The sequence below is a fragment of the Callithrix jacchus genome, chromosome 7 (genome assembly GCF_049354715.1).
Source record: "Callithrix jacchus isolate 240 chromosome 7, calJac240_pri, whole genome shotgun sequence".
NCBI lineage: Eukaryota > Metazoa > Chordata > Mammalia > Primates > Cebidae > Callithrix > Callithrix jacchus.
Window position 1 is genome coordinate 134,616,229 of NC_133508.1, and position 288,358 is coordinate 134,904,586.

Consider the following 288,358-nt stretch of genomic DNA (forward strand, 5'->3'; position numbering starts at 1 on the left):
ATACACACACACACACATATATACAATTGTTATATTCTCTTGCTGAATTGACCACTTTATCATTATATAGTGACCTTCCTTGTCTCTTTTTATAGTTTTGTCTTAAACTCTATTTTGCCTGATATAAGTATAGCTACTCCTGCTATTTTTTGGTTTTCATTGGCATGGAATATCTTTTATTGTCCCTTTATTTTTAGTCTATGTGTGTCTTTATAGGTAAAGTGTGTTTCTTGTATGCAACAGATCATTGGATTTTATTCATTCATTCAGCCACTCTATGTCTTTTGATTGAATATTTTAATCCATTTGCATTTAATGTTGTTATTAATAAGTAAGGACTAACCCTTGCCATATTCCTATTAGTTTGGTTTTTTTTGTAGTCTTCTTTTCCTTCCTTCCTTCTACATTCATCCATTTTCACATAGCTATAAAGAAATGCTTAATATTGAGTAATTTATAAAGGAAAGAGGTTTCATTGACTCATAGTTCCACATGGCTGGGGTGGCCTCAGGAAACTTACAATCATGGCAGAAGGCAAGGGGAAAGCAAGGCACATCTTACATGGTGGCAAGAGAAAGAGAGCATGCAGAGGAGACTGCCACTTTTAGAATACCATATCTTGTGAGAACTTCCTCAGTATCATGAGAACAGCATGGGGAAACTGTCTCCATTATCTAATTACCTCCCACTAGGTCCCTCCCTTGACACATGGGGATTACAATTTGAGATGAGATTTGGCTGGAGAGACAGAGCCAAACCATATCAACTTCCTTCCTGTCTTCTTTTTAATGAAAGTGATTTTTCTCTGGTGGTATGTTTTAATTTATTACTTTTAATTTTTTGTGTAATCTGTTGTATGTTTTAGACGTGAGGTTACCATGAGGCTTCCATAAATAATGGGTTATAAGATATTATTGTAATGTATTATAACCCATGAGTTATAAGATATTATAACCCATTATTTAAACTGATGACAACTTAACAGGGATTGCATAAACAAACAAACAAGCAAAAGGAACACTAATAAAAATTCTACACTTCAAAGTTTATCTCTTTGCCTTTTAACATTTTGTCATTTCTATTGATATCCTACTGTACTATCTATGACTTGAAAAGTTGTTGTGATTATTATTTTGGTTCACTTCTTCATCTTTCTATTTAAGAAATCAGTAAGATTACACACCACAATTATGGTGTTATAATAGTCATGGTTTTCTGTGTACTTATTGTTATCAATGAGTTTTGTACCTCCAGATGATTTCTTATTGCTCACTGTGATGGTTAATATTGTCAACTTGATTGGATTGAGAGATACAAAGTATTAATACTGGGTGTGTCTGTGTGGGTGTTGCCAAAAGAGATTAACATTTGAGTCAGTGGGTTGGAGAAGGCAGATCCATCCTAAATCTGGTGGGCACAATTTAATCAGGTTCCAGTGAATATAAAGCAGGCAGAAAAACATGAAAAGGAGAGATGGGTCTATCCTCTCAGTCTACATCTTTCTCCCATACTGAATGTATTCTTCCCTTGAACATCAGAATCCAGGTTCTTCAGTAGGTGGACTCAGACTGCATCTCCTTTCTCCTCATCTTGGAAACAGCCTATCATGGGACCTTGTGATCATGTAAGTTAATACTTAATAAACTCCTTTACGTATATCCTATTAGTTCTATCCCTCTACGAGAACCCTGACTAACACACTCACTAACATTCATTTTTTTCAGATGGAAGAATTTCCTTTAGTATTTCTTGTAGGACAGGTCTGGTGTTGATGAAATTCCTCAGCTCTTGTATCTCTCGAAAACTCTTTATTTCTCCTTCATGTTTGAAGTATTTTTCACTGAATATATTATTCTAGGGTAAGTTTTTACTTTCAGCCCATTAAATATGTCACACCAATCTTCCCTGCCCTGCAAGGTTTCCACCGAGAAGTCTACTGCCAGATGTGCTGGAGCTTTATTTTATGTTATTTCTTTTGTTTCTCTTACTGCTTTTAGGATCCTTTCACAATCCTTGACCTTGGGAAGTTTAATTATTAAATGCCTGGAGGTAGTCTTCTTTGGGTTAAGTCAGCTTTGTGTTCCTTTTTGTACTTGCTTTAGGATTCGGAAGTTCTCTGTTATTATCCCTTTGAATAAACTTTCTACTCTGTTTCTCACTCTGCCTCCTCTTTAAGGTCAATAACTCTTATATTTCCCTTTTTGAGTCTGTTTTCTAGATCTTGTAGGCATGCCTCATTCCTTCTTATATTTTTTCCTTTGTCTCCTCTGACTGTGTATTTTAATAGCCTGTCTTCAAGCTAACTAATTCTTGCTTTGGCCTGATCAATGCTTCTATTAAGAGACTCTAATGCATTCTTCAGTAAGTCAAATGAATTGTTCAACTCCCAAATTTCTGCTTCCTTCTTTTTAATTATTTTAACGTCTTTGTTACATTTATCTAGTAAGATTCTAAATTCCTTTTCTGTATTATCTTTAATTTCTTTAAGTTTCCTCAAAATAGCTCTTTTGAATGCTCTGAGAGGTCAAATATCTCTGTCTCTCTGGGATTGGTCTTTCATGTCTCAGAGACTTCATTTAGTTTGGTGAGATCATGTTTTACCAGATTGTCTTCATGCTTGTGGATGTTTTTTGGTGTCTGGCTATTGAAGAGTTAGGTATATATTGTAGGTTCATAGCCTGGGCTTGTTTGTAACCATTATTCTTGGGAATGCTTTCCAGGTATTCAGAGGGATTTGAGTGTTGTGATGTGTTTGGTAACTGCAGCCATATCTGCATTAAGGGGCATGCCAAACACAGGAATGCTGTGGTTCTTACAGACTCATAGAGGTACCACTTCGGTGGTCTTGGATAGATCTGGAAGTATTCTTTGGATTACAGCAGACTTTTGTTCCCTTCCCTTACTTTTTCCCCAAGCAAATGGAGTCTGTCTGTGCTCAGCTGCCTGGAGTAGGAGGAGGGGTGACATATGCATCTCTGGCCACCACCACTGGGACTACATTAGGTCATATCTTAAGCCAGCATACCACTTGGTTCTTCCCAAGCCCAAGGTAATCACTACCTCGCTACTGCCTGTATTTACTCAAGGCCCTAGGGCTCTATAATCAGCAGGTGGTGAAGCTACCCAGTCTTGTGTTTTTCCCTTCACGGTGATGAGTTCCCCCAGGCCCCAGGTGGGTCCAGAGATTCTGTCCAGTAGCCAGTTCCTAGAGTCAGAAACCTTAGCAATCTATCTGGTGTTCTAGTCTACTGTGACTGAGCTGGCACCCAAACCACAAGACAAAGTCCTTCCCGTTCTTTTCTTCCCTTTCCCCAGGAAGAGAAGTCTTCTTCATGTCTGTGATCACCACAGGCCCATGGGGAGCACTGCCACAGTACCACTGATGTTCACTTAAGGCCCAGGGACTCTTTGGTCAGCTTGTGGTAAATGCTGCCAGGCCTAGGACTCACCCTTCAGGGCAGTAGATCCCCTCTGGCCCAGGGCAGGTTTAGAAATGCCTTCCAAGGGTCAAGGCCTGGAATTGGGGATCCCAAGAGCCCCCTTGGTACTCTCTCCCATTGAGGCTGACCTGGTACCTAAGCTGAAAGACAAAGTCCCCTTTACTATTCCCTCTGCTCTTTTCAAGCAGGTGTCTCTCCTGATAGCCAGCATAGTTTTGAATGTGTTGGGTCACACCAGAAGCAAGCATGTCTCAGCGTCTCACCCAAGGTCCATGGTGTGTACTACCTCATCACCACTGCTGATATTCAGGGCCCAAGTACTCTTTAGTCAGAAAGTGATGAGTCGTGCCAGGACCGGGTCCTTCCCTTCAAGGCACTGAGTTCCCTTCTTGCCCAGGGTGTGTATAGAAGTGTCATCTGGAAGCTAGGGCCTGGAATGGGGGTCTCACTACTCTTCCTTGTGCCCTAGCCTGCTGTGGCTGATCTGGTATCCAAGTAGCAAGACACAGTCCTCTATCCTCTTCCTTCTCCTCTCCTTAAGCAGAATGAAGGAGTCTGTTTTGGAGCTGCAAGTTACATTGGCCAGGGCTGGGAGAGTGGTGATGCAAACACTCCCTTACCCACCCCAGCTGGTATCTCTCTAGGTTGCATGTCTCCCAAGTCAACTAGCTCCAAGTCCAGCACATCACTAGAACTTGCCGTCTTTGTGGACTTGACTGCCTTATAAGTTTATTTAGGACCCCATAGCACTTCAACCCATTGTGGCAAGGCTTGTCAAAACTCAAATTCTGACCACTGGGATGGATGATTCTCCTCTTGCTAGGGCTCACCTAAATGCTCCTTCCATGGGCATTGGCTGAGTTCTGCCTGGTATTGGCAGCACTAAGTTCCAATGCAAATTTCCACAATCACTGCACTCTCCCTCTGCAAGTGCAGATTCTCTCTCCACACCACCTGGTCACTGCAGGGGCAATGGGAGAGTGGTGGCATCAGCAATTCAAGGCTATGTTTTCTACCCTCTTCAGTGCCTCTTTCAGCAGTATGAAATTAAAACCAGATACTGTAATTGGTCTCCTAATTTTCAGGTCTTATTAATTCTCTCTTGTGTGTAGATAGTTGTTAAATTAGGTGTTCCTGTGAGGGGAGACAATTGGTGGAGGCTTCTATTCACCCATCTTCCTCTGCCTCCAACCTAATTGGTGCCTTCAGACTAGTAGCATTCAAAGGGATTATTGGTATGTTAGAATAATATCTACCACATTTATTTCTATTTTCTATTTTTTGCCCTTGCTCTTTGTTTCTATTTTGTCTTCTACTCTTTTTCTGCTTGATGTGATGTTGAGTATTTTATATGATTCTGTTTTCTCTTCTTTCTTAGCATATCAGTTACTTTTCTCTTATTACTTTTTTTAGTGGTTGCCTTAGAATTTGGGATATACATTTACAATTAACCAAGTCCACTTTCTTTTTTTTGAGACGGAGTTTCACTCTTGTTACCCAGGCTGGAGTGCAATGGCGTGATCTCGGCTCATCGCAACCTCTGCCTCCTGGGTTCAGGCAATTCTCCTGCCTCAGCTTCCTGCGTAGCTGGGATTACAGGCACGCGCCACCATGCCCAGCTAATTTTTTTGTATTTTTAGTAGAGACGGGGTTTCACCATGTTGACCAGGATGGCCTCGATCTCTTGACCTCGTAATCCACCCGCCTCGGCCTCCCAAAGTGCTGGGATTACAGGCTTGAGCCACCGCGCCCGGTTTCAAATAACATTATACCATTATGCCTTTATCAATAGTGTCAGTGCTTTACATTAACAAAATAAACCTGATTGTTTGCTTCCATCCCTTGTATCATTATTGTTCATTTTGCTCACATATAAGCATACACTAGCATATATATATACTAAGCAGACATAATCAAATATTATTGCTATTATTTTGAACAAACTGTTACCTGTTATATCAATTAAGAATTTGTTTAAAGGTTTGATTTTACCTTCACATATCCCTTCATTGATGTCTTTCTTTCTAATTTAGATCTGAGTTTCTAACATATTATTTTCTTTGTCTCTAAAAAATGTATTTTAACATTTTTTGCAAGGCAAACCTGCCGGCAACAAATTACCTCAATTTTGGCTTGTGAAAGTCTCTATTTCTCCTTCACTTTTAGGAATAATTTTGCAGTTTACAGAATTCTAAGTTGGTGGTATTTTCTCCCAAAACTTTAAATGTTTCCATCCACCCTCTTCTTGCTTGCATAGTTTCTGAGAAGGCTGATGTTGATTTTATTTTTGTTCCTCTAGGTAAGGTGTTTTCCCCTCTGGCTTCTTTCAGAATTTGTTCTTTGTTTTTGATTTTCTGTAGTTTGAAAATGATATGTCTAAGTATACTTTTTTGGGCATTCATTCTATGTGGCATTCTCTGAGCTTCCTGAGTCTGTGGTTTGTCATCTGACATTATTTAATGAACTTCTCAGCCATTATTTTTTCAAATATTTTTTGTTTTTGTTTGTTTCCCTCTCTCTTCTCTTTCAGGCAGTCCCACTGCACATATATTACACCTTTTGTAGCTCTACTACAGTTCTTGGATATGCTGTTCTGCTTTTGTTTTTGTTTTTTTCTAGTCTTTGTTCTCTTTGCTTTTTAGTTTGGGAAGTTTCTATTGATATTCCATTAAGCTTGGAGATTCTTTCCTCAGCTGTGTCCAATCTAGTAATAAGACCATTGTTCTGTATTTCTTTTACAGTAGTTTTTATGTCTAGCATTTATTGTTTGATTCTTTCTTAGAGTTTCTACCTCTGCTTACATTGTTCATCTCTTCTTACATGCTGTCTGTTTTTATCCATTAGAGCCCTTAGCATATTAATAATAGCTGTTTTAAATCCCCAGTCTGATAATTCTAACATCCTTGCCATGTCTTGCTCTGATGTGTGCTCTAGCTCTTCAAAGTTTGTTCTTGCTTCTTAGTATGACTTGTAATTTTTTCTTGATAGCTGGGCATGATGTACCAGGTAAAAGGAACTGCTAAAAATAGGTCTCTAGTGACGTGGTGCTAAGATATGGAGAGAGGGGAAGTGTTCTGTAGTCCTCTGTGTAAGTCTCAGTCTTTTTGTGAACCTATGCTTCCAGACTGCTAACTTCACGAGTGTTTCTGAGTTCTTTCCTCTCTCCTTCAGTGGGAGAGGATGGCTAGAGCTGTCTGGAGTTGAGTATTTCCCTTCCTTGGGTCAGTTAGGCTTTGCTAATACCTTAGCAGGTTAAGTTCTGGTTAACTAGTTTCTTCTGAGAGCAAGCTTTCTTAAGAACAGAGTGCTGTCTCACATTTAAAAATGGTTTTTGTTTTCCCTCCTGCGATAGACATGAGTGAATTTTTTTCCAATTTTTCCTGTGATAAATATTGAACCTCTGGAGGTGAATATCACAAAACTGTTGAAAACCCTCCGTGACTGGGTCACTCTGCAGTTTTTAGTTCTAAGACTTGTCCACACTGAGGCTCCAGCAATTTGCTTATAGTTTATAGTTCTGGTTTGCCTTAGGCTCTGGTTCTTGCAGCATTTCCACTCATGAATGTCTAGTCTGGTAAGCCATGACTCTTTGTATTGGCTTATCTGTCTCTCCAATCTTGAGGGAAGCAATTTGCCTTTTTTTCTCACCTATCTTTTGGATCCTAGAAGAGTTGGTTATTTTTCAGTCTGCTCAGCTCTTTCCTTGATGTTAGGATGAAGTGGCAGCTTCCAAGCTCCTTGCATGTGGAACCAGAAACTGAAGTGGCAGCTTCCAAGCTCCTTACATGTGGAACCAGAAACTGAAATTCTCTATCCTGTTGTAGTGCTTAAAGACAAACCTTGATTATAATCCCACAAATTAAATGTAGCTAGCCATTAAGATTTTTTTTTTTACATTATTTAGGCATTGTTAAAAAGAACATTGATTTTGAGGCTCAGAGACATTTTGGCACTACCATCTGATTTGGTTGATTGGCATCATATTTTACAACCTGAATTCACTTTGGAAGATTTCCAAGTGAATTATCAAGTAAAACTCTATGCAGAGACCACAATGGGCTTATTTTTAACTTGATGTTTCTGTTTCTTGTTGTCATTTCCTTTCTTCATTTCCAATGCAGGAAATAGCATCCTAATGCAAACCTAGTTGAACAGTTAGCATGAGCTTGCCCTTGCTTCCTGGCTGTTCTAGCCATAACAAAACTTCCAAACTGTTAAGCTGAGACCTAAACACACTTTAAAGATTAACACTAATATACATACCTGTGCTGAATACATTAAGAGTCCTAAAAGGTTTGCATGATCTTCAAAGGTCAAACACAAGGGAATATACTAAAGAAAAAAATTAATAAAATTGCAACTGAATTAAATAATTTAGCAAAGCCCTTTTTTCTAAAAAAATGTTATAATAATTCTTGAGTTCCAAGACATAATGGCACTATCTCCTGGATTTTTTCATAAACTTATTCAAAACACTATTTTTATGATATTTAAATAGTATTTTTCCATAAACTTATTCAATACACTATTTTCCATAAACTTATTTAATACACTATGTTTATGCTATTTCAGGCATATAAACATCTCAGTAAGCCTACCTGAAATGTATTCCTGATTTGTACTTTAATGACAAATTAATAATTTAGAGCAGTAGTGTCAGCGGAGCAAAAAAAAAATTGTCAAAATATATCCAGGTGTGATTCACTTTGTAAATTTGTATTTGATTTTTTTTAAAGAAGGAATTAAATGCAGATATCTATGATATCTTTCACTAAATGATCTTTCAAGTGTCTTTTGAGTTAAACTTTTGTCTTTAATGTTCTTTCTACTCATCAAATCTCTCATTCCTATAATTGCAATATTTAAATATTTATTTGAAAATAAGTATATAATCTGGATGCCACTAATTCAGATTAGTCCATATCTTCCACAACCAGGCCAAATTGGTGACATTTCTTGGTACAAATATAGAGAAAGTGGAATGCTTAGCAAACTATGCCTAGCACACAGTAGGTACTCAATAAATCTTTGTTGAATGATTCAATGAATGAATTCTACAAAACCAGGAACTGAAAAACCAATGTGGATCTTTTTCTTTCCACAAAATTTCAACTCAAAAACATAGGAAATGTCTCTTATTGAAAGAGAAAATGCATGTAATTCCTTCTGCCTGAATATCCAAAAGGTTTCAAAATAAACTTATAAAACGAGTTTGTCCTGGATGTATTTAACTATTATTTTAAAAGATGGTTCACTATCACTACTGTTTTAAATTATTAATTTGTCATTGAAATATAATTCAGGAAAACATCTGAAGTAGGTTTAGTGAGATATTTATGCAGGCATACCATGAAATAGCATTCTCTATAACTTTACAAGTATATAAATAAATACAGTTATTTCTGAAATATTCAATAAAGGAGTTTTGCTAATGTGATTACATAAATGTGGTTCTCAGATCTCCAGCAGTGGAGAGCAAAATTCACTGAAGGCCTCGGCTGCTGATGACCTTCAAGATCTACCCTAGCGACAGCCTGATCATAGCAAGACCATGTTCCCAGAAAATGGATAAGGTGGGGACAAGCTTAGTCCTGCAAAGCATGGTATTCCTTAAATGGGTGGCTTTGGCTCCAGAACTCTTTACTGGCCTGACCAGAAGTTTCTTAGATTTGCCTTTGGTCTGCAACTCCAACTACTGACTCCTCCTTCCTTCCTCCTCTTCCTCACAGATAGCAGATCTATATTGCACACCATCTGAATGTTCTTTCCATTTTCTCTGGCTCCTTCCCCTTTATATTTCACAGATATTTTCCCCAATAAATCTCCTGGACTCCTAACTCCATGTTTGTATCTGTTTCTCAAGCCACTCTAAAGAACAAAGCTGAATAATTCAGTTTAGTTGAAAGTTTATTGGTCATTTCCTCTTTAAAATCTTCTCTGGGGTTCAAGGATCATGCAGGCCTTTACGGAACTTGTACTCTATCCAGTATAGATATACATACTAATATTAACAATTAACATATGTATATAATTAAACTTAACAGTATGGAACTTTTATTAAGACTGGGAAGGACAGCAGGACAAGGCAAGCCCAAAATAGCTGTTCAGCTGGGTTTGCATGAGCTGCTAGGCCCCTGGGCTGGAACTGAAGAGAGGTGTTAAAAATCAGAAAGAGAGAAACATGACCTCCTTCTTATTTAGCCCATTGTTGGCCCTACTTCTGAAATGCTTCTAAAGGAAACTCAGGTTTTTGAACATGAAGGCCAGTCAACCAAATCCAGGAGATACTGCCATTATGTCTTGGAACTCAAGAATTATCATATTTTTAGGATGGAAATGTGGTTTAAAAAAATAAGTCTTAATGGTGAGCCATGCCTTGATTTGTAAAATTAAGCAAAGTTTAGCTTAGAAGATCTTATAAAACTTCCCTACTTTAGTAGAGGACAAAAAAAAAGTTAAGGTGTGATTTTGACAGGGGCTGGGCACAGTGACTCAGGCATGTAATCTCAGCACTTTAGGAGGCCAAGGCAGGTAGATCATTTGAGGTCAGGAGTTCAAGACCAAGCCTGGCCATTATGGTGAAACCCTGTCTACTAAAAATACAAAAATTAGTTGGGCCCTAGTGGCACATGCCTGTCATCCCAGCTACTCTAGAGGCTGAGGCAAGAGAAAGGAGACTCTGGAGCTTGGGATGGAGAGGTTGCAATGAGGCACAAGATCTCACCACTGCACTCCAGTCTGGGTGACAGAGTAAGACCCTGTCTCAAAAAAAAAAAAAGTATTCATATATTCAAAGAGCTCTCAAATATATGCTAGTATGTTAGTTAATTTTAAACACTGCAGTTTACTCCAATTTAACCTTCATTAGGCTGACAACTCTCCAGATGTGTCCTTGTTTATCCCATGTAATGATTCTTTTTCTACATGTATAATTTCATATCAAGCATGTTTCATTGTTTTATTGTTGTTTTCTTTCTTTTTTTTTTTCGAGACAGAGTTTTGCTGTTGTTACCCAGACTGGAGTGCAATGGCACGATCTCGGCTCACCGCAACCTCCGCCTTCTGGGTTCAAGCAATTCTCCTGCCTCAGCCTCCCGAGTAGCTGAGACTACAGGCACGCACCACCAGGCCCAGCTAATTTTTGTATTTTTAGTAGAGACGGGGTTTCACCTTGTTGACCAGGATGGTCTTGATCTCTTGACCTCGTGATCCACCCACCTTGGCCTCCCAAAGTGCTGGAATTATTGTTGTTTTCTTATTACAAACATGAAAATAATTGTGAAAGGATGCCTGGAAGAGGAGAGTAATAACTTGCATGACCTGTAAAAACATTAAAACATAACATAAAAACTACAGTAAATAACTACCATGGATTGGTTGACATAACAGAGAAAACATTATTTGCAGTGATTATAATTGCATACCTGTGCGAAAGCAAGATTTTAGTATTAACTATCAAGGGACACAACTGAGGCATCTGTAAGACATGTGAGAAAAATAATAGAAAGTTGTAGAATTTTGAAAGATGTGAATAAATGCAGAGGCCAGTTAGTCTTGCTAAGGGTATGCATGGGGTTTGGTAGCCTGTGAAGGAAGCCACCACAAAGAACCCCCCAAAAGTAACAGATTCCCAGGTCCCAGCCACATCACATGTTTACTTCCCAAGAACAAGGTTGAACTCTCTTGTCCCAACAGGAGTGTCCTTTGGAAGCAATGTAATCAAGAGTTCATCACATTGTGCCTACATATTTCAATGTCTTTTCTTGGCCATAAAAAAGTAGGGGGTGCAGGGCATAATGGAACTCTACCATTTGAAAGAGAGTTATGGCCTAGACCAGCCACATTCTCTTCCAAAGGCTACTGCCAGAGATAAACTCTGGCTTTGAATAAGACAATCCACAATTTTGCTAATATGTTTTCCTGATTGTAAATCAATTATCTTCCCCAAAACCAGTTCTAATAGAATGTGAACTCAGGAGCAGACATCTTTGCAGGTTTGTTCATTGTTGTATCCCAAGCACCAAGTACAGTGCCTGGCACAGCATAAGCACTCAAAAAGCTAGCTGTGTATTGAATGAAAGATCATCCTCCTTCAGGAGATAGCAAGAACCTTGGGAGCAAGATCTGTGTTTAACTGATGTTTGTAAATCCAGCATCCAGCTTACTGAGACCTCCTAGGCATCACTGAAGGCTTGTTGAATTAATACATTGACTATTTAGAAATAGAACTAATAGAGAAAACATTTTCCTCCTAATCTAGAGATAGTACAGGGGAAGCTATCTTTGGGTTATGTGTATGTGGCTGTTGTTTAGCAAGTGTCCTACAAACTGTTCTACCAGCTATGAGGTTCAAGGATAAGAATAAGAATGTAATTCACTTTTCTTTGAAATCCACACAGAAGCTGATGCAATGCTTAGGACACACATTACAGTGCCATTTCCTAGACCTCAAGCATTCAAACATCACTTTTAGTGTTGCTGCTTGCCCTATGCCTTGCTGTACTGTTATGCAATATGATTTTCAACTATTATGAAATAATTTTAGATTTACAGAGAGATAGTACATGTGCAGATAGCACAGAGAGTTCCCAAGTGCTCTTCACGGAGTTTCCCCTAATGTTGACATCTTGCATATCCGTGGTACATTTGTCAAAAGTTATGAAATTCACATCGGTACAACACTACTGACTAAGCTATACTGTATTTGTAGTTGGCCAGTTTTTCCACAAATATCCTTTTTCTGTTCCAGGATCCAATTCAGGATACCACAATACCAATTTAATTGTAAAGACTCCCTAGTCTTCTGTAACCGTAAGAGTTTCTCCTTCTTTCCTTGTTTTTTATGATCTTGACTGATGAACACATTTGAAAATTCTTGGTCAGGTATTTCATAAAGTGTTCCTCAACTTGAGTATGTCTATTATGTCAACATTAGACTAAAGTCCCAGGGAAAATGTGCACTTGTCCATTAATTTTTAATGTTCCCAATGATAATGCTATTTTACAAAGCAGTGTGAGCATTTCAAATCACATGCAACACATATCAAAACTTAAGCCAGTTTCTGGTTGTGCAAAATCTAGAAATCCTGGTAAATAGTTTTCTTGTTTACCAGAACAATGTAATACATATTCTAGATATGCAAATGTAGACTGGGATTCTAATCTGGGGGTGGGAGGGTCAAGACCTGAATGAAATGGTTGAGTTAAAACATCTGCTCCTGTTTTGCTCCTTTCATTACTGATCCCAGCAGCCACTAGACAACGGGAAAAGAAAAAAGTAGACTATTTGGTGGGCATACACCCACGTTTTTTAATACATTGATGTCATGGGAGATGTCACACTGCACAGTACTTGGCACATACTAACTGTGATAAATATTTGTTAGATGAATAAATAAATGACTGAATGACCAGTCCCCAAGACACATTTACTGGTACCAATGACAGAATATTGGGCTCTGGGGACAATGGATTTGACCCAGTATGTCCGGCAATTTTTCTCTTTAGATGTCATAGTAACCTGCCAAGATTAGCTTTATAATAGATAGTTGAAGAGAAACTGCCAGTAAGATCACATTAGAGGCTATGATAAGTATAAAAGCTAGAAATTAAGGTGAACCACACAAAATAAGTTCATTTTTGCTTTCTTTTTTGAATCAAAAAGAATATTCTTGAAAAAATTGTTTTTCCCATTATTTTGATTGGGTATATGTATCTAACAACCTTAAGTTACTACATTTTTTATAACATTAAAATGAAGTGTATTGTGGGCAAAGATGACAAAAATTTTCTTTCTGTTGCCAAACTTAAGTGTAGTATATATTATTGGCAGTACTATTTTCATTATTCTCAAGGGGTTTACTTGGATAAATTAAAAAATGCACATATCACTGAGAAGACAGTTTTCTATTTCTGAAATAATTCCTCCTTAAATAATGTTCCTGGCTTGAAGAAAATTTGGAAAAGGTTTTCTCTGTGAAAAAAACTCAGATGATTGAAGAGATTTCACCTTCAAAGAGTTTTACTCCAGAGGGAGGCCCCTTTGAGAATTTTAAGCACTGCATGGGAAATGTATTCTTTGAAGATTTTCATGTTAAAAAACAGTTGCATGACTTGGGTATCCTCTTTGAAGTTTTTAAAAACAATATTTAAAGGATTTCCCCCTTCAAATACCTTTCGTGTTCCTGAGTGCTGTTTTTCTGCAAAATACGACTCTCTATCAGCTTTTCTTTTCATTTTCCCCCATTATCATCATAGCTTTAATTGTTTTGTTCTAGTAAGAGAAATTGAAGATGCTACTATGTTAGGATTACTCCTATGTACTATAACACTAAGATTGGCTTTCCCACCCTCTCCCTGCATCAGATCAGATTCAACAATACTGTAAAAATCACTGCCTCCTAAAAATAACCAGTATAGAAGTGTGAACTAACATCGGAGATTTTATAAGGGTTGGTGGCATTTGGTGAATTACTCAAGACCATTATAATTTGATTATAGGTAACAAAGAATACCTCAGTCAGTAATTTCATTATCATATTCCTAAATCAAATCCAGCTAAAGAAGAGAAAAAAATATATTTTAGGGTAGATCGAGGGGGGGCGCATATATTGACAGCAGGTTTCTTTCATCTGCCTAACTTCTAGTGAGACCCTGTTTTATGTTCGAGGTGCCAAAGGAGACACAGCATGAAGTACCAGGCTTACTTTCAAAAAGTTTAGGGGTTTACCTGGATAGTCTAACAAGGAGTAAGTGTTTAGTCTTACAAGGAGTCTAAAATGCACACAAATGTCTAAAACACAAGGCCTTCTGTTAATAAATGCATCAGTGGAAAAATCCCTTAGAGTTTAGAGAAAGGGAAGGCTATTTTTAATTAGGGGCATAAAAATCTTTATAAAGGAAGGGATATTTTATTAGGTTGGTACAAAACTCATTGCAGTTTTTGCCATCAATAGATAAGCATTAGAGCAATGCTTCCATTTGGAGCATAGTAATCTATAATTGGGTCAAGAAAACAATCTGATGGCATGAGACTAGCGTTTTCTTTTAATAAAATAGAACGTTAGAGAATAGAATGCAATGAAGTTTTTAAGAAAAGAATGTTCATCACATTCCCACAAGAAAGTGGGAAAATGGGCTTTAATGAAGATTGTGTTTTACTTGTTAATTTCTGTGTATGTGTGTCCATGTTTGGTTACAATGTAGATATATTTTTACAGCAGGTCTCAGTAAAAGAAAGCAAAAATCATTTGAGAGCCACTATGTTAAAAGATGGAAAAAAGAGTCCAAGGAGAAAAACAAGCTAGGAAAATGAATACATTTTTTGCAAAGGCATGGATCAAGAGATGGAAACATGTTGAAAGACAAACTAGCTCACTATCTGGAAGAGAGTGTTCACTATAGGAGTAAGATAAGGCTGAAAAGGTAAGACAAGGTGAGAAAAGGGGTGAACTATGGAGGACTTGAAATACAAGGCAAGGATTTCAGGTTTTGTCCTAATGTAGAGGAGAGCCATTGAAGATCTTTGGTCAGGGGAGTAACAGTGTCAGAGTTATGTACCAGGAAGATTAATCCATCAGTGAGATTGCAGGAAGCAGGAATTAGACCTGGGCAAGAGACTAGTGGTATATTATAATATCGACTGAATAAGAATGATGTTTGTCATTTCAAAAGTAAAACATATCTATATGAAAATACTTTATAAATTTGTAAACACTAACATAGGATAAAGCATCATTATCATTATCCCAAATAGGATTTGTTTTCTTATAAAGAAATTAAGGCTAAAAAAAATCTTCCCCTTTGTGTTCTTTCAAATAAAAAGAACAAAAAATTACATTACAGTGACACTATTGCAATACTACATACAAACACTATAAAACTGGAAATTAATTTGTTTTCTTAATATTAGCATTAGGCTTTCTTTTTCCTAGTCATGCAAAAATTATAACTTAGAGATTTCCTTTGAAGTTACAGCACTTGATGTTTAGTAAATTACCAATACAGGTAGAATTTATATTGCGAATGTATCTAAGAATAGCCGTAACTCAAGAAAACCCCTGAAAGGCCGGATTATATCTATGTCTCATTAAATTTCAGGCCCTAGCACAGTGCCTGATCCATAATAGTTAAGGTTGCCATATTTGACAAATAAAACTGCAGTATTCCTAGTAAAATTTGAATGTCAGACAAATAATGCATCTTTTTGGTGTAAATATGTTTCATTTCAAATAAACAACAAATAATTTCTTAGTATGCACATGCCCCAAATATTGCATGGGACCTATTTACCCTAAATAATTATTTATTGTTTCTCAGAAATTCAGATTTCACTGTGTCCTATATTTCATCTGCAAACTCTAATACAAGGTGTCCAGTAATGTTAAATAAATGAGTGAATGCTTTTACGTGTGTTTTTTATTATAAAAAATATATATATAATATAAAATTTATCATTTTAGGCCAGGCACAGTGGTTTATGTCTGTAATCCCAGCATTTTGGGAGGCTGAGGTGGGGGCAGATCACTTTCATCTGGCACAGTGTTTTACCATTCATGCATGTTGTATCGTGTATCTGAATTTTTTTCCTTTTTAAAGCTGAATATATGTGCTTTTGTTAGAGCATCTCACTAGAATGCAAGCTTAAAGACTCCTCATAATCCTCATATAGTCTTTCAAGCTTTACCCCAATTCCAGCCTTTTGGGGATCAGAGTTGTGATCCTTCTTATTGCCCATTTACAGGCCAACAGCTTTCCACCACCAGTGAGGAGTATATAGAGGTCAGGGGGCAGCACATCTGCAATAGAATCATTGAACAAATGCATCCTCTTCTTCTGTCCCTGAGTGATGCTGCCTGCAGCTGTCATAGCTTCCTCATTTCCTAAACAGCAGCTTATCAGCCCAGTCCTTGCAGAGCCAGCCACCTGAGTCTTCTGGCTTTACCAAATTTCCTGAACTTCTAATGCATTGTCTCAACATAGATCCTTCCAAAGCTTTCTCCGCAACTGCTGCCATGTACTGGGGTGACAGTCCATTACAATATATTCAGTAAACAATTGCAGTAAATATTTGCTAAGATTAATTGAATTCTTTTGCATTATTTTGAAAAATTTACAGTCATTGACACATCATTGGCCATCTTGAAATCATATTGGGTAACTGTGCATTTAATTCCATGGTAAGACTTTTAAAAATCTTTTGAAATATGTTTATATAATAATATTTTGATATCACTAAGATTTGTTTGATTTTCAGCTCTTAAAGCAATTTTAAACCATTTTCCATACATATGAGATGGTTGCTAGGGAACTATTCAATGTAAATATCGAGTAATTTGAATTTGGGCTTCAAAGGGCAAGGATCTAAATTTGAGAGATCAGAGAAAGATAATAGCGGTTTGTTTTCTTTTTTCTTCCCCACTTGCAAATGCAGAGAGATATACTAAAGTCTCCTTTGTTCCCGTGCAAAGTAAGTCCACTATGGCAACCTGTACCTGGCCTGTGATGACACTCATCACATCTTATGGTGCTTGTTGAACAGTTTTCTCCTCTGTGCTACGCTACATACTGCATGAGGACTCTCTTGTGTTCCCTCTTGTTCCTTCCTCAATTCTGTGATACAAATCCAGGCCTATAGTAGGCTTTCAACAAATATTTGCTGTTTAAGTGAATAATCGAATAAACTGGCTAGACGAATGTACTAGTTTATTTGATTTTTCCCAATTTTGCCTCTATTTCTCTTTCTTCTAAAAGTGACAGCTAGGTGTGCAGGTGATCTAATAATGGTAGTCATTCTGTATAATTTATCTGGCCTCACTCCAGCAGTTGATTAGTACAGGGGGTGGAAATATAATCCAAACGTGGGAAAATCAAAAGGAATTTTGGATTCTTTCTAGAGCTTGTGGCAAATGGAAACTTTCTTTGTCTGGGGTTGCTAAATAAGGAATTATAAACCCAGAGCTTAGAGGAGCCACTCTGAATAATAAGGCCAACAGACAAGAACAGAACTGACAGACTGAGCCCTCCTGACAAATTTTGAATTATTGAATCCAACTCCACCTGACCGTTTCTATCTTTGCAATTTCAGTTTCATGAGCCGTTGTATTCCCTCTCACTGTTTAAAGGAGTCTGAGTTTTGTTACTTGCAAGTAAGACTCTTGCCTGAAGCAGCAAGTGTTTTAAAGTAGATGGCTGATATGAAAAACTGTAGTAATTATGAGCAAAATTTCTCATTTTCAGAACAATTTTAACAAACCCTCAAATTTTCCTCTGTGTGTGTGTGTGTGTGTGTGTGCGTGTGTGTGTGTTAACTATATAATAAACATTGTTGGTTTTGTCTCCAGAAAATATTGCATGGCCTTACACTGTGAATTAGCCATGTATTTTTAGTAGGAGTATCTCTTCATTTATTTCTGTTGAGGTGAGCACAAGGAATCCTTTGGCGATGGTGATGACTTTGAGGATAGGCATATGACTTTAGTTGGTACAGAGCAAAAATAATAATTTTATTTTGGTGATTATGAATAGAAAAACTCTCTCTCTCCTGGATGATGTGGTGTGCAGATATACGGCTTGGAATTGCTGCAGCCATTTTGCTACCATGAGGAAAATCAGTCTGAGGACAGAGTCAACACATACAGGAAGATGAAGCTGTGAAACTCAGAAAGAAGAAGAGTCTAATTCCTAATCAATTCTTTTCTACCTCTGAACTGTTTAGTTTGACGCCCAGTATATTGTTCTCTTTATTGTTGAAACCAATTGAATTTAGTTTTCTACTACTTGGGTTTGAAAGTGTTCTATTACAATGCCTTAATTAAATCCCCAGTCAGTCAACTAATAAGACAAGATAAACTCACTACAAAGTGTGTTATTTTGCTAAAATACCTCTCTTTCAAAACCAAAGAGGCTATCACAGTGTATGGCACAGAGTAGGAGTCCAGTAAATGTTGATTGAATTGGAACTAAGTATTATTTTAAGTAATAGTTACCATTTTAAAAAGTTATGCCAGATTATGATAAGGACATATGCTTTCTTCATTAAATCTCCAAAGTTAGAGTTTATTATTAGTCTTCATTTTATGGAGAAGACTAAGGATTTAATAAATAATTAGTCAAAGATGTTCTGATTTAAGAGCACTGACATTTAATTTTTAAACTATTACATGCCATTTATAAAAGTGTTTTGTGTTCTGAAGCTTGGCTAAGTAATAACTAACTCATATTTGAACTATGAGAGCTTTGAAGGTCAAAAAGGGCATATAAATTGACCAAGGTTATGCATCATGTTTCACAAACAGTCCAGATAATTTTACCAAGTAGGAGCTACTTTCGTTTTCCCAAAGTCTTGAGATCACTGAGGAGGAAGTAAAGAGAAGGAATTTACTGTCAAGGAAGTCCCTTACTAAGGTGGTAGGGAAATTTTACCAATTAAGTTCCTGTTGCTTTCTTCTTGCTCCTCCCCACTGAAGATCCTGGCAAATCATAGAGAAGTAGCTGTGGGGTGGTTAGGTACAAGGAAAAGAGAGCTGGAATGGAAAATGGAATGGGAGGTGTATGAACCAGTGTTAATAAAATAATAAATAATTAAGCAGACTTCATCTAACATGCAAGTTGGGAACCCAGTTATGGTGTGTTTTCTGCCAACTTGGACATGATGGATATAGGTTTTTGCTTTTATTCTAATTATAGTTAACATTAGTTACTGACTTTCTTTTATGGTTTTACCCACTCTCCTGAAACTCTTCCCATTGGTTAGGAAAGTAATAGTCAAAGCACTAATCATCCCTGGAGTACAGAAATAGATGTGCAAACTGCGGTAGGCAGAATAAGAATCCCACTTGCCCTCCCAAAGATGTCCATGTCCTAATCTCTAGAACTTGTGAATATGTTCCCTTACATAGCAAAAGGGACTGCATGTTTTATTATGTTAAGGATCTTGAGATAAAAAGATTATCCCGATTTATGAAGATGAGCCTAATGTAAACACAAGGGTCTGTATAAGAGGGAGGCAGGAGTTGACAGTGAGATAAAGCAGGTGTGGAAGAAAGCAGAACTTGGAGTGAGGTGCTTTAAAGATGTTGGAAGGTGCCACAAGCCAAAGAATGCAGGTAGGAATGCATTCCTAGCCTTTAGAAGCTCTAAAAAGCAAGGAAATGGATTCTCCCCTGAAGGCTGCAAAGGAAACACAGCCCTTCCCACACCTTGATTTTAGCTCTTCAAGACTAATTTTGGCTTTCTGACTTCCAGAACTATAAGATAATAAATTTAGGTTGTTTTTAAGCTACTAAATTTGTAATAAGACCTTAAGTTTGTGTTATTTGTTATAGTAGCAATAGAAAACTAATACACAAGCTAATTTTAATGGATGCTGGTCATAAACACTGGCACAGCAGTAGTAGTATAAAGTATTATCTGCAGGAAAACCAGTCCCTATTCCAGGGATGTGATTCATGCCTGAGCCAATGAATACAACAAATTCCAATCGCTACAATGATTGCTTCAAGAACGGTTACATGAGCCAAGCCACACAATCAGAATAAATCTCAAAACTTGTATAGAAGCTACTGAAAAAGAGACTACTTTTGCCATTGGATATCAAGCTGGAAGAACATAGGCTAGAATAATCTTCACACACTTGATAAAGGTCTTGTCTGAGAATAAGACTAACACAAAAGGATCAGAACTAAGAGTTAAAGAAGGAAAAGAAGATCTTAATGAAACTGTTTAAAGTTGCTTTGCTCAAATTTTTAAATTGTGTTATATCAGTTATCTGTTGCTGTGTAAAAATAACATCAGAACTCCGTGGCTTAAACAATTAGCATTTAACATTGCTCTTGAGTCTATGGGTCATCTGGGTAGTTCTGTTTATCTGGTCAGGCTGGCTCCTATTGACTAGGCTTCCTTAGATGTATGTGGCCATCTAGGGACTGATTGGTCTAGGATGGCTTCATTTACATACCTGGTTAGTTAGTTGCCTGTAGGGTGAAGCAAAGAAGACTACAACTGGTCTTTCATCATCTAGCAGACCAGTGTATGCGTATTCACATGACAATTATGGTATGTTTTGGATAGCAGAAATGTATAAGGACTCCTTACTCTTGTACAAGGATCATTCCTTCTGCCAAATTCTATTGGTCAAAGTAGTCACACGAAAAGCCCAGATTCAAATGCAACTGAAACAGACTGTCTTGATGGAAGGAGCTGCTAAGTCACCTTGGAAAGCATGTGAATACAGGGAGGGATGAAGAATTGGGGAGAGTTTTAAAATCAATCTACCACATGGGCCTAAAGTGGATTCTACTCTTAGATGTCTCAATTATAAGAACCAATAAAGTCACTTTTTAGTTTAGCTTACTTTAGTTTCTTATCTCTCATATCCACCAGAATTCCAACTTATGCAATGATTGTTTGACCTATGCAGCCAGATTTGGAGCTACTAAAGGATGAGATTTATATTCACATTTATGTCCCTCAAAGTTACTCTTGGTTGGTGCTTGGAAATTTTACTGTTTTAAACTACTGTAGTTGAGGAAATTTCATATCAGGACTACCCAATAGTAGCAACTAGTCACATGTGACTACTGAATACTGAAATGTAGCTAATTGCTAAAACAAATTGACTGGTAATAGTATTTAATGTCTATTAATTCGAATGTAAATAGTCACATGTAGTATGTGAGCATGCTATAGATTGAATGTTTGTGTCCTCCTCCAAATTCTTATGTAAATGCTAACTCCCAAAGTGACTGTATTTGGAGGTCGGGCCATTGGAAGGTAATGAGGTTATGAGCTCCTTCACCCATTCTAAAATGTAAGGACACAATGAGAGGACAGCCATCTGTGAATCAGCAAACAGGTCCTCCAAACACCAAATCTGTTGCCACCTTGATCTTGAATTTCTCACCCTTTAGAACTTTGAGAAATAAATTTCTTTTATTTATAAACCACCCAGTCTATGGTATTTTGTTGTAGACGCCCAAATGGACTTAAAGCACTAGAGAAAACTGACAATATTGGAAAGACAAAAATAAAACTCACCTATAATCAGGATGACCATATTACTTACTATCCAAATTTATATACTTTTAAGAGTGAAAAGGGCACTAATGACAATTACAATGGGACCGCAGGTGGAAACCAAAACTGATCCAAAGAATCAAGTTATATGGTCACTCTGTGCATAATCCACAATGTGCCTTAATGTAAGCTACCAGCATAAAATGAAGCCAACATGATATGGTCTGGGTACATATGCTCTCTGATGTCTGTGATACTATTAGGGATAGATTTTATAGTAAATAAAGTAACAGATGAATGGCATTGCTTTCAGTCAATTCTTCAAAAATAACTTTTCTCTGGCCAGAGTTTTGAAAGTTGTTGAGAAACAATAAATGGAAGATGTATTGCTATTGAATATTGCAGATTAAAAACAGACCATGTGTTTTAACAGTCAGTCAAAGAGAGGGTTTAATTTGCATCTTTGAGAGCTCACTTGGAAATTATAGCAGAAGAACGCAACTGCTGGTACACCCTTGACCGAAGAATGGTCCCGCTCTAAGAAGGAAGGTCATCTTTGACCAATCCCAGGAAGGATGCATACAAAGTGGATAACCACCTAGCCAGCCAGATCAGCCCAACCAATCCAGGTAATCAATGGGGTAACTGACGTCACAGCCAGAGTGCCATCCCATCCTGCCTATTCTTAATAGAATTAGCAATGTCTTGTGAAAATACTATCACTTTAATGCTGGGAAAAGGGGAAAATTTTATCTCCCATTTATCTGAATGATAATTTGCTTACAGAATGAGAAGGTAGTTTAACTGTGACTTAATAAGAACAGTGTCTTATATTATTTCATCACAACATTGAAAAAATAATTTTATTTGGAAAACAGATTTTTTTTTTTTTTTAGACGGAGTTTCGCTCTTGTTACCCAGGCTGGAGTGCCATGGCGTGATCTTGGCTCACCGCAACCTCCGCCTCCTGGGTTCAGGCAATTGTCCTGCCTCAGCCTCCTGAGTAGCTGGGATTACAGGCACGCGCCACCATGCCCGGCTAATTTTTTTTTTTTTTTTTTTTAGTAGAGACGGGGTTTCACCATGTTGACCAGGATGGTCTCGATCTCTTGACCTAGTGATCCACCTGCCTCGGCCTCCCAAAGTGCTGGGATTACAGGCGTGAGCCACCGCTCCCAGCCTTGGAAAACAGATTTTAAAAGATTAAATGTAATCATTTTTACATAACATTTCAACCAATGTTAACTACTTCTTTTCTTTACCTTCTGAAACTTTATCTTCTTTTCTTCTTCTTCTTCTTCTTCTTTTTTTTTTTTTTTTTTTTTTTTTGGCACAGGGTCTTGCTCTGTCACCAGGTTGGAAGGTTGGAGTGCAGTAGCGTGATCTCTGCTCACCACAGCCTCTGTCCACCCCACCCCACCCCCGGGTTCAAGCAATTCTCCTGCCTTAGCCTCCCAAATAGCTGGGACTACAGGCGCATGCCACCGCGCCCAGCTAATTTTTTTATTTTTAGTAGAGACGGGGTTTTACCATGTTGGCCTGGATGGTCTCGATCTCTTGAGTTCATAATCTGCCAGCCTCAGCCTCCCAAAGTGCTGGGATTATAGGCGTGAGCCACCACACATGGCCCCTTTGTCTTTATATTTAAGTAATTATATTTAAATTTAAATATAAACTATTTATATTGATGGACATTAAATAGTTGATTCCATTTTTATTCAAACTGATAATATCTGCCTTTTATTTGGAATGTTCACACTATATATAACATTAAGAATTGATATAATTGCATTTAAATCTCTCACCTTAGTTTTTTTTTCTGTTTATCTTATATGCTTCTTCACCTTTTATTTTTCCCTAAATTTTCTTGCCTTCTGTTGGATTCAGTATTTTTATGACAACATTGTATCTTCTCCTTTGGATGTTGGCAATAATTCCTATATATATACATATAGGTTTTTTAATATGCCTTTGATTAATCATAATCTCCTTGTAAATAATATTGCACCTCTTCATATATAATTTAAGAACCTTAGGCTGGGTACGGTGTCTCATGCCTATGATCCTAGCACTTTGAGAGGCCAAGGTGGGCAGATTACTTGAGGTCAGGAGTTTGAGACTAGCCTGGCCAATAAGGTGAAACCCCCATCTCTACTAAAAATACAAAAATTAGCAGGGCTTGGTGGCGAGTGCCTGTAATCCCTACTACTTGGGAGGCTGAGGCAGGAGAATCCCTTGAATATGGAGGGCAGAGATTGCACCACTGCACTCTAGTCTGGGTGACAGAGACTCCAACTCAAAAAAAAAAAAAAAAAAGAACCTTACAACATTATCTTTCCATGATGTATTGCTGTCTTACATTGACTAAATTTTTTCATTACAACATTGTAAAACAATTTTACTTTGAAAATAAAAGAGATGAAAATATTATACAATCTCATTTATATGGAGTATTTTAACCAGTATTAACTACTTTCTTCTGTTTCAACTCATAATAAATAATTGTTTATTTTTGCTTTAAACAATCGTCTTCTGAAGAAATTTAAAAGTGAAAACGATGGGTTTTTTTTGTTTTGTTTTTTGTTGTTGTTGTTGTTCGTTTGTTTCTTTTGAGACAGAGTATCGCTTTGTCGCCAGGCGGGAGTGCAGTGGCGCGATCTTGGCTCACTGCCGCCTCCACCTCCCGGGTTCAAGCAGTTCTCCTGCCTCAGCTTCCTGAGTAGCTGGGATTACAGGCGCATGCCAGCACACCCAGCTAATTTTTTTTGTATTTTTAATAGAGACAAGATCTCACCATATTGGCCAGGATGGTCTCAATCTCTTGACCTCGTGATCTGCCCACCTCAGCCTCCCAAAGTGCTGGGACTACAAGCGTGAGCCACCGCGCCAGACCAACGAGACAGATGTTTTTAAATATACTTTCAGGGCTAGGTGTGGTGGCTCACGCCTGTAATCCCAGCACTTTGGGAGGCCAAGGTGGGAGAATTTGCTTGATGCTAGGAATTCGAGATTAGCCTGGGCAACAAAGAAAGACTCCATATCTCCAAAAAAAGAAAGATGGGGCATGCCTGTAATCCCAGCTACTTGGGAGGCTGAGGTAGGGGAATCGCTTGAACCTGGGAGGCCAAGTTTGCAGTGAGCCGAGATTGCGCCATTGCACTCTAGCCTGGGCAACAAGAATGAAAAAAAAAAAAGGAAAAAAGAAAATGAAAAAGTTAGCTGGATACAGTGGCACATGCCTGTTAGTCCTAGCTACCCAGCAAACTGAGGCAGAAAGATTCCTGGAACCCAAGAATTTGAGGCTGCATTGAGAGATGGCTGCATCACTGCACTCCAGCAGAACAAGATCCAGTCTCTAAAACATAAAAACGAAAATGAAAAAATATATATACCTGTGCATTTACTTGTTCCAGCGCTCCTCCTTCCATTATGAAGATTCAGTTTCTCATCTAGTATAATTTTTTTTTAACTGAAGAACATTTTTATTACAGTGCATATCTGCTGATAAATTTTCTTGGCTTTTGTTTATCCGGAAAAAAAATACTTTTTTCTTAATTTTGGACATATTTTCTCTGAATACAGAATTCTCATTTGACAGAATTTCATTTCATCATATTTGATTTACTTTTTGGAGACAAGGTGTCTCTTTTGGTCACTCAGGCTGGAGTACAGTAGCACAATCTGTCTAACTGTAACCTCTAGTTCCCTGGCTGAAGCCATCCTCCCACTTTTTGTGGAGGCGGGTTTCGCCATGTTACTGAGGCTGGGCTGACTCCTGGGCTCAAGTGATCCGCCCACCTCAGCCTCCCAAAGTACTGGGTTTATAGGCGTGAACCACTGTGCCTGGCCCAACAGAATTTTTTTTCAACATTTTAAAGATGCCATTACATGTCTTCTGGATCAATATTATTATTTTTCCTGGTGAGAAGTCTGCTATCATTCTTATCTTTATTTCCTTTGGCAGCTTTTAAGATTTTCTCTTTATCATTGGATTTCAACAGTTTGATTATAACATGGCTTCATGTGGTTTTCTGTGTGTTGATTATGCTTAATGTTATTTGAGTTCTGGGATCTGTGGGTGTTTGTTTTCATCAAATTTGGAAACTTTATAGTCATTATTTTTAAAAATATGATTAGCCCTTTCTTCCAACTCCAGTATTTTAATTATATGGTTTAGACTGTTTAATATTGTCCCACAGGTCATTGAGGCTCTGTTCATTATTTTCAACATTTTTTTCACATGTCAGTTTGCATAGTTTTAATGATCACTCTCTAGAAGTTCATCAATCTTTTCTTTTGCAGTTTCTAAACTTCACTATGCTTATCCCAGCAAAATTTTCATATCAGATATTACCTTTCTCAGCTCTAGAAGTTTTATGTTCTTTTAATATCTTACTCATATATATTTTGTAATAATGTTAGATACAGTAATCTCTTTATATCTTATATGTCTGTCCTCCTCATGTTTATGCTTTTCTTTAAATCTTTGAGCATAGTTGTAATCTCTGTTTTGTTTTTATGTTTACTTTTTCTGAGACAGAGTTGCTTTGTTGCCCAGGCTGGAGTGCAGTGGGATGATCTCTACTCACTGCAACCTCCACCTACTGGGTTCAAGAGATTCTCCTGCCTCAGACTCCTAAGTAGCTGGATTACAGGCAGGCACCACCACACCTAGCTAATTTTTGTATTTTTAGTAGAGACAGGGTTTCACCATATTGGCCAAGCTGGTCTTGAACTCCTGACCTCAAGTGCTCCACCCACCTTGGCCTCCCAAAGTGCTGGGATTGCAGATGTGAGCCACTGTGCTTGGCCTTATAATATCTGTTTTGAAGTATCTGCTAAAACCCATCATCTGTATAATTTCTGGACATATTTCTGTTGATTGATGTATCTTTTGCACATGAGTCTCATTTTCTGCTTATTTGCATGTCTTGTAATTTTGGATAAAGTTCTGAACATTGCAAATGTTATGTTGTGTGTGTGTTTTCTTGTTTTTTTTTTTTTGTATTGAATTTTGTTTTGTAGACATCTAAGTCACTTTTGGATCAGCTTGATTCTTTGAAGATTTGTTCTGTAGCCTGGTCAGGATGGTTAGAGTAATCCTACCATAAGGTATGACTTTTCTGGGATCCCTGCTAAATTTCTCATGAGTTCAACAAGGACTTTCTACTATGGCTTGCTGGGATTCAAATACCTCCCAATCCTGTGTGAGCAATGGGATTTTCTCAGTTTATAGTTCCTCAGTCATTCTTGATCATCCTTGTGGAGTTTCAGCCTATGCATATGCAGTTCATTATTCGCCATCAGACTTAAAGGCAACCCTTTCAGCAGATTTCTGGAGCTCTTTCTACGCTTTTTTTTTCAACTCTCAGTACTTCAATTTTCAGGTGACTTTGCCTCTCCTAAATTTGATATTTAATATCAAGTCTGCTTTGCTTAACTATCTCATCATCTCACCAGAAAATGTCTTCAAGACACAAAATTAGAGAGACCATAGAGCTCATCTCATTTTTTTCCCTTCTCTTAGCCCTGCACTGCTTGTTGCCCAATGTATGAAGACAGTTTGGTGTGTTTGGTGCTGTGTCTCCACCCAAATCTCATCTTGGACTGTAATCCCCGTGATCCCCAGGTGTCAGGGGAGGGACCTGGTTGGGAGGTGATTGAATCATGGGGGCAGTTTTCCCCATGATGTTCTCATGTTAGTGAGTGAATTCTCAGGAGAGATCTGATGGTTTCATAAGGGGTTCTCCTGACTTTGTTCTCTTTTCTTTCTCCTGCCACCATATGAAGAATGTCCTTTCTTAACGTTTGCCTTCCACCATGATTGTAAGTTTCCTGAGGCGTCCCCAGCCATGTGAAACTGCGATTCAATTAAACCTCTTTTCCTTACAAATTACCCAATCTCCAGTATTTCTTTATAGCAGTGTGAAAACAATAATACACAGTTGTTTTGTCATATTTTCTCAAGTTTTATGGGGTTTTTTATCTTAATATTTGGAGGAGGATCCAATCCCAGTTACTCTCTAATTACTAATGACAGATTTCTTGCACATTAGAGCAAACATATTGTTCATAAGAGTGTGGCCCAGATTATTGTCTGGGTCAACTTGTCTTGACTATTTACTAGTAAAGTTTGTTTTCCCCTGCATGCACTGCTACTATGTCAACTACGAACCTAGATTCTACCACATGGAAGTGGGTTAAGTTTAATCTACTTCTTAGCATTGGATACAGAGCATAGTATTTTTGAAGAAAAAATATAGAGCAGCCTACTCCCTGCGGTCATTGTGTCTTCTTGTAGCTCAACTATGGTGAAACTTATCACTGCTAGAGACTCACTCAGGATTTTGGTCATTATTTCTTAACCCAGGTGGTATCAGATTAATATTCTTTAAAGTATTTGTGAACATTTATAAATGGCATGCATGAAATATTTCACAGTAAAAATTAAGAGTTTTGCTTACAGTAAAGTTGATACTTTGGAATTATGAAGTTCACATTTTGTGTTTAGCCTTTGTGAGGTGAACATATTCCTGTGGACACATTGTGAACAGAAAACAGCAAGCAACCAAGCAAACAAACCAAGAAATAAAAACCTATTTGGCAATGTTCCATCAATTCTAAAAACAAGTTACCCAGGAAAAATGATTGATTGTTACGAGGAACCTGATAAACTATATTTCACTATTGTAGTGCTATTAAAAAGTTGGTCAATCCAGGTGAATAAAATGTAGTTTCTACACTCAAGGACCTAAAAGGTGTAGATGATAGTAGACTCAGGGGAATGGGGACAGATCATAGGCTTAAGGAGATAATTAGGAAATAACAGATAAGAATGGGTGATAGAGAGTCACAGGATATTATTACAGCACAAAGGGAAAGATTTTTAGGTGGAAATGGCTCATTAACTTATTCTGATAAAGTAAGCAGTAATTATTTAGGCAAAGGGTATGTGTGATATGATGTGATGTAATGCTGTGTGGGGAAGTTGGGAAGGTCATAAACAGACATAAAAAAGCGCACTAAGACAAGAAATGGCATGGTGGATGCAGAAACTATTGATGTTTTGTTTGTCTGGGGCATAGAGTAAGAGACCGAGATTGCCTGGAAATGAGGCTTAACACTACAAAGAGTTTGCATACCATGTTAACAAGCCTGAACTTTGCCTATAGTAAAGGTGAATCATTAAAGGACTTTAAGAAAATCGGTCCAATAAACACATGTGTGTTTTACATACGGTGGAATGTGGAGTTAATATGGACAAGAAGAGGGGTTAGAAGAGTAAAAGATTATTACAGTAATTGAGTTCAGAGATGATGCCTGCCCCTAAACAAAGGTTAATGATAGAAGAGAGGAAGTAATTGATGAAGCAGTGACATAGATGATATACCATCAAGGAACTAGAAGTGGTACCCAGACTAGAGGAAAGGAGTGTGAGTGGTTTATGTATATTATTTCATAGGAAAAGATCCACAAATTAAGAGAGATTATACTTTATGGCTCTGGTTTTCTCAATGAAAGTAGTCTGAAAGTAAGTGGAGCATTTGATGTGTATAGATTTAGAGTAGCAGTGGAGGGAGAGGAGCCTAAGTACAAATCAAAGAATTGATGGGAGCTAAGGATCCAGCTGAGGTTTGAAAATATGACTTTATTGCGGCAGCATCTAAAAGACTAGGAGATTTCTCACTAGCAGCACTCAACAGTTAGGGTGTAGGAAAGAGGAGATTAAAGCCCTGATTGGGGGTTTTGTTGAGCTAAGTTGAGAGGGTAAAGTTTCAGGTTTCTCTGAGTAGTAGTCAAAAGTTTTATTTAGGTGAGCAAAACCAATTTTTTAAAATTTCTGTCCAGTACTCCTGTGACAAGGAGGAAAATTGTATTTATTGGAGTTCCTCTTGGGAAAAACGATGTATACTATTATTTGAAGGAACTATTTCTGGAATAGTTCCCCAAAGGTATGTTGAAGCAATAAATAATACTCATGTTATGCATGGGGGGAATTTTGTTTTGATCAACAGAGACAGGAGATAGTACAAAACAAGAAAAATGGAAGGAAGAGAAAGAAGTTGCAGAAGTCTGACTCCTGTACAATGTAACTCCTCATCACCACCCCTAAGTATTTGGGGACATATTCATGAATTCCTGATAGAAACTAATTTCTCATATAATCTAGACAAGAAACTGAATTTCAGTGCAAGCGGTACAGGTGCAAAATACAGATACAGGAACTGGAGGCAGAGGGGATCATGAGAATTTAACCTCTTAGGAGTGAACATTGATGATTCGCATTGTTTACCTTTAATGGCAGGAAGGCCCCCACTACAGTGTCTCAAGAATGAGATTCAACCTCTTTCCTTTCCATGTCCTCTGACTGCCTTATACATAGGAAGTCTTCAATAGATAAACTCTATTCTGAAGCATCCCCTCAAGGATGTATGCTACTCTTTATAAGAGGAAATGAGGAAAAAAGTGACTGGATTTCTGACCTTTCACTGCGTCTGAATAAACAACTCAAAGCGCAGCTCAGCACTGTCATTTTCATATAACAAGGGCATGACATTTTCAAACATCAAAGTACTATGATAGCACATGAAAATTTTCTGAGCAAGACTGAATAATCAAAAACATATGTGCATTCAGTACTTATTGTACCTTCCTGTGGCTGGGCTAAAAAGCAAAACCACTCTAATGGCAACCACATACCAAAAGCCATAGGCATCTGTTCCTGAAAGTAAGTGATGGCCTTCAGGTCTCTTCTGGCTGGTCCAAAAAAAGACATTGTCTGGAAACAACTTGTCAGGTTGGTCACTATAATGGCTAATGCTGGATTAATCAATAATCAAGCTAAATTTCTGCTTAGTATGTCAGCAAAGCAGGGCTGCCACTTTTTTCTCCCCCCCAGTGAAATGCCTCTGAGTAATCACTATAGAAAAATGTATTGGGCAAGGTTTGGAATTCTTTTGATTCGGGGTTATATTGGAAGCTGGAGAGATAGAAACCATACTTTTATCTGTGATTATATCTTCAAAAATTATTCTGTGGCTTCCATAGATGGGTATTACTGGCAGACATATTGGTGTTGGTTCTTAAACAGAGACACCAAACAAGTAGAGACAGTCACTGAGGAGTAAAAGAAAAAGCCCAAGTTCATTTTATGAAGATGAAGGACAGAAAATATTTTACAATGTTGTCTTACACATTCAGCTCTAAAGTCTTAACTAACTCAAACTCTTTAAGCTAACAATATGTTGACTAATAGAAGTCCTTAGGGGACTGATTTAATGAATAGATAATAATTATTCATAAATTAATCATAATTAACATATCAATTGTATGTAAATCCACTACTTCTGAAGTATTCTACTTGAGAGTGTTGAAGGTGCTTAGAAACACTTTATAGTCTACATTATTTTAAACCCTCTGCTTATAATTAAATTGTACTGTCTGTAGGCAAAGAATTATTTTTGGCAAAGAAAACTTTATTTAAAACCGGTTCAACCTCAGATACCTTAAATAATCATGAAATCTGAATATTGCAGTTTAAAAAAAAGATTTTATTGTAGCTCATATATTTTCCTCCTCCTCCTGCTTTTCCTCCTCTTTCTTCTTCTTTTAGTAATATAGGGAAGGAAATCCAGAAGATGTGCCTATATTTGACATGAATAGAAAAACAGTCCAAAGAAAATTTATAAAATTATAAACTAATAACAGTTTATCTTAAAATATACCATAAGTGCTCATTTTACGTTCCAAAGCACATGTAACGTCAGAGTGGTCAGGCTGTTATCTTCTATTTAGCTATAGCCATGTGACCAATGGGATAGTGCGTTGCTTATTGCTGCCAAAATCCAACAAAATTTTTCTATTTTTATGGAAAACATGAGAAAAGTATAGCTTTTGATGAGATGTAAATAAGCCATGTTTCTGACAACTATCAAAAAGTATTAATCCATTATATTAACCAAGGTAAAGTTATTGTAATAGTATTGACATTAATATCAGTGGGAAAATATCCTACTGGCCTACTATAGAAACTTCAAATCAAAGATAGTTTCCAGGCCATGCTAAGTATCCTTAAAGAGCAGCTAACACAAATATCTTGGAACTTAAATATCCTCTATCCTGTCAATATTACAAAGAAACTATAAGACATTATACTGGTTTTTCCCTTCTCTTCTGAGATATCAAGAACCTCAAGTGGCCAACTGTTTCATGAAATAATCCTATAACTTAAAAAATGTTGCTGGCCAGGCATGGTGGCTCACGCCTGTAATCCTGGCACTTTGGGAGGCCGAGGCAGGCAGATCACGAGGTCAAGAGATCAAGACCATCCAGGCCAAAATGGTGAAACCCCATCTTTACTAAAACTACAAAAGTTAAATGGGTGTGGTGGCACGCGCCTGTAGTCCCAGCTACTCAGGAGGCTGAGGCAGAAGAATTGCTTGAACCTGGGAGGTGGAGGTTGCAGTGAGCCGAGATCGTGCCACTGCACTCCAGCCTGGCACCTGGTGACAGAGCAAGACTCTGTCTCAAAAAAAAAAAAAAGTTAAGATCTCATGTGTCTGTTTTGAATCTCTACCTAAATATCTCATATGCTTATATGTGTACATATGATTGTCCTGCTGCTGCTTAAAATCTTCTACTGCATTGCCTTTAGGATACAATTTACATTTATTAGCATGGCATATACAGACATTTCAGGGACAGATTTCCTATTCATTGTCCAGTCCTTACCAAAATTCTTAACACCATTATCACCTATCTACGGCTTCCAAGTCCTGCATGCTCTCTCATGACTCCCTGACTTTGCACATGCTGTCTTCTCTATCGGTAATGCCCTTCCCTGCTGTACCTTCTGGCAACCTTACAAATGAATGTGAAATCACTGATAAAAGCTGATCATGTATTCCAACATTTTCCAACTCACATTCTGGAAAAATTGCATAGGGATGCTCTCCTTTGTCCTTCTCCTGGTTATACTGGTGCTACACTGAATTATAATCATTGATTTTCTCATCTCTTCTCTTTGCCAGAAATTGTGTTTCTTCAGGTTGAGGACAATTGTGGTTGTTTCATCTCTACAACTCTATGACATCACACAGAGATTGAGACATGCTGGATTTTTAATAAACATATTAAATGACTTAATTTTTTAGAATTTTGAAGAACTACAGTTAATATATTTCCATATCTTTACCAGCCTGAATTATTATACCTGTAATCTCATACTGCTTTTTCATCTTCCTTAAGTCTCTGCTTAAATGCCACCTTATCAGAATAGCCTTCCCTAATCTTCCCATTAAAAAAACATCACTTGATTCTCACCACGTTACCCTATTTCTACTCAGCCTAGCTTTGTTTCTATATAACAGTTATCATCTCCTGACATATATATATATATTTTTTTTCTCCCTGTTTTTTTCTCTGGAAAGTAAGTTCCTTCAGAGCAGTCAGAGTATTTGTTTTGTTATCTGCTGTATCCCTAATTCCTAAAATAGTGTTCGAAACATAGAAAGTATAAAATTCATTCATTTATCAAATATTTATCGAGAGTCCAGTATTGTTCTAAGTGCTTGGGATACATTGGTGAACAAAGTAAGCACTTTGCCTCTGTAGTTTACATTGAGTTGCTGGAGTGCAGGAGTAAGAAGGGTTGAAGAAAGATAATAAAAAATAAATATAATAAATAAGGTAATTATGTACTATAATTGGAAGACATATGGAAATAATAAAGTGCAGTGAACAGGATCAGGTGTACTAAGGGGTCAGATTACACTAAAATAGGGCGGTCAAATAAATATTTAGAAATAAATAATATTTATTGAATAAATATGTATTATATGAATAAATAAGTATTTGTTTAATGAATGAATATGTCTTTATTCTATTTGGTCAGCTATTATATATATACATATATATATATTCTAAATATATATATATATTCCCTTATCTAGAATAGTGCCTGCCACAAAAAAATAGCCAACAAATAATTATGGAATGAATGAATTAATAGACATCATTAAATTTTCAATTGTAATCATCTGTGTATCCTCATGCAGAGGTTGAAATAAGTAATTAGATATTATAAGTAATTAGATATACAAAATTTATATGTATGTAAAATAGCTGACCAAATAGAATATATACACATATATACATGCATAAACTTGAATTAATTAAATGACATTGGCTCCCTAACAACAACAACATGAATGAAAATTTCATGAATAAAAACTTGCTTTTGTCTGAACTAGATATTTCAGCCAATGTTAAAATAATTTGGAACTCTATATTCTTAAAGAAGGTAACCTGATCATAAGACACCTGAGTTGGAAATAAATTTGTACAATTTCTAGTGATGTCATTTCATGTCATTCCTTTTATTGAAAAAAAACTGTGCTATGTTTCATTCAGACAGGGCTTTAGAGGAAGAGCCAAATCTTCTAAACTACCAATCTAGTGTTCTTTCCATTGTATCAGACCAATTCAAATCCAAATTTTCATTTCTGAGTTGACCTACCAGCCTTGCATAAATGCAACATATGTTATGTCTCTAGGTAAAGTCCATTTGTTTTCTGTATTTCAGTCTCCTAAGCTATAAAAAAGGATAAGGACAAAAAAATTTGCCATCTGCTTTGTAGGCATATCGCTAGCAATAATAATGTTCCTATGTAAACTTCTAACTCCCAACCTTAGCTCATTTGTCTTGAATATCTAATTACTTATTTCAAATATTCAAAGATATTTATCGAGCTGGTTCAGGCACCAGGCTAAGCACTGAGGACACAGAGTTGATTACCACTGGATAATTTAATAAAAGTCCATTTATTAATTCATTCCATAATTATTTATTGGCCATTTACTTTCTCTCAGACATGGTTCCAGATATGGGAAGAACAGCAAAGAACACAATATGCAGTCACTGCTCTAATGTAGTGTGCATTTTAGGAGATGGGACGTGAGACAAATAATAATCAACTAAACATACATAGATAATGAATGTTAGGTTGATTATTCCTAAGAAGAAAAATAAAATAAAGAAGGAGATAGAAAGTGATGGGATAGTTGCCACTTTAAATATAACCATCAGGAAAGGCCTCTCTGAGGGAGTCACTTCTGAGCAATACCTAAGTGAAATAAGAGAGAAAACTGTGCAAAGATGTGAGAGATGGGTGTTCAAGGCATAAAGTAGATCCGGAGGCTAATCTGCTTGACAGCATGTTCTAGATATAACAAGGTGGCCGGTATGAGCGGTGTGCTGGAGCCAGCTAGTACTGGCCCATGAGGGCTAATTATGTGCATCTCCTTCCAACTCTATGTTTATCATATTTGCAGCTTGAAACTGGCCATAGTGGGAATATTTACATTAAGCAAATCAGCGACACAACAAAGCAGTGCTTCTCTGCCAAAGAGCCATTTATTAAACTTTTACCAGCACACCACTGCCTCTGTTCCAGTGCACTGAAGAAGGGGAGATTAGTAAAGGCAAAATCATCCCTTTAGGGTTTAGATCTGACTTCTATGAGCTCAACTCACGTGGTGGAATCCTGGTCAAATGACTGTGTTTGTTCCCTTAATAAATCTTAATAAACTCCTATGCCCAAAACCTGAAGCAAACTTGATAGTTACTGCTTTCTGTATTTGCAAAGAGTGTCAAAGAGAAAAGGCCTTCTTCCCCATTCTTGAACTTTTGCGCCATTCCTGCTTTTCAAAAATGTTTAGTCTCGTCCTTTGATCTGTAATATTGGTTTTATCGTGCTCACAATACCACCATCTAAACCTGAAAGAATAAAACAACCTAGAGAAAGGGCAGGAATCAAAAATTCTAATACCTGCCAAAATGAGTAGGACATAATAATGGCTTCATGGTACCCAAATAGAAATATACAGTACTCAGCATTGTAGATCTGCTATCACAATTTTTTTAGAACTTTGTGTCAGCTATGAGTGTGATGGTAGTGATGGTAAAGCAAGTAATGCATTGCAATAAATGTCATATGACCCTGTTTCCAATTAATTCACAGTGTATACAATTGCAATTAATGTGTAGAGAGAATCTTATTTTTACTCTTTTTTAAATAAGTGATAGGAGATTTCATTTATTAACTCAGATACTTAGATATAGATAAAAAGAGGTTAAAAGTAAAATAAAAGGTATACTGGTTGTGAATCTTTGGTTGCAAGTAATAGTAATAAATTGACTGGCTTAAAGAAAAGAGAGAGACAGACCGAGACAGAGACAAAGAGAGACAGAGACTCAAGGGTAAAATTAGCTTTGGATCTTATTTAGGAAATACTGGAACTAAGAACTGGAAAGCCATTGCAGATATAGTCTCTGTCACTTAGTTTTGTTCTCTCTCCATCAGCTTCATTCTTTTATCCCTTGTTTTGATCAGTTACCTCTCCTCTTAGCCCACATTGTAGAAACTGGCTATCCATGAGTTGATGACACGTTACTTTTCTAATCATGGAAGAAGGCCAACTGTGAGTCTTTTCTCCTATTTCTAAACTTCCGGTTGAAAGAATCTGACTGGCACACTTTGATAAGCTGCCCATTCCTGACCTAATCAGTTATGGCCTAAAGGACTGGGCCCGCACAGAACAAATATGGGTGCTGAAAGCCCATGTGTTTGAAAAGGGTCAAGGAATTAGGAAAGAGATAATTCATCCAGAAAAAGAATTTTTTTATGGGCTAAACAGATAATCCATAAGTGGCCACATCAAAATCATGTTTTATAGTAAATTCTAGAGTAGAAAGGGACTTAAAAAAGTCACCAAGTCGAATCCAATGCCCAGTACAGTGATCTCTTCTATCACCTCTCTAACAGATGCATTTAGCCTCTGCTTGAACACATATTATAGTAGAGAGCTGACTAAAGCATGAGGCAGCTGATTCCAATGTGAAGCAGTTTTATTGTTAGAAAGTTCATTCTTAAGCTGTGCTGAAATTTGCCTCTCTGTAACTTTAATCCATTCTGCTTTGTAGAACAATAAAAATATGCCTAGTTCCTCTTTTTCTGTATGACAACCCTTTGTTTATTACAAGATAGCATGCTCTTCACTAGTCTTCCCCCGGTAAACATCTCCACTCCTTCAAACATTCTTTCTTGGACATGGATCCCCTAGCCTTCACTATTTTAGTAGTCAGTTGGCTTTCATTTGTCTAAAAAAATTTTTTTGTACTCTAAATGTATAAAGCAGTAAAGGAATACCTTGGCTCATATCAGAGTCAGTCTTCAGAAAGTGGGTGATTCAGCAGCTCAATTACTCATTCAACCTTCAACAAATGTTTAGGGAGTGTCTACTATGTGCCAGGCATTTGTACTAGCTACTTGAGAGACATCTGGGACAAAGCAAACTGTTATTCTAGAACTTGTATTCCAGAGAAGGGACACAGATAGTAAACAATAAATGTAAAACTAAATAAATTACATACCATATTACCACCATATAATATATGCTTTGACAAAAGAATGGAGCAAGAAAAGGTTTGAGATTGTCAGGGAGGAATAGCAAGAAGCTGTATTAAATAGTGTGACCAGGGTATTTCTCATTGAGAAGGGATGACTTGAATAATGACTTATAAATGAGGGAGTTATCTAGGAGAAGAGGGGAGAAGGGAAGTTTGAGGGAAGAGCAGAGAAAAAACTTAAACAAAGGATCTAAGGTAAGACAGTGTCAGGCAAACTTTAGGAATGGCAAACTAGGCCATTGGTGAGCAATGGGTGAAGGGAAGAGATGTTAGAGACAAGGTCAGAGAGATGATGGGGTTTATAAGCCTTGCTCACTAGGTACTGGTGAGCAGTGGGTGAAGGGAAGAGATGTTAGAGACAAGGTCAGAGAGATGATGGGGTTTATAAGCTTTTATGAGGACCTTGGCTTTCGCTTAGAATGCAAGCAGTTTCTATATCAAGATTCTGAGCAAAGGACTAAGATGATTTATAATTTTAAAAGAATCTCCTTGGTTTCCTTCTATTAAAAATAGATTGTTGGGGCCAGGTGAGTTGGCTCACATCTGTAACCTCAGTACTTTGGGAGGCCAAGGCTGGAGGATCATCTGGGGTCAGGAGTTCAAGACCAGCCTGACTGGTATGGTAAAACCCCATCTTTACTAAAAATGCAAAAATTAGCCAGGCATGGTGGTGTACACCTGTAGTCCCAGCTATTCGGGAGGCTGAGACAAGAGAATTACTTGAACCCGGGTGGCAGAGGTTGCAGTGAGCCGAGATCGAGTCACTGCACTCCGGCCTGGGTGACAGAGCAAGACTCCATCTCAGGGTAAAAAAAAAAAGAAAGAATAGATTGTTGGGACACAAGAGTTTCTTTCATCTTTCTATGGTTTTATGTTTAGGTAAGCACTTTTGTGTTTTAGTGTGGCTGCCAATATTGCTCAGAGTTATATGCTTCCATTAGATACATTCATGTCTATCATCACACGTAAATTTCATGCTTATTGACTCACCTTTGAATCAACTCCTGGATTAAATAAAACGCTATATTTCGATTGATTTTAGGTCTCAATTACCTGAAACTATCACTTCGAAAGGAGAATGATCACTTTGATTGGTTTACCTCTGGAGTGGGGAAAGAGGGTCAAAACGACCCAAATTGCATGGCTACTCCACAACAAGAGCACAGAATAAACACTAAGCTACCAATCACAATGCCCTCCCCAATCATCCTGGTATAAGGAGTATTGTTTTCTTCATATTTATCCTACTCAACGTAATACGTGGGTCAAATTGAGTAGAACACAATGAGACTATGACAACTTCATTAACAAAGCCTAAGATTGTAATTGCTTTGGGTCAATGCCTCATGATTTCTTCACAGGGATTGTTATCAAGCCATACATCCCTTTATATGGAAAGTATTTATGCAGCTTGGTTTTTTTTTTTAAATTGTAAATATGTACAATTTTTATTTGTCAATTGGAAATAAAAATAAAAGACTAAAGCAATAGGGCCGTTGTGTATATCAATGGTCTTTTTAGTTGGCAAGTTTCAATTTAGGGTAAGTGAACAGGAGAATTCCTAAAAGCCAGAATTAGGAATGGGTATATATATACGTGGTAGTACACTGTCTCTCTACAAGTTCATTCAATTTTTAAAGAAAAATTAATCCTTTTTGTTGTTCAGAGATTTACAAAACAGTACCCTGACCCAGCAATGCTATTTTTTTAAGCTGTTATATTTCCTTCAAAACTCTTACCATCCTCAAAACCATTTAATTTGTCTACTTGCTCAAGGTTTATTTCTTCCACTATAACATAAGTTTCATAAGAAAAGGGCCCTTACGTCTGGTTTACTGTTGTATCCTTAGTGCCTGGAATAGTATGTGACACACAGTGGGTGCTCAGTAAGTACTGACTGAATTAATGAATTAATTATGTAGTGGATAAATGAATAAAAATGCTATATGACTGGACCACTACAATCTCAAGAAATAATTCATATACATTATAAAAATGGGAAATAACGAAAGTTGTTTGATGTCATAGAAAATTGAGGATATGGTCAGGCGCAGTGGCTCATGCCTGTAATCCCAGCACTTTGGGAGGCCAAGGTGGGCAGCTCACAAGGTCAAGAGATTTAGACCATCCTGGCCAACATGGGAAACCTAAAAAATACAAAAAAATACTCTACTAAAAAATACAAAAATTAGCTGGGTGTGGTGGCGTGCGCTTGTAGTCCCAGCTACTCCGGAGGCTGAGGCAGGAAAATTGCCTGAGCCCGGGACGCAGAGGTTGCAATGAGCTGAGATCATGCACTCCAGCCTGGTGACAGAACGAAACTCTGTCTCCAAAAAAAAAAAAAGAAAATTGAGCATACTTACTAGTTTGTAATATTTCCTTTTGTGTTGTTTTTGTTTTTAACTTTTATTTTAAGTTCAAGAATACAAGTGCAGGGTGGTTACATAGGTAAACTTGTGTCATTGGGGTTTGTTGTACAGATTATTTCATCACCCAGGATTAAGGTTGGTATCTTTTAGTTATTTTTCCTGACCCTCTTTCTCCTCCCACACTCCACTCTCCTAAAGGCCCTAGTGTGTGTTGTTCCCCTCTGTGTGTTCATATTTTCTCATTATTTAGCTCCCACTTATATGTGAGAACATGCAGTATTTGGTTTTCTGTTCCTGGGTTAGTTTGCTAAGGATAATTTCCTCCAGCTGTCATTGCAAGGACATGATCTCATTCTTTTTTATGGCTGCATAGTGTTCCATAGCATATATATATAACACATTGTCTTTATTCAGTCTATAAACTGATGGGCATTCAGGTTGATTCTATATCTTTGCTTTTGTGAATAGTGTAGCTCATTTTTTTTAAACTAAATGAGAGACTTTCCATTTATATTCCTTTCAACATCATTTTGAATGCTGCTTCTATCTTCCCAGTATAAGTTGTCATTTGCAAATTTGGCAAACATGCTTCACTGTAAATATTAAATAAGAACAAGATCATATTCCCTGCCCCTTTCCTAAAAGGATACTTTATTTCTGTAATTGAAAATAGGTAGGCCGGGCATGGTGGCTCATGCCTATAATCCCAGCACTTTGGGAGGTTGAGGCAGGCAGATCACAAGGTCAAGAGATTGAGACCATCCTGGTCAACATGGTGAAAACCTGTCTCTACTAAAAATACAAAAATTAGCTGGGCATGGTGGCGCACGCCTGTAGTCCCAGCTACTCGGGAGGCTGAGGCAGGAGAATTGCTTGAACCCAGGAGGCGGAGGTTGTGGTGAGCCGAGATCGCGCCATTGCACTCCAGCCTGGGTAACGGGAGGGAAACTCTGTCTCAAAAAAAAAAAAAAAAAAAAAAAAAGAAAAGTAAAAGAAAAAGAAAATAGGTGTGGGGGTGAGGTGATCATAGTCTGAAGTGACAATCCTTCACCACAGACATCTATTGCAAAACAATTCAGAGACAACCAAATCGGAACTATTTTCAGCTTCATTTCTTAGTTCTTCATTGCTATTGTTAAGAATTAATACTGCCATCATTTCTTAGTTCTTCATTGCTATTGTTAAGAATTAATACTGCCATCATTTCTTAGTTCTTCATTGCTACTGTTAAGAATTAAAACTACTCTTCCTTCCTGCTTCGCCTCCACGCCTCGAGCTATGGGGCAGAGCCCCGGATATGTTAGCACCACCTGAGGATCCAGAAACTGCCTCCACGATGGAAGAGGACCAGGAACTGGAGAGAAAAATATCTGGATTAAAGACCTCAATGGCTGAAGGCGAGAGGAAGACAGCCCTGGAAATGGTCCAGGCGGCTGGAACAGATAGACACTGTGTGACATTTGTATTGCATGAGGAGGACCATACCCTAGGAAATTCTCTGCGTTACATGATCATGAAGAACCCGGAAGTGGAATTTTGTGGTTACACTAGGACCCATCCTTCAGAGAGCAAAATTAATTTATGCTTTCAGACTTGAGGTGCCCTTCCAGCTGTTGAGCCATTTCAGAGAGGCCTGAATGAGCTCACGAATGTCTGCCAACACGTGCTTGACAAGTTTGAGGCCAGCATAAAGAACTATAAGGATCAAAAAGCAAGCAGAAATGAATCCACATTCTTATGCAGTATACAAGGAGAACTGTCCTCTAGGATATTCTCTTCCTGATGGTGCAGAACTCAGAATTAGAAGCTTGTGATCAAAGCATACTCTGTCCTTCAGAAAGGCATGATTCTAGCTGTTGACCCCTTGCAGCTGTTAGAATCTCTGCAAGAACCTCTGTATTCTTCTAATAAATTCCCTCTTTTATTTAAAAAAAGAAAAGAATTAAAACTACTTTGAAAACTTTAGAAATATTAAAAGATTTTGAAAGGCTGATGTCTTTTGTTTGTTGAGGTTCCTATCTTTGTGACGTTTTCAAAGAATTTAGGTTTGAAGTGTTATCATTTCAGGTATGAGCTGAAAACCTGTATGTTAACTTAAACTATAGTATTTTTTTTTTAGATGGAGTCTTGCTCTGTTGCCCAGGCTGGAGTGCAGTGGCACTGTCTAGGCTCACTGCAACCTCTGCCTCCTTGGTTCAAGTGGTTCTCCTGCCCCAGCCTCCTGAGTAGCTGGAATTACAGGCACCTGCCACCATGCCTGGCTAATCTTTTGTATTTTTAGTAGAGATAGGGTTTCACCTTGTTGGCCAGGCTGGTCTTGAACTCCCGGCCTCGTTATCTGCCCACCTCAGCCTCTGAATGAAGAGATCCCCCCAAACAGGCTTTGTATGAGCAACATGGCTGTTTATTTACCTGGGTGCAGGCGGGCTGAGGCCAAAAAGGGCGTCAGCTGAGGCTGGAGGGATAGGAGTTGGTTTTATAGGTTTGGGGTAAACAGTGGAAAGTTACAGAAGTTACAGTTGGCAGTTTTTTGCAAGCTGGGAGGGGGTTGTAGGGTGTGGAGTCACAAGGTTGGCCAAGCTGGCAGGGGGTCGTAGGGTATGGAGCGGCAAGGTTGACCAAGTCGTTTACAAAGTCCAATGGCCTTGTCAATTGAGGCCTGAATAAGAAACAATAGAAGAATGTCTCAGGTTAGTTAGGTGCCACAGGGGTTGAAACATTTCTTCCAGGAACTCATCTGGACCATACCTGCAGGTCACAGAGATTACCATGCCTTTTATTGCGCTGTCAAACCTTACAAGCATCCCAAAATGCTGGGACTAAAGGGGTGAGCAACTGAGCTCGGCCCAAACTACAATATTTTTCTTTGCAAAATCACTTGTTCTTTGTTTTCATCTATGTGGCTGTTTGCATAAGGCCATATATATTATGATGTGGATTTTATAAGATTTTTATATTTCATAGTTGATAATATTACAAAGCAAAATGATGTTGTTTCCTTTGCATTTAGCATTTTTTTCCCATCTTTTACTTTTCTGTATATTTTTCTTTACTTTTCTCATTTTCTCCCCTAGTTTAGGTCTTTATGTATGATCATTCCAAAAACTGCTGATCCACTCAAACTATTGTGTTCTCTTCCAAGAATAATCTTTATTATGTGCGCAATATAGGAAGGACAGCCAGCTATGCTGAGCTTTTTTCGGTAAACATGGAGATAAGCAGTCACTATGGATGAATACAAAAGAGGCAATGTTTGTGCTAAAACGGTCCTTTGCTCACTGCCATCTAATTCCTTTTCTTTTTTAATGTAAAATTTATTTTTATCAAAGTAACACATGCACATAGCTTAAAAAGTAAATAATTCTGGAAGATTTACCTCGACATTTTTAAACCAAAAGTATCTGAGACAGGTTTCAATCCATTTATAAATTTATTTTGCCAAGTTTAGGGACATGTCTATGTCAGCCTCTGGAAGTCCTGAGAACGTGTGCCCAATGTGGTCAGGCTGCAGCTTGGTTTTATATGTTTTAGGAAGACATAAAGCATCAATTAATATTATTCTATATGAAAAGGTAGGACAACTCTAAGCAAGGGTTTCCAGGTCTTAGGTGGATTCAAAGATTGGCAATTGGTTGAAAAAGTTTATCCAAAGACCTGGAATCAATAGAAGGGAGTGGCTAGTTTAAGATAAGTGCTTGTGGAAACCAAGGTTTTTATTATGCAGATAAAGCTTCCAGGTAGCAGGTTTCAGAGAGAATAGATTATGTTAAGGTCTCTGTTTTAATGTCAATGCTGGTCAGTTCTAACCCAATTCAGAAGAGAAGAGGGTATGGTGAGGGAGGTGTTTACCACCCTTTCCCATCAAGGCCTGAAATCCTATTTTGGGTTAACTTTGGAATGCCATTGGCAGAGAGAAGGAGTCCATTAAGTTGGAGGGGAGGGGTTTCAAAATTTAGTTTTGGCTTACAACAAGAACAAAACCCAAAACTACACTCTTCTATCTCCTTATTTCTCAACCCAGTGTACCATGCCCCAGAAGCAGCTACTTTCAATTCTCACTAATCATCCTGATAGTCACCTCCATTCTTCTGAAAAATATGTTCTTGTGTCATTTTCTCATCTATTAATTCTAGACATTATCTATTGACTTCCTACTTTGGAAGATAAGAGTTTATAACCCTACCACATACACATATGCATACATCCATACTTCTCTTCCATCCTCCTGCAGAATTGTTTCACAATCTTAATTTTATTAGTATTCAGTGCTTATATTATTATGAAGATGTAATTACTTTTACAAACCAAGCCATAGAGTGTGCTATAATTATATTTCTTTACAACTTTTCACTTAACCTGTAGTTAATTTAAAAAATATTTCATGTGTTTTTGATTAATGCTTCCCCTTAGCATGCCAACAGTGCCACAAACCTCTACTAAACATATATAGCCATATTATATTTTATCCAAAAAAGTTCCATGTTTTTCACTGTCATGCACTGTGGCTGTGCTTGTAATTCCAGCACTTTGGGAGGCTGAGGTGGGCAGATCACAAAGTCAGGAGTTCGAGACTAGCCTGCTCAATAAGGTGAAATCCCGTCTTTACTAAAAATACAAAAGTTAGCCAGGAGTGGTTGCGCAAGCCTGTAGTCCAAGCTACTCAAGAGGCTGAGGCAGAAGAATTACTTGAACTCTGGAGGCGGAGGTTTCAATGAGCTGAGATTGCACCACTGCCTTCCAGCCTGGGTGACAGAGTGAGATGCTATCTCAAAAAAAAAAAAAGAATGTTCCATGTTTCCCTTAGAGACATCTTTCCTTGAGCCCTCTGATCTCATATGCCATTGTAATCCCAGGATTGCTACATAGCTATTGGAGCGTCTTTCACCAACATACAATTTTCTTCTCTTCTGTAGTGGATCTCTGGTTTCCTGGGTTAAACATCTTCTTTCTTGGTGAATTCCCCTTATTGGGAAATACATCTTCCAGAAGATTCCAAAGAAAAAAAAATCTATAGGAAACAAATTTTTGACATTTTGTGTATCTAGAGTTATGTCTATTCTATTTTCACATTTTTGATAGCTTGAAAAGGAATAATTTTTCCCAGTACCACACTCAGAAGCTTTGTGATAGTCTGCCTAAAGGGATTATTGACAAGTGAAAAAGGCATTCTAGTTTCACCTTGAATTACTTCAAAATGAAGCTGAGCATATTTGTTTTTACTTTTCTGTAATATGTCATAGTCTATTCACATGCTTTATCTATTTTTCTATTTGATTGTTAGCTTTTAATTTTTTATTTGTAGGAACTCCTTATATATTAAAGACATTGGTCTACTTCCCTTTTTCAATGGAAGGAATTGCTAATATTTTATAGCAAGGCTCACACCCATTTTATAGGCAACCTGACTGCCTCTTTTAAAATAAAAAATATATCCTATCCAGTAATTTTTATTTACAATATTTATCCAGCAGACATTCACACATGTGGAAAAACCACTTAGAAACAAGGATATGCATTGCAGAATTGTGTATAAATAAGATTGGAGGCAATCTAAATGTTCATCAATAGGATCTAGATAAATAAATCATGATTTACTTATTCAATGGAATATTATGCGGCTGTATAGAAAGAATGAGGCAGCTCTAAACATACTGATAAGGAAAGATCTCTGAGACATAAATTTTTAAAGTTGAAAATACGTTACAGAATAGTGTGCATAACAGTTACCACTTCTGAATCGAAAGAAAAAGTATGTATGTAATCAATATCTGCCTTTGGACATCTCTGAAATATTAGTAATTAACTGGTAAGGTGGGTTGCCTCTGGAACATGGAACTCAGTAGCTGGAGAGCAGGAGTAAAACGTATATGCTTTTTCTTTTTGTAATACCCCTTCCAGGTAGACATAGCACAATTCGGAGTACAGTAGTAAGAAAAGGCATTCCTTTCCCAACTATCAATAACACGTGAAAATAGAATAAACATATCTCTAAATATGCAAAATATCAAAAAAATTGTTTCCTGTGGATTTTTTTTTTAATCTGGAATCTTCTGGAAGATGTATTTCCCCATGAAGGAATATATCAGGAAAGAAGATATGGGATCCAGGAAATCAGAGATCCAATACAGAAGAGAATTATATATTGGTGAAAGAAGCCCCAAGCCCATAGCTATACAGTAGCTTTATTGATATGTAATTTACAGCCTCTGAAATTCATCAGTATTAAGTGTTTTTAATGTATTTACAGAGTTGTACAACCATCACCACAATATAGTCTTAAAACATTTCCATCATCCTGAAGAGAAACTAGTGCCTGTTTACAGTTATTCTCCATTCCAACTCCCAGTTCCAGGCCACCACTTCTTCTCTTTCTATCTCGACATATTTGTCTTTTCTGGAAATGCTGTATATGCTTTCATGTCTGTTGAATTTGTTCTCTGTTTTGTATTTTGAAAGTAAAATATTATCTAATAGATCCATTATTATTTCTTCTCAAATGGACAAACTACAGCATGAAAACTTTAAATGATGTCTTCAGTAGTATAAGCAGTCAAGAGGTGGGGCTAAGAATAAAATAAGATCATTATGAACCATATCCTACTTCCTATTTTTATTGCATAAATATTAGACCTCATTTTGGCTTAGCATACACTGAAATTTAATCATTGTTCACATAAGTGTAAATTTCCGTAAAAGGTCAAAACATTTACCATTCAGATGGGAAAGAACAAATCATTACACTGCAAAAAGATATGGGTATGAAAATAACACCGTACAGACACTTCACTTTTTATTGCCTTATTTTGTTATGAATCCATAAACACTAATAGAATCTTGTCATATATTACAAAGGTTGACCATCTGCTAATGTTGAGATTAGTAATTTACCCCATTGTTAACTCATAAAATCATACAAATTTAGATTTGGATAAGGGTTTAGAAATTTATCTATGACATTTTCCCAGATTTATTCCCGTAGATATCAGCCAATCTAATTACTTTAGTGACATGTTTAACCTTTGTGAAAATCTCCATATAGATTTATTTATGGATATTGTTGGCTGTTAAAAATCTAAGCTACAAATTTGTAGCCTGTTCCTTCTCAAATGACTAATAGTAACAAAAATAATAAGCATGATGATAACACTGTTCGCTCAGTATTTACTGTAACTAAGTAGTTACTGAGCTGGGGGATGCTTTATATACATTAAGGTATTGACTTCAGTCATCTAGAATGAAGATCCTATTTTTTGTTTTTTTTTGAGACGGAGTCTTGCTCTGTCGCCAGGCTGGAGTGTGGTGGTATGATCTCAGCTCACTATAACCTCCGACTCCCTAGTTCAAACAATTCTCCTGCCTCAACCACCCAAGTAGGTGGGATTATAGGCGCCTGCCACCACACCCAGCTAATTTTTGTATTTTTAGTTGAGACAGGTTTTCACCATGTTTGCCAGTATGGTCTTGATCTCCTGACCTCATGATCCACCCGCCTCGGCCTCCTAAAGTGCTGGGTTTACAGGCGTGAGCTACAGCGCCCAGCACGAAGACTCTATTTTTAATCCTATTTTGAGCAAAGGAAAGTTTCCTAGAGAGGTTAATGAACATGTCTAATGTCACACAGGTATTAAATGAAAGAGCTCAAATCTGAACCCAGGCTTTAATCAATATGCTTCTGTGTACACTGTGTACACTGTTGCATTAGCCTCATTCCTGACTCATGCTATGCTTTGTCCTCTTGTTTTATTCTTGTGTCACTTCTTGTCCTAATCTAGTACTTTATGTGCTTTGACTTGTTAACTACCTTGCATTTTTTCAAGAAAGTGTTAGCTTAAACAAGCAAGAAGATTAACTATTGTAAGTTTGTGGTCTTGTACGCTGTTAGGAAAAAACAAAAAACAAAAATGTGTGAACACTATAATTTCTTCTGCTTAAGGACAAGCTTCCCTCTCATAGAACAGTTTGTCTTTGCCAAGATAAAGTGAGAACCAATCAATCAATACTGATAGAGCGAATGTGGGGAATACCGAGAATTAATAGCATAGTCCTGCCCTTTGGTAGCTTACATTTTTAATTATTGAGTGAAAACAGGTGCACAAAACCGGGAATATGTGGAAAGGTGATTGTTAATGGCACTAATAACAGATCCTTTGTTTTAAGATATAAGGTGAAGGGAGTTATTGTAGGAGTTTTGACAGGTGGTTTCTTTCTTTCTTTTCTTTTTTTTTTTAAAGGATTGACAATCCCAGAGGCAAATCAAGAATTTGTAAAAATTTGGGTGCTTTGAAGAGTGCTCTAACAAAGTGTCTGGACAAGATGCTCTTTAAGGGTCTATCCAATTTAAAAGTAGTATTATTTTAAGAATTATACAGAATACCATTTAATATAGTGAAATTCCAATTAGTAAAGGGTGAGAGCTTTGCCTGACGGAGATATGAGAAACCCCAGAGTGAGTATTGAGAGTAACTGGAGGGACACAGAAGTATTTGTCATTTTTCTGGATTAGAAGTACATTTGTACTTGTGTGTGTTGAGGGTGGAAGTGAAGAGTGCAGGAGAAGGATGGATACTGGCAAAGTCATTACTCATTGAGCACATTTTCAAGAAGTGGGTTCCCCTCTCAATTTTATTGAGCCTCTCTGATAAAAACACCTCAAGGTAAAATGTTCATCAAGTTAAAATTGAGACTGTAAGATCTAGCAAAGGGAGTCAATTTGCATAGCCCGTTTTAATGCTTCTACTCTCTCTAATCAATCTGAAGACTCAGTTGCTCCCACTCCCATCTCCACTTTCCTTTTCATGCCCCTAAATGTTAAACTCCAACTACTGGTAGCATTGCAACACATCGCTCCATTTGTGTCCGTTTTTCCACCCAGGGTATTGCGAGTATTTTCTACAGGTGCACACTAATCACCAACTGAAGTGAGAATCACATTTTCCTCCACTTGGCTTGGTACTACAGATCTTGAAGCAAAAGCCTGTATTTCAGTCTGAGGAGTTCTTGCTTGAGAAAGTACGGTTTCTGCCAAGTGGTCTTGCTCAATGGGGCAAGGGTTTTTGTTTTAAAGTTTGGAGTAGGTCTCCAAAGAAAAGATGGCTTAGGAGAAGCTATCCAATTTTTTTCCCCTTGGCCCGCATAGGTTGACCGTAGACAAGCTGGTACTTGGCTTGGTGGGAAAAGTGGAGGCTGCTTGGGGCCCGTCCCGGAGTCAGGGTCATACCCCTCAGGTCCAGGGCAGATAGAGTGTGGAGTGCTGTTGGGAGGTGTCCCACCCACATCCCCCAAGGAGGGAAAACCAGGGCGCCGTGGTGGTCTGCAGCAGTAGGCCAGGTTTCAGAGGGCGGCAGGCGGAGGGCGGAGGGAGGCAGGCGAACGGAGGCGCTGAGGAGGCGTCGGCGGCGGCGGCGGCGCCCACTCCCCCTAGTACCCGCGCCCCGCCGCTCGCCTCCCGCTGCCGGGCGCCGGCGCGCTCGGCTCTTTCCGCCGCCGTCGCTGCCGCGCGCTGCCCCGTGCGCCTCGGCACCTTCGGCAATTTCCGTCGGGCCCTAGCCGCCATTTTCTCGCCGCTTGTGTGGCTCGCTGGCTGCGTGGCTCGGTTCTTGTGAGCGAAGCTTTGTCCGATTCGGCAATGGACGGGTATGTAATCGGGCCGGCGAGAAGGTGTGTGTGAGAAAGGAGTTGGACCGTCTTTCGGCCCGGTCCCGGGCCGGCGAGAAACCCTCCCGCGGCCCCTCCCAGGGCTGGGCTGCCGTTACCCAACCCCCGCCCCATCGCACACACCCCTCCCTTTGCTTCCCCCGGCGGGCTTTGGTCGAGAAAATGAGAAGAAAGCGGGCTTGGAGGCTGGGGAGGCATTGGGGAGATGGCGGGGGTGAGGATCCCAGAGTGGCAGCGGGCTCCGGCTTGGCGGCGGGGGATGGGGTGGGAACCCTATAACGTCTTGCCGGTCCGTCCCTGCCCCCTCTAGGAGCCATTTCGATCCATACCCTGGGGACCCGACCCTTGGGGTAGTGGTGCCTGTGAGAGCCAGTGGGATGGGCGGAGACAGGCCAGTGGGGTGGGGGAGGCCCTAGGGGAAGAGGAGAGAGGCACCTCTTGTAGACCCCAGCCATCTGCAACCTCCCTGGCCTCGCCCGGCCCGCCGTGGTGTGGAGAGATGCGGGTGGCGGGAGCTCCGGGGAAAGCCTAGTGGGAGCCGCTGGGGAAGGGGGGAGGGCGTGCGGCGGCGGGAGGAAGGGGGAGGGCAGATGTCATACTCCTTTGTTTTCATTTGAGTCTGGTAGTGGGGGCGGGAGGGAGGAAAAAAATGCCTTTCTGTGGGGACTTAAAACGTTCAAGGCTTGGCAAAAGGGCCCAGAAATTAAATCATCTAAAAAGCGAAGTGTTTGAGGCCGACATCAGTCACATGGGCAAAGGCCAACAGCAATGGCAGGAACAAGAGCAGATAGTCAACACAGGGCCATTTCTTTAGCTACTTTGGTCAGTTTCTGGAATAACGACTACAAAAAGCCCGAACCATGCTGCATCTTTGCGAAGCTGAGTGAACACAGAATGCTGAGTGAGGTGAGAGGCAAGAGCTCTGGGGAATGATACGGACCGATGTCTCGCTGATCTTCACACCTGAAAGGAATAATTTATTTAACTCGTTATAAACGGGGTTCGCTTAAGAGCGAAAATATAGCAGTATGCAGCTCTTTTGGGAGTGTAAATGTAGTATCATTTAACAAGCACATTTATTGAAATCAGCGACAGTATTTGAAGAATCAAAAATTTGGTTAAGCGCCTAGAGTTTGGTGTTTTTAAAAATATATTTAAAAGATGGGTTTATAAAAGTTAACTGTCTTACAGAATTTAAATCATCCTAGATGTTATCTAAAGATTAGTTTCCAGATGAAACATAGATCCAGAGAAGTTCAGTATTCCCCTCAGATCAACACAGAAATTGATGGCAAAACTTGCACTAGAATTCATGTTTCCTGATTCCTGGCTCCTATGGAGACAAGTAAAGAGTTTAAGCGTTAAATTATTAATCTCAGTATACTGGCATTGTAGAAATGGCATGGTGTTTTGGGTTTTCTTCTTTTTGGCTATTGAATGTGTTGTTAAAAAATGCCACAAGTTTATTGAATTTTGTCTCAGGTTTGAAAGTTAATTTTAGTAACCAGGTTGGTAACAGTACAGGTTAAGTCACTGACCATCTGTGGTATTTATTTTTTCCCCATCTGTATGTGAGTGGCTGGAAGACTTACTAATGATGAACTATCCTAAAAAGTTTTAGAGCCAGACAGTGATTAGAAGAATAATAAGTTGAAACTATTTAATTTTTCTTTACAGAATCGTCACTGAAGTTGCAGTTGGTGTGAAGGTAGGAAAAGATTATGTTTGAAACTGGGATTGTTGGATCTATTGTTATGATAATTACTGGAAAATTTTAGTTAGCTTTTGAAAACTATAATGTAGCTAACAAAACCCAAGTGTAAAATGTTTCCTTTAATTTGTAAAGTTGGACCATATAAAGAGTTTGCAACACCATAAGTTTTTCTATAACTGGCAGTGTGTAAGAATAACCTTTTAAAGTAAGTATGAATGATCAAGGAATTAAAACTGCTTTCACACATGGCTTCTTGTGAATATAAAATGATATCCCAATTTTCTGAGGGGAAATAATGATTTTAAGTGGATGGTAAGTGGTTTGACCTGTATCTTATAATTTTGTTAATCTAAGATTTTTTTTCTTTTTTTCTTTTTACTTTTTGTCTTATGAAAATGAATGTATTTTGGTCAATAATAAGGCACATTAGAAATGAATTATCCTGATCCTTTGAAAGTCGTTGAGGCAATTAGCTTAAAATTTGAATCAGAAGTTGAGAGCTGGTTTGTCTGTTAAAGATTATGGTAGAGATCCTTTGGAACCCTTCTTTTTTGGCTAAGAAAACTACTCATCCTTTAAACTTTAGTTCTAATGCTTACCATTTCCTTTAGTACTTACAACTTTTAATGTCATAATGTATTGTAATTTTTCTTCCTCTTTTTTTTTTTTTTGAGACTAAGTCTCTCTCTGTTGCCCAGGCTAGAGTGCAGTGGCGCAATTTCGCCTCACTGCGGCCTCCGCCTCCCGGGTTCAGGCAATTCTCCTGCCTTAGCCTCCTGAGTAGCTGGTATTACAGGCACACGCCATTACACTCTGGCTAATTTTTGTATTTTTAGTAGAGACGAGGGTTCATCATCTTGGTCAGGCTGGTCTCAAACTCCTGACCTCATGATCTGCCCACCTTGGCCTCCCAAAGTGCTGGGATTACAGGCGTGAACCACCACGTCTGGCCTATATTGTAATTTTACATTTGCAAGCCTGTCTGCCTTGAGAGGCTGTCTGCTTAGTCCAGGGATGCTGACTGTTCAAACACTTTTTGGAACTCTTGAAATTGCATCCATAATGATGTGATGTTCTTTAGAATACTTTTGGGGATGGTACTGTGTTTTCTTGCTTATTTTCTGTGAACTGACCTATAGTGAACTGGATACTTGTCCATTCTTTAATATCTAGGCTTGTTTCTTGAGTTCATATTACACAGACTGAGGGAAAAATAACAAGCCCTTTATGGTGATACTATTTTCCAAGTTGAGATAGTCATGGGATTTAAAATCAGGAATAGCTAGAGTGCAAAATGGTAGATGTTGTAGTTACCATCCAAACAGATTTCTCATGTAAATTTTGTAAAAGAATAAATAATGCAAGTGTGACTTGTCCACTGTTAGTGGAAAAGGAAAGGAGGTTGTAGGCAAGGCTCAGAATGAGTAGATGGAAGAAAACTGAGGAGACTCAGAATAGGATGTCCATATGTAATAATACATTGATTACACCAGTTTTTTATGTTAGTGGTTTGAGGAGAATACTTTAGAAGATGATGTAAAAATAATTGCACACCATTTTTTAAAATCCATTGTTTAATATAAAAGTCTGAATGATTAAAGTTAAATTAATTTTCTAGAATAATGGTTAAGAATTTTTGCTTTGGTGTCAGGCCTGTGTACAAGTAACTAAGTGTTTTTTAAAACATTCGTAAATTTGCTTTAAAGAAACTGATGCACGTGCATGTTTAAAAAAATTCAAACTGATTCACAGATTTTTCTTTTTATTAGGTGTGGGTAATTTTGTGCCTTTTTTCTTGAAATTATTAATTTATATGTTATCATCCATATAAACATCTTTACATAATTGGATTCAAACTATTGTTTTGGCCCACATCTTGCCTTTTTAAAAAATAGCTTTATTGAGATATAATTTGACATAAAATAAAGTACCCATATTAAATATACAATATTTTGTCTCATGTATACCCTTGTGAAACCATCACCACAATGAAGATAATGAACATCTATCAGTGCCCACAATATCATCTTGCGCCTTTGTAGTCCCTCCCTCCTGCTTTTCTTTCCCCAAGCAGCCACTGATCTGCTTTCTGTCACTATAGATTAGTTTACACAGTTTAGAATTTTAGGTAAATGTAATCATATGGTATGTACTTTTTTTGATATAGGTAAGTCCACTCAATAATTATTTTGAGATTCACCCATGTTGTGTTTCAATAGTCCATTCTCTTGTTGCTTAGTAATAATACACTTTATGGCTATACAGCAGTTTGTTAATCCATTCAAGTCTTGAGGGATATTTGTATTGTTTTCCATTTTGAGCTATTAAAAATATAGTTGTTGATGCACCAGTGGCGCAATGGGTAACAAGTCTGACTATAGATCAAAAAAACTATATAGTTATTGTGAACATTCCCGTACAAGTCTTTGTGTGGACATATGCTTCATTTCTCTTGATGGGGCAGCTGTGATTGGAAAGTCTGGATCTTATGGTAGGCATATGTTTAACTTTTTAAACTGCAAACTTTTTAGAAGTAGTTGTTCCATCTTACATTGCCATCAGCAGGGTATGAAATTTCCAGTCCCTCCACATCCTCTCTAGTGCCTGTTGTCTTGTCTTTGATTATAGACATTCTAGTATATATATAGTGATAGTTCATTGTGGTTTTAATTTGCTTTCCTCTCATGTCTATGTTGTTGAACATCTTTTCATGTGCTTTTTGTCAACTGTTAGCTTTGGTGAAGTGTCTGTTTATATGTTTTGCCCATTTTTTTATTTGGTTATTTATTTTTAAATGTGTTTTGAGAGGTCTTCATTCTGGTTGTAAGTCCTTTATCAGATATATGGCCTGCAGATATATTCTGCCACTCATCTTTTCATTCTCAGCATTGTCTTTTGAAGAACAACAGTTATTAATTATGATGGAGTCCAGTTTACCAGTTTTTTTCTTTTATGGATTATACTTTCGTGGTTTTGTCTGAGCCATCTTTGCCTAACTGTAAGTCATGAAGATTTTTTCCTTTTGTTTGTTAATAATTTTTTTTTTTTTTAGAGACAGTGTCTGACTCTGTCATTCAGGCTAGAGTACAGTGGTGCAATCATAACTCATAATTACCTTGAACTCCTGGGCTTTGGCCCCCTGAGTAGCTAGGACTGCAGACACACAGCACCAAGCCCAGCTAATTTTTACATTTTTTATAGACCTGGGGTCTATATTTTGCCCAGGCTAGTCTTGAACCCCTGGCCTCAAGCCATCTTTCTGCCTCAGCCTTCCAAAGTGTTGGGATTATAGGCATGAGCCACTGCACTTGGCTACCTTTGTTTTCTAATGGAAGTTTATACTTTGGTTTAACATTTAGGTCTCTTTCATTTTGACTTAATATTTTGAATATGGTACAAAGTTTGGGTCAGAAGTATTCAGTTTTGCATGGGGACATCTAGTGTTTACAATGTCATTTATTGAAGACTGTCCTTTCTCCATTCACTTGTCTTTGCAACTTCATGAAAAATCAGTTATCTCTATATGTATGATTGTATGTCTGTACTCTACTCTTTTGTACTGACCCATTTTCCTTTATCTAGATGCCAGAAACATACTGTCTTAATCATTGTAGCTTTATATTGAGTCGTGAAACCACTTAGTCTTGGACCTCCAGCTCTGTTGTTTTTCAAAGTTGTTTTTAATTCTTCTGAGTCCTTGGTGTTTTCATGAGTCAGTTTTTACAAAAACTGCTTGGATTTTACTTGAATCTGTAGAGCAATTTGAGGAAAATTGTCATCTTAACAACTGAATCTTTCTAACTATGACTACAATTTATGTCTTATTAGGTCTTTAATTTCTTTAAGCAGTGTTTTTATTTTTCAGTGCATAGGTTTTGTTCATTGATAGATTTATCCATAAGTATTTTATATATTTTGATATTATTGTAAATATTTTAAAAACTTAATTTCTAATTGTTTGCTAGTATATAGGAATGATTATGGCATATTGCTCTTCTGTTTTATGTATTCCATCAGATTTTCTTGAGGAGGGAGGCTCACTGATTTACCCAGGCTGGAGTGCAGTGGCACGATCTTGGCTCAGTGCAGTCTCTGCTTACTGGGTTCAAGCAATTCTCCTGCCTCAGTCTCTCAAGTAGCTGGGACTACAGGTGCGCACCACCACACCCTGCTAATTTTTGTATTTTTAGTTGAGACAGGGTTTCCCCATTTGGCCAGACTGGTCTTGAACTCCTGACCTCAAGAGATCTGCTTGCCTAGATCTCCCAAAGTGCTGGGATTTCAGGCATGAGCCACCATCCCCAGCCTATTCCATTAAATTTTCTACATAGACAATTTATACCCAGTTGTTTTCAGACAGTTTTCTTTCTTTTCTATCTGGATGCCATTTTTGGTCTTATTTTTCTTGTCTGTTGCATCCAGTACAATGTTGAATAGAAGTGCTCAGAGGTTATCTTTACCTTGCTCCTGATGTTAGGGTGAACACTCTAAAATTTCTTCCTTAACTGACACAATTCACTAGTGAAGCCATGTGGGGCCAGATGTTTGTTTTCTTTGTTGTGAGGTTTTAAACTACGAATTCAACTTATTTGGTAGATATGGGGCTAGAGGTTCTGTAGAACTAGTCTGTTTCCTCTAAGTTGCTGAATGTATTTGCACAGAGTTGTTCATCTGACTGCTTTTTTTTTTTTTTTTTTTGAGACAAAGTCTCACACTGTTGCCTGGGCTGAAGTGCAATGGGGCGATCTCATCTCATTGCAGCCTCCACGTTCTGGGTTCATGCGATTCTCCTGCCTCAGCCTCCTGAGTAACTGGGATTACAGGCACACACCTCCACATCTGGATAAACTTTTGTATTTTTAGTAGAGACGGGATTTCACTGTGTTGGCCAGGATGGTCTTGAACTCTTGACCTCGTGATCTGCCCACCTCGGCCTCCCAAAGTGCTGGGATCACAGGCGTGAGCCACCGCACCCAGCCATAATACTGCATTTTTACACTTTTGATAATCTGTTGAATATTATGATGTCAGCTCTCTCATTCCCAGCAGTGGTAATTTGTGTCATCGTTTTTCCTTGTCTGTCTGGATTGAAGTTTATTGATTTTATTAGTCTCCAAAATAACAACTTTTGGTTTCATTAAGTTTTCTCTTATTTTTCTGATTTCTATTACTGATTTCTGCTGTTTTTGTTTTGCTTTCTGTTTAGTTTAATCTTTGTTTTCTACTTAGTTAACACTGAAGTTAATAACACTAACTTGATACTTATGTAGGGGTTTAGTGCTATATGTTTCCCTTTTAAGTACTGCTTTCATGGCATTCGTCAAATTTTGATAAATTTTTCATTCACTTCAAAATACTTTTTAAAACAATTTCTTTGACGCATGGGTTATTGGGAAGCATGTTTTTTAATTTCTAAATATTTGGAGTTTTCTACATACCTTTCTGTTATGTATTTGTAATTTTAATTTTATTCTGACCAGAGAACATATTTTCTAAGATTTGGATCTTTGTAAACATGGAGACTTGCATTATGGTCCAAATATTATATATCTTGTGAAGTATTTACTGAATACTCTGATGATTGCAGATTTGGAAAGCTCTCTGTGCAACTCTTTTTCTCTGGTACTTTGACATGACATGTAAACTGTAGTTACTTTGGTCTTCTCTCACGGTTAAAGTAGTCTTTGAGGCTCAGCCTGGTTTCCTCATAGCTGTGCTATGGTGTGGACACTGAAGGGAGTAAGCTGAGGCAAAATTTGTTTTCTGACTTTCAGGGATTGTTGTCCATCATTGCCTATGTCCAGTGTCTTGAAAACCCATTGTTCTGTATGTTTGTTTGATTTTTTTTTTTTGTTGTTGTTGTTTCAGCAAGACAAATCTGGGTTATCTTACTCCATCTTGACTGGAGGTAGAAGTCCACTGTTTTTTTCTAATTATGTAATGTGTTCTCAGCAGTTAGAAATCAACCTCCTTCTTTGTTAATGACAAAGGACGATACTCTTGTGTGGTTGCACCACAGTGTAGTTACTGGACATACCACAATTTAGTTTTCCTACATTGATGGAGGTTTAGGTTTGAGTTCAGGTTGTAGTTATAGTGGTGTGGAAATATTTAGAATAGAAGTAAAAATGCTGTGTCAAATGAAATTTATTCTTAAAGAGTGATTGAAAACCACAATGCCAGAACATTCATTTGTTTTTCACAAGTGTCTATGGGAGTGCTTGTTTTTCCATGCCCTTGCTAATTCTAGGTTTTATCAAAATTATTAGCTAATTTTACACTGAAATGTATTTTATAATTTATATTTTGAAATGGGTGAGGTTTCAAATTTGGCTATTTATAGTTCATTTTCTGTGAACTGCCTGTTTGTTTACTGGACCTAGTTTAATGGTCATCTTTAATATAAAAAATTCATTTCATATGCATTGTAGATGTTTTTTCCTTGAGGTTTTTTGTTTTGTTTTTACTTTTTTGACATTCTTTGTATAGTCTTAGGCATATATATATTTGAATTAAGCGATTTCACTTTTTAAAATCCATTTGATAATTAAAGTTTTTAATCTCAGCTTCTTCATCTTTAAAATTGGAATTTTAATAGTTGTGAATATTAAATGTGATCGTGCATAAAAAGTATTTTCTGCAAACTAGGTCCTCAGTGTTAATATATTTACACTACATTTAGACTATCCAAGTTTTTATGGCTTTAGGATACAAATGAAATCTCATTTTCCATTATTTTATAAATTTGTTGTAGTTATTCAGCTCTTCTTGATTTTAGATTATTTTTCTTTTTTTTTTTTTTTGGTTAGCTCAGTGAGACTGTAAGAAAGAATATTTGTGAGTTTTTAATAGGAGATTTGTTGCATTTCTTTAAAATGGCTTTTTATATTCTTTGTAGTTTGTAATTTCAGGGGTGTCATTTCTGTACTGTTATCCATTTTGCCAATGTGAAGTCCTTGCAGAGTAATGGGCCTGTTGCTTGGGAAGACAGAATTGTATGAAATGACTACAGAATAATATAAGATGGTCCCCAATATGGTAAAATGTTATTTTTTTAGATGTAGATTTAAAGTACGGTGAAATTTATAGCAGTGTTCTTTAGTAAGTTAACTATGAATATATCAAGATGTTATAACTGGATAGCTAATAATAACCTATTTCTTAAAATGTTAGCTTTTTCTAAGTATTCTGAAAGTACTGGTTGTAAATTGCTGAACTCACAATTTAAATTATGACTAATCACCATTATTGACTTGCACAGAAAATTACAATCAAATAATGCTAAGTGTAACTTTTTGGTAATAGTTGAGTATAACTGGTTGTTTATAATAGATGTGTTCAAAACTTCGGTGTTTAGGTTTTGACTTTTCTTAAAATGCTTTTCTTTAAATGCTACTAAGTGCTTGCTCCTGGGTGTTTTTTTAGAATTTCAATTAACAGATATTTTAGTGTCTACGCAATGACAGTACTATGTTAAAAACTGATGTTTCAGAAATATTCAAGGCAGAATACATGTTCCTTGAGGGCAGTGACCTTATTTGTTATATTTGTTGCTCCATCATTAATAGTACACATATTAAATAGTGTGTACACACTTAATATTTAATAACTCTTATAAGTATCATAGGCTTTAATATGCTCATAATCTCATGAGCCATTTATCAATAAAAAGATAAATACCAAGACTATGTCTTATAGGACCTCATCTAGTTGGAGAAATATGGACCCAAGGTTTTAATTAAGTGCTATAGTAGAAAATAGTGGTTTGGGTTGGTAGGCTCAGAATAGTGGTCTGTGAGCTGTCAGTTATAGATTGGGTGATAGAGGAAGCAGCGGAGAGCAATAGGCATTGAGGGAGTGGCATAACCAAAGTTGTATCTATAGGATGGCATAAGTTTACAGCCATTGAGCAGGGAGTTGAATACTTTGGCTTTTATGGCTAACAATTCGTATATGGATATGAGAGAAAAGATAGAATGGCAGATAGGTTATATAAGGCCTCAATTACATGTTGTGAAATTTGTACTTCATCTAGTAGGTATTATTCTATATACCTGTAAGTTTCCACATAAGAGTAGCTCATTATTCTGTTCTCTTTAGAATGTAGAGACTGATCTCCAAAAAGATTTGCTTCAATATTTCGTGGAGTGCTATGAATTAGAATCCTGAGTCTCTGTAATTGTTTATTATTTTAATCTCTGTGTGTGTTGCTAAACTGTAGTAGCTTTCTTAACTTAATTCTAGGCATACTACAGTAGGGGATAAGGTGGTTAAGTGATATTTTTACTTTAAAAGTAATAAGGTGTCACAGAAAGTTATCAAAAGATTTTTTTTGAGCTGTACTACTTTTTATAACTACTGTGGTGAATTTTACACACAGTAGTATGAACCATTGTGTATCTGTCATTCAGTCCCAAGAACCATCAGCAACCCCTACTTAAAACGATGATACCCACACTATGCTTTTCTACTTGTGTTATTTTGAGACAAATTCCAGATATTCATATTGTTTTATCTGTAAAGGCTTCAGTGCATATCTTTAAAAAATAAGGATTCTCCTGTCTCTCTTTTCCTTTTAAAATACAACCGGAAGACTGTTAGGACACCAAAAAATATTAAGTTATTTCATATTATCAAATGTCAAATTCATATTAAAATTTCTAATTGTCTCATAAAAGTCATGTGTTTTTGTAGGGTTTTTTAAAGTGAGGGAGGGAGTCATGATAAAATAAGATCAACACATTTAACAGGTCGTTATTACCTCTTAAATATCTTAATGTACAAGTTCTCTCTTCCTGGTTTTTTTTTTTTTTTTTTGAGTTGTGTTTCATTCATTCAAAAAACTAGTTGTTGGTCTTACACAGTTGGCCACTGTCTACGTTTACTGATTGCATTCTGATTTTAGTATGTTCTCCGTATTTCCAGTAAATTGGTAGTTAGATCTAGAGACTTCGTCAAGATCTCTTTATTATTTTGGTAATAATATTTTTAAGTGCTTTTTTTTTTTTCTATTAGACATGGTTTCTGACTTTTCATGTACATGATATTATTCCCAGGAACATTTCTTATACTTTTCCTTCACCTTGTTTGTCCTAGGCGTAGTCTGTGCTTAATAAATGTCTCCTTTTTTTTTTTTTATAGAGACAGAGTCTTGCTCTTTCACCCAGGCTGGAGTGCAGTGGCCCAATCTCAGCTCAGTGCAACCTCTGCCTCCCAGGTTCAAGCGATTCTTCTGCCTCAGCTTCCCGAGTAGCTGTGACGACAGGTGCCCGCCACCACGACCGGTTAATTTTTGTATTTTTAGTAGGAATGGGGCTTCACCCTGTTGTCCAGGCTGGTTTCGAACTCCTGACCTCAAGTGATATGCTCACTTAGGCCTCCCAAAGTGCTGGGATTACAGGCATGAGCCACTATGCCTAGCCAATAAGTGACTGTTAATGAGTATTCTTAAAGGATGTCTGAAAAGAAATATAACTTGGCTGGGCACGGTGGCTCAAGCCTGTAATCCCAGCACTTTGGGAGGCTGAGGCAGGTGGATCACGAGGTCAAGAGATCGAGACCATCCTGGTCAACATGGTGAAACCCCGTCTCTACTAAAAATACAAAAAATTAGCTGGGCATGGTGGCGTGTGCCTGTAATCCCAGCTACTCAGGAGGCTGAGGCAGGAGAATTGCCTGAACCTAGGAGGCAGAGGTTGCGGTGAGCCGAGATCGCGCCATTGCACTCCAGCCTGGGTAACAAGAGCGAAACTCTGTCTCAAAAAAAAAAAAAAAAGAAATATAACTTAAGATTCACATAATAGTAATACCATACAGTATTAAAATTCAACGTAAATTGAAACTATTGATGGTAGACAAGAATGTTTTCTTGTTAAGAACATATGATTTATAATGAAAAAGTTAGGTTTTGACTTTTATAGCATTGGATAGATTAACCTCTGAGCTTCAGTTTTATACATTTTAAAAATAGTTTTAATTGTACCCACCTCCAAGTTATTTTGAATGTCAGATGTGATAAGGAAAACATGGGCTCAAATGATGAGAATGATTGTTACTGTACTTCTTTAATCTGTAAATCTACATTTGAAAGGAACACCTTTACAGAAATCAAAAATGCTCAATTAATTTCTAAGAGATCCTGGAGTTCAGATTAAAAATAGCTACCAGCCAGGCACAGTGGCTCACCCCTGTAATTCCAGCAGTGGGAGGCGAGGCGGGCAAATCATCTGAGGTCAGGAGTTCAAGACCAGCCCGGCCAACATGGTGAAAACCATCTCTATTAAAAGACAAAAATTAGCTGGGTGTGGTGGCAGGTGCCTGTAATCCCAGCTACTTGGGAGGCCAAGGCAGGAGAATTGCTTGAACCTGGGAGGTGGAGGTTGCAGTGAGCTGAAATTGTGCCATTGCACTCCAGCCTGGGGGACAAGAGCAAACTCTTGTCTCAAAAAAAAAGTAGCTGGCAGACTGCACTAAATATATTTGTTAACAAATAAGAAAATAAAAATTAGGCCCGGCACGGTGGCTCACGCCTATAATCCCAGCACTTTGGGAGGCCGAGGCAGGTCAATCACGAGGTCAAGAGATCGAGACCATCCTGGTCAACATGGTGAAACTGTATCTTCTAAAAATACAAAAATTAGCTGGGCATGGTGGTGCACACCTGTAATCCCAGCTACTCGGGATGCTTAGACAGGAGAATTGCTTGAACTCAGGAGATGGAGGTTGCGGTGAGCCGAGACCAAGTCATTGCACTCCAGCCTGGGTAACAAGAGTGAAACTCTGTCTCAAAAAAATAAATAAACAAATAAATAATAAAAATTACTCAGAATTTAGCACAGAGGAACAAAGAGATGAAAATAGCAGAAGGGTTGAAAATATGTTGGAAAGGAAGAGACGTTCTAACAAACATCTAATTAGAGTTCCAGAAAGAGCTTAAATATTGCTGAAAGGCAAAATTTGAAGTGCTAAAGGCTGATAGTTTTTTAGAATTGGTGAGCTATGTGAGTTACTAGATTCAGAAGGCACAAAAACACCTAGGCGCATCACAGTGAAAGAGCAGAACACGAAAGACAGAGAGATCTTTAAAGCAGGCAGAGAAAATCAGATTCCCTAAGGAATAAGAACTAGAAAGACCCAATACCATCAGCATAGGCATTCAGAAGACAGTGGAATAGTATTTTCAAAGTTTTGAGTGAAAATAGCTGTCCACCTATTATTTTATAGTCAGCTAAATTATCATATGAGAAGAACAAAATAAAGACACTGTTTGAAACACTTCATTCTGCCTCCAAAAAAGCAATTTAGGAAATTTATCAACAGACCCACTGAAGGAGTTTTTGGGGTTTGTATTTTAGGAAGAAAGCCAATGACACCAGAAGGGAGGTCTGAGGTAGAAGTTAGGCTAATTAAGAAACTGGTATGCCTGTGGGTAAATCTAATTACTGACAATATAAGAATGTAATAGCAGTGATTGATAAGGGGTTTAAAAATAGAATTAAACATAATAAATTATAGCTATGTAAGAGAGCAGTAGGGTCCCTGGAGTTAAGTTCTGATGATCTAGTATTGCTTGGAGCTTTGTTGTCAGTTACAGTAGCTACTTGTTATGTTGTTACTGAGCCCTCCACATGTACATAGTGTAAGCTGATCTTCTACCTTAGTTGAAAAATACAGATTTCTAAGCCTTAGTCTGAAAGAAGAATGTATTTTTTTTTTTAAGAGATGGGGTTTCCTCATGTTGGCCAGGCTGGTCTCAAACTCCTGACCTCAGGTGATCCACCCACCTTGGCCTCCCAAAGTGCTAGGATTACAGGCGTGAGCCACCACACCCAGCCAAGAATGTATTTTATCCCAAGTTTTTATATTGGTTACATGTTGAACTGATAGTATTTTGGTATTTTGGGTTAAATGAAATATATTATCTGTTGCCTTTTCCTTTTGCTTTCTTTTTTTCCTTTTTTTAAAGATAGAGTCTTGCTCTGTTCCCCAGGCTAGAGTTTGGTGGCATGATCATGGCAGCCTCAACCTCCTGGGCTCCAGTGATCCTCCCACCTCAGCCTCCCAAGTAGCTGGGACTACCGGTGTGTGCCACTACACCTGGCTAAATTTTTGAGTTTTTTGTAGAGACAGGGTCTCACTATGTTGCCTAGGCTGGTCTCAAACTCTTGGGCTCAAGTGATCCTCTTGCTCTAGCCTTGCAAAGTGCTGGGATTACAGGACTGAGCCTGGCTAGCTTTTTCTTTTTACTTTTAAATATGTGGCTAATAGATATTTATGAGATTATATATATGGTTCATATTACATTTCTTTTGGACTGTGACAGAGTGAATCAGATAAGCTTGCATTTTAAAATCCTAAGGGTGAACACAATAGAGATAGAACACAAAGAATTGGGGAGGGGGGCTGACTGAAATTACATATGTGTAATCCAAAGGAAGGAGGAAAAAAAGGAAAGAATAAGACACAAAGCGAGCTTATGTGTTAAGAGTGTGGAAAGGTTCTGTGAAGGGTTCCTTAGAACCTTTAAAGGTAGGATTTTCTCGTCAGGTTGCAGGAAAGAGAGGCATTGTTTTTGTTCATTTTGGGTAGAGAAAGCTACAGTAACAAGTAATGATGAGGAAAATTGGGATATGTTGAAGTAAGTAGGTTGTTGGAGTATTGGTTGTGTTAGAGTAGCTGAAGACAAAATTTAAAAAGTAGGTTTTGACAGTAATATGGAGAGTTTTGAGTGCAAAGGACTTGCAGTGAGGACCTTTGAAAATTTGATCCGTGTTCTCCTATCAGTATTTGTGTTTAAATAAACTTGATTCTTTGTGAGTATTGTTATATATGTTTTCATAACTACTGTTATAGTAGCATTTTTTTTACTAGCTTGCTTTCAAGCCATGCTATTGAAAAGATATGGGCCATTTTAAGGCTTCTGTTCTTCATTTGTGATGAACTTCTGAGGAAGAGTTTGGTTTTATAAGCGTTGAACTCCCTCTAATAAACAATAGTTCCACTTTCCTTAACTTCTCAAAAAGATATTTTGCTATTTGATACAGATAGTTGTGTAGGCAAGCTGTTACCAGGGTTTCAGGTAAGACATACATGTTTGCTATTTGTTTTAAGCAAACTCTTTCCTCATTTACTCAAATTGTAGCAAACACATACTATACCCATTTCCAGTTCTTTGTCTTAATAGTTCAACTATTAAAAAAAGGAGTGATACATAATATGTATGTGTATATACTCTTGCTTGGCTTTGATTTGAGCTTGTAAGGTGTTTTTAAAAAATACTGTGCATTGTTGTATTGATTGGGTTTCAGCCCCTTTTGTACTTAAGTGATGGTGAACAAGTCTTTTATTCTCTTAATTTCCCTTTCCTAGTTTGTAATATTGAGGATAGTAATTCCTAACTTGCATGACTGTTGTTAAGATTGAATAAGACAATAATATTGGTAGGAGCTATTTATAATCTTTTTCTCTTATGTAGAATTCAAATATATGTGGGTTTAAATACCAAAATACCTCTTTAAAAAGTCTGGGCGGAAATGGACACTTTTTATGTAGAAGTAGTATTTAAGAAACATTTAAATTAAAGTGTATAATGTCTTATAACATAATAGTATAATAATTGCACAGTGAAGCTTTTTATAGCTTTGTGTGTTTGCAAATTGTCTGGTTTGATTTTGAATTGTTAGCAGGTTTTAAAAATATGTTTATGAAGTGAAATACTCATTTTGAGGTTGTTGTTTATCACTGGGCCTTGAGATACTTTAGAAAATAATGCTTTATTTCATATTCTTTTCCCAGTATTTTATTTCTAGTAACTCATATGAAAAAATAATTAGATAAGTGTATTTTTATATGCTGATTACGGCATTATTTAAATAGTAGAAATAACAAATGTACAGTGAGAAGAAAATGGATAAATTCTGTTTATAAACATTACAAATGGTGTTTCCTAAATTTTTTTGTATAAGTGAAAGGTAGGATTAAAAATAACTTTGACAAATATATACAATTTATATGTGTCCCCAAAAGCTGGAGGGCATTATACCAAAATAGAGTAGTTTTCTTCAGGTTGATGGGATTAGGTTTTCATAATTCTTTTCATTTTTTTATAATTGTTTTCTATTTATTTTCTCTATATTCCACTTTTTAAGTATTTTATGATTAAGTTATTAATATTGCTTAATTGATTAAATGTTCTTTTTCTTGTTTCTTTAAAAAACTTTGCACATTATAACTTAATATAAATCTTTTTGTGGTTAAAAAAAAACATAAAATTTACAAACTTAACCATTTCTAAGTGTACACTTAAATAGTTTAAGTATTCTTATATGTACTTGATACATTGTTGTGAAACCCATCTCCAGAACGTTTTTCATTTTGGAGAACTGAAACCCTATACCCATTTTAAAACTCCCCTTTTATCCTTCCCCTTTCCCCTGATAATCAGCACAGAAATAACAACTGTACAGTGATAAGAAAATGTGTCTATGAATTTGAGTACTTTAAATACATCACATAGGGTGAATTATACAATATAGATTAAGAATCCCTAATCTGAAAATCCAAAGTCTGAATGCTGCAAAATCAAACTTTTTGAGCACTTATGTGATGCTCAAAGGAGGTACTTAATGGAACATTTTGGATTTTAGATTTTCAGATTAGGAATGCTCAGATTGTGTTTTTCCTTTTGTGATTGGCTTATTTTCACTTAATATAATGTCCTCAAATTCCATTTGTGTTGTAGCATGTGACAAGATTTCCTCCCCTTTTAAGGCTGCATAGCATTCCATTGTGGTACACGAAAGTTCATTGAAGCCCCCTGTGTCATAACTCAGGTTTCCATAAGAAAATACCATAGGCTGAGTGACTTAAAAGACGGAAGTTTATTTTCTCACAGTTTTGGAAACTGGGAAGTCCAAGATCAAGGTATCAGCAAGGCAGTTTTCCTTCAGAGGCCACTTCTTTTGAAGTGAAGCCACCGTTTTACTTTGTGTGCTTCACATGATCTTTTCTTTGTGAGCACACTTAGGGGGTGTGAGTCGCACAGCTCTATGGTGTTTCTTCTCATAAAGGCATTAACCCCATCATGAAGGCCCTACTTTCTGATCTCATGAAATCCCCCAGTTAACTCCCAAAGGCCCTATTTCTAAACTGCATCACATTTTGGGGTTAGGTTTTAACATGTGACTTTTGGGGAAACATAAGCATTCAGTTCATAATACTCTGCATGTAGTTGACCTGTATTTCCACTCCAGGTAATTACTATCCTTAATTTGATGTTTACCATTCCCATAAATTTCTCTTTTACTACATGTTTATGTATTTTTATCTTAAGCAATATATGGTTTTGTTTTGCATGTTTAAACTATGGATTACTGTGATGCTGTATGTATTCTGTAACTTGCTCTTTTTGTTCAGTGTTATTTTTGTTTTGTAAGTTTATATACATATCTCTAATTTTCATTGCCACGTAGTATATGATACATGAATATATTATCTTGTTGACAAATGAGGTAATATTTGACAAGATTGATTTGTCAGATATTTTAAGTATTTTTCCGTTACAAACTGCTGCTGTAGGCATTCATATACATGTTCTAACATGTTAATATTAGAGTTTCTCATAGATTGTGTATGTTTTTAAATCGATTGAATATTAACATAGTGCTTTCATAGGCGATTATACCAATTATACTGTTAGTGCTGGATGTAGATTCTTGTTTCTATACATTCTTTGAAAATTGGGATTGTTGGACTTTTTAATTGTTTCCAATCAAATGTATATGGGAAGGATATAAAATACAAAAATCTTGTGGTTTTTGTATTCCCTATTAATGCTTTATTATTATTATTATTAATTTATTATTATTTTTTTTGAGACAGAGTTTCGCTCTTGTTACCCAGGCTAGAGTGCAATGGAGCCATCTTGGCTCATCCCAACCTCCACCTCCTGGGTTCAGGCAATTCTCCTGCCTCAGCCTCCTGAGTAGCTGGGATTACAGGCACGCGCCACTGTGCCCAGCTAATATTTTGTATTTTTAGTAGAGACGGGGTTTCACCATGTTGACCAGGATGGTCTCGATCTCTTGACCTTGTGATCCACCTGCCTCGGCCTCCCAAAGTGTTGGGTTACAGGCTTGAGCCACCGCGCCTGGCCTATTATTGTTTTTTGAGACGAAGTTTTGCTCTTGTTGCCCAGACTGGAGTGCAGTGGCGTGATCTCAGTTCACCGCAACTTCTCTCTCCCAGGTTCGAGGGATTCTCCAGCCTCAGCCTCACGAGTAGCTAGGATTACAGGCATGCACCACCATGCCTGGTTAATTTTGTATTTGTAATAGAGACAGAGTTTCTCCATGTTGGTCAGGCTGGTCTCGAACTCCTGACCTCAGGTGATCCACCTGCCTCAGTCTCCCAAAGTGGTGGGATTACAGGCATGAGCCACTGTGCCAAACAAATTTTCAATTTTTTTGTAGAGATGAAGTCTCACTATATTACCCAGGTTGGTTGTGAATGCCTAGGCTCAAACAGTTCTCTTAAACTGATCTCCTAAAATGCTGGGATTACAGGCATGAGTCACTGTGCTTGGCCTGTTTTGTTATATGTCCTACAGATAACTCCTTCCTCTCTCTGACCTGTTTTTACACTGATGAATAGAAGTTGTAAATTCTAATGTAACATTTATGTTTTTCTTTTTTAAAAATATTCAACCTCAGTCCTTACATATAGGCTTGTGGATTTTATTTTGAAAGTTTATTTCACATTTAGGGCTATAATCTACCTGGGATTTATTTTTTGTGTAGCATATGGTACAGGTTTAATTATTTTTTCTATATGGTTAGCAAGTTTGGTACTTACTTGATTATTCCGCTTTTCTCCAGTGATCTGCATTCTCAGCCCTTCAGGTTTCCATATATTCACAGAACTGTTTCTGTACTATGTGTTATAGCAGTATAACAGTGTCTTAATTACTATAGCATCAGCATCAATCTTGGAATCTTGTACAGTGAGTGTCAAAACCTTGTTTTTCAAAATTGTCTTGGTGTTTTCTTCACTGTATGTATTTTAAGATAATTTGGATAAGTTTTGTGAAGACTTTGGTTCTTATTTAGACTTGCCTTAATTTAGTAGTTAATTGGGAGAACATTATATTTGCATTATCAAAATAAAATGGTGATATTGTTTTGAGGGGAAAGACAGAGAACTATAACATTTCTTTAAATAATTTTCCACTTTCTTCCTCATGATAGTTTCTCTAAGAGACATGCTTAATGCAGAAAATAATGTTAAAAGGATTTTAAACGACTTATATGTAAGGAGTGAGGGAACAGTCATACTTTGACAAATAGTTTAATTTTTCTAAAACTATACTTTCCTAGAAAGTTGTTTTATTGAGAGCCTCAAATTTCTCAGAATTTTATAGCATTTTCGAATTCTCGCTTTTATTACTAATATCAAGTACCTATGTTTTCTCCTGTTTCTTCATTTGTCCTAGAATTTATTTTACTGATCTTTTCAAAGAAGCAACCTATTTACTTACTTAATTTTTTGTTGGGGGCAGGGGACGGATTCACTTTACGTTGATCCTCAACTTCTTTTTTTTCTTGCTTTGAAATGGATTTGAGTTTAAAGGTGATCATAGCTTTGGTAATTTTTTTTTCCTTTACTTTTAAGAGTTCTGTTTTTTCTTTTTTGTAAACTTTATTATAAAGGTTTTAAGCTATACAAAAGTAGAGGGAATAGTATATACTTTTTTTCTGTTGGAGAATATTAATGCAAATTGCAGATCATAACATCCTCAGATATGTCAGAGTGTGTCTCTAGCAGATATAATTTCTCTTTTAAGTGAAACATTGGTACCATTCTAAAATTTAAAATTATTTCTTAATTTCATCTAATCTCCAGTATTCAGAATACTTTTTTTTTTTCATTATTTTTTCTTGCCTTTTCTCTATTGTTGTTATTGTTAAACTGAGTCATATGTATTTCCACTTTCTGGATTCTGCCGATTATACCTCCATGTTGTCATTTCATATGTTCCTCATGTAGACAAGTTTACCTGAAATACATGGGGTTTATCAGATTCTGGTTTAATTTTTATCAACAATATTTTGCAGATATACTTTGTGTAAATCCTATTGAATCTCACTAAGAGGATCAGAATGTCTCCTTTCCTCTTCATGAACCTACCTCATTTATCAGTAGGTTCAGGTGTCAGCTTGATGCATCTGTTACAGAGTGCATCATCCTTTCTCCTAATAGTTTTTAGTAGCTAGTGATTGCATAATTATATTGGGTATTGCAAAAGTGGTGCTATTCTTTTTTTGTGTGTATATTAGAATTCTTAAGAATTTTATTCATCAACTATTTGGTCATACTTAAGTACCGTTTTTTATAAGAAAAGCAGGAGAGATTTTAACTTTCTAAGTTTTCTGATGAGTTAGTACCCTAACAAACAACCTCCAGTATAACCAATATGAGTTCCTTTTTGTTGCTGTTAGTATTGTCACAAAGCAAAGATTTTAATAACATTTATTTTATTTTATTTATTTATCTATTTATTTATTTATTTATTTATTTTGAGACGGAGTTTCGCTCTTGTTACCCAGGCTGGAGTGCAATGGCACGATCTCGGCTCACTGCAACCTCTGCCTCCTGGGTTCAGGCAATTCTCCTGCCTCAGCCTCCTGAGTAGCTGGGATTACAGGCACACGCCACCATGCCCAGCTAATTTTTTTTTTTGTATGAATTTTATAACATGCCTAGTTTTACTTAAGTGTCTTATTTAAATTTTCTGATTGTTATTCTTTCTTACTCAGGTTTTTTATTGTCATGGTTTATATCTGTTTTCAGGTGTAATAGTCCTTCCACAGATATATCCCATTTTGGATGATAAAATACCTGATCACCTTATCCTTATAGTTTTCTCCCTAGAATCTTCTTTGTTATATTAATCAAAGTCTATTTGTGAGAATGTTACGAAATACAAGAAAATGAACATTATGAACCTGCTACTCAAATAAAAACTTGAATGTTACCAATATTGTTGTGTATTCCATGTGCAACAATATTGCTTTTTAAGCTCCCTTTTTACCCTGTCATGAGTAGGTGACTGCCACAACTTTTACCTTAATTTTTCAATATGGATTTTTCATGTAAATGACAAAAATATATTTAGTTTAGGGTATTTTTTTTCTTTTTAGTTATGGAAATGGTATGCCCATATAATGTTTTCTGTGTCTTGTGTTTTCATTCAATAATGATTATAATGAATAGCCACATTTTTGTGAGTAGTTATATAATAATCATTGCGGTATACTTTTTTGTGGAAATACCCATGTTATCTATTTTACTGGAAAAATGGGTTGATGGACATTTCAGTAGTTAAAGATTTTGACTTCTGCTGGGCATGGTGGGTCACACCTGTAATATCAGCACTTTGGGAGGCCAAGGAGGGCAGATCACGAGGTTAGAAGTTCGAGACCAGCTTGGCTAACATAGTGAAACTCCTGTCTCTACTAAAAATACAAAAATTAGATGGGTATAATGGAGGGTGTCTGTAGTCTCAGCTACTTGAGAGGCTGAAGCAGGAGAATCGCTTGAACCTGGGAGGCAGAGGTTACAGGGAGCTGAGACCACCCCATTGCACTCCAGCCTAGGTGACAAAATGAGACTCCGTCTCAGAAAAGAACAAAGAAAAAAATAAGATTTTGTCTTTAAGAACAAAACTGCCATGAACTTTTTTGTACTTGTTTCCTGGTGCATTTACGCAAGTGTTTTTGAGAGTATATATCTAAAGGTATAGGAACAATTGCTAGTGTGTAAAGTAAACTTAATGAGACAGTACTAGATTATTTTCCAGTGTATTGTTCCTATTTATGTTCTCACCAGTAGTCCACACTAGTTCTTGCTGTTTCAGATCCCTGCCAGCACTTGGCTAAGTATTTAATTTCTTAATTGTTAACACTGTGGTGTGTTGTATCTTCTCTGGTCTTTGTCTTTGCCTGATTATAAATGAGGTCCTACATCTTTTTTTCCCACCTTTATGGCTGTGGATGTTTCTGTTTTGTGAAATTCTGTGAAATACCTATTTGTGGTTTTTGCTTGATAAAAATTTGAGTTTATTATTTAACTAATTTTGTAGTTTTAAAAAATTGCTGGGGGCAGTGCCCTCTGTAATCTTAGCTATTTGGGAGGCTGAGGCAGGCGGATTGCCTGTGGGGCCCAGGAGTTTGAGGCTGCAGTGAGCTATGATCATTCCACTGCAGTCTAGTTTGGTGGCAGAGGAAGACCTGTCTCAAAAACAAAAAAAAGTGTGTGCTTTACAGTTATGTGTTGTCTTTTGGTTATTTGTGTTGCTGGTGTCTTTTCCCAGTCTTTATGCTGTCCTGTCTTGTTGGATCGATCGATCTTCCTACCTACCTATCTACATGTGCAGGTTTGTTACATGGGTATATGGTATGATGTTGAGTTACATGTGCAGGTTTGTTACATGGATATAGTATGATGTTGAGGTTTGCAATACAAGTGATTCTGTCATCCAGATAGTGAGCATAGTACCCAACAGTTAAATTTACAGTCCTTTCTCCCTACCGCCCACCCCTGCCACTAGTTCCCGGTGTATATTGTTGCGGATTAATACACATTCTTAATGTTTAGAGTTTTAATATGGCCACAAATTCCTGTTGTATCTTAGGCAAAAATCATTTGTATGATCCCATTTATTATACATTCCAAATTTTCCTTTGCTCTTCTGGACATCTTCCATGTTGATTGCTGTAAGTCTTGAAAGAAATCCCTAATAGTTTTTAGCTTTTCAACTGTTGCTGTGATAGTTTATTATAAAGAAATGTTGTCGTAGAATTTATAAGTTTTTTCTTTCATACTTAGTTTCCTTGTGTCTTAATTTAAAAATTCTTACATACTCAGTTCATAAAGGTATTATATTTTCTTCTGAAATTTTAAAACATTTTGCTTTTTATGTTTATCTCTGTTAGAAAATTATTTTTGTGTATTGTACTTGGTAGGGATCTGGCTTCATTTTTTGCCTTTATTAAGATAGTCAATTAAATGGAAATCTCTGTAGTGACTTTTTCATAGTACAGGTGTATATATCATAAGGTGAAGGCTGAGAAAACTACCATCAAAATGCAGAACATAGTGGCATAAATAGACGAGAAGATTTTTTTTGTTTGTTTCTCTTTCTCTCATAGCAAAAGTTATACTGTTAAGAAAGTGGTATCGATCTGCTTCATAAGGTTATTCACTGGGCCAAGTTTCTTTCATATTGTTACTCCACTGATCCCTAGATTTTGCTCTTGGCTTCCTGGTCTGTTGATATGTAATTGTGCTCTCCTTGTTTAAAAAAAAAAGTTTTCCCTGTAGTAGTTTTATTTTGTTGTCTTTAAAAAAAAAGTCAGCTTTTGATTTTATTGATGATCCTCTTCATTGTCCCATTGTTTTCTCTATTTTTATTTGTTGTGTGAGTCAGTGCTTTTGCAAGCCTTTAATAGGTAGGTAGCATTTACAACTGATCTTAGCCAAAAGGCCACAGCGATGGGAGGTAGCATTTAGTCCACCTCTTCATCACCTTCTTTGCACCTCTGTGTTTAAGGAGAACAGAAATACCCACCTGGGTACGTATCTTTTTTCCTCTCTGAAAATCTACTTTTCCTCAGAAACTTAGTGTTCATGTCCTTGCGCTGTTTCTTTCTGTCATGGTTTCCTAGGCTGACATCTCCAGAGGAAAAAATGTTTGGTTAGCTCTCAGTCCCAAATCATAGCAGAGCCCAGAGACTCTCGGCAACTTGAGCCTTCAGTTCTTGGTTGCCTTCTTGGCAGCCCTAGCAGCTCTTCCACCTGGAAGTGATACATGGTCTTAATAGTTGGACTGGACTATTATGACAGAGTATCTAATAACCTTGAGAAGAAAATACAAGAAATTTGTAACATTGAAATGAGTGCCAAATGGCATTTAATCTGTACTTACTTTTGCACTTTTTAAAAAAGTCATTTCTTTCTCTGACATGTAGAGTATATCTTCCTATTTCTGCATTTTCTTGTTTCTGTGGGATGTTAGTTACTCTTGAAATAGTCATTGGTATTACACAGGAAAAAAAGTTTCTGTGGCCAGATTTAATAAGAGACATCAATGCTCATCTGAACATTTGATTTCTTTTAGTTGAATCTAAGATTGACATTCTTAGGTGAATTAAAAATTTTAAAGAGCATGTATTCTTTAGTAGATATTTTGATTCTAAGTACCACTAATTTGATTTGCTTCAGCAGTCATTAATGTAGAGCGGTCATTAATCACTACCATTGATCATTTATTTCATATACAGTCTAAGTTAAATGACCAGGCTGAAATAGTTGAAGTGAAATTATTCTATCAGTTAATGTGGTAATGTTAACATATATCAGTAGTGCTGAATCACTTCTTTTGGGCATAATAGTGGTAAGCTTTTTGCTCATTGGAAAGACAGGCGTAATTGCTTTTTTAAAATAAAAATGTAATTTGTAAAAATACTCCAGTAATTTTTGTAAAATCTCAAAATTGCAAATAATTTGACATTATTCTCAGTAATGAAGACTGTTAAATCTGCTCTCAACAGCAGGTATGAAATCATGTGAGGAAGAAAAAAGGTTATAAATATAAACTTAAAAAAAAGTGGAAAGACTTTTCCATGCAAAAAGATGCATTGCAGGAAGGAGGAAGAGTGTCATGCACAGCACACCACAAGTCAGAATTAGAGACTTTCTTTTGTATTTGAGTAGACCCAAGATTCCCCACCAATCATCTCTTCCAGAATTACCTGTGATCCACTGTAATCGCAAGTTTTACGGTGGGATACTGTAGATGTATGGAAGGATTTCACAAATAGTTAAACATATAAAGAATAAGCTGATAACTGATAATACATTTGAAAAGAGGTCAGGTATACTTTTGAAAACTTGGAGAGTTAAAGTGATTTTGTGAAATAAGGAGAATACAAGGCATTGGCAGTATTTTAAGGGACTAGGAATTTTGTTCAGGTGAGTAAAACATCAAGGACCGCTTCAGTGTTGTTTTTGTTTGTTTTTTACTTTCAGAATATCTGATCTGGACTTCTGTGAATTTATGGAAGGGCTGGCTTTATTTCTGTATCCTGTGGTGGGGGGCCTACTTGGATTTTATATATGGAGTAACTTGACCTTCAGTTTGTTTTTTATTTAAGAACAAATTTAACAGTGGTTAATAAGAGCATTAATTCCTTTACTTAGTCAAATATATGTGGGGACATTGTATTTGGTTGACGCTTGGGAATATTATAGTGAGCAGTACTAATGTGGGCCATGCACTTTGCCTGGTAATCACTGTTCATGTATTATCATATTTAATCCTGTGGGCTGTGATGTAGATGTTATCCCTGTCTTACAAATGAAGAACTTTAGGCTTAGAAAGATTAAGTACAGTTACCTAACTGATAAGTGGAAGCTGAGCTACAGAGCACCCTTTCTTAATACTATATTGTCTGCTTGTCATGAAAACATGAAGAAAGCTAGGAAACATTTCCTTTTGTTGATATGGAGCCAGTAATATATATCAGTAGTTCTTAAACTTTAGCATGCATCAGAAACACTTTAGGTTTTTTTTTTAAATCTGGGGTTTTAGACCATACACTCTTTCTTATTCAGTAGGTCTGGGATTAGACCTAAGAACACATATTGTCAGTAGGTTTCCAGATCTGATCTTTGGATTAGGGACCACACTTTGGAATCACTAAAGTATACGATTAGATCTTAGGGACTACACTATGAGAATCACTAGAGTATACAGTTCTGCTCATCATGTCCTTATAAAACTATACCATTCCAAATCTTCCATATTTTGGTTAGAAATTGGTTAATAAATTAGACTTGGTGTAAATATAGTATTAATATGGCTTGAAACTATGGTTGTATTTTTCTTTTTTTTTTTTCCCTCTGTGCATTTGGTGCTAATAAGTAGAAAGCTCTTAAAATATTGAGGAGAGATGACCTATGAATATCTGTTTACTGTTCTCATACTTGTAATACAATTTATTCATTATGAGTTTAAATATAAATTAGCATAAAGCTTATGGTTAATTTGGATTTTCTGGACTTTCTGAAATGTTTTGATAATTCATTATCTCCTTTGCAGATTTTTGTCATTTTGATGGTTGCATTTAACTTTTTTGTATTGATTGGGTGTTTAAATCAGCCAGTATTGATTGAACCTATTTTAAATACTAATACCCATGTATGTAAATATACATAACAAAGGCAAAACGGTTGATTTTAGCTAGTTTAAATACTAGTCTATTTGTTCATATTTTTGTAAATACATAGATTATTAAAACAGCTAAAATGTCACTGACCAGTATGAACAACTGTGAGGTTCCCAAACAGATGAATGTATAACCTTTCTCTAAAGAATTTTAAGACATGACCTTAATTTTGCAAAAAAAAATTTTCTCATTCCATAGATTTTTGCCTTTGCTTTCAACGTTCTAGCCACTGAAGTATATACCTGTTTAATTTTAATAATGATGATATGTTGATATCTAACTCACCAGAATGAAGTTCTGATTTTCTAAAGACCTGAGTTATCTGGGTGAATAAAGGGCCATTGGGATGGAGGATTTATAGAATATTGCTGAGAAAGTCTAGCTAGTATGGCTTTGGTTAGTTTGTAAAAAATTGAGATAGCTTTCCAAAGCTTTTATTTATAGAATCTAATCAGTTTTTCTCTGTATTGTCTCTTGGACTTAGATTAAAATGAAGGGAAAGGAACACTGTTGCTTTTGTGAGAATGGGAGAGGGATACATGGGAGAGTAGAAGGATGAAGTTAATTTTTTATTATAAAGATTGAAATTTTTATCCATTCCCAGTAGTGTAACATTTGACATTTGTTTAAGTGAAAGGCTTTAGGTTAATACTTTGAAATTTAAAGATGTCTTACGCTAATTTGTTTTTGTTTTTATAGAGAGGATCTGACGAACTACTCTCAGGCAGTGTTCTCAGTAGTCCAAACTCTAATATGAGCAGCATGGTAGTTACAGGTAAGTATTACTCTCTTAGCAGTCTGTCATTTGCCATTTTAGGGAGCAAAACGTTAAATCTCTAATTTAACTCTGTTTTACCAGAAGAGCCTTTCTTTTTAAATGCTGTGTTGAATCATTTTAGAGTAAATTTTACTAGAGTATATATGAGCTGAGTGAAAAAAAAACCTTACGTTGGTGACTTCGATGAACAAGTTACTCTTGAGTTTGATTGCTTTTCATTTTTGAATCACAAATATATAATTCTTTCTCATGTTATAGTCCCCTCAAGTGCCCCTCTGTTATTTTTAGTTTTTTGTTCGTGTGTCATAGAATGTTTTTACTTTAAGTATTTGTTTATACCACAAACCCTTAAACCCAAGTTTTTGGTAAAAACCGAAGAATTCAGTGATATAGTTGAAAACTCATTTTTTTGCTGAAACAATATGTTAATTCTTTGAATTGATCCTTTTATGTTGTCTACCTGCATATTTAAGATGATTTGTTTAATCTTCAAAGTTAGAGTTTTTAAAAATTGTATATGCCTGAAATAATGTTGGTTGGTTGTAGTATCACTAAACAAATATAGACCAAATTTTAGACCTTAGTTTTATGGCTGATGGACCGATTTTTTTTTCTGAGTATTTTGTTTTGTTTTGTTTGAACTTACGTGTTCTCATCTGAATGGAACAAATTTTGAATCTGAGTATTATTACGATCGAAGGAATTTACCTCACAACTCAACATCTTACATTATTTACCTGAAACCAAAGTTTCTTTTTCTGTATTTTAACTTTGAATTATTTGCTTGAGGAACAAATTTATTTTGCATTAAAAGCTTCGTTAAAGACTAGAAGACATTTTGATTTCCCTTAGGTATCCGCGCTTATGTATACATACATCTTGACACAAACACACACACACATCTCTTGACAGTTCAGTTAACTAAAAATTATGAGGACTTAACAGATATAGTCATGATGTGAAGATAAATTTGTCAGTAGGTCATCATCACTGATTTTCCTATGTAATAATTACAAAGCAAAATCACTGGGCTAAGATTTTGATAGTCACAGTACCGTGTACACCTAATTGAATGAATAGGCGTTAAGTGTGTAACTGGTTTGTCAGTTTCTCTTTTTGTTTGTTTTTCCAATGCATATTATTATTGATAATGGAAATGTTTTCCAAATTAATATTTAGGGCTAATGACAGAGTAGAAGCAGCCTTGACCCCTTTTTCAGTCTCCTCCCAAAACCAAAAACTATGTAACTGAATAAAGTATGTGGAACAACTGTTGTTTGGAAGTGATGAGCAGATAGTATAAGATCATCCTTGAGGGAAGGGTAATGCCTGAGCTAAGTATAAACTCTCTGGCATTTTGCCTTGGACTACTTTACTGCTGTAAACCACAAGAAGTGGAGAACCCAGAGTATACAGGTCTCACTGAGCTGAAGAGACCAAGACTGGGAATCAGAGCTGTTCAATCATTTGGAATTTGTGGGGAAGTCTTGAAAAAAATAAAGCTGTCTAGGGCTTTAGGAATATAGCAGGGGGCAGAATTCAGTGTGGTCATTCACTTCATTCAGAGTTTTGGTTGGTGACTGGGTTATATGTGTGCAGGTCTATCAGAAATTGTCTGCTCTGGGTCTAAATGGTGATTCCGTAAGTTGCATAGTACTCTGCAACATTGGAGTTCTGAGAAGTCAGAATGCAGACATCTTGCAGGGTACTTCAGATGCTCCCTTTAGACTACAGGAAGCCCAGGCCTGAATAGATACAGGATCACACCCTGTGGGAAGTGCCGTCTATAAGACTAAGATAAAAACCAAAAACCTAACCCAGTAGGAAGTGAAGGATTCACCAGTTAATCTAATTTAGTTGCCTTCCAAAACAAAACAACACCCTCAAGGAAGACAGCATGATATAATTTTCCTGCAACTGTCTTCCATAATATCTAGCATAGCATCAAAAATTACAAGCGATGTGAAGAAGCAGGAAAGTAAAACATTAACCATAAAGAAACATTTAATAGGAACAGATTCCAAAATGACCTAGAGTTAGAAGTGGCAGACAAGGACGATAAGTATTTTAAGCTGTAAAGGAAAAGATTGAAATAATGAGTGATGGAGGAGTGTGTTTAAGCGATAAAAATCTATAAATAAAGCATGTAGATATATTCTAATTAAAAATAATATTTGAAATGGTTGGGACAAATTCACTGGTTGGAACTAATAGCAGATTGGAGACAGTAGAAGAAATGTTAGTGAATTTGAATGTAGATGAATACAGTGATTAAATCTGCCAGAGAGGAGAAAATACACCTCATGGACAATGAAGCAGTCTGACATGTAATTTGAGTTTCAGAGTGAGAATGTGGGGAAAAAGGCATGTATCTCTTTGAGGTAGTAATGACAGAACTTCTACAATTTGAATAAAATATATCAATTTGCAGTCTTAAGAAGCTTAGGTAAACTCCCCATGTAGGCTAAATGAAAAGAACCATACTTAGACACACAGTCAAAATACTGAAAACTAGCAGTGAAGAGCAAATCTAAACAGCTAGGAAAAAGACATCTAACAGGAGACCAATACCTTGTACAAAAGGAAAAAAAGCAAATTTCTTTAGACTGAATGGGATGACATTAGATAACTTGGATCTGCAGGAGATGAGGAGGAGTACTGGGAATGGTAAATATATGTATACATTTTAAAAAGGCTCTGTCTTTTCCTCTCAATTTCTTTGAAGACTGTATAAATGACAACTTTGTATTACAGGGTTTAGTATGTAAATGGATGTTTATATGACAACAATTAGTACAAAGTGAAGATAAATGGAATTTTTCAGTGGTAAGGTTCTTATATTTTACATAAAGTGTTACAGTGTTAACGCTAACATAAAAATATTCTGATGTTAAGGTTGCATATCAAAATTCTAAGTGTAATCACATTTAAAAAGATTTAGAGAAGTATAGCTAAAAGCCAATAGAGGAAGAATTGAAGCATTTACTACCTGTTTTCAAGAATTGCTGCAAAGCTACAGTAATTAAAAATAGCATCAGATTGACATAAAGATAAATAGGTCAGTGAGACAGAGCAGAGAGTTCAGAAATTAACTCACACAACTGTGGATGACTGATTTTTGACAAAAGTGCAAAGTCAGTTCAGTGGAGAAAGAGTAGACTTCCACAAAGGGTGCTGTAGCAGTTGGATCTATCCATATGCAAAAAGTGATTTTGGATCTTTATCTCACACTACATATGAAAATTAACTCCAAATGGATCGTGGCTTAAATGTAAAACCAAATATTATAAAACCTCTAGAAGAAAACATAGTAGAAAATCTTTGTGACCTTGGATTAAGCAGAAATGTATTTGATATGATCCTAAAAGCATAATCTATTAAGAAAATGGATTTTGACATCAGAATTAAAAACTTCTGCCCTTTGAACCAAACTGTTGAGGAAGTTAAAAGACAAGACGTAGACTGGCAGAGCATCATAACAAAACGTAGAGCTCATACAGGACTTCTATTAGAACATTAAAAAGTTTAATATATGTAAACTGAACAGTAAGGCAACAAACAACTCAATTGGCTAAAATATTTTGAACAGGTCACGAAAGGTATACAGATGGCAAATAAGCACATGAAAAAGATGATCAGCATCATTAGTCATTAGGGAAATGAAAATTAAAACTATAGTGAGATAACATTACAAACCTATTAATAGTGACTAAAATTAAAGAGTGTCAACTTGGAAAGCATGAGTAGGGAAGAATGTGGAAGAATCGTAATATTCACAATACTGTTGATGGGAATGTAAAATCATAGAACTACTTTGGGAAACAATTTGGCAGTTTCTCCATGATCCAGGTTATTTGTCTCCTAAGCATTTATTTACCCAAGAGAAATGAAGCATCTTTCATTAAAAAAACTCTCATGTTAATGTTGCTAGTCATATTATTTGTAATCACCAAATCTGAAACAAACATTCATCAACAGATGAACTAATAAATCGATTCCTGTTTCTATTAGGAAGTAAAAACAGGAATCATATGCTTTTCCATGCAGTGGAATACAACAACAGCCATATAGATTGAACTGTTGTTAGACACAACAGCAAGAATGAATCTCCAAACAATTATGTTGTGTAAAAGATGGGAGAAACAAAGAATACGTTCTGCATAATTCCATTTTTGTAAAACTCTGGGAAGTGCAAACTAATCTAAAGCAAATTTGTGGTTCCTAGGAGTTTAAGAGTGGGAAAGAGACACAAGAAAACTTGGGGGTGATGGACATACATATTATTGTGATGGTGGTTTTATGGATATATATGTATATCAAAATTTGTCAAATTTTATACTCTAAATACATGTCCACATATTAGAATGGCCGAACTTTGGAACATTGATAACAGCAAATACTGGGAAGGATGTGGAGCAACAGGAACTCTCACTTATTGCTGGCAGGAATGCAGAGTGGTATAGCCACTTTGGAAGACAATATGGCAGTTTCTTAGAAAACTAAATATAGTTTTATCATATGATACAGCAGTTGTGCTCCTTGGTATTTACCTAAAGGAGTTGAAAATTTAGTCTGAGCAGAAAGCGTCACATGGATGTTCATACCACCTTTCTTTGTAATTGCCAGAACTTCAGAGCAACCAAGAAGTCCTTTAGTAGGTGAATGACCAACTAAACTGTGGATATATCCAGAAATGAAAATTATCTCTCAAGCCATGGAGAACCTTCAGTGCATATTACTAAGTGAAACAAGCCACTCTGAAAATTCTACATGGCATGTGATTCCAACTCTATGACATTCTGGAAAAAGCAAAATTGTGGCAACAATAAAAATCAGTGGTTGCTAGGGTTTGGGGGTCGGGGGAGGGATGAATTGGTGGAGTACAGAGGACTTTTAGGGCAATGAAAATATTCTGCATAATACTATAATGATGGATGCATGTCATGCATTTGTCCAAACCTATAGAATGTAAGTTACTTGGAGTGAACTCCAAAATAACCTACAGACTTTGATTATATCAGTGTAGGTACATCAGTTGTAACAAATGTGCCATCTGGTGGGAGATATTGATAAAGGGGAAGCTATCTGTGGGCAGGAGGCAGGAAGTCTTTCTGCTTTCCTCTCCATTTTGCTGTGTACCTAAACTTACTCTGAAAAATGTCTTTGAAAATTTACTCATGTGCTTGCATTGCATTTCTTTTGGATATTACTGGTCTAAGTAGTACAATTAAAAGACAAAGATAGGCAGACTGGTTTAAAAAGTAAGGCCTAACGACACCATCTATACAAGGGTTGGTTGAAATACAAAGGTGCAGATTGAAAGTAAAAACATGGAAAATGATATTCTGTGCAAACAGCACAAGAAAGTTATATGATTATATTACTAGACAGAGAAAAATTTAAGACAGGAAGTATTACCAGATATAAAAAAGCATATTTCATAATGCTCAAGGGTCAATTTATCAGAAAACATTGCTTAATTTATATGCCAATAATAACAGAAATTAAAGTATATTAAGAAAAACATCACAGAACTAAGTAGAGAAACAGAAATCTACAATCATAGCTAGATTGTTTTGGAACATAATTTATAGTAATTGATAGGAAAGTTAGTCTTATCCCCCAAATAAGAAGGTACATAATTTGAAAAATGCTATCATGTGGGCTTAACTCACATTAATGAAACTGTACCCAGTAACTGTCAAATTCAAGTGTACATAGATTATTCACAATGATAGACCATATATTGGATTATAAAATACCTTAATAAATTTAAAGTGATTGACAGTTTATATAGTATCTGACCATAGTGGAATTAAATTAGGAAAAAAAATAGACATCTAGGAAAATACCAACTATTTAGAAATTACACAATTGTGAACAATACATGGATTATAGAAGTATTACAATAAGGATATATTTTTGAATAAAAGAAATTATATCAAAATTTGTTGGATATAACCCAAGGGTGTGTATGGGGAAAAGTATGTCTTCGAATACCTATATTACAAAAAAAGGTTTAAAACTTCCTATAAGACTGACCAAGAAAAAAGACATAAATTACTGATAATGGGAATCAAAGTAGAGATAATGACTTTCAAAGAAAGTGGAAATATATGGAGTATAATAGTATAACGTAAATAATATAAAGTGAAGATAGTGCTTTCAATAAAAGTGGAGCTATAGAGAATATAATAGGAAAATAAGGCAATGTTACAAATGTTGTTAAGGCTAACAAATTCAGCAACTTAGATTCTAAGTTTCTTTACAAATGCAGTTTACCAAAACTTAATCTGATTAGCTGTATAGTACTGTACTGTACAAATTGGAATTTATAATTAAAAGATTAGGCATAGGTGGTTTCACTATTGAACTTTATGAAACTAAGAAAATAATAGCTGTCTTTGAAAATGGAGGAGGGAATACTACCCTGTTCACTTTATGAAGCCACTGTAACTGACAGTAAAACCTAACAAGGATAATATATTAAAGATTTCAGACTAGTATTTCTCATTACCTAATGCAAATATTCTTAAAGAAAATGTTGGTAAATCACCTCCAGCAGTATATGAGAGACTTACCTTAACTGAGACTTATCGCAGGATTGTAAGATTTTTTTAACATTTGGAAATGAACTCAATGTAATTTGTCACAATGTTAGAATGAAGGAGGAAAAACATCTCTCAGAAAACTAGTAAGAGAAGGTCCTTTTACAAAGTAAATAAGGGGTATCTACTAAGAGCCTACAACAAATTTCATACTTACTGGGGACATAGTGAATGTTTCCTTTTTTTTCCCAATCTTTTTTTTTTATTTATTGAACTCGTTCTGGGGTACATGTACAGAACATGCAGGTTTGATATATAAGTATACACATGCCATAGTGGTTGGCTGCATCCTTCACCTCATCATCTGCATTAGGTATTTCTCCTAATGCTATCCCTCCCCAAGCCCTTGCCCCTGACAGGCCCTGGTGTGTGATGTTCCCCTCCATGTGCCTATGTATTCTCATTGTTCGACATCCACCTATGAGTGAGAACATGTGGTGTTCACTTTATGTTCTTGTGTTAGTTTGCTGAGAATGATGGTTTCCACCGTCCATCCCTGCAAAGGACATGAACTCACCCTTTTTTTCATGGCTACATAGTATTCCATGGTATATCTGTCCCACATTTTCTTTATCCCGTCTATCATTGATGGGCATTTGGGTTGGTTCCATGTCTTTGCTATTGTGAACAGTGCTGCAATAAACATATGTGTGCATGTGTCTTTATAATAGAATGATTTATAATTCTTTTGGTATATATCCAGTAATGGTATTTCTGGGTCAAATGGTATTTCTAGTTCTAGATCCTTGAGGAATTGCCACACTACCTTCCACAATGGTTGAACTAATTTACACTCCCACCAAGAGTGTAAAAGCGTTGCTAGTTCTCACAGAACCAAATCATGAGTGAACTCCCATTCACAATTGCTACAAAGAGAATTAAATACGTAGCAATGCAACTTACAAGGGATGTGAAGGACCTTTTCAAAGAGAACTACAAGCTACTGCACCAATTTCAATCTTTCTAAATGGTGAGTGGAGTAAATTTCACGGCACATCATGCTCATGTCTGCTTTAAAGAGATGTACTGGGAAAAAATCAAATACTTTAACCCTTGATTTTTCCAAGGAAAGGACAAGTGATATGAATGGTAGTAGAATGACCCAGCAATCCCATTACTGGGTATATACCCAAAGGACTATAAATCGTTCTACTGTAAGGACACATGCACACAAATGTTCATTGCAGCACTGTTTACAATAGCAAAGACCTGGAACCAACCCAGATACCCATCGATGATAGACTGGACTGGGAAAATGTGGCACATATACACCATGGAATATTATGCAGCTATCAAAAATGATGAGTTGGTGTCCTTTGTAGGGACATGGATGAATCTGGAGAACATCATTCTCAGCAAACTGACACAAGAACAGAAAATGAAATACCACATATTCTTACTCATAGGTGGGTGATGAACAATGAGAACATATGGATACAGGGAAGGGAGCACTACACACGGGGGTCTGTTGGGGGGAATAGGGGAGGGACAGCGGGTGGGGGGAGCTGGGGAGGGATAGCATGGGGAGAAATGCCAGATGTGGGTGAAGGGGAGGAAGGCAGCAAAACACACTGCCATGTGTGTACCTATGCAACTATCTTGCATGTTCTGCACATGTACCCCAAAACCTAAAATGCAATTAAAAAGAAATAATAATAATTTTAAAAAAAGGAAATTACAGGAAGTTTAGGAGCTGTGTGCATGAAATGCAGATGAAAATAAATTTATATTTCTTATTACATATCAAAACAAAAAAGACAGCTCATTCCGTCAAAATAGAAAAGAAGTGCTTTAACTTAAGAAGAATGTTTCCTTTTTAAAAACAGAAAGAAGCAAGGATGTCTGTTTTCAGTTTCCCCCCCTAGCTTTCTGCTTACACTAAGGCAGGTGAAAGGCATAAAGATTGGGAAGGAAGAAAGAAAACTCGTATTCACCATTCAACATGATTTTTAAAATAGAATACCTAAAGTAATCTACAACAGATTTGATAGAACTAAGAAGTGAATTTAGAATAATTATAGGATATAAGTTCAATATACAAATAATAGTCTCCTTATACTAAAAGCAAATTCTTGGAAAATGAAATTTTTAAAAATTCATTTGTAAAAGTATCAGAAAAAATATCAGGAAAAAATATTTTAGCAAAAGATGTGTAAGACATCTGCACCAATATGAAACACTGCTAAGAGAAGTTTAAAAAAACTTTAATAAATGAATACATAGACCGTGTTCATGAATTAGAAGGCTCAATATGTTAACATGCCAGTTCTCCCTAAATTGGAATGGCATTGAATCTATAAATTCGTTAAGTCTAACAGACTTTTAAATTGAAATTGAGAGTAGTTTCTAAAATATATGTGGAAATGAAAAGGAGCTAGAATAAAACTATTTTGAAAAAGTAAATTGTGCCACTGTTTTTAAGATGTACCACAAACCTGTAGTTAATCAAAACAATTTAGTACTAGCATAGTTAGTGACATAGCTAAGGAATAAACTCATGTGTTTAAAGATGTCTTGGTCACTCATTGAGGAAAGAGAAGGCTTTTCAACAACCATGCTAGAATAGCTGAATATACATACAGAAAAGCAAAAGAAACTCAACCCTACATTACTCCTTATAGAACACTGGGATTAATTATATTAAAAAGTTACCTAAAAACTAATATATAGAGCTTTTAGGAAAAATCCTAGGATATACTTGCAATTTTGGGATAAATGAAGATTTCTTAAAACATAAAGATAACTCATCTTAAAGGTATAGATAAACTTGACTCCATCAAAATGGGAAATTTCTGCTTAATCAAAAGACATTGTTAAGACAATGAAAAGGCAAGGTACAGACTTGGAGAATATAATATTTACATATCAATACTTATATGTGACGGTATTAGTCCATTTTCAGGCTGCTGATAAAGACATACCTGAGACTGGGCAATTTACAAAAGAAAGAGATTTAGTGGATTTACGGTTTCATGTGAAGCCTCAGAATAATGGTGGAAGGCAAGGAGGAACAAGTCACATCTTACATGGATGGCAGCAGGCAAAGAGAAGAGAACTTTTGTAGGGAAACTCTGCTCTTTAAAACCATCAGATATTGTGAGACTTACTTCACTATCATGAGAACAGCATGGGAAAGACCAACCTTCATGATTGGGTTACTTCCCACCAGGTCTCTCACACAACACTTGGAAATTGAGGAGGAGATTTGGATGGGGACACAGCCAAACCATATCAATGACAAAGGGCTTGTATTCCAAAGGACTCGTAAGGGATTCTTCCAATCACTATATATATAAACAACCCAATTTTTTTAAGTGGCAAAAGAAGTGACGTTATAAGAATGGGTAACAAGCACATGAAAAGATACATTAGTCATCAGGTGATCACAAGTCAAAACCATTATGAGGTAGAATTTATACCAACTAGAATGGCTAAACTAAAATAGATTGGCAACACTGAATGTTGATGAAGATGTGGAACGGTCATTCATTACTGCTGAGTATATAACATAGTCGGGAAAATAGTTTTTCTTTTTTTTAAAATTTTTTTATGTTTTTGATAATGGAGTCTTGCTCTCTTGCCAGGCTGGCATGCAGTGGTGCAATCTCGACTCACTGCAACATCTGCCTCCCAGGTTCAAGTGATTCTCCTGCCTAACCCACCCAGGTAGCTGGGACTACAGGTGCACGCCACCATACCCAGCTAATTTTTGTATTTTTAGTAGAGATGGGGTTTCTCCATGTTGGCCAGGATGGTCTTGATCTCTTGACCTTATGATCCCCCCCACCTTAGCCTCCCAAAGTGCTGGGATTTACAGGCATGAGCCACCACGCCTGGCCAAGTGTGCCATTTTCTTAAGGAGTTAAACCTACTTTATGATCCATAAATTCTACTTTTAGTTTTTTACCCAGTAAAAGCATGTTTGCTGTAAAACTTGTATGTGTATCAAAAACTTCACTGATAATGGTCCCAAACTTGAAAAAAACCAAAGTTTATCAAGAGGAAAATGGATAAATTGTGGTATAATCATACAGTGTATTACTACTTCTAACAAAAGAATGGTTAGTAATACATTCAAAAACTTGGGTGAATATTAAACATTATGTGAAGCAGAAGAAATCAGACAGACCTGAAAGAGTAGGTAGTGTGATTCCATTTCTTGAAAGGTTAAGAGCAGATCATTACTTTTTTGTTTGGAAACCAGAATGTTGCATAACAGAAAGGTGATACAGTGGCATTTTCTGATGTGGCGGAAACTTCCTACTTTAATAAACTAAGTTGCAAAACACATCCAAAATTTTTTGGAAACAGTATGAGAACTCTGAATTATAACAGTAGTTGTGTCTTGCTGTAATGCGAAATACGAGATTGGGAATGACTAAAGGTGAGTCTTTGTAGGCAGGGGTCTAGATACGGGATTTGGGGTGTGTGTGTGTGTGTGTGTGTGTGTGTGTGTGTGTGTGTCTTAGACTTTACCAGGTTTGCATTTTAGAATTTTGTTCCAATTTTATTTCAGAGGCAGGATCAGTATTGTATAGAGGGGAGAATAGTTAAAAAACATTACAGTAGTTTATTCCAAAGATATCAAGGTCCTCAATTTTAGGATCTTGGAAGGAGAATATGCAGGAAATTATATATGTCAAGAAATGAGATGTTTTGAGTTATTTGGAATAAGACACATTTGGAAGAATATTGAGAGTTTTGTCTTAGAATCACTGGGTTGGTGGAAGGATGATGCCATTAACAAAGGGGGGAAGTAGGAGAAGGAGACTTGTTTTTGGTGGAAAGAAAGAATAATTTGCTACTGTTCTATTTTTTTTTAACCTTGCTTTAGGGATGATATATAATGTACTTCATGACCAAATAATCAATCTAATCTTTTTGTAGTGGTGGCATAAAATTCTTTAAAGCCTTGTTTTAACATAAGAAGTCAGTTTATTTAACCTTTGTGTACAGAGGAAATATTAAGTTATAAGATTTTTTTTTTCTGACAAAGATGAAAGTCTGCACGTATTCTAAGAGACACCAATTTGAATACTGTTGCTTCTAAGAGCACATAGCGGAAAAGACCTTTAAAAACTGGTGATTATATTTGCCTGGAAAAATACTCCATGTAATTCAGGTGACTCAAAAGGACTTTGGTAGACAGTGTTACAAGGACACTTTTTATGATTATCAGATATAGTACAGGATTTCATTTTTATGTTCCAGCTTCCAGCTTTATCTAAAATATTTCTTCTAATAGGTTTTACTGTAGAATTGTTTCCAAAAGCATCTGTCTCAGCAGTTGTTCCCTTATCTGTGCAGACTTTTCTTTCTCTGTGCCTATTGAATAGGTGCTTTAAAAATTAATTTTATAGATGAGAAAAATTCATGTTATTAGAAACAATCTCAGGTAAATAAATGTCTAATTAATATAGTAAGGACATTTTCTAATAAATTGGTTTCTTCAGGAGATATAAAAGTGAACTATTTCAAAAATACAACTATTCCCAGGTAGCATTAGAATTTGATTTTGTTAAATTTATAACTATTTAGCAGTGAGTAGGAGGCTTGACAATTGTAAGGTATAGTCTCTTTAATTTTTTTTTAGTGATTTTGTTGTAGCCATGGAAATGGAATATCCCTTTAGGTATACATATTTCTGCCAGTGCTGACTGTTACTCTGTAATAGCAGGACTTAAAAAAAATTATTGCTAAAAATGACATTTTGCTCTACTGGAAAGCATTTAAACCATTCCATAGAGTCTGGAACATTTTACTTAGAACTCTTTTAAGATTTTCATTTTAACTTTTATAGACTTACATTTTTGCAGTGATGTCATTTTGTTTTGATACAGTGTTTTGAGAGTATTCCAGTAGATTATTTCAGAGTTTTAAGATTTGTGAGCATTTTAACAACTTGACCTTGCATATAAAGGTAGTGAGAACCTTCTCTAGCTGCTTTCTGTGTTTTTCCAGCTCGTGCCTAGTATACTTTTGGCAACTAGGCCACACAACTACTTACAAATACAAGAGTTAATAGTTACCTTTTACCGAAACCTAGTGAGGCTTTTTGTGTGGTGGCTGTTGCAGTTAGCAATCAGCAGAAAAACAGAAGTACCACCAATCTGCATCTACTTGCTTTTTTTCCTCTCGTTAAATCTTCTTTGGAATTTGTTTCTCATATAGGAAAGAGTAGCAGCATTCATTGTTTTTCTTAGCTTAGAGTTTTTTTGTTTTTCTAAAGCTAGAAAGCATTGCTTTGCCTTTGTCTAAAACTGCTTAGAATTAAAACTGTGTTGTCAGTTTCATATTTGACAGAATTAGGAAAACTTTTATAATTGTATGAGTCTCTGAAAGACTTGGAGAATGAAGATGTACTTAAGTTTTGTCACTAGTTTTTGTTGGACTGAAGTATAAGGTTTTGCAACATTGTCTTTTATATTGGTACACAGTTGAAAGTATGGTGAATGAGTAGGACGAAGATAATTTACAAATTATATGAAAAAGTATGCCAGGTGCGGTGGCTCACGCCTGTATTTCAACACTTTGGGAGGCTGAGGCAGGCAAATCACTTGAGGCCAGGAGTTCGAGACCAGTCTGGCCAACATGATAAACCTGTGTCTACTAAAAATTAAAAAATTAGCTGGGTGTAGTGGTGCGCACCTGTAATCCCAGCTACTTGGGCTGCTGTGGCACAAGAATCACCTAAACCCGGGAAGTGGAGGTTGTAGTGAAGCAAGATCCTGCCACTACACTCCAGCAAGACTGTCTCAGATAGATAGATAGATAGATAGATAGATAGATAGATAGATAGATAGATAGATAATTGTGAAACCCAGGTGCTAGAGTGTTTATAATTTAATAAGTAAAGATAGGTAGAGCATTGGAACAAAAGTAGCATGGGAAACTAACAATTTTGGGGAATAAGTAAGTAATCAGGATTCAAAGCAAGTATCAAATGAGTCAGGGGAAATGAGAAAAGTAGAAGTGGAAATTTTTAGGGGTGCTATTAGAACAGAGAAATTCAGTGAGGAAGTGAGGTTTCACAGTTCCTTGTTGACTGATAGATGTGGTGATTTAACAGATTACCCACGATCTTGGCGACACCCATTTATGTAAAAATTGCAGATAAAAGCTAGTGGAGAACAAAGGTCAGTAGGAGAAAAGTGATGTGCTGATCAGAGGCGAAGATGCTGGCTTTAGAATTGAGGTAGGAAACCGATTTTGAGTTTGGAAAAGAAGTGTTCAAGTAGAAAGCATTTTAAAATGGTTTATTTTATTTCCTTTGAATCTGAGTACCTTGAACATCTTCCCTTAGCAGAGGCTTTAAAAGAGTTGAGTAATATATGGAAAATGGTATGCTTAAAGATTTCTACATTCATATGCAATGAACAAAATTTATATGCATAAATAAAAGCATTACCTCATGCCTTAATTGAACGTAAACATTTGAATTATTACTAGTTTTACACACCCAAACAAAAGTTCTAGGTTTACTGTAGGAACGGAAGGAAAGATCTCTTTCATTCCCTCAGTAAACCTTTCCCATTCAGGATCATGGGAAGATGATGAATCATAGAACTATAGCACAAGCAGAATTGTTCTAATATTTCATAAGCTGTGAACCACACATTTTTGGTCCCCTTTTCGGTGTTGATAGAGTGTTTTTGTGTTTGAAAATAGGCTTTGTTGTATTTTTTTTTTGAGACGGAGTTTCGCTCTTGTTACCCAGGCTGAAGTGCAATGGCGCGATCTCGGCTCACCGCAACCTCCGCCTCCTGGGTTCAGGCTTGAGCCACCGCGCCCGGCCGGCTTTGTTGTATTATTAATGGAGTCGCCATTCGCAGTTTCACATTCTCATAGTATCGTTTATTTAAAATGAAGACTTTTATAGTATTTTGCACTAAATATGAGACACTAAAATATGAACACTTAGTATCACCCTCTTGAAGCTATTAGCTAACTAAGGAAGTGGCAGGTAGTGTAAATGTTAATAGATTAACTATATAACTGGCTTGGTTTTTGTGAGTAAAGGACAGATCTTTTTAGGCAATCTGTATGTAATGTAAAGTTTGTATTTTAGATCCTTCTATAGTGTAGTTGTTAAAGAGCACAGACTGTGGAAAACCACACTCCCTGAATTTAATCCTTTCTCTACTACTTCCTATATGTACTACTTAGTAACTAATCTTGGACATTTAACTAATTTTTACCTGTAAATGGGGTTGATAGGTCATGATGATAGCAATCTGAGAGCTGTAAATTGCCTGGCATGTATTTAATTTGCAGTGAATGTTAAATATTGATGCAAAATAAAATTATATCTTTTCTGTATTTTTCCAGGATGTCAAGATCTTTGTCTTATCCTTCAGTTCTTAAAGGTCTCCTACCTTCCTTCTGTATTATTCAGCTGTTTTACTTCTGTTCAACATTCACTGTCCAGAAAACATCCAGCACAAATCCAAAATAATAAATTATTTGATTTCCTTATTAATAGGTTTAGGCAGGTTTTTGCCTTTTGGGAATCATTTTCTGAAAATCATTTGAAAGGGGAAGCCTTGTTTCTTCTAATGGATACATAAGAATGATTTTCTGGATTTCATTTTCAAATGATTATCTGAAAATCATTTGAAAGGGGAAGCCTTGTTTCTTCTTATGGGTACAGTGATATTATCTTTATTGGTGTTTTTTCCCCCCTGTCTTTCTTCCAGAAGGAAATGGACAGACCAAATTAGGAGAGACTGAAATTTGTCTTTTTGAATATCTTTATACCATAACATATAACACATAGGGCTTTAGGTTGCATTGTGAAGTATTTGTTGTTGTTATTCAAACAAAATAATGAACAAGAACAAACACTATCAAGTTTCTATACTCATTCTACTTTGTCAAAAAAGGTCTTGGTCTTACATCAGAAGAATGTGTGTAATATGTGTGTGTGTGTGTGCCAATTATATGTTTTAAAGTATATGTGTATTTTTTGAATTCTCTCCTTTAGCTTATATTTTCAATTAATGGGCCTAGAGATATTTTTATTTGTTAGATAAGATAAAACAACATAGAAAGTTCAGTCTTCTTCCTTTTGACAAGGTGCTTGTGCACACACAAATCTTTGTTAGTAGTGAAAGGACATGTGATAGCTTGCTGCAGTTTTTTCATATTTCTGGAGTGGTAAAGAGCTAGCCAGCCAAGATTTATAGGGTAATGTATTCAGAAGCCAGATCTCACTCTTCTGTACAAAGACAACCTAAAGGGATTTTTAATTGCATTGGCTAGCCATTCAAGTGTATAAACCTAAGTGAAACTCCTAGGGTAAGATATGACTTAAGTATAGCTTGAGTCCATATATTATCTCTTAGAGATACCTTCTCTGGTCATCAAATAAGTCATTAGTACTATCACCTTCCTGTCCTAGAGAGTCACTTTTAATCACACCACTGTTTTACTTTATTCATAGCACTTTTCACTATAAGAAAAAATCTGGTTCATGTACTAGTTAGTCCAGCTCTCCCACTATAGGTTATCAGGAATCATAATCATCTTGTTCACTCGGCTGTACCCTCAGAATGTAAAACATTGCTAGACGCATCCCTGAATACTCAGTAAATGTTTAAGAATTAATGAGTGAATTGATTTTAAAGACACTTGGACACCAAGATAATCTTAGTTTACAGATATTGTTGAACATACACAAATACATTATATTGTTTATAGGTTGTGTTGAATGTATTGGGAAATACCATAAAGTACCTAAAGTTTTATGCAAAGTGGAGTATACATGTATGTTTCTGAATGTGTCGAGATCTTTCATTTTAACTACAGTCTCAGAAATCTCCTTGAGTTGCCAAAAGATTAAGAACCATTTATCTGGCATAGTAGATAGACTGCAACTCTTTTAAACAACTCCATTTAAATATTACGTATTTTATAGGCATTTTGAATATTTTTATTTTTGGTGAATATTTGAAATGAAGACAGCTAATGAAGTATATTAGTTTAAATCTCACAGTAACAGAATAAGGTAATTAAGTTTATGAGTGATTAGAGTATATTGATGTAGTTTAGATGGTAACAGTAATATGTTAGGAGAGGCTCATTGTAGATAAGCCATAATATGGATTGACTGCATAATCGTTTTTATAAGCTTTACATTATTTGATCCCACCTTCAAGTACATTTTCCAAATCGAACAATTTATAATTTCTCAGTTAAATTATAATCTCCCTAGTTTTTGTCAGCCCAGTTTTACACTTTTTAGAAATATTTGTTAGTCCATTAAACGATGATTAAATTATAGTAGACAGTCATAATTCTTGGAGATCATGGTGGGGAGACCCTCTAAGAAATACATTGTTGGTAATTTTGTCATTGAGTAAATGTCATAGAGTACTATTACACAAACCTGCTACACATGCAGGCTATATGATATATGTAGGTAGCCTTTTGCTCCTAGGCAACAAACTTGTACAGCATGCTACTGTTCTGAATACTGGAGGCATTTGTAACACAATAGGAAGTATTGGTGTATCTAAACAGAAAAGGTACAATAAAAATAATGATTTATAATCTTATGGGACCACCATTGTATATGTGGCCTGTCAGTGACCAAAATGTAGTCATGTGTTACATGACTGTGATAGTATTTAGTCATTGGACAGTTTCTTTATGAGATTACATTTTAATGTTGTTGCTTATGAATAATTACTCTTTATAATGTTGTTGAGAAACAGCAATCTTAACTAATTTCATTATGGAATAGGTAGATATGATTTTATTCCTTTGAAAGCCTAGTTTTTGAATTTTAAGTATTCCCAGCTGTGTTTTTAAGTTCTTTTTGGAAATTTGTTTTGTAGGTTTTTACACAAATAGGAAAATTCATACATTCTTTTATTGTTGCTATATAAAGATTATTTTTTAATGTCTTTCAGCCAATGGTAATGATAGTAAAAAATTTAAAGGAGAAGATAAAATGGATGGTGCTCCTTCTCGTGTACTTCATATTCGAAAATTACCTGGGGAAGTAACAGAAACTGAAGTTATTGCATTAGGCTTACCTTTTGGCAAGGTGACCAACATCCTTATGCTGAAAGGAAAAAATCAGGTATACTTTTTTCGGGGTTATAAAATGTTAAACCCCAAACTATATCCAGCAGTGTGAATTAATTGTAAAAGGGAGAAAATAGTAGGTTATTTTTCTTAAAGGACAGAAGTCTTAGTCTCACTTTTTCCAGTAGATGTCTGTGGGAAACAAATGCTGGGTAGCCAAAGTGAATGAGTCACCATAGTTTTTAAACTTTGCCTTTGAATTCACTTTAAGGCTCTAATTGAATAATTGTTATGAAATTGTGGAAAATACAAATGAAGTATTTCTTTTACTGTGGCTCTGCTCTTTGTGATATCAGAAGTCAATAGAGGTACTAGTCGCATCCTTCCTTAAGCTTACTTTATGAGAATATGAAATTTTATTTAAAATTTTTAAATGATACCATTTAGAAGAATGTATGAAATTTAACACTCCCTTTTATATAATGTTAATCTGACATTTAATTTGTAATTGTTTGCTTTGTCTCTAAAATTATATTGCTTTTGAAATGACTTTGCAATGTTATATTCTCTAGGGTAGAAGTGGTAAAATTCTGATGTTAGAAAATGTTTACATTTTCTATAGCATTTGTTGTGGGAATAGGTTTGTGGGTGTGAAAATCATAGGTGGAAAGCAGAAACGGCATGTCCTTAGTTTTCTTCTGAGGTCATCTTTAACTGTATACCTAAACGTCAGTAAGAGATTTCTAATTCTACTTATTAGAACATTTAAAAGTAACTTGAAAAATATTTTAGATAATTGATTAAAATCAGCTGAATAGATTGCACAGATACTTTTATTTGAATTTAATTTATAGTATTAAAATTTTTGCTACTTAAATTTTCAGGCATTTTTGGAGCTAGCAACTGAGGAAGCAGCTATTACTATGGTTAATTACTATTCTGCTGTGACACCTCATCTTCGTAACCAACCAATATATATCCAGTACTCCAATCACAAAGAACTAAAGACAGATAACACATTAAACCAAGTAAGTATGTGTAGGTACATAAATAAATGGCCTAGAACGTATTGACTCTCATAAACATTAACAGGAAAGAAATGTTAATCCATTCAGATGTTTCTTACAGACATTTTCTTGTAATTTTTAAGGTATTTTTGTGCAGAATGTTTCTAAGTATTGAATACTGTATCAGTTTGAATTCCTTTAAAGCCCTGGTCAAATGTAGTTTTTCTTGTTGAAAGTTAAAATTTTTGTGTAGAAACTATCAGGTAGGATTTATTAGTAGCGTAAACTATTTATACAGTTCTCCTGCTTAGAATTTAAGGTATGAAGCTGGGTGCCTTGGGTTATTTGGCTTTTTATAGGTCTTAATTTCTTATGGAAAAATTTTTTTGGAAAATGTGTTAATCCTTTTCCTGGAAAAGAAGTCTTAAGGATGAAGACTATATGAATGGATGGATGTTTTAAACATACAATGTAGAAGATACTGTTTAAAATTCATGTATATAAAAAATAGTATTAGAATGCTTTCGCTTTTGTTTTTTGTTTTTTCTTTTGAGATAGAGTTTCACTTGTGTTGCCCAAGCTGGAGTGCAGTGTTGCAATCGCAGCTCACTGCAGCCTCTGCCTCCTGGGTTCAAGTGATTCTCCTGCCTCAGCCTCCGAGGTAGCTGGGATTACAGGCATATGCCACCACACCTGGCTAATTTTGTATTTTCAGTAGAGATGGGGTTTCTCCATGTTGGTTGGCTGGTCTCGAACTCCTGACCTCAGGTGATCTGACCACCTCAGCCTCCCAGAGTGTTGGGATTACAAGGGTGAGCCACCGTGCCTGGCCTAGAATATTTTTTGACCTACATTGTAAGACTCCTGTAATGATCTAAAACTTTAGTTCTTTTAGTATAGTTTTAAAAGTAATTATATCGTTCTCTTTGAGTAAAATACAAACTGTTTCTTAAATGTATGTTTCTTAAAAACACAATGGAAAACTATGCCTCATAGGTTTTTGTCACTTTTTACAGTGGCAAAGTCGTGTTGATAGTTTATGAAAAATAAGCTTGTAAAACTTTTGACCTGAAAGATAAGGCTCAAATTTCAGCTGTTTTTTTTGAATTTGATAAATTTTTAATTTTTTTGAAACATAATGTACACTTCTAATAATTTATCAAGACTAAGTATACCAAAAGAAAGTATCTGCTCTTCTTTCTTTTTACTTAGATTTTTTTGTGTGTGGCATTTTTAACTTATTTTTAACAAATAATTGTATATACTTATGGTTTACTGTGTGATGTTCTGATACGTATATATTGCAGAATGATCAAATCTGGCTAGTTATCGTATGCATCACTTCAAATACTTAAAATTTCTTTATGGTAAGAACATTTAAAATTCCTTTAGCTATTTTGAGGTATACAGCGGAATGTGGAAAAACTTTTGCCTCTGCTCTCACACCACAACAATCAGCACACAAGACTTCTGTGGCCACAAATGTGGGGGAGTTTTTTTTCACACGCCAAGCACGCAGTCAGGACTACAGTGGACATTAGCCAGTATTCTCCAACTTAGTTCAGTTCCAATGCTTTCTGCCAGGAGATAGCATCAGATCCCACAGGTTGAGGGCTCAGACCACAAGACCTCCTCAGACACCAACAAGTCAGGCCTCTGGAACTTCTCATTGACCAGCTTCAAGTTAGGGTTTCCACAACCACCTTTTTGGCTTTTGTTAATTAGCTAGACCAGCACACAGAACTCAAGGAAACATTTACTAGTTTGTTGTATAGGATATTCTAGATGATAATATGCCTCTAATTATGCCTAGGTCTTTCAGGTGACCAACCCCCATCCTGAAGTGGGACTATCAGCCATAAGTCAAGTCATTAGCATACGAAATATATCAATCACTTTGGAGATTTATTAGGAATTTAGAGTTGTATGCCAGGAAATGGGTTTGAGGACTAAATGTTTATTTTACGATGTCACAAGAAAACAGTATGCATTACAGTAGTTGCCATGCTGTGTAGTAGACCACCAGAATTCATTCTTCCTCTCTGAAACTTTGTACTTTGACCATCAACTCCCCTTTTCCTGTTCACTCCTTCCTTCCTCAAGCCTCTGGTGACTATCTTTCTACTCTCTACTAAAATGAGTTCAACTTTTTTAGATTCCACATATAAATGAGATAATGTTGCATTTGTTTTTATTTGCTTGGCTTATTCACTTAGCATACAGTGTCTTCTTAAAATGCTGTAATATCCTATTTGTATTTCATTATTATTCAAGTAATTTGCAAACACATTCTCATTTTAAAAGATTAAACAAAAGGAACATGTAAAGAATAAAGCTTGGGGTCAGGTGCAGTGGCTCACGCCTGTAATCCCAGCACTTTGGGAGGCTGAGGCAGGCGCATCACCTGAGGTCAGGAGTTTGAGACCAGCCTGGCCAACATGGCAGAACCCTGTCTCTACTAAAAATACAAAAAGAAAAAGAAAATTAGCTGATCATGGTGGCAGGTACCTGTAATCCCAGCTACTTGGAGGCTGAGGCAAAGAGAATTACTTGAACCCGGGAGGCAGAGCTTGCAGTGAACCCAGATCATGCCAGTGTGCTCCAGCCTGGGTGGCAGCAGAGTGAGACTCCACCTAAAAAAAAAAAAGAATAAAGCTGGAGCACCTACATAGATGTGTGTGGGGGAGGGGGACTTGTAATTTTAAATAGGATGACCGGTAGATGCTGCATTGAGAGGGAATATTTGAATAATGAACTTCAAAGTGGTTAGGGAATAAGCCACTTATTCCAGACAGAAGGAATAATCAATGCAAAGTTCCTTCTGTTGAAAAAAAAAATGCTTTTATAATTATATTTTTCCTTTTCTAAAGCCTTTCAATCTCCTTTGGTCATCTTTTTTTTGTAGTTGGTTAGGTCTTACGACTTAATGGTACTTTGAGGATACTAATCACAGTATTTAAAAAATACGTCAGTGTATACTGAGTTATCACTTTTTCAGTGTTAGCATTTCTGTTTATCTTGTTCTCACTCTCTTTCTCTTTCCTTTGTTGTCTTTTCATATTTCAGAATGGACAGTTAAATTTTGTTAGAGTCGTATGCTTTCCTCTAGGATAAAGTACTGAAGAATGTGTACTAAGCTGTTATCCCCACCCCCATTCCCCCTAAATACCAAAGAGGCCTTTATTCTGGGTGCCAACAAAACTCCCTTTAGAATATCTGGTACCAGCAGAGCACTTTGGCTCATGCCCATAATCCCAGTACTTTGAAAGGCTGATGCAAGTTCAGGGCAGCAGTGAACTGTGATCACATGACTACACTCCAGCCTTGGCAACAGAGTGAGACCCAGTCTCTTTTAAAAAAAAAAAAGAGAGAGAGAGAGAAGAAAAGAAATTCTGGTTTCTTTAAGGAAGAGTTTTCTGTTATTTTTTAATGGTGAGGGGATAAGTTGGTCAAAAGAGGTAGAAGAGAAATTTAGCTCCTTGTTAATGAGCTAGACTTTCGGTTCATCCTTTTTTCACCCACTCACTCCTCCTGTGAACCTGCCAATTACCAGTTTGGTTCCAATCATTTTCTGTGTTCCAGGAATTTGATAAAATTATTCTTAGCTAATGATGACCTTAGCTCCCTTCAGTGTTTGTTTATTTTATATTCATTTACTTCTGGGCATTTTAATAGGGTTTCATAATAGAAAACATGCAGATGAATATGTGTCAACCATGAATTCTTCCACATCTCTTCATGAAATCATTAGATCCTTTTTTAAATTCACACTTTTTAATTATCTGCATAGTTTTCTCCATCTTTTCTGCTACTCGTATTGCTCAGACACACTCATGTCTTGGCTACGTTACTACAACATTTCTCTTTATAAACTACTTTCTTTCTTTTTCTTTTCCCTCTTGGAATTTTTTTCTCTAGTACAACCAGTTAATATCTTTTTCAAATGCACATATCTAAGTTCCTCCCATGCAGCAGATCCTATTCTTGCTCAGGGTAAAGGCCCTTTTTGAGATCACTACTTTTTGTCTTCTGTGTTATGACTACTCCCACCCTATTTGCTTATGCTTCTGTCCCAAAAGTAATGGTGCATCCTGATGCTTTCTCCTGATGTCAGTCATTTCTGCCATTATGTCACTCCTCTCATGCATGGAATATTGTGGGTTGGCCTGCCTTGTGCACCACACTTCCACCTCACACTTCACATAGCCAGTGTTAAATATCTTGAGGTCTTCCTTTAGCTATTTCTTCTCCTAAAAGCTATCCCTTGATAAGCACAGAGTAGATTAGGTTTGGATTGAGAGCCTTAACTCCAAATGAGGTACTGCTATGCACATAACTAGAGTGGTCAAAATTAAAAGGATAGGTTATAAAATGTTGGTGACAATGTAGAAAAGCTTGAACTCTCATATATATGATGAAAGGAACATTTTTGAAAACTTGAAATATCTACTAAAGTTGAGCATATATCTATTTTTGACATAGTAAACTCGCTCCTAGTTACATACCTGAGAACATATACATAGGTGTGTTAAAAGATATGTACTAGAAAGTGAATGGAACACTGTATGTAATAGCCCAAAGCTACAAATGATTCAAATGTTCAACAGCAGCAGAATATGTTGTGGTGTATTCATTTAGTGGAATACTGTATGATAATAAAAATGAACAACTACTGCTTGTTACCTGCAAAACATGGGTAGTATACATCATAAATTTATTGAAAGAAGCCAAACCAAACTAGAGCACATCTAATAAGATTCCATTTGTGTAACTTGGAGGAAGCATGAGTATGGCTTCTAGAGGGTTGATAATATGCTGTTTTTTATCTGGGTAGTTATTTCACAAAGATGCCCAGTTTGTGGTATTTTGTGGAGTTTTATACAGTTAGGATTTGTATCCTTTTCTCTCTGTGTGTGTGTAATATTATGATAAGAAGTTTTATTAAAATATAGGTTGGCAAGCCAACTCTGCTCCATGAATTATAGAAAAAAATGTGAACTCATTAAAAAAATGAAATAATATAGAAATGTATGAAGTAATTTATTACTGATATGGGAAAGCATGATTGTTAAGCCATAAAAGGAAAATAGACAACAGTAAATAGTATTAAATAAAAGTATGAATAGTATTGAATTAAAAAGTATGAATATTATTGAATAAAAATAAGAATAGTATTGGGAAAAAGTGTGGAATAAGTATAAGATTAATACATATATACTTACAGATATAGATAGTATCTTTGGAAGGATGCCTAGATATTTCAAGTTTTCAAAAACTGTGAGGGGCTGGTAGGGGTAAGTAGACTGGGCGACAGAGTTGCAGGGGAAATTTTAATCTTTTACACCACTGTCATAGCATCATCATGGATTCCTATTTTTTAAAACACATTTTATTGTTTGAAGCAGCAGATGTTAGTGTTTTTCTAAGTTGTGGTAGTCTTATGCTTGTTATTACAGATAAATATAGTAAGAACATGTTCACTAATGAAGATAATATTGCAGTGAACTACTTAAAATGTTTAAATATGTTTAAACATTTGAATAGATATTGCTCTCTAAATCTGATTTTACCAATTTACAGTTATTTTTCAATAATATCAAGATGTCTACTAAATAAACAATTAAGTCATTTTGGCTAATATGTACATTCATACATAAAATTATTAAGTAGCATTTAAATGATTGTTAGATATGTATGTGGACTCTTTCATTCTCAAGCCATGTGATCTGTGATTTTATAATATTTTAGTAAAATGACTGTTCTTATTTTTTCTCCCAAGTGTCCTAATTCTTTTGTATTTTCTTTTCCTTTCATTAACCTGTTAATATAGATGTTTCAAACTTTGTAAAGCTATGTATAGGTATTTGTGGTACTTGTCATTGTTACATTTTAGAACTATTTGCCTTTGTTTGTTTTTTGGCCACAGATAAGGTGAAAAGAAATTATTTCCATATCATAGAATCTGTCATAATAATAATAGGAAAGGGATAATAGTAATAAAGACAGTCTTTTGGAGCATTTAACATATTATTTGATCAACAGATTTTTCTACAAATACTGTGTTTATTCAATTTTACAGATATATTTTTTCACATTTTAAAACCCGAAATTTGATGTGTCTTACAATAGTCTATTTCAGTTGGCAACATCTTATTAGTCGTACATAAAACAGTAGTGCATTTTATAGTTGATGGTGTATGTGATACCATAAAAAGCATGAGAAATAGCCTTCATACTGTAACTAAAGTTTACCTGAAAATTTTGTGCTTTTGGACTGGAGTGCACATCAGTTTCTATTCTAAAAATTTTAGTCTCAGAAGTTAAGTGTAGCATGAAAAATTTATATTCTAATTGCTCCTATTTTAAGATTGTATTAGAAATAATAAGCTTTCTGGGAGTTATTTTGGATAATTTAGTAACCCCCTTGTTGAGATTTATGATGTATCTGTTATATGGAGTGATTAAAGTGTTACTCTCTAAATCTCTGTTTAAAACATTTTCTGAGTATAGAGGTGTCTGTAAAACTCTATCTTGTTCTTTTGAGAACAAATTACATATCCTATCTTTTTCCTTGTTCAACATTGATCCCAAAGCCTAGATACTTTTTTTGAATGAAATACTAGTAGAATATCTGATATATTAAACAGCTATTACCTGGCTCATATATTCATAATATCAGGTGCTTAAAAATAATTGTCAAGCGGGCATTAAATTTTGGTTTAATCTGTTTAAGTTCTAGGAACAAAGTGAACTAGTAGTGTAACAGGTAGCAGAGTATGTGACATTAATAGATGTGTTTCTAAACTACTTAATTTCCAGCGTGCTCAAGCAGTTCTTCAAGCTGTGACAGCTGTCCAGACAGCAAATACTCCTCTTAGTGGCACCACAGTTAGCGAGAGTGCAGTGACTCCAGCCCAGAGTCCAGTACTTAGAATAATTATTGACAACATGTACTACCCTGTAACACTTGATGTTCTTCACCAAGTAAGTTTAATCTGCATAATTACCTATACATTAGATAAATAATAATATACTCAGTAAATAATGTTTTGATTTTAATGTTTTAACAGATATTTTCTAAGTTTGGTGCTGTATTGAAGATAATCACATTTACAAAAAATAACCAGTTTCAAGCTTTGCTCCAGTATGGTGATCCAGTAAATGCTCAACAAGCAAAACTAGTAAGTCTTTCTTTTGAGCTAGTGATGTTTTTTTCATTGAGATGTATATGTAAAATATGTACGTGTATATATACTTAATGATACCTTGTAGCATTATAGATAGTAGTAATTGATGGTATAAAAATATTAAGAAACCTTAATATTTGTCATAAAAAAGAGATGTTTATTTTTAGGAAAATTATAGTTAATCATAATGTAGGCTTCTTTTGTTTCACATTTTTGTTTTAAATTTAAGGACAGAAGTTTGTGCTCTTAAGAAAAAAGCAGGACTACATTGTGGATGCACATCTGCGTAAGATTTAAGTGGCTTTTAGTGATAGTTTCAAAGTAATTAGTTTTCAAGACAGTTTCGCTGAAATACATCAATACAGATGTGGCTCAGATGCTGTGATAGGTTCTCGATTTATTTAAAACTCTGTATTCTCTTAATGTCTTTTTTTAAAAAAAATTTATGAATATGTTTCTAGTCAACTTTTTATTCGTATCATTTATTTTTTTTGTCATGTCATATGGAGGATATGAGGTCATTAAGACGCTCCCACTGAAAATGTCATACCACATCTTTGCTTCCAAGTATCTTAATCTTCTGTTTGTATGTCTTAAATCTACTTTTGCTTTGTCTCTCTAAGTTTTTGTGCCATAGTATCTCATTATTATTACTATTCCATTATTAAGACATGATTATGAAACCATTTAATAAGCTTACCTTTGACTTAACTGGTTTTCTTTTTTTTTTTTTTAATAGAGAGACTGGGTTTCTCTATGTTGTTCAGGCTGGTCTCGAACTCCCAACCTCAGGTGATCCACCCATCTCAGCCTCCCAAAGTGCTGGGATTACAGGCGTGAGCCACCGCACCCAGCTAAATTTTTAGTTGTTTGAACTATTTTCTTTCTTTTCTTTTTTTTTTTTTTTTTTTTGTTTTGTTTTGTTACAGAATTTTGCTCTGTCACCCAGGCTGGAGTACAGTAATGCAATCTCGGCTCACTGTAACCTCCACCTCCTGGGTTCGTCTTCACTGGTTTTCTTCCTTTCATTCTTTGTTTTGCTTTCAGACTAATTATTGTCTCTAATACTTAAGTGCCCCCTCCAGATCAAGATCACTTCTGTGGAGCCCAGACCATTTTTAATAATTGTTTCATTGCATTTCCATCCTCACAGTGTCATTTCGGGAACAAAATTAGTTTTAGGTAGCAGAAAGGCTGTACAAGTAATAGTAGCATAATTGTAATAGTTTACCAAGTGCTATGGTCATTTTTTTCTGACCACTACTGTATATTGTCTACAAAAGAGGGGTTTTCCTGTGTTACAAGGGGATGCTAAGATTTAAAGAGGTGCATTACTTATAATGAACATTTCCTGTAAGGTCGACATTTTTTCAGTCTTCCTTTCAGTACTCTTTCTCTCCAGTAAGCTGCTCCTCACTGGCTTTCAGGTATAATCTAATCTTATTAGACTTTCCTTTTCAGGCATAGGTTAACAATTATAATTCTTTTTTTCCAAAAATAAGTATCCCTTTTCACATGCCCTGGCTACCAAAATCAATGTGGTATGTAGTTTTATCAGTAGGAGACAATCTAGAAGTCATGGTTTCTGTGGCATTTTTCACAACTTCAGACATTTAAATACTGTGTACATTTTTCTTGATGTGGAGTATTTTCCTTGTTCTTCTGACCCTGAGGAAAAGTATTTGTTAAAGGACCAATTAAATGAAATATGACCGGGAATTATACTCTATTTGGGCTATAATTCTTATGGGGAAAATAGTTTATATGTGTATCTTGTCTGAAGTAATACATAGTTGCATTTAATTTCATCATAAAAGATAACTACCTCAATTATGTCAACTGAAATTTTGAAATTTTCATTTAATCTTCTGTGAGCAGATAATAAGCGTCCAACTATAATATTGATGTTTGTCTACAAGTATATACTCAGGTCTTTTTGACAAACATCTTAAGTTATAATTCTAAGAGAATAGATCATTGTTTTATTAAGTATTTATTCAGTATCAGAACTCACACTTCACTTATTAAAGAAGGAAAAAGAGGCCAGGCGTGGTGGCTCAAGCCTGTAATCCCAGCACTTTGGGAGGCCGAAGGCGGGTGGATCACGAGGTCAAGAGATCGAGACCATCCTGGTCAACATGGTGAAACCCCCCATCTCTACTAAAAATACAAAAAAAAAAAAAAAATTAGCTGGGCATGGTGGCGCTTACCTATAATCCCAGCTACTCAGGAGGCTGAGGTAGGAGAATTGCCTGAACCCAGGAGGCGGAGGTTGCGGTGAGCTGAGATCGGGATCGCGCCATTGCACTCCAGCCGGGGTAATGAGCGAAACTCCGCCTAAAAAAAAAAAAGAAGGAAAAAGAAATTTGTTTCCTAAACTTGCTTTGTCCCGTTACCTTGTAATCTAGACCCCTTGGTAAAATTTACATTTTTGATAACCAGAGTAATGTTCATTTTACATGCCTGCATCTGGGCTCTACCTGGAGAAATATCACATAATATTATATAATCCGACCGTTGGTACCAGTTTAAATCCATCAGCATCAACTACAAATAAGCCCTCTACTTTAAAAATCTCTTCACATTTCTTCAGTCGACATGTTTTTGTAATGCCTATATCAGATCTAAATTTTCCCTTCTACCATATCTCTCCTCACTCACTTGCTTGAAGAAGAAAATCACATGAAAGCTTCATCAGCTTTTCTTGCAAAATCTGCGAATACTCACACTTGTCTTTCTCTTCTAATAAAAGGCATACATGTTTAGTTGTCTAAGACCAATAAACAAAGCCCATCGTCTTCTGCCTTTCAGAAGACTGCACTATCAGTCATCCCCTCTTTCTCCTTTATTTCTCTTTATATTGGCCACTTTTCACCAGTTTCAAGCATTCTCAGCCTCTTTCATTTTAAATGAATTTACCCTCAATTTGGAATCCATCCATCTATAACTCTACATACTTTCTATCACCCTGCCTCTCTCCTCCCTTTTCGCTCATAACCAGACTTCTTAAATAGGCTATCTTTGTTGTTTATTATCTCCTCATTTCTCTACTTATTACAATTTGGTTTTAGCACTGTTTACCCAAATTACTCTTTCCAGTGTCACCAGAGATTATTAGAGTAGCTAAATGCCAGTGATATGATTCAGTCCTTACCTTACTTAATATTTAGATAATAATTGGTGCTGTATACCATTGTCTTAAAATTCTTTCTCTTCCTGGTCTCTGATACTTCTCACCTAGATTTACCCTACCTCTCTGGCTATTTCTTCCTTGTCAAGTTCTCCCCTTCTGCCTGGGAGGCCTCACCTGCTCTCACAGTTAGTTAAAACTCTGTGATCAGTGTTCACGTCACTAGGAGATGTCTAGCTCAGACCTCTCCTAAGAAACCCACACTAGGAGCCTGGCAAACTCATGAATATCTTCAAACTTAGTGTGTTCAATCCAGCTCCTGTTTTTGGTGTCCCCTCCGTTAATAAAGTGCAAGATACCAACTTGAGTCTCATTAACAAGCCAGAAAACATATTTTTCCCCTTCCTTCCAATCTATTTTCAGATAATATTGATTATACTTCCTAAATTTTTGTTGAATCTGGCCTTTTTTCTCTTAACTCTTTTGTTACCATTCCAGTCTAAGCCAGTGTTACTCAAGATGCTGGCCTCTCAAGGTAGGAGTATGTGTCAAACTGAAATCAGCATACTTCTAGCAACAGTATACTTAATGTCAATATTGACATAAATTTTGACACAAACTTCTTATATTCATGCAGAGTAACCTGGGTTGCTGGACCATGCATCATAATTTTAGTAGAACTGATGTAGTCATCATTCACTTTCATAGCTCTACTTCACTGGCCTTCTGACTGAACTCACCATTTTGACATCTTCCTCACCTCCATTGTTTTTCCATAGAGGACCAAGAATGATCTCAACTTCCAAGTCATATTGCTTTCAATCACAATGCCCTTTAGTGACTTTTTGTCATTGCGATAAAGTCCACAGTCCTTATCATGGCTTACAAGACTCTAAATCAGTCCTCAGCTTGCCTCTCCAGTCTCTTCTTGTGCCTTTTTAGCTATGTTGGACTTGTTTAAATAGCTTCCATATACTGTATTTTCTCTGAGGTCTGGTAAAATCTCTGATGTCTCGATCTTACAGATTGCTGTTCCATTTGCTAATACTATTTATTCTCTTCATCTCTTTATGCCCAACTTCTGCTTATCTTCGTCTTTCAGGTATCAGTTTAGAAGTCTCTTTTGGAGAGAAGTCTTTCATAAGACTAGATGAGATCCCTCCCTTTCTTAGTTCTTAGTACCACACATAAAATTTATAATTTGTTAAATGTGTATATTTTCTGTTGGACTGTAAGTTCTGAGTACCATATCTGCTTTGTTCTCTGCTGTATTTATTAAGCATTGACATTTAGGGTGATAATCAGAAATCATAGTGAGAACCCTGATTATCAATAAAAAGTATTTTATATTATCCTCATATTTATTAAAGAAAGCACCTTAATTAATACCTTTTAGAGAATCTTGTTTATTTTTTGGAAAGTAATAGGAAAGATGTGGTTTCTCTTGGCATTCTAATTCAGCTTTTACAGTGTTGAATGTAATTACTTGGTACATAAAAATACCAGTCTTTTTAATAGTACAAGACACAGTATAATCTCCTTTTCACTTGGAATTTAAAAATTATTTTATGTAGTCCTTAAATTACAACACATGAGTAGGAAATGGTTGTTTTTGGTTTTTGTTAATAGAAACAGCTTTTCAGAAACATGTCTTTATTAGGAATATCTTTAGTTGACACTGGACACTGATATTGTGTCTTTTGGAAGTCCTGTTTATATGATCATTTTATCTTAACATATAAGTGGGTTGTTTCTTATTATTTATTTCTTCTAGGAGATTGTATTTCATCACTAACATAATAAAAATAAATATGAGGTAAAATATTTGCAGCAGTAAGATTATGTCATTTGTTTTCTTCTCACAGAGTACACATTGCTTTATGCAGATTCTTTGAGGCACCTAATGGAATTATCCTTTCCTATTTTCTTGGGCAAAGATTTTCCTTGACTGTTTAATTTACAGTCTATATATTTTACATTCATATTAATGGAGGATTTATGATGAAATCAATGATTTTTAAGATGCTTTAGGAAAATCCTGCATAATCTACCAGGGTCAGGTTATTTGATATTGGTAAATAATTAGTCTAAAGTATTGTATTAGTAGTATAAGCTTAATTTTGTGTTGTCGATTTTGACAATTTTTCATGACTTGCCAAAAATTAAAAAGTAGATATTTAAAGAATTTCCAAGTTATGGTTTCTCTCAGCATGTGTTAAATCTGATCCCCAACAGTCTCTTCAAAAAAGCAAACATTGAGAAAAATGGAAATCGTTTTATTGTTGCTTTTCATGTTTTCAGAAGTCCATATGCGGTGTTTCATTGTGTTGGTTTAATTATGATTTCTGTGCTTAATATTTTTCCTCTGTTTTGATTTTCATGTTTTAGGCATAAATTTTAAATTTACATGAAATTTTTTTTTCTAAAGGTTTTTGCTTACTGTTTAAACTTTAACTGTGAATAGGCACATTTAGAAGGTCGTTCTGCAAATTGTTTTGAGATTTTACTGTCAGAAATCTTTGCTCCCACAAGCTCACTGCATTCCTGATTGCTGAGTCACAGGACTGGTTTGTGTGCTACTGCTGTTTCTTGGGATTTTGCAAATAGATGAGCTCGACGCGAACTTGCATATATTTTTTACATTTGATTTACTCCCTTTCTTATTTATGGTCACCGGCTTTAGCCAACTATTATACCTGGATTTCTGTTCTCATGCATTCTCAGCTATTTCTTTCTTCTTTTGCTAAACAGTGATTAATTTACATCTTATTTGCTTATTTCTCTAGCTCTTCTACCTTACATATACTTGTGTATCTTCCACCTACATAAAGTTTTGTTTTTTTTTTTTTTAATTCAAAGGGAAATTTTCAAGGCTTCTTGGAGGACTTTCTAACAATTGGCATATTCATTAGATAATTTGGCAGTCGACCTCAGTATTGCTGGGAAATAATTCAGCTCCTAAGAAACCTAGTGTGGGTTTAGTAATTTTGTATTAGTACTTTTAGCATTAACCTAGATACTGTGACTCAAAGCCAGGTCTTTTCTCATAAGGTATCATTTTCTCTTTGATAATAGTGAAGTAGTCACCTAAGAGTGAATTTTGCTACTCATCTTTTGCTACTCATCTATTGTATAGAAACATCAATTCTACCACTTACCTCACATTTTCCCTATAGGAATGCTACATTAGTAAATGAATACCTATCTTCGGTGCTTTGTTTGCTTTTACAGCAGGGTATTGAATTAATAGTTATTTATTCTGGCTGATAAAATTGATACATGGCTTCCACTTTTATGTGATGATAGGTACTTTGCCTAACCCAAATGTAATTCAAATCCTGATGTGTATGAAATCCCTTTGAGTTTTTACCAGTGCAGTATTTAAGTGGATGAACCTGTGCTGAATTATTTTCTAGGTTAGTTTTTAGGTAGGTTAATTAGTCACATAAAAATTTCGTGTATTAAGAGAAAAGGTTTTATATTCCCAGAGGTGAGAATATTTGAATTAAAACTTTATGTACTTAAGCTGTAGAGGTTTACTGTTTCCATAACAGGACATGTTCATTCTTCTAATGAAAACAGTATGTTCCCCTGTTCGGTAGTTTGTTAACAGCTTATAGCCAGCTGAACTATAAATGATGATTATATAGGAGCAGAAAAATACAAGATAATCAAAGCAGTAACACAGTCCTTTAAAATTCATGATGTATTTTCACATATGTGATCTTTAATTTACTCTTCATAATAACCCTATGAAGAAGCATGACAGCTATTGTCATCATTCCTGTTTTCCAGATTAAGAAATTGAGATTCAGAGAGGTTAAAAAACTTGCTTAAGATAATCTAATAGAGTCTAGGCTTTTAATTAATTCTAGACCTGGCACTCATCAATTTCAGAACTTTTCTGGAATGACATTGGATTTGCTAATTTCATCAAGATAATCTGATTGGTGTTGAACATTTCAGGTTAAGGAAAATACTAGCTTTTTTCTTGTTTACCTCATTTTATAGGAATTGCTATTATGTGTTAGGATAATTTGGTTTGAAGCAACCTTGTACAGTGTAGCATCAAATAGCAATTACTTCATAAAACTGTACTGATTCATATAAAGTACTGCCATCCAGCAATAAATATATGTATAATAAAATTAACCTTATTGAGCAGGGTAATATGGTACTACTTCAGTAGGACTTCCTGTTTGTGACCCTTGTTTTTAAAAAATTATTGGCAATTTAAAAAAATTAAAAGTATTAGCATGGATGCTTACCTGGTTGTATTTTAGATTGAAGTAGCATTTTCTATTTAAGGAAGATAATATTTGGTGGAAACTAATACATGCACAGCCAAACAACAAAATAAGATGTACGAAATTTTAACTCTTTTCCTGGTGGCTTTAAAGTTCGAGTTTTCGTTCTTGAGTTTTATTATTAAAATTATACTTTCACTAATTTTTATTCTTTAAGATTGCTGATATACTTTATTCACTTTTACAGGCCCTAGATGGTCAGAATATTTATAATGCCTGCTGTACCCTAAGGATTGATTTTTCCAAACTTGTGAATTTGAATGTAAAATACAACAATGATAAAAGTAGGGATTATACTCGACCTGATCTTCCCTCTGGGGATGGACAGCCTGCATTGGACCCAGCTATTGCTGCAGCATTTGCCAAGGAGACATCCCTCTTAGGTATGATTCTTACTGTCTTAACCACTTTTCTCCCATTTTGCCAAATGGAAAAATACCAGTAAGTATAATGAATCACCCCATTTTGGACCTTATCAAATTGTGTTTGGTTTCATGAGCTTTATTTTTCTCGAGTGAGACAGGCATTTGAATACTGTTAAGAAAAACCCAAAGTGTTCTTCATAAGTGTGATTAAAATTATGTTAGTTTTGTTCATTTTAATACCTTCACCTTTTCTTCCATGTGCTGCTTTCCCAGAACAAAAGAAGAAAAGCATTAATGAAGAATTACTGTTGAATTCGTAATGCCATGTTTACACTTTAAACTTTATGTCACTATGTCTAAGTCTAGACCTGAAGTTCTTGTGTGTGTTTTTCAGTGCTGATTTGATTGTTTTAATTTATTATTGCATGGAAACAGTGAAATGTTAAAATCTAAAACATACATAATGGGTGGAGGCATAGGGAATTTTTTTTTGAAGGATTTTGTAGTGCCCTTTTTAAAAAAACATTTTAAACTAGAGTAAATTTTCTGTAAAATTAATTCTGCTATTTATTTGCATTTTATCTTAATCATTTATATTTTACTTTGTACCACAATGGATTTGAGCCACCTAATAAAAATACAGTGCAAACATATGCAACTTATAGTTGATAGAGTGGAATCACGATGAAGAAAAAAATAAAGGAAAATCTTTTGTAAGTAAAATGAGCAGTGATTTATAAGTTAAGATGGAATTTTATAGTTTCCTTTTATTTGATGTATTGTAGTATTTGTAAGATTATCTTTAAGTCATGATATTTATACATATGGAACTCATAATTGATAGTTGACAAGCTCTTAAAGTTTAGCCTATGTCCATCATTTCAAAAAGAAAAAGTAGTATAATGTAGATCTTAGAAAAATTTACTTCTTCCCAGTATATAGCAATCATGCCATCAGTTTGTGAACCTGAAATCGGTAAGTGGTATATATATAGAGAGAGAGATACTCTAAGGCAATTGATACTTGATTCTGGTAACTAATGAGAATTAACTATGTTAATTCTGGTAACTTCAAATAAATCCGACCCTTTATTTGAACTTTTCTGGTATGTCTAGCATGAGTCATAGTGTTTATTATGTTATTATGACTGTAGTAGATGCTTTAAGTCACTTGCACTCTTTCCTGACAGAATCTCTGTGTGTTGCTAGCTTAATTCTTAAATCCCTTAATTTTTCTTTCAAGTTAATACAATTGAATATTTCACAGTGTGCAGTTTTTAAAGGCAAAGTCAAGAGTTAAACAGGGAAACATGGTCCTTGCTTATAATTATTACTATAGATTATTAAACTCTTTACTGATAGAAGTTGTAATGGAAAAGAATCAGAATTTATTGAGTAGCTTCTAGGTCATAGACATTCAGCTAGGTACCTGGTAGATATATTACTTTATTAAAATAGATGGTGTCATCAAGATTTTACACAGTTTCTAAGAAGTTGAAAAATTCACATGCAACTCATTAAAGAAACAATTTAAAAGTAAAATACCAAGAAACTCCAGCTAGCATAAACAATGGATTACAGCAGTCTACTTCTTTGGACCCTACTGAGCTATGTGTATTTGCCCATCGGAATATATTTAGATGTGCTTGGATTGTGGGTGGGAGGCATGGTTAGAAATCATCTGGATTCCTCTAGGGAATTCATCACCATTTTCCTTGTGATCTTAGGACCTTGGTGAAACTTCTAAAACAATAATAAAGTCATTTTAAATAAAGATTATGAAGCCCTAGCACAGCTAGCTTCTGTCTTACTCAATGCTTTTGTTCTTATTTTTTGAGATGGAGTCTCACTGTGTCACCCAGGCTGGAGTGCAATGGTGTAATCTTGGCTCACTGTAACTTCCGCCTCCTGGGTTCAAGTGATTCTCCCACATCAGCCTCCCAAGTAGCTGGGATTACAGGCGTATGCCACCACATCTGGCTAATTTTTGTATTTTTTAGTAGAGATGAGGTTTCACTGTCTTGGCCAGGCTAGTCTTGAACTCCTGGCCTTAAGTGACCTATCTGCCTCAGCTTCCCAAAGTGCTGGGATTACAGGCATGAGCCACCATGCCTGGCTGCTTTTGTTCATTTTTTAAGTGTTCTACCTTTTTATACAAAGAGCATGTAAATTAAGTTGTTCACTTCGTAAAAAAAAAAATTGTCTACTGTCTTTTTTCACTCTGTGTTGAATTTTTTCGTATAATGCATTTTTGTTTCTGCATGTCTGCCTCATAGGATAAGGGAAAAAATGTATGGCCTTTCCTAAATGACTTCATATTTTACCTGTTTGAATGTTTTTGCATCTTGTTATAACTGGACTTTTTAAGTATACTCAAAATAGGTTAAAAGTAGGTGAGTTAAAGGTTTTAAAATATCACATAATGGACCCTAGTTTTGATAATTCACAAGAGATAACTATTTTCATATTTTATGTAAATACATGTTTATTTACAAAATTAAAATTGCTCTGTATTTGAAGATTCCCATTATCTTTTATTGCAATTGACATTTTACTTAGAATTTGTTTTAAAGGGTAGTTTTAATACCTGCATAACATGCTAATGGATATATCATACTTTTGAAAGTGGACATGTAGGCTATTCCATGCTTGTACTTTTTTGCCTCTCAAATTTTCTTTTCCTTTTTTTTTTTTATAAAAAATAGATGGAGCCTCGCTCTGTCTTCAGGCTGGTGTTCAGTGGCATGATCTTGGCTCATTGCAACCTCCACCTCCAGGGTTCAAGTGGTTCTCCTGCCCCAGGCGTGCACTACATGCTCAGCTGATTTTTTTTACTCTTGGTAGAGACAGGGTTTCACCATATTGGCCAGGATGGTCTTGATCTCTTGGCTTTGTGATCCACCCACCATGGCTTCTCAAAGTGCTGGGATTACATGCATGAGCTACCGTGCCTGGCCTCCACTCAAATTATTTTCTTAGACTAGATTCTTAGAACTATTGGGTCAAATAAAAATGTTAAAGCCTATTTACATTATTTGCAAATTTCTTTATATAAAAGTGACATTAACATAAACTAACATGAATTATATATGAGGTGGGGTGTCCTACTTTTTCCCCATTAGCATATTATTTTTAAATTTCACAAGATTATTAATTTGATAGGAAAATATCTATTATTTAATTTGTTATGATCTAGTTTGCAATTTTAAAATGCTTATTTGATAGTCACAGTTCTCTAAATTGCTTGCCTGCATTCTTTCTATTAGGATGTATAGTAATTCTTATAAAATGCATAGTAAGGATATTAATGTGCATATTTTGGATGCGCTGAGCCTTTAACTTTATTCACGTATGTTAAAGAGGTCAGTTTTTGGAAAAGTAGTTTTAAATAATCTATCTTTTAAAATAATCTCAATTTCAAAGTATCCATTTATAGGACATGAAGACACTATTTTCTTCATGCATTTGGTGAATATTTTGATCTGAGTTTCCACTTTGTTTTGTTTTTTATAACTGGACTTTTTAAGTATACTCAAAAATAGGTTAAAAGTAGATGAGTTATGGTTTTTAAACACTGTTTACAGTGACATCCAGTATGGCATGAATGAGGTCATGCCTTTTAGAATAATAACTAAATCTTTTCTGTGTTTCTATTCCTCTAATTATTTGATCAGATGACTTCAACAAAATAGTAGTGATAGCATTAATTTCCTGCTTAGTCTTCCTCAAATGGTACTTGTTCAAAAAGCAATAATTGATAGAATATTTATTTCAAAGATTTTGTAAGAACACAAATATAAGGTGATACTCTTCTGCTAAATATTTGTAGTTGGGGCTTCCCTTTACCTTGTATGATTTTTAGAATTAGCTACTTGACTGAATTTAATTACTTTAGAATCAGTACTATAAATTTTAATTGACTTATTTTACACAGTAATCTTTTAAGACTAACATTTATATCTGGCTTTTCTGTTTCTTTTAATGCTAGGTGTCACAGTGTCTCAGAAAATGTAATTTGTTCAAAGAAAGAAGACTGAGTGTTTTGTAATGAGTGTAAAATCTGACGTCTAAATACATAATCACAAACCTGGCAGACTATTAGTTATTCACACAGTGATCAAAAATCCTTGAGATTATAAATTGAGACATCATTATAATGATCATTTTATCATGCTAGGAAGTGTAGTTAATTTATTAAGGGGTAGATCACTTTTAGAAAAATTGCTAGAAGTAATTTTTCATGATCATGTTGTCTACATTCTAAAAATTAGAGATGTTGTATACAAAAAATATTTATTTTAGAGCTTTTCTTTTATTTCAGATTGAATAACAGCCATTTTCATCATGAAGTTTTTAAAAGAAAGACAAAGCAGACTTTTTGTAGAAAATGATTGATGTTAAAGTAGTTATCATTGGTTAGGTGAGGTGGCTCACACCTGTAATCCCAGCACTTTGGGAGGCTGAGGCGGGCGGATCATGAGGTCAGAAGTTCAAGAATAGCCTGGCTAACATGGTGAAACCCCATTTCTACTAAAGAAAATTACAGAAATTAGCCAGGTTTGGTGGTGTGCATCGTAAACCCAGCTACTTGGGATGTGGAGGCAGGAGCGTTGCCTGAAACCGGAGGCAGAGGTTGCCGTGAACTAAGATTGCGCCATTGCACTCCAGCCTGGGCGACAACAAGACTCCATCTCAAAAAAAAAAAGTTATCATTGTGAACAGAGACATTTATTCATGAAAGTAAACCTGTAGGTCTTATAGATCACTTTTTCTCAAACTTTGTACCCCAGACTGAAAATAGTTGGAGTGGGTCACAGGCATTCCTCTGTTTTTAGGATCTCAAAATGGTTTTACCAGGTAGCAAGAGTTGAGAATTGCTGCTATAGAAAAGAATTCATAATTTAATTAATGTCATTTAAATCTATTTTGGTACAGTTCTGTTGGCACAATATTAATTAGCTATTAAGCTGAATTTTTTATTTTTTATATATGTGATATGTAAAGTTAACTGGTAAACTTATTTTCATTTTCTTTGTTACATTCGAATGGGTTATTCATATGGTAATATTTATTAATTTATTATCAGAGATTTTAGCTATACACGAATATAATGAATCCCATACACCTGTCATCTTGGTTCAGTAGCACTGACAGTTTTATCTATTCAGTTTTTCTGTTGTATTCTAAAGCAAATCCTTGATAATGACATGTCTTCTCATATATTACCATAGTTTCTCTAAAATAACTACATTTTCTTACCAAACCATACTATGATTATTACACTTACCAAAACTGAAAATGATTTCCTAATATCGTCAAATACCCTACTCACATTAAAATTTCCCCAATTATCCCGAAATACTTTTAAGGTTTGATTGGTTCAGAACAAGGTCCTATGGAGGGCTGCACATAGTATTTGGTTTATGTCTCATTAGTCTGTTTAAGTTTGTAATGGTCCTCTCCCTCTCTGTACTCCCAATCTCACTTCCATTTACTTATAAAGTGATGTGGTTATCCTTTTAGAAAGTTTCACAGGTTAGACTAGTCTGACTGTTTCCTGATAGTGTCATGTTAACTTGTTCCTCTGTCTGCTGCGTTTTTTATATAAACTTATGGTTCCAAAGGCTTGATAAGACTCAGAGCCTTTTTTTGTTTTGTTTTGTTTTGTTGTTTTGTAAGCTGGACTACTAAGTGTTTCTTGTGCTTTCGTTTGTGTCTCAGTGGGAGGCAGCTAGTATCTGGTTGCCCCACTTTTAGTGATTTTAATGATTTAAGACTGATTGTGGATTTGGGTGTTGACATTCTGATCCTTTCATTACAGTTTTTTCTACTAATGATTTTAATATTCGCTAATGGTTGCTGCCTTAATTAATTTCACTAGTGGGTTGCAAATAATGCCTTTTCTCCCCTAATTCACATACTCCTATACATTAATTAGCTGAAAATCTTTATAAAGTAGAATTTTCCTTCATCTACTAAAATTATCTACCTTGTAATTAAATTGGTGCAGGACAATTAGTTAAATTCTTGCATTTATTTGCTAATTTTATGTTGGTGCTCAGCTTTTGTTTTCAGGTAAGTACTTAAACCAGCTTATGAACAGGTTCATTATAGATTCTTCCCACTGTCTGCTTTAAACTTTTCAAACTGTCATTTGCTTGCAGGTTCTAGTAGCCCCAGAGTGGTTTGAAATGGTGAGCCTAGCCCAGAAGTGTGTGATTTTATTCATATAATTATTTAATTTGGCCTTGACCAATGGTCCAAAAAAGGAAGGGGTGGGGTGGATAAAGGACTAAACAAAATTAATTAAAATTTAGAAATTTTTGTCAGAAGGAATATACCCCCATAAAATAAAGACCAGGAAGTCTTAATATTTTCTCAGTAAATAAAAATAGGTTAAAAATCACTTTTCTCATATACATAATTGTGGGGGGAAATAACTCCATCCAGGTGTGTATATTAGCTGTTCATTCACTGAGAGAATTAACATCCCTCAGGTGTTTGTTGTTGTATGTGTACTTTTTAAAAATAGGATATGTACAATTAAACGTCTTTTGTGAAATGTGGTTTTGTTAAGTACATTATTGTATTTCACCTACAATGATGAAGGGAAAAACTACAAAGCTAGACAGATTGTAAATTAATTAGTATTACAGTAGTGAGGTAATAGAGCAACACCCATATATTTTCTTACAATGTATGTAGGTAGATACCTGTAGTTTTAGTTTTGTGTATGTGTGCATGTTTTTTTAAGAGAACAAGATTCATAATAGTCATTTAGATATAATTTAATAAATTTAGACGGTTCAGGGTTTTAGCATCCTACGAAGATGAGTATTGCTTCTAAGTTTTTGGGCTTCCTGGACCAGAGCTTAGAATGAACAAAAATATGGCTTGGTATTTTCATGGTTTAGTAAGGCTACTTTTAGTTAATTATTCCGATGTAGTCTGTTAAGTAGACTTTTCTAAAAAAAACCCCAGTGAAAAGGGGTTTTAAAGATACATATATATTAGTTTCTAAGAACTAGTCTTTTTGAATCACTGGTATTGGTAGAACGGATTCTGCCACCGTTGGATCTCTGTATAAAAGTTTGTCTCCACTATCGAAATGCTTAGATAGATCCCTTTGCAACTGTTGCTACCCTAGGAATAACTTGAAAATTACTAACTTAATACTAATTACTTAGATTCCACCTCTGTTGCTTAGAGTTTTTCATGTCATTATTTTGTGGCACAAACATTTAAAATACTATAGCTTAAAATGAAATTGTCTCAATCCCAGGAGCCAAAAGTTTGTTGTGTGTGAATATTAATATTAATACCAGCTAGCCATTTTTGTGTTTTCTATGTCAGGCACTGTTCTTAGCCCTTTACAGGTAAGTTAATACATCATCTCTAAATATAGTTACCATTATCACCCCGTTGTACAGATTTGAAAAGTAGGGCACAAAGAGTAGTTTGTTCAGATTCCCTTAACTTTTGAATGGCCCCGCCCCAGCCCTCAGTCAAGTAGTCTAGTTCCAAAGCCCGTACTCCTAACTAGTGGAATAAAATTAGATTAGCTTGACATTTCAGCCTGTCGTCTTCCCTGTAGAATAGTTATCAGTAATAACACTATACATGTAGTAAAAACGTTAAGTCCCATCATTTTAGCTTTTTTCTTCTTTTTTTTTTCTTGCATACTAAGATATTTTTTTATCACCAAGTCCATTCAGTATTTAGTCTGATTATCTTGTTGTATATAAAACCAAAAGTGAGTGTTGGTCATATATTCATTCAAATTTTGGTATAAAATAGGGGTGGGTATGTAATATGCAAATCAAAACATAATTTATTTTTTATCAAACACATTAAAATTTATATGTCAAAATCTTATTTTTTCAAAATCCTCTTCTATAATATTAAGACTAATTATAACAAATAGCCATAAAATTAAACCAAAAAACTCATCAACCGCAGTCATATTTGAAAGCTGTCTCCCCCAGGAAAGACTAAAGTAATCACACATACAACATGCTACAGGTATTTCCCAGAGATATTAAAAATACATAGATTTTAAAGCACATTGCTGAATGTGCTTTAGTAACATTATACATAGTAACACCAAAATAAAAAATACATGTAAGTTAAAAATCAGTATTTTATTATTTTCAACATAAATCAGAAATATTTGGTCAGTTCACACAAAAAATACCTATTCTAACTGTCCTGTAACTTTGACTTTCTCATTTCATGTGTTTTAATATCTAAGAAGTAAAAACTAGTTGGAGCATGCCTCTTCTCTGTGTGTACAACTTTAAATGATATTGAGTTAGTTATTTGGATTTTTGAATTGTCCTCTACTTTCCTATAGCTTAATGCTTAAAATGTTAATTCTTAATTTTAAAATGTGTCTTTTGGAACAAACATTGGAAGAGCTGAAGTAGACAGAATTGTTCATTTAAAAATTTTTACTACTGGATAAAATTTTTTTTTACTTTTTTTTTTTCTTCTTTTTTGAGACAGTCTCGCTCTGTAGACTAGGCTGGAGTGCAGTGGCGTGATCTTGGTTCACTGCAACCTCCGCCTCCCGGGTACAGGTTCAAGCAGTTCTCCTGCCTCAGCCTCCCAAGTAGCTGGGATTACAGGCATGCACCACCATGCCCAGCTAATTTTTGTATTTTTAGTAGAGATGGGGTTTCACCCTGTTGGCCAAGCTAGTCTTTAACTCCTGACCTTGTGATCGGTCCTCCACGGCCTTCCAAAGTGCTGGCATTATAGATGTGAGCCACCATGCTTGGCAAATTTTTACTTTTGAGTCACAAATTAATTTGAAGCTGTGTCTTTTGGAGAGCTATTCAACTCTTAATTCCATTATAAGTATTATTTAAATGAATGTGTTTTACATCTTGAATGATTTTTATCATCTCAGTAACGGAAATACGTTTGATGGTAGTTGAGTACTTTGAAGGTATTATGGGCTACAGATGAGAAAGAAATGTTACTACAGCAGTTTCTATTTACATACTGACCAGCATTTTCAATGAAATACACTTATTACTGTAGGACTATAAAATGTTTTTCATAAGTTTAACTATCCAGGGCAGATAGTTAAGACTATGTAATTATCCATTAAGAACTTTTCATATAGTCTTGCTTAAATGGATCCATTATGTTTAACTGTTGTATTGTTCTCAGCTGTAGTTTTAAGAAATTTATTTATTAATGCTTATTCCATTACCTTCTCCTTTTCTATGACAACCTGTCAGATACTTGAAGACCTCTCTCATATTCATCTTAGAGTTAGTATTTTTAAGGCCAAACAGCCTGAATTCGATGGTAATCAACCCCAGCCTTTGCATAATGATAATCTTCCACATAAAGATAGGTTTAAATCAAATCATACTGTAGATTTTATTGAAGAAACTGTGTTTTTAAGAGTTGACACATACGTATTATATGGCTAAAGCAAAGAAAATATTTCTGCTGCTTCTGCATTTAGTAGAGAAACAACTATATATGTTTGCGACCAAAGTATAAAATGTGCTTCTTTCTAGGCAGGTAAAGGTTATGCACAAGATTTTCACTAGCAACTCTAAAAGACATTAGTTACATATATGAAATTTTATTCAGATTATCTGTTGACCTTTTTTCCCCCGAGTTTTTTTCTCATCTTAGTTCTATTCCATTCAGGTTTTTTTCTGTTGATCTTGATTTTAACTTGAAAGTGATACCCTTTTTCTCTATCAGAATCCACCTTTCTATTGGCTCCAATATCTAGGTTTTCTTGTTAGTCTCAATTAATTACCATGAACATTTCATATCCCTAGAAGGATGTTGGCTCACTTCCGTGTCATCTGGTTTATTCATTTACTGCATTATTCAGGAGTTGTTTTAACATTATGCTAGACACTGCAGGGACTCAGAAGAATAACAAGGTTTCTGTTCTCATAAAGCTTATAATCAGAGACAGCAAACATGAGGTAGATGTAATTGGAGACAAAGTGAAATATATAGTGAAGTTAGTGTGGTTATTAGCACATAATGAAATGAGTGTTCCATTAACAAAAGGAGAAATTGGGAGTGCTTTATGGGCCAAAAACATAGCATGATTAAATGTGATAGAGTATATGTCGTATTTTAGGAGTGACAGACATTCAGTTATGTGTGACGAACAGGATAATGGAAAAAAATGAAAGGTAATGATGCCAGAAAGTATTATGGGACAAGATCTTAAAACCGATGTTTATCCAAGGAGTATGAATTTTACATGGGAATTATTGAACTCCTTTATGGCTGGAAGATGAGTGTCAGGAGTATCTGTGACCATTTAATGATGTTATGAACCAAGTTTTAGATGTTTGACTTCTTTCAGATTATCAAAGGGGGATGAGTTAAGAACCATTGTTGTGAAGGATTCATCATCATTTTTAAGCAGTTGGGTAAAAATGACCAGTTTAGTTTTAAGAAACCAATGGAGAAGTGAAAATGGAGACTAGGCATTCCAGGTAGGAGACTGTTAGTCTAAGTAAGATATAAGTATAAATCTAAGTTAGGAACATGAAATGAGAATACAAAGTAAGAAGTGTGCGGAAAATTATATGTAAAAGTAATAGGACTTAACATCTTACTGATATGATTGCTTATGAGCAAAATGAAGCATGTGGAGGAGTCCACTGAGCAGTAGGAAATTCAGCTGAAGACTTGGGCAAGAGTTCTGTGGAGTTGTGAATTCAGAGGCCAGAGATGTGGTACTTAAAATTTTGGTGTAAGATTTCCCAGGTATAAGAAAGGAAGAAGATTAAAGCATTTGTAATTAAACTTTAGGAGTGCATATTTATTTTATAGATAAAATAAGGAATTTAGGGATCAGATAGGATTAAAATTAGTAGTGATTGTTGAGTACAGTAGTTACATAAGATTATTCACAAGCATGTATAAATCAAATTACAAGGCATTAAGGATATAAATGTGATGAACAGGTATCTACTACTATTTGAAGAAGTGTGCCATAGAAAGGAAGAAGAAATAGGATGGTAGTTAAGGAGCAAAGCAGGACCATTGTGGGGAATGTTTGCAGTGAGGTAGTATGTATAATCATTTAAAACCTGGGCTTGAAATCCTCTCAGTTTCCTCACTTGTAATGGACATACTGATAATAATCCCTTTCATTTAAGGCTGTTGTGAGGATTAAATGTGTTAATATGTGCAAAGAACTTCGCACAGTGCCTGGCATATAGTAGTAAATGCTTGCTACCTGTTAACCTAGTATTTGTTTCTAAGACTAGTTTAAGTCCTAGAATTGATTGTAAGGATTAGATCAGTAGTATAATGAACATGTTAAGATTTAAATATAGAGATACTTTTTAGGACCATTGTTAGAACCAGAAGGGATTTTTTACCAGGTTCACTTAGAAATGTAGGTGTATTGACTGGGCATGGTGGCTCACACCTGCAGTCCCAGCACTTTGGAAAGCTGAGGCAGCAGAATTGCTTGAGGCCAAGATTTTTAGACCAGCCCGGACAACATGGCAAGGCCCCATCTCCACCCCCCCCCCAAAAAAAAAATTAGGTACAGAGCTGGAAGCAGAAATGAAATAATCAGTTTTATAGTCTTTTTCTCTCCTCTCACCATTATGTGTCTTTATGAAGAAAGGGAGAAGGAAGAACAGCTGAAAGCAGGGAGGATTTTGAAGGTAGTTGAAAAATTTGAGAGAATTCTGATAATATTGTAAGACACTTGCTGAACAAGTTGAAAGTAGGAAAGTAGACTTAAGACTACTGGATTTGGGGGAGCTCTCAAAAATGGACTGAAAATTCAGCTAAAAGTGGGTAACAAAATATTTCCAGAATTAGCCTTTATGGGGTGTATGTGTTTTCATTCTAATAATTCATTAAGCCCAGATGAAAGATGAAAGCATAGACAGAATGTGAGACGATTTATCTAAGTCTGAAATTGCATAACATAAAAGGAATAGTAGCAGATGAGCAGCATGTTGGCTCAAGCTTAGGCTATATAGTAAAATCAAGTCAAGGGAGCATATAAAGGGATTGGTCACCATAAAGGCCAAAGGTGTGTTTAGTGGTTATGTGGGAATAGGAGGATCAAGAGGAATGAAGTTAGGAAGGAGATGTTAGTGTTACCTGAATGACCATTACAAAAAGTGACACAGGAAAGAAAAAGATGTAGCAAAAGAAGTTGCTAATATGGATTGATGTTGTAAAAACCATCAAAGTAGACGTTATTAAGAAATCGTGAGGCCAGAGTGTTGGAAAGGTCATAGGATGATACAGGGACTGGAGAAGAAGGAAATAAAACCAGGTGGTAAAGTCTTTATGTAATGAGTGAAGATGTCCCAGTGACCCAATGGCTATTTTGATTGGAGAAAGTGTGTTATGATTAGGTGTCATTGACATCAGAAATCATCCTCATTGATGGTTGTAGAACAGCAGTTTGAAAGTAACATTGGGTGGTGAGGTAAAGTGATGCGTGATTCATCCTTATTCTTTTCTTTGGAGAAAAGTTAAGGGAGACTAATGAGTTTTTGAGGTTTGTAGAAGTTTCATTGGAAGAAAATTAAGTTTTTAATTAAAAAGTTTTTCCGAGGAACAGGTAGAATAAAAGTTATGGTAGAAGAGAATGGATTCCATACAGCAAAATAAGAACTGAAGGGAAGGTTGGTGGAAGAGGAAGAGCATTGAATTGTTTCAGGAAAGAATAGCACTTGTCATGCTTATGAAAAGTAAAATTTTTATTTTAAAATCAGAAAATAAAATATAAAAAGTGCCTTCCAGACCCCTTGGTATACATGGGAGATTGGTTCTAGGACACACACAGCCCCACCCCACCCCCACTCCCACTCCAACACACACCCTGGATACTAAAATCCACTGATGCTCAAGTACCTTGTATAAAATGGTATAGTGTTTGCATATGACCTGTGCATAACCTCTTATATGTACTTTAAATCATCTCTGGATTACTTATATTACCCCAAACAATATAAATGCTATGTAAATGGTTGTTATACTGTATTGTTTAGATAATAAATGACAAGAACGACTTTCTGTACGTGTGCAGGACAGGTGCAGACCTCGTTTTTCCCCCCAAATATTTTTGATCCACGGTTGATTGAATTGGAACCATGACCTATAGAGGGCTGACTATAAGAATTAAATGGGGTGGCCAGGAGCAGCGGCTCACACCTGTAACCCCAGCACTTTGGGAGGCCAAGTAGTTCAAAAACCAGCATGATGAAACCCTGTCTCTACTAAGAATACAAAATTAGCTCAATGTGATAGCAGGTGCCTGTAATCTCTGCTACTCAGGAGACTGAGGCAGGAGAATCACTTGAACCTGGGAGGTGGAGGTTGCAGTGTGCTGAGATCACGCCATTGCACTCCAGCCTGGGTGACACAGTAAAACTTCATCTCAAAAAAAAAAAATTAGAAGGGACTTTGGAGTCCCACCACTAATCCTCTTCTGTTCAGTAGCACACAAGACTCGTAACTACCAGATGTCATGAATAGGTAAAAGAAGTAAGACCAAAATAAATCATGTAAATTACTTTGGATGGAAGTTTTAGAATGGGAAGTGGAAGGATAAATTTGACATTCTTCAAAATCATAGATTAAATTCTCACAAGTATGGGGAACCTAAGGAGACATGATGATTAAATGTAATAGGAGATACTGGAACAACAAAAAAGGGACATTAGATGCAAATTGAGAAAATCTGATAAAGAATGGACTTTTTTTTTTTTTGAGAGAGTGTCTTGCTCTGTCGCCAGGTGTCAAGCTGGAGTGCAGTAGCGCTATCTCGGCTCACTGCAACCTCTACCTCCCTGGTTCAAGCACTTCTGCTGCCTCAGCCTCCCGAGTAGCTGGGATTACAGGTGCATGCCACCCCGCCCAGCTAATTTTTGTAGTTTTATTAGAGATAGGATTTCACCATGTTGGTCAGGATGGTCTTGATCTCTTGACCTCGTGATCCGCCCGCCTCGGCCTCCTAGAGTGCTGGGATTACAGGCATGAGCCACCTCGCCCAGCCAAGAGTGGACTTTTGATTTATCAATATTGGTTGATGAATTGCAACAACTAACTAGTAAATTTCAACACCTTACAGTGTATGGTGCTAATAATAGGGGAACTGGGGTTTCCAGGTTATATAAAAACTGTGTAGTGTCTTAAATTTGTTTGTAAATCTAAACCTTTTAAAATACCTAAAAATTATAGATACAATTTCTAAGTGATTTAATTAACAGAAACAGAAATTCTTCAGTTGAAATGAGCAAGGTTAGGGGATACCTATGCGCTTCAGTGTAATATATGAAAGAAAGAATAGATGCATAATTTATATCACTTCTCTCTGGACTTAGGGTCTCTTGCCATATACATGGCTGGGCATCCATCAGTTTCAGTGGAGGAAAGGTTAGTAATAATAGTGTCAGAACTAACATGAGAAATTTAGGAGATTGTTGAGTTAATCAAAATGTCTGGGTGACCCAGCTGATGAGGGCCATTTCACATGAAAAAGATTCCTGCAACACCTTATTTTCTTCAGCACCTTGTAGTTTATGAAGCTCTTTTACATTATTTTATCCTTCTAACAATCCCTAGAATAGATCAAGCATTTTTATTCCTCCTCATCAATATGTGTAAACAGTTTTTTCATAGCATATCTGTTGCCTGAAAGACGAAAATCATTGAAGTTAAAATTATAATTTCTGTAACTAAAAATAATCTGTTAGAGCCAGGGTATACAATATGTGGAATATGCTTCATATAACTTTTACAAAGGGTTATAGTGAGTTAATTGTCCTCTTATTTAGCTTGTAGTTAAGAACAGAATTCTTTTCTAGAATGTATTATTATGATACAAATAGGGCATCGTGAAATACTTCATAGATTTTTATATTTTTATTGCAGCAAACAGCATTTAGATTAAACCTTAAAATACCTGATTGACAAAGTAATTTTTCAGAAAAAAGTATGTTGAGGGAAATTGGAGACTTCAGAGGCTTTTAAAGTCCAATAAAATCTTAGACTACTCCAGTGATTTAGAACTGTAAAGATAGCCAAAGTAGTTTTTCTAAGTTATCAGCTGAGGGGAGGAAATAATGAAAGAAATACATACTAGGCATTAAGTACAGGTGGTGGCTTCTCTTACCTGTTAAAACATTCTTATACCATACTATGATCTTTGTAAAAGGAAGGATCACTTGACATAATAGATCATCTGACAGGGCGGCAAAGAATGATGGAAGTATATGGACAAGTGAGGAAACTGAATTAGCATTCAGACAGTGGGGACCTCACAGCTTGCATTCCCCTTTTTGGTAAGATTTTTGTTACCTCCTTAGTTAGAAAGGCGAATTCATCTATTTTGAACCCAAATTTTTCTCGCTAGAAGATTGGTAGTCTTACTACCAATTACAGGATTGTTTAGTAAAATATGGGATTCTCTGGCTGGCTGGCTCATTCATTCATTCATTCATTCATTCATACGGAGTCTTGGCTTTGTCACCAGGCTGTATGGAGTGCAGTGGCTGGATCTCATCTCAATGCAACCTCTGACTACCGGTGTGTGGCACCATGCGCAGCTAATTTTTGTATTTTTAGTAGAGATGGGGTTTCACCATGTTGGCCAGGATGATCTCCATCTCTTGACCTCGTGATCCACCTGCCTTGGCCTCCCAAAGTGTGGGGATTATAGGCGTGAGCCAACACACCCAGCCTTTTTATTATTATTATTTTTTAATGTCTCAGGTCTGTCACACTTAAAAGGGCTTTAGGCCAGGCATTGTGGCTCACATCTGTAATTCCAGCACTTTGAGAGGTCAAGGTGGGAGGATTGCTTGAGGCCAGCAGTTTGAGACCAGCCTGAGCAATGTAGTGAGATCTTGGTCTCTACTAAAACTAAAAAAAAAATTAGCCAGGCCTTGTGGCATGCGCCTGTAGTCTTAGCTACTTAGGAGGCTGAGGTGGGAGGATTCACTGATCCCAGAAGATCAAGACTGTAATGAACCCAGATCACGCCACCACATTCTAGTCTGGGTGACAGAGCAAACGTTTTCTCAAAAAATGAAGAGGCGGGGAGCTTTAGCCTAGACTTAAAATTCTCAACTACCATTATAAATTTATTTTAATTATTAACTGTTTTAATTCTGAATTATTTTTCCATGATAAGGCTTGATGTTCTAAACGGTATCATACCAGCATGAATAACCCTGATTTCAAGAAACAGAAAAGTGTATTTTGAAAACAGTTGTCATTTTTTTTTTGGTGGGGTGGGGGGAGTTATTGATTACCTTATTTTTGCTGGGGCAGGCAGATCACAAGATCAAGAGGTCGAAACCATCCTGGCCAACATGATGAAACCCCATCTCTACTAAAAATGCAAAAATTAGCTGGGTGTGGTGGTGTGCATCTGTAGTCCCAGCTACTGAGGAGGCTGAGGCAGGAGAATTCTTGAACCCGGGAGGCGGAGGTTGCAGCGAGCCAAAATCATGCCTTTGCGCTCCCCCCTAGTGACAGAGCAAGACTGCATTAAAAAATGTGTGTGTGTGTGTGTGTGTCTGTGTGTCTGTGTCATATATTACAGCATTTTCTTTTATTTGAAGTGAGTAAATGTATCTTTAAAATTCCTTAGTAATTTTTGAGCACTCCATATATATAAAGCATATATTTGGTAGCATTTTGCAAATGCTGGTTGTCCAGAGGTCTGTGAGAGTTCCTGAGATCCTCATAGAGGGCCCACACAGTTTAGTATTACTTTTCATGGTAATACTAAAATGTATTTTGCCTTTTTGTCCTAATAGCATACAGTGATAGCCCTCTGAAGGCTAATAGTATGTGTGAAAGTGTGTTTGTGTGCTTTAAAAAGTTCTTGGTTTTTATTTCTGAAATGATAATCATTAATAGAATCCAAATTAACAAAAACTTCTTGCGATCCTCCATAGTTTTTAAGACTTTAAAGGGAGCCTGAGACCAACAAGTTGGAAAACTTTTTCACTGTGGGATACAAAGTTTAAGACGATAATAGTAAATAAGTAGGAGATACAGAGTATTTTAATAAACAGAGGATGGTTATAAGAGTCAGGAGGTGTACAGAGAAAATGCTAGTGATTAGGAGGTTTTTTAGATTATTTTAATTTTGGTAACTAATTATAATTACTCAGTTAACATTTTTTTGTCTTAGTGGGCCCTTATAATTGCTGGTTCTTCTTAGAATTAAAAATAAAACTAGAAATTAAAGTAATTTAATTTTTTTATTGTAGGGAAGATCTAGTCCAAATATCTTTGACAGACTTTTTAAAAACAGGCTTTTTGTTGTTAAAAAGGAATTCGAGGCTTGGTACTGAACTACTTCTGCATGCCATGTATCGAAGTTGATGGTTTTGCATTTGTTTGCCATCAGTTGGATCTCATAAAGACTATGGAATTTAATAGAATTTTAAGTTACTGTTTTTCCTAAAAGGTAGCTAATTAAAAGAAGGAAAATAAGGGAATGATTTGACAATATAGTGACTACATCTGGAGTTTCTGCTACTAATAATTGTATTGTCAACTTTAGTTGAATATTTTATGCATTCAGTCAGAGTTATCTGAAAATACTGAAGAATAGTGTCACAGTGTGGGGAGGTTACTTTTCAAGACTGCAAGAAAAAACTGTTGTGTGTAGGAATGCATGCAAAGGAATTAGGAATGTATACTGATAACAGATGAACATATCCATTGAATGTTAGATGAGAACAGCTTGCGGGGAGGATGGTGCAGTAGAATATTTGGTTGAAAAGATCCACACTGGTGTATTCAAAGACACACTGAAGACTATTGTGCAGTAGTAAGTATTAAACACAAGAATTTTCTACTTTAAAATTAGATCCTAATTTCTGGGATGTACTTTAAGAATAAAATGGGTGAGGAGGTGAAACAAGACTGGCCATGAGTTGATTATTGTTAAACCTTGGTGATGGCTACGTAGAGATACATTATTCTAGTCTCTTTACTTTTGTATATGTTGGAAATTTTCCAAACAAAATGTAAAGTCGTAAAAAAAGATGGCAAAGTAAGAAAAAGAGATCCTAAAAAAAAAAGTATAGGCAAAAAGCTGTGAAAAAAGACTCATCAAGAGCAAAAGTGTTAAATGAGAAACATATGCAACTGACAGAGTTCTCAGAGAAGAGAGAAAGGCTGAATTAAAAGATGATTGGAGGAAAAAGTTTTGTAAGTCAAAAACTTAGGTTAAGGATTGTGAATATTAAAGAGCACTTCAGACTGCCAGTGAAAGGTCATAGTAGTTTCTATAAAGTAAAAAGATCAAAAACTTGACTTAAAAGAATAAGATCTCTAAAACTAAAGATAACCGCAGATTCTTATGAAATGCACCCAAAAGCTGGAAAGAAAGAAGAAATAAAATGTGAACTTATGGAACAAGAGTGGGAAGGGCCCGTTCTGTCCAGGTATGTCATGAAATCAACTTCATTGAGTTTGAGTGTTTGTTCCTTTATGCTGGGAAGGTAAAAAAGAACATAATTTGTTTCTTTAATAAACCAATATTTATGAGTAATAAGCTAGTATGTAAGAATTTAAGAGATTAAAGTATTCCAAATTGATTGGTAATGGAAAAGTAGATGAAGGGTACTAACAGAAAAGGATTTTCTCTCTAGAATAAGTGACTGAAGATATGGTGACTTAAAGATAGTAGAACAACAATAAGACTGGAAACTACAACAATAAAATAAGAAGAAAATGGTAACATAGATTGGGAAAGGATAGGAAAATACTGAAACAAAATCTGTGTTGTATAGTGATGGTTTCTTGTTCATTCAACTGGGAGAGTATTGTGTTGAAGAAACTTGTATTCACTGTAATTACTTGAGTGTATAATTAAGAAGGCAAGCATATTTTGCTAAGATTTTCTTTATTTGCATGAATTAAATAACGATGAACAGAGTGATTTGTCTAGGAGTTGAAAGACTATCTTTGTTTCATAAGCTGTAATTATTTGTCTGATTTCAAGTGTGAGTTTATGAAGAAGATAGCACTTGCAGAAAAAAGTGAATTACCATTATGTCAAAGTGATACTTTTTTACATTTGACTTATTGTAAATCATGAAAGTGAATTTTCCAAGCCTGTGACTTGGAATTAAATTTTTCACGCTTTGTTTGCTTTTCCAGAGAAAATAGAGTATTATGTATTTGATATTTTAACATAATACAGGTATGTACTTTAGTTCAAATAATTAATGGTTTTGTTGAAATCAGTTATTTTTCTCTACTACACATCAGCAAACAATGTTTCTAAACACTATAAAAATTAACTTTCAGGAACCATTTGGAATGGTCAGCCGTAAGCCATGCAGCCCTCGTGCTTAAATTGGTTTTTGTAAACGACTTGTGTGTGTTTCGTAAAATATGCTTTATTTTAAAATTAGGGCTTCCTGTTGCAGCTGTTCCAGGAGCGCTGAGTCCTTTGGCTATTCCAAATGCTGCTGCAGCAGCTGCTGCAGCTGCTGCTGGCCGAGTGGGTATGCCTGGAGTCTCAGCTGGTGGCAATACAGTCCTGTTGGTTAGCAATTTAAATGAAGAGGTTAGTAAAATAATCTCTAATGTTTATTCTTTAACTCCATTTCATTTGTGAAAGTTTTTCATGTTTATTTCATTTTGCCCTTGCCTTTCTTTTTATGTACATTCATTAGTCAAAGTATTTTCTGTATGTTTCTACTTCTGAATAAATTCTACATATTGTTTAGGTAATACTTTATTTCCTTAGACAGTCATGTCTCTTTATATCTATATCTATATATGTATATTTTTTAACCTAACCTATTTTTCCTAAGAAAAATATGGTGAAGTACTATAGTTTGGCTTATCTTTTTGTTGTTCTCAAAGGCAAATGTGATCTAATTTGCAAATTTAACTGTAAAACAATTTTGCTCTTTGCCTTTTCTAATTATTTGCTTGTTCATTTCATGCTTATATGTCATTGCATTTTTTTTAAATCTTATTTTTATGTGAACTACTCTAATACATTTTTCTTTGAAGGTTCTTCCAAAGATCTTGACGAGGCACTCTTCCAGTCTTTCTTAGTAATTTTTTCTTTGCAGTTATTAGTCATTGTCTTCTAAAAATATTTTTTAACTTTATCCCCTACCCCTTCCTCCCTGACCCTCCCCCGCCCCGCCCGGTCAAATAAAATTTATTGCTAAGTTGTTTTCTTTAGTTGTACATTTTATGTCTGGTATATTTTATTTTGAATGCTATGAACGCTGGTATGAAATGTGGGAAGCTCAGTGTATCAGTTTATGATGTCTAATTTGAATATTTGTTTCATTTTTAATTGGCCTCTGTTAATATGAACATTAGCTTATTTTATCATTTAATACTATTATCATTCACAGTTCTGCATGCTAAAATGTTTGAATCAGAGTGCCTTTGTTTTTATTTTAAGACTTTTGCCTGCATTTCATAACCAGCCATGCTTATGCAGTTAAAGTTCGAAGTTTAAAATTCCTATGCATGCTTTCCTTCCCTATGTTGAGATGAAATGCTGTATTTACTCTTTGATATAGATGTACTTTACCCATATTTGTCTTGGATGACTACATTTTACTCAGTTTTTCTTGTACAGTACATAAACCATTTTCTGACCAAATTCCTGCATTTCCTATGTACTGACCTATATTTTATTTTGTTTTTGTTCCCCAATTCCTTATTTTTTTCTTCTGCATTGCTGTTTCCCTTCCCCATTTCATCCTTTTCCCTGTGTGTTCACCTTCCCTTTCCTTGTCTTTTCCCAAATGCCCATTCCCTTCCCTGTCTTATCCTTTATTTTCCTTGTCCTTGTCTTCATTCCCTGTCTCCATTCCCTATGTTCATGCTTCTGTGCTTGAACAAATGTTCCTCGGACCAACTTGCCCCAATTAACCGCCTTGAACCATGATCCATGACCACCTCACCATTCTGCGGGAACCACCCTTCGTTATGGATGATCTGTTCATCTCCGCTCTTCCTCGACTCTTCTCTCTTCTTGTCTTACGCTGCTTGCTCTTCTCTCCTTCTAAAGATGGTTACGCCCCAAAGTCTGTTTACCCTCTTCGGTATGTTATTGTTAGCACTATACTTTTATTATTGATTTGATTTTTGTTTCACCTTAATTCTTATTTGTAGCTAGCACTTTGGCTTAAAGTTGAATAGTAAATCTTTTGCTATTTTTCTTTGCTATTTAAAACTCTCCATAGACACAAAATTTGTTTTAATGCATGCTAATTTATTTTGCATGGTCTTTAATTTAATATCATTCACATAGCTTTGAGGGTTTATCAAAAATTATTCTTTTCAAAATTCACTGTTCAAAATCTTGATCTTCTTTATTCATTTGTGAGAGTGATGAGATTGAATGAGTGATCATGTTGATGTCTGAATGTTTCATTGATATGTCAGAAAAATAATCTTTAGGTGACTTTCACATAAAATTAATCCCATTTTTGGATTACCTCTCTGTGGCTCCAAAAAAGGTGTTTATGGAGATGTGCAGCGTGTGAAGATTTTGTACAATAAGAAAGACAGTGCTCTAATACAGATGGCTGATGGAAACCAGTCACAACTTGGTAAGATTACACTATGTTTTATCTGTACATCTTTAGTTCTGCTTTCAAATGCATAATGTGAATCTGTGAATAAAAATAAACCCTTTTACATCAGTAAGAAATTATTTATTTTAATGGCCAGGACTCAAAATGTCATTTTAATTTGAATAATTGTATATAATGAATGTATTTGTGTTTTTCTGCTATCCTCCTACTATTTCTCAAATGCACTCTGTTGCTCTAATAGGAAAAGATTTTAGCTTTCAAATTGTAATGGTTTCACATGAGAATTATATCATTTATATTGAAAATCAATAGTGATTTTTATTCCAGCTACTCCTTGTCATAGAAGCTAATTAAATGTTCATATAGTTCATAGAATCCTATCTAATGCCATGTTATTTTAATTCTTCTAAAGTCTTTGAGATACCAGGTTTTTACAAAATGAAAAACTTGTGCTAAAAACACTGTTGATAAACACTTTAGGAATCTTAAAAGGTACTGTAGTTAAGTTACACTTTATTTCATTACTTAGATAAATAATTGGTTATTTAAATTAAACTTACATGTCATTTGGCTTTATACATAGTCAAATACATAAATCTAAAACACACCTGCACATTCACACTAGTGATTAACTGTAAGTGCCAGGATGTTCTTAGATTTTGTTCATTGAGATTTAAGGATAGTGGTACCTCAGACTGATTGTAGTCACATTGTTAATTTGTAAATTTGCCATGTTTGATGTAAAGATGAGTGTATTTCTGCTTTTATATCCCTATTGAGACTCAGAGATGAACCACTTATTTTACTAGACCAATTTTGGTCTTTGGCGTCACTTAGAAAATTTTGAATTTCAAACAGAAAATAAGTTTGAAGTTTAGTGTTCCTTTCCAGTAGTCTTAGCAGCTCAGATGAGGTATAAACTGTCCCTCTGGCTCTTCATTTTTAAAATGGTGGTATGTGTCTTAAAGAGATATGAAAGTTCTGATCATTTCAAGATACTTAGTATATATTTTCCTCTTTCTCTGTGCACACTTCTGTACTCTGGTGGGAATAGTCTTTACTCTTGTTTTCATATATATTGTAAGTAGCATTTGACAATACTTCATAGTGAGAGTATTCTCAAATGTGTCATTTTTTCCTTAATTGTTTGAGTTATGGGTGGCATTATGTGTCATTTAAATAAGGGATACAGAGTCTTTATGGTTGATAATTACTTGTGGTAGAATTACCTCAGATCTTCTGGATAGTTTTTGTTTTATGTAAAGACTGTTTTAAGTAATATTTTAATTTTTTGCCATACTTTTAGTCTGCTTGGGCTGCCGTAACCAAAATACCAAAGACTGAGCAGATGAAACAACAAAAATTTATTTTCTCTCAAAATTTTGAGAAATAAAACTTTGGGATCTAGAAGTCCCAGATGAAACTGCCAGCAGATTGTTTCTGGTGAGGTCTCTCTTGGTTTGCAACCAGCCATTTTCCCTTTGTCTCTTCATGTGGCCTTTCCACTGTGCAAGCACATTAAGAGTCTCTTCTTCTTATAAGGACACTAGTCCTGTTGAGGCAGGGCTCCACTGTTAATGACCACATTTAACCTTAATTACCTCCTTAAAGGTCTTATTTTTAAACATTGGTGGATTAGGGGTTCAAAGGAATTTTGGGAGAACAAAATTCACTTTATAGTGCTTATATTTATAAATCATTTATGCCCAATTTTATAAGATACTGTCATTAAAGTTTTGACTTGCCTAGTAGACCTTATAATTTTTGGACTATATCTAGTGGTAATTTATTATTGCTCATTGCTGCTAGGTAAATTTTGATTTCTTAAACTGTGTGACCATAAAAATATGTACTGACAGTATCACTTTCTTTAAAACACACACTCTCTCTCGCTTTCTCTCTGCGCCACACACCAAACTCTACGGTGTACCATTGAGAACAAATAAAGGAGGCCAAAACATTTTTTTGTTTCTGGACTCTGTTCTTATTCGTTTTGGTTTTCAAGGGGACCCTTCGTGAGTATTCATTGCTTTATATTATAGGCAGATAATTAAGAGATACTCAGTAATGTTTAAATGTGAATGGAATTGTTAGAAATCTTACAGGCCATGTTTAATTGTTTTAGACCAGAGTTCTAAAAGTTGTAAACATTAAGATTTTTTAAAGATTAATACTATATAAATCATTCTTAGAGTATTATTGAGTAAATACTGTATACTTTGTAAATTCACATCTTTAAAGATAGTATATTGATCTCCAAAAATTAAAATAAATTTTAACAAAATGCTGGAGTAGTTTATTCATAGTAATATAGTTTCTCTAGTTCATGTTTTCAAGAATTATTTTTTAAATGCCACAGTTTTTATTTAATAAATAGCTGACATCTCAAAAATAAACTTAGTTCTTGTTCATAATAAGCCTTTACTTACTAAATTATATCAAAATGTTCTGTAAAGTGAGTAGAAATCATATTTATTCTGTGGTTATGATATTTGAAGAATTTTTGTATATACTGGTTTTCACTTACTCTATCATGAGTAATGAGTAATTGCTATACTTTGAGGCATTGCCGGTTTTCATAAAACAGATATCTTCTCCTCTAAAACAAAACTAAGAAAAGAGAGGGAAACAAAAAATTATACAGAGAAAAATAGGGAAAAATAAGAAATTATAGTAGAATCAAATTCTGATGCATCAGTAATGTTGAAAAATGTGAAGGAATAAATTTGTCAACTAAAATGATTGGCAGACTTGATATTTAAAAAGCTACCTAAATGCATTTTTACAAGAGACATGTAAAGCAGAAGGATATGGAAAGATTGAAAGGAAAGGGATGTAAAGAGATACTAATATTTTGGGCATATAATAAGCAAAAGAAAACTTAAATACCTTTGTTAAGATAGAGGATTGATAAAGGATTTGGTTCACTAGGAAGATGCAACAATTTATGTATATGTGTGCCTAGTGAAATAGCCTCAAAATATCTAAATAAAAAATGGATAGAACTACAGGTAAACTTGAGCAAATCTATTACAGTGGTGGATTTCAATTCACCTATCTGAATTACATGTCAAACTGACCAGAAAAAAAAAAATCAACAAAGATACAAATTATACAACACAGTTACTTGCACAGAATTGTGTCTAACAGTATGCATCCAACACAGTTTTTAAGCACATATGGAACATTTTTGAAAAATCAGTGACATACTAAACCGTAAAGCAAGCTTCAGCTAATTTCAGAGAGTATCCTACAGACCTTATTCTCTGACTATTGCACAATTAAGTCAGAATTAATAAATAACAGAAGGATACATTTAAAATATGTATCCAGAAATTTAAAACTAAGTCTCAGTATTGTATGAATCAAAAGATTTTTTTGGTTTGTTTTTGTTTTTTGAGACAGGGTCTTGCCCTGTTGCCCAGACTGGAGTGCAGTGGTGCTCTCATGGCTCGGTGCAGTCTTGACCTTCCAGGCTCCAAGCAGTCCTCCCACTTCAGCCTCCCAAGTAGCTAGGACTACAAGCACCACCGTGCCTGTCTAGACTTAAGGTTGTCAGGAAAAAAAGTTGTCTAAATAAAAAGACGCACAAACAGCTGAGCTTTGAGATAATGGAAGGAAGGAATAAGAAAATAAAAAATCCCAGGCATAGTAACTGTATACAGAACAGATGAATGACCGAGCAATGGGATTAAAATAAAACAAAATAGCCAAATAATAGCTACCTCAGGAAGTAGCCAGGTAATGGGAGAGATTCTAGCCAGATGATTGCTGACAATAGGATCGGAAGTGATCTAAAGGGGAAGGGAAATGATGTTAATTAGAATACCAGAGTTTTTAAGTAAAAAAGAAAACAAAAGCTTTGTCAAAAACTGGAATTAGGGAAGTAAGTTCAATATCTTGTAGTTATAATAAGAAAAATAAATTAAGGAAGTTATAAAGTAAGAATTTATTTTTGTTTTCTGAATGGTACCTCATATTTTGACAGCATTATCCTTTTCAGATCTGTTTTGTATTTAATTGGCTTATTTATACATTTAAATATGAGATTTGTGGATTTAACAAATTCTTTGAATCTTCTGTGTCAGAATGTATATGCTGTAGTATACCATTTAAAGTAGAAACTCATTGAAAGTGGATGTTCTATTCTCAATTTCCTAATCTTCCACATTTAGCTCTACTGTTAATACTTTGATGTTTTTACCTAGTTGATTATAGTCATTTAGACCTTTGGCTTAGCCAAAGTGCAGGACGTATTAGAAATGGTCTTTTTAGTTATTGTGACTGGTGAATAAAACATATTATAATGGTTTCTAGTATCGGACCAGTTCATTTAGTTTAAAAATGACCCGGCAGCTATGTCAAGAAATAGTCTTATAATGTTCTGTGTTCACACACTGCACTATGTCCTGGGATAGAGACAAAGGTTAGGATTTTGTATATTTGCATTATCCCAGTTGAGTTTCCCAAATCTGAAATACTTCAATGAGCATTTCCCTTGAACATAATGTTGGCACTCATTTTTGGATTTTGGAACATTTCAGATTTTGGATTTCTGTGTTAAGGATACTCAACCTGTACAGACTGGGAAAGGTACAAGCCATGTTAAATAATGAGTTTAGACTTTGTCCTTAAGGGTTTTAAGTAGGTATTGACATGATCAGATTTGTAATATACGAAGGTCATCCTGCTGCTATATAGAAAATGGATTGGAAAAAAGAATTATCCAACAGGAAGACAAATGAGGAGACGGAGTTATCCAGATAAAAAATAATGGCAGTGAAAAGTAGAGAAATAGAACATGAATTTGAGAGATAATTAAGAAGAAGACTGTCACAGGATTTAGCAATTAGGATGTGGAACAGGAGGGAGAAAAAGAGCTAGGGATTATTATTAAGTTTCTTCCTTGTGTAGCTAACTGTATGATTTATCAGCAGGATTGTTGAGGAAGATAGTTATTCATGATCTGAATTATCATTCTTTGAAAGTAGCTGGCTTTTTTGCTAGAATGCCTTATCTAGTACAAATGAAAATACACTTAGGTCTTGTCACCAATGGCTATGGTAAATTGGTAATTTATTTTAAAATCATTAGAAAATTCAAATTTTTAAACTGTTACTTTATTTTTGTTTTGAGGTTTGATATTGTTTGTTAATATACACCTTTTTTTTATAGCTATGAACCATCTTAATGGACAGAAAATGTATGGAAAAATTATTCGTGTTACTCTGTCCAAACATCAGACTGTACAACTACCTCGAGAGGGACTTGATGATCAAGGGCTAACAAAAGATTTTGGTAATTCCCCATTGCATCGTTTTAAGAAACCTGGATCCAAAAATTTTCAAAACATTTTTCCTCCTTCTGCAACCCTTCACCTATCTAATATCCCGTAAGTATATAAGCTAGAGTGTATTAAGGAGATATATTCTATTTTGATAAAATATGAAATTTATTATTAATCTTTACTTTTTCTTTCCATTCAATCTTCCTAGTCCATCAGTAGCAGAAGAGGATCTACGAACACTGTTTGCTAACACTGGGGGCACGGTGAAAGCATTTAAGTTTTTTCAGTAAGCAAGCTTCCTTACCTTTAAATTAGTGACCTGATAAAAGTTTTCTTTAAGGAGTTTTTATTCTTTTTGTTTATAAAAATGTTTTATTCTGGAATGGCCGAAATTCAAATAGTTAATAAGCCCTTCCTTATTTTTATGAAGTATCTAATTTTATAATTTTGTTTCAGAAGAGATCACAAAATGGCTCTTCTTCAGATGGCAACAGTGGAAGAAGCTATTCAAGCCTTGATTGATCTTCATAATTATAACCTTGGAGAAAACCATCATCTGAGAGTGTCTTTCTCTAAGTCAACAATTTAAAAAGGGGAAGATGAAGATCGGGGGTGAATCACATTGTTCAGTGTCATCACCTATTGACTGTTCAGAAAAGTGGGGACCAGAGTTTGATTTTTTTTTTCTGTTTTTTGGGGTTTCCTTTTTTTTTTTTTTTCCTCCCATGCTGTTATCATTCCTTGGTTATAAAATGAAATGGCATATGTAAAGGCAGAGTTATCAACTGCTATATTTCATCTGTTCTATAGGGAAGCCATTTTTGTCTGTTTAAAATTTCAGTTTAATTTTGCTTTTTTTTTTTTTTTTTTTTTTTTCCAACTTAGTTGACATACGTGCCTTAAAAAGGAAAACTAGTGTTGCTATTGTGCATTTACTAGAAAAAAGGAATTGGTTGTTTAGGGCACACTGTTATATGGGAATTTAAATATGTTTAGGCAGGGGTGTGTAAAAAGGTTAAGTTTTTGTTTCTCCTGCTTGAAACTTATTTTGAATTATTGGCTTGTCACCTTTTTTTCTATTTACTCAAATAAGATACATGATATTGAAAGAATAAAGCAGCATTTTTAGTTTTTACTACCTTAGGCTTTATTGCTTTAAAAAAACATTGGCCTTTTGTATCTCACAATTCTGGTCTAGATTCAGTTATGAATGTAGGCATTAGTTAAAATTAACAAGATGCAGAGTATTAATTTCTTAAAACAACAAAGTGATTTCTGTAAGTTTGAGCCCTATGTGGAAAGCATTGTGGAATCTTAACCTTTTTGTACACACTCTTGTGGGACGTATCATATAAATGTCAGCACTAAGTAATGTCTTGTTTGTGGCTGAATATTTTTCGTAGATGTTTTTGAAGTTGACATGACTTATGTGCATTTAAATATATATTGCCATCCTTAGTTTGTAATTAAGATTTGGAATATGGTTGTGGATTTCTGAGCATGTGCAGACTGGTCTAGCTAGTTCAGGAACTGGTGCATGTATTTTTCAAAGATAAAGAAAGTGTACTGCGAAAATATGCAGGAAGATTAATTTTGTGGCAGTTTTCTAAAACTGACAACCAGGTGGGACCAAAGTTTATGTGCCTTTAGTCTTAATTTACCTTGCATTGTAATATTCAGTTTTAATAAATCTTCAAAATATTTTGTATTTAGGAATAGATCTGACTTTAATAAAAACATGGCTCAGAATCTACAGGTCAAATTAATTTGAACAGTTCTTGTCAATCTGAATTGTTGATTCTGTTTAAATGACCAATACTTTTTGAAATTGATGTACTTAGTTTCAAGATTCATAGATTCTGTTATCTATGTAGACAGAATGGTCATGTATATTTTCTATTAGTTGAGTTTTTACATCTTTAGAAATGTAAAATTCAGTATAGTTTGAAAGCGGCACAATTAAAAATTAATTTTCTAACAAAGTTGGGAGGTTTGATGGTTGTTTAATTTCATTTTGTGTGTACTCTGCTTACCTCTGTAGCATGCTCAATAAACACTTCTGTAGCTCTATATTCACCTTTTCTGTCTTTCTCTGCTGCCTTTTCTCTCTCCTCTTCTTTGTTTTCACTCCACTGTGCTTCTGAATTCATGTTTATTCTCTGCCAGGGTGGGAAAGGAGTAATAATACTACAATTCTATGGCTTTATACCATAAATAAATCTAGATGCTGTGAAAATACACCAGCTGGTTTTTATTTTAATTTAAATGATGGTAACTGCTTTTCAGGAGGACACATATTAAACATTTCCCACCCTGTTATAATCTACTGCTTTAAAGACATAACTTTTATTGTAGCTTGTTAATTCTATCTCTTTTGTTGTTGTTGTTTTTCTTTTCCAGTAGATTTATGCACTAATAGATCTTTTGGATTTGCCATGCTCTCTTGCTGCAGTTTCATCTTTCATCTTTTGTGTCTGCTAAAGATTTCTTACTAATCTTAGACTACCTTGTGAGTTAGTTAACAAAAAGAACTTGATGTTACTGGGAAGAAAGAGCAATATATCATCTGCTTTTGTTTTGGGTGGCAAGGATGATATACATTCAGGTGTTTAAAGACTTAAAGAGTAATTTGCATTTAACAACTAAAGAGTTACTACTTTCATTTCTTAAACAGTTACAATTAGGGTGCTATTTATATTTAAAATACTTTGGTCACTTTTTCTAAACAGATATATTGGTATCAAATAACTTTGAAGTTATTTATGTTCCTTAGGTTTGTTCTGTTATAAAATATCCCACACTTATGCAAAACTTACACAGAAGATAAAAAGTAAATGAAGAAATAAAATATATGTAAATGTACTATACTTAATACAGTAATTCAGTCACCTCCAAGAAAGAAGAATATAGTAAGTAAATTTTGTTTACACTGGTGTCACTGTTGTCATCTGAAGAAGACCCATTAGAGTCAACAGTTTGGCATGATTTGGAAGCTAGGTGATCCTTGTTTTTTTCTTAAAATAACATTGTAGCACAGAGGAACTCGTAACATTAGATATTTCTAAAGTCTTAAAAACCAATACCATGGTTAGTGAACAGTAATTGAACAAAGATTCTCAAGGTGAAGTTTTTCTTAGTAATTAGTGGTGGTGGTTATAGTATTTGAAAGTAGGTTCTGTCACCTTTTCAGGCAGTTCATTGTGGGTGGGATTGCCTGGGGAAGGAGAAACCGAGTCCTGAGCTGTGTCTGTGAACTGAGTTTGCTCCAGTGCTAAGCTGGTGAGAGTTCCCAGTCTTCCTAGTGGGAGATCACCGGAAACCAGCTCTTCCTGCCTAAGGCAGATCTATACTGTCTTACAGCATGCCCCAGTACAGCCTTCCTTCCAAAGCACCAAGTCAGTAAAGGTGAATTTTGATGTTCTAGAATGTTTTTAATTCCGTACATTAACCCAGGCCTTGGCATATAGTGAATTGCTTATTAAAAGGTAAAAATATCAGCTTCAGTACTCTGTCCCTCTTAGAGTGAACTAGCTAACAATGAAGTATTCTTAGGACTCAGCTGCTTTGTTAATAGAGGTCTTAACTTGAATATTTAGAAATGACTTTATCAGAGAGAAAAATGACTTTTTGATCTTAAAAATGTATTTGGAACTGGATTTTAAAGCAGGTATTTAGGGAAGAGATTCCTATGGTTTATAGTTAATATTAGCATTTGAAAGCAACTAAGAAAATTTTTGCTTAACCAGGAAGTGTAATGAATCATTGTATTAGAGATTAAATTTTCACTTTGGAGGCACCTTAGCCCCTAGAGTTAAGGCTAGTCGAGTGAAATTATGGTGATTAGCTTAATTCGTTCATGTACATCTATTTGGATCACCATATAATTAGTGGGGAAAGGACAAATCACTTTTCAGAGCCTCAGTATTGTTTGTAAAATGGAGGCAGTAAATTCTGCTCTGCTCACCTCACAGGATTATTAAGAGGTTCAAATAGGATAAGTGAAGGAATGCTGTGCAATTAGTAAACTGTTATGCCAGAGATCCCAGACTACCAGATTTGCCCACAGTAAACTTCATTATCCACAATACATGTTACCCTAATAGGTCTTCTTGCTACAAAGAAATGTTAATGTTTTAAAATTATTTAAATAGTAGTTTCATAAAGCAAAAATATGTGAAATGCAGTTATAGAGAGCATCCCAAAGCCAAATGAAAAGAAACTATGGATTTAGCTTTATATTTTCTTTGTGAACTTGATAGCCCAATTATAAAATGCACATATTTATATTTAATTATAGACTGCACTTACAATGAGATTTCATATGTATAAAAAAGTTGCTGTGAAACTTAGAGGTAATTCTAACACAGGAATTTCAAGGCTTAAGAAGAAAGATGACATATTCTCATGAGCAGCTCTGAACTTCAAACAGGATTTTCTGGCTGCCTTAATATATTTAAATGGAGCCTAAATCCGAAAACTTTTTTTAATTCAGAAGAAAGTACAGAACTAAGTTAAACTAAATATACTAGAAAATTTGATGGCAAGAATTCAGCAGAAAGTCGGTTTTTGTTGTTGTTTTTTTGAAGTGGAGTCTCGCTCTGTCACCCAAACTAGAGTGCAGTGGTGCAACCTCCGCCTCCCTGGTTCATGTGATTTCTCTGCCTCAACCTCCCAGGTAGCTGGGATTACAGGCGCCCAGCTCCACGCCCAGCTGATTTTTTTTTATTTTTAGTAGAGCTGGGGGGTTTCACCATCTTGGCCAGGCTGATGTTGAACTCCTGACCTGGTGATCCACCCGTCTCAGCCTCCCTAAGTATTGGGATTACAGGCGTGAGCCACTGCCCATCCTCAAAGTCTTAATTTTAAACCGTTATATTCACTGGTTATCCAAAACCAGTTATTGTTATTTTGAATAGTTTCCTTTTAAATTTTTTAGTTTTGGATTTTGCAAATAAAAGTGTACACTTTAAAGTTATAGAGTATTAGATTATTCACATTCACATTAAAACCAAAATGAAGTGTTTAAATACATGGAAAAATAAAAAATAAATAAAACTATGACGAACACCTATTCACTTCACTAAACTATATCACCACCTAACATTTTCTGTGTTTTAAATGCAATTCTGTGGCAAATTAGTATCACCTAGGAGTTTATTAGAAATTCAGAATCTCTGGCCTTGCTGAATCTACATTTTGGCAAGATTCGCAGATGAATCCATTTGAACGTAAGTTGGAGAAGCACTCTTGATAAGACACATTTTTTCAGTTCTGTAAAAATGAGCTTCAGAGTTTGTGATTTCCTGAGTGAAAATTATTAGTAATTTTAAGTTATGCAGATATATAGTTAATAACACTAAGAAATAATTGAACTGAAAAGGAACCCAGATATCTAGTTTTAACCTCTTGTTTTAAAGAGAAACAGTTCTAGAGATCAAATGAATAATTTAGCAACATATTTATTGTAACTTACCTGTAGTTAGAATTCAAGTCCCTGGGTTTCCAATCCAGTCTTCAATGTATTACACTGATCAAAAGAAATAGAGGCCTCCTATTATTCATAAATTTAAATGATTATGTACAAGTAAATAGCTTATGATAGAAATCAGTAAGATTAGTATTAACGGTCAAATTTAGTCTGACAGGGAAGGACTTTCCACGTGAATTGATTTTTTTAATAGACAACAAATTAATACTCTTAATCCCTTATTTGGTTATTGCATCTTGTGGTTTAATAAAATGATACTCGGGTCAATTTGGTAAATAGACAGCTTTTCTATTCACTTAATGCTTCCTCAATCACTTTCTCTACTATTGCATAGTACAGTCTAACCATTGAAATGCCTAAGCCTTACTGAATGATGACTCTCATATTCTCTCTCAGAGCTGTACTATAAATATACATTTACCTGTGCAAAGTATGGCTTCAGGTGCTATTCCCCATAACCTTAGCAAAATTTAAAAATATGGCTAGCAATTTTCACTATTGTCATGTCTTACTATTTCCTGCTTACCACCCCCATTTGTCTCTAAACCTTGTGGCCGCATTAGCTGTCCATCACGTAACACTGTTTATTTCTTTTTCTTCCATCATTCTCTTCTTTGCAACTAAATGTCTTAGACTTTTTATAACCATAATCAACCAGTTAATTATTTTTTATTTGTGGTTAATGACAAATAATAGTGCGTTTTATGTACTATTCATGTGTTTTGCTATTTTTGTCTAGTTCAGCTCAAAATCTCCCTGCTCACCGCCCGTGTGTGTGTGTGTGTGTGTGTGTGTGTGTGTGTGTGTGTATGTAGTGCTTGTTTTTTTGTTTTGTTTTGCTTTTAACTTCTGGGACTGCAGTGGTTTCAGATGGTTGAAATCACTAGTAGTCTTTAGAAACTTGAAGCATTCATGTATTTATTAGTGGTATGTGCAACTAAGGTGGAAAGAAATTGGTGAAGAATTATAGTTAAAGAGCTCCTTTAAAAAGGAGATCTGTAGAGGCCGGGCGCGGTGGCTCACGCCTGTAATCCCAGCACTTTGGGAGGCCGAGGTGGGTGGATCACGAGGTCAAGAGATCGAGACCATCCTGGTCAACATGGTGAAACCCCATCTCTACTAAAAATACACTCATCCACATCTGGTGCTAATAACTTCCCATCCTATTTTAGATAGCTGTTTTCAACACATCTGACACCCTCTTTTTTTCAAGCAAACTTCAGGTCTTTTTCAAGATAAAGTCATTTATAGTAGTATTTATGTATTTCTTAACCATTTAACATGTAAAACTGTGCTGCCTTTTAAGACATTTTTGTTGTTGTCACTGATGAAGATTTTTAGTGTTGTGCCCTAACCTTATTTTCCTCATAAGTCCTGTAGTTTTTATTGTATGGTTTTGCATAGTGTGGCAATTCTTGAAAATGCTTGTGTTATAGTACAACTGACTTAGTACTTTAAAATAGCTTTTAGTCTGACTCACATTATGACAGTATACAGTATAGCAAAATAAGGACATCAGGGAACATGAGGCTGAGCATATCACCATGTACTAATGGTAGCCTTAGCAAGGCCCTTCATTTATTTGAGTCCATTTTCTCATCTGTAAAATGGAGGTGATGATAGCACATGTCTTTCTGTCTTGTGTTATTTGTAGTTTCAAATAAGATAACTTAGGAAATATCAAATGCTGTAGAAATGAAGGGTTGGAAATATCTGTAGTGGTACAAAAATCACCTTTTGGGACAATTTTAAGGTGAGATAATTATGAGACATTTTTTGACCTCAAAGTCTTTGCTCTTTTCTCTCTACACCATTGTGAATAACACAGTGTACATAAATCGAGATTAATTTATTACCTCGACTTTCCATTTTTGTTTTGAAAAGCAATTAATTTAGTTTAATTTTTTAAATCTATAAAGTTTAAACTGTAGGAGTGTACCTGCAGTTAACTTTATACAGTTAAGAAGAGATTGGTTTCAGTTTTAGAGTTTATTTGCGCCCCCCCCCCCCCCCCCCGCCTTTTTTTAAGACAGTCTTGTTCTGTCACCCAGGCTGGAGTGTAGTGGCGTGATTTCGGCTCACTGCAACCTCCACCTTCTGGGTTCAGGCAATTCTCCTTCCTCAGCCTTCTGAGTAGCTGGGATTACAGGCACCCGCCACCACGCCCAGCTATTTTCTGTATTTTTAGTAGAGACAGGGTTTCACCATGTTGGCCAGGCTGGTTTCGAACTCCTGAACTCAAGTGGTCCACTTGCCTTGGCCTCCCAAAGTGCTGGGACTACAGGTGTGGGACACGACGCCTAGCCTACTTCCTAACATTTAACCTCTTACGAGTCTTAATTCTTGTGTTCAACATCAACACCTGCTAACTATGTGCCAACTTAGATGCTGTGGATGAAATATAGGTTAGTGCAAAAGTAATTGTGATTTTTGCCATTAAAATTACGAAAACCACAATTACTTTTGCACCAACCTAAATAACTAAAACACAGTATCCTATCATGGCGATTTCAGTTCAGTGTGAGATAAGTAAACAATTATATGGTTTGATAAGTTTTCTGGAGGAACTTTTGGGAGTTAGGAAAGGATTCTTGAAGGTAGTTGTATTACCTGGCTTTGAGGTAAGTGTGGAAGACGCAACGGAAACAACAGTTTGTTTAAAGGGGGCAGAGGGAAAGGACCAGAATCAAGATTACAGCACCCTGGAGAAAGTTCAGCATGGCTAGGTCCTGAATTATGAGACAAGGAACAAATAGAGAAATATGTTTGGATAGAAAGGTCAGATTATGTGCTATGCTAAGGTGTTTAGACTTTACTAGGGTTTCTAAACACAATTCCTGGACTTAGTAGAAGGGACAGCGTTGATGTGACAAAACTAGTGAATTTGTTATGTTCATTAAAGTATCACTTTTGAATTGATTTTGTTTTTATAATTCCAAAAAATTATACAAATAAGTTTATTTGAACTTACCCATCTAAAAACTGTACACATAACTTGATACTAGATTCTTTTAAAAAATACAAGATTAAGAATTCCAAAAGAATCTTGTTGAATACCCTAAAAGAAAGACCCTTACTTGTTAAAGCTGAGTTATACTTTGGCAGTTTGAACCCATGGCCATGCTCCTTTGTGTGATAAAGATTAGGTAAAACCATGGAAGAAACATGCATGTTTTTGAATTGTCTTTCCTTGGTAACTTGAAGTATTTTTTTTTTTTTTTTGAGACAGAGTTTCGCTCTTGTTACCCAGGCTGGAGTGCAATGGCACGATCTCGGCTCACCGCAACCTCCGCCTCCTGGGTTCAGGCAATTCTCCTGCCTCAGCCTCCTGAGTAGCTGGGATTACAGGCACGCGCCACCATGCCCAGCTAATTTTTTGTATTTTTAGTAGAGACGGGGTTTCACCATGTTGACCAGGATGGTCTCGATCTCTTGACCTCATGATCCACCCACCTCGGCCTCCCAAAGTGCTGGGATTACAGGCTTGAGCCACCGCGCCCGGCCACTTGAAGTATTTTTTTAATGAAAAATGAATATATCATTAGAAAACTGCAAAACATAAAGCTTGTAAGTTGTAAGACTTGAATCTTTTTTTTTTGAGACGGAGTCTTGCTCTGTCACCCAGGCAACAATTATATTTTTTAGATAATTTGAGTAGAATTATACATGCAATATATTCTTGAGTTTGTGACCACACACAAAAACAGATTAATGATTGAAAATTCACCATACATTACTACCTATGTCTCTCCATCTGCTCTACTTCAATTTATTTTGTATGTAAGAGTCATTTGTAATTGAGTTTAACTTTTTTTTTTCTTGAGATAGGGTCTCACCCTGTCACCCAGGTTGGAGTGTAGTGGCACCATCACAGCTCACTGCAACCTCAACCTCCCAAGGTCAATAGATTTCCCACTTCAGTCACCACAGGCATGCATCACCGTGTCTGGGTAGTTTTTCTATTTTTTTTATTTTTTTTGGTAGAGATGAGGTTTTGCTGTGTTACCCAGGCAGGTCTCAAACTTGGGCTCAAGCTATCTGCCTGCCTGGGCCTCCCAAAGTGCTGGCATTACATGTGTGAGCCACCACACCCAGCCATGAAAATTGTTTTAAATCAAGTGAACAAAATGTCTATGGGAAGATTTAGCTTTACGATAGATACATATGTTTTCCCAAAAATAATTGTGTTCGTGTTTCACTGAAATCACTATAACCTAGAAATCTAGGTTACCAATATCAGTCTCCTTCAGGTTTTTTCCCTTTCTGTGTCTTTCTTTTTACTAATCAGTCATTACTGGGATGACTTAAGGAGTTGATATCTTAGGTCAAATTCCAATTTAGAAACTCCAAAAACCTGTCAACTTTTGACACATACTTTAAATGAATTGTTATTGAGTAGATGTAATTAAGTTGTAATTGGTTTAATAGTGTTTGACCTATCCAAGCAGATAAAAGAACTCTCAGTTTATTCAATCTATACTTTAAATATTTACTTCATAAATCTCAGACCCTCTTCGTCTAGCACATGTCCCTAATAAATGAAAAAGAAGTGGCAAAGTTCGTCCAAATTTTGTTTTCACTTGTCATCTATTTTCACTAAATTGAATATCTAAACACAATATACACGAGTACAAATCTGCCAGTAAAAAGAGTTTTCCATTTGTTTTTTAATTTTCAAGAATAGCTAGAATTTTGTTTTCTGTTGGGGTTGGAAAGATGAAGTATGTGGTTCCTTGTAGAACTGTTGAGGCAAACTATAGGAAGCATTGAGATTATAAAACAAGACACACAAGAACATAGCAACATTAACATGTAAGAAGATTATTGAAATAACACAAACATGGTTACGTATGTCCTTTTACATCTGCACTTCTCTCAGTCAACTCTTCATGCATTGGGATCTGGAATCATGGTGAATGTTTTTCTTTTCCTCTTTTGAAAGAAGTATTTTCTAAGGAGCCAATAACAGCTATTTGACAATTTGCTGAGAATTTGAGGTTCAGTATAAAAACTAAATTTCTACCGTTTCATTTGCTGTGATGAAGACATGACAAAATCAAAATGGTATTCCTGCCCATGGACTTAATCTAGCCTTGTTAGATTTGCAGTGCAAGAAGAGGACATACTCCTTTAATTTGTATATACAACCATCACTAAAAGGGAACCATTTGGTAGTCCTTCAGTGAAAAGAGGATGGAGAAAATAATGTTTTTTGAATTTCACCCTTCTTGGTTCTGGCCCTTTATCTTGCTGTCTAATTTCTGACACAGTTTTAGATTAACATTTCTTCTGTCTTTTAGATATAAATCTTACACATTTTTATCATAAGATCTAAATGCATTTTTGCAATAGAGTCAGAACTTTCAGCTGTCCCCCATCTTTGTCCTGAAGTACCAGCATCGGAACATCTGTTTTCCTTTTTTCAGATAATGAGGGTTTAGTAAAGCTTCAGAAAATGACACTCCTGATGGAGCAATGGCAGCAGGAAAACAAATCCAATGTCCAGTAGGTCTGGATTTCGTGGTCTTCAAATAAGTAAGAGCCAGAGCTTAGAGAATATTTTCCAGCAACATTCACTATGCCGAACTCTATATGTATTTGCTGATTTAATTCCTGTGGCAAATATTACTTTCATATGAGATAAAACAGGTTCAGTAGATGTTAACTACCAAGGTCATATAGCAGATGGTAAAGCCTGAACCTGTATTTTAAACACTGATTCTCCTACTGTCATCCCAGGCCACAAGCTTTTACTGATAACACTATCATATGCCTCCATAAATATGCAGAATTTTCTTTTGACACATTTATTTATCCTGTCTCATTGCCCTTGCCTACTTCAGGCTCTAGGGTAGGGACAAATAAACACAAAGCTGGGCGCACTTTTCAATGAAGGCGAGCCAGTTGCAGAGACCAGGTGATAGTATTCTTTGCTATTTACTCTTCTAGTTGAGTACATACACCAGAATCTCAACTCTGCCTAAAAGGAATGTGTGTGTGTTCACGAATAGATATATATGTGGATATGTAAAATATTTATAGTCTGCTTCAGCCACGCTAGCTGCTTTCTAACAACATATACTCATTTTTCCTTGGAACTAGGTTTTTGTTTGTGTTTCTCCCTTCCCTCAGCTTGCTTGCTTCTAGCTCTCTAATCTCCACATATCCTTCCAGAGTCATTACATTTCCCCTCCTCTGATGAGCCCTCTGATGGCTAGAGACTGCATGCCTTTCTCTCTACTATTTAGCTGATCACTTTATTCATTCAAAACAGACTTCTTATTAACCGCTGATTACCAGGAATGCATTTGTAATTAGGGCCTAATTTGTTATTCTCTCATTTGTGGCCCTTGGACCAGTATCAACGTTATTTGAGAATTTAGTATAAATGCATATTCCCAAGATTCACCCCAGATCTACTGAAATACAAATTAAGAGGGGTGGGGCTCAGCAATTTTTTTACAAGCCTTGCAGATAACGCTGATGGACATGAAAGTTCGAGAATCATTGGCTTATGTAACAAGGCCGCCTATTTTTCAACACTTAACATCTGTGCTGTCTGTGAGGCTCTGTGAGGCTCAGATCACCTGCTATGTCTTCACCCCAGCATAGTGAAGCCTCAGTCCACTCTGAGTTTTTCAATATGTTCGCCTCCATTTCCATTGGGAATCTATTTGTACTAACTTAAACATCTACAGATCAGACCTCTGATTGCTCAGGGCTTCAGCCTACACTAGCTTATAACCAGGCCTTCAGTGACTAGTTCCATTCAACTTTCAACACTTCCTTCGGCTTTAGCACATTAATAATAGCTACTATTTAAGAATTGCTTTGTGCAAGCTCTACATAAAGTAACTTTATACAGTTTCCAAAGTCACAGTCTATACGTGGTAAAGCTGTAATTCTAACAGGAATTCTGTCTCTAGAACCTGCACTCATCTGCACTATGCTCTTTGTAGCACTTGAGTCAGCTAAGTGCACTCCTAGATCACTGACCACAATATGAGTTCCTCAATGATTTCTCATCTTCTGCCTCACACTCAACCCTATACATTTCTGCTGTTTTTTTTTTCCTGAACCAGCTTCACCATGGCCACTATCTCCTTGACCTTTGTAGTTGGCCTGTGGAACTCTCATGCCAAGGTAAACAAAATGTATCCTTAAGGTTCATAAAATGTGTTTTCCTTTGTCTTGTCTTAACCAATATTAACCGAGTTCTGCTCCTTTTGTATGCATCCCACAGGACCACGAAGTAGTGCATATTCTTTCTCTCAATGGCTGCTTCTCACCATATTCTACTTTCAAGTAAAAATTCTTACTTCAATGAAACATTTGCATCTGACTATGCTCTCTTGTACCCATTTTCATCTCTACAATCCAGGAACCTCCTGTTCACTTCACATTCATTGAAGACCTTTGCATCTAGCCTTTTGTCCCATATCATCCAAGTCCTGATGTCCTGATTATTCTGATTGATTTCCTATTTATCACTTAAACATATTATTTTGGCATATGTTCTCCTAAACTCCAGGGACCCAGACCTCCACCACAATTGAGTCATGTATGGTCTTTGTGTTTTCAGAACTGGTTTATCACTGAAAACGTGAACATTAACAAACATCTTGGGGATTTTTGTCCTTCCTTTTGTTATTGTATCTCCAGTCCTGAAACAGCACTTGGCACATAGGAAGTGCTTGGTAAATAACCTATTAGATCTATGAATTATAACTTTCCACTTTTCAATTCCAGTATATCTGACTTTTGAAAACATAGTCTGTGTTCCTTGATTTCTCCCAGTTCTTCTACATAGTCTGATCCCTTCTATGAATGACAAGTTATCTGAACCATTAGTAAAATCTTCACTATCCTTATATTTGTCCACTTATGCCATACATGCCCCACAAATCCCAACCCAAATCGGTATTACAATCTATATTCTTTGTTTGAATGCCTAGGTACAGTTGAACAAAATCTTATATCCTTGCACTTGAGCTCAACTCATCTGAGTCTTTAGCAACATCATTTAAACATTTAAAAGATCAGGTTCGATTCTGCTTTCCTATTTCCCTTAGCCTATATATACATATTTCCATCTTTATCACTAGCAAATACTTATGGATTACTGCACATGACATTTTGTACATGTTTGTCCTTCTGCTTGAATGTCCTCCCCTCCTTCCTAGCTTGCTGATGTATATGTACTCCTAAGACTGAATTATTTTACATGAATCCTTCCTGATTTCTCAGCCTAGCCTTGGTAATTTGCACTCTACTAACAAACTGTTTATTTGTATCGTTGTACTTTCCAAATTCATTCAAGTAAAAATTATAAAAATCACATATGGTCTAGCAAAGAAAACACAAACCATACCAATATATGTAGCCATGGGAGTATGATTTATATTCATATAAATTGTGCTATAAGAGCATATGGAAAGGAGAATGCTTCAGAGGAAGTGGTATTCCTTAGGGTACAAGTTAGGGAAGCATTTGCCAGAGGAGAAAAGGATAAATGCGAACATCTTGGTTAGACACAGTAAAAAAATACATGCAGAATAGTGGGAAAACATACTATGTTTAGCTCATATGAATAGTTCAATATTGATGGCAGGTAGGAATTGGCAAGAGATAAAAGAGGGAAAGCTATAGGTCTTGTTTCTATAGGTAGAAATAGTCAATATTTAAGTAAGGGCTTTATCTGATCAGATTTATTTTAGAACGGGAACTGGTAAGAATGGTGAGGATGAATTACAGTGAAGAAAGCCTGCAGTAATAGAGATCAGTCAGAGAAACTCTTGGAGTAGTGCAAGCCAAAGATAATGCTATCAGCTCAGGCAGTGGGAGTGGAGAGAATTTGAGAAATACTTCTTAGATGGGTTGAAGGTTTGACTAAATGAGAGGATGTGAAAGAGAAGGAAGAGCTGGTGACCAGAAGGTTAAACTATTATTTTTTAGGAAAAAATTAGAAGTAGTTCTTATAGTGTAGTCTAAGAGTGTGGAAGCTAGTTAACTGCACATTAGTTTAAAGAGCTGTTGGAAACATCCATTGGATTATAAAAGCATAATATGAATCACAGAGAATAGGTGAGAGTGAAGGTAGCAGAGAGACTGGCCATACCATACATATAATAGTTTAAGCAGTGGGAGTGGATAAGATTACCTCTAGAGAGAGGGTAGATATTTGTGTTTTTATCTATTTTATGTTCTATCAGTTTGTCTCTGTCCGAGTAGACTATGTGCACCTTGAGGGCTAAGATTGAGTCAAATTTTATATGCCTCTAAAAGTGCAGCAACAGAAAATGATACTTTCAATGTGAATAAATATTTGCTTAAGAAGTGTTTTCCCTCTTTGCTCCTTTATGTTTAAAGTACTTCTCTTTCTTTGTTTATGCACTCTCTGTTCAATTCAACACAGAGAGTAATTTAGAAAGTAATTTCTGGCAAGGTGCATAATATAATGAAATTCTACCACAGGGAAAAATTTGAATGCTCTGTGGAACCTACTCTAGGCAGAGTTTCTTTTCACCTTAGAGATTTTTCAAGAACATAAAAAAGTCATTTTTATAAAGTGATGATGATGTAACTTCTATTTTTCTGCTTTGAAGCTAAAATATATGCTAATTGGAATGGATACAGTATATAAATAGGGTTTATTTATATTTTATTTATATATTTTCAAACAAGTTTTCACCAAATGTTTGAAAAGGGGCCTAGACTATCACTGCTTTTTCTATCATGATATAAATTACTTACAGATATGCTGTCACAAATTAAACAATTCTAGATCTATACACCTATACTCTATGTCAATAGGCTGACTCTATATTTGTAGATAGATATTACAATTTTATTCCTGTACATTGGCATTTTTTCTTCATATTTTCCATTAACTGGCTTAGGTGAGGTGGGTTTTTTATTCCTTCTTTTCTTTTTTCCCCCTCATTCTTTTTGTTCCATTAAAATCTCAGAATTAAATAAGCAATTTTCTAAGGTGTCCTTGTCAGGCGACATTATGAAAATTATATGAATATCATTGCTAAACCAGGTGAGCCATTTAAAAATCTAAATAATTTGCAATACCATGAATCTAGCTGATGAAGAGCAACCTTAACACTGATTGATTTATTAGAATCTTATCCTGATTAGTAATTGCTTCAAAAATCTCTTTTTTATGTTTCAGTTCATCATTTTACTGCCAGATCCTGATATATCGCTGTATAACTATCAAATTTGTAATAACCATTTTATGTCAGTAGTTACCCCATACTTTTCCAGCCAATGACAGAGGGCCAGATGTACAGTTCTTATATCTATTGATGGCTCATGCTTAGTGCCTGGTTGATATTATTAATGATCTGACTCATAAATATTTGAAAGTTTTGCACTGGTCCTTCTCAGCACTGTTTTCCTCAGGTTGTTCTATTGTTAAACGTATATTACGGCAACAAACTTCATTCACGTCACAGACTTTCAGGCTTGCATTCCTTCTTTAAAAGTACTCTAAAAGATGTAATCATGACCTTGCAGCATACTGAACTTGAGCTTTGCTTGAAATTCACAAACATGGTTATAATTTCAAGAAGCGCTGTCTTAAAGTTGCCTTATTCCTGTAATTAAGCTGCTAGAAATTTCATTTATTCTCAAGTTAAATCTCAGGAAACCTATTTTATCATAGGAAATCAGTGTTAAATACTGCTTTGATTCTATAGTTCGAATTTATTCATATAACTCCTGAGAAATGCCTTTCACTCAATCACAGAAATTTTATTGCCTAGTATATGTTTTTTTAATATACACCTAAATTTCGCATTCTCTGAGGGTAAGTACACTGTGTGTTGCTACTTTTATCACATGTGTGTCTTCTTTTATTGAACTATAAATACATCATGAAGTTTACCGTATTCTACATGTCACAGACTTTGGTGGTATAGTAATAGTAGGCTTTAAGGACAATACATGTTCACTCAAAAATTTGTGGTTGTGGTTGATTCTTAGTCATCTGATTAATGGCTAAGAGACATACTATGTGCTATATAAGAATGTTTTACACTTTGGAATTAACATGACTATGATGTTACTTTGGCAGTTATGCTTATCATATGAACCATGGTTTACTGATGCCAAGTTTAATACTTGCTATATTCCTGACAATGTTAGGATAGATTATTTATTAAAATAAGAACCAACACATATCTCTTTTAAAATGTTCACTTGTAGCTCAAAATCTCATGCATTGATTGTCCCAAAAATATCTTTTCATGAAAAAAAGGCATTTTTATCAATTTCTCAAAATGTAACTAGTTTTCTTTAAAAAAGCATAGTTATTTAAACAATTTTTGTGCTATCATCTATTACTTTAAAAGTAATTTATCTTATTCTCAAATTGAGGAATCTAATGCATTTTTAAAGTCTGAAGATAATATACACCACCACAGTATTGCAGATAAAATATGATTTCTCTTTGTGTATTCATCTAAAAATTGTTTTTATACCTAGAAGCATGTGTGAGTTTTATTTGTTCAATGCTATACCTTTTCTGCTGAGGTGCAGGCTAGTTTCGTTCTGTTTATGTTTTATTTAGCAAGAATTTGTGAGGCCTAAATAGACTACTTATTGGAAATAATAGAGTACTAGAGTGTAAACTGAACATGTCGTTTCTGAAGTCAATAGGGAAGAAAGGACAAACTGAAAGGATTCTAGCTAGAGTGAAAAATGAGAGCACCTTTTTCCCCTAGATAATTGTACTGAACTGTTTTTCTTTCAGTTGATTACTAAGATATAGTTCAAAAATGCTTCGCTTGAACTTAAAAGTAAATAGGCACTTCTTAAATAAAAATAAGAATTTATTTATGTTGTTGATGGTGAAGCCTACTTGGACAACCTAAAGACTGTCTCACATCTGATCCATTATACTTATTTAGTACAATTGTATTTTTTCATCTAGAAAATGTCCATTTTATCATGGAATTTTTTTTTGTTTTAAAGCTAAAACTTAATACATAAAGGAACACATTTAAAAGTCCAGAAGAATGAGCCAGTATTGAGAGTGATTTAAATCTGACCTTGAATAAATCATTTCGCTATTTAATGGATACATTTTCTCATGAATAGATTTACTATATTTAATGGATACAGTTTTAGAGAAACTAAAATATCTCTTTACATAGAAAAAAATCTTTTCATCTATCTTTCCATTTCAATAGGAAATACTACACATTTTTTAAAGAATGCCGACAACATATAATGTTTTTAATTATAAAGTAAGTGCAGGGTTTATCTCTAGTGGAAGAAAAAAAATCATAATATAGTTGGAAAAATCATACTGCAGCATAGTTGAAAACAGCTAGGCTCCTAGGTAGGATCTAATCTTAACTAAGTTAAGGACTCTGAATAGCAGTGCTTCCATCTTGAAAATCATGATTGCTTAGAAGATCTCTACAGGACTTAGTCCCAGCTACTCAGGAGGCTGAGGCAGGAGAATTGCTTGAACCTGGGAGGCAGAGGTTGCGGTGAGCCGAGATCACGCCACTACACTCCAGCCTGGTGCCTGGCGACAGAGCAAGACTCCATCTCAAAAAAAAAAAAGATCATCACAGACTTAGAATATGTTTAATATATAATGATAAAGGAGAGCTCCTTGGAGTATTACCACAGTTGTTTCAGAGAGATGGGGTCCTTTAAAGAGTACGTCAGGCAGGATCCAAGTGGCAAGTTTCTCCAAAACTTACTGCAAATGTCAGTTGTTTGGTAGCATGTTTTGTCTACACAGTCTATGCAGTCTCAGAATCATACTTCTTCATTTACATATCTGGGCTATGGATCCAGAAATAAAGATAGGCTCACAGCTCTTAGACTGTGCCCATCACTTACTTGGCCCTCAGTGATCCATGTCAGTCATTTCACTTGACCTCGATGAATTCCTACTCCCCTCCTTCTCCTCATCACAGTTACTCAAGCCTGCTATTGAATAAACATGCACACACACATCTAATACATACGTACATGTATGGTTCCACTCCGTAAAGGATCCTGTGACACCCCTCTTCTCTCCCCACCCCAAATTTGTAATCTAAATAGGAAACATCAAGTAAGACTCTCAACTTCTGTCTGCCAACATCACTGTCACATATGCCCATCTCTGCAGTCTCAGAGAATGAGCCCATTCTATGCAAGGATAGCTCCTCTCAACGCCCTTCACACACACATATATACTTTCTTTGGTCTTGTTTCTCCTTCTAAATACAATTTAATTTCACCTTCTCTTCTCATTCAAACTGCTTACAGATGTAATCTGTACTCAATATTTCAATGCCTTATTCCTTTTTTAGTTAACTGCAGTCTGACTTCTGCCACCAACATTCCGCAGACACTGCTCTCAGTAAATTATGAATGACCTCTAATTGCCAAATTTACTATGCAAATGGTTTACATGTATCAGTGAATGTAATCCTCTAACATCCTATTACATGTATATTCTTATCCTGGTATTTCCTAGGACAGGAGTCATCAAACACTGGCTGGTCCACAGACCAGCCTTCCTTTTTTGTAAATACATATTTATTTATGTACTGCCTACGGTTGCTTTTGTGTTGCAATGGCAGAGCTGAATGTTGCAACAGAAACCTTATGGATTGCATGGCCCCAAATATTTACTATCTAGTCCTTTACAGAAGCACTTGTTAGCCTCTGGCTTAGGGAGTTGAGCCTGGTCTTGTGTGAGAGTAGAAGAAATGGCTGCTGTGCTTAGGTAGAGGGACTTGACACAACCACTAAGCACATAATAGGCAAATGATTTCCTATGCACTCAGAGTGGCAAAAGAGTGGAGGAAAGCCTAAGACAAGACAGGTGAGTTGTTCGCCACTTATGTATGGCGTGGATGCAGCAGAACAATGACTATACAGAAATAACTAAGAATATCATCAGGGCTTGGGAGAGCCAGCACAGAAATGAACAAAGGATGGCCCCTCACTATCCCTTAGTATCCCTCACGATCCGGTGGCCAGGGACCCAAAGGGATGACTGACGTTATAACAGATGCTAGCCTGGACCAAGGACCTACACGACAGACCAGGTACTCCCCACTTGCCATGTCAGTGCACAAAGTCGCTTTGAAGAATGTCAGCAATGGGAGAGTGGAGACCTTATATGCATTGCTTCATTGATTCATCAATTCATTCAGCCTTCAACAAATACTCAGAGAACCCACATTGTCTTCCTAGAATTGATCTAAGAATGGGAAGCACAACATTCAAAAAAAACTTTCGCTTAATCGTTTTCAGTATGAAAGACAGTGTAAGAAGTTTAAACAATGTTGAACTTCCCCAAAATATCAGCGACAACCTGTTAATGAAACAAAGATAAATTCATTAGAAATGACTGCAGTAAAGGAGAACACCACCTTGATAGAGTTTTAAGAGTGGCTCAGAAAGGAGAATTCAAGAGTTTAAGGGTTAAATGACTGAGTTTGAGCTCAAGTAGTAGCCCCCTGGGTCTGTCTCCAAAAAAGGTTAGTGATGACATTGCCAAGGCAACGGGTGACTGAAAGGGCCTGAGGATTACAGTGAAACTGGCCATTCAGAACAGACAGGCCCAGGTTGAGGTGGTGCCTTCTGCCTCTGCCCTGATCATCAAAGCCCTCAAGGAACCACCAAGAAACAGAATGAAACAGAAAAGCATTAGACATAGCGTGAATATCACTTTCGATGAGGTTGTCAACATCGCTCAACAGATGCGGCACAGATCTTTAGCCAGATAACTCTCTGGAACCATTAAAGAGATCCTGGGGACTGCCCAGTCTGTGGGCTGTAATGCTGATGGCCGCCACCTTCATGACATCATAGATGACGTCAACAGTGGTGCTGTGGAATGCCCAGCTAGTTAAGAAGCACAAAGAGAAATATTTCAATAAAGGATCATTTAACAACTGATAAGAAAAGAAAAGAAAACAGTAACCAATCCGGTAAAGGATTCAAAGATTAATTAATCAGAGAAAGGTTGAAGAACCCCTCTCACTGGACAAGAACAAGAATGGGGAAGGAATAACTCAGGGGTATAATCCCCAGCCGCCCAAGCCTGCAGCGGCACCCCCTCTGGATCCGCTTCCACGGTGTGGAAGCTGTCCTTTCGCTCTGCCTGATAAAGGGCTCTATTGCACACTCTTTCGGCCCATGAGTTCTATCTGAGCTATAACATTCACCGCGACACGAAGCCCCCCTTCCCCATCCTTCCGGATTAGGGAGGCCAAGAACCTAAGTTCTGGAGAATCCAGTTGCAGCGAGTCCAGTGTCACTATGATTACCGTTCTTGCTTATTGGTTAAAATACTGAGTTAAATAACTCATTAGCTGTAGGTGACTGAGTCAGGAGTTAATCCCAAAGGTCTGATCTGGAGTCTGCACACTCAGCACTCTACCATATACCCCTGGAGGATCTCTAGTTTTACAGATATAGAAGAAAACAGAGGCTTCAACATTGCTGTTCAAGAATGAAACTAGAAGTATAACCCATAGTTTTGTCTCTTTCCACCTCATAAAATCTCTCTTTTAAAACCTGGCTGTTTTTAGTTAAACTCAAAATGGAAGCCGGAAGAAGCAGCTTTGTTTGACATGAAGGAGGGGATAAAAGTGGATTTAGCATGAAGATAGTTTTTCACTATTCAAGACAGTATAAGAAGTTCAAGACATCACAATCTACCCCCTTTCATCTTCCCATAGCCTGTGGTAATATAAACTACTGCATTATATGAGCTCAATGTAAGGGTCAGAAGTCCCTTAAAGAAAGGCCAATCTCTGTGCAATCTTGTCAAAATATTTAAAAACTCTATTCTCATAGACGGAACATGAACAATGTTTTCCCTTGAGGACTCTTTGCTCTCTGACACCGAAGATTCTTATTTTCTGCAGTTTCTCTTCTCCTGACTTGTAAACAGTTTGCAGCTAAAAGTTAAAGCAAAAAAGCCACGCTGGATGTGTTTAATAGGCTCCATCTGGGCATTAGTGGCAGTTTGAAATACACAGCTTCTCCACGAACAACTTTATTTTAAGAGTATTCTAGTTTATTCTCTTGAATATTCTGTTTCTCGCTGTGGTCTGCATATACTTAATATGCAGCACCCTGAGCAGCTAAAACAGAGTGAATGCAAAGTATGTAGAATAATGTCAGTATACATTTCCATGTCTCTTCCTGGTCTCTCTCCGCTAAGTCCTTTTGCTCACAGGTAGACTACTATGTTTGCCCATTTTCATCTTCAAAGAATTTTTCTGGACAGTTGGTTATTAATCTTTATAACCTTTAATCTATAATCTTTAGAACTGTTTTCATTCTCTTTCTTTTATGGGGGAAGAAACTGAGGTAGAAAAGTCAGGAAGTTAAGACACTTGCCAAAAGCTACAGAGTGTGTTTTCTGAGAACTGAGATTAAGATGAGGCCAGATCTTTGCCTCAAGTTCTGCGCTCACAGTTCTCCTGCTTCATGAAAAATACATGCCATTTAAATATTTACATTTTGCTAACAGTAGCAGAAATAATGCCGACAAATGTTAATTAAGCCGCCACAAGATGATGAAAACACTGTTACTGGCCTCCCCAGCAAGAGTAAATCTATTAACATTTTCTTATTGACTCTCAGATGCCTCACTGTGATCTGTCTCCATGAGCTGAAACAAAACAAAATTTCTGATCAAAGGGATTTGTCTCAAGGGGGATCAACTTTGTCAGTAGATAACTCATCAGTCGCCTGGTGGGGAGTCGTTGCTTATCTGGGGACAGCCAGAAATGGCAGCATGACTCCCAGGAAGGATTTGTAGTCGAAACCAGTAACTCTCTGGGTGTTGGGTGTGAACTAGGGCTGTTCAGTCCCCACCATTACTTGCTTCTACTATTTCTTGAACAAAGGGCTATCTCTGCTTCCTGCTTCAATAGATGAGGTCCCTATAGCTACAAGCAGTGTTGTGTTCCTCACCTAGCCCAAGAGCCTGCAGACACAAGATGCCAGGTGAGCATGAGGTTGTGTGTAGGGGTTGGGGTGGGCTAGCTTTACCTTTTTCCTCTCATCCAGCAAGTTCTTTCTCCAAAGTTGGGGACTGACTGGCCTCATCACCTTTTCTAAGCATAGAGGCAGGCTGGCCCCACTCAGATTCCTGGCCCCCCTCAGATTCCTGGCCCCACTCGGATTCCTGGCCCCCCTCGGATTCCTGGCCCCTTTCTTTTCATTCCAGTAGGTTCATATTGGCTTCTTTACTGTTCTGCTCCTTCCCGCACTCCTTGGCAAAGCAGCCATGGGACAGCTTTCTTCTCTCTTTAAGGTAACTCTTATGAATATTGCTGGATGAGGGCCCTCTTTATTGGCCACACTTTTCCCCAACTCCGGTCTCTCTCTCTCTCAATTTTATTTTTTCACTAGAGTTCCTTCTTTGTGGCCTTGACACTGCCGCTGAGAACTGAGGACTGTGTTTGGTAGGTAGGCGGCCCCCATCGTGCATGCTCAGAGCTGACTTCAGCCTGGCTTTCTAGAATCCCCTGAGGCCACAGACACCTGTCACTGAAGGAAGATTTTCTAACAGAATAGATCTCAAGTACAAGCAAGAATTTATAGTAAGAAGAATCTGAAAACAAAAAACACCTCATTCATTCAGTCAGAAAATATTCTCATGGGTTTTGCCCTAAAGGAGCTCATGAAATAATAGGAGACATAAGGTAATTAATGTTCTAAATAGTGAGAGAAGTACTCTGATAAATCTGTTCATACAGAGCTTATATAAAGGGCACCAAAATTAGACTGCTGGGTTAAGGATGCTGGCATGGAGAAGTAATGCTGAAGTTCTAGTTGTGGAGTATCAAGGGTAAGTGGAGAGAAGACTGTACCTAGGGGGCTGTGACCGTTATCAGATAATTCAAGTGGACAGATTTTGGCAACTAAATACAGGGAATATACAAGAACTGACTACTCACTGGTCTCGAGCACAAGCAGGGTTGGTAGTGAGATAGACGGAAACATTAGGGAGAGCGCTCTGATTTCTCTTTTGAGTGTCTTGGCTTTTGGAGGTGCCAGTCATTGAGATGGGAATGCAGGAAGCAAAGTGTATTTGTCAGGGAAGAAATGCGATTAGTTTTGGACCTGTTGCCTTGGTGGTGCTTGTAGGTCACCCAAGTGAAGATGACATTCTACTTGCCTGTGTGTTTAACTGACCCATCTGCAGACTCAAAGCAACAGACACCTTGCCTTAGCCATTTCCAATTAGCAGGGAGTCTTAGGATATCCCGAGGAGCAGAAATCTTTTCAAAGTTCTTTATGAATGCGTAGATGATTAGAACTGGAAACACCCTTAAACTGCAACAACTTGCTTTATTTTGAAGATGTCTAACCTTAGCAAAGTGCGTTGGGCATCGTTGGGAAAAACAAGTGGTACAGTTGGCTGCTATAGGAAGGATGAAAAAGGCCAAAGAAACATTTCTGCTGCCTCTAACACAGAATGCTGCCTCTGCACAAGCCTACTGTATTCACATATGAATAAGAATCCAGAAGATATATACTTACTGAACCATGTCAAGACTAGACAACTTCTTTGGGATAAAGAGACCCTCTCCTCATCAGTGCTCTGAGTCAGAAATCCTCAGTAGCCTAAGACTTCTCTGTTTTTTAAAATCCTCCTGGAAAATGGATGGGAGAACTGGAATCAGAATCTGAATGACAAGGACAATCTCCCTCGACATTTGCCACTCACACTCAATTCTGTCAAACAGATGTACTCAAAGCTCATTGAGTTTTCTGTACCAACCACTGCTAAGTACCATGAGTCAGAGACAGAAAGAAAAATTATAAGCTATGGTTTCAACCTTCAGATTGCTTATGGCCTAAAAGAAGAAGTACACATTTAAAGAAAACACTACAACATAAATTCTTGACTTGTTCTATTAACAATTTCAGATCTCAGAAGGTTAAGAAAGCAATGAGAGGAAGCAGTGCATTTGGTTTATCTGTGAGAGTCATAGAGGGAAGAAGCATTAAACTCACATTATATTTTCCTGTCAAAGAAAATTATCTTTAGCAGAAATACTAGATTAGAAATTAAGGCCAGAGAGCGGGGGACATTCAAGTGTCCTGGTGTGGATGAATTTCATGCCAGGTCACTCTCAGAATTTACAGGTGCAGCCTTCAAACGCTACTTAGTGATTTTTGAGGAAATGAGAAGTCCTGGCGAGTCACCCCCAAACTGAAGGCAATAGTGCAGCTTTTCGAATAAAAAAAGAGAAGCATGCACTTTTCAAACCACAAGCATATGAGTTTAATGACAATGCGGGACATTGTCACTAAACTGAATTTAATTTGTTTTTTAGAACACACAAATACTTAGAAAAGGAATCATAATTAGCATGAATCAACCTTGTTAAGAATAAATTGTGCAAAATTCACCCTATTTCCCTTTCAATTCAGCCAGCACACTGACGCATCATGAAAACTCAGTCAACATTGTGTATCCAATTTATTTGGGGACACCACATGTGGTTTTTAGAGCCACAATTCCAAAGATACTGCAAGAACATTAAAAATTCTCAGAACATAGCGTTTTAGCTCTTACTTTAGGTGTAATTAAATTCCCCTGTATTTGCAGTGTCCTCATGACCAATCAACTGAAAGCCATCGGACAGCCCAGGAGGCTATTAGAGAGCACCCAGCGGTTACATTTTAGTTATTTATTCACTTTATCTCATGCTATTCTCTCTCAACTCTTCAACCTTTCCATTAATCTGTTAGCCTGTCTTCAGACTCTGTTTGCTTGAAGTTCCTTTTTGCCGGCCCTGGGACTTGATTAAGGAAAATATCTATGCAATTCGTCAAAGCCAGAGGAAAATCCAAGCCGTCTTTCAGGTTTTTCAAGTATAATGTAACCTTTTGCTTTGCCTCCGTATTTATTAACTAGGTCAAGTAGTGGACATGGGCCCCTGAGGGTCTCTGTTTGACCTTGATTTGGGCCAGGCTGCCTCGAGAAAAACAAAATGAACTCCGAGTATAGATTGCTTTGTATTTTGCTGACACCAGATGAATGGCTCTCCAGTGTTTTGGGCTGCTACTCACATCACTTATGGCCTTTATGTCTGCACCACACTTTCGTGTAATAGCCTGTATAATAGCCAGATTATACAGGGTGGCAAGAATTAGATTGGAGGTCGGGCGTGGTGGCTCAAGCCTGTAATCTCAGCACTTTGGGAGGCCGAGGCGGGTGGATCACGAGGTCAACAGATCGAGACCATCCTGGTCAACATGGTGAAACCCCGTCTCTACTAAAAAACACAAAAAATTAGCTGGGCATGGTGGCGCATGCTTGTTATCCCAGCTACTAAGGAGGCTGAGGCAGGAGAATTGCCTGAACCCAGGAGGCGGAGGTTGCAGTGAGCTGAGATGGCGCCATTGCACTCCAGCCTGGGTAACAAGAGCGAAACTCCATCTCAAAAAAAAAAAAAAAGAATTAGATTGGGGCAGTTTACCTGAAATTCTTGACAACTTAGTTCTAAATCCACCTTTTCCTTTATCACTCAAGAGAACATGAGTGAAATTCATGTTATTACGGGGGCAATCTTGATTCTTGTCCAGGTTTATGAAAAATGGGTTTGTTCCTATCTTAGTATTATTATTATTAAAGGTTACAAGTTACTTACAACATCTTATAATTGATTGTTTGGCACTAGTGGATCGTGACTCCAGTACCAGGAACTGTTCTAGATAATAGTGACATAGCCAACGGCTTACACTTCAGCAAAAACTACTTACCATACTGGAGGAAAATTGGGTTTGTGGACACCTTTGTGTTTCTAATGATTAAGCCTGTTTCAGGCAGATTGGTGACAAAAGTCAGCCTTCATGCTTCAGTTCGTTATTTCTCAGATTAACACAAAGAAACAACACACTTTGTCAAACTTTCTCTACTTTCAGTAACCAATATCTTTGCTTTCCTTTCTCCCCTCCTTTCAAAATCTGCACTCATCAAAAGATCTGGCATCAGTCATTAACTCTATAGTATAAATTTAAGTCAATGTACATTGTATATTTAGAAAAAATGTATCGCTTGCATTTTTTTTGTCTTATTTCAGCTGTAGAGTTAAGAGCATTTCTATCCAGTAGATGTAATTCTAAGCAACTGCTTTAAAACCAGATAGCTTGATGCTGAAATCTAGTGAGGAGATGAGTTACCATTTTCTGAAATAATTAAAAAAAAAAAAAAGGAAATTGCAAAGAAAGGCAGTGTTGATTCACAGCCTCCTCTGCCGGTACTTTGCAAAATTTGCTGGCTGAGCTCAGTCATTCCTCTTCACTACTGTAACAGTTCCTCTATAAAGGGCTCATTTCCCTGAAATTTAAAAATTATCCTTTATAGGAAGAACAGTTTGATTCAGTCCATTTTCACAAACTAAATTTTTCACACAGGAGTGTTACGAATTGGATAGTAAAACCAGATGCCAAAGAGAAGGGGGAAAAAAAATCAAAGCTTTATATCAACCATAACCCACATAGTCATAGGATCCCTCCTCAGTAATTCTTTTATAATTTTATCTATACCTTTTCTGATTTAGTTAAGTACATGTAGTGGGCAGCTAATCAGCCACTTAATTTTTTTAATTAAAAATTAAGGCTTGATACTGGGGGAAAAATCTCCCATTGACTAATTTAAGTGCTTAGGCATGTAAATTTCTTTTGAAACAAATCACATCCCTGATTAGATATTTGCTACATTTCAATGTCTTTAATTTGGAAAGTCAAATTGGGGATAATAACAGCCATTAAAAATAAAAGGTCTAAAAGACACCGCAGACATTTGTGAAGAAGACAGACACAGCATGGAGTTTGAGGGAGTCAGCAGCAAAGTTTCCCTTCTGGAGTGTTACTCAGACCCATAGGCCTGCATTACTTTTGAGGAATCATGTTAAAGTAAGTAACGGGATTGTTTTACTGGCAGGGGTTTTAACCTGTGAAACTCTATTCTCTCTTCTTTAATTTATTGACTGAATACCTTCACACTTCAGCGTTGAGGCTGTGGGAAAACCAGAAGAGGTTGCAGCCATAGTTTCTGTTTTCATGGTGCCAGTACAGCCTTCCCCAAAATACAAATTCATCCACTGCTTCTGTTAAACCCTCTAGCAAACTCGAGCAGCTTCAAAAAAAAAAAAAAAAGCCATCAACTGGGTGGCTTATGCAACAGGCATTCATTCTCACAGTTCTGGAGGCTGCAAATCTGAGATCAGGGTGTCAGCATGGTCAGGCTCTGATGAGGCCCGCTTCCTGGCTTGCAGACAGCTGCTTTTTCATTGTATCCTCACATGGCAGAGAGACCAAGCTCTGGTGTCTCTTCTTCCTCTTCGGAGGGCACTCATCCCATCATGAGATCCCCACTGTCCCTGCTTCATCTAAACCTCATCCCTTCCCAAAGGCCCCACCTCCTAATACCATAACATTATCGGTTAGGGCTTCAAAATATGAATTTTAGTGGGGGACACAAACATTCAGCACATAACAACCTCCTGGCTTCAAGTCAACAAAGATATCCCCACCTGGAATTAGAAACCCTTTTATATATGGCTCCCTGCCTGTCTCTCCCCACCCTGCATCTCATCCTTCCGTTTATAGGCTGACCCACGTCTATTCCAAACCACTTTTGCCATGGCCTGGGATCTCTTCCTTAACGTTTTTTACCTGAGCAATTAAGAGTAGCCAATATAGCCTCTCTCTTCTCCACTATTTCAGGCTGTAGCGTTCCATCATTCAGTCGGCTGGGGTAGTTATTCTGCTTATTGTCTCAGGGAAAGCAGTGAGCAGAAGACAAAGACATATGTCCTTGACTTTTGAGTTTTTAAAAGCCTTAGGCCCTTAGGGAAAGAGAGACCATGGATTTGAGAAAATAACGAGGCAAAAAAGCAGCTTTTCCCCCACCACAGATGAAAGCACCAAAGATGAATTCTCTGCTGCTCTAAGGAAGGAGGAGTTGGTGGAGGAGCCATCAGGAATGAGTAAGCATGGGTGGTGCGTTGGGTTGGGGACAGGGAGGGGCAGGTCTCTTAGAGAGGTGTGTGTGATTGGAGAGCACAGAAGGCTGTGTCTCCACACTGGGAGAAGCAGCCTCAGAGAGGGAATGGTTTTGTGGCCCATCCAAACAGATAGACCTAGAGCTCCAGCCAGGAGACCCCAGTTCTGGGAGCTGTGACATCTCAGAAGGATCTTATGAAGGCAAGTGCCATAAGATTTTAGCACCCTTGTTTTTGTGCAGCAGCAGCAGCAGCAGAAAGGGAATGTGAATGGAGTTGCTAGATATGAATTGGACTTTTGGGGGATGTGAGGGATGACCTGGGTGTGATCGGCATGGACCACCCGAGAAGCAGGTGGGATGATGGATACGCTTATAGATGCCAAGCCCTCCAATGCTACCACACACACAACACCTGGGCACTATAAACACCCCTAGAATTTGGATACAACCCCAAACTGACTGAGGTGAAGATTCTGCCACCTGCCAGAATGGGCACACAAGATAGAAAGTGATTAAAATCAATGCATTCTGCATCAGAACTTTCAGACAGAGATTCAAATCCATACAAGTCTTTAAGATTCAATGCAGAGATCATCCTTATAGGCCTTCTAGTAAACCTTCATGAGAAAGTTAGGAGCTGTCTCTCTTTTTTTTTTTTAAAGGAAAACAATATAAAGATTATTGATAGCTTATTTGTAAAAGACTCAACATAGTGCCTAATTTGTAGGAAACCCTTAATTTGTGGATTTGATTCCAGTTCGTCTTGCTCACCTTTGTTTGCATGGTGCCTGGCATGAAGTAGACACTCGCATATGCTCACTGAATTGAACCATGATCTAGTTAATAGAAAAGGCTGGCATATGTAAAATATGAATGTTTATAAATTATGTAACACTCTCAATATTTTAGAGTCGTATATAATCTATCAGAGCAGATAGATTATACAGAAGGGAGGAAGAGATCATTTTTGTTAGTAGTGTAACCTCCAAAAATCTGAACCACAAAGAAACAAGAAAGTTTGCTTGGCAAAGAAGTCAAATCCCCCTACCTAGAATATGAGAAGAATTATCTACCATCCACTGAACCACTGCAAATTTGTTCTCTGATTCTAGCTTAAAGAATGTACAATAACTGTCAGTATGACTCTGTCCACACATGGATAGAAACACCCATCAAAATTATTTCTCTTTACAGCATTTGGTTAAATTAGAAAATCATATTTAGAGAGGCCACAGAGAAATGCAGCTACATCACAGTGGCACATGTCAGAGGCTGTTAGTAGTCGACAGGAAGCAAAAGCAACGTTTCTATAGGAGAAAGGGAAGGGAAGACTGTGGGTGGAACAGGTCAGGGTGGGGCTGGAAACAGCGCCCCTACTGGCTCTGAGTTGCAGGCCACCCCACCTGGGCACACTGTGGGGACATCACCGCACAGTGCAGGATGTTTGACTCCTTGGAGAGGTCTGCGGCTGCGACTAATTAGCGGCATTAAGGAAAGTAACACCAGCATCTCTAATCAGGTACCTGGTAAGCGTCTTTATCTGCATGGGGTAGAAAATTAACTGGTGAACAGACCCATCACGAAGGTGTGAGACAACCAAGAGGGTGGCTTGGTATCTGCTGTGCTTGGCTGGAAAAAAAGGTCTGTACATGAATTGCCAGCTAAGAAGGAAATGAAATATTCTGTCGGGATACAGCAGTCCTCTTTCCATTCTCCCCACGCCCCACTTCTCTCTCCTCCCATCTCCTTCTTTTCTCTTTATCCACTCACCTCCACCCCTTACTAGATATTCATCAGTTGAACAGTGTTGGGACAGCCACAGGTTTGAGAACTTTTTTCCAAGTAAGAAGTAAAGACCCCAAACAGGCCAGGTGCGGAGGCTCACGCCTGTAATCCCAGTACTTTGGGAGGTCAAGGCGGGTGGATCACCTGAGGTCGGGAGTTTGAGAACAGCTGGCCAACATGGTGAAACCCTGTCTATACTAAAACTATAAAAATTAGCCGGGTGTGGTGGTGGGCGCCTGTAATCCCAGATACTCAGGAGGCTGAGTCAGTAGAATCACTTGAACCTGGGAGGTGGAGGTTGCAGTGAGCCGAGATTGTGCCATTAGACTCCAGCCTGGGCAACAAGAGGGAAACTCCATCTCAAACAAACAACAACAACAACAACCCAAGCCTTTAATGGGAGCCAGGAGGAAGAAAGGGGAAATAATCTATTTTTGTCAGAGGTCTGGAAATTGAGGAGCTCTTAATAAGGCGTTAGTGCTAGGAAAGCTCGTATGTGGAGCAGTGGCTTCTGCTTTCTTCCCCTGAGGTCAGAATGGGGATTCATAGACAAACTGGAATAGGGATGGGTACAGATTCACTTCAATTGTTTTAATTGGGGCGTTTTGTTTCTGTTTTTGTTTTTTGACTATGTAATGTTGAAAAGACATTAGACCAAAGTTTCTTGTCCCTGGCATTATAGATATGTGGGGCTGGAGGGCTGCCCTGGATATTGTAGGATATTCAGAGAATCCGTGGCCTCTACTACTAACCACGGGAAGCATCCTCCCAAGTTTTGGCAACCAAAATGTCTCCAGACATTGTCAAATGTCCCCTTGGGGGCACAGTCAATCCTGGTTGAGAACCACTGCATTAGAGAGTAAAATAGCGAGACATTCACTGACACTTGTAGCGCTGTGATTCTGGGCTCTAAAGTTGAGTAGAAAACATCTTGATAGACAACTGACAATTCCAGGTTGCTCCAAGTTCAGGGTAGAATGATCTGAAAATTTATAACACATGTTGAGAAGTTTCTTGACAAATCTGGACATAACACTGATAATAGTATTCAGTTGGAGATGCATTTCTGTCTAAAACAATTATTTTAAAAACCTAAGGACAAAGAGTGTTTGTGGAGAGGCCAGAGATGCAGATGTTAAAAGGGGAATAATGATGGAAATAACAGCAGTTTCATTTCTGTTGCCCCAAATTACAAATCAGTCCACAAAGATGAAAAACACCACACAATCTACCTTAATGGCAAACTACACCAAGCCCTCCATGGTGGAGAAGTAAGAATGAAAATGATGCAATGGAATGGGCCACAGTAGTGCCCAGTCTCAGCCCATTATCTTTTTCCCATCCAGCCCTCCATCCAGGATAAGATCTCTGTTTTCCACACAAGGAATTCAGAGTTGCACATTTGCTGCTACCCTCTTTGGAGTCCAAACACAAAGGGGAAGAGCACTTGAATTGGGTTTGAAAACTTAATAAACAATTTGAAATAAACCTGTGATAAAGTGGTGAAACCAGACAGGTGAACACATTTCAAGAGCAAGCCATAAATGAGCATTCAGCTGCAAGTAAATCCCGTGATGGGATCTACGAGAAGTCAGTATGGATTTTGGGTCAAAGAAGCCAAAGAGTAGAGTTAAAACACCCAAACCCTGAAGTGGTAGATAAAGAAATATTCAGATCAACTAAATGATGTTCCTATAATACCTGCATTTGAGAGGCTAAAAAATATTTGGACACTGTATTCCACTTTGCCCCTTTCCACTTGGTTCATATGGTAATCCTGATGCATTTCTGTTTTTCCCAGGACACTGGACTCCAGTCACACATGATATGGTTTGTCTCTGTGTCACGACTCAAATTCCATCTTGAATTATACTCTCATAATTCCCACGTGTTGTGTGAGGGACCTGGGAGGAGATAATCTGAATCATGGCGGCAGTTTCCTGCATATTGTTCTCATGATAGTCAAAGTCTCACGAGATCTGATGGGTTTATTAGGGGTTTCTGCTTTCACTTCTTCCTCATTTTCTCTTGCTGTTGCCATGTAAGAAGTGCCTTTTGCCTCCTGTCATGATTCTGAAACCTCCCAGCCATGTGGAACCAATTAAACCTCTTTTTCTTCCCAGTCTCGGGTATGTCTTTATCAGCAGTATGAAAATGAACTAATGCAGTAAATTGGTACCAGTAGAGTGTGGCATTGCTGAAAAGAATATGTGAACGTGACTTTGGAACTGGGTATCAGGCAGAGGTTGGAACAGTTTGAAGGGCTCATAAGAAGACAGGAAAAATGGGAAAGTCCGGAACCTCCTAGAGACATGTTGAATGTCTTTGATAAAAATGCTGATAGTGATATGAACAGTAAGGTCCAGGCAGAGGTGGTCTCCTCTGGAGATGAGGAACCTGTTGGGATCTGGAGCAAAGGTGACTCTTCTTATGTTTTAGATAAGAGACTGGTGACAATTTGCCCTTGCCCTAGAGATTTGTGGAACTTTGAACATGAGAGAGATGATTTAGGGTATCCGGCAGAAGAAATTTCTAAGCAGCAAAGCATTCAAGAAGTTACTTGGGTGCTATTAAAAGCGTTCCATTTTAAAAGGGAAACAGAGCCTAAAAGTTCAGAAAATTTGCAACCTGAAAATGCAACAGAAAAGAAAAACCTCGTTTTTGTAGAGAAATCGAAGCTGGCTGCAGAAATTTGCATAAGCAACAAGGAGCTGAATGTTAATCACTGAGACAATGGGGAAAATGTCTCCGGGGCATGTGATAGTTCTTCATGGAACCTCCCATCACAAACCCAGAAGCCTAGGAGGAAAAAATGGTTTTATGGGCCAGGCCCAGGGTCCTCATGCTATGTGCAGCCTAGGGACTTAGTGCCCTGCATCCCAGCTAATCCAGCCATTGCTAAACGGGGCCAAGGTACAGCTTGGCCCATGGTTTTAGAGAATGCAAGCCCCAAACCTTGGCAGCTTCCATGTGTTGTTGAGCCTGTGGATGCTCAGAAGTCAAGAATTAAGGTTTGGGAACCTCTCCCTAGATTTCAGAAGATGTATAAAATACCTGGATGCCCAGGCAAAAGTTTGCTGCAGGGGTGGGGGCCCTCATGGAGAATGTCTGCTAGGGCAGTGTGAAAGGGAAATGTGGGTCAGAGCCCCCAAACATAGTCTCTACTGGGAAACTGCCTAGTGGAGCTGTGAGAAGAGGGCCACCATTCTCCAGACCCCATAATGGTAGATCCACTAACAGCTTGCACCCTGTGCCTGGAAAAGCCACAGACAGTCAATGCTAGGCTGTGAAAGCAGTCAGGAGAGGGTATATACCCTGCAAAGCCACAGGGTTTGGAGCTGTCCAAGGCTATGGGAACCCACCTCTTGCATCAACATGACCTGGATGTGAGACATGGAGTCAAAGGAGATCATTTTGGAGCTTTAGAATTTGACTGCCCTGCTAGATTTTGGACTTGCACGAGCCCTGTAACCTCTTCGTTTTGGCCAGTTTCTCCCATTTGGAACAGCTGTATTTACCCAATACCTGTACCCCCATTGTATCTAGGAGTAACTAGCTGCTTTTGATTTTACAGGCTCATAGGTGGAAGGAACTTGCCTTATCTCAGATGAGATTTTGGACTGTGCACTTTTGGGTTAATGTTGAAATGAGTTAAGACTTTGGGGGACTATTGGGAAGGCATGATTGGTTTTGAAATTTGAGGACATGAGATTTGGAGTGTCCAGGGGTGGAATGATATGGTTTGGCTCTGTGTCCCCACCCAAATCTCATCTTGAATTTTGCTCCCATAATTCCCAAGTGTTGTGGGAGGGGGAGATAATTTGAATCATGGGAGTGGTTTTCTCCACACTGTCATCATGGTAGTGAATAAATATCATGAGATATGATGGTTTCATCAGAGGTTTCTGCTTTTGCATCTTTCTCCTTTTCTCTTGCTGCCACCATGTAAGAAGTGTCTTTTGCATCCTGCCATGATTCTGAAGGCTCTCCATCCACGTGGAATGGTAAGTCCAGTTAAACCTAGTTTTCGTCCCAGTCTTGGGTACGTCTTTATTAGCAGTATGAAAATGGACTAATACAACAGACAACTCACTGAGAGATTAGAAAAGCATTGTCTGGAGAATAAGGAGACTTGGTGGATAAACTTGGATCGCTTAAAATGAGTGGTTATTGTCAGGATAGTACAGGGCTGGGATGTGAGTCCTGTGTGCTCCATCAGGATATGGCCTGAGCCCACCACTTCCATGCAGTCCTTCTCACCTTGAAATGGTTAATGCAATACTGACTAAATTTGCAAATAGCACAAAGCTTGCAAGGAGGGGAGATAAAGAAGATGACATATTACCACCCCAGCAGGATATAGATAATTCAGGGCATTGACTGAACAAAAGTGAAATGAGGTTTAATACAAAGCCATGCAAGATAATATATGCACCTGAGAGAAAATAATGCTCAGCACAGATTCAAATTATGGGGGTATTACTCAGGAAGCTGTCGTGCTGAGTGAGACTTGGGGAGGATGGAGGATAACAAATTGAATAGGAGTTCATAGTGCAATGTGATGTCAAAGAAGGGCAGTGCTATTTTGAGATGTATAGACAATATAAAGTGATCTTTGAAAATACAAGAGGGAATGGCGTGCTGCTTTACACCATGTCGGTAAAATCTCACCTTGAACTCCCTGGTGACCTGACTTTAACAAAGACACAGTTAGATGGGAGATTTAGCAAAGATAGTCGTTTGAATGCTATTCAACATGATGCACGGGTCTCACTAGGAAAAGCAGAATTGTCTTCTCATGCCAAGCAAACACATTTATAAAAAAGTTTTCTCATGATAAGGTCCTCCTGCCATTATATTTTCTTTAATGCTATTTTGACTTTCAGAAAGGGGAAAATAACAATTTATGCAAGAAAAAAAGACAGAAATAAGGAAATAGCCATTATCAATTCTTTTAGGAAGCAGAAAAATCATGATAGAATTAAGATAGACTAAAAAAATATATTCAGCAATATTTATTGGAATTAAATTCCTGCCTGCTAAAAGCTTTGACTCTAATCAGAGATGACAAAATAATCATACAAGAGTAAACGTGGCAAGAACAGTATTAGTTTACAGAGAATATATGCTATAAAGTTTAAAAAGGAGAGATTTTGTCCTTCAAGCCAGTTAGGGAATTTTTCAAAGAAATTTCTCTCCCTTTCATACTCTTGATCAATAATGTGGGAGTGGGCAGATGGTTGAATATGGAGGAAGTGGAGCCCAAGATGCTGGTAGGGGAGACAGATGATAGGCACCTGAGCTGGCTGGTGGGCGTATTGGGAATGGAAAAGAACAGAAGTGTATAAGGATTTGTATGAAGGAAAAATAAGCAACACTCAGGAAGATGGCTTTGGAATCAAACATACTGCATTTTCATCTGGACTTTAGTACTTAGATCTATATATGTAGTTTATTTAATCTCTCTAGGCCTAAGATTTTTTTATCAATTGAATTTTAAGAACTACTTTGCAAGATGACTATGAATTAAAAGTAATACATCAGAAGCACTTATAAATTAAAATTTGTAGTAAGTTAATGAAAAATGTTTATGATTTTAGCAACTGATTAGTTGCTGAGGGCATAGGAAAAAAAATGAAGTTTTATTCCAAAATTCCTGGAAAAAATTTTGGCAGTATTTTTAGAAATGCATAAAACGGGAGGACTTATCTGCTTGGCAAGGTGCTAGAACTGGGTTTTGCCTACATTGAGTTTAAAGAGATGATAGAACACCCTGGCTTTTAACTTTGCCAGAAATCACCTCTTTGGGTGTTTCATGAACACTGCTGAATATAGTGAAAGCAGAGTCTCTAAAACTGTACCATTTTGTAAAAATTCTGAACCCAGTTTTCAACACCTAGAGAGAGAAGTAGAAATGGGTTAGCATTTCTGTGAAACAGATTTTTGAACATTTTGATGGGCCTCAGTCAAACTGAAAAAGAACTCAGGGCAAAGAATACTCAGATCATTGGATTACATGTGTTATTTTTAAAAAACCTAAGTATCTAGCTATAGTAAAGGATTTCTTTGTGCTCAGTTTCTAATTCGGACAAATAATTGGCAATTTTAAAACTCCTGTTTTCCTTTATTGAAACAATATTTGACATAATTATGGGGTATATATGAGCGTTTGTTACATGCATAGAATGTGTAAGGATCATGTCAGGGTACTTGGGTATCCATCACCTTGAGGATTTATCATTTCTATGTGTTGGTGTTATTTCAAGTCCTGTCTTCTAGTTATTTTGAAATATACAAAAGTTTTGCTAAGTACAGTCACCCTAGTCTGCTATCAAACATTAGAACTTATTTCTTATATCTATTTGTATTTTTGCACCCATTAATCAATTTCTCTTTATCTGTCTCCTGCTCCCACCCACATTTCTTAGTCTCTGATATCGATCAATCTATTTTCTATGTCCAATCTTATGAGATTGAGTGTTTTAGTTTCCATATATGAGTGAGAATATGTAGTATTTGTCTCTCTTTGCCTGGCTTACCTTACTTAACATAATGACCTCCAGTTTCATCCATGTTGCTGGAAATAACATGATTTCATTCTTTTTTTATGGCTGAATAGTATTCCACTGCATATATGTGTGTGTGTGTGTTTATATATGTATATATAGTATTTCATTGCATACTCACACACACATACACACACACACACACACACACACACACACACACACACACGCTCCCCACATTTTCTTTTTTCCATTCATCTGCTGATGGACATTTGGGTTAATTCCATATCTTTACTATTGTGAATAGTGCTGTGATAAACATGACAGTGGTGTTAGCACATAGTTGTTCCTAATAGTCTCTGTTGATTTTTATCTTTCTGTGGTGTCAGTTGTTATGTTTCCTTTTTCATTTGTGATTTTGTTTACTTGGGTCTTCTCTCTTCTTCATTAGACTAGCTAGAAGTTTAGCGATTATGTTTAATCTTTTTAAAGAACCAGCTTTTCATTTTTTTACTCCTTTGTATTTTTAGTTTAGACTATATTTTGTTAAGTTCTGCTTTATTATTTGGTTTCTTCTGCTAATTTTGGGTTTGGTTTGTTCTTGCTTTTTTAGTTCCTTTGTGTGCATTGTGAAATTGTAGCTTTGAAATCTATTTGTTTTTTGATGTAGGTGTTTGTTGTTATAAAATTCCATCTTAGCACTGCTTTAGCTGTTTCCCACATGTTTTCTTATGTCGTTTTCATTTTTGTCTTTTTCAAGAATTTTTTTTATTTCTATCTTAATTTCATTGAATCAGGCGTGGTTCAGGAGCATGTTATTTGGATTCCATATATGTGTATAGTTTCCGAAGTTCCTCTTGGTATTGATTTCTAGTTTTATTCCATTGCAGTCTAAGAAGATACTTGATATTATTTTGATTTTAAAAAATCCTTGAGATTTGTTTTGTGGACTAACATATCCTGGACAATGTTGCATGTGCTGATGAGAGACTGTATTCTGCAGTTGTTGGATAAAATATTCTTTAAACATCTGTTAGATCCATTTGGTCCAAAGTCCAAATGTTCTTTAAAGATATGTTAGATCCATTTGGTCCAAAGTCCAAGTTTAAGTCTAACATTTCTATGTTGATTTTCTATCTAGATGATCTGTTTAGTGCCGAAAGTGAGGTATCGAAGTCCCCCACTATTATTATATGGAGTCTGTCTCTCTCTTTAGATCTGATAATATCTGCTTTATTAATTTGGATGAGTGCATATGTATTTAAACTCATTATATCCTCTTGCTGGACTGATCCCTGTATCATTATATAATAACCTTTTTTTCCCCACTTTTTGACTGGAAGTCTGTCTTATCTGATATAAGTATAGCTATTCCTGCTTGATTGGGTTTCCATTTGTATGGACTATCTTTTCTTCCATCCCTTTCCATCAATATGTGTCTTTACCAGTAAAGTGTGTTTCTTGTAGGCAGTATATAGTAGAATCATGATTATGATTTTTTATCCCTTCAGCCAGTCTACATATTTAATCTCTTTACATTCAAAGTTATTATTGATATGTGAGGTTTTGTCATTTTGTTGTATTAATTGTTTTCTGGTTGTTGTGTATATTCTTTGTTCCTTTCCATTTCTTTTACTGTTTGTCCTTGTGGCTTGTGGTTTTCTGTTGTGGTACATTATGAATCTTTTCTCTTCTTCATTAATGTTTTTGCTTTACCAGTGTGTTTTATGTTTTTCTGTGTTTTCATGATGGTAACTCCCTTGAGCATTTCTTGTAGGACCAGTCTAGTGGTGATGAATTCCCTTAGCATTTTCTTGTATGGGAAAGACTTTAATTTTTTCTTCATTTTATAAATTAGTCTTTATAAAGCTAATTTTGCTGGATATAGTAATTAGTATCCTTGGTGGTGACAGCTTTCTTCTTTCAGCATTTTAAATATATCATCTCATTCTCTCCTGGCCTGCAAGATTTTTCCTGAGAAGTCCACTGTTCATCTGATGGAGATTCCTCTAGAGGTGACTAGCTGCTTTTCTCTTGCTGTTTTTAGAATTCTCTCTTTGTCTTTGACTTTAGACAGTATGTCTTTACCTCCATCACTGCTTCCCTGAGATTTGATGGAGCACTGAATGTTGACCTGACAGAATTCTAGACCAACCTGGTGCCCTATCCCCACATCCACTTCCCTCTGGCCACATATGCCCCTGTCATCTCTGCTGAGAAAGCCTACCATGAACAGCTTACTGTAGCAGAGATCACCAGTGCTTGCTTTGAGCCAGCCAACCAGATGGTGAAATGTGACCCTCGCCATGGTAAATACATGGCTTGCTGCCTGTTGTACCGTGGTGACGTGGTTCCCAAAGATGTCATTGCTGCCATCGCCACCATCAAGACCAAGCGCAGCATCCAGTTTGTGGATTGGTGCCCCACGGGCTTCAAGGCTGGCATAAACTACCAGCCTCCCACTGTGGTGCCTGGTGGAGACCTGGCCAAGGTACAGAGAGCTGTGTGTATGCTGAGCAACACCACAGCTGTCGCCGAGGCCTGGGCTCACTTGGACCACAAGTTTGACCTGATGTATGCCAACTGTCTCCAAGAAATATGGGACTATGTGAAAAGACCTAATTTACGTTTGATAGGTGTACCTGAATATGACGGAGAGAATGAATCCAAGCTGGAAAATACTCTTCAGGATATTATTCAGGAAAACTTTCTGAATCTAGCAAAGCAGGACAATATTCAACCCCTGGTAATACAGAGAACACCACAAAGATATTCCTCAAGAAGACCAACCCCAAGGCACATAATCGTCAGATTCACCAGGGTTGAAATGAAGGAGAAAATACTAAGGGCAGCCAGAGAGAAAGGCCAGGTTACCCACAAAGGGAAACCTATTAGACTTACAGCAGATCTCTCAGCAGAAACCCTACAAGCCAGAAGAGAGTGGGGGCCAATATTCAACATCCTTAAAGAACAGAACTTTCAGCCCAGAATTTCATATCCAGCCAAACCAAGCTTCACAATTGAAGGAAAAATAAAATCTTTTATGAACAAGCAAGTACTCAGAGATTTTATTACCACCAGGCCGGCTTTACAAGAGCTTCTGAAAGAAGCATTAAACATAGAAAGAAACAACCAGTATTAGCCTTTCTAAAAATATACCAAAAAGTAAAGAGCATCAACATAAAGAAGAATCTATATCAACCAATGGATAAAATAACCAGTTAACATCAAATGGCAGTAACCCTAAATTTAAGTCAATTAAATCCCCCAATCAAAAGATACAGCCAAAACCTAACAGTATGCTGCATCCAGACCCATTTCACATCCAAAGATACACAAAGACTCAAAACAAAGGGATGGAGAAAGACTTACCAACCAAATGGAGAGCAAAAATAAATAAATAAATAAAAAGCAGGAGTTGCAATTCTCGCATCTGATAAAATAGATTTCAAAGCAACAAAGATATAGTGCTCTTCTGCTCTGGAATCTCTAGTCTGGCTTTCTTCTTGAGTCCGTAATAAGTGGCTCTGCCTTCCTGGAACTCCAAAATTGGTCAGAAGGGGAACCAGTCCCGTTTACTCTGCACGAAGAGCTGCCGCGCCGAGGCACTAGCAAAACCGCTGCGCTGGCCACAAGAGTTGCGCTGGCGACCCGTGGGACTCCTCCACTGGGAATCTTCTGGTTCGTAAGCAATGGAAATTCGTCTGAAAGTGTGGCATCCTCTCGTTCTCTGCACTTTCACTGGGAGCTGCAATCCCAAGCTGTTAGTGATCAGCCATCTTGGATCTGATATCTCCCTTTTTTTTTTTAATGGAAACGTCACTTTTATTGACAATTAAGGGCCATAATGGACAGGTCCACAGAACAAAAATAAAACACTTCTAAGACAATGGAGTACAAAATACAGCATACAAGTTAATACCCTTCATCCTCATCCTCTCCCTCAGCACTATCCGCTCCAACCTCCTCATAATCCTTCTCAAAGGCAGCCATGTCCTCACAGGCCTCTGAAAATTCTCCTTCCTCCATTCCCTTAACCATGTACCAGTGAACAAAGGCACAGCTGCTGCTGGGGGTGAGGTCACTTCTCACAGCCCCAGATAGGGAGCTCTGGAAGTGCATGCTTTGGTTTCCATTGTGCCACCTCCTTGGTGAGTTGCACCATCCTTTTACTTGGGTGTAGTATATCATGTTGCCTAGAGTACTACAGACCCCCAGCATCTTTGGGTCTAGCCAGCACTGTGCCACTGTAGGCCTTGATGTGAACACTGTGGGGGATATCAGTGGGAGCTTCTGGGATGTGGATATACAGAGGCTTTGCTTCCCAGGCAAGGATGATGTCTCAGGATGGCTGGGCTCTCACAGCAGTGTCATGGTGCAGCTGCTTAGGTCTCATGGTTGTGTGTGATCCAGCACCGTTCCCTCTTTGGTGCAGTACCTTCCAGAGTGTCCAGATCACTGCCTACACTAGTCTCAGGGCTCATGTGGGTAGAGGAGCTCTCCTATGGCTAGGATTGCGGCAGGTCACTGTGGAATGTGGACTGCTCAGGGCCTCTCACTTACCCTTTTCCTGCAAGAGGGAGTCCCTTGGGCTCCCAGTTGATCTTGGCTGACCTGGCTGCTCACTTCTTTCACTTTCTGTGACTCAGATGTTTACTGTGACTTCTCTGTTGAATTCCAGTGTTCTCTCTGAGATGTTCTATTTGATGAGTGATTATCTATTTACAATTTTGGTTCTTCTTTCTGGAATGGGCATGTGTCTGATGTCTCTATCCAACCATCTTGAAGCTATGCCCCAGTAATATTTTTAATGAAAATCAAGAGTATGTGTGATGGGCAAGTTTTCATAGGGGAGTATCCAGATAAATAAATAAGAAAAACACTAAATTAACAATAACCTGAATAGAGGATGTGGCCAGCATGTCTATCTTGGGTCTGTGACACTTGCTTTAAGGCTTATCTTGTTTTTACCTTTTATGTCAGTAAAGTACTATCAGTTACTCCATTGCCCATAGCCGCAAAACAAAACATGAATATCTGATTAAAATAGTCACTGATGACGCTTCTTTGCACATGTATCTATTCTGTTTTGTCTTCATTCAGAGGTATTTTTATTTCTGTCATTCAAACAATAATTCCTCTTAAAATAATATAATAAAATTAAAAATGTAAGTAACAGCATAATGGGTGAAGTGTATCTAATTTTACTGATGAAAACTTGCTAGTAAAGGACAGAAAGTTAATATTAGTGGTTACAATCACCTTTCTAATTTCCTACATTTATTCTTGCACTTCAATATTCTAGAACAAGGGTCAGCAAACTTTTTCTATGAAGGAGAAGGTAGTTAGTATTTTAGATTTTGTGGGCCCACAGGCAAAAATCTAGGATATTATGTAGGTGCTTATATAAAAGAGAAAAAGCAAATGTGTACAAATATTTGAAGTACCATAATGATAATAATTGAATATTATTAATCAATACAACTCAGTTCATATATTAATAATTGAATACACATTTTTGAAATAAAGGTCTATAACAGTGAAAACTAGGATTCCTTTGGGGGAACAACATTTCACTTAATTGTGATTCAACTAGTGTTCCCTCTCATCATGGTAGAAACGTGGCCTCACTCCCCTACAAAGCCTTCCTGTACTTCTCTGAAAAAGAGTGATTTTTTGGGGGGTTGGAGGAAACACACCAGAATGTATTGTCTGAGTCCCTCTTTTGGCATTTATTTACTACCATGATAGTGTTGGATTTTTTTCAATACAAAGAGACAGGTTAAGGGCACAGGCTCTTGGGTAAGAACTCCATGGCATGAGGTCAATTCATTAGCCATGTGATCTTTGACTACTTACTTCAATTCACTTCTCTATCAAATGAGTAAGAGTATCTACTTCACATAATTATTGTAGAGATTAAATGAATGGGTAAATGCCAAGATTTAGAAGAGTGCATGACATAATGCAAAGTGTTCAGTAAATGTTATTTTTTCCTTGGGTTAAAAAAACTATGTAAAAAATGTAAAACTATCCATAGTTCATGGGATGTACAAAAAGAGGCAGTGGCTGGATTTGGATCATGAACTATATTTTGCTGAAATTTTCATTTTCCCTTAAATTACCATTATCTTTATATCAGAATCAAAATGTAAGAGCCAGTTGGGCTCAGTGGTTCATGCCAGTTAATCCCAGCACTTTGGGAGGCTGAGGTGGGCACATCACCTGAGGTCAGGAGTTCAAGACCAGCCTGGCCAACATGGTGAAACCCCGTCTCTACTAAAAATACAAAAAAAAAAAAAAAAATAGCCAGTGTGGTGGCACATGCCTATATTCCTAGCTCCTTGGGAAGCTGAAGCAGTAGAAATGCTTAAGGCTGGGAAGAGGAGAGGTTGCAATGAGCTAAGATCATGCCACTGCATTCCAGCCTGGGGAAAAGAGCTAGACTCTGTTAAAAAAAAAAAAAAAAAAAAAAAGAACCAGATTGAAGCTTGAGCTATCCCTGCCCTGTCAACCTATTTCACTCATTATACAGATTAAAAAACGGAGACCCAATGGGGAACTGACTTTCTCTCATCACTTAGTTAATTAGTGATAGGTCTTGTATTGGAACTCGAGTTTCTGAACCTTCCTATAGTTACCAGGCAAAGGACTGAGATGATGGTTGGAGCAGCACGGCATGAGTTGTCCTGAGTTAGAATTGGTGAGTTCAGACATTTAGGTCTTAGCGATCACTTAAAAGGAGAACCAGTATTCTGGCCTCCTGCTTGAGTCATAGCCGTTGTGAGAGTTTAGGAATTACTCTTACAGGAAGGCAGGATTCCTATCTGTTCTAGGATCCGAAATCCCATAGGTTCTGTATCAGGTTGCTAAGGCTGTTTAAACAAACTACCGTAGGCCAGATAGCTTAAACAATAAACATTTATTTCCTCGCAATTCTGGAGGCTAGAAGTCAGAGACCAAGATGTCAGAGGATTTGTTTTTTCTGGGGCCTCTTTCCTTGGAAGACAGCCATCTTCCCTCTGTTTATGCTTGTGTCCTAATCTCTAAGTACACTAGTCATATTGGATTAGGGCCCATCTTAATGATCTCATTTTGGCTGAGTTACCCCATCTCCAAATAGTCACATTCTGATGTCATATGAGTTAGGATTTCAACATATAAATTTTAGGGACCATAATTCAGCTCATAGCAAGAAACAAATGCTAATTCTTGAGTATCTTGTACCCACCTAATTCTGTTACACACTGAGCACAGGAGAGTATATTGGAAAGAAATGGATGGCAAGTAACTTTATATAATCTTTCCCCTTTCAGTGTTAGAATGTTAGAAATAAGATGGACTTTCATGACCAAGTCTCCCAAATATTCCATGGGCCTTAATTTTCTCATCCATAAAACAAAAATCCTGACCTAACTCACAGAGGCACAGCAGAAGTGAATAGATGTTTGCCAACTACCCCAGAGTTCTAGAGGAAAGTACTTCCATCTGCCCAAAGCTTTCAGTTATGTATTGCAGTTTCAGAATTATATTTTTAACCAAGTAATATTTCACAGAGATAACATAATCACCTAATGAAGTCGCCTTGAATGTTAATTATAGAGAGGAATTGAAATGTACCAACATGATTTATTTTGTCGGAAGTATCTTTTACTTTTTTCTACAGTGTAATTCAGAGCGTATTGTGCCTTCAGTACTCCATTCAAAGTCATCTTGCTCCTTCACAAACTTTTGTCCTGTTACGAGGTCAAGAGATCGAGACCATCCTGGTCAAAATGGTGAAACCCCGTCTCCACTAAAAAAAAAATACAAAAAATTAGCTGGGCATGGTGGCGCGTGCCTGTAATCCCAGCTACTCAGGAGGCTGAGGCAGGAGAATTGCCTGAATCCGGGAGGCGGAGGTTGCGGTGAGCCGAGATCGCGCCATTGCACTCCAGCCTGGGTAACAACAGCGAAACTCCATCTCAAAAAAAAAGAAAGAAACATATTTACATTAGTGCATGGTATACAGACTTTCATCTTACAGAAATTTGTGAGCATTTGTGATTAAAAATAAGGGTAAGAATAGCTGTTTGTAAGAAAAGAGTCGAAAGGCAAAATTTTGTCTACATTACTCTATACTTCTCTTTTAATAAGAATCTCTTACTTTTGATAAAGCCCATTTACCTTCATTTGAAATAGACCAGGAGGATATCTTATAGGTGAGGAGACAGATGTTTAGTAATCTGCCCAAGGTCACAGTTTGTAGGTGGTGAAGTTGAGACTAACTTCCACTCTTGTTTGACTCTATTCAAACACTTTCACTAAAACATACTGCTTTCTCTTTCAGAATCCCTTTCGCTGGAAGAACCTAGTAACCAAGTACAAAGGTTTTCTATAATGTATGTTGCATGTCTGTAAGTCTTGAAGTACCCCAAGACTTTCTCCACTCAATGATCCTTTCTTCAGTAGTTAATCCTCCTAATCATCTTCTCATATTTTCTTTCTTCATCTCATAATCTGCTTTTCTTGCTTTTTAATAAGAGCCAATAATTGAGTATCATTTGATGGTCTACAAAACATGTTCATGTAATATTAATATTTAAATTGTGAAGTGGATTTTATTTTTCCCCATTTTGTGGAACAGAAGCTGAGGTTCAGAGAGGCAAGTAGTCCTGTCCAAGGTCCTTCAGCAAGGAGGAGATAGAAACAAAACTATACTCAAGTCTTTTATTTTTTCTAACTTTATGATAGTGCCTTTTCTCCAGTATCAGAAGATATTCTCCAATAGAGAAGAGAATTATCCTCTGGGCTGTTATGGTTGAAAAGTATGGAGTGGAGCCCAAATGTCATGGAAACTTGAAATCAAAGGAAGCTATGCCTGGAAGGTGGTTCATGTCCTCTTGTGGCCTTTTCAGTCTTCTCAAGGGAGCCCCAGGCTGCCTTTAGGCATCCTTAGGAGCCAGGAGGGGAGGATGAGCTGGAGAGCCTTCAGGCTTTCCCATCAACCAGCAAAGATGCACTTCCATCTCTTTTACGTAGTGAACTTTCACCGAATGTTATTTTAGATGCTGGAGTCTCCAGCTTAAAAGCTGCTGCTAAAAAAAACAAGCAAAAGAAAAACAGAATGAAAAAATTCTGGTTGTCTTCCAAACTTCAGACAGGTAAAAATTTTCCCAAAATCACACAACTCATAGCAACATAGAACCAGCAAGGCCATAACCCAGTTCTCCCAAGTTCTGTCCCAGGGCTCTTTCTACCAAACCATGATAAATGCTACCTTCCTGAAGAAAACAGTCATTTAAAAACCCATTATAGAAATGACAAACTGGGAGCCAGGAACAAAATCTTAAGAAAAAAGTAGGCCAAGTACTGTACTGAGGTCTGAGAAGGCCATTTTAGCCTACTCAGGCACAATTCAATTTTTCATTTTGGCATGATTTGAGCTTTCTTCTTTCTCATGTCCAGGTACAACTCTTTTTCAGGAAATTCACTATGGACAATTATCTACTTGGGGAAATAAATGAGACTGTTTTTAATGGTGCTTCTTGCTCTGCTATGCAGAAAGATATATCAGAATTTATCCTAAAAACAAATTAGCAAAGACATGAAAAATATACTTTAATATTTACACACATCCCTGGGTAAATGTAAAATAAAATATACACATGATATGCCTGGAAAATACAAGTGATCAAAATTTTAGTAAAAATATAATAAAATGCTTAAATTGCTAGAATACTCAGGTAATAAAATAGGCATATGAATATACTTTTCTAGTGAACCGAAACAACCAAAAAGGGATTATTTGAGCCCTCACAAAAGTTTTTAGTGTAATTTCCCTCATTCTTAAAAATAATTATCATATGCTTAATGTAGATTATTTGACAATTTAGAATATTACCGTGCTTTTGGATCATCATTCTGAATATGAATCCTCATTGAGTTCTTATAAGGTGAAGGAAATTGGACTTAATGAAGCTGACTCCAAAAGGGTATTTTAATTTAAAAAATATCTAAAATTTTCTCTTTAAAAGTTCCAATTACTTTTATGTCTGGCTGTGACAGAATAACTGATACTTGACTTCCTCCCCACTCTGCAACCCCCACAGGAAAAACAACCACCACCACCACCACCAGAAAACTGGACAAAATATATTGAACAACTCTTTTCAGACATTGGATAACAGGCAGAACAAGATTGTGACCCCTAAGAAAAGGAAAACAAATGAGGCTATTTCTATGATTGCCCTAGATTTCTGACTGGAGGCACTTTTCATACCATGGCAAAAATAAGATGGACCCATACAGAACACAGAGGTGTCACTGAATTATGCAGTCCGAAATCAGAGTTCAGGGAAGACGAAGCAGTTGGAATTTGAGGGTCACTGCAGGAGAGGAAATACTTGCCCAGAGTAATAGCTGCAAAATTTGCGTAGGAATCCACTGTCTTTTTAAAAAATACTATGTTACATGATCATATGATGGAATTATGCTGGAATAATTAAAGACTACAGGCACTATAAGACAAATAATTCCCAGACCAAAAACAGGACTGGGAAATGTTCAAGCTCTGACTAGGTTGGTAGACAAATCCCTTTGAGCAGCTGAAACATTCATCCTAGTAGAGAACTTAGAAGGATTACTTTTTAATAGTAAGACTAAACCAAAACTAAAGTAAATGCTGCTCCAGTACTATGTTGAATAGGAGTGGTAAGAATGGACATCTTGTTTTATTCCACTTCTTAGGGGGACATCCTTTCAACTTGTCCCCATCCAGTATGATGTTGGCTGCAACTTTGTCATATATTCCTCTTGTTATTTTGAGAAATGTTCCTTCAATGCCTACTTTTTGGGAAGCTTTTTATTATGAAAGGAGGTTGTATTTTATTGAATGCTTTTTCTGCATCTGTTGAGATGATCATATTTTTGTTTTTAATTCTGTTTATGTGGTGACTGACAATTATTGGTTTGCATATGTTGAGTTATCCTTGCATCCCTGGAATAGAACCCATTTGATCATGATGTATTTTTCTTTTGATGTGCTATTGAATTTGGTTTGCTAGTATTTTTTTTTTTTTTTTTGAGAATTTTTGCTTCTATGTTCATCTGGGATATTGGCCTGTAGTTTTATTTTCTTGTTTGTTCTGGCCTGAATTTTGGTATCAGGGTGACTCAGATTTTGCAGAATAAGTTAGAGAGTAATTCCTTCTCTTTGTTTTCTTGGAATAGTTTCAGTAAGTGGTACCAGTTCTTCTTTGCAATATCTGGTAAAATTCTGCTGTGAATTCATCTGGTCTTGAGTTTTTTATATTGGAAGATTTTTTATTATTGATTCAATCTCATTACTTCTTATTGGTATGTTCAGGATTTTTATTTCTTCCTCATCCTATCTTGGGAGGTTATACGTTTCCAGGAATTTATCCATTTCCTCTATGACTCCTAGAGAATTTCATAGTAGTCTGTGATAATCTTTTGAATTCTGCTCTCACCTTTATTATATCTTTTCTTCTGCTAGTTTTGGGTTTGGCCTGTTCTTATTTTCCTAGTTACTTAGGTGAGATGTCAGGTAGTTAATTTGAGATCTTTGTTAGTGATGTGGGCATTTAATGCTATAAACTTTCCTTTTAGCATTGCTTTTGCTGTATCCCAGAGGTGTTAGTATATATATTGTGTCTCTGTTTCCATTTGTTTCACATACAATTTTAGTTTCTGCCTTAATTTTGTTGTTTACTGAAAAGTCAAAAGCAAGTTGTTTAGCTTCCACGTGCTTGTGTAGTTTTGAGGGTTTTTCTTGGTATTAATTTCTAATTTTATTCTACTATGGTCCAAGAAGATATTTGATATGATTTTGACTTTTTTTGAATGGTCAAGCCTCTCGTCAATTTTGGAGAATATTCCAGGCACATATGATAAAAATGTATACTCTTTGTTTTGGGGGTACAATATTCTGTAGATGTCTATCAGCTCCATTTGGTTTGGAGTCTTAAGTCTGGAGTTTCTTTGTTTATTTTCTGCCTTGATGATCTCTCTAGTGCTATTGGTGGGGTGTTAACATCCTCCACTGTTACTGTATTGCTGTCTATCTCATTTCTTAGGTCTGTAGTATTTGTTTTAAGAATATAGATGCTTCAGTGTTTGGTGGATATATATTTAGGCAATTAAATCTTCTTGTTATATTGAACTCCTTATTATTAAGTGATACCATTCTTTATCTTTTTAAAATTGTTGTTGGTTTAAAGTATTTTTTGTCTGATATCAGAATAGCTACTCCTGCTCATTTTTGTTTTCTATTTGTGTGATATATTTTTTCCTTCCCTTTTCTGTGAGTTGGTAGGTGTCTTTGCCTGTTAGGTAAGTCTCCTCTAGTCAGCAGATGGTTTCATCTGGGTTTTCTAAAAATTCAGTTTGCCAGTGTGTCTCTTGTAAGTAGGGCATTTAGGCCATTTACATGAAAAGTTAATATTGCTATGTGAGGTTTTGTTCTGGTCATAGTGTTGTTAGCAAGTTACTTTGTCTTCTCAATTGTGTAATTACTTTATAGGATCTGTGAGTTTTGTACTTACATGTGCTTCTATGATGGTGAGTATCATCCTTTCATTTCCATGTTTAGAACTCCTTTGAACATTTCTTGTAGGGCCAGTTATGGTTATGGATGCCCATAGCATTCACTTATTTAGGAAATACTTTATTTCTCCTTCATTTATGAAGCCTAGTCTGGGAGGATATAAATATCTTGGCTGGCTTTTTTTTTTTCTTCTTTTATTTTAGAAGGCTAAATAGCAGCTCCTATCTCTTCTGGGTTATAAGGTGTCTGCTGAGAAGTCTGCTTTTAGCCAGATGAGGTTTTTTTTTTTTTAATAGGTGATTTGATACCTCTCACTAGCTACCATTAAGATTTATTTTCTTTCAAATTGACCTCAGATAGTATGATAACTATCTGCCTAGGTGATGTTCATTGTATACAGTATCTTCTAGGTCTTCTTTGGATTTCTTGTGTCTACATCTGTAGCAAGGTCAGGGAAATTTTCTCTCAAATATATTTTCCAAATTTTTTACTTCTCCCTCAAGAAGGCCTGTTAATTGTAGGGTTAGTTGCCTCACATAATTCTTTATTTCTCAAAGTTTTTATTCAGTTTTAAAAATTCCTTTTAAAAATCTTTTTATTTAACTGAGTTAATTTGAAAGACTAGCCTTTAAGCTCTGAAATTCTCTCTTCTGCTTTGTGTAGTCTACTGTTAAAGCTTTCCACTGTATTTTGAAATGCCTTCGGTGAGTTTTTTATTTCCAGAATTAAAAAATACCACATCTATCTTTATCTCTAGGCTGCATTGCCACTGAGGTTCACAGGAAATTCCCATCTGGCTGCTTACTGCAGAAATGATCTCTGGGTGGAACCTCTTCCCCCAGCCAAAAAACAGATACCTCTGTGGCTGGTCCACTCTCTGTTGCCGGGATATTGCAGCTATGTATGGGAAGGGAAAGATGAGCCCTATCATTTGTGTGGGCCTGTACAGCAGGCATGCTTTCAGCAGGGATGCAGATGCTGAGAAGAGCACTGGAGAGGCTGTTTCTAAGTGTACTTACAACAGCCCCCAGTTGTAAACTTTGTGTTCTATCACATTCTTGTCTTTTTCATTTAGTACATTTTTCTGAAATGACTCATATTCTGACCTGGTTGTACCTCTGATTTTCTCATTTGGTGTATGATTTTCTGATTTATAAAGGAATATTTAAGTCAAAGCTGCAAAACAAATTTAATTATTACATTTTCCTTTTTTGATTGATGTGAACTTTATTTATTCATTCACTTTCTAAACATTTGAATAAGACAGCACAATCTAGTCTTTGGAATCAGCCAATTAGACTTGGGTTCTAATCCTGGCCAGTTATTATTTATGTGACTTTGGGTACCTCAGTCTTTTGCTGCTGTTGTTCTGTGCTATGAAGTCAATAAGTAGCAGAATTAATAAGTCATAAAGAAAAGGCACAGTCACTCCCTCTAAGAAGCTTACACTTGGAGAGAAAGGCAAAGAAACCATTGTGAAATACTTTGGTCACTGTCAGGATGAATGAATATATGTGGGCAATGGAAGCTTAATGAAGAGCCATTTTAATCTCCTTCAATTATTAGAGAAGGTGTCAGAAGTTCATATTTAAGCTCAGGGTTGGAAAATTACTAGGAATTTACCTAATTGACAAGCAGGCAGAGGCCATTTTAGGTAAAGAAAACTAAAGTGCAAATGGAATAAGGCCTGAAAAGCATGATGTATTTCTGTTGTAAGGGTGTAAATATAAGGGCTGTGGGTAAAAGCCAGGGGAGATGAAGCAGGACAGGCAAACACACACCGGATCATAGATGCATTGCATTCTATCTATTTGAGGGCTTTATGGGACAGGGTATTGATTCATAGAAATTTTATCTTAGTTATCTGGATGTAGTGAGATAATCAGACAGGAATCACAATGCTGACTAACACAGTAGGCTATTTTTCCTTTGTGTAAATCTGCCAATTCTAGTAAGAGCTTCTACTAGGTTGTTTAAAGTTGTAGCTATTTGTTATAATTTATATTAGATGGTGCTAATATTTTATCAATATACCTACTTTGCCTTTCAATGTGTGAATTTAGAATTTTCTATATTGTTGGATAAGCTGATTTCATTTTTCGCTTCATTGAGAATAAAGTTTGCCAATTTTGAAATGATTGTTCATGGAAAAAATGCAGTCTTATAAATTGAAATATAATTTATAAATAACATATGTACATAAAAATCAAGTTCATATTTAAAGTGTCTTTGAAGCACCACCTTTCTCATATCTTTTCCCCAAATATTTTAGAATTTAATGACAAATAAAAGAAGGTTAAATTAAGTCCATTTTATCGAATGTTCCAAATAAACAATAGACTTAAAACTCTTGTTTTAAGATAAAACTCAGAAGGACAACAAACCATTGATCAGGGCCATATTTCGAAACAAATAATATTCACCAAAGTTCAATACAGGAAATAGAACACTATGTATTTCAAATGGTAAGGGGTATAATGTAGGGTATTAGAAACTTACATGCATTGTTGGAAAGGTTAGAGAAGTAGGAGTTAGGAAATGACTATTCAATTAATGAGTTTAAGGATATATCACCATAGCTGCAATGCAGGAGTCAGAAGGATACTGCTATCCCAACTGCCACCACTGCAACTAATGCTGCCACAAATAACTCCCACCTGACACACATAAAGCCAAAGACAAGACACTGAGAAGCTGAGTCCAGCCATCACAACTCCCTCTGCCCCATAATCATGATTGTCAGCACCCATTAACAGGAAGCTGCTCTCTAATTCTCTTCCACCTTCCAGACCCAAAAGAGTGCACCTAATTGGTACCTAATTGGCAGAAATGAATTTGCATTTATAGATATAGCTACAAAGATATCTGAGAAATGAAGATTGTAGTTTTCCTTCCCCCAGGGGAAAGTTTATTAAAATGAAAACAGATAAAAATGAATGCTGAGGACCTATTTGACCATAGCCAACATATCCTTTAATCCTTAGAATTTTATGTCATCAGGAGGAAATGTGATGATTTAATATTGAAATGGAACATAATATAAAGAAGCATAGTGTTGGAGACTAATGTCCTGTAATGTGAACTACAAAGTAATATCTCCATTAAACTGTGTGTGAGCTCCTTGGAGGCAGGATTACAATCTTATTGATCTCTGTATTTTTAATCTGATTAAAAATACTTGATGTAAGATGGACATTCAATAACAATTTATTAAATAAATGAGTCAAATAAAATATGTTACTCCAACACAGCTGACCAGGGCTCTTCATTTATTTATTAACATTAAAACTTCAACTACTCATGCTAGGTGCAGTGGCTCACACCTGTAATCTTAGCATTTTGGGAGACAGAGATGGAAGGATTGTTTGAAGCCAGGAGTTTGAGATAAGTCTGTGTAACATAGTGAGACCTCATCTCTAGAAAAATAAACCAATTTAGCCAGGCATGGTGCCATGCTTCTCAGGTAGCTGATGTCATCTCAGCTACTGGGAGGCTGAGGCAGGAGGTTTACTCGAGCCCAGGAGTTTGAGGCTACAGTGAGCTATGATCATGCCACTGCACTTCAGCCTGGAAACAGACCAAGATGGAAAATAACTTCAAATATCATAGTTCAAGTAAATAAACTTTTTTCCATTTTCCCTCCAATATAGACATATGTAATTTATACATATATATATGTATATATATACATACACATACATACACCATTGGACAGTTAGTTACTCATATTTTGCTACATTTATTTTTAAGAATAGAATATTCTTCAGCATAAATGAATTTCAGTTATCAAATTTAGGAAATGGAACTTTGACATAGTGCTAATATTTAATATACAGTCTATATTCAGATTTCACCTTTTGGTTTAAAACCTAAGATTTGATAAAGGACCATATATTGTATTTAGTTGTCGTTTCCCTTTAGTGTCCTTTAATCTAGAAGGTCTCCATTCATTATTTATTTATCTATCTGTCTATATCTCATTTATTTTATTTTATTTTTTTTAAAGAAAGAAAAAAAGGAGTGAAGGAGAGGAAGAAAGAGGAAGAAAAAGAGGGAGAGAAAACAGGAATGTAGCTTTATTCTAAAAATGGGTATTAATAATGGCCGATCAATATTTTGTGCATTTAAGGTGGAGAATGTATATTTTGTGTATTTAAAGTGGAGACCTCTATAAATATTTATTAAGTTTACTTGTTCCAGATCTGAGTTCAAGTCCTGGATATCCTTATTAATTTTCTGTCTTGTTGAGTCTAAATCTCTTTATGAGTCTTATGTATCTGGATGTTAGAATCGTTAGCTCTTATTGTTGCATTGATCCTTTTACCACTGTATCTTCGTTGCTTTGAAATCTATTTTATCAGATGCAAGAATTGCAACTCCTGCTTTTTATTTATTTATTTATTTTTGCTCTCCATTTGGTTGGTATATCTTTCTCCATCCCTTTGTTTTAAGTCTTTGTGTATCTTTGGATGTGAAATGGGTCTGGATGTAGCATGCCATTAGGTTTTGGCTGTATCTTTTGATTGGGGGATGTAGTCGACTTAAATTTAGGGTTACTGCCATTTGATGTTAACTGGCTATTTTATCCATTCGTTGATGTAAATTCTTCTTTATGTTAATGCTCTTTACTTTTTGGTATATTTTTAGAAAGGCTAATACTGGTTGTTCCTTTCTATGTTTAATGCTTCTTTCAGAAGCTCTTGTAAAGCCGGCCTGGTGGTAATAAAATCTCTGAGTACTTGCTTGTTCATAAAAGATTTTATTTTTCCTTCAATTGTGAAGGAAGCTTAGTGTAGCAGGATATGAAATTCTGGGCTGAAAGTTCTGTTCTTTAAGGATGTTGAATATTGGCCCCCACTCTCTTCTGGCTTGTAGGGTTTCCGCTGAGAGATCTGCTGTAAGTCTAATAGGCTTCCCTTTGTGGGTAACCTGACCTTTCTCTCTGGTTGCCCTTAGTATTTTCTCCTTCATTTCAACCCTGGTGAATCTAACAGTTATGTGCCTTGGGGTTGGTCTTCTTGAGGAATATCTTTGTGGTGTTCTCTGTATTACCAGGGGTTGAATATTGTCCTGCTTTGCTAGATTCAGAAAGTTTTCCTGAATAATATCCTGAAGAGTATTTTCCAGCTTGGATTCATTCTCTCCGTCGTATTCAGGTACACCTATCAAACGTAAATTAGGTCTTTTCATATAGTCCCATATTTCTTGGAGACTTTGCTCATTTCTTTTTATCCTTTTTTCTCTATTCTTGTCTTCTTGTTTTATTTCATTAAGTAGGTCTTTGACCTCTGATATCCTTTCTTCTGCTTGATCAATATATCCATTTATTTTCATTTTTCATAGCATGGTCATTCTTTCAGTGTAGGTTGATGCTTTGCAAAATGTCCTTCAGTTTGCATTAGTTTGACTGTTGTTTCATAACTGGAGTCAGGTTTACATTTTTTACATTAGGGTCAGTAGTACTTTGTGGGTGGTGCTGTGTTTTCAGTGCATGACATCAAGAGGCACTGATGTCAATTGTCCTGTTATCAGTGGTGTTAGGTTTGATCACTTAATTAATTATTACTAGTAATTTTATTTTGAGGCTTACATAGTGTCCTCAGTATAGGTGTACTGTCATTGTGCTGAATGTCTTCTAGCTTCTAGAGACTTATGTATACAAAAGGGATATGTTTTAAATTATTTCTCAGCAATATTAGAAAGTGTTAAAAAAACTTTATATAATTTTGATAATTTTATATTTGAGCAAAAAATACCTAATGAATTGGGCAGCACTCAAAACCATAAGAGGTACCAAGAACTTGCTCTAGTGGCATGACCAGCAAGATTTTACAAATTGAACATGGAAGTAAAATGAAATTACCTGATTTGGCTAAAGCTAGATGTTTGCCTTATTTAGGCATAGTATGCTGGAAGTCCCTAGTTATATAGCCAATTGGCTGATTAGCTATCTGTGATTGACTGAAGCTCAATGCAAAATTAATCAGTTATTAGGAATGCCTCTAAATTAAGTTTCTGTTTACTTGTGGAAGAGTTCTGGTTACAGAAACAACCCCAGGCTAACAGCCTCCTGCTTATCTTGCTTTAACAGAGATAGAGAATATTTCTTGTCAGCTATTTTCTCTAAGCAGTTTGGCACCCACTTATTACACAACTATAACTCTTATAAATTCGACAGATAGGAGATTGAATAAAGCAGAAAACACCAATGTGAGAATAAAAGTTTTGGATGATGCCAGGAAATTATCTCTGTAAACAGATTCTCAAGTAGAGGTGAGCCTTCCTGGAAGCTTGTTTCTTTACTTTGGATTCTGCTCTTTGCCTCAATATTTAACTTGAAGTGGTGATCTGCACAGAATTTCCAGACCCAAGCCAGGAAATAGCTAAGGTCTGCAGCATTTCCCACACATAGAACTTTTCTCTAAATATTCTGATAGTCTTAATCCAGAACTTTGCTTGCATTAGTGTTTTTTTCTTTTTTTTTAATTTTTTGGAAAATAGGTCTCTTTACTATGGAAAAAGATGGTTCTCTGAGATTTACTATCACACACGTAACCTAGTGAACTAGAAGCATTTGTGGGATGTTGTAGAACTGGAAACTAGCTCTATCACAGATGGAAGTTTCACTTCAAAGAGGAAGAGTGATACAAATTTTTCTTTTCCCCAGATACAGTAGTCAGATTTTCCTGTGTTTACAGAATAACATATTAAGAATACAGTTTGTGAGAAACACTTAAACATGTAAAGCAAATGTTACAGAAGTGAAGGGAGAAGTAGAGAGCAATATAATAGTAGTAGGAGACTTCAGTACTCCACTTTCAACAATTAATAGATCATCCAAACAGACAATTAATTACAGAACAGTGGACTTGAACAACACTATAGACCCAAATGGACTTAAAAGACAAACACAGAACATTCCATCAGTAGCAGAATACACATTCTATTCAAGCTCACATGGAACATTCTCCAATACAGATCATAGGTTAGGCCACAAAACAAGTCTTTACAAATTTAAGAAGACTGAAATCATATCAAGTATCTTTTTCAACCACAATGGTATAAAGTTAGAAACCAATAATAGTAGAAAAATTGGGAAATTAACAAATACATGGAAATTAAACACCACTCTCCTGAACAGCCAAGAAGAAATCAAAAGGGAAGTTTTAAATATTTTCAGATAAATGAAAATGGAAACACAACTTAGCAAAACTTATCAGATGCAGCAAAAGCAGTTCTAAGACATAAGTTTATAGTTATGAACATCGACATCAAGAATGAAAAAATAGGCCGGGCACAGTGGCTCAAGCCTGTAATCCCAGCACTTTGGGAGGCCGAGGCGGGTGGATCACGAGGTCAAGAGATCGAGACCATCTTGGTCAACATGGTGAGACCCCATCTCTACTAAAAATACAAAAAATTAGATGGGCATGGTGGCGCGTGCCTGTAATCCCAGCTACTCAGGAGGCTGAGGCAGGAGAATTGCCTGAACCCAGGAGGCAGAGGTTGTGGTGAGCAGAGATTGCGCCATTGTACTGCAGCCTGGGTCACAAGAGCGAAACTCTGTCTCAAAAAAAAAAAAAAATGAATGAAGAAATAGCTCAAATAAACAACCTAATTTTATATCTCAACAAGACAAATGAGATTGGGTGTGTTCAGCCTGTACAGCTGTATATCAGTGGAATAGAAAAGAAAGAACAAACTAAGCCCAGGGTTAGTAGAAAGAAAGAAATGTTATAATTAAAAATCAGGACAGAAATAAAGACTAGAAAAACAGTAGAAAGGATCAATGAAACAAAGAGTTGATGCTTTGAAAAGATTAAAACATGGACACATATTTAGCTAGGCTAAGATAAAACAGAAAACTCAAATAAATATTATAAATGAGAAAAATAGACATACAACTGACACCACAGAAATGCAAAGGATCATAAGATACTACTAAGAACAACTACACACCAACAAATTGCATAACCTAGAAGAAATGAATAATTCATAGAAACATACAGACTACCAAGACTGAATCATAGATTAAAAAAATAGAAAATCTGAATAGGACAATAATGACTATGGAGATTGAATCAGTAATAACATCCAACAAAGAATGGTTAGGATAATGCTGACTTCATAAATAAGTTTGGAAGTCCTCCTCTTCAAGTTTTTGGAAAAGTTTGAGGATTGGTGTTAATTTTATAAATATGTGGTAGGATCTGATGAGCTTCAGGTTACCAGCATTACCGTGTGTATTAGTCCATTCTCACACTGCTAGACATTCTCCTCTCTTATACTCAGCCCTGTGACAACTCGGGAAAGACAAAAAAATGACTTAAATAGGACAGCACTGAACACATCTTTAGATCTTTCTGTTTCACATGATTTCCTATGAAATGATTGTCTTCTCTTGTTACCATTTATTTGTTTATTAATTTATTTTGAGACAGTCTCACTCTGTCACCCAGGCTGGAGTGCAGTGGAACCATTTTGACTTACTGTGCCTCAGCCTCCTGTGTAGTGGTGATTACAGGAACACACCACCACGCCCAGATAATTCTTTTTTGTATTCTTAGTAGAGATGGGGTTTCCCTATATTGGCCGGGCTGGTCTCGAACTCCCCGCCTCAGGCAATCTGCCCATCTTGGCCTCCTAAAGTGCTGGGATTACACACAAGAACCACCACACCCAGCCTCTTGTTACCATTCAATAATGGAAGAAATTCTGCTAAAATATATTGCCTTTTTTCAGTAAATAAAAATTAATTTAAATAATACTTAGAAGAAGTATTCAAGAGGAAAATGAGATTTCAAATTTATTTCTCTGATTTCTGGGGCTGTGGCCAGTTCCTAGTTGTTCAGTAATCTCAGAATACACACACACGCACACACACACACACACACACACACACACAGGTTTTTATTAGTTTTGTCAAAGTTAATTATATTACAGATTTGAATATTTAAATAATAGGATTCCTAGATACTCTGTGATCTTTGTATATGGAGAATTATTTATAAATAGATCCCTAATAAAATCTTTTTCTGGATTTCTACTGAAGATGTAGATAGAAATCCACCATCTAAGTATTTATTAAGCATTTATGTATCACAAAGGAATATTCTAAATTCTAAGGGGTAAGAAAGAGTAATGAGACATGACCTCTTTCTGAAAGAGCTTGTAATACAATTAGAAAGCCATCACAAGCAAATAAAATAACTGACAAGAGCTCTTGGAAGATAACTCAATAGATATTTACTGTTTTATCACCTAGCTTCCCAATCCCCTTTTTTTGTATATCTAATTCCAAAAATGGATAACTTACTGTAATCTTTATGATTTTATAATTTATAGACTAAAAACAAACTTCAGTGGATAAGTTTGACTTAATTAAAATTAAAAACTTCTTCACTGTGAAGTACAATATCAAGTGAATGAGGGGACGAGTCACAGAATGAGAGAAAATATTTGCCAAAGACACACCTGATAAAAGACTATTATCCAAAATATACAAAGAACTCTTAAAATTCAATAAAAAGAAAATGAAACCATCCAATTTAAAAAATGAACCAAGTTCTTAACAGACATCTCATGAAGAAGATATACAAATGGAAAATAAGCATCTGAAAAGATGTTCCACGTCTTATGTCATCAGGGAAATGCAAATTAAAACAACAATGAGGCACCACTACACACCTATTAGAAAGGCCATAATCTGGAACACTGATAACACCAAATGCTAGTAAGGAGGTGGAGCAATAGACCTCTCATTTCTTGCTGGTGGGAATGCAAACTGGTACAGCCACCTTGGAAGACAATTTGGCAGTTTCTTACAAAATTAAACATATTCTTACCTAAGACTAAGTAACTGCACTGCTTCGTATTTACCCAAAGCAGTCACAAATTTATGTTCACACAAAACCCAGCACATACATGTTTATAGAGGCTTCACTTATAATTGTCCAAACTTGAATGCAATCAAGATGTCCTTTAGTAAGTGAATGGATAAATAGATTGTGATTCATCTAAACAGTGGAATACTATTCAGCACTACAAGAAATGAAATTATCCAGCCACAAAATGACATGAAGGAACCTCAAATGCATAAACTAGGTAAAAGAATCCAAACTGAGAAGGCTACATACTGTATGATTTCAACTAAATGACATTCTTGAAAAGACAAAACTATGGAGACAATGAAAAGATCATTGCTTGCTAGGCGATGTAGAAGGAATGAACAGCAGCAAAACACACAGGATTCTCAGGGCAGTGGAAATACTCTGCAAAATACTATAATGGTGGATACATGTCATTATACATTTTCCCAAACCCACAGAATCTACAAAACCAAGAGTGAACCCTAATGTAAAATGGATTTGGAGTGATTATGATGCATGTGTAAATGTAGGTTCATCAATTATAATACATGTACACTCTGGGGGTAATAGTGATAATGGGGGAGGCTATGCATGTTTAGAAGCAGGGACCATATGGGAAATCTCCATACCTTCCTCCAAGACTGCTCTGAAAAAAGAGTCTTAAAAAAGAACAACAACCATAGAGGAGTTAAAGGGATGATTAGCACATTGGAAAAATGTAGTTGTATATGTTAAGTGGGGGTAAAGTACTGAAGCATTATTAAAATTGAGATGGCAGTTATGTTAAAAAATATTATATACATGGGGAAAATTTGGCAATAAACAACACATGCACATGTGCAAACACACACACACACACACGCGCGTGCGCACCCAACACCCAAATATACCCCAGCCAATATTCAATAGTAGTGGAAAAACAGAACAATTAAAACAAAAATCTCATTTACCAAAGGGAGAGAGAAAAGGTAAGGAAACTTCAGGTAAACACCATATACCGGTCATCTAAATAAATAGAATAATAAAATGATAAAGTATATTATGGGAAAAGAGACATCCATGGGAAATTGTTTATCAGATTCCTTTTTTGGCATTAGAATATATTCCTTGGCAGGAAATCTTGACTCCCTGCTCCAGGCTGGCTAGGTAGTTTTCTCTAGCATAGTATTTTCTCAAGGTCCCATCTTAATAGAGCACTAGGAATAATTTTAAGTATGTATGTTTGTGTCTGAATTGCCATAGTAGTTCAATTGTTATCGGTGGCGATATCCGTTGTACTTTGTCTTAGTGACACTTCCAGTCAGATGAATCAATCATAAGCCACTACTCTCTAAGCTTGGGGTTTTTATTGATGTTTCTACCCTCTTGAAACCTCCCCATTCACTTTAGAAACTCCATTTAATTTGTTAAAAGCCACTTCTAGGGATCTCTCCCTCTCAAGCCATCCTTCCCAAATTCTGTTTACTAAGCTAATTTGTTTGCTTATTTTGAGGATCAAGCCCACTTTCATGGGATTAAACTCTGCTATTTGGGACCTGTTCATCCACATTACATGTTGTTCTATGCTTAATGGCCCTTGTCTCAGGGCAGGGATGAAGGAAAATGGATTGGGAAGAAGCAGATGGAGCTTTTTCTTGCCTAATTTGGCTTTATCATATCACCGGTCACTACACTATAAATTCCAAATCTAGAAGTAGAATGAGCTGGTAGATTATTGCATATCCATCATTTTCTTTTTCCTACAGGAAGGGCAAATTGGGTAGAGGGGAAGATAAGTTTAATTTTGTGGGTTTGAATTTGAGCCTGTCAGCAAATTTCCAAGAGAAAATATTTTGAAGATAGTTTGAAATTTGAAATAAGAAAGTATAGTAGAGCTAGGAGATTGGGATTGGAGAAGTAGTTTTGGAATCTACTTTCTGCAAATTTTACAGTTGAAATCCTGAGTACATTTAACCTCAGCAAGGAAGTAAATCTATGGTGAGAAAGAATTTCGGAGAATTAAATAGGGTAAGGAAGCTAGCGTGTATCATATATACTAAAATGCAATGAAATATCGATTTTGATTTTTAATTTATAATTATGATAATAGCTATTGCTATTAGAAGGAGGAAGAGGAATCAGAAATGGATTACTTATAGGGAAGGAAGAGAATAATGAAAGTTAAAAAGCCAAGGGAGAATACTAGAAACTTCCAATAATGTCTCTAGTATGGAATGTGCCAGAAAGGTCAGTGTCATTGACTGACAGAAATTCGTGATATTTGGTAAAGGAGAGAATCATCAGTGATGATGTCAGGGGTAAGAGTAAGAGTACATGAAATTACAATGATAATCAAGGTCAGGAATGGGGCATTTGTTTAGATTATTGGCATAAAAATGGAGGGTGCTATGGACTGGTGAGTAGAAAGGACATTAAAATGAAGTGGAAAAGTATTATCAACCAGGAGACATAAATACATTTCAGAATGGAAAGGCAGGGGAGAGAAGAGGGGATGCAGCTTGTAGTGAGGAAAATATTGAACTATTCTAGGGTGGTGATGGTGGGTGGTTACCTTACAAAGAAAATAGGAGGGAGTGTGGGGGTTGTCTCAAGAATTGCTCTTCATTTCTGAACTCAGCCAGAGATGGTGTGGAGCCTACCATACCACACAAGAACTTGTTCTCTTTCCATTCTTACTAGGTGACATATATTCTCTATCTATTTCATAGATTTTGTTTCCTTTCAACATCAATCGAAACTTTCCACCTTGCTTCAGCATCATATTTGTATTCTTTTTCTTTTTTTGAGACGGAGTTTCTCTCTTGTTGCTCAGGCTGGAGTGCAATGGCACGATCTCAGCTTACCGCAACCTCCGCCTCCCAGGTTCAAGCAATTCTCCTACCTCAGCCTCCCTGTATTTATATTCTATTTGCCTATACATCTCACAATATAGCTTACTTATGCAATGCCATGTAGAATTGTGTCATAGACACATAAGAAAGGTGAAACAACTGTGAACCTGATGCCCAGTGTAATGTAAAGTGTTTGCAAGAATGGAATGATTACTCTTATTCAATGCTCAAATATATATATATTTATCTTTTATGTCACATAATGTATGTCTACTCTTTTTTTATATTAGCTTTTGGTTGTTGCATGGTTGAATACATATATATATATGGCAAGAATTATTTTCATAGCTGTCCAGAAAGTCTTCAGGATGAATTACTTCAGAATTGTGAGTGGATACAAGAAAAAAGCATATTTTATTCTTTTAATCTAAGGGGTTTAAAACAAGATTATTTTTCTGAATTGCTTTATCATGTATTTTTTTGTTTACTTGTGTGTTTTTGGGCTCAGGTTCAATAGACTTCACAAAATCAACTTCAAATTCTGTTATTGTCCTCCCTTACTCACCTCCTAGTGTCAAAATACGTGCAAAGGCTGAGATTTTGATTTAAAAACATGGATACATCCATAGAGATTATCAGAGGAGAGTGTATTTTCATAACACTCTCTGATTTTTGTGTGCAATGTGGATATAGAGGATCTAAAGTTGATGTCAGTACCTTTTCAAATATAATTAGAACTGAACAAAAACGACGGTTAATAGATTTTTTTTTCTTTTTGAGGCTATAAGAAGTCTCCAACAGAAATTACATTTTGGGACAGCAGTGCAAGGATGTTATATAGAAAAAAATGAATTAATCATAGCCATTATGATGATTTCATCTGAGGGAAAGAAAATCTTTTAAATAAACTTATTTAATCCACCTGAACCCAGTCTTCCTCTGTGCAAGGTGGTTTATGTTATTCTCTCATATTTACGTCAGTGCCAATGATCAGAGATGATTTGTTCACTCCATTCTTTCTCAGACTCTGGATTGATTCACATAAATTGAGGCAGTGTGTAGAAAGGTTTCAGTAATTTCAGACAGGTCATGGATTGAAGAATCATATGGAGTGTTAATTGAAAATACCAGATTGTATGCCGTTTCCTTCCTAATTTCCTAGTTAAAAAGCTGGCTGGAGTTTTCTTTTATGTCACATAATGTATGTCTACTCTTTTTTTATATTAGCTTTTGGTTGTTGCATGGTTGAAACATCATATTGAAACTTGTTTTAAGCCAAATTATTATAAACCATTTGATTGTGTGTTTTCTTTTTCTACCACTTCTATCTAGATTATTTAGATTGAAAAGATAAATTCAAGTTCACCGGATGTAAGATAATTCTGGGGTAACAGAATGTTTTCTGTTTCAAAAATATTTTGTTGTAACATTTCATGAGGAAATATGTCTGTGATTTTTCATTTTATAGAACTATGACTTATATTTCTTAAAGATAGTATTGGAAAACAATGCTTCTTAATCAAATGGCTGTCATACTCATGGACCTCATAAAGAATCCTGAGTATGAGTGTGTTTAGGGTAACTTAAAAAATATCTAGGTAAAAGCTATAAATGTGAATTTAAAAAATTATCTATTTTATTTTTTAATTAACACATAATAATACATATTTGTACATAATTGCACATATGTATGATGTTTATATACATGTATATGTTGTGCAAAAATAAAAGATATTTAGCACATCCATCACCTCATACATTTATTCTTTCTTTGTGCTGAGAACATTCAAACTCTCTTTTCTGTTTTGAACTATGCAGTACAACATTGTTAACTATGTTCATCATACTGTGCAATAGAACCCCAGAACTTATTCCTCCTACGTAACTGTAACCTTTGTATCTGTTGACCAGTTTTCCCCTATCCTCCTTTCCTTCTTCTCTCCCAGCCTCTGTTAACTGCTATTCTGCTCTCTACTTCAATGAGATCAACTTCTTTAGATTTCACATTTTCATGAAATCATGCCATATTTTTCTTTCTGTGCTTGACATATTTCATTTAAAGAAACCAAATAATACAAATGCTAGTGTGGATATGAAGAAAGGGGAGCTATACTTTTGTTGGGAATGTAAATTACTATAGCCATGATGAAAAATAATATGGAGATTCCTCAAAAAAATTAAAAGTAGATCTATCTTGTAATCCAATAATCTCATTACAAGGTATATAAAAGAAAGAAATGAAATTAGTATTTGAAGAAATAGCTGCACTCCCATGCTTACTGCACTGCTATTCACAATAACCAAGATATAGAACCAACCTAGGTGTCCATCAACAGATGAATGGACAAAAAAACAAAATGTAATTCTACAATGTAATATTATAATGTGACATATAAACATAATGTAATACTATTCAGCCATAAAAAAGTAAGAAACCTTTTCTATTGTAATGAGGTGATATCTCATTGAGGTTTCAATTTGCATTTTCCTGATGATTAATGATGCTGAGGATTTTTACAATATACCTGTTGATCATCTAATCAATAGATATGTCTTCTTTAGGGAAATATATGTTCAGGTTTTTTGCTCATGTTAAAATTGGATAATTTAGTGTTTTTGTTGTTGAGATGTTAGAGTTTCTTATGTATTGTGGATATTAACCCCCCGTCGGGTTCATAGTTTGCAAATATTTTCTTCCGTGCTGTATGCTGTCTTTTCATTCTTTATTTACTTTGCTGTGCATAAGAGTTTTAGTCAGATGCAATCATATTTTTCTAAGTTCTCTTCTGTTGCTTGTGCTTTTGGGTATCATACAAAACATTTTTGCCCAAACTAATGTCAGGAAGCATTTCCCCTGTGTTTTCTTGGAGTAGTTTTTTTTGTTTTGTTTTGTTTTGGGTCTTATATTTAAGACTTTTTGCGTTGATTTGTGTATTTGGTGAGAGATAAGGATCTAGTTTCATTCTTTTGCATGTGGATATCCAGTTTTCCCAGCACCAATTATTGAAGAGACTGTTTCTTTCTCCACTGTGTATTCTTGGCAACTTTGCAGAAAATCAATTGACTGTAAATACATATATTTATTTCTGTGTTCTCTATTGTGTTCTATTTTTCCATGTGGCAATTTTTATGCTGTTATCATGCTGTTTTGCTTACTATAGCTTTGTAGCATATTTTGAAATCAGTGACATTCTTTCATTTTTGTTCATTTTTCTCAAGATTGCTTTGGCTTTTTGATGTCTTTTATGGTTTCATACAGATTTTAGGATTATTTTTTGATTTCTCTGAAGAATGTAATTGGTCTTGTGATAAGAATTGCTTTGACTCTGCAGAATGCTTTGGGTAGAAGGGTCATTTTAACCATATTCTTCCAATCTATGAGCTTGGAATATTTTTCCACTTATTTTTATCTTCTTGAGTTTATTTAATCAATGTTTTATAGTTTTCAGTGTAGAAATATTTCACTTCTTGGTTAAATTTATGCCTAAGTATTTTATTTTTTTGTAGCTATTGTAAATGGGATTATTTTCTTAATTTATTTTTAAAATAGTTCACCATTAGTGTATAGAAACACTACCGATTTTTGTATATTGACGATTTTCTGCAACATTTTGAATGTATTAGTTCTAACAGGTTTTAGTGGAGTCTCTAGCGTTTCTATAAATAAGACAATGTCATTTGCAAACAATGACAATTTAGCTACTTTCTTTCCAAGTTGGATGTCATTTATTTCTTGATTTTGCCTAATTGCTCTGAGTAGAAGTGGTGAAAGTGGACATCCTTCTCTTATTCCCAGTTTAATAATTAGGAGATTATTACAGGTTTCAGCATTTCTCCCTTCAATATGATACTAGCTTTGGGTTTGTCATGGATGGTCTTTATTGTGTTGAGGCACATTTTTTCTATCTCTAATTTATTGAGAATTTTTATCATAAAGTCATGTTGAATTTTATCAAATACTTCTTGTGCACTATTGAAATGATTATGTGGTTTTTGTTTTTGGTTCTGTTAGTGTGATGTATCATGTTTATTGATTTGCATATGTTGAACCATTCTTGCATCCCTGGGATAAATCCCACTTGATCCTGGTGAATGACATTTTTAATGTGTTGTTGAATTTGGTTTGCTTATATTTTCTTGAGGATGTTTGCATCTATGTTCAGCAGGGATGTTGGCTTGCAGTCTTCTTTTGTTATTGTGTCCTTGTCTGAATTTGGTATCAGGGTAATGCTGGCCTTGTTGAATACATTTGGAAAATTTTCCTTCGCTTTAATTTTCTGGAATAGTTTGAGTAGAACTGATATTGGGTTGGTGCAAAAGTAATAGCTGTTTTTGCTGTTAAAAGTAATGCGAAAAGCCACAATTACTTTTGTACTAACCTAATAGTCTTTCTTCTCTTAATGTTTGGTAGAATTCAACAGTGAAGCCATCAGGTCCTGGGCTTTTCTTTGATGGGAAACTTTTTATTACTGATTCCATCCTGTTGCTTGTTATCGGTCTGTTCAGATTTTCTCTTTTTTTTTGTGATTGAAATTTTGTAGGTTGTATGAACTCACAAATTCACTCATTTCTTCTAGTTAACTAATTTGTTGGTATATAATTGTCTCTTATGACACTTTGTATTTCTGTGTTATCAGTGTAATGTCTACTTTTTCATCTCTGGTTTTACTTACTTGAGTCTGTTTTTTCTTAGTCTGTTTAAAGATTTGTCAATTTTGCTTATCTTTGCAAAAAAATCTCTTTTATTGATCTTTTGTATTTTTTTATACCCTATTTTATTTTTTTCTGTTTTGATCTCTATTTTTTTTCTATAAATTTTAGGTTTAGTTTATTCTTTCTTGTTTAGTTCCTTGAGGTGTAATGTTAGGTTGTTTAACATCTTTCTTCTTTCTTTCCTTCTTTTCTTTCTTTCTCTTTCATTTTTCTTTCTTTCATTCCTTCTGATGTAAGTCTTTACTGCCATAAGCTGTTGGGAGGATGGATATACACAGGTAGTGAGCAGCATCTGTTTCAAAGGCTCAATATGTTAAACATTTCCACCATGCAATAATCAACTATGGTCGACTCTCAAAAGAGTGTCCCAATTTACCCCTCTCAGGCATTAGAGTGTGCTTCTGCTATGTCTGAAAGTATAGAAGTAAGAACAGAGTTCTCTAGTGACTTTTGTTCTTGAACTTTCGTGGGAGGAAACATTTGCCATTTGGAGGAGATGATCATTGGTCACCAGGCATGAAGGCAGGTCGGTTTTTACATTGTGTACAATTTTTCTTTTTAAAGTTTTTGTTATTTATACTAGAAACAATGGCACTGTGTCCTCTTGCTTCTAATCATCAGCATCCTTGGTGCAGGCTCCAGTGGAAACCTAAAATGGAGCTGAAACAGAATCTAGGTGGTATAAGCTGCCAAGAACAGGACTTTCTGGACATATTGGTAAGAAGTTGATGATGGAGAAGGATATGTGGTAACATTTGAAAAGGTGTTCTAGGGATCAGTAAGAATGCCCTTCTCACCGATGCTAAACACTGTATTTAGGATGGCATTTCTTTCCAACCATTACAAAGGCTTACACATATCTTTCATTTATAGAATAATTTCTGTTTTGCATATAAAGGAATAAATGTGCATAAAACTATAAAAATTGTAACCACTTTAACATTTTCATAAATTTTTTCGTATGTATAAAAACTTATTTGTGCACAAACACATATAAACACACGTTGAATCACACTGTATATGTAATTTGGGATCTTACATTTTGTATTTCACATTAGTATATAAGACATTTCCCCCAGTTCTTATAATTATACTCTAAAAACATGATTTTAATGATTATATGTTGTTAGTTTGATATTTCATTACTTTCTTATTTTTAGTTTTTTCCCTGATTTTTTTACATTATTTAAATTTTAATATTAAGCATCCTTAAGTTATAAAAGCCACTTAGTATATTAATTATTGGGTCAAAGATAGAACACATTTTGAAGCTGTATGTGGATATATTTATAAAATTTATATATACATAAATGTTGCCAAATCTTTCAGAAACTTTGTGCCAGTGTATTTTTTGCTTGTAATGCAAGTACCTCTCTTTTTGTACTTTTACACCCAAATGCATCAATTTTAAATCTCACTAAATTTGGTGCCATTATTTTTTAAATAATAAATTCTGTTTGTTACCATTGAGTAGAAGTTTTTTTAAAAAAAAGTTGGTTATTGTGTGAGGTTTAAATGACAGCACATCTAAATTGGGATACTTTTTTGAGAGTCAACGATAATTAACTATTGTGTTGCTTTGAAAATTGCTTGACCCGTAGAATGAGTTCATTTAATTATTACTCACCCACATGCACAGAGGCACATCACCACCATTCCCTGAAACACACACACACACAGTACCCTTTGGATTGAAATCCAATATTTTTCACATTTAATTTTGTACTGGCTACATGATATTCTCTTACCTGCTTGTTTTAATGAATCTCCTTTGTAATACATTTAGGTGGTTTCAAGATTTTCAAATTTTATATGTTGCATATACTACGCAATAAAGATCCTCGTAGTTACAGCTTGGACAGATAGTTATTTTCTTATGATAAATTCATAGAATTGCTGAAATCACTTATTTTTAAAATATGGAAAATTTAATCCTTTTATATGTACTCCCAGTTGTAGTACTACAATGATTTCTTATAATGTTAGTCACAAGTTTTTCCAGGAAATTATTTATTACAATGAGATCTCCAATGTATATACATTCTTCTATGGTAATAAATATAATAAACACTCTATGTTTGTTTCAGTAGCTTCTTTCTCATTTGTCATTCTTATTGCTTTCCTACTGTTGTTCTACGTTGACTTTTTAATAGATTGATCTGTTTTATTCATTTATTAAACAGCAGAAAACCTTTTAAGGTTTATTAATTCATTTTTTCTCTTTTTTAAAGTAATTAATTTATACTATTATTTGTGTTTATCTGTATTTTTACTTTCCATGATGTTAACTTCCTGGTGTTTTTTTTTTTTTAACTTTCTGAGCAAAGCTTGAGTTTTAGATTTACATATTAATTCAATTTTTCTGTTTTAAAAATCTTTCATTTGTGGTATTGTTATTTTCTTTTACATTATATTTTTTATTTCCTTGGGGCTTATCTGGTGTTGGTAGTAATATTTATTCTTATTCCTTGAGTTGAAAACCAATAAATCAGGATTTAATGACCATTAAATATATGAAATTATTCAGAAATTAGTAGAGATTCCATTGCCTCTCATACTTTTGTGTATTTATGTATAAGGTTTTTATTTTTGTTTAAAAAAATATTTAATTCTGTAACTTTATTTTCTGCTTGTTCCATACAATGTTTATGGACTATGTTTCAAATTTAGTTGTTTGGGATTTATGTTAAAACTTTGATATTAATTATTTAACTTCACTGTAATTGGAGAAAACAGTCATTAGGGTTTCTATATTGGGAGGTGAAAACAGCAAGATGATAGACTAGGAACTCCCAGGCCCTGCTTACCCCATGGATACACTGATTCAACAACAAATGGGCCTTTCTCCTTTGTGAGAAATCCAGACACTAGCTAAGAGGCTCTTGTGTACCCAGGGGAGCACCAAAACAATTGCATCCTAGTTGGTAGAAAAATTCATAACACTCATTCTCCAGAGCCCCTGTCTCTAGCATAATGTGGTGAATGGGGGGAAACTTCCATCTCTCAGCTTCCCCTGGGGATGGAAAGAAAAGACTGGCAGGCACAGCTAATGTGATAACTTTTGGAAATCTAACTAAATAACTTGTTTCCGTTTTACCTGAATCTAAGTGGTGACAGAAATGAATGCCAGGTGAGGGGCCACTAAGAATAAAGGTAATGCTTTGACCAAGAACATATTCATTCACCATTGCCGCTTCTCCTAGCTCAGTGCAAAGTCAGCAGCAGAAAACCAATTACTTGTGGCTTCTTCCTGGTGAGAGAAAGAATTGGAGCATGTGTCCAACATTCCAGCTTCTTGTTGGAGTAGGGGAGTGGCTGCCTAAGGGGTGGTTACTATCTTGCCCAACTTGGAGAGCTAATAGGCCTTTAAATGGCTGGGGTCCACTAAGAACAAAAAAAGCTGGAAAACTTGCTGCTGCTTCATAGGACTCATCGTATAATATATGGGCTGATACAGCTTGGTAGCTTCTCCCTTACTTTCTGGCTTCTGAAGGGCATTGCCTGAGGGACTGGTTAGTATTGTACCTGACTGGTGGCATGACAAAATCAGCATACTTAAGATGCCAAGTGGCTAGTGACAGAGAGACAAAAGTCTCTTAACAGTAGCTCCAGGGAACCCAAGAGAGGCACCAGGGGGTGCAAGACATTGCAAGCTGCTGAAAAAGGAACTGAGCAAACCCACTCTAATTTGGAATTACTCACGTAAGTCAGAGAAGAATCATCCACAGAAAAGATTTGAGAGGCTGTCAGAACCTCTAATGAGGCTATTGGTGAAAGTCTTTGCTTGCATAAAGCCCGTCTGTAAACATTGGGAGAGGTGGCTGTTTTTCAAATGTCTACATCCCAACACAAAATAATAAGGGAGAAACAGGGAAACATGGCCCAAGTAAAGGCAAACAAACCTCTAGAAACCAATCCTAACAAAACAGAAGTATGCAAATTACCTGACAAATAACTGAAAATAATTGTGGTAAAGATAGTCAACAAGCTTAGGAAAATGATGCATGAACAAAATAAAAATAGTAACAGAGAAATGGAAAATGTTTAAAATAAGCAAACAGATTTTGGATCTGAAAAAGATATAACAATACCATATATTGAATAAGAAGTTAATAACCAAAATATATCAGAATCTCCTATAACTCAATAACAAAATTGCATGAATAACCCAATTAAAAACTGGACAAAGGACTTTAACAGACATTTCTCCAAAAGAGACATATAAATGGCCAATAGGTATATTTTTAAAATGTTCAACATAGTAATTATCACAGAAATGCAAATAAAAATCACAGTAAGATCTCACTTCATACTTGTTAGAATGGCCATCATTAAAAAATTAATAAATAACAAATTTTTCCAAGGATGTAGAGAAACTGGAATCCTCATGCACTGTTGATGTAAATGTAAGGTGGCATAGCTGCCATGGAAAACAGTATGATTCCTCAAAAAATTAGGAATAGAACTACCATACGATCCAACAATCCTACTTCTGGGTATTTACTGAAAAGAGGATCTTGAAGATCTATTTGCACACTCATGTTTCTTACAGCATTATTCACAACAGCCAAGAGGTGGAAATAACCTAGGTCCATTGTTAGATGAATGACTAACAGAAATTTGACACATACATACAATGGGATATTATTCTGACTTTAAAAAGAAGGAAATCCTGTTATTTGCAACAACATGGGTGAAATATGAGAGCACTAATAAGCCAGTAACAGAAGGACAAATACTGCATGATTTCACTTATGTGAGGTATCTAAAGTAGTCAGATTCATAGAAGCAGAAGATAGAATGTTGATTTGAAGAGAGAATGGTGGGGAGGGGGAAATGTAGATTGCCATGCAGTGTATATAAAGTTTCAGTTATGTAAGAAGAAAAAGTGCTGTTAGGTTGGTGCAAAAGTAATTGCAGTTTTTTTGTCCTTAAAAGCAATGGCAAAGTGGCAATTACTTTTGCATCAACCTAATATATAACAAAGTATGCACTCTTTTATACGACAAAGTGCATGTAGTTAATACTGTACTGTACACTTAAAAATATAATGGGATAGATTTCATGTTATGTGTTCTTTACCTCCCCTAAAAAGTTTTCTACATTTGAATCTTGATGAGTTAAAAAATAGTTTAGTACATATTTAATATTTTGAATGTCCTTTGGATATTTTAAAAATTACACATATATATATTTAAAATAATCAGTAAATCGAATTACTAAATAAGACCTATGAAATCTGTTATTTGAACCATGTATATCATAATTTTGGGAACTGAGTTTTTTACAGATGGATGGTAGCTCATGAAAGTCTTCTACACAGCTCATTTTTCCTGAAAATTTTTAACAACTTTCCTGTATAATTTTACATATCTACCCCATTTAATGCTTTGTTCAGGCATTGCCTTCTCTTTTATGTTTTTGGCATTTGCTCAATATATATTTAATCATTTTAATTTCTTTTTAGTTTTATCTTTGCTGTTTAAACAGCATATAATGTATTTTTATTTATTGCCATGTTTTGTTTTTTGAAACAGGGTCTCACTCTGGCACCCAGGCTGGAGTCTGCTGCCAGTAGCATGATCTCAACTCACTGCAACCTCCACCTCCTGGGTTCAAGTTATCCTTCTGCCTCAGCCTCACAAATAGCTAGGATTAGGCACATGCCACCACACCTGGCTAATTTTTGTATTTCTGGTAGAGGTGAGGTTTTGCCATGTTGCTCAGGCTGGTCTCGAACTCCTGGGTTCAAGTGATTTGCAGGCCTTGGCCTCCCAAAGTGTATTGTCAATTTTAATGTCTTACTTTTTCAGCATGTTTTGTGCTTTCTAGTTTCTTTTTTACCTTTCATGAGAAGATTTACTTTATTTTTACTTTCTTTAATGTTGCAGCCAGGATATTTTCTATTAAATTCTACGTTTGATTGTTTTTAACTTATCAGATAAATGCGTAATTCTAATTTCTCCATTTATTAAAATCAAGAACCAATGATTGTTTTTAACTTATCAAATAAATGCATAATTCTAATTTCTTTATTTATTAAAATCAAGAACCAAGCAGAAATGACACTCCCTTTATGTACTGAGGAACGTATGCCATTCTACTTCTTCCTAGTGATATTTCTGAAGAGTAAATATAGTTATTAGGGGTGTTTTTGTGCATAATTTTAAATGTAATTATTGTAAATATATCTGCAGAAGTTGTATTAGTTGGTTTTAATTTTGGAACTTTGCCATTCTTGAGTTTTTTTATTTTGATTATCTCTTAGTAACCAAGAAGATCTTTGAATAATTTTTTCTAGGGAGATCTGTAATTGGCATAATTTGGGAACATCTTTTCATTTCATTGTCTTAGGTGTAAGTATTGCAAGAAAAGTTAGAGGCTGACCTGATGTTTGTTCTAAGTAAGAAGCTTTGGTATTTGCAGAAATGTTATTGTATAATTTGTTTTAACAGTTGGGCTGTGGTAAGGTGTGTGCCTTTTTCATTAACCACGTCTGAGACATGGTGAGGTCTTTCAGTTTCACACCACAGGTTTGGATCTCAGGAGAAATTTCTCTGAACACATCTTTGATTAATGTGTTCAAGACAATGATAATGGTATTGGTAACAGTTATTCGTAGAGTGCTTAAAATAGCTATGTAAAAAACTTTTATGCATTATCTAATGTAATCATAAGAATAGCTATTATTCTTTTTCTCTTAAAGGGAAACGCACAAAACTCAGGGATGTTAGTTAACTTTCCCAAGCCTCTAAGCTAGTAAATAGCAGAGTTTCAACCCCAAATGCCTCACTCCAAATCCTAAGTACTAGGCTTAGTACTAGTTTATACTGTCTCCTCAAGAGTTCTAGGTTTCTGATGTTTTTCTTTAGGGCCTACATATGTATTACCTTGGATCTCAGCCCTTTATCCTATATTATATTATATTCATATTATAACTATATCAAAATAATTCTTTTCAAATTCTAGTAGAGCATCTCAAGTTGGCCCATTTCCTCAAAGATTTGATTTTACATACTGTAACTTTGCTTTTTTTTTTTTTTGCCTATTTTAAAAATAATTTAAATTATATTTTAGGACTCATTAAAATCCTTTCTTACTTCATCAGCTTCATTTTTGCCTGTGCCTTGATCTAACAGCACTTTTCGTCATGCCTCAGGACCTGTTTCACAAATGACTTGTTTTACATCTTTCAGAAAGCACCAAATAGACACTGTTCTAACATGGTCTTATATTTTCCCGAGTTTTCGATACACTTCCCTTTTCTCATGTGTTGCTTTTTGTTGTTTTCTTCTCTTTGGTTGGGAAGAAGTCTCTCTATGTCTCTCACATTTGTCGGTAGACATTACATCGGGAATGTGTTTTTAGCAACCTTCCTTGTCTACTGATTGTTGGGAAATTCCTTCGCTCAGATTTAGGTCTTAGAGGCAGAGTAGTATCAATACTCTCTACATTTAGTTTCTAGCACTTCTTTTATTCAGGGTGGGTCTACTGGGGTGAGGTGAGATATTTTTCTGTGATTGGGTTCTCTACCTATGCTAGTGAGATAGCAATTCTTGCACAAATTTAGAATAGGGGACATTAATCCCTACCAGTGTGTACTTGTCCCTTTACTCTTCATGTTTCAGCATCTCACAGTGCACATATTTTTTTTTTTGAGATGGAGTTTCATTCTTGTTGCCCAGGCCGGAGTGCAATGGCACAATCTCGGCTCACTGCAACCTCTGCCTCTCAGGTTCAAGTGATTTTCCCGCCTCAGCCTCTGGAGTAGCTGAGATTATAATTGTGCACCATTATGCCTCACTAATTTTTGTATTTTTAGTAGAGACAGGGTTTCACCTTGTCAGGCTGGTCTTGAACTCCTGACCTCTGGTGATCCACCTGCGTTGGCCTTCCAAAGTACTGGGATTACAGGCGTGAGCCACTGCACCCAGTCCACAGTTCACATTTTTTCCCAGGTGCCTGTGTGTCTCCAAAAACGCTGTACATTATTGAGTGTTCTCGTCTTTTTCTGGTGACGTGGTTTGTTGACTTTCAGAGTCCCTGAATATGTAGAAAGTGGCAAGCATATGGAAGCAGGGAGAGAAGGGTTATTTTGATCAGCTAGATTTTGTAACTGTTACCATGTACACCATGGCTAAGGGCTAATACTGCAATTGAATCAAGTTTGTTCTTATGGTTTTCTAGTGTTTTCGGTATTCTGTATTATTCTTGGTCAGACCCAGACTTTATGTGATCTAAGAATATGTTTATGAATGCATAAACCTCGGTGATAGTTTTACTGAAAACCTCCCCAGAATTTGACATATATGCTTTTGGGAATTTTGCTTTATTCTTCTCTTGCCAGTTTTTAACTTTTTTTCTTTGACAGAACAATTTAATTGCAATATGCAAAGATGCTGTCTTCTACTAGGTTCCCTAAAATGTAGAGCCTGGGCCCTATACTTTATTTAGACTGTGCCTTCAGGTAGCAGGGTCCAAAGCAAAAAAGGAGGGAGAGCCATTACAAAGAGGGATTATGGAGCTGATCTTAACTACCAATCTTGCTGGATATTTGAGAAATCAAATGAAATGTGTCTTAGCATCTAGTGTAAATTAGTTCCCATCTCTCATTAGTCAAAAGCTTAACCCATGGGACATTAACCCATTGGTTGTACATGTGTGAACACTGATTAGGTTCCTGCAATGTCACAAGCCACAGTATGAACCCAGGAACCCCAGAGTAAGAGCACACAGCACAAGCCTGGGCTAGGTGCTATCCAAATGCTCTTCCCTGAAGCTGATCAGGGTCCATGTAGAACCATGCTCTGACCAGGGGCTTGAGAAAGATACCGCAGAGTCTTGGAGGATGTGGAGTAGTAAAGTGGGGTCTATTTGAGACAAAATAGGCTACCAGTAAAGGTTTGAAGAAGCATAAAATGTAATAATCGGGAATGGAGCATAATATTTTTAATTAGGTTTAATGTTACCCTGGATTCCAATAAAATTGAAATCACTAACTGTTCAGAAGTTTGCTAATGTTCTGAGATTTTTCATTTTCTGATATTGTATGAATTAAGGAATCAACGTCACATCCACTAAACTCCTCTGGTGTAATCCTGTGTATCCTACAACATCTCCTACAACTCTGAGTAGAGGCCTCCATCTTATCTTTTATGTGAAACACATACTGTCTTCATGAAATCTGTTAATGGACAGAGGTGACACGGAGATCTTATGCAAGGGAATTACAGTGTAATTCAAGCAGAAGGCTTGGGGATAAGAATTGAGGATACTGGGCTCTGAGAAAGGAAGGCAGGAAGAGTGGAAATTCCTGGGGGCCCATTTCACATGTTTGCATCACCCTGTTCCCTGGCTTTTCTCAATCGTAAATTACTCCTGAAGATAAGAGAGGTGTTTTAACCGTGGATGGAGTTCAGACCCATGCAAAGTGACAGATTAGTTAGTAACAATGAACTATTGAAATGCTTGTATACCATATGCTGCTTAACCACAGACATTCAGCTGTCTCTGACTTGCTGTGATGCCTGATAGTGTAATTGTACCCCACATACAATTTTATGGCTGTCACTACTGTGCTGAATAGACCAAAATATTGGTAAGATTTCAAACTGTTGTAAACCCACACTCATATGTGTCTTATAGAGGTGATTTTTAAACACTTTTTATTTTGAACTTATTTTAGATTTATAGAAAACTGGCAAAGATAATACAGAGAGTAGCTATGTATGTCTTATCTCACTTCCCCTAATGTTAACACCTTAAAAAACCATCATCGGATTGTAAAACCAAGGAAATTACTGATTGAATGCTCTTATCTAAACTTCATATCTTATTTTAACTTCACCTATTTTTCCAGTATTTGTCTTTTTTTTTTTCTGTTCCTGGATCCTATCCAGGATCTCACATTGCATTTAGTTGTTATGTCTTCTGTCTCTACAATCTGCAACAGTTCTTCAGTCTCTCTTGGCCTTTCATGATCTTTACACTTTTGAAGAGGAGAATACTGGTAAATTATTCTGTAGAATGTCCTTCCATTTGGGTTTATCTACTATTTTCTCATTCGTGGAATATGCTTTTGTCTTTTTGGCAAGAATGTCAAAGAAACGATGTTGTATGTTTCTGAACACATAGAGGCGATTTTTAAAAAATCTTCTCTATGTCTAGACAAAACTTGTAAAGTTTTTGGAAGTGTCCAAACAGTGACTAATCAATGCTCAGGGATGTTGTCTGTAAGTTCCTTGGCTTTAGATGTGAAATCAAAGTAGATAATTTCTAAGATCCCTTACTATTTATCATATTCTATGATTCTGCCTTATTCATTCAGCCAGTATATTTTTACTAAGAAATGAGTATTTGCCAAGTAGTGGAACATAGATATTTGTATTTTAAAAAATCCAATATTCCAGAAATATATCCATATAAATACAGATACAGAGCAAAAACCTGATGTATATATAATGTTTTATATATATATGTATTTGTATTGTGATTATGCAGAAAAAGAATTTTCAAGATCTACTGTTGTTGACAATCTGTAGAGGTAGGAAAGCACGTGTTGCAATTCAGTACTAACATGAAGGCCCGAGAACCAGGAGCACTGATATCTGAGGGCGGAAAAAGAAGAATGTCCTAGCTCAAACAGAGAGAGACCAAATGCATCCTTTCTTTACCTTTTTGTTCTATTGAGACCTTCAATGGATTGGATGATGCCCAACCTCATTGATGAGCTTAGATCTTCTTTACTCAGTCTACTGATTCAAATGCCAGACTCTTCCAGAAACACATTCACAGACATACCAGCAATAATGTCTTACACTCCTCAGCCAGTCACGTTGACATCAGAAATCGCCATTACGGGAGCCTCTCCTCCTTTCTCTATTCTCCTAACTGAATTAACTCATTGCTGAGATTGGTAAGAACCTGACATACCCTGGGTCTCACTTTTCCACTTGGCGTTGATAAACTGTTTATGTATGATGCAGACACCTGATCTCTAGGACTGATTTCTTTGGAAGTCTTCCTTATAATTTCCATGAGGTCAGACTCTCAGTAGCCCAAGCTCTGGGAAAGGGCGAGGGAGATGATCCTTCTCTTTTTATCTGTCCCTAGTGTGTATGCTTGAATGTGTCTGGGTAGCCAGTGGTTATGAGGCTCTACTCAGTTCTCCAATCCAGCCTTACCATTAATAACTGAACACTTCAAACCCTGTTCTTACTCATTTGTCCAATATCTGATTTGAATCCAACAGGAAGAAAAAATGTAATTGGCATCCTTAAACGTTGAGTGTCAGAACAGGCTTTATAGAGGCAGAGATTTTCAGACTAGATCTTGAAGGTAAGACAGAGAATGGCAAGGGTGGAACACAGGTAAATATTTCAGTCAAGAGTATTGGAGTATTTGGAAATGACCAATTATAGCATCATTCTTCTGTACCTGGGATTTGGAACAAATCATTAAAAAAGACAATGGAGTAGCACATAGAGAAAAGTATATATATATATATATATATATATTTTTTTTTTTTTTTAACCAGTACATGCCAAGTTGGAGAATGTAGCGTAATATAGGCCTGCTGACCAGTCTTGAGAATCATGCAGACTTGGCCCCATGATCATAGACAGTGATGAACTGGGGTAAGCCTCCTGACATGGGTGTATGTATGTGAATTGTGTGTATGTGTGTTTGAAACAATAGAATATGTGACTAGAAAGGACAATTGAAAGAGACTTAGCTCCTTGGTATATAGCTTGTATCCTATTTTAGATCACTCTTGTGTGTGAGGGATGCTTTGGTGGGAGGGGAGACAGAGGAAGACAGTAAGTTCACTTCTCCCTTTTTTGAACTAATCTAGAAATAAAATGATTGGCTTATGAACCAATACAAGGGAAGTGAGGGTAGAGTCGCCAGAATAGGTTCAAGACAACAGTTCAGTAGCATAGGCCTGCTTGGTGAACAGTTCGATGTGGAAATGTGGAAGACCTAAGCAGCCTCAATTCCTTCTTCCAAATTAACTGAAGTCCGATCAGATTTTACTGGAAAGCTTTTGCTGAAATCTGTGACACATTTTCAAAGAAAGAGCACTCTTCATAGCTATGTTTACTAGCCTCCTAGTATAGGAACCAAATCTGTTCTGTGATTGCCATGCCATCTCTGCTTGATAGCAGCACTGATCTTGAGTTTAGAAAACTCAGAGAACACTGTAGGGTTCATCCAGCATTATTTATTTGCTTTTCAGAAAGGCTACAGGATGCAATCACAGCATGAATGGAACAGTAGAATGGAAGTACCATGACTTGTAAGCACAGCTTCTGAGTTCCCCATTATTCTACAATTGGAATGAAATAAAAGTGAGCAGATGCAGACAAACTCAGTTTAAGAAGCCATACGTTCTGGGCCCTTTTAGATTTTATAGACTAGCTAATCTCTTAGACTCCTCAGGATTGTAATTCTAACTCTCACTCTCTGGTGCCGCTGATTCTTACCGCTGAAAATTATTCATTATTTGATGAAAAACCTTGCTAATAAGGTATAGGTTCTTGGTTCAGTACATAGTCCTTGGCTGGATTATTATTTATCCTGGAGCTGGTATACGTACACTCCTAAAATTCCTTCCATCACTGTTCAAGGAGGCTTTGCAATATCAAATTCCAGGTGTCTCTGAGAATAGAGGAAATGCCGCAGAATCAGCTCTTAAGCCTTTCATTCCAGTAATGAAGAAACAAGAATCAAGTGAAATATTAAAAAACCATATTGTACCAACTGTTTAACCAACTTTAGTCTAGAAAATAATTGTTAGTGCATTTGGATGATCAATGATCATTCAAGTGACAAAAAAGTAGCCCCAAACAAAACCAAACCCAAAATCTCTAGCCAGTTTAAATAAAAAATGAAAAAATTGACAAAAAACCTAGAGACAAAATACAGCCTCAGATACAGGCTGATCTTGGGTCTGTGCTCTGCTTTTTGACTTATACTGACTTATTGATTAGGTAGGCCCAACACAGTAGCCCCTCTAGATGCAAGGCTCAGTTTTCCCAGTATTTAAATCTAATGGGAAAGGAATATATTTTTCTTCCAAAATTTTTATTCTGCTTCATTGGCTCTGATTGGGGCATATTTCCATTTTTGAGCCAATCACCCTGAGGCCAGGAATTTGGCGCTCTGGTTGGCCAGGCTTATAGTTGAAGGTTGAGCCTATAAGAACGGGAACAGGGTGCTTCCTCGAGAGGGAATTTGAACAACGGTTACTGGAAACATGGTGAATAGATGCTGAATGGCTAAAAAAGTCATTTATATTTAGGATACTTTTTTCTCTCTCAACTTATAGGAACCCAGCTTAAAATGACTTAAAGATAAAACAACATTCATTAATTCACATACATGGGAAGTCCAGAGATGTAGCTGATGTCTTATAAGGCTGCACCGGGGCTGAAATGATGTTGGCATGACTCTGCCTCACTTGCACTCTCTCACTTCTCTTTATGTTATTTTAGCAATCAGGTTTCTCCACAAAGAGGGCAGATGGCAACTGGAAGCCATGTGCTTGCTATAAAGCTAAAAATGTTCAACTACTTGAACACTCTCAGTGGACAAAAGCTGTCTTCATTGTTAGCTCCAGAATCCTTCAAGAAGACTTTGTGGCTCTGTTTGGGTCAGCTTCCTATTCCTACATTAATTCCTAGGTCCCAAGACACATGGATACTTTGGCAATATTTGAACCCAGTTTTACCAGGTGAGACTAGGTCACTGGGATTAATGACCCCACACGGCATCAGTAAGTAAAGTTTCCTGAAAGAAAATTGGTATATATCAGAAGAAGAGAGATGAGCAGACAAAACCATAGCCACCGCAGTCCACTACTGCTGTGTAGCTGCCTCTGAGGGACTTTAATATTGTGCTGCTATTAATTTTATTCATGAATTTTCTCGCTCCTCTGAAAGCTGATCACCAATCACAAATGTCTGTCACAGAAGTTTTTCAAAATGAAAAAGAGAAAGATCACATATGACTTCCACTTGATCAGAACGTGTCTACTTCTTGCAACTAAATTTGGAAGAAATTTGGGAGGACTCATGAAATTTCTGGTAATAGTCCTGGTGGGTTTTTTTTTTTTTTTTGAGGCGGAGTTTCGCTCTTGTTACCCAGGCTGGAGTGCAATGGCGCGATCTCGGCTCACCGCAACCTCAGCCTCCTGGGTTCAGGCAATTCTCCCGCCTCAGCCTCCTGAGTAGCTGGGATTACAGGCATGCACCACCATGCCCAGCTAATTTTTTTGTATTTGTAGTAGAGACGGAGTTTCACCATGTTGACCAGGATGGTCTCGATCTCTTGACCTCGTGATCCACCTGCCTCGGCCTCCCAAAGTGCTGGGATTACAGGCGTGAGCCCCTGAGCCCGGCCCTGGTATTTTCTTCTGTAAAGCCACACTCACCAGATCAGAGGAAATAAGGCTACCCCAATGACAAAGGCGAGTTCCACTGACTGAGTTTTGATAGTTGTAACTATTGCTAATATCATCTCTTAAATAGAGTATCAGAGCAACAATAACATCTCTCCTTAGCACTCCTAGAGTCACTTTGGCAACATTCCTATTTAGCTGTAATTCCTTTATATGCAAATCTTCTGGAAATCAGCTTTCAGAAAAGAAGATCAATCAGGGAGTCCCTTCTAAACTCATATATCTTTAGGATTAGGCTTGGAGGTGAGTACGGTGCTTTTGGTGAGGTAGATGAGAAACGATTCACTTTATTTGTTCACCACTTGCCACACATTTCCGTATGTGTGAGCTAAGTTTTTTTCACGTTCGTCAGTAGGAATGAACCCACTAAAGCCGATTAACTCACACCAAGGGTTTAAATGGAATGGAATAAAGACGGCTTATTTAAATCACACGCATTTTGAGGATCATTAAAGCTCTGTGTCTTATGAATAAGGACGATTAAAATTCAGCAGAATTTTGTGTATTCTTAATATGCGTTTAGTTTACACCACACCGTTGTCTTTAACATACCATTATGCGGTGTGCTGTGACTGCTGTTCATAATGGCACATGCTTGGTAATGTGCATGATGATACCGAATAAGTTTAAGCGTCTTTACATTATTCTTAATATACTAATGGTTCCTAGGGCTACATGCAGCTGTGAGTGCATATTAACAGAGGTAGCCCACTGAGAATTATGAATCTATAACACAAAATTTTCAGAAAAAGTACTTACTGTGTATGTAAAATAGCAGCCCTTTAAAGCTTGAAACTTGGGCTGGTTAAAATTGCTCCTAGAAATATTTTTAAAAGAAAATATTCCAGAAGTAATAAGTGAACTGAATGGATTTGTGAATGATTGCTATAAAGTCTTCTTTTTAAGGTAATAACTCATGAAACTGCAAAAGGAGAAGAAAATGATCTTTTTATGCATGTGCAATATGAAATCAATTCAAATGAATTTCAGTAACAAATGTTCTTGATGTTTTTGCCATCTTAATGGGATCTCAAAATTTATCTTTTATTCTTGTTGATCGAATGATACTGAGACAGAAAGAATCCTATTTCTTTGTTAATTTGAGTTCAATCTCTACAAATACAGACAGTATAAAGAAGTATTTGTAAATGGTCATTTTTGGCCTTATTTTGGTAATGTCCACTCTCACTTCCACTCCTCCCTAAAACCTCTCTAAAATTCTCATCATCCTATAAATTAGTTCAAACACTTGAATGTCATACATGAAGTTCATTGAGAAATATCCACTCCTCTCCCTGCACTTAACTTCCTTTACCTCCCATATTATCACACAGTATAAATCAGCATTTTACAATTATTATCTTTTGGTCTGCACACACCATTCCTTTACCCTGGAATGTTTGTCTTGCCCCTCTGTACATAATTTTTCAGTTTCAAGACACAGTTAAAGCTTCATCTTCTCTAAAAAATGGTCCTTGACCCTATGTGTGTTGTACCTCCTACTCCAGTTCACCCCAACCATGCACTTAGTGACTCCCTTTATAATGCCATTGCTGGACTGGGTAGACTGACCTTCATCAGCACACTTGCTGGCCAGCATGATCATAAAACAGATAAAATAATACTCTTCCCATGGGATTGGCATATGTTTGAAAATATGTGTAATTGACAGTATCTAGCACATACTATATACAGTACATATGAGCTACATTCTTATTGCTGCTAAACCGAATTTTAATTATTTCAACATATTAGTCTCTTCTACTAGTCTGTGAATTCCTTGAGGGCAGGGTCTATGTTCTATTCTCATTTTACTTTCAGGATCAAACATAATACTAAGCATAAAAGGTGACTAATGAATGCGTGTTTCATCAATACATTGAATATTGCACTAAAGTACCTCATGTATTATAGAATTATTTTACATGTGATTGTTGTGGTGTTTTGTTAGTTCTATTCACTTTTTTGCACATTTTAACTTCTCAGAAGTTAGAATGGGTTGTCACAGCTTGATTAATAGCACTCATTTTTTCATTTTATTTTATGAAACATAAAATAATGATGTGTCTTACATTTGATGATGTCTTAAATTCAAAGAAATATGGTATTTCTGTTTCTTAATAGAGTTAATAAAATCAGTTAAAATATCTAAGTGTCTGTATTAGTCAGAGTAGCTAAGTATCATAATAAATAACTAGAATGTCTCAGTGGCTTACCAGAGGTTTAGGTGTTACTCATGTCCAGTCTAACACAGGTCAGAGAAGGGATGAGGGGAGCCTGTTGCCATGCAGCCTTTCGGGGAGCTATGCTTGTTCCATCTGGTGGCTCCTGCATCATTTGGGGTGGGATGTCCTCCACTAGATTTTCTGAATGAAGGGAAAAGTGAGAGCACAGACAACTTCACAGCAGACTTACCAACCAGTCTTACAAGTCTTACATCACTTGCTTTCACATTCCACTAACCAAACTCAGTCACGTGGCCCAAACTAACTGCAAGAAAGACATGACATGTAGTCCAGATATGTGCCAGGAGGGAAAGGAAACTGGGTTTGGTGAGTGCATAAAAATGCCTGCCACATGTCCAGTGCTGCACGAGACAATGTTGAGAACACATGTAAAAGTTACCACAGCTCCTACCTACAAAGAGCAGACAGTTCAATCTTTGTTTATTTAGTCCATAAATATCTATCAAATACCTCCTACATGCCATACCATGTGCTACATGATGTGAGGCATACAGAGCTCAATGAGATTTGAATCCTGCTTCTGAGAATTTTTATTATCTAAGATAAAATAGGCACATAAATAATTATAATACAAGAGAGAAAGTGAAAAGGATCATAAAATAGAAGATGTGTCTACCTGGAGAAATCAAGAAATGGTTTTGGAAGAGAGGTGTGTAGACCTAGACTAAAATAAAGAAGGCTTTGAACCAGAAAGGATTCCAGAAAGCGGGATAGCCTTAGACTCAAATTGTCAAAGAGGATGAGGGCGCAGATTTGATAAGAAGCTTCCAGAGATTCTCTTGGAATAAGAAATGGTCTCAAAGAGCAGAAATAAATCTTACTGAATAGAAGCCATCTAAAGAGAGGTATCTGAGCAATGTCCTGAAGAGCAGAGAGCATTTTGTTAGGTAAAGCTTAGGCAGGAGAGAATACAAAAAGTAAATGCTCAGAGACAAAATCTCCATATTGCCCCCTTTGGTTCTGTCATTTCAGTAGCTGTGTGAGTACATATTTTCTTTGGTCCACATCACTACCACCCAAGCAAATAAGATGTAATGGGTCATGCTCCATAGGTGAGTCTGTTAAGAACTCACTATCTTTTCCATTTATATGTCATATAATATAGTATGATACATGTATAATATATAATACATGTATATATGACTATATACATATATGTACTACATATATATGTATATAATATGCCTATATATGTATATGGTCATATTAGCCTTTTAAAAATAACATTGGGGACCACAGCAGACTCCTTTGGTACCCAGTGTCACATCATCTCTTACCATAACTGATTTCAGCTGCAGCTGTGATGCACAGTTCCAAGGGAACTCAAACTCTCATTGTGTTGGTAGCTTTCCTACAAAACCTGTAGGTCCAGAAGTCAGAAAGAAGTTAACAGCCCTGGGGCAACCCTCAACCCAAGACGGGAGTGGTTGAGGGGAATCAGTGGATAAATGCTCATACGTATTTCAATTCAAATACTTAAAACTCTTCAAAGAACATTTTTGCAATCTACCCATCTGATAAAGATCTATATCCAGAATTTACAAGGAACTTAAACAAATTTACAAAAAAACAAAGAACTCCATCAAAAAGTGGACAAAGGATATGAAGACACTTCTCAAAAGAAGACATTTACATGCAACTGTCTTGCATGTTCTGCACATGTACCCCAAAACCTAAAATACAATAAAAAATTTAAAAAAAGAAGACATTTACATGGCCAACAAATATGAAAAAAAAAGCTCAACATCATTATCATTAGAAGTGCAAATCAAAACCACAATGAGATACCATCTCATGCAGTCAGAATGGCAATTATTAAAAAGTCAAGAAACAATAGACGCTGGTGAGGGTGTGGAGAAATAGCAACGCTTTTATACTGTTGGTGGGAATGCAAATTGGTTTAACCATTGTGGAAGACTGTACAGTGATTCCTCAAGGTTCTAGAACTAGAAATATCATTTGACCCAGCAATCCCCTTACTGAGTATATACCCAAAGGAATTTAAATCATTCTACTGTAAAGACACATTCACCTGTATGTTTATTGCAACACTATTTACAATAGCAAAGTCATGGAAGCAACCCAAATGCCCATTAATCATAGACTGGATAAAGAAAACGTGGTACATATACACCATACATATACGTATGTATGAGATCATGTCCTGTGCAGGGACATGGATGAAGCTGGAAGCCAGCATTGTCAGCAAACTAACACAGGAACAGAAAATGAAACACCACATGTTCTCACTCATAAATGGGAGTTGAACAATGAGAACACGTAGACACAGGGTGGGGAACAACATACACCAGGGCCTGTTGGGGAGTGGGAGGTGAGGGAGGGATCTTAGAGGACAAGTCAGTAGGTGCAGCAAACCACCATGGCACAGGTATACCTATGTAACAAACCTGCACCTTCAGCACACGTATCCCAGAACTGAAAGCACAATTTTTTTTAAAAAAGAATTACTATAAAGCAATAGTCAGCAAGACTATATGGTAGTTAAAAAAGGATAGATATGTGAATCAATGGAACAGAATAAAGTGTTCACGAAATAGACCCACACATACATGCTCGATGGATATTAGAAAAGGTGCAAAGACAAGTCAACAGGAAAAAAACAGATAGTCTTAATAATGTTGAAACAATTGGATAATCATCAAAAATAGAGAAATTTCATACCCAAAATATGGAATAAATATAATGTTCATTGGTAAATGAATAAAGAAAATTTGCTATATGAGCACAATGGAATACTGTTCAGCCTTTAAAAAGAAGGAAATTCTTTCATTTGCAACAACATGATGAACCTGGAGGACATCATGTTAAGTGAAGTAACCCAGACACAGAAAGACAAGTACTGCATTATGGTATGTACACGTGAAATCTAAAAATGTTGAACCGGAAGCAGAAAGTAGAATGGTGGTAGCAGGCCCTGGGGGTGAGGAGGCCAGTGAAATGGACTGATGTTGGTCAAAGGCTACGAAGTTTCCACTAGGCAGGATAAAAATCTTTTGGAGATCTATGATATAGCATGGTGGCTATAGTTAATAATAATGTATTATATACTTGAAAATTGCCAAGAGATTGGATTTTTAAATGTTCTCATCACAAAAAAATGCGTATGTGAAGTGATTAAAAAAAAACTCTTTGAAAAAAATAGTAAGTTTCCTTATTGATTGCTGGCAAAGGGGAAGAAATATTGAAGTGTTTCAGGAATGGAGGAAACATTCTCCAGAATCATAAATTAAGAAACTTCTTACCAATATATAAAGAAATTGTGATATAAATGCAGTGGAATACTATTCAGCCTTAAAAAAGAAGGAAATCCTGTCATCTGGCACGATACGGATAAATCTGGAGGACATTATGTTCAGTGAAATATTTCAGGCATGGGAATACAAATACTGCATAATCTTATATGTGTAGTGTAAAAACATCAAATTCATAGAAACAGAGAGTAAAATGGTTGTTAGTAAAGGCAGTGGGGGTAGGGGTATTAGGGCAAGTTGGCCAAAAAACACAGTTTCAATTAGACAGGAGAAATAAGTACAAGAGATCTACCACGCATAATGGCGACTATAGTTAATAATATGTTATATGTTTGAAAATGGATGTGTCCTCACCACAAAAAGTGTGTGAAGTAATGCATACGTTCACCTGCTTGATTGAGCCATTCCATGATGAATACATATATCAAAATATCATGTTATACACAATAAGTGTATGCAACTTTTACTTGCCAATTAAAGAAAATTTATGAATTTTTCTTGTTATGATATTTGTATTCTTTTGGACCTCTGGAATGATCAGACATCCTCCAGGATGTTTGGATTTTTATTGGATTACTGTTCTTTTACCTTAATAAATGCTGACTCTTTAAGTCTTCCTTTAAATATAAAAGATATCCCTTCTTTGTCTAACAGCTATAAAAGCCTATCAGCACCTTAGTAACCTTTAGAGGTTTATATCTGTTTAACTCCCTTAATCTGATTTGCATTAGTCTTTTTAAAAGAAGCAATATTTTCTTGTGCTAGACACACTTTGAAATTGATGTGGTTTAAATCTTCCCACACATAACTCTGAGTGGTGACTTACTGCTTTCCTTAGTTGCCAGCAGACTGAAGAGATGCCAATAATAATGAAAGAAAACACAGGCTTCCCTGCCTCTCTGTCACCTCAAAATTCTATAATTCTGAATGGCTAAAATAAGAAAATATGATAGGGATACCATCTGGGCTTTTATTATAAAAGTTAACTGCAGAAAACATTATTAGTGATACATACCTCTACCTTGCCTTGCTTATAGATTTCCTCAAGTTCTGATTTGGTTGATAGAATGCAGTTTACAACTTTAACATATCTCATTTTCATATGGATGACAGCAATGATAAGAATATCAAAAAGTTATACAGATTGAGTGTTTACTATCTGCTATGAAGTATGATATATGTTTCCATGTAATTCACTTATTTCTCAAAACAACCCAATGAGGTAGGTACTGTTATTGGCATTTTACAAATGAAACATTAAGACTCAGAGAAAGACTAAGTAATTTTCCTTAAAGTTACATGCTACTAAATGGCAGGTCCCTTCAAAGCAGATCTGTTTGATTTAGACTGCATTGATCCCTTTGGTTGAAATGACAAGCTGGCTTGTTCCTTCCCCTCTTTATTCCTCCCTTCCTTCTGTCCATCCATCCACGTTATTCCTCTTATCCTTGTATAGATCCATACTGAATACCTTTTCTGTACCCAATTCTGGCTTATAATCTTTTATAGGCTTATCAAAATGCATCCACTGGGTAAAACCACCGAGGTGTCATGAACCTAAAAGAGTATCTAAGTGGTTAGACTTCTCTCCAGATGCAGGAAAAAGGCGGGGAAAAAAAGCTACATCATTCCAAACAGTCCTAGTTCCACTTGAAACCTTCCTGGGATTGGGAATTTAGTTCTTTTCAAACAGCCCATTCTTCAAATTTCAGCCTTAATCCTTTTCTTTAAGTGTCTGTGGTAACTAGATTTTATCCCTGTGCTCTGCTAGAGCTGCCTGCAGGGGAAGATCCAGCTTGTCTCCAGAGACAATGGAGTTGCTAGACTGCTTTGGCTCCCAATCAAGTGGAAAAATGGGTTTAGTGGGGTCAATTCTAGTTGCCCCGATCAATTTCCAAATAGGAAAGTTTGACTGCCATTGTCTCCTTTTTCAGGTAGAGAACAGATATTTAAAATTTCTGATCTTCCAGCTGAATTTCCAAATTGATTGGGAGGATATTTATTTATCTCCGTCTCCTTTTCTTCACCTCCTCCTCCATTTTCTCTTTGTTATTATCAGAAACCAACATAAAGTTTCTATCCAACTAATTGTCTCTCTATTTTATCCACTGTTTCTCTTAGGCATTTTTCTATCTGAAGCTTTTACTCTAGCACAACCTCCTCTGAAGGTAACTCTATATATTCTGATTTATTCAAATCCAATCAGCTAGAGTTAATGAATTCCTAAGGGCAGGAGATCAATCATGTGCTATTTATATTTAATTAATTTCATGTTGCTTTACTTGTTCTTTATAACAACGTTAAAGCATTTGAAAAAAGCATATTTGTGATACATTCTTATCTTAGAATATTTTTCTTTTATATTGACAGATTTTACTATACCAAAAATCATAAAAATCTTATTTTCTTCAGGACTTTTAGGACATGCACACTAAGAATATTTTTATTTGCACAAGAGGTCTCCTCACAAATTTTCTCATTTCCTCCAAGGTAGAATTGATCTAATCCCCATATTTTGGTCTCAAATTAAACTCAATTGTAACCGTTTATTGCATAGGCTTGTTGATCTGTTTGCCTCTCTGTCTGGGCCATGAACTCCTTTGTCTCCCTGTGTATATGTGTAACAGGCTGGTTTCACACAATGCAAAGGGATATGTCAGATGAAAGAAATAATGGCTCAATGTAGTTAACTGTTGAATAAAAGGAAAGCATGCTATAATCTATGTTCCTGGGCACTAGGGTGTTAGTATAGAGAAAAAGAAGGGCTACACTGGAAGAAGAAAACAGTTTGGTGGAAAAGTGAGTATATTGAGGGAAGACTGAGAAAACAGAACCAGGGCGTGATAGACCCATATCTTTGAGAAGCTGGTATAACATGGACACAGGTTCTTTTTTTTATCAAAGACTCTCAGACTTCACTTTGGTTGCCATGCCAGTTGCTAATTTTTCTTCTCAACAAAGTAGGGAGACCATCTAGGGCAGGGGACAGCAAACTTTTTCTATAAAGAGCCATACAGCAGTTATTTTCAGCTTTGCAGTCCATATTGTCTCTGCAGAAAATTCTCAGCTCTGCTGCTGTGAAAACAGCCATAGACTGAGGCCATGTGTAAGTAGTTTGATTAAACTTTATATACAAACTCAGGCATTGGACTGGATTTGGCCCACAGGCATCATCTGTCGACTCCTGATCTAGCATAGCAAGATCTTAGTCTATGCCTTCTGGTTCTCCCTCTGCTGTGTTGTGTTTTCATGGCTTGTCCAGCAAATTGATCTAATGTGAAATTAAGAGCTTTCTTCTCGGAATGAACAAATCACAATTTTGCTTGTTTACTAATTAAAATTCCTTAACAGAAAACAAAATATTTAATTTCCAATCTAGCTATACGCTATTCACTATTCAAATAACACAATGTCTGAAATCAACTCACTAAAATATGCTCTATTAATAAACCAAAAAATTCCAATGACTGATATTAAATCTTTTCTAGTATTCCAAAAGGAAAGAGACAAGGCAGAGATGATAGCTTGATTTATCTGAGGTTGGGAAAGTGGTAAACGTGGAAGTGGTAGGGGAATAAAAGTGGCAGAAAAGATTAATTGGAGGGGAAGAAAATCAGCTTTGCTGTCCTCATTATTTGATTGAAATTTGGTCCAGTTTTCCTGAGTCATAGGAAAACAGGTGCTGAGTAGGAGGCAGTTTTTTTTGGTCAGCCATGCTCCTAAGACTCTATGGCTTTGTTTTTCAAGACTTTTTGAGGGGGGTTGGGAAGTGTTTAAACAATTTGTCTGACCACAGGAAAAGAGAAGTATATTTCAAAGGATTCTAATTGTAGTGGCACTCCATTCTTTGGATTTAAAACTCAGACTAGAGAGGTAGTGATCTGATTGAGGTAGGGTTGAAAGTTTATGTATAAAACTACCTCCCTGCAACTACAAACCTGTAGTAATGATAGCTATAAATAATATTTATGGAACTATTGTTGCTCTGGAAAAAATATATAAATGTTTCTTATATAAAAACAGAAAAACAAAACCAAACTGCAGTAAGTTAGGCTAAAGCTGAGATCTACTGCACTACAGGGAGGCTGAAACTGGAGATCTACTACACAAAGAGGCAGTTAAGATCTCAATTTCTGTGGGGAAGTAGGACCTAAGACTTCCACACTCCAGTCAGAAGCTGGAGTAGGAAAAAAGCCAAAATCATTCTCAGGGACTGTAGCCTATATTGTAGTGCTGGATGGCATGGCAGGAGGAAGCAAAGACAGCTGAATATGGCTCAAGCCATATGTTGACTTGGACCCTCAATTTGTTACAGCTCCCAGAATGGTAATTCTGAGCTGCCAATACAAGACTTGTTTCTGACTGGATACTTGGGTAACCCAAATAGAGGCAACTATAAAAAGACCAGACATATAGAAGGGAGTGCCGAGAGAGAAATAGAAAAAAAAGTTAAAATAAAACACAGGGAAATTGTTAACTTGATCATGCAACTAAAATTCTATGAATGAAAACTAAATTCATAATAGCCAACAAATTTCATAAATGGTAAAATTCATTACCCAGAAATTTACAATCTTCTGAACAGGGCATTAAAATGTACATGGTCAACATCCTCAAAATTATATAGGAAAAATATACAGCAAGAGCAAGATATTATGAACAAATATAAATGATTATGAGTCAATTATAAGAGATAATTTTTTAATGTATAGGTTTGAGAAATAAAAATCATAATCATGGTAATAAACTCAGTCGATTGACCATAGCCAAGAAAGAGTTAACTGGAAGAAATATCTGAGAGCTTGATATTACTCAGGAGAGATAGACAAAGAGATGGAAAATATATAAGTAAAATTAAGAAGCACAGAAGACAGACTCAGGAGGCCCAAACTACATATAACCATTCCAGAAGTAGTAAAAAGAGGGAATGGCAGAGAAGTAGCCTTTCAAGAGCTAATAGCTTAATGTTTTTCTGAATTGAAGACAAGAAATTTATTGTTGCAAAATACACACTGCAAGCTGAAAGGGGAAAATAAAAGTAAATCCAATTAGAACCAAAGAAACCTGTAAACAATAAAAAGGAAATAGAACATTTTGAATGTCAACATAGGATAAATGACGTGCTACCTAAAAAAGAGTAAATTAAATTGACAATAGACTTCGAAGAGGCAACAATAGATGTTATAAGTTGTCAGAGAGGGAAAATAACTCTCAACATATAACTATAACTAGCTAAACTATCATTCAATTGTAAAGGCAAAATACCATTTTCAGGCACTAGGATTAAGTAAATTTGTTGCCCATATATAATTAATGAATGAAGAAATAATGAACTAGTGAATTCATGAATCTTGACGAAGATATCATTGGAATATGAATGGAGCCTAATTACTGACTCTAAAAGGAATATTAATAGTCACTATCTGAAGATTATTGGGAATAACAATAACCTATAAAAAAGGAAGGGCAGTGTTTGGAGGATAAAACATGTTAGGAGTAAGAGAGAAATAGCAAAAGCTTTAGGTTTTGTTGGAAAAACATTAAAATAAGTAGGATTGTAAACAATTTTAATGTTGCCACTAAAAGAATAGAAATACAAATGAATTTCTAAGTTAACATAGAAATAAAGAGCAAACAAATGTTATTAATCAAATTGAAAATATGTAAAAGGAAACAGTAGAAAAAATGTGGTATTGAGAAAACATAAAAGAAAATAGTATAATTAAGTCTAAATAAATCAGTAATCACAATAAATATAAATGGATTATATACACCAGTTAAAAAAAGATGATCTAATTGTATATAAAAAATAAAAGCAAAATCTAGAATGATAGATGTATCATTGGAAAGGGTGGTTTGAAAGAAAGAGAAGCCAAAGTAAGGCATTTTTGGTAGCATTTGTGTTAGTCAGAATTTAGATGACCTCAATATGATTTTGTTTACACAGGAAACCAGAATTAATGAAAGAAGTTAATACCACTGAATTTGGTCAACACATTATTAAAGCAACTCTGCTTTTCAGGGGTTTTGGAGTGAGAGATGCTTAAGCTTAAATTCTTTTTGTACCACTTGGTTTTGTGACCTAGAATAATTGTCTAAGATTTTTGTGACTGTGTTCTCATCTAGAATACGTTTTATAGAAACCACCTCACAGGTTTGTGGTTAAAATTAAATTGGATTATGATTTAAAGTGTTTATTACAGTTCAGTATATGTTAGTACCCTTCTTTCTCTTTCCCTTGTACTCTTTAAGGTCCTTTAATTTTGAGTAAGATGAAATGAAACATTTGGATTTTTGTTTCTATAAAAAAACTTAGAAGCAGCAAAGGCTCATTTAATCTCAGTCTCCAAATATAGATGGTGTTGCACTTGGAAGCGCTACAGGAAATTCAAGATGATAACAATAGCTAAGAAATGGGGTTTTCCAGCTTGCATTTGCTGTAAGTCATAAATTTGTGGACAGGATCTTAGTGAACAGTTAGTTCATCTCCTTCATTTTACCAGTAAGAAAAACAGAACACAAAAGGTTAGTGTGCTGAGGTTACATAGACCAATGCCTCTCAAACTTTAATGTACCCATGAATTTCTCAGTATCTTCTTGAAATGCAGATTTTCATTTACTATGTATGGATGGAGCTGAGTTTATGCATTTCTCACCAGCTCTCCCAGGTGATACTGATGCTGCTGCTCTGTGGGCCATGCTTAGAGTTACAAGGCCAGATACGGATGGCAGAACAAACATTAGAATCAGAATCTACTAGATACACATATGCTCTATACTATGCCACACTTTAGAAAGTCTTTCAGGGAGTCAAACAAGAGATTTCAGACATTTAAAAAGGGCACACAATGCAGTGGTTTATAGTACAGGAAGAATAGAATTTATATTGATATATACTCTTCTTGGTTTCTTATTGGAAATTAGGTGGCAACCCTATCTATACAAATACAAATTGGATTGATCAAAAGACTTGTTAGAGGAGAAAATCTGAATAATGCCACATTAGAGTTCCCCCTTTGTACCTTTCTGCTAACTTCTCTGGCAAGCTTTAAAATCTATCTCAAAGTGCTTCCATTAGAGGAGGTGCTTTCAAATTCACTTAGTTTTCAGTGGAAACACTTTGGAAGGTGACCAAAACCCAAACAAAAATTCCCTGAAACAAAAGGCATTGGATTGTTGAGTTTGGATTCAGGTATTTTAGTCAATTTTATTTAGGCAATGTTTGTTTCACAAATACGTCTTCCTTTTGAGATTTGTATAAGATTCTTACACTCTTGGGCTCTATTTCCCTGCCTGTTCTAACACTAATTATTAAAAAAAATAAAATAAAAAGAAACAAAGAAACACTTAAAACTGTTATTTAAGTGCTAAGTTCTTAGATTTATGGATTCAATAAAAAAACAGTGCCTCTTCATTTTTCAGGGCTTGTGCTGATTTATATAGGCTTTACGGGCACAAAAATTAGATTAAAATTTTTTATTGAATCTTGTCTGAAATGCTTAAACTTGAAGGGAGACTTCAAGAAAGAAAATTCATTCTCCCAATTCTCTTATTGGATTTGGCTTTGGGAAAACATAGTGTGTAAGCATACAAGGCTGCTGGTTTATCTCTGGATGCAGCGCAGTCTGCCCAACCCACCACGGAAAGAAGTTTCTTATCCTATTCATAACCTCACCGGTTACGTATTCTGCTTAGTATTTCAAGGTGTGGCAGACTAATTACCATCTATGTAGACAGGGGTTTGAGTTTTCCAGGATTGCAGCAGTTGAGTAGAACTCCTTTTGACTTGCTCATAAATTCTCAGGAGATTTCTTTAGTGAATTTGAAAAGGAACTTGCTTGTCAGTGCTCAAATTCAAATTTCTGTGTTGCAGCTTCCTGCAGATCTAATCATAGCTTTTCTCTGCTTGGTCATGATTTTCTTCATTTGAGCTCAGTTTGGTCTCCAGAAGTCCAGTAGTGCTTCATGCACCTGGATGAACATTGAATCAGGAGGACAATTAAATAGCTGAGAACAATGAAATCAGGGATGTCTGCCTTTCTTCTTTGTTTAAATTCAGGAATTCTTCTGGGCTTCACTTTCAGGATGATCAAAACTCTTTGGTTTTTACCCATCAGTTGCAGACTACCAGCAAAGTGTGGAATTGGTTTCATTACCTTGTGAGATTGCTGGCGACAGTGACTCATGCAGGGATGGTTATTTGCTTCCTGTGATTTTCCTGCCATGCAGGTGGTTGGTTATAAAAAAAGAAAGTTATTTTCAGACATGTCTTGAAATAATATCACCTCTGTCGGGTTGCCTAAGGTAACAGGACACTGAAGGATAGGGGGATACTGGGGGATTGGGGCTTGGTCTTATATCAGTGCATCAGAAAGGAGCTGAAATGACAAAGTATCTGTTAGAATATGTACATGTAGAATGTAGTGCTATAATTGCTTATGGCTAAAACAATTCAGAAACATTGCAATAACATAATTATCGTTAGGTGAGTTGGTTGACTGTGGTAGTTTTATTAATGTTTTTTTAATACGAAAGAAATGTTTACCATAAAAGTCATTAAGCAGGAATTATGATACCTAGTCTTTGCTTTTGTCATTGTCACTCCACCATACATTCGATCCCATGAAGACCCCCCACTAACCAGTGTTTCCATTCTATCATCTAGGACAGTGAAGACTAGGTTTTTGAGAAATTTATTTTTAGCACGTGAATTGTACATAATGCTTTTGAGTTGTAGGTGTTAAATGGATTTTAAATATTAAACATTCCTGGAGGATTGGTGTTTTCATACTGCTAGTGGTCAGAAATGTTAAGAAAGGAAATATCTACTGTCATCCACAAAATACATTGGTTTCTTATCCTGGCATAAATTATTACCCCATTTCCTAATTTTCCAACTTGTGAATTTAATAAAAGCATACTAAGCTCTATTGTCCCTGTAAATTTAACCAATCAACAAATGTTTTTGAGTATACTTCCTAAGAAGTACCATGCAATTGTGTGGGGATGTTGGCTTCCGTGGTGACAGCGAGGTCTTTGGATGCCATTCTGTTTGCTAAGATCTCACTCTCTCTCCACCCAGCTTGAAGACACCCGGTTTCTATGTGAGGGGTTTGGAGGCCATTATGAGTCAGGCAACAGCTTTCTCACTGATGTGGTCATGCGCTTCTTCTGGGAAACAATGAAGCAAAGGCCCTGGCTGTAACCAACAGAACGTCTGCTGCCTCAGAGTTGCTGTTTTTCAAAGCTAATCTTTTTTTCAGTTTATTTTTACATTTAGACTTTATTACCATGTAAAAATACAAGTATCAGAAGAAGCACAAATTTACTCTGATAGGATATTACTGACTTAATCTCAAGAGATATCATGACTCCCATACATTTATTTTCAGCTGTTATCACTGGAATATTTCATATTAATCAAGGAGGATATGATTTTACCAGAGGAACCAGTTGGTACTGCTGTCAGTTTTTCCTGTGTATGGTTCTATCATCTTTTTAATTTGAAGGTAAGAGAATTTCTTCAGACTGAGCCAGAGTAAGATCTAGGAAAAGGTGACATGATCTATATTCTTAATTTAAGAACCTGTTTCTATGATCAATATCTGCATCAAAAGTGTAGCTTTCATGCTTTCATTTTAATTGTAGATCATGTAGCACTTCTCACTCATACATCTTCTTCGTTAAGCATTTAATTTGTTATGCTTTTTATTTAAGGCTTGGGATGAGGGAACTATTAGTTTATAAAAGAAAATAACTTTTTGACTGAGCTTGAATTCTGCTGAGAGGAGGCAAAAAGTTGGAGCTGAAATTGGACAATGTGAGCACTTGGGTGGATTTTAGGCGAATGGTAAGATATGTATTTTCATTTAAACAATCACTAGACCACATTTCCAAAGAATAACTTGCCTCTAATGAGATGATTATTCACTTACAGTAAAAACACAGGCAAAGCGAGTTTAAGCACTCAGTGAAAGTTTCAAATCTACACTGGCGTTAAGACAGGGGTCCCCAACCCCAAGCGTGTTAGGAACTGTGCTGCACAGCAGGAGGTGAGCGGCAGGCCCATGAATGAAGCTGAGCTCCACCTCACGTCAGATCAGCTGTAGCATTAGATTCTCATGGGAACGTGAACCCTGTTGTGAACTGTGCATGCAAGGGTTCTAGATTGCACAAACCTTATGAGAATCTAATGCCTGATGATCTGTTATTGTCTCCTATTACCCCCAGATGGAACCATCTAGTTGCAGGAAAATAAGCTCAGGACTCCCATTGATTCTCCATTATGGTAATTATGTAATAGTAATAGAAATAAAGTTTGCAATAAATATAATGTGCTTGAATCATCCCAAAACCATCTCCCGCCACCCCTTGCCCCCAACCTATGAAGAAGTTGTCTTCCATTGAAACCAGTCCCTGGTGCAAAAAGATTGGGGACCACTGCATTGGGCCACAGATAAGAGCCACCTACAGGATGAGTTAAGGTAGGTGTTTTGTGTTAACCTTGTACTTTAGGAATTTAAACAAGGTTAGCATGCACCAAATAAATGGTACTTGAAAAAAGAATGGGAAAGACACTTTTACTAAAATAGTTCCTCAACAAAAATAATAGTTCCTTGATATTAATTAAGCAACTTCTACATCCTAGACACTGGGGTAAGTGAAGGAGCTCTGGCTCATTTTGTTAAGTGTCCAATACCATCTAGCATGACCCCACCTTCTTCCTTACTGCTTATCTACAATGACCAAGTCCCAGGTCCTGGAAAGTGTCTCTTGGACTAATTCAGTTTTCCTTGTTTTGACCATCTGTGGGATGTTTTTTTGCACTAGCTGTCCTGGTCTTCCTGCTCGTTTTTTAAGTTAGCCATTGATCTGACCAGCCCAGGACCCTAGTGTAACTTGCCTAAATGGTGTTCTGATAATGGCTGTGTCCCAATCCTTTGGGAGTGGGATTGTACATTTGTGGGTGTGGCTGCTGTACTTCTACAGGATATATTAGAAGCTGTGATTCATCAGAACTCTCAGCATAATCAACTAAAAGTGGATTTCCTCTAGCACTCTATACTTTGTAAACAAATTAACTTGTTAAATAAATCATACTTGTTAAATTTTAAAGTTAAAAAAATTAAAATTGTTAAACTTTTTTTCTAAAATAAGCACTTGTTGAACAATACTTTTAGTATCAGGAAACTATGGAAATGGAATGAATTTCCATTGTTTTCATAGAAATAAAGGCTTACATCTTCAAGGAATTTCCCAGAGGACGAGAGAAGATGCCTCCCTTGATGCAATTTTCTTTTCAGGGAATATCTTTGCCTTAGACAGTCCTGAACAAAAGTGGACGCTAAGCAGGAAAGAATTCTAAGATTTTTTTCCTTAATCTTAATGTCTCTGGCCACTTGTTTGGCAGTGTTTAGAGAAATTTGGCCATTCATCATTGCCAACGTGGACACTTTTTTTCTTTTTAGCAGCAAATATTTTTTGAGGATTCTCAGAAACTTTTATGGTTTTTGGTGAGATTTTTTAAAAGATCATAACAATGAAATTTCAAGTGTTTACTCTGACCTGTGATCATTAAAGGGAATTCAAAATCTAACTATAGTATCTCAATTATTTGTATCTGAGTCTGAGATAAGAAGGAAAAGAGGAAAACATAGAAAATATTCTTTACTCAGTAATTTTATTTACTCTTAAGTAACTCCTGTGTGTTGGTGTATTAGTCTGTTCTTGAATTGCTATTAAAAAAATACTTGAGACTGGGTAATTTATAAAGTAAAGAGATTTCATTGACTCGCAGTTCCATAGGCTATACAGGAAGCTGACTAGAGAGGCCTCAGGAAATTTTCAATCAGGGTAGAAGGTGAAGGGGAGCAGGCATGTCCTATGTAGCTACAGTGGCAAGAGAGTAGGGGGAGGTGCTACACACTTTTAAACAACCAGACCTTATGGGCACTTACTCTCTTGAGAGCAGCACTGAGGGGGAAATCGGCCCTCATGATCCAATCACATCCCACCAGGCCCCACCTCCCACATTGGGGATTACAGTTCAACATGGAATTGGTATGGGGACACAGACCCCAACCGTATCAGTCAGGAAAATATAATAAAAACCAAAATTTTCTCCCAGCTGAGAAAACCTCTCCACAAGGTAGTTCAAAAAGGAAACAGTTTTATTATTAAATAAGCATTAAATTTATGTGATGCACATCACAGACAATCCACTAAGAGGCTGCAACGACAGAAATCTCATCCTCTTTTTTTTTTAATATATGTGTTTTACTGCTCTTTAGGTTCTGGGGTACATGTGAAGAACATGCAGGATTGTTGCATAGGTACATACATGGCAATGTGGTTTGCTGCCTCCATCCCCATCACCTTTATCTGGCATTTCTCCCAGTGTCATCCCTCTCCAACTCCCTACCCTGCACTGTCCCTCACTTAGGTCCCTCCAACAGACCTCAGTGTGTGATGCTTCCCTCCCTGTGTCCATGTGTTCTCATTGTTCCACACCCACCTGAGTGAGAACATGCAGGGTTTGATGTTCTGTTCTTGTGTCAGTTTGCTGATAATAATAATTGTTTCCAGTTTCATCCACGTCCCTACAAAAAACACAAACTCATCATTTTTTATGGCTGCATAGTATTCCATGCTGTATATGTGACACGCTTTCCCTGTCCAGTCTATCATCGATGGGCATTTGGGTTAGTTCCAGGTCTTTGCTATTGTAAACAGTGCTGCAATGAACATTCGTGTGCATGTGTCTTTATAATAGAATGATTTATAGTCCTTTGGATATATACCCAGTAATGGGATTGCTGGGTCAAATGGAATTTCTATTTCTAGGTCCTTGAGGAATTGTCACACTGTCATTTGCAATGGTTGAACTAATTTACACTCCCACCAACAGTGTCAAAGTGTTCCTATTTCTCCACATCCTCTCCAGTATCTGTTGTCTCCAGATTTTTTTAATGATCACAATTCTAACTGGCATGAGATAGTGTCTCAGTGTGGTTTTGATTTGCATTTCTCTAATGACCAGTGATGATGAGCACTTTTTCATATGTTTGTTGGCCTCATGTATGTCTTCTTTTGTAAAGTATCTGTTCATATCCTTCACCCATTTTTGAATGGGTTAGTTTGTTTTAGTTCTTTGTAGATTCTGGATATTAGCCCTTTGTCAGAGGGGTAGATTGCAAACATTTGTTCCCATTCTCTGGTTGCCGGTTCACTCTAATGATTGTTTCTTTTGCTGTGCAGAAGCTCTGGAGTTTAATTAGATCCCGTTTGTCTATTTTGGCTTTTGTTGCCAATGCTTTTGGTGTTTTAGTCATGAAGTCCTTGCCTATGCCTATGTCCTGAATGGTTTTGCCTAGGTTTTCTTCTAAGGTTTTTATGGTGTTAGGTCTTATGTTTAAGTCTTTAATTCATCTGGAGTTAATTTTAGTGTAAGGTGTCAGGAAGGGGTCCAGTTTCTGCTTTCTGCACATGGCTAGCCAGTTTTCCCAGTGCCATTTATTAAACAGGAAATCCTTTCCCCATTGTTTGTTTTTGTCTGGTTTGTTGAAGATCAGATAGTTTTAGATGTTCGACATTGCCTCCAAGGCCTCTGTTCTGTTCCATTGGTCTATATCTCTGTTTTGATACCAGTACCATGTCGTTTTGATTACTGTAGCCTTGTAGTATAGTTTGAAGTCAGGTAGCGTGATGCCTCCAGCTTTGTTCTTTTGCTTAGAATTGACTTGGCTATGTGGGCTCTCTTTTGGTTCCATATGAAGTTTAAGGTGGGTTTTTCAGTTTTGTGAAGAGAGTCGTAGATAGCTTGATGGGGATAGCATTGAATCTTTAAATTACTTTGGGCAGTATGGCCATTTTCATGAAATTGATTCTTCCTAACCATGAGCATGGAATGTTTTTCCATCTATTTCTGTCCTCTCTTATTTCGTTGAGCAGTGGTTTATAGTTCTCCTTGAACAGGTCCTTTACATCCTTTGTTAGTTGTATTCCTATGTATTTTATTCTCTTTGTAGCAATTGTGAATGGGAGTTCCCTCTTGATTTGGCTCGCTTTTAGTCTGTTATTGGTGTATAGGAATGCTTGTGATTTCTGAACGTTGATTTTATATCCTGAGACTTTGCTGAAGTTGCTTATCAGTTTCAGGAGATTTGGGCCTGAGACAATGGGGTCTTCTAAATATGCAACCATATCATCTGCAAATACAGACAATTTGACTTCCTCCTTTTCTAATTGAATACTCTTTGTTTCTTTTTCTTGCCTGATTGCTCTGGCTAGAACTTCCAATACTATTTTGAATAGGAGTGGTGAGAGAGGGCATCCTTGTCTAGTGCCAGATTTCAAAGGGAATGCATCCAGTTTTGCCCATTCAGTATGCTATTGGCTATGTGTTTGTTGTAAATAGCTTTTATTATTTTGAGATACGTTCCATCAATACCTAGTTTATTGAGAGTTTTTAGCATAAAGGGTTGTTTAATTTTGTTGTAGGCCTTCTCTGCATCAATTGAGATAATCATGTGGTTTTTGTCTTTGGTTCTGTTTATATGGTGAATTACGTTTATAGACTTGCATATGTTGAACCAGCCTTGAATCTCAGGGATGAAGCCTACTTTATCATGATAGATATGCTTTTTGACATGCTGTTGCAATCAGTTTGCCAGGATTTTTTTTTTTTTTTGAGACAGAGTTTCGCTCGTTACCCAGGCTGGAGTGCAATGGTGCGATCTCGGCTCACTGCAACCTCCGCCTCCTGGGTTCAGGCAATTCTCCTGCCTCAGCCTCCTTAGTAGCTGGGATTACAGGCATGCGCCACCATGCCCAGCTAATTTTTGTATTTTTAGTAGAGACGGGGTTTCACCATGTTGACCAGGATGGTCTTGATCTCTTGACCTCATGATCCACCCACCTCAGCCTCCCAAAGTGCTGGGATTACAGGCTTGAGCCACCGCACTCGGCCATTTGCCAGTATTTTATTGAAGATTTTTTCATCTATGTTCATCATGGATATTCTTGTTGAGTTTCTGCCAGGTTTTGGTATCAGGATGATGTTGGTCTCATAAAATGATTTGGGAAGGATTCCCTCTTTTTGGATTGTTTGGAACAGTATCAGAAGGAGTGGTACCAGCTACTCATTTTATGTCTGGTAGAATTTGGCTGTGAACCCATCTGCACCTGGGCTTTTTTTGGTTGGTAGGCTAGTAATTGCTGCCTCAATTTCAGCCCTTGTTGTTGGTCTATTCAGGGTTTTGACTTCTTCCTGGTTTAGGCTTGGGAGGGTGCAAGTGTCCAGGAATTTATTAATTTATTCCAGATTTACTGGTTTATGTGCATAGAGTTGTTTGTGGTAATCTCTGATGGTAGTTTTTATTTCTGTGGATTCGCTAGTGATATCCCCTTTATCGTTTTTTATTGTATCTATTTGATTCCTCTCTTTTCTTTTTTATTAACTTGACTCGTGGTCTATTTTGTTGATCTTTTCAAAAAAACAGATCCTGGATTTATTGATGTTTTGAAGGGTTTTTTTGTGTCTCTATCTACTTTGGTTCTGCTCTGATCTTAGTTATTTCTTGTCTTCTGCTAGCTTTTGAGTTTTTTTGATCTTGCTCCTCTAGCTCTTTCAATTTTGATGATATGGTATCAATTTTAGATAGTTTCTTCTTCTTATGTGGGCATTTATTGCTGTAAATTTCCCTCTAGACACTGCTTTAAATGTGTCCCAGACATTCTGGTATGTTGTTTCTTCATTCTCATTGGTTTTTAAGAACATCTTTATTTCTGCCTTAATTTCATTGTTTATCCAGTCAACATTAAAGAGCCAGTTGTTCATTTTCAATAAAGTTGTTTCGTTCTGAGTTAGTTTCTTAATCCTGAGTTCTAATTTGATTGCACTGTGGTCTGAGAGACTGTTATAATTTCTGTTCTTTCGCATTTGCTGAGGAGTGATTTACTTCCAAGTATGTGGTCAATTTTAGAGTAGGTGTGATGTGGTGCTGAGAAGAATGTATATTCTGTGGATTTGGGGTAGAGAGGTCTGTAAATGTCTATTAGGTTTGCTTGGTCCAGATCTGAATTCAAGTACTGAATATCATTGTTAATTTTCTGTCTCATTGATCTGTCTTATATTGACAGCAGAGTATTAAAGTTTCCCACTATTATTGTGTGGGAGTCTATGTCTCTTTGTAGGTCATTAAGAACTTGCTTTATGTATCTGGGTGCTCTTGTATTGGATGGGTCTATATTTAGGATTGTTAGCTCTTCTTGTTGCATTGATCCTTTTACCATTATATAATGCCTTCTTTGTCTCTTTTGATCTTTGTGGTTTAAAGTATATTTTATCAGAGACTAGGATTACAACTCCTCCTTTTTTGCTCTCCATTTGCTTGGTAAATCTTCCCCCATCCCTTTATTTTGAGCCTATGTGTATCCTTGCATGTGAGATGGGTTTCCTGGATACAGCACACCATTGGGTTTTAGATTTTTATCCAATTTGCCAGTCTATGTCTTTTGATTGGGGCATTTAGTCCATTTACATTTAAGGTTAATATTGTTATGTGTGAATTTGATCCTGCCATTTTGATGCTAGCTCATTGTTTTGCCCATTCGTTGACGCAGTTTCTTCATTGTGTTGATGCTCTTTACCATTTGGCACATTTTGGGATTGGCTGGTACTGGTTGTTCCTTTCTATGTTTAGTGCTTCTTTCAAGAGCTCTTGTGGTGGCAGGCCTGGTGGTGATGAAATCTCTCAGCAATTGCTGTTCGTAAAGGATTTTCTTTCTCCTTCACTTATGAAGCTTAGTTTGGCTGGATATGAAATGCTAGGTTGAAGTTCTTTTCTTTAAGGATGTTGAATATTGGCTCCACTCTCTTCTTGCTTGCAGAGTTTCTGCTGAGTAATTCACTGTGAGTTTGATTGGCTTCCCTTCGTGGGTAACCTGACCTTTCTCTCTGGCTGCCCTTAGCATTTTTTCCTTCATTTTAATCCTGGCAAGTGTGCCTTGGGTTGCTTTTCTTGAGGAATATCTTTGTGGTGTTCTCTGTATTTCCTGGACTTGAATGTTGGCCTGGCTTGCTAGGTTGGGGAAGTTCTCCTGGATAATATCCTGAAGAGTGTTTTCTGGCTTGGATTCATTCTCTCTGTCACATTCAGGCACACCTATCAAACATAGATTAGGTATTTTCACATAATCCCATCCTTCTTGGAGGCTTTGTTCATTTCTTTTCACTCTTTTTTCTCTAATCTTGCCTTCTCATTTTATTTCATTGAGTTGATCTTCTATCTCTGATATCCTTTCTTCTATTTGGTCAATTCAGCTATTGAAACTTGTGTATGCTTCGTGAAGTTCTCGTGTTGTGTTTTTCAGCACCATCAGTTCATTTACATTCTTTTCTAAACTGTTTTTTCTCATTAGTATTTGGTCAACCTTTTCTTCAACATTCTTAGTTTCTTTGCATTGGGTTAGAACATGTTCTTTTAGCTCAGAGAAGTTTGTTATTCACTTTCTGAAGCCTGTTTCTGTTGATTCATTAGACTCATTCTCCATCCAGCCTTGTTCCCTTGCTGGGGAGGAGTTGTGATCCCTTGGAGGAGGAGAGGCATTCTGCTTTTGGGTGTTTTCATCTTTTTTGTGCTAGTTTTTTCCCATCTTTGTGGATTTATCTGCCTGTGGTTTTTGTAGTTGGTGACTTTTGGATGGAGCCTCTGAGTGGATGTCCTTTTTGTTGATGATGAAGTTATTTCTTTCTGTTTTTTAATTTTCCTTCTAACAGCAGACTCCTGTTTTAGGACTGCTGGAGGTCCACTCCAGACCCTGCTTGCCTGAGGATGTCCTGCAGCGGCCTCTGCATTCTCACTGAGAACTGCACTCCAAAGCTCTTCCTATTCTGCCATCTTGGATCATCCAAAATCTCATCCTCTTAAGCCAAGTAGATACAACTCATTACATATGTGTTTTCAAGATAAACAATAACTGTCCTCAAGTAAGAGGACTCAGCAACACCAAATGTTACATGTAGTTTATCCTAATGTTACCTTATACTGGGGTGACCATATGTGTTAGTTAATTTACTTTATCCAGAGGAAAAACAAATTTATTCTGTTTTTATGACAGGAGGTAGATTTGTAACTTGGAGCAAGGCACCTACTGAAATTAGGCACTTACATTTCCACAAAAACTAAATGATAGATGGTATTTCCCTTCAGGTTTACATTTAAAAGAGAAGCATTTTAAATGATCTGAGGAAAAGGCGGGGAGAAAAATCTGTTTTCCCATTTTCAACAGGAATAATTAAGCCTCTTATTTTTAAATTGTATTTGATCTTATGTGTGTGACTTTGCAGACAAATCATTATTTGGTTTCACAATTGCCTGCTAATAAAATCTGGTATGTACATGTTTATCTCTGAGTATTGAGACCATGTGCAATATTTATAACTTTAAATTTGATGAATGTAACCAGTCTACAAGCTGAGTTCCCTGGACATTTGGAATCTCTTTCATAGCACAGTCTTCCTCTGCATGTTCTAAGGTAATGGAGTTCCTTTGAAAACAAAGGATCTGGCTATTTTCTTAGGTGCTATGACCCTTGGTCATAATTCTGTGGCATGCCCAAATTTGAGATCCTTAGTTAATTTGTGTAGAATTAATAATTCTTCTTTTGCTCTTCTTCTCAATTCAGTTACTATTAATGTAGATATTCTTATCTCACACATTCCCTTTCTTGCTTTCATCTCCAACAACAGCTCTCAACATTAGTTAGATGTTACACTCACCAGCAGACCTTTTCTATAATAACAGTGTCCAAAGACTCTACCTTCAGAGATTCTAATTCAGTTGATTTGTAGTGGGATCCAAGCATCAATATACATAAAGAGCTCTGTTTTGCAGCTGAAGTTCAGAACCTCTGATCCAGAACAACACATTGGTCCAATAAGCCACTAGCTTATCACCAACAATAATAATTACTGTTTGTAAGCTGTCCCCATGCTAATCTTTTTGGAATGCTGGGAGCTTTCATTTTACTGGACACTTCATGAATGACAGACACCTTATAGAAGAGACCACATTATCTTCCACACCATCATCACCACCACTGATAACTATAAATGTAAACTATGCATTGGAATCCTTGGTACCTTGCACAAATCCTGACAGGCACTAGATAAATCTTTATTGAATAATTAACAACTGCCTACTTATTGAGCAGTATGTTAGAACCAAAGGGGCAGAGTATATACTTCTTAAATATAAAGAAGATCTCTTCTTTCATTCCAATCCCAGCTCTGGGGACATAGGATCATAGTAAAATTCAAGTGCATGATTATTTGCTGTTGAGAATAATTAAGGTGTGATCACAGTAAGCTTTAGGCTTTAGAAAAGAGGCAAAAACTCAAAGCCAGAGAAATTTGAATGGTAATTGATTCCTGGATATTTAAATATTTTAGTTATGAGAGATCAATAAAACCTTTTCTGCTATAGCCTATTCATCTTTCCACTGAGGGGGAAAAAAAAACAACTACATTTGGATGCTTTGTAGAGTTACCACTATGTCTTCCCATCTTGACTTGGGTGGGAGGATAATACAAAGACGAAAATAAAGGAGAAAAATTAGGGAAATATGTCTCCTCCTTTAGGGAAAGGAAAAGAAAAATAAGTGAGGGAGGAAAAGAGGAAATTAATTAAGTGGGCTTCTTCCTCCAGAAAAAGAGATTAGAGGACGTTTTTTCTTTAATGCAGCACAATTTTGTGGTAGCCTAAAAGACACCTAAACAATATTTTGGAACTCTCTGTCTTCTTTGACATGTACCTTGGGCCTATGGTAAATGTGCTTCTTACCCCTCCTTCCAGCCCCCAGCAGATATTTAACCTGGATTTTACCTATGAGTAATCCAGAGAACTCTATAGTTCCCCCAAATGTTCTACATTTTAAAAAAGAACTCACGGTCAGGCAAGTCTGAAATGCTAGGTACTACAGCCCAATGTATACTAGCATATTAAAGGCCCTGAGAAGACTGAAATAAAGAAATCTGTGGGGCTGAAAAACAAAAGCAGGGAACCCTAGAGTTACATAACACAAACAGGTATGGAACGAGAGGTCTGTGTTAGACATGTTAGGGATATACTGTTAACCAACTTCGCCACATTTTCCATCCTATTACCTTGGTCTTATTATTGTGGGCCTTTATTCATTTGTGTCACAGAATACCTAAGGAAGAGAGGAACAAGGTTGAATTTAGGAAAACAAGTGGGAAAAAGGGGAAAGTGAAGAATAAATAATAATAATAAAGGACCGAGAGAGCTAGAACAACAATGATGCTAAAGTCGAAACCCACTTTACAGCTAATCAAGGACTTTTCACACGTACCATCTGGGTTAGGAAGATGGGAAGAGAAAATGAGGATCCAGGCTGCCTGGGTCACTGTGTTTGTGATGACAGGATTCCTACCCCATGCACAAACAGATGAGTTCTAGTCTTCAGACACTCAGCCTGTTCAAAAGAATTGTGATGAAGGTGAGCTGAGCTTAAGATAAGTGAGAGTCAGTACAGAGAAAGAAATGTCACGTTCTTTATGGTTATTTTAGAAAAAATTCTGATTCCTCTCTGGGACCTAGTTATGACCCACATTACATTTAAAGAAAAATCTTATTTGGGCAACAGTGTCTCTCAACTACGTTGTTACCTAGTGAAAAAATTATCATAACCAAAACCCAACTGACTATAATCTTGCAGTAACTAGAGAAACTGCCTTCACTCTGCCACACTTACAAAACCAAATATCAACAAAAGAAGCAGACAGGAAGGATTTATGAGATGTGCAAAAATTCCAGCAGCATGAGTTTGAATTCCACAGTGTTTTCATTTTGAACTCCTAATTTGGTATAGACTGGGCAGTTATGATTATCTTATTTTGCAGATGAAGAAAGATGATTTGTCCAAGATCACATTGCTATGATAGCTTGTGACTCCAGATTTTATTCTTGTTCCAATACATGTGCCGTGTACTCTACTGTGCCCTTGATGTCTATGTTAAATTCATATTTAAAATTAAAAAAATAAAAGATCAGATAAAGCTAGCAGCTAATGAGTATTGAGAACTTACCCTGTTCCAGGCCCTGTTTTAAGTTCTTTACACCATCACTGCCAATCCTAACGACATTCCTAGGGAGAAGGCACTACCAGGATTCTTATTTTACTGATGAGGAACAAAGGCTGGCAGGGGTTGGTAGGTCTGGAACTAAGACTCAGGTCTGCTTGGCACAGGAGCCTATGCTTTGCCACATTGTTATTTGTCTTCATTATCTATTGCTCCTGTAAAAAAATTACCATAAACACAGTTCTTAAAACAATGCAAATGTATTATCTTATAGTTCTAGGGGTCAAAAGTCCAACATGAGTATTATTGGGCTGAAATCAAGGAGTAGGCAGAGCTGCATTCCTTCTGCAGTCTTTAGGGAAGAATGCACTTCTTAGCCTTTTCTAGTTTTTTAAGGCCAGTGACATTCCTTGGCTCCTGGCCCCCTTCCATCTTCAAAGCCTGCAATGTTTACCAGGTTACATGCCACTATCTCTGTTGGGTATCTCCAGTATCTGCTTATAATGACCTTTGTAGTTATATCGAGCACATTTGGATGATGCAGGCTAATCTCCCTGTTCCAAGGTCTGTTAATCAGCAGTGTTAATTCCATCTGCAACTTTAATTTCCCTTGTCCAGGTAACCTGACATATTCATGGGTTACAGGCATTAGGACATGCACAGCTTTGATGGTTAGGGAGAGTGAGGCATCACTCCGCCTACCACACTGTTCTTTCTCTTTTTACAGAAGGCAAGATTTAGAATGCAGTACTACATCTACTTAGGGAGAAAGTGTTACCCGAATATTTTAGAAAGACTTTAAAAAATAGATCTGTAAACAAAAATGACTTGGTTGACAATGAAACAAGAAAATATGATTTTAATTAAACAACCTGGGTTTGCAGTACTGTGCACTTTACAAAGTGTTTTCACACACATCTGATCCTCGTGGATAACCTTTGCAGTAACTAGGAAAGACCTGACAGTTAACTAACCCCCTCCCGCCCTCCTTTTCTTGCTTTCTTTTCCTTTTTCTTTTTTTTGTCCTTTGGTTCACAAATGCTTTTCCTAAAATAAATCATACTGTGCAGGCCTAGTAAAAATGATAATTTTAACCTAAAATAAATGTATTAAAATTTTCCACAGCTTTCTATTACTTTTTGGTTTCGTTTTCAAGGAACTCTGTCTGTGGGAGGAATTCTAAGTATCATTTGCAGATGGCAGTTTCTTGAGCTGGTTTAATCACGTCAATGAGAGGAAAATGAGAAGAAGGTATTGTTGGGGAAGTAAGAATGAAGTTGCTAAAAAGTGGGCACTTATTCATTTGAGAAAACCATATTGAACACTTAATATAGACCAGGCAATGTTCTGGGCTTTAAGGATATAGTAATGAATAAAACAGTCGAGAGTCCCTGTCTAGGGAGCATAGATATCAATTTCTAGAAGAAGAGACTTATAATGGACAAATTAACAAATATATATAATACGTGTGTGTGTGTGTATATATTTAAATATATATATTATATAAATATTATATATTATTATTTAATATATATAATATATATAAATATATATTATATAAATTATATAAATATATAAATAAATACATATTTAAATATACATTTATATATAAATACATAATAAATATATATATTATATAAAAATATATATAATAAATATATATATTATATAAATATTATATATTATTATTTAATATATATAATATATATAAATATATGTTATATAAATTATATAAATATATAAATAAATACATATTTAAGTATATATTTATATATATTTAGCAATGATAAGTGTTGGGAATTCTGGTGGCAGAATTGCTATTTAGTGTGGGATGGCCATAGAAGACCTCCCCGGCAAGGTACCATGTGAACTGAGACCTGAAGGAAGTAAAAGATATAACCATGTGTTTATGTGGGGAAGAGTGTGTCAGGCACAGGGAATAGCAAGCCCAAAGACCCTTAGGTGAGAATGTGCTTACCATATAGGTAGAAGAGCAAATAAATGGTTTTAAATGGAGCAGAGGAAGCAAACTGGAGAGAAATAGGAAATGCGTTCCGAGATGTGATGCGGAGTGAACCATAAGCAAATATTTGAGGAATTTCGTTTTTATTCTGAGTGTAATAAGTATCCACTGGAAGATTTGGAAGCAGAGAAGTGATGTGATCTGACTTCAGTTTTGAAAGGATCACTCTGCCCCTCGAGGATGGGGAAGGAAACAAGGGAGGGGGAAGAGAGACCAGTTAAGAGACTATTAAAATATCCTACCTGATGGTAGAAGCAGAGGTGGAGAAGGGGTCAGACTGTGAGTGTATGTTGAAGGTCTACCCATGAATATGACTGATGAAGGGAAAATATGGTATGAGAGAAAAGGACGACCCAAATATAACATCAAGATTTTTAACCTGAGCAACTGAAAGACTGGAGTTGATATTTACACAGATGAGTCAGCTTGAGGACAGAGTAAGTTCGAAGAAGCGAATGAGGATTATGTCTTTGGACATGTTAGGATTAAGTGGTCTGGTCTATTGGGCACTTGAGTAGCAACATCAAAAAGACTTGGATATGCAAGTTTGGACTTCAAAACTGGAAATACAAGTTGGGAGTCATCAAAAGATTGGTTATTGGTGTGCATTGGTATTTAGATGTTGGAGAACAGAGGAAAAGATCAGCAAAGGAAACTGAGATGGGGCCAGTGGAGACAAGAAGTCAACTGAAGACAGTACTTCCAGAAGAAGAGAATGAAAATGCAACTGGTAGAGAGAAAACATAGGGCTGAAAATGAACCACTTGATTTTTTAATATAGAGGTTTGGATAACCTTGACAAGAGTTTTGGCAGCAAGTGGCATGGTGAAGATGAAACTGATTGGAGTAAGCTCAAGAGTGATGTGGGGGAGGAAGTGAAGACAGCAACAACAGATATCTTTTAGGAATGATTTCTATAAAGGGAGGCAATAAAATGGTGCAGTAATAGAGAGAATCATGGTTCAAGGGAAGTCTTTTCTAAAAATGGGAGACTGATAGGAAAGAATGAATAGAGAAAAGAAATTGATGATGCAGGTGGAGGACAGTTGCTGGAGCAATACTCTTGAGTAGATGAGAGTGGTTGGAGGTACAAGTTTTCAGAAGTACCACATGCCCCTACCATATCTACCCATTGACCTTATGGGTGGATATGGCAGGGGCATGTGGTACTTCTGAAAACTTCTAACAACTCAGTGAAAATAAGAGTCAAGGTCATCAGCTGATAATGGAAAGAGGAGACTGGATGTGGGGTGTTAGTAAAGAAAAGCTATCATGTAAGAGAGGAGGAAGGTGAGTATGCTGGGAAAATATGAGTTCCACTAGGATTGCTGGTTAAATTTCAGCATGGGTCTGTTTTTCTCTAGCTTTCCCTGGTAAAGGAAGTTAAAAATCAATCATAATAAATGGTGCTGTAACATTTTTGAATTTTCAAAAATATGTCTCTCTGGATCATGATAAAATATTATGAGGGAAGTCTTTAATGTGGTCCACTTTCTAGGGGTATTTGCATTTTCAACAGTAGGAGAAAGCCTTACCCAATGCCTGGTGATTTATCAGTGGAATTTCAGACTTCGGAAATAAGGTTGGTGGGGAAATATTTTTGGGGAGTGGGTCCAATTGCTGTTCCTCACGTACCAGTATATCATTATGAAATGATGCAGGAATTTGGGGCTTTACAGAAAAGCAGTTGTAATCTCTGAATGTTCTTGATGGAGGCTATTAGTTAATGGCAGCGTGAGCATGCCACTTAACTGCTCTAGAAACAAGAACGTAATAGGAACAAGGAAAGGTTTAAGGGAGTAGGATGATTATAAATCTTCTTTGTTACTGTCTCATGGTTGTCTTTTAAAGCTGTGATATTTTTCCAGGGTTTCTCACCAAAGAAAATGATCAACATGGCCATGATTTCCAATATTTTTGCTTGTAGTCCTTTGGCCCATTATTAGGATGCCAAAGTTCTAACACCTTTGGAAAATGAGAATGTAGTGGTGTAACACAAGCTACTAATTCTGGTCACTGCTTCCACTTAATAAAGACAAGGAGATGCCTTTCTCTCTCTTAAATGGCAGAGCTAACCTTATAATCTGTCATAGCTTTGCTAAAGCAAGAAAATTCTGAAAAAAATCTTCTGACACATTTTTCAAGACTTCTGGAAAAATAGTATATAAAGAACCAAGAGAGGCTGACATAAAATGAAGACAGCTTACTGTTCTGTCTTTTTCCTTAATTGGATATGCTGTTTTATAAGAAGCTCTATTTTATTTTCATGTACTGCAAGGAAGAGTAGCATAGTTTGATGAAACTGGAAAGATCTTCATTGGTGCTTTAACACAGTTTTTCTATGTTAGAGCTCATGTGTGGACATAGAAGTCCAGAGAGGTTGAGGGTCATGATGGCGTTTTCTGACCCAGGTGGCAGTGGGAGACCTGACTGAAGTGTTCCCAAACAGAAACCCAAAGGTAAATAGCACAAAATATAATGCAATACAAAAATGACATTTACTTTTTTTTAAACATTTGTAATTTATTGCTTTTTATCACTGAATTATTATCTCATTTCTTATCTATTTACCCATCTACCCTATTAAACAAGCATTTATTAAGTATCTACATGGCAGATACTACATGGTAGATATTAAGTATCTACATGGTAGGCTTCATGCTAGATGCTGAGGATACAGAGATCAGTAGTAGTCCTTGCCCTCATGTAGCACACAATCTAATCTCCCAAAGTAGCCAACAGTACTGGGATGAATCATGTCCCTGCCAAAGTTCACAACAACCCAGAACCTCAAAGTGTAACCTTATTTGGAAATAAAGTTTTTCAGATATAATCAAGTTAATGTAAGGTCATACTGAATTAGGGTGGGTCCTAATCCAATGGCTGGTGTCCTCAAAAGAAGAGGAAAATTTGGACACAGCTACACACAGAAGGAAGGTGGTTATGTGCCTTCCAACCAGAGATTGGAGTTATGCTCCACAGACCTTTTGCCAAGGATTGCTGACAACCACCAGTAGGTAGGCAGAGGCAAAGAAGGATTCCAGAGAGAGAGAGAGAGCGGCGCTTCCCACACCTTGATTTCAGATTTCCAGCCTCCAGAACGGCAAGAGTGCAATTTCTGTTGTTTTAAACTACTCAATTGTGGTCATTTGCTATGGCAATCTTAGCAAACTAATATGGATAACTACCTATTTTGATACATTTACACTGATCTCCAAATATCTTCTTTCTTCCCTGTTTCTTTTGTGAAATCATTCCATTTAAATAGAAAAAGTGAGAGCAAGTGCTTTGTTACAAGCTGATTTGACATGCTCTGTGGAGACCCATCCTCTTTTTTTCCACTCATCTTCATCAGTATTTTTGTTTTAATTCAGAGTGGATGCTTTTTTTAAAAAAATACATCTATTTGACAGTTTGCTTTCATAGTGAAAGTATTTTTGTGGTGGAAATAAAGGCTGTTAGTAGAAGACTTACTAGAAAGAAGCTAAAGGCTTTTTCTTTCTTAAACGAACAGCATGTGAATGGTTTCAAATTCTTCCCCGAATTTCAAATACTTTTTGTGAGAAGCAAAGATAGAAGGAAAAAGATATCATGGCTTCTTAAAACTAAATGAAATTTCTACTTGGCCACGTTTTAATAAACAGAAGCCAGCTAAGCCATATTTCTTTTATCTGTACAAAATGAATGGCATTTCAATCAATAGATCCAACAGCAAAGAGCAAGCCATGGTACTTACAGCTGCCAGTGTCAAATATAGTAAGTACTCAAGAATACATTGGCAGGGACAAGTTTTGTGCAAATGCTGTTTTGTGAAAAGTAGATTCTCATAGTAATTGATGGCGACCATGGAGATCATGTTCTAAATTAATATTGTACAATTACTGATTTGGAGGTAGGAAATGCATTTATTCCAAAAGCTTATTATCTAGCACCCACTGAAACAGAATCACCTAATTAGAAATAGTCTTTCTCATAGAACTATGGAGGTCAAATTGCATGTACGATGTGTGCGTGTGTGTGTGTGTGTGTGTGCACGTTCAAAAATGGCCATGAATATCCTATTATATGCAGGTCTATTACTTTTCAAACCTTTTCAAAGCTAGATTATTTTATAAAAATAAGAAAAAGCATTAAAAGATCTATTAGGTGCTTGGGAAATGGAAAAAGTATAAATTACTTGCATAGTTAGACAAGTTTTATGTTTTCTTCAGAGACAAACCTTTCATCGTGTCTTTTTTGCATTCCTCCCTTCCATTGCACACACACACTCTCTTTTTTCTTTTTTCTCTCTCTCTTCTCTCAGGACAAACCAGGTATAAAATCTCAGAACTGTATGGCCAACACCATCTCATGTGGAATTTCTTTTAGAATATTTCTTTCTGAGATCGTTTCCTGAGATAGTCATGCTCAAAATTAATCAGAAAATCTCAACTTGATGTAAAACAAAATGTAACTGGTTTTCTCTGCGGTGTGTGATTTCACGAGGTATAGCCATTGTGAGGTGCCAAGTCTAAGTTAACTTGTTTATTTCAAGGAGTTAAATAGGAAACCACGAGGAAATAATGTTCATCAATGTTGATAAATGTGCAGCTACTTTAAGATTCTTCTAATTTTTCTCTCAGATTTTAATGTAGTGGAAAAAATTTGATGCCACTGTATAAAAGTGTAATTTTTTGGGGGAGATCACAGGGACATATATCTTAAAAATAAATAGGTTATAATAGACCACCACATGTAAGCCCTCATCATTTTTAACCAAATATTTTCTTAAATATTTGGTAAATCATAAGAATAAACTGAGCTTCCACAGTGTAACTATGAGGGCAAAATACTAAAAGAATCTTGACCTCCTTTACATAACACATTTATATAATTCTTAATCGTGTCTGGTTAGTTCTGATCAGCTCTCAAAAAGGAAAATGACTACTCACTAGAAGAGAATGTAATTCTACCCTAATGCTTGCAGAGGAATAATTATGTGAACCCTATATATAACTATACCCTGAACCCTTAGAAATCGGTCATACATTTCTCAAAAGTTTATCTTTTAAATATATTTAGATAACCTTAGCACACCTTTTATCATGTTTTGTTTTAAAATCTCTTAGTTACCTGTTGAGTCCCTGCACAAATGATGAAATGCTTGGAGAATTTGGGCTGACAATTTTAGTTATTAGCTATTAAGCTGGTAAAGTTAAATTTATAACCACTGAAGTAACCAATAAATACATTCTTTACTCAATTTTTATCTTCCATGTTTTGGGCACACTGCAATTCAAGATGCTCTATTGAGTTTAATTTAAATAATATATCTCTATAAATACATAACTGGAAACAAAAGAATATATATAACTTGAGGCTAAGATCCTTAGCTGGCACTAGTAATGCATTCCATAACTCATCCATTTACAAATATTTATTTGTTATTAACAAATATTGAGGACCGGGCATTGGGAATTTAGTAGTTGAAAAAAAATTCCTGCCTTTGTGTAGTGTACATTTCATGATGACTTTAATTGCATTATAAAGGAAACATTTAGTGAAAGGTGTATATAAGTTTGAGCAATGTAACTGGACTTTTTACTGAAGTGAAATTTATATGCAGTGTAATGTATAGATAGGAAGTAAACAATTCAATGAATTTCGATAAATATATACACCTGTGTTAAGCACAACTGCTGTCAAACTACGGGACGTTTCCATCACTGCAGAAAATTCCCTTATGTACTTTACCATTGAGTTGATACCCTACAGGAGAGATCACTGTTCTCATTTCTATCACCACAGATTGCCTTGGTTTGTTCTTACACTTCACATAAATGAAATTATAGAGTACACATTCTTTCATGTCTTGCTTCTTTCACTCAGAATGAGGTTTTTGAGATTCATTCATGTTATATCAGTAGTTCATTCCTTTTTATTGCTGAGTGTTATTTCATTGTATGAATATACCACAATTTGTTTATCCATTCAAATGTTGATGGACATTCGGGTTGTTTCCAGTTTTTGGTTCTTATGAATAAAGCTGCTATAAACAATCTGGTATAATTTTTTTTCATACAAGTCTGTTGTCAGATATATGCACTGTGAATCTTTTCTCCCAGACTGTAGCTTGCATTTTCATTTCTTAACCATATCTTTTGATGAGCAGAAGTTTTTCATTTTGATGAAGTCAATTTGTCAATTTTTCCTTTTACGATCACTGCTTTTTGTCTCATCTTTATGAAAACTTTCCCTCCTTGAGTCACAAGGCATTCTGTTTTCCTCTAGATTTATAGTTTCAGCTTTTGCTTTTAGATCTATAAACTAGCTCAAGTTAATATTTCTGTGAGTTGGAAGTCAAAGTTTATTTTTTCCCCATGTAATTACTGCATCATTTTTGGAAGAGACTATTCTTTTCTCATCGAATTGCTGTGGGGTATTTGTCAAAAATTCACACACTTGATCATATGTTTCCAGATTCTCTGTTTCATTGATCTTTTACAAAATGTTATGCAATACCATACTTTTCATAGTAAATATTGAAATCAGGCAGTGTGACTTGAAATTTTTTCTTCTTTTTTTTCAATATTATTTTGGCTGTTATAGGCTTTTTTCACATAGATTTAAGAATAACTTTGTGTTATCTACTTTAAAAAGCTCACTGGAAGTTTTATTGAAATTGTGTTGATCAATTTAAGGAAAATTGACATTGTAATAATATTTAGCCTTCCAATCCATAAACATGGTATATCTCTTGGTTTATGTATGTCTTCTTTTATTTCTGTCAGAAATGATGTATACTTTTATATGTCTTTTGGTAAATTTATTTCTATTTTCTATTTCTTGGTGCTATTTTAAATAGAATAAGTTTAAATTTCACTTGCTGTTGATACATGAAAATTTAATTAACTTTGCATATTAACCTTGTATCCTTTGAACTTGCTAAATGTACTTATTTGCTTTGTTTTATAAATTCCTTAGGATTTTCTATGTAAAAATGATATTGTCTGCAAATAAAGACAGGTTACAACTTGTCTATAAGAATTATCAAAATCTTATTAGGAGATAAATTGTCACTGGGGTACAAAAATATTAATGATGTAAGTATTCAAGGTTATGTGATGGATCTGAGACAGAATTTATTTATATCCTTATTTACCTACATAAATTGAGTGCTATCCATTAAAAATACAATGTATGGCCAGGCATGGTGGCTCACATCTGTAATTCCAGCACTTTGGGAAGCCAAGGTGGGAGGATTGCTTGAGGCCAGGAATTTGAGATCAGCCTGGGTTACCCAATGAGACCCCATCTCCACAAAAAAAATTAAAAAATTAGTGATCCATGGCAACCTACACCTGTAGTCCTTGCAACTGGGAGGATGAGACAGGAGGACAGTTTGAACCCAAGAGTTCATGGTTACCATGAGATATGATAATGACACTGCACTCCAGCTGGGTGACAGTGAGACCCTGTCTCTCAAAAAAGAAGAAAAATACAACCTGAACCATATCTGTAATTAAAAATTTTCTAATAGCCACATTTAAAAAGTAAAGAGAAATGAATATGATTTAGATTATTGTATTTTATTTAACTCAACATATCCAGTTATTTCAACATATAACCAGATGAAATTATTATTGAAGTCTTTTACAGTTTCAATTTTAGTACTCAGTCTTTGAAATTCAGCACGTAGTTTACACTTACAACATATCTAAATTTGGATTTAGGTACTTGATAGCCACATGTGGCTTTCATATTGTGTAGCATAGATCTGGAGGATTAAAAAAATATAGAAACAAAGAACTTCTAGTTAAATGACCCTATATTTTGTCTTTCTACAAATGCACAGAGCCTGATAAAATAACCTTAAAATTTTACTTTCTTAAGGCACATATTGTGATATCGAGCATACTTTTTATTTTTAAGTACTGTTTCAGGAAGACAATTACAATCATTAAGAGTCCAAGCTCTGAAGCTTAACTAATTATTTTTCTATCCTTCTTCCATTATTTACTCTTTGAACTTGGGCCAATTTCTCATTCCCTCTTTGCATTCATTTTGAAAATATTACTTCATCTTTAAAATGGTGACAATAATATTAACTATCACATAGAACTTCTGAGAGTTAAAAAAAACTTCTCTAAAAAGAAGTTAAATGAGATCAAACATTGCCAGTTTAAACTGGCACATAGTAAACAGTCAAGAAATAATAGCTATAATAAGTTGTGTGTGTGTGTGTGTGTGTGTGTTTAAACACCTTGTGTATGCACAAAGTAAGCAGTCAAGAAATAATAGCTATAATGAGTGTGTGTGTGTAAACACCTTGTATATGACCTGGGTGAAAAATGAATCCAGTGAAAAGGTGTGTGAACTTGTGTCCCTTTTGGTTGGTCTTATGGTTAAACCGAGCTGCATGTATCAGACTGATATATTAAAGTGGAGTCATTAAGAACATGACACTTATGAAGAATGTGCCTGTGGAACCAAGCAAAGAAGCAGCTGCCTAGTCTGGTCAACCAGGAGAGGTTCCATCTAGGGATCTCCAAATCACTGTATTTGGAGCTGAATGGACTTTTTAGACATTTTCTATGGCTACATTTGCTTTAATTTCTATTTCAGGTCCCTAGCTGCTTGTAACCTCTGCTGCCTCTATTGACATCTGGCAGCTCTCTGGTTCAGTAACTTAAGTCAAATTACCTTTTTCTCTTTGTTTTAATAACTATTCCCTCATAGCCTCCTCTCACAAAGCCAGAGACAGGACAGAATTTAAAAAAAGAAGTCCCTCTGAGGCAAAGTCTTAGATTTTTGAAAGAATCTATTTTGGACTCACTTTAAAATCCATTCATTTTGATAAATATAATCTAGCATGTGTCTGGAGGCAGACCAGTAAATTTGTGAAGATTCTCAGCTTCATCTCAGTACTCTCAGGGAGACAATAATTCTGTACTTCGGCAGCATAATGAGATTTATTTGCACAACTTCCATGAGTGTATCTATAGAATGTTCTTGTGGGGGAGAAGGGTTATTCAAGTGCTATCATCTGACTTTCCTGCTTTCAGTAAATGTTTGCTACTTGAGATATTTTTCTATGTATGTGTCTCTTAGAGTTTCTTTGCTTTGTGATGTGTTCTCCTCTTGGGAGGCTGGCAGTGTAAGTGGTTGACAAAAAAAAGCTAATAAATCTGAGGTTAATAGGGCTCTAGACAGCAAAGTACGTAGAATAAGGAGTCTCACTAGCTGCAGAGTATTGGTGAAGAAGGAGCTGTCAACAGAAAGCCTGATTATTGCAAAGGGCAGGATGAAGCTCAGAAAAATTCCAGATGAGTTTTCAACATGCTGAAGTAGTACCTCACATCAGCATATATTTCTCCCATGGGATGTAAAGTTGGAGCAAAAGGAGTCAAGAAAGATACAACTCTCTGTGTGATTTCAGAAATCTTAGCTTGGATTTTAGGGTAACATATATATGCAGGATACCTTGAGAAGGCAAAATACACAGGAATGAAAAGTGTTCAGACTCAGGTGCACAATACACCTTAATTGTTTGTGTAAGGAACTGGTGTGTTAGGGTTCTCGTGGAGGGACAGAACTAATAGGATATTATATACATATAAAGGAGAGTATTAAGTTTAACTGACATGACCACAGGTATCACAATAGGCTGTCTACAAGCTGAGGAGCAAGGAGAGCCAGTCCGAGGCCCAAAACGGAAGAGCTCAGAATCTGGTATTTGAAGGCAAGAAGCATCCAGCATGGGAGACAGATGCAGGCTGGGGGGCAAGGCATAGCTCTCCTTTTCACGTTTTCCTGCCTGCTTTATATTCGCTGGCTGATTGAATTGTGCCAATCAGATTAAGGGTGGGTCTGCCTTCCTCAGTCCACTGGATCAAATGTTAATTCTTTTGGCAACACCATCGCAGACATACCCAACGTCCCTCAGTCCAATGAAGTTGACACTCAGTATCAACCATCACAACTAGACCTCCTGCATTTTGTAAGAATTTGACATTTGTGTTCCTTTTGAGGCTTCATAATTTAGTGGCTCTCTCTACCTGCCAGGAAATCAGGTACATTTAAATATTACCTGTTCGTGGTTGCATAGCCAAGGTGAACTGGCCCATTCAGCTGGATCTTCTGGCAGGAACTTGGCTGAATGTTCAGACAGTGAGTGCTGACACCTGACTGTCATGGTGGCCACCTCAATATTGCTTCAGTCACTTCCTCAGGTGGTGTGAGGGAAATGTGTTTACTGTGGTGGTAAAGGTGACTTGATAGTGGGAAGAGGGTTTCTTTTCTTTAAGATCTGAGCATAGAATGGGGACTGATGGGGACAAAGAGAAGATCTCACAGCCTCTAATGTGGACTATGTAAAAAGAGTAAGTGGTTGAAACGTTGTATATCTGAGGAGTAGAACCAGGAAAGACAGCCTACAGTGTACCTCTCACGTAGGGGCATGCTTCCTAAGAAGCTAGCTGTCTCCAACTTATAACACAGGTATCAGTTTCCTTTAAACTCAAAAAAACGACCTCTTCAAATGTATACATTTCACATATTGAAGAAAGAAAAACATCTCATTTAAAGATAACATGTCAAGAATTGGAGTAAACCAAGGGTTTCATATAAATCGTAAGTCTCTCAACATTTATTGAGTAGGCAGTTTATGCCAAATTTATTTCTAGATGGTGGAAGTAGGGAAGCTTTCTAAACAAGCAGGGGTCAAATCCTGCAGTGATCTTCTCTGGCAACAACTCCTGGTCTCCTACCAAGTGCCCAGCTGTGTACAACGCTCTGGTGCACGTGGGTGAGGAAGAACAGATGGGCAGACCTAACAGAATCCTCATGGGTGACTGACCAGTCCACATACACCTTCTCTGGAGACTGCCATCCAGCTCTGAGGAAGAGAAGGAAGAAAGGGAGGTATCACAGAGAGAGTGAGTGAAAGTGAGCACTCAGCCCCGACAGCACTTCACCTTCTGCAACCTGGCAGCACTGCTTGCCATTGGATTCACTGAATTACAATTCTTTTCTAAGAATCAACTTTTTTTTTTTTTTTGGCTTATACGAGTTTTAATTTTTTAATTTTTATTTTTTAGAACGAGTCTCTCTCTGTTGCCCAAGATGGAATGTAATGATATGATCTTTGTTTGCCTCCTGGGTACAAGCAATTCTTGTGCCTCAGCCTCCTGAGTAGCTGGGATTACAGGTGCACACCACCACGCCTGGCTAATTTTTGTATTTTTAGTAGAGACAGGTTTTCACCATGTTGGCTAGGCTGGTCTCAAGCTCCTGACCTGAACATTCGCCTCAGCCTCCCAAAGTGCTGGGATTACAGGTGTGAGCCCTGCACCCGGCCTGGTTATCTGTTATCTTTTGATGGAAGCTGGTCATGTTTATTATTAAACAAAAGAAAAATGAATAAGCATAAAATTGAAGTAGAAATAATCTTTTCTACTCTAATTTTCACCTTCCTAGTATGCGTGCATGTGTGTGTGTGTGTGTTTATTTTTTTATTTCCTTTTTTCAGCTGCTCAGGGCACCCCTTCTCTTTTCTTTATTCTTTTTCTCTGTAATTTTTCCATATTTCCTGGCCCTTATTTTTTATCTTTGTAAATGAGTCCTTATTTTTGATCTTTCATGTATATCTTTTATGGACATTATGATGTGGTAAAGTTGGACTATTCAATGATATGACAGAAATCTATTTTACATATGTTAATGTGTTAGTTATTATTTTTAAAATTAGCATTTATATAAACCATAGCCTCTGTCTATCTCAATCTCTCCAAGTCCTACCTATTTGAGTCAGCTTAAATGATGCATCTTCGATATCTCTTTCTTATTCCTCTTCTCACTTCCTCCCTTTCAAAATTACCTACCATGGCAAGTAATGTCTCTTCTTGAACTTCCCACACTATTCTAAGTACTTTACATGTGATAACTCATTTAATACTAACCATACCCTGTCATGTACATAATCTTGTCATCACTACTATTTTACAGATGAGGAAATAAAATAGCAACAGTCATATAAATTTCCATAGTTCATGCCATTAGTAAAGAACATATCCGGGGTTCAAACCTAGATGGTCTGGTTCAAGGGTCCATTTTTTTAACCTTGTGCTATAATGCCTAAATATCTCCAGGGCTTTATGCCTAGTATTGTTGAGGAACACTGTCTTTCCCGCTACATGCTAATCATCTTGAGTGCAGAGCAGCTGTCTGACTTTCTTTGGCTCCCACACATTGCCTAGCAGGGTGCCTTGTACATTCCAGAAACTCAATAAATATTGGGTGAAGGATTGATTCTCTTATTTGTTACTGTATCACTTTCTGTGGTTTGGTTGTCCCTAAATTTAACCAAACAACATATTAGTTGATGATCAATATGTTGATTAATCCAAAGCCTTATTAAGAACAGAGTAAGCCATCTCCTTTGCATCGTTCATGCCATCTCTCACCTCCTTCCAGCTGAAGAAGAAGGTGGAATTGGTTTGACATGACAAATTTTGTGGGCTGCTTCTAAACAACTTAATAACCTCCAGGATTTTACAAATTGATCTTTTTCTTAATGAATTGCCCCAGAAACTTTCAGGTCTGAGAGTTGGACTAACTGCTCCATAATTCATGAGCTAGCACTGGTGCTCTTCTTATAGTGTAAGATGAACTGATTAATTTTTTGGACATTTTGGAAAATCTGATCTGGATGACTAAATCCCTGGCCTGTTTTAAATCTTATTTCTTAAGTCCTCTGGTAGGAATTATATTATGTCTCTGACAATAGTAGCCTTTGTAATGAGAACTGAAACAAAACAGGCATTAAACATGTCTGTGTTAGCCAAGGGCTTCATGTGATTTTTTAAAAAGGATCAAATTATATTCTGAAGACTCAGACCTAATGGAGAGAGGTATTTTATATTTAATGACTTTGTATTGATAATAGTTAATGATTTATTTGCCCTATGGCAAAAGAATTAGCTATGGCATGCTTTTCCTGCTCTCAGAATCACTGTATAGAATCACTGCTTTTTTCCCCCATTCATTGCCCAGTTTTGAAATCCAACCCCAACTCCTGATATTTAAGCAATTTCATATTCATTTGTAAGCTGTTTCCACAGTAAACTTTAAACAAATCTTTAATGCACATTTGTCAAGAAAATGGCATTAGAAGTAATTGTGGAGCCCAAACTTTCTCATGTGAGTAAGATTAAAGTAGAATCAGGTTTCATTTAAGAGGTACTGAGGCTGATTATGGGGCTTGGGATACTGTAGAGTTGACGGTAGTGGTGGCTGCAAGAAACATGCTGAGCCTCACACCTAGTGAATGGCCAAAATGTTAATGGATGGTGATTTTGACCATTATGATTCACTAATATGAATGGCCTTTGGGAGACATTTGGATCATGTTTTTGTTTGGGCTGCTATAATAAACGACCAGAGACTGGGTGGTTATAAACAACAGAAATGTATTTCTCACAGTTCCAGAGGCTGGGAAGTTCAAGATCAAGGCACTGGCAGATTTGTTGTCTGGTGAGGACCCACTTCCTGATTCATAGACAGCTGTCTTGCTGTCACCTCAGGTGGCAGAGGGAAGGAGAGAGCACTTTGGGGCAACTCTTATAAGTAAACTCACTCCATTCATAAAGGCTCTACCCTCATAACTTAATCCATGTCTATAATCACTACCTCCAAATACCATCACATTCAGATTAGGCTTCATCATTTGAATTTAGCAGGGGACATAAGCATTGAATCTACAGCAGCTTGGAATACTGGTGTGTTTTTGTCTCATTGTTTTTAAATTTGTTCATAGAATTTGAAAAGTTATTTCACCAGTAAAAACAAAAAAAGTCTATGGAAGCAAAAATTTCCTCTAGTCATTAAGAATTGTAATTTTTTACACAAGTCTTAGATCTCATATTTATAAAAGAAGAATCTTGCCATGCAAGGTGTCTTTGACTAGCCTGCTGGGTGGATTTGAGAACTGCAGTGTATTATAGGGTGAGGAAAAGTAGTAAAACACACAAAGAGAAAAATAGACACAGATTCTATCTGTAAGGACTTATATCCTAGTGGGTTTTTAAATGTTGAAAAATAATGAACATATATAGCAGAAACACAAATGTGTCTACAATGAGTTACAATTCTAGAAAAGTATCATGATGTCATCATGTTTGGCTTGAAGTGAAAGGAATTTTGTGAGTAGAAGCTATGATCCTTTTGCTGTCAAGGGATGGTAGGGGGATGACAAATCAAGGCCATAGCTACTGCAGATATGATAAAGTAAGAGTACATCTTTTGAGTATTATCCAAAGACCTGAGTTCAAGACCAGGCTTGGCCACATATTGGTTCTGGGATTGTGGGAAGTTTGTTTAAGCTCTGGGCCTGTTTTCTCATATGTAAGATGAGGAAGTCCAATTATATGTCCCCTGAGGCACCTCCTAGTTCTAATATTCTTTAATTCTACAAACTTATAGGACTGCCTGAAGGCCCACAGTTTCATTGGTTTGATGAATCTGACCAAGTGATTGGCTTACCAGATTCTGTTGGTTTGTTTGGGCGGCCATGCTACTAAGCAGTAATCTAGGTGTGGCAGAGTAAGGAAGGACTTTCTCTATATTTCTTTGTCATTGGAGCTGATCTACATCTTTACCTTGGTCTTTACAAACCAATTATGAATGTGGAGTTTCTGAAGCAAGGCTATAGCTATTCATGGGACTGCATCTACCTTAGGTCAAAGAGAAGGAAACAAGCTAGAGCATTGTGGCACCTTTTTGCCATATAGTCAACGTAGCATGTTAAAGCATTGACTAAGATCAATGAGTAGATAAATTGCTTACTCTCTCTGAGACACATTTTCCTCGCTGGTAAAACTTGCCAAAAATTGCATCTATCTCCTAGAGTAAGCTTAAAGATATAAGGAAATATTCCGAAAAATAGTATCTATTGAGTGGTACTAAAGCCAGGCACTTTGTATGAGCTCTGAGTTCTTAATTTTACTTATTTCTCCAAGAAAAGTAATGAGAATATTGAGTAGAGAGACCAAGTTATGCTAAAATACTTAGTTGAAAGACCATTAGACTGGGGCAGCTCCAGTACCCTGTGTTAAGTAAGGAACATGAAACTCAAATCAATGTAAACTTTCATATTCTAGGTCAATCAGAAACCACCAATTACCCATAACTGGCAACTTTCCACTATTTCGGCTTAACCAATCAGAATGTGCCAACTAACCTCTGACTAGGGACTTTTCACTGGGATGATCTCAATAAGACAACTGCTCCACTTTAACCAATCAAATGTTTCCTTTGCCTTGCTTTAGTTTATAAGAGCCTTCCCCTTATGCTCCTTCTTCAGTGGAGCTCAAAATGGCGCACAGTCTGGAGCTGCCTGATTCATGAATCGCGCTGTGTGCTCAAATAAATGCCCTAAAATTTTAATGTGTCTTAGTTTATCTTTTAACAGGTGGTAGAGAGGGAGGAAAGAGAAGCACCAGAAACAACGTTTTTATAGTGTTGTAGGTTCTCTTAGCTCTGGCCTCTGTCCCACATTTTTGCCTCAGTTTTCTCATAAGTCGTAGGAAAATTCCTGTCAATTGTGTGACCCCTCTTTAAAAAATTTCCAGAGGAAAATAAAGCATCAAGAGAAAGTTAGTGGATGTGAATTAATGGATAAATATGAATGTGGTTCTATAGTTTTATGTTCCAATATGTGCTTTTTTAACATTCTCTAATTCTTCTCCACATTTCAACTTGATAAAAATCGTTTGCTGTCCTTATGTTCAATTAGTGGATTTCTTCTGGGAAAAGAAATGCTTTTAAAAAACCTACTGCAATGACCACAGCACAAGTGAATCCTCTCTGTAAATCACTTGTATTTTTTTCTTGAATATTGTAAATGAAATGTAGGAATAAATTTAACATCCCCAAGAGAAGCAATGGTCTCCTATTCCATTACTTATAGGCCTATTCTTATATTGTTAATTTGTTTTTGGTCTCCATAGAGGGCAGCCTAAGATAAATTGCATTTAAAGTGAAACAGGAGTGTCTTGGAAGACGTAGGGTAGAACTGGCCTAGATGAAGATTTTGAAGCACTGTGGTGTATTATCTAGAATGACTGAGATTCCTTCCCTTGGGAGCTTTGTAAGTAGACTGGCTTCCTCTCTATATTATTTTCAGTGCAGTGACAGCTGAAAGACTGTGAAAGAGTGTGTGTGTGTGTGTGTGTGTGTGTGTGTGTGTGTGATGTGTGTTGGGGTGGAAGGGTATTCAAAAGCCCCTCCAGTCCAATTCTTCAGAGTTTAATACCAAAGGGGAAGGGACCTTCACAAAGAGCCCTTATCATTAGAGCTAACTTAATGTGTGTGTGTGTGTGTGTGTGTGTGTGTGTGTGTGCGTGTGTGTTGGGGGTGGGTGGGTATTCAAAAGCCCTTCCAGTCCAATTCTTCAGAGTTTACTACCAAAGGGGAAGGGACCTTCACAAAGAGCCCTTATCATTAGAGCCAACTTAATGTGTGTGTGTGTGTGTGTGTTGTGGGTGGGTGGGTATTCAAAAGCCCTTCCAGTCCAATTCTTCAGAGTTTACTACCAAAAGGGAAGGGACCTTCACAAAGAGCCCTTATCATTAGAGCCAACTTAATGACAAAGAGCAATTAAGCATTTCTATGGTGGGTAGTATTCTGTCTCTGTTAGCTATTATTAAAACTTATTGAGTTTTTGAAGGGATTTATCTCTTGTTGCCTCTCTTTGCCTTTGGCTCAGTAGGGCAATGAAATCGGAATTGCATGCCTGTGACAACATGGGGGCGTTGCCACAGGATGAAAGATGTTACCAATTTAGCCTGACGACCACTTCAAAGTCAAGAGGAGGAACAGATGGGCTAGCATTGGAAAATTCTCCTACTTGCTTAAATTAAAAATAGCTCATAAAATACTAAAGATGGAATATTGATTTGAAAAATTAAGCAAATATAATTCAAATTTTTGTTTCTATTGGGTTTTCTTAGACAATAAGTCGTATCTGATCTAGGATCAATGAAAAAGCATTTGTTGAGGGCCTCATATCTATGTTATGAACTACATAATACAAAATTAATGAGTGTTAAAGATGTGGACTGTTTCTAAAGAGCATATGTATGATTACCTGGACAAGCTACACTCACGTGTGTGTGTGTGTAAAAATATGTGTGCAACTCTTTATATAATTATATTAGCAGTAGATTTTATATTGGAATTATATGGATATCACATGCAGATAAAACTAAATGTTAAGTTGTGAGGTAGTGTCATGAAAATTATAATCTCTGCAATATGCCATGCAGATACTATAAAAGAAATTTTTAAAAGGAGATTCATATGTATAGAGGCATCAGGGATGACTTGACCAGGGCATTCAGGTGCATTGCTAGATGGGAGGAACAAGGTAATCCATCAAGTATGACAAAGGGCTTAAACCAAGGTAGAGGCGAGAGTCAGGGAGGCAGTAAAATAATTTGCTTAATAGAAGATAATATTTCTTGATTTGAAATTGTAAGAGATAAAATAAACTAAGCACATAGGCTGAGAGAGCTGGACTGAGTTGGAATTAATGTGGTATCCATTATAGAGTCCTAAATTGGAGATGGCATAAGATTTAGAGGTTGGATGAATTTGGAATTGAACGTAAGATCTACCTTCACCACTGTATTGCAAGGCTAGATACTTGCTTAATGGAATTAATTTGGAATGATGGGAACAAAGCAATTGTGTAAAATGCCATAATGGAGACAAGTAGAGTTTTAAGGGTGGGAAGGGATGTAGTTTGACATAGAAATTGCTGCAAGCTTGGTGACACCATTCATATTTTAAAAACATTTGTTAACACCAACTTTGTGCTAGGTACATCCAAAAGACAGGCTTCCCATTCTTCTGGAGTTTATAACCAGAATGATGTCCAAATTGAATACTCTCCAAATTTAATACATTCCACTGTTCTTGTGTAGAGGAAAGAGAAGCTTCTTTTTCTATAACTTATTGCACATCGATGGTATTCCAGGCACCATATTAAAAACTTCACAATTATATCTCTAATCTCACAACAGACCTGTAAGGAGATATTATTATCTTCTTCTTCTTATAAATAATAGAACACAGACTCAGAGTGACTATGTGATGATTACGGTTAAGGGGCTGAGCTGACGTGCAAACCCAAAGCTATACAATCCCATTATTCTCTAGTATAGGCATGCAGTGCATTTAAATGGAAAAAGGACCAAAAGTGCTAACGGTGGACACAATGAGGTAAACGAGAAAGATGTAATTTGAGGAAAGCTTCTAAACACTGCTGGAACTCTCATCCAGCTGAATTTAGGACCAGTCAGTACAGTTGATTTGTCACTGTGCCTGTCTACCTCACCAGCTCTCCATTAAGTCTTCTTGTGTTCATGCTGTGTGTATCCATTCCTAGGGTTGCTACAGAAATAACCACAGGCTTTATAGCTTACAGCAATAGAAATTTATTCTCTCATCGATGATACACTGGACAAAGAAAATGTGGCACATGTACACCATGGAATACTATGCAGCCATAAAAAACGATGAGTTCTTGTCCTTTGTAGGGACATGGATGAATCTGGAAACCATCGTTCTCAGCAGACTGACACAAGAACAGAAAATCTACATGTTCTCACTCATAGGCAGGTGTTGAACAATGAGAACACATGGACACGGAGGGGAACATCATACACTGCGGTCTGTTACGGGGGAATGGGGAGGAACGGGGGGGTAGAGAGGTTGGGGAGGGATAATATGGGGAGAAATGCCAGATATAGGTGATGGGGAAATTGGGGCAGCAAACCACATTGCCATGTATGTATCTAGGCAACAATCCTGCATGATCTGCACATGTACCCCAGAACCTAAAGTGCAATAAAATATACATGTATTTCTTATAAATATATATATACATGTAAAAGAAATTTATTCTCTCACACTTACGGAGACAGAAGTCCAAAATCAAGGTGTCACATGGTCGCATTCCCTCTGAAGGCTCTGGGGGAAATCCTTCTTTGCCTCCTGCACTGGTGGCTCAGGCCTGGCTTGGTTTGTGGCTGCATAACTCCAGTCTCTGCCTTTGTCGTCACACGACCTTCACTTCCTTCTCCTTTGCTGCCTCTACCCTGTGTGACTCCTATGTGGACATTTATCATGCGATTTACGACCCACCTGGATAACACAGGGTGATCTCATTTCTGGGTCTTTAACTTAATTATATCTGCAAAGACCTTTTTTTTTTTCCAAATAGGGTCACATTCACAGGTTCTAGAACACTGACAAATCCTTTCCTCACTTAACCATGTGTTTATTTCAGGAAGCTCCTGTGTATGTTCTGGACAAATACAACCAAAAAAATTCAGCTTATTCACCAGAAAATTCACCACTCTACTTGTGGCCTCTTTACTCCTGGAGGCAGAAGACCTGCTCAGGGTTCAGCTCTGTTAAGTCAAGGCTTCTGTTCAAGCATAGGCGGGTTAAAGTTTCACAGAAGCCCATGGGCTTCCCCTCTTTCTTAATTGAAGCCTTTGTATTATCACACAATTGACCAAGATCATACAATTTCTCCCTTCCTCCTTGGTAGGGAGAGATATTCACAACTCTCTTTTATCTTTCAGCTTGTACATAGGGCATTAGAATGTGTACCTAAGAGTAAAAAGTCTGTCTGGAACACAAATAATGACTACGACTTGAAGATTATTTCTTTTTTAATTTGTCAGTGTTACTCCAATAAACCAAAACATGAAAAAGATCTTCACTCAGCCCTGAGTTACCATATTCTGTTCTACTCATTCATACGTCAAGGCATAAATGATAAGGTATAGTATGTGTCTGGAATGAAGCCCTGTAATCTGACCTGCAGATCAAAAGAGTGCTAATAAGTGGCAATCAATCCATCAGCCAACAAATGGTTTTATTTTCACTCAGTATGGGTTTCACGCTTAAAGGGGAGATAGATAATTAAGACTTCATGTTTCAAAATATTAAATATTGATTTGTAGACATTTAGCAGCAGGCATAAAGCTCTCCTGAGGGATGACAACAACTGTCTAAAAGATTATAAAAGATTTTATTTCTCTTGGTAGAATTTAGCATTTATTTCTTATTTAAAAGATGTGAAATGAGAGTTAGTAAAATATTATATCAAGGAGATAGCTCAGAGGTCTGCAAATGGGTGTCATGTCTGTGGTGTGTGGCTAGCCAGAGTTAAAATAAAACCATATCGGCTTTTGGTTTATTGAAGTGTCAGAAGGTTTATAAGCTCTTCAACTCAAGTTTTGATTGTTTTATCCAACTACTGTCACTTCTTATCTGTATTAAAGGCTAAAATCAAAGAAAAGGCCCAAGGGAGGAGCACTTCCAAATGTTGCTTTTTGCTGTCACTGTTGTAGCACTGATACCCTCTTGACAGGCCCTTTTTCTTGGCACTGCAGAGTAATTAGGGGGAATTTTATAATAGGCTTCACCAATTAGTTAATACAGTTTCTGATTAAACACTCCTTTGTCTCAGCCTTAGAGAAACTGCCTAAATCAGTAGGAGCTGGAGATTGGACCCACAGTCGGGGTGAGAAGGGAGACAGCATGGGGAGTTCGAGTGTCACCAGGGCTTTGATCTTCCCAAGACCTTGAGTCAGGAATACTTGTCAGTGGAGGCAACTGGGACATCAGGACCCGACACAATATTCAGACCTCACAGAGTAATTCTGCAATCAATAGACTCATGTTATGTGTGGTTTTCTAGCACCTTGAGGAAATTTAGTGTCTTTCAAAAGGTTTATTCTACTAATAAGCTCTTTTGGTTGAGGGACTTTGCAAGGTAGAGAAAATGCCATAGAATTGAAGGAATATGGGGAGACTTACAAAACAGTTTAAAGGTTCTGGGAACACCCGAGATAGAAGATTGACAAAACTTGCAGAACTTCCTCTTGTTGCCATAGCATTCTCACAGATGCAATTTCAAAGTTATTTGCACTGTTTAATATGCTTCAATAAAAGCAAGCATGCTCCCCAAAATCTTATGCCATTTGGTTGGTTGAATCAAGTTTTTATAGTTGATAAAAGTAAAATGTGCGTCTGTGGCTCCAGCTACTCAGGAGGCTGAGGTGAGAGAATGGCTTGGGCATGGGCGTTTGTGGGTGCAGCGAGCAGTGATTGTGCCACTGCACTCCAGCCTTGGTGTCAGAGAGAGACCCAGCCTCAAAAAAAAAAAAAGTAAAAGTTAAATGCTGAAGTTTCAATTCTTTTGGACACTTAAGGCTGGGAGCTTGTCTGTTGGATCTGAGGAAGTAGTGCATCTTGGGTTTTCTCTTTCCCCGGGTTTACAAGTGGAATTTGGGTTGAAGTTTTTATAAAATCTCTTTTCCATTGAAGATAATACAACGTTTGAGCATGCAGCTTTAAGCAGGTCCTTCTGTTTACTCATATTTAGGTAAGTAACATATCCTATGGGCATAAACTATGCAGAGAAATGAGCAGGAGTTTTAAAGCTTCCAAAGTGTAGCCACAATCTCTCCAATGGAAGATGTCCTTGGATCTTCATGCCCAGTGGTCTGCTTCCTATTGATTTTTTTTAATCCGTTGCTCCTTGGGCTTTAGAATTGCTCATTAAGGAGGTTGAGAAAAAAAAAAAATTGGTTCAAGTTTTTGTGCTGAAAATTTGCACTCTCTAAATCTGAAGTGGCCAGAGCTAGGGCTCTGCAGCTCTTATCTCATGCTTTGATAGCTCCATTGCATACAATCTATGGCAAAGTGGAAAATAGTTAATGAACAGCCTTGTTGTATATGAAATTGATTTCTTTAGCAAATATTTATTTGGGAGTTCCATGTGTGAAACTGATCTGCAATGTCACAGTCCATTTTATTTTGTTTATTGTACAGGTATATTCAATTTTCAAATAAAATATATTTGAATTTCTCATTTAAAAGTCTGAAGTTCTTGTGATGCATTTTAGAGCTATCTTTTTCTATAATGAAAAACTCAGAATTAAAATGCATTCTTTTAAAGGCGCATCCTTTTCTTTATTAGACATTTGAATGCATCACACCATTTTATCAGCAGTAGTAAAAAGAGGGTAGAATAGGGAAGTGACAGAAAATCCATCTGACAGAGAAAATAGGCTCTCTTCATATGTGTATGTGATTGCATGTGTGTGAGTAACATTACAGCAATTGTAATATGGGGACAGACATCTTTTGGCATCGTAATGTTGAATCATAAAATAAGATACAATTTTTATGTGGTCTGTTTTGATCACTTGATTATTTCATACTAGCAGCAAATAGAAAATAGACTAAGACAAGAGAATCTACTACAGTCAATTTTAAATTAAGTCCTAGGCTGTAGCTCTTTTACAAGTGAAAGGGAATTGGAAAGGCAAATCATCTTTTTGGGAAAGAAAAACAGATAATATATTTAGAAATAAACACCGATATTTTGTTTTAAACATATATTTTATAAAACAAAGAAGCAGTTGTGGTTTTCAAAAGAGAATTGTAGAGCATACATTAAATGGAAAATTTAAAGCAGTAAAGTTGAAGTGGGAGTTCATACCAATTATCATTGCCTCTAATAATTCAGATAGTATTTCCTAGGATGCACGAAAATCTCTAAAGTATATGAACATGTTCCTATTTCTATTTAGCTTTGGAAAAACAGAAGAAAACACATAAAAATTGTCTTTTTTTCTTTTCTAAGACCTTCCAGGACATTTTTATTAGACATGCAAATTTCTTCTAATTATCAGGTGATCAAGGAAGTATTTGCCATTTCTAAAACAGTAAACTTTAGATTCCGAATATAATGCACCCCAAAGAGGGAAAAGCCTGGCACATTTAGTAATGCATACTTCATTTACAGTTCTGAGAACACGCATTTTTCTGGCTACGACATTTCCCCCAGTCATGGTTCTAATGTATTTGGATCTCCAAGTACATTGTACAGAGAACAACAACTGAAGGAAATACTCAACAAAATTCATGAAGAGGAAATAGACATATTTCAGCATGGAAGAATATTTATGCATTATTTAACAGCAATAATGTTTGAATTCATACATTATGCAAATGCAGTTATCATCAGGAAAATGAAAGAACTTGGACTGCCACAACATCCTTAAACCCACCATTAGGCACCTATTTGTGCATAGCATCTGATACTGCACAACGCCTTAGGATGCTACCCCATGTCATTTGAAGAGAAAAGTTATCAGAGATTAACTGGATATAAAATGAAGAAGGGATGAACCCCTGATTACTATCTGATATTGACTTCTATAAATTTATCCTCAAACATGTGTGAAAGTGTTAATGATAATTAAAATGATAATGGAATAAAATCCACTCTACTCAAATGTCACCTACCACTAAAGATTCCTCGTATTTAGTTAGATATGAATGACTTCATCTTCTTTACCAAGAGAGGTCTACCTATGTGTAGGTACTGTTCCAAGAATTTTGCAAGAATTACCTCTTCTTCTCATAAAAATTACCTCTTAACAATGCTGTGAGGCAGACACTGTTATTTTTCCTACTTTACAGATGAGGAAACTGATGCACAGAGAAGATGAATAGTTTGTTCAAGGTCACTAAAGTATTAAGTGGCAGAACTTTGGCTTTGAATCCAGGCGATCCAAACCTAGAGTCTACACTGTAAGCCACTGCATCATATTGTTGACTATGATAGTTATTTGTATTCTGCTTCTTTCTTTCTGACTGTGAACAGCATTTAAAACGATTTAATAATTGAGCTTTTCTCATACCCCAGGCACTGTGCCGGTCACAATGGATGGAAAGATGAGTAGGCATATCTCCTGTTCTCCAGGGGCTCACAGTCCAGCAGGGATGATAATCATGAACTTACGCTGATCACAGATGTGCGGAGAGGGCATTAGAGAAGCAAAGAGAAAGGTATGCGATCCATCTGGAAGAATGACGGTAGGAAAGCGAGGAAAGCTAAAGGAAGAGTTCCTATGATTGGAGCTTCATCCTATCTACCTCGTCCCTTCCTTATGCTCCGGTGCCTGGATGGAGTACTGTGCAGAGTATGAACAAGTACATCAATTTCATATTTAATTTGATTGAATTAAGTCACTCTCTCTTGACACCAGGGAACCCAGTGACTTCCATACTGATTGTCTCCAGGTGCCATGGAGTCTAGGCAGAGTTTGGAGAAGATAGACTCCCGGACTTCAACTAAAAGCAGTGATTCCTGGTGACTTAGAGAACCTTATACAACTCATGACTTGCCCTAGAAAAAAATCTACCTACGTGAAATTCTGTGAAGTTTTATGTTCTGTAAAGTATCTAAAACCCACTCAAGACCCTACATTAAGGACCCCTTGTCTAAAAGAAAGCAAGGTAGCTGAATAACGAGCCTACTACTATACAATGGCAATGAGTAGGTGTACCGCACCGATTCTCAAACTTTGTAATCTCAGGACCTTGTATACTTTTTAAAATAATTCAGAGCTCTCCCGATTTTTTGTTTATGTAGATTATATCAATCTACACTTATCATATTAGAGAGTAGAACCGATAAATCTAAACATTATTTATTAATTCAAACATTACGATAACGAACCCCATTACATGCTAACATAAATGTTATTATAAAACATAACCAGGCTGGGTGCGGTGGCTCAAGCCTGTCATCCCAGCACTTTGGGAGTTCAAGGCAGGTGGATCAACTGAGGTCAGGAGTTTGAGACCAGCTTGTCCAACGTGGTGAAACCGTATCTCTACTAAAAATACGAAATTAGCTGGGCGTGCTGGCACATGCCTATAACCCCAGCTACTTGGGAGGCTTAGGCAGGAGAATCACTTGAACCCAGGAGGCGGAAGTTGCAACAAGCCGAGATTGCGCTGCTGCACTCCAGCCTGGGTTACAGAGCGAGACTGCGTCTCAGAAAAGCAAAACACAACAAAAAAACCACATTTTCAAAGACAAGAAAAATGAATAATGGTGGTATTATATTACATTTTTTGTAAATCTCTTTGGCTCCATGGAAGACAGCTAGATGGTCAGGCTGCCTCTGCTATTAATCTGTTTGGATATGCTACTCCTGTTGAAGCGTATGCAGAGAATCTGTTCTCAGCTATATAGTGGAAAGGGGAAGTATTTTAACAGTCTGTTAAGATCATTGTAAATATTCCTCTTTGATACTTCACCAAAACTTCGCAAGTGATTGTTTATTAAAGGTTATTTACAATGACAAAGCTGAAATCACATTAAACAAACTTTTCATACTTTGTCAATTAAAAGTTCATACTTTGTTAGTTAAAATCTCACTGAACACACTTTTCATGCTTTCTTTGTTTAAAAACCCATTTTAAGTGGCTATTTTACCCTTCCATGATTTTTGTAACATTTTTCAATGGTCATTTGAAAATATATTCAGGGAGTTATGCAGATCTTCCAAATGTTGACGTATTTCATTATACAATATAAAAAATGCACCCACTGACGCCAACATCAATCTCATTAAACATTTTTTAAGCATTGGGAAGCAGCAAGCTTTTCATTTAGATACAAGTTTCCAAAATTTCAATTTTCTTTCAAAACTTTTAATTTTATCAATGGCAGCAAACACTGTCAGTTGCTTTTCTTGAAGTGCTAGTCTTACCATTTCTTTTCGGGAAAATGTCCGCCAAAGACACAAGATTGAGTCATCATAGCTTGTCAGTTATTCTTTCAAGTAAAAATAGTGTTCCAAAAAGTGGCTTGTTGAGCTTGGAATTCAAACAATAACACAAGTGCTTTTCCTTGAGACAAAGTTGTATCCTTCTATGCAGCAAAAGTGCTACATGTCTTCTTCCTATTTGTCATCGAAATTATTAAATACGAAGAGTTCAAGAACAACTTGGGCAACATAGTGAGATCCCATCTCTCAAAAACAGAAAAAAAACAATTAGCCAGGAGTGGTGGCACATGCCTGTAGTTCTAGCTACTCAGGAGTCTAAAGCAGGAGGATCCCTTAAACCCAGGAGCTCCAGGCTGCAGTAAGCTATGATCACATCATTGCACTCCGGCCTGCATGACACGGAGATCCTGTCTCTAATAAAAAATATAATAATATCATTAAATGCTATACTCAAGAATTGAGTTTTAATAATATTAATAATTTTTACTCTTTCATTAAGATATTTCTAAGTGAAACAGAATTTTGCAAAAACTGTGTGAGGCAATTAATTGAAAAGCACAATAATTATCTAATACAGTGGGTATCATTGCCTTGATTTTGCTAAGGCACCAGAAGTCTTACCCACCATTGCTTTTGCACAATCCATGCAAACAGTCAACAGAATGAAAAAGGTAAATGTCTTAGTGTTATTATGAAAAAAGTTTTGACCTTGCAGATGCCCTGAAACCATTACGGGTTCTTAGGAGCTGTTCAGATTCTGTATTTCAGTCTTTGAGAACCACTGGTGTAAATGATACAAAGAGAGAACCTATGAGGGAAGGTTGAAAGGTTTGGGAAACAGACTTTGCAGAGAAAGAAGCTGGCTAATCAAGGTCATAGTATGTGCCTTAAGTAGTTTCAGGGCAGAGAAAGGCTGCCCTGAAAAATAGAGATTTAAAAAGAATCTTGCAAAACAAAGCCTTCTTAAAGAGCGAGCTTATACTATGAACACACAAGCTTCAGAGAATCCAGGTTCAGAGTGGAGTGTTGACAGAGGCAGGACTAGAGAAGGAGAAGAAGGCTGCTCTGCAGTAATTAAAACTAAACTGAAGAAGCTGAAAGATGCTTGTAATTCTGTGTTTTCATAGCAGTGGGTTCAAGCTGCCACGGAAGAGGCTCTATTAGCATTTACATTACAAATCTCATTTCTTCAGAGGTCATAGCTCAAGCTGAAAATTCACTTCTAGTGAAAACTCCTTACCTTTTGTTGTCCAGTGTCACAAATGGAATGCTGCTTAGGTTTATTTTAGTTGTCTAAATATTGTAGGGTTGCCTGGTAATAAATCAACTTTACGCAATATTTTTCTGCTATTTATCTGTAGTCATCTTGAAACCCTAGTGTTTCTTGCATTTGGATAGAATCCTGTATTATAAACAGATCACTGATAAAAAGATAATTTCATGTTGTGAAACAGGTTAATAAGAAAGAATATTACTAGCCATTCATCTTTCTGCCTTCAAAGCAAAGCGTATCTTCCAGAGAGATAACCGTTGATGTCTTTTTAAAAATGCAGTGGTAATTTCCCTACCAAGATTATTGCCATATGGATGGAAACTTGTGGTAGAAAGTTATCCTAAGCTTCAATTTTCATTCATACTTTGCGATTTTTCTGGCATCGTCATTTCTTTAAGCACAGTTAAAGTATATTGTGTAGAATCTTTCATATGGTCCAATATGCAGTTATTTCTGGGACAAAGTTAGCATTTGGTAGTATTTCCTGCCAAGGAATTTTGCAAAGGAAATTGCTATGCTGTGGTATTGCATGAAGGATGTAATTTGCTGGGGTACTGAATACCTACCACTATGAATAAAAATACGTACTCGCAGCAGAAAAAAAAAAGCCTGGACTAGTAAAACCTGCCCTGTTCTTCTTCCCTCTGAGTCACAGTCAGGCTGGCGAGAGGACAAGTGCACAGCTCTGGAGAGAAAAGTAAAAGAGATTGGGTGCTCATGTCATAATTACACTCAGTTGGAAGAAAATACCATTTTGATCTGGAATGTTCTAGACAGCCACATGTGGGTTTGTAATTAATATGGTGATTGAACACATTTATAAAATTCCGGGCAAGGAATGGAAGATAGATTAATGGAAGAACTTCCCATTCGTGTAGTCTGCAAAAAAAAAAAAAAAAAAAAAACCCAACCAAACAAACAAAAAAGCAGAGATTTCTCCAAGTTCTTTTTGGATTATCTCATTTGGAAGCTTACATAAGAAGAATCATAGAATAAAAACATCATAGTGATAAGGGGTCTTGGAGATGGTTTGTTTTTAACCCTTCATTTCTTAGGCAAAGTGTATTTTCAGCATTTTAGAATCATATCAAATGAGACTGAACCTCTAGGTGAAAAATGGGCCAGAGAATTTGAATTCCTTTTGAGCTCTAAGTTTTCATGTTTTAATAATAATCGATGTAAAAATACTTTTATTGTAATAAAAGCCCTTCATCAATTCTAGAGCTTTTAGTTATCTTAACTGTTGGTTAGATATGAGTGAGGTAGTAACAATAAAATCAGATCTACACTGGCTGAGAAAAAGGTTGTCTGTCTATGGAGCCTTTCAAGGGAAGTGAAAGCAGCTCTGGCCTGCTGACTGGTCTTAACAGGGAGCAGCTGAAAAGAGCTTAGAATTTCCGAATCGACAAAAAAGCAGCATAGGTTTCATTTCAATCTCATATAACCTTAAAAAAAATACCCTGTTCTCTCTTTGAGTCTGAATGAACATGGCCTAAAAAGAGGCCACGGGAAAGAAGGATGATATTTGCTTACTCACCATGAAGACTATACCCGTAACATATTCTTACTATTGAAGCTTTTGTTTTTAGAGAGGTGAAACACACCTCTCCCCACCTCAACACATTCCAAGCTGAAACATGGTACCAAGAGCTTCATCCTGCACAGTTTCATTATGAATAGTGCTATCATTAATGCGAATGTTGACACATCATCTGCACAACCATTTTCTAGTAAGGAAATCCACAAATAATATTTGACATCTTGTTTGCATAGCAGCTACGGTGTGTATTTTCCACTCTTCCTTATATCTTTACTGCATAGCAGAGTGCCACATCATTTTGGCCTAGTTCAAAATCTTTTAATATGCAAACCTGAATCAACATCAAAGGACAAATCAGCTTCAAAATGATTTTCCACCCTAACAGTCTTGTGTATCTATACCAAATATTATCATATTGATAAGTATACATTTTTAAGATTCCATGGTTTCATAATGCTTTTTTTGACCATTAATATGACATGTGGACTTTGACAATATGTTACTTGGGCATAATTTTTTAGTAAGTTTTCATTTTCTTTTTTTAAATATAAACTTTGTTAAGTGTACTTTTTTTCGTCATAATCTAAGCTTTTCTAAGATCAGGGTGTTAATGATACTTCAATTATTTTAAACCATTGTTTGCAATGCAATTAAGCCCAGCATTGTGAATCTTTAACATTAAAGATTTCCTCTGTATGAAGAAATTATATAACCATTGCAAAAGTGCCATCAATTCTGCAGGATTTTAATCAGAAACAATTTTAAGAGCTATACTTCACCATAGGATGCAAACATCTTGTCTCCTAAGAAAAGCATTGTAGAGAGGGTTTGCTAATTGATTTTTCCTTAAGAACAATCTGTTTCTCTTCCAGTTTATTATAGGAAACACTGGCATTTGTCATTTTTCCAATATTTGGAGCTTGCTGCCTTAATAAATGCACATATCAGATGATGCTCTCTCCCTGTCTGATGGGTGGATGGTGTTGGGCAGAGGAAGGTCACAATGATGCTAAATTTGCTGCTGAGCAAAGGATCAAAGTGTAAATGGAATCCTGAAAGCTGGGAAATGTGAGTGTGCCAGTGTAAATAATCTATTAATTATCGACAGCTAAGAGACTGCAAATTCCTATTTAGTCATGACAACTTTATTTTCATACTGACTGAATCATTTCTGGCATTTTTAAAATTAAGGTTTTTTTTTTTTACTGTAGATATAAAACATTTCAATTTATAGTACATCTCTGCTGGTGCTTTCTTCTTCTTTTGACATTTTTGTCTGATTTCCACATATTAAAACAATATCAGATATGACAAAAGGCAAGAAGAGATCCAAGTATGAAAAATAGAACAATGGTATTAGAGTTGCCTAAACATTTAAAAAATTCTGTTCCAACATAGAGGGGAAACGAACTCCCAGGAACAAAGTAAGTGATATTTGAGAAGCTTCAGCCGTGGTAGCTATTTATAGAAAGCAAGTTACATTGAAGGTGCTGACACTTATGAGACCATTTAGCAGATGTTACAGGAGTGTAAGCCGTTTTCAAATATATCTAAGAGAAGTACAAAGCAAACATGAAATATATTAGCATCCTTGCTGCAAGTGTTTGAAATTATTATTATAAAGTGGGCAATGATATAATACTTTAATATATTCATTTTTTTATATCTATACACCTTATTAAAGTTAATTTTAGTATTATTTTCAGAATTAGCTGTTTGTTTAACTGAGGTAACTGACACTCTGCTCGTCACAGTTTAACTGGCTAGAGTATAAATTTAGCTTAAAAAAAAAAGGTTGGTACCATGCCAGACATTTGGGAACTTCTGAGGCACAGTGGGTTGGTGCCCCCGGCACGTGGGGGAGCAGCTTTTATTAACAGCACACTTCCATTGATGAGGTAACGTGCAGACCTTTGATAACTATAAAGGCCCTCTCTTCTGGGTTTCTTAACAAACTAAAAGGTTGAGTCAGGTTCCCTGAAGTTTGTGAACCCCTTTTTGTACATTTGAGTCAAGTTTGAAGCCCAAATGGGCCAATTTATGTTTTCAGGTTAGTTTTGCTTTGAGTTGAGGAAATATGTTTCAACCTTCCATTCAGCAACCAAACTCAAGGGGTGTGAATAACGGTGAACAGTTCACACAGGCCTCTGCACACCTCCACCGCTGTGTCTCCTACTGCTGGACTGCTGGTCCGAACTGGCCTCAAAGGACTTGACACCAGAAGGAGGTCTTTCATGTTTCTCTAGCTTTGATTTCACACTCTCGGTTACTGATCATTTATGATAAACTGGAGCCTTTTGAGGTGAGCAATGTCATGGTTACTGCCTAGATTTGAAATGACACTATAGTGATACATTTTACCACTAGAATATGTATTAAAATATACATAGAAAATATATATGATATATCTTTTAAAAAGAATGTTTTAGATAATATGTCCAAGATAGAGAGTGAAAGAAAAAAGAACAGGAAGAGTTCCCATGGAATACATTTCAGTGTAAAGAGTTTTATATAGTCTTTTAAAAGACGGCAGGAAGGGTAAGTAAAAAGAAAATGCTATCAGAGGTTATACAAATGGAAAACCATTATTCCTAATAGAATTACGTAATAGAAATGAGTCTATGTATCTTTAGTTTGGAAATTTTTTTTTCTTAGGGAGATGCTGTGTATTGTGTGTCCTACAACAAAAGCATCTGAATTGGAAGAAATATGGATTCATTCTTACTGCTGGTAACCAGGGAGACAGCCCAGCCACAGCCCTCCTGGTGAAATGCTCATTCTGTCCAGCAGAGGGCACTAGCAACTAGTGCACACCAGTCGACACATCACGGTCTTTCCCGTATGATAAATAATCATATTTTCTTTTTTAAAATTTAACTTAATTTAATTTAAAGTTTCAAAATACATGTACAGGATGTGCAGGTTTGTTACACAGGTAAACGTGTGCCATGGTGGTGAATAACCATGTTTTCAATAAATCACAAGGCACAGTAGTGAGAAACACCATTTCTTTCTTTCTTTTTTTCTTTTTTTTTGAGATGGAGTCTCGCTCCATCGCCCAGGCTGGAGTGCAATGGCGCGATGTCGGTTCACTATAACCTCTGTCTTCTGAGTTCAAGTGATACTTCTTCCTCAGTCTTCCGAGTAGCTGGGATTACAGGCATGCAACGCCACTATGCCGCACTAATTTTTGTATTTTTAGTAGAGATGTGGTTTCTCCATGTTGGTCAGGCTGGTCTTGAACTCCTAACCTCAGGTGATCAGCCTGCCTTGGCCTCTCAAAGTGTTGGGATGACAGGTGTGAGACACCACGCCCAGCTGAAATACACCATTTCTTATTTATTTATTTTTTTTTTTTTGCTGTTATCACAACATAATCTCCTTCCTTTACCCCAGTGAACATTTCAGATTCTTCTAGCTTCAATAAAAATACCAATATCCAATTCAAAGCACTCTCTCAATGTCCAGGATGGGTCTACTAAAACAAATCCACACAGACCTTTTCACCCTTCTGAATAAAATGAACTTTCCTGACTTTCCTCATAAGAACACCTCTGCTCATTTAAGCAGGATTCCAAAACAGAGAGACAGCATCCGAATGCCTGGGATCTTTGGATGAATGGGAGAGGTGCTTCAGAATGTTTAAGACCCTTCCCTCTGCTACTGCCGTAGGAACTTCTTACCTAGGAGACCTAATCAAAGTGGAACAAACCTTGATTTTACAGGAACACTGCAATGTCCTTAAGTAGCCATATCTTTATCTATTTAAATATTATTTAACCATCATAAACATATTCAAACAATTAGATTTACTTGAAAGTTTGCTGTATGTTCATCAGTATAATTCCTTGGAGAGTGACAAATATTTCAAATATGTTGCCACAATATGATTTTAAAAGTTTAAAGGCATTTGGCCCTTTTTATTACCCTGAACAAGAATGTGCAAAAGAAAGAAGCAATGGACTATATATATCCTAATTGTTGCTGAGTAAAATTACCAATAAAAGTCAAGAGCAATATCTCCAGATCGTTGACAAGAAAGAGTTCCTCACAATTAACATTATTGAATGATGGTTGCATAAATATAAATTGTGAGAATGTTTTTATTGAAAGGAAAACTTACAGGGCATTTAAATTACATTTATATTTGTATAATATCGACATATACACATCTTTAACTTTTGATGTTTGTGATTTTTCTCTCTCTTTTTTTGGGAGTGGGGAGTGGGGACCTAAACCCTATGGAGATACGTAATGATTTTTTTTTTTAAAAAAAGCAGGAATGTAACCTGTGTATCTCTGAAATGACGTATTTTACTACAGAACTATACCTTCTATAGCTTCCACTAAAAATATAGACTACATTGGTCAATTGGTCAGAGTTTTGAATTTTTTTTCAATCATTGGTTTATAAATAGGATCCATCCTGCTTTTCATCACAATCATGCCTGAGTGAGTGTAGAAAAAGTTGCCTTCAGAAATATGGGAAAATGTTACAGGAAGATTTATGCCATTTTGAATGGATTGTTTCAGGTTGCTTGAATTCTTAATACCCCTTTCTTGTCACAGAGAAGAGAACTTTGTTATTTTTGGCTTTCATTAGAGTTCTCACTTCAGAGTTGGTTAGTATGGGTTTCTGCTTTCCAAGCTGACATCTCTTTTCTATTTAGCATCTGTTACATAAACAGGGTGAATAGCTACATGGTTCCAAAATTGTGAGTGAAGCAGCTAACCCCCTTCTTCCTCAGTAGCCGACATAACTGACAGCACTTAGCTCTCTCCATCCCTGCTGTCTTAGCTCTGAAGGGACTCTGCAGCGCTGCCTGCCCGACTCGGCTCCACTGACGGCAGGCAGTGTTCTTGGGAAGAGAGCGAAGGAAGGGAGTCTGCTGGTGTGACGATGAAGATAAGAAAGGAAATTATTAATGCATCTACAGTATTTTTTTGCATATTTATCTTACTGATCCTCACACCATCCCTCTGAGAAATACATTATTATTATTACCTCTGATTTGTAGTATTCTACGTACATATTTTTAAATTCTACGTATGTATTTGTAATAAAAATTTAAGTAAAGGCAGGAGAGAAGAAATACTCTAGATAAGATTTTGTTTTTCTTTTCTACTCTTCTGCAGACAACATTAAGGCAGAGGTTGGGCAAATCAGAATGCCTTAAACAGGAAGGAAAATATTTATCTCACACAACAAGAAGCTTTAGCATATGCGGCTCCGGGGCACAGTGATGTCCTCTATACTAGGCACTAGCTGTTGTATTTCTGCTCTGCTGTCCTCATACAGCACTGATTAAGCCTCAGCTTGGGTCTTCAGAGTCATAAGCTGGCTGTTGCACTTCAGGGGTCACAGTCCCGTTGTCACACAACACAGGGTCTAGCACAGGCTCTTGAAGATAGCCAAGACTAAGAAGTGTGTGTGTCAAATTGAACTGCATCACCTCTGAGTTCCAGGATGGGTTTAATTCTCTGGCTCCACATGGAAGAAAGATGGCTCTAGTCTTTTCTGTTGCCCAGATGCAAGTACATCATAAAGCAAACAAACAAATCAAAAATTCCATGAGGCTCAGAGAGTTTAAATAATTTGTTCCAGGATTCTGAGGCATGTGTGGAGTATGGTGCCCACTGTTCTGTCTCCAAGCCCAGTGCTCTTCCCTAAAAGGTGTCTGGGTTAAGAGAAGACAGCTCTCTCAGGGATCTGTTGACTTGTGCAGGCTTCTTCGTACACAGTAGGCACTCAGCATCAGCTGATTTGATTTTAGGGTTAAAAATAAAATTAAAATGGAGCTCCCTTGGGCTGTTTGGCTTTGTTCTGTCTTTGGCATTTTCCTGTGTTAAGTTTAATTGAATTTGAACCAGACACCAGTGTTCTGGTTCAGGACAATGTCCAGAACCCAGATAGCTTTTTCTGATTTGTTTAACTCTCTGCTAACATCCACAAAGATGGAGAAAATCAGAATCAGTGGACTCATTCTATTGTTTCAGGATCCTGGACCCACGGTGTACTCAGCCAATTAACCTACCCTTTTTGGGCACCTCCACAGTACTACTCCATTCTAGCTGCTTCAAAATAAACAAGATGTAGTGCTTTTTGTCCACGTGCTTACAATGTATTTGGAGAAACATGTCAAGTACATGTGAACAACTGGCTAACATTTTTAAGGTGCATTATATGCATCAGATAAATAAGCTCTATGGGAGGTCCAGTGCACAAATAGACAGAGGATGCAAGCTGGCCGCTGGCAGGTGAGCTGGTCACAAGGAGAAGCTCTACTCAAATTTTGCGAACATGGGGTTTCTCAGATACCTGCCTGCTGCACCACCTGGGGAGACTGGAATTGAGTGAGCCTCAGAGGCAAACCTAGGGCCTAGAAAATTAGGGCAATTGCTTAGGGCTATGAACTCTACGTGGTGGGATCCTGATTCAGAGAGTCATCCTTGAGGGGCAAAGGAGGGTATTTCCATTTAGATAGATTTAACTAAGACATAAAGTTTAAGGGGTGTTTTCAAACAAAGAATCAACCAGTATGTGTACTCACTGTACCCCAGACAGAGACCCCCACGCAATGCAGCCCTCGTTATGACTTACTTAATAAACCTGATTTTACTTGCCTATACATCTTATCTGGAGTAGGAGGTCATTGGGTTTGACAGTAAGAATTTGTTGCTTTGTTATGGTTTCTGCACAGCCTCTGAAGCTTGGATCAGAAATAGAGGTGCGGATTTGGAAGTCAACAACACAGAGGTGGCTGTTAACACCGGAAGAGTAGAGGAATCATGAAGGCAAGAAATTACACACAGAGGGGAAGGCTGGAGATAGAGCCTAGAGGAGCACCAACCACGGTTCCTCTTAACCACAGATGTGACTCTGGTCTTTGATGCTTCATTTGTGGAGTGAGGACAATGATAGTATCTACCCCACAGAACTTTTCGAAGGTTTGGTGAGTTAATAGATGCAAAGCACTGGAAAATTGCTTGATAGACAGACAACACTCAATATTGTTATCAAGATGAATCGAATTCTCACTCCCCATCTCCCAGTCTCCTCTCTCTGTGTATTTCTCCTTTCCCCATGAAACTGCCCTCCTGCCTGTAAACCCTCGCTGGATGTTTAGAAACCTCTGCCAAACATTTCTTGAGTGGTGGGTGGGCCTCCGGGCCTCTCTCTTTCCTTCCACAGTCAGAATTTAACTGTTTCATTTTCAGCTCCACTAACCCTACCACGGGTGTTTGCATTTTAACCAGATGATGCCTTCATGTGAAAGAATGTGTTGCTGAGATTTCAGTTTCTAACAGGGATTTCTAGATACAGGGCTCTCTCTGTACACCCTCTTCCAAACTCACTTGTAAGCAATCTCCCACTCATGAGACCTCGAAAGTGGGAAAGGAGAGAGCAGTAAGGACGATAAAGAAACAGGCACAGAGAAACCAGCAGGTACCGAAGGTGTCATCAAGCGATTCCCACAGAAGCAAGCATGGATTAAAGGAAAGAAGCCAACAAATGTGTGGTCATTTGAAGCCTAAAGACACATTTAATAACATATCTTGATTTCTTTAAGTCCCTGTCATTTTCCCCGCTATGGAAGAAATCTTCCCAATATAACATAAACCACCAATACTATGCTCTGGGCAGAACATGGTTCTGTGAGCCAATGCAGGCCAGTTTCGGGGAAACTAGCAACATTATTGATTTTAGTCAGGCTTATTAGAATCAGTGTTACATGCCCTCTTCCTCTACCAGATTGTATTTGGACTTCATTATGAAATCTCATTACATTAAGAGGAGGCTGCAATGAGTTCTGTAAATAAAAAATTTCCAAAGATGGATTTGTTAAAATTAGTATATCTGTGAAGTCTGCTTTGGGTATCAATCTGTCAAGACAGGGAATCATGTATTTTCTGATTATACCTTGCTTTTTGAGAAAAAAATATTGAGAACATTCACCAATTCTAGCAGCATACAGGAAGGCTTCACTTGCTTTCCTGTTGGGGACCCCTGTGCAGCATATTGTTATACAACCTGGGTGAGACATCGCATCACATAATGACTACAGACAGCTTGAAGGGCTGAACATGGGCTTTTTCCTCTCCATGCAGCTCAGTAGCACAATAGACTCACGAATCCCAAACCGAGAGCTACGAAATGGAGTCAAGCCTGTGGCTGGCGATGCCCGGGAGTTTCAGTGCAGGAATACAGAGAACTAAAAGAGATTTGAAATACCCCGCCCTTCCCATTTCCGCTTCAATATGTGCCATGTCATTTGGATTAGGCAGCTTAAGTGAATTGATAAAATTGATGAAAATGAACTGATAGAGGAAATTACTTTCACAAAACAAACAATTGCAATATGTACTTTTCTCTTAGACACACTCAGGCCTGCGTCTGTTTATTCAGTATCTGCAGGCACAACCTTGTAAATACTGAAGAAAATGATGAAAACTGTTTAGTCAGAAAGCTTAGTGCATTCTCATCTAAAATTATAACCACAGACTCGACACCAAACCCTGTAGTATGGCTTCACTGAGCCCTGGGAGCAGTGCTGGGATTTTCATCTGAGAGGCAGGGAATGATGAGGCCTCAGAGGTGCTCCCGAACAACAGCTGCCGTAGCTCTCTTCCCCGCATCTCTGCATCTGCTACCCTGGTAGAACCCAGCATTCCCTTGATCCCAGAATGCTGCCCTCCCTCCCTCCCACTCTGGTGAAATTTAAGGTCTCTCTCATTAGCCTGGTGCTGTGGCTCATGCCTGTAATCCCAGCAGTTTGGGAGGCTGAGGCAGGTGGATCATATGAGGTCGGGAGTTTGAGACCAGCCTGTCCAACATGGAGAAACCCTGTCTCCATTAAAAATACAAAAAAAAAAAAAAAAAAAAAATGGCCAGGCATGGTGACTCATGCCTGTAATCCCAGAACTTTGGGAGGCCAAAGTGGGTGAATTACTTGAGGTCAGGAGTTCGAGACCAGCTTGGCCTACATGGTGAAACCCCATCTCTACTAAAAAAAAAAGAAAATTATTTGGGTGTAGTGGTAGACACCTGTAATCCCAGCTACTCAGGAGGCTAAGGCAGGAGAATCTCTTGAAGCCAGGAGGCTGAGGTTGCAGTGAGCTGATACCGTGCCACTGCACTGCAGCCTAGGCAACAAGAACGAAACTCTGTCTCAAAAAAAAAAAAAAAAAAAAAAAGAATTAGCCAAGTATGATGGTGGGTGCCTGTAATTCCAGCTACTTGGGAGGTTGAGGCAGGAGAATTGCTTGAACCCAGGAGGCAAAGGTTGCAGTGAGCCAAGATCACACCATTGCACTCCAGCCTGGGGAAGCAAAACAAAACTCTGTTGTTCAGGGAATTGTTACAATTTATTGGTTTCATGCTGATCTGGGAGAAAGACCTAAGCACAGAGATGCAGAGCAGAATATTACAGTGTGGGAGATTCACGCAGACAGGTTGAGAGAACTCCCAGGACTCCGATTTCCTGGTGTAGGGTAGGAGTTGCAGCTACAGGCTGATTTCTCCAGTCTCTTCTGACATGGGTTTCCCCATGTGCCACGCCCTGTAGATTAGTAATGGGGTAACGAATGTACTCAACCACACTAGCATGCTGAGACAATGTGTGTCTTTGTGTTCTGTAATTGATCTGAGTCTCCTTTGTGAGCCCCCTCTCTCCCGAATACTTCGAGTTGCCAATTAACAAGGTATCAGTCACCTATGCTTTACCCAGTCTCACTTCAGCCTCTGGTTCATCCATCTGGCCTCTTCCCAGGGCTGCCTCTCTGCTACTGATCCTGCACCATGAGGACTTGGCTTGGTTCCAAAGGCTGAGGATGTCCTGGAGACCTGGAGTCCGGAATAGCATGCTGGCACTTGTCCCTTGTGTTCCTGACTTCCCCTGTAACTGTGAGTTTTAAGTTATCATCCCCTCTTGGGGTGCAACCCCATGACAGGAAGGGAGCAAGAAGAGGGGAGCTGTCTGCATATCTGGATGCATTTACATTCTCTGCCTTTGCTTCTTTTCTTCCTGTTATGCCTCGGTGCTGGCAAGACTGGGCTTTTATTTTACTTATTCTCCCTATTTGATAGGGACTTTTCCTATATCCTGCATCTCCTTGCAGATCCCAGCATCATCACCTCATTCCCAGTGATATTGTTTGGATATTTGTCCCCTTTGTATCTCACGTTGAATTGTAATCCTCAATGCTGGAGGTGGGGCCTCATGGGGGCTGTTTGGATCATGGGAGCAGATCCCTCATGGCTTGGTGCTGTCTTTGTGGTCCAGAACTGTGGATCTTGAAGATGGTGAGTTCTGACAATCTGGTCATTTGAAAGTGTGTGGCAGCTCCCCCTACACTCTCTCTTTCACTTGTTCTTGCTTTTGTGGTATAAAGTACCTGCTATTCCTTCACCTTCCACTTTGATTGAAAGATCCCTGAGGCTTTGCCAGAAGCTGAACTCATGCCAGCACTACGCTTCCGTTAAAGCCTGAAAAACTGTGAACCAATTAAGTCTCTTTTCTTTATAAATTACCCAGTCGCAGGTATTTCTTAATAAAAATACAAGAACAGCCTCATACATCCAGACAGCATTAAGATTTAAAGATGGAAACTAATTCACCAGTAGGAGATTACAATTCAGCAGGTATTTCAAGGACATTAAACTCATTGTCCAGTGTAATGATTTTCATAGGGTTGAAACTTGAATGGAATTATAAAATACTGGGGCTTTGTCTTTCCCCTACAATCCTTCTTTAGGATACAGTTGGCCTCTGTATCTGCACATTCTGAATCAAAATCGGTGAATAATAAGGGCCAACTAAGGAACTTGAGCATCTGCAGATTTCAGTGTCTTCATGGGTCCTGGAACCAATTCTCCATGAATACCAAGGGACCGTGGTATTCATTTTCCAAGACAGAATGGACATATCCATTGCCCTAGATCCCACATTGTTCACCTAGATATCCTGACATCATTAGAATGTCTTAAAATTCTTTAAGCCTGATGGGCATTTACTTTCTTGTCAATCATCACAGTAGACTTGAAAAGGTGTGCATGAAATTGTGGCGTGAACTATAAAGGTTACCATTTTGATTGTCATCAGTGTGCATTTATATTTATAAGATTCTCTTGCAGCAATTCCTTATAGCCTTTCACAGCAAGGAAGTTCCTCATCTCTAGTTTATAGAGTTATATGCACAGAGGCATGAGGTTATGAAATTAGTTGTCTAAACTTCTACAAAGGGGAGAAGTGATCTTATTGTACTCACTACTCGTCAGACTTTCTCTGGAGAATATGATGATTCTGGATACAAGACATCACAAATTACTGCACATCCTCGGAGGGCAACTGGGATTCAATCACTCAAAATATATGTATTCAAAAACCATTTCTTGCACTCTAAGTGCTAGCCCAATTTTTAGGTGCAGGGGATGCATTAGTGATGTGTTAAGTAAGGTAAACCAAGTCTCTGCTTTGAGGGAGCTTGCCTTCTGGCAAACAGAGTAAGGAAGAGGAATATAGGCGAGTATGAAGAATCGCTAAAGACCTTCCAGAGTAGACCTATCAGGTGAAGAGAAACCTCGGGGAAGGGAAACTATTTGATGATTGCAAGTAGTAGAAGATCTGAATTTTAGAAGAGGAAGGAACTTACATTTCTGTTGGATGTTGCCCATGAGGCAGAACTAGGATCAGTGGGAAATATTAGGGAGGCAGACCTTGCTCGGTACAGAAAACGACTTACTAACAATTAGAATTTTACTACATCTGAAAGTAACAGGCTCTTGAGAAAGTGTTCCAGATAAGGCTGGGTAGCCATCTGTCAGAGACAGCGGCAGGGGGCTACCTGCTTTGGAGAAGAGTTTGAAGATGGTCTGTGTGGAGCCATTCAAATCTATATCCTATGACTCTATCACTTGGGTAATTAATTTTCAAATGTATCATGCTCATGACCTTTTGAAAAACAAAATATTTCGAAACTGAGACACATACCTAAGCACACAAAGTAATCACAGGTATTTTGGACAGCAGGCTAACACAGAGATCATATTGGGCCTATTATAAAATCTGGTGTCTAAAGGGTTCCTAGGGGCTTACAAGAATGGAAGAGAATTAGAATTAGAGCCCGTGGGGGTGGCAGGGGGAGAGGAAACGGTGTCAAGGGGTTGACAGGCCAGGGCCAGGGACATGGGTTCTGTCATGACGTGGTTGAAGCAGGTCACTTTATTTCCCTGGCCCTCAGTTGTCTTATGTCTAAAGGAACATTTTGCATCAATGGCTTCAACTAGATATGGTATTATGAGATGGGAAGAGAAGTATGCATCCCTTTTCCTTGCCACAAAAGTCTTTTCACTGGCAAAGCTGATAATGAGTTCAGCAGGGAAGTGTCCTGTACTATTGCTTTCACACAGTGTACTCACATATTCATTTACTCTCATCCGCAGCTCAGTGTTCAGAACTTTGGGCAGTATTGATAAACTCCTCCTTTTCTGGCTATTTGTTCTAAGCTATTGCAGTTAGTTATTTGATTCTAAAGTCTACTCACTTAGATGCTACTTTATAATAATGGTTAAGATTGAGATATGGTCAACAAGAACAGAAAAAGATGTTCAGCATCACTAGTCATCAAAGAAATGCAAATCAAAACCACAAAATGCCACTGTGTACTTACAAGGATGGCTAGAAACAAAAAGTTAGATAATAATAAGTATTGGCAAAGATAGGGGGAAATCAGAGCCTTTATCCTTGCTGGTAGGAATGTGAATGGTGCAACTGCTTTGGAAAATAGTATGACAGTTCCTCAAATGATTAAACAATTCCCATGTAGTCGGCAATTCCACTCCAAAGTATACGCTTTTGAGGGCCGAGATGGGCAAATCACTTGAGGTCAGGAGTTTGAGACCAGACTGGCTAACATGGTGAAACCCTGTCTCTACTAAAAATACAAAAAAAACCCACCAAATTAACCGGGCATGGTGGTGAGCACCTGTAATCCCAGCTACTCAGGAGGGTGAGGTGGGAGGATTGCCTGAACCCAGAAGGCAGAGGTTGCAGTGAGCTGAGATAGTGTCATTGCACTCCAGCCTGAGTAACAGAGCAAGACTCCACCTCAAAAAAAAAAAAAAAAGACAAAAAAAAATGTGTGTAAGAAAATGTATGTTTCTAAAAAAACTTGGACATAAATGCTTATAGCAGCATTATTCATAATAGACAAGAGAGGAAAACAATCCAAATGTCCATGAGCTGGCACCCAGATAAACAACATATAATGAAATATTGTTTGGTCATTAAAAGGGGTGAAGTGTTGATACCTGCTCCAGTATGGGTAAACCTCAAAAAAATTATGCTAAGTGAGAGAAACTACATGTTGTATGATTCTAGTCACATGAAAATACAGAATGGGGACGTTTGTAAGACAAAAAGCAGATTAGTGGTTGCTTAGGGCTTGGGGGAGGGGATAGTGGAGTGATTGTGAAAAGAATACTGAGTTTCTTTTTAAGGTGACAAGAATGACCTAAAATTGTCTATGTTGATTGTTGCATATATCTGCGAATATGCAAAAAGCAACTGAACTGTACACTTTAAACAGATGAATTTTATGGCCATTTTAATTTTATCTCAATAAAGCTCTTTTTAAAGAGTAATATTTGAATCCGTGGTTTGAAAATGGTCTCTAATAAAATGCTTCACTCTCCAAACCAGGTTGTAGGATGCCCCAAATTATACCTTTAGTTCAAATAAGAAGAGAGAGTCCATTTCAGATTCCATCTGAGCCCTCAAAATCTGTATTTTAGCAAGTAGGAACTCAGTCCTTC

At 36.5% G+C, this 288,358-nt stretch overlaps 2 protein-coding genes and 1 pseudogene across 12 annotated transcripts; all 3 read left to right on the top strand.

Moving 5' to 3' along the window:
• Positions 1 to 40,538: 40,538 nt before the first annotated feature.
• Positions 40,539 to 41,076, top strand: LOC100397893 (DNA-directed RNA polymerases I and III subunit RPAC2 pseudogene; annotated as a pseudogene).
• A 7,765-nt stretch (positions 41,077 to 48,841) lies between these two features.
• PTBP2 (polypyrimidine tract binding protein 2) lies at positions 48,842 to 138,292 on the top strand. 11 transcript variants are annotated; one of them, XM_035252228.3, is made up of 14 exons: positions 48,842 to 48,950; positions 50,625 to 50,655; positions 75,645 to 75,720; positions 93,245 to 93,417; positions 94,247 to 94,390; positions 101,189 to 101,353; positions 101,440 to 101,550; positions 109,181 to 109,376; positions 128,776 to 128,930; positions 130,407 to 130,440; positions 130,858 to 130,950; positions 136,111 to 136,327; positions 136,431 to 136,508; positions 136,679 to 138,292. In XM_035252228.3, the coding sequence occupies exons 1-14, from the start codon at positions 48,919 to 48,921 to the stop codon at positions 136,809 to 136,811; spliced, it is 1,638 nt and encodes a 545-aa protein (XP_035108119.1). In that variant the 5' UTR covers positions 48,842 to 48,918; the 3' UTR covers positions 136,812 to 138,292. The 11 variants fall into 11 exon arrangements, with proteins under 11 accessions (XP_035108119.1, XP_035108108.1, XP_035108109.1 ...); XM_035252217.3 differs by having other exon boundaries at positions 136,682 to 138,292; XM_035252218.3 differs by having other exon boundaries at positions 128,791 to 128,930.
• A 21,207-nt stretch (positions 138,293 to 159,499) lies between these two features.
• LOC144577206 (tubulin alpha chain-like) lies at positions 159,500 to 176,863 on the top strand. The gene is given in 6 exon segments (XM_078333127.1): positions 159,500 to 159,549; positions 160,635 to 160,686; positions 162,395 to 162,574; positions 164,965 to 165,029; positions 175,089 to 175,642; positions 176,856 to 176,863. Coding segments are annotated over 6 exon segments (909 nt in total).
• The last annotated feature ends 111,495 nt before the right edge of the window (positions 176,864 to 288,358 follow it).

Bases quoted from the DNA above. Each gene is read 5' to 3' on its own strand.
- PTBP2 (XM_035252228.3), top strand. From the start codon at position 48,919: ATGGACGGGTATGTAATCGGGCCGGCGAGAAG. The intron at 128,931-130,406 runs GTTAGTAAAATA...CTCCTTCTAAAG, and splicing joins TTAGCAATTTAAATGAAGAG to ATGGTTACGCCCCAAAGTCT. The intron at 130,441-130,857 runs GTATGTTATTGT...GCTCCAAAAAAG, and splicing joins AAGTCTGTTTACCCTCTTCG to GTGTTTATGGAGATGTGCAG.